Source organism: Myotis yumanensis, unplaced genomic scaffold (genome assembly GCF_028538775.1).
Source record: "Myotis yumanensis isolate MYYU_CA2020_CCGP unplaced genomic scaffold, mMyoYum1.0.hap1 SCAF_4, whole genome shotgun sequence".
Lineage (NCBI taxonomy): Eukaryota > Metazoa > Chordata > Mammalia > Chiroptera > Vespertilionidae > Myotis > Myotis yumanensis.
Window position 1 is genome coordinate 89,134,098 of NW_027223755.1, and position 288,358 is coordinate 89,422,455.

A 288,358-nucleotide genomic window follows, 5' to 3' on the forward strand; every position below is an offset into this window, starting at 1 on the left:
GTGAGTACAAAGAGAAACCAGAGAGATGGAATTTGGGGTGGACATGGCGGGATGGCAGAAAGTCTGGGTTTGAAAATATTGGGGGGTGGGGGGTTAGCACTGGGGTCTAGAAAACCTAGGGTGTTGGTGTAAGAAACTAAGACCCGGAGGTCTCAGTAGGATGGGGAGCCTGGGGTCTAGGAATGTTTCATTACAGATGCTGTTGGACTTGATCTGGAATAAACTTTGAAAGAACAAAATACAATTCCATGTTCAAATATTTCCCATAGCTTTTTGTTGTAGTTGGAATGCCATTCAAATTCTTTACCAAGGTTACATGGGTACAGTGAAGTAAAAATAGCAACATGCAGAGAAATGTACAACAAAAATGGGGTGGCATTAAGAACAAAGACACTATAAACCTCCTTTGTACGTACATGCATTCTACATGAGCATTTGACACAAGGGTATCGCTCTCAATGATGACATTAAAACTTCTCCTAAAGCCTGTCCCGGGTCCCACACAAGCCCCGCTCTGGCATATGGCACTGCTCTGAGGGGGAGACAGGGATAATTGCTGGAAGCAGAGGGGGTCCAATGAGGAGCAGTTGTAATCCCCACCAGCCACCTGGTGAAGCAATTACCTGGATGAAGCAATTAAATGATCTAGTGAGTGAATCGTAACAAGATGCCAAAGGGATAAAAATTGACTTGGGTAAAGGGAAAATGAGGTCAATGTGCTCACTCCTGAAAATCAAGGGCAGACACTTCTTCTATTCCTACATGTTATCCTGGACTCATAGAGGAGAAGACAACTACACTTATATCTTGTGTGAAGGAAGTTACCAAGTCTCTCTCTCCACTCCTTAGTCCCCCCCAAAAAAGGAGAAGAGGGCTAACACAATGGGCCAGAGTGCAATACCCATTTAGATCAGGATTTACTAAAGGCCAGGGGCAGGGTGCCTCAGAGGTGACCCACTGTTCATCTCTTTCTCTTTGAACGCATCCCTCTTCTTCTACCGTCTGTGTCCTAGAGGCCTAGAGGCCTTATCCCTGCAACCGTGTGTGTAACTCAAGTTAAACCTGCTCTACCTGTCGACTGTCTTCAATTCCAAGGAGAAAGACTGGGAGGAGCTACTCAGGCCATGTTCTTATTCAAGGTTTAAGGAAGTCTCTGCTTTGGATGTCTCCAGGGGCTTTGGGCAGCTATCCACCAAACAGAACCATGAGCTTTGTGTAGGAGCCCATCAGAATCCTGGAAGGGAAGGGAAGAGACTGGTAGGATATGAGCACCATGATGTCTTAAATAGTGAGATAAACCAGTGGGGTTAAACAAAGGAAGTCATAAATTAGTCTACATGCATACGTTGGCCTTAGGCACACTTCTACCTCCTGCCACCACCACCACCACCACCATGAAGTCTTACTCTTATCTGCATTTCATATATGATTAAGTGGAGACACCGAGTGCTTTGGACTGATTATGTCCCCACCCATCCCCACTCACCCTGAATTCTTCTGTTGAAATCTAATCCCAATGTGATGGTATTTGGAGGCGGGGCCTTTGGGAGGGTATTGGTTCATGAGGGTGGAGCCTTATAAATGGAAGTAGTGCCCTTATATAAGAAACCCCAGAGAGTTCCCTAGCCCTTTCCACCATGTGAGGACGCAGAGAAAAGATGCAGTCCATGAATCAGGAAGCAGGTCACCAGATCAAATCTGCTGGCACCCTGATCTTGGACTTCAGTCTCCAGAACTGTGAGATATAAATATCTGTTGTTAATAATCTACCTAGTCAGTGGATTTTGTTATAGCAGAACTAGCTCTCTAGTTCCAGAGAGCTCTTAACCACTGTACTATTCTACCTCTTTCAATGCATGAAGAAATATTATAATACTAGAGGCCTGGTGCACAGATTCATGCACTGGTGGGGTCCCTCAGCCTGGCCTGCAGGGATTGGGCTGAAACGAGCAGTCCAACATCCACCAAGGGATCCCAGATTGCCAAAGGGTTCAGGCCAGGCCGAGGGACCCCACTGGTGCATGATACGGGCCCCGGAGGGAGCGTGGGAGAACTCCAGGGCGTGTTTGGCCCATCTCGCCCACCCTGATCGCCGGACCCCAGCAACAAGCTATCATACAGGATGGAGTGTCTGCCTCCTGGTGGTCAGTACATGTCATAGCGACTGGTCAAATGGTCAGACACTTAGCATATTAGGCTTTTATTATATAGGATTATTATGTTATTATTATAGTCTGAAAGAGAAAAACAGTAAACCAAGTATCCCCAGTATCTCCTCTAAGCCAAATACAGGCAGGAAGCACACCAACTGCAGGGTGTTGTAGTGGGCAGAGCTCAGAGCTTGGTCCCAGAAATCCTGGATTTGAGTACCAGTTCTACCACAAAACTTCAGCCCCTTCGTCTAGGAAACTCAGTGTCCTAGAAAAACTAAAAAAAAAAATCATACACATGAAAGCATTTTATACACGCAACACTATCTGAATAAGCATATATACCTGACATGCTGGTAACTTCCATTGTCACAAATCACCAACTTTGAGTTGACCCAATGGTTCTCCACGCAGGGCAATTTTGTCTTCCAGGGGACAATGGACAATGCCTGAAGATATTTTTTGTTATCACAACTTGGGGGAGGAGATGCTACTGATATCTAGTGGGTAGAGGTGAGGGATGCTGCTAACCATCCTATAATGCTCAAGACAGTCTCCTAAACAAAGAATTGTCCAACCCCAAAGTGCCAATAGTGCCAAGGCTGAGAAATACTGGTTTAGAATGAATGCATGTGTTATAACAACTTAGGAACAGATTCAATTCTTGATACACATTGGCCAAATAGCTGTATAGAAAAACAAAGGCATAATCAGGTTCCACAATGTGAGAGAATAATTTCAAAATAATTGAACAGATGTAAGTAAGCCAACCAGGAAGATGAAGGGAGATGCTATACCCTTGCTACTCACTGTGGTCCATGGACCAGGTTTACCCTCACCTGGGCACGTGTTAGAAAGGGAGAATCTCAGACCCTACCCCACACCTACTGAATCAGGATCTGGATTTTTAAAAATTTATCTTTATTGTTGAAAGTATTACAGATGTCCCCTCCCACCCCCAAATTGACCCCTTCCTCTCCACTCCCACCCCTCCCCAGGCCTTCATGGCACTACTGTCTGTGTCCATAGGTTATGCATATAAGTTCCTTGATTAATAGGCATGTCCAAGTTTAAAAAACACTGTCCTAGAGTCTACACTTGATGGCAGGTTAATTTCCAAGAGCGGTCGCGGGTTTCACTGACTGGTGCAGCAACTCAGGTCTCTTTAAAATCAGCCCAGCTGAAGTATCTATCCCTCTTGGCTATAACCCAGCTCTATCCACAGGTGGCATTTCCACCTGGATGCTCTCGACTTGGATAAGAGAGAGCCGGTCCCTCAGGCGTGTTAGCAGAGCTTTCTCTCTCTTTGTTCACGAAGTGGAGTGCTGAATATAATGGAATATGGCACATCATCAATACCCCCTATGCAGAAACTGCACAGAGTGCCACAGCTGAAAGGTCCTTTGAAGAGGAAAAGAAAATTCTATTGCAACTTTTATTTGAAGTTTGATTGCTTCATTGCCTCTCGGCCTCCAGGTGAAGGGTCAGCCGAGAAAATGCATCTGTGTGCCACTGTGAGCTTGAATCGTGTTCTAAATGCTGTGCCTTGTTGCACTAGAAGGGAAAAGAGGTGCTTTGGCATTAGCCCCAAAGCCAAACACCTCCCCCCAACCCCCGGCCAGGATCAGCCTATCCCTCCTTAAGGGAATAACATGATACTGCCCAGTATCATGCTGCTACTCAAAGTATTTGACATACATTAACTCATATAATACCCACAGGGTTATCACATAACCTATGATGCAAGTTAAGAATCCCCCTTTCAATAATGAAGAATTTAAACACAGAGAAGTTAAGTAACTTTCTCAAGTTCAGCTATCTAGGAAGTGGCAAAGCTGAGATTTGAACCCACTAAGTCTGCCTTCAGAGCTGATGTTCTTAACCCCTCCATCATACTGCTCACACCTAAGTATATACTAGAGGCTCTGCAAGGGTTTTATGAGAATCAATAAGATGGAATCCTACCCTGATGTAATATCCAGCCAGGCAAAGGGGGACAGATACAACACAGCATATTAGGCACATAGAGCAAAATGCACTGGGTTTTTTGTTGTTTTGTTTTTTCTGTTCAGCACCATCACAACTCTCTTTATTCTCTGTCCTGATTCTAATTTGATTCCATGTTTTGGAATTTTAAAAAATGTTACAACATACCAGTTACCTTCTAGGTGGTCATTAAATGATGTTTGAATGAATAAATACATAAAGTAATTCATGAATGAATGTGGTCCTATGATGAGATTTTGAGAAAGCAAGGCACTATGCATAATAATAGGCTCTTAGAGCAAACATCTGCTTCACCCCTACCTCTATCTGGCACTATCATCCAAGCCCCATCCTTTTTTGTGGAACAGCCCCTTTCCCATTCCACCCAGGTGGCTCCCACTGGAGCTGCCAGAGCTTTGCATTATAACATCCCAGCTGACTGGCCAGAGGTGAGCTCCTCATTTTTAGTTGGAACAATGAGTTCCCTTCTTCAGGAACTTTGGAACCAGAATAAAGAAAATCAGAACAGAATCTCTAAGTAATTACTGTACAATGAAAAAAAGTGGAACCTGTTGGCATCCACGTTTTCAAGCCCAAGGAGAAGTTGTCTGCCATACGAGAGCTGCAGAAGCCTGTTTCCACGCACTTCGCCTCTGCACTTTCATTTCTTCTTTTTAAAACAAGGGGACAGAAATTACATCCTAAAAGGCTATGGTCACACCACTGTTCAAGGAAGAAGGGGCTCCAACCAAGACAACGTTGGAGCAATAGGGAAAGTTGACCTTCCTTCTTACATTCACACTCACAGCCCCTCGCACCAAAAAGCAATACTGGTTAAGAGAGTCCAGTTCCCTTTGTTCTTGAGTTCCATTAAACAGCCTTCTGATTCCCAACCACAGGTGATGTGGAGAAAGGGTTGTCCTGATGGGCAGTATGAACAGGTAAGTCACTATGTCAAGTGAGTTTCATGTTTCTCATTAATAAAATGGTGTTTTAAATATACAGAGTTGGCTCCCTGTGTCTTTGGATGTCATAAGCCATTTCTCAGGGTCTGCTCACCTAGGTGGGCTCAACATTTGAACTCTGCTCCTGTAGGGCTGAAAGACTATGCCCTCTTGGCTTTTGCCAAGTATCTGGCCTACGCAAGGTGGTTTCCACGTCCACCACGAGGCTACGCATCTCTTTGATGAAGAAGCATCAGTGAGTTCCAACCATGGTGTCATCAATGGAAACAGCCTTTAAAATACCCTAGACCTTTGGTTTTCACATATCTCTCGGAGGCCACCAGGAAGAAGCAGGGAGGTTAAATAAGATGGCCCTTCTACTGGCTTCCACCACTGCAACTCTGATGTGCTTTAAATATTTGGGTTCTGGATGTATTAGTTAGGGTTCTTCAGAGAAACAGACCAATAGGAGATAGATGACTAGAAAGATAGATAGATAGATAGATAGATAGATAGATAGATACATACATACATACATAGATACATAGATACATAGATAAATAGATAGATAGGAGAGGATTTATTTGTTATAGGAATGGAAATCCAACTATTTGGTATTTGCAAGCTGCAGAATGAGGAAAACCATTGGTATATGTTAGTTCAGGTCCAAATGCTTGAGATTACAGAAGCCAAAAGTGCAAATCCCCACCTGACTCTGAACACCAGAGACCAGGAGCACCAATGTCTGACGGCAGGAGAAGATGGATGTCCCAGCTCACATCTGGAATATTCAGGCCCTCAATGGATTGGGTGACACCTACCCGCATTGATGAGGACCATCATCTTTACTCAGTCTGTTCATTCAGATGCTAACCTCTTCTAGAAAACACCCTCACAGGTGCACCCAGCAACAATATTATACCAGCTGCCTGGGCATCCCATAGCCCAATCAGGTTGGCACATAAAACTAACCATTATGTAGCATGTAATACCTTTTGACATTTTCTATTTTATTTAAAAGGCAACCATTGCCTCACTAAATTAATGTCATGATCTCCTAATGCATCCCAAGCCAAAGTTTGCAAAGCATTCCTACGACATGCCTACAAAGCATTTTCCTTGAATTCGCTCTGTCAAAGGTCACAAAGTGGCTCCTACCAGACAGCAAGACAGATTCAGACTGAGCATGGCTGGCTAGCATAATGTTTAAAAACACACACCTCATTTTCAAAAGTTTTTTTTTTAAATATATTTTTATTGATTTTTTACAGAGAGGAAGGGAGAGAGATAGAGAGTTAGAAACATCGATGAGAGAGAAACATCGATCAGCTGCCTCCTGCACATCTCCTACTGGGGATGTGCCCACAAGCCAGGTACATGCCCTTGACCAGAATCGAACCTGGGACCTTTCAGTCCACAGGCCGACGCTCCATCCACTGAGCCAAACCGGTTTTGGCCAAAAGTTTTAAATGGACACATGTACATTCCAGAACTAGCTTTTCTTGAGAGTGAAAAGGGGGATGAAATAAACAGAAGGTTGTGCAATATGGGGTCTATATTCCCACATAACTACCATTGGCTGGAGCTGAGTGAGACAGAGCATTTCCCTCCAGTTGACCATGGTCCTTTTTGTTTCTGATAATTCCACTAATATGGAAAAAGTGTCAGAGTCTGCTCCCTCCACTCTAGGCCTTTTCGAAAATGTGACTGAATAGGAAGCAATTCCAACACCATCCAGGCTCACCCTGAAGTAGCCAAGCCCTTCTGTACGTCAAGCCTCCCGCTGCAAATCCCTTCTCACCATGCATTCTGTGAGTACAGCCAGCTCTCCTTTTGATAAACACCCTTTGCTAAGATGCAGGTCAGTGTAATTTTCCAAAAGGTTAGGAGGAGTGACTGCTCAGAGAAGCCTTGCTTATTATTTCAAATGCCACCCGTCCCGTTCTCTAACATTTGTTGAGTTATTTACAGCTTGATTCATGCCACACCTGCTAGTGTATCTGACCTATTTCCATCTCCCCTCCCATCATCATCTTCCCAGCCCTGACACGGGAGCTGGTGGCCACAGGGTCATGCCTCCGGGAGCCAGGGTTGTCTTTAACCTAAGGTAGGGAAGCCACGGCAATGGTTAATTTTTGTGCCAAGTCATGCTTACAAGTCATCAATAAAACTCACCTATTTTGAGGCATACAGAGTTATTGATTGTGTCCATGTGGCTGCAAATGATTTAGTCCATTTTCAATTTGCTCAGCCAGATTAAAAAATAACACTAATGTTTTAAACTAGCAAGCCTCAAAAACACGTAACTTCTTTTTTATATAATGTGGGGCATTTGTTTGTGTCAGCAATTTCAGTTAAAGAAACTGTTGGGGGACAAATATTCATCCCACGAGCCTGCTAAAGTTATGATAAAATAATAATAAAGGTAACATTAAGATCTATTATCTCTTCAGTGTCTACCATGTGCAAGCAGATCTACAGTATCCAAAGTATCTATCTTTGCTATGAAGATGAATATATGATATATGATGGATAGGTAGATAGATAGATAGGAGTTTGTTAGCTCACAACATCTCCATAAGTTAGATATCCGAGAAGTTTTTCCTTTTTACAAATAAGAAAGCCAAGCCTCAGAGAGCCTCAATGATTTTCCCATGGTCACTCAATCATCATCGAAGCCAGGAATTAATTTCAGGACTGAATGAACTTTCTACCCCACCCACTGCATCTCAATTGTTATTATTCCAAGAAGCATCTCCATGCAGCCAGCATCTGTGTCCACATACACATCAAAGCACCAAGATTACTCAGTAAGACTAACTGAAAATTGCCTGCTGTCACTAACTTTCTTCTGGACTGAAATGAAAATTCTGGAGCTAGAGTGGACCCAGCCTCCTTCACCCCACAGGACCCGGAAGGTCTAGCTCTCACAGTCTAGAGTGCTTGAACACCTTGAGACTGGAGTCAACTCATTGAGACTGGAACTGGCCTCCCTCATTTATTAGCTGTGGGACCTTGAGCAAGTCATTTAATCTCTCTGAGCCTAAGTCTCCTCGTCTAAAAGAAAGGGGGACACTAACAATACCCACCTCATAGGATTATGGTGGGAGTAGAAGGAGGTACTGTGTGTATAACACATAAGCCTGTGGCTGGAACTGTGGTAAATAAACGTTACATACTGTCCTAATTAGCCACCCAAAGGCTGCTGCTTGAGCAGCTTTGAGAGCCATGATTAAGAATCTGTGAGAACAGCATATGATTGCTTTACTATTGGGACACAATGACCACCTTCATCCCACCCCATATAGACTCTCTTACCCCATCCACCAACCACAATGTCACCACCACTTCCTCCTCCTCGGTAGAGAAAAGCAGAGTGAAAAAGTAGACAACTGAAAGGCAGCCTTGGTCAGTCTGCAGACTTCGCCCAAGGAAGCCCCAGGCTGTGTGTATCCCAGGCTCATCCTCAGATGTGCCACCTTCTCCACTGAGTGTCTGCTCCTCAGGCCACATGACTAAGCCACTAGGCTTACTCCTGGGTCCTAAGGAGAGGCTGGCTGATTTTCCTCCATCTCCTTCCTTCCCCCTCCTCGTTCTTGCCTCTGCCCCTTTTTCTTCCCTGAATGCCTCTTCCTCACTTTTTCTCCGGGATAACTGGGTTGCATCTGACCTATGAACTCTCAGATCTGTCCAATGTTTTCTGCTTCTCCATCCTGGTTCAGGAACAAGTGTGGGCTGGAAGGAAGGATTTAGCTCTCCCATCTCATCAAATAGCCTCTCATCCGAACACTGCTTGTGCATCAGGTCTGCATTCCTTTCCTGGCACTGCCATAGCAAACCACCAACTTGGATGCTTAAAACAACAGAAACGTATTCCCTCACAGTTCTGGAGTCCAGAAGTCTGAAATCAAAGTGTGGGCAGGGCCACACTCCCTTCAAAGTTTCTGGGAGAAGAATACTTCCTTGCCTCTTCCAGCTTCTGGTGGGTCTGGGCTTCCTTGGCTTGTGGCAGCATAATTGCCTCAGTCTTTGCCCCTCCAGTGTTCTTTCTTCTTCTATCTCTTAAAAAGACACATGTCATTGGAGTTAGGGCCCATCCTAATCCAGGACAGATGATCCCATCTCAAGATCCTTAACCTGATTACATCTCCAAAGACCCCTTTTTTTCAAATACAGTCACATTCATAGGTTCCAGGTGGACATATCTTTTGGGGAACCTCCAATTTAAGCCATTCCTTGATACTAACAAGGCCTGTGACAGCTGTGGCACACCTTCCTTTCAGTATCCAGTCACGTCACTCCTTTACCAAAACAATGCCAACAGCTGGAGAAAATCTTACTACACAGGCCAGATCTTCCCCCTGCCTTCCCCAAGTCCACAGAAACCCAAACCCTGGGGAAGACGGTGGTGGGAGTGATTTGAGGAAATAGTGTAGAACTCCAGGAAGATGAAGGGGTTCCGGGTCTGGTCTCCAAGTCAGTCAGCTTCTTGCAGGACAAGGATCACTGTGTGGGAGACACTGGCCAGTCCTCTGTCCACTCCAACAAGACAGAGCCTGAGGAACAGGAAGACTTCAGCACTTCCCCAAACTATTTCCATTGTGCTGTCAAAATTTCTATTTTCAAGTAAATCTAGGAAATACTGAGTTAAATAAATTCTTCACTGCAGAATTTTCTAGAGTTCTCAGTGTAGTAAACTTGAGGAAAAGTAGAAATAATTGGCAAAATTTCCCAAACTATGGGCTAGAGAACCCCAATACTTGTGAGGCATCTCATAGCCATGGTGATCTCCCAAATACACAATGGGAGATACTGGTGGCTGAGTCACTCTATGCCAGTGGTCGGCAAACTGCGGCCCCTTGAGTGTGGCTCTTCCACAAAATACCATGTGCAGGTGCACATACAGTGCGATTGAAACTTCGTGGCCACACTCAAGGGGCCAAAGAGCCGCATGTGACTCGCAAGCCACAGTTTGCCGACCACTGCTCTATGCAATTAAGTAGCTATCAAGGCATTAGAGAAATGCAAACTAAAACCACAATAAGATACCACTTCATACCCATTAGAATGACTATGATTAAAAGACAGACAATAACAAGCAATGATGAGAATGTGGGTCAGTGTGACCACTCATGCTTTTCTTGTGGAAATGTAAAATGGTGTAGCTACTTGGGGAAAAAAATTAGCAGTTTCTAATTTTTTTATATACCCCAACAATTTCACTCTTAGGAAAAAAAACACAACATACTCCCACAGATGAATGTTCACAGCAGCATTATTCACAATAGCCCAAGCCTGGAAACAACCACCAAGTTCATCAACTGATGAGTGGATAGATAAAATGTGGTAGAGCCAGACAATGCATTATTATCCAGAAATGAAAAGGAACGAAGTACTAACATGCAACACCGTGGATGAACCTGGAAAACGATGCTGAGAGAAAGAAGCCGGCACAAAAGACCATACATTGTATTATTTCATTTACATGAAATGCCCCCAAAAGATAGACAAAGAGTAGATTAGTAGTTGCCAGGGAATGGGAATGGGATTAGGGATCCTATCTAATAATAGACAAACATGGTAATTGACCATACCTTCGCTATGCCTCCCATTGGCTAATCAGCTCATTATGCAAATTAACTGCCAACAAAGATGGCGGTTAATTTGCATATGTAGGCTCCAAGCAGTGGAGCAAAGCCTGATGGCCCGGGGCCCGTGGAGCAGCGAGGCCTCACGGCCCCGGGGCCGGCTCCAGCCAGAACTCGGCCAGAGTGAAGGCCTGGGCCCCGGGTGCCAGAGGCAAACCGGTGACAGCAGCCAGCGGAAAGGAAGGCCTATTGCACGAATCTCTTCGTGCAACAGGCCTCTAGTTAACTATAAATGGGCATGAGCAATGTTATTACAGTGATGAAAAGGTTTTAACACTGGATTGTAGTGATGGTTGCATTGCTCCATAAGTTTACTAAAAAATTCACTAAATTGTATACATAAAATAGGTGAATTTTATGGTATGCTCATTATATCTCAATAAAGTTATTTTTAAAATGTGCTGTCATTGATTAATGAAATGAAATTTTATTTACCTAAAATATGTTATAAAAAGAAGGAATTCTTACCATTTGCAGCAGCATGGATGGAACTGTAGAGCATTATGCTAAGTGAAATAAGCCAGGCAGTGAAAGAAAAATACCACATGATCTCACTCATTTATGGATAATAATGAACATTATAACCTGATGAACAAAAAGGTAGATACAGAGGCAGAGAAGCATCGAACAGACTGTCAAATTACAGCCGGAAGGCTGGGGAGGGTTGGTGGGGGGGGGGGGCGGGGGCGGGTATGAGATCAACCGAAGGACTTGTATGCATGCATATACGCATAACCAATGGATACAAGACACTGGGGGGGGGGGGGGCGGGGGTGGGGGGGTGAGGGCATGTGTTGAGGGGTAGAGGAAGCCAGGGGAAGGTCAATGGGGGGAAAAAAGAGACATATGTACTACTATCTGTAATACTTTAAACAATAATTAAAAAAATGTGCTGTCACTGCTTAATGAAATAAAATTTTACTTACCTAAAATATGTTACCAGGCTATATGCACAACCCTATGCTTCCCCAAATGGAGGTGTTGAGCGAATTTTAGGGTAGCAATGAGTGAAGTTTCAGGTGCGAAGTTTTCAGCACACTTGGGAAACTTGGAAAAATTGCATACAGTACCTACCTTTTGGGTCATGTTTAGAAAGATGCAGACAAGTTTTATGTATTGAAAGATGTGCCCCCCATAGAGGTACTTGCTAACAGGAAACACTTGTGATGAATCCCTACTTGCAAACTGTACACTCAACAAAACAAGGCCCAGCCCATAGAATTTATTAAAATGGTGGAATTGATTAGAATTCTAGGACCAATGTGATAGAAGTTCTGAGGGAGAGAGATCAGGCTCTTTGATCTGCCTGGTTCCACCCTGACTTCTTTCTAATTAGCAAAGCTTTTGAGGCTGACTGATAAGCATTCTGGGCACTGCATGTGTCTGGCCACTGATTAATTAATTAATTTTTGACTTTGAGCAGTGACACATCATTTGAAAACTTTCTACCATCCACAGACGAATGCGGAAAAGTAGGGCAAAAGATATAAAAATATGCTAAAGGTGCCATTTCAAATCCAGTTGATTTCCAAGATGGCAGAATGGGTCAGTGAGTTAAGTAAAGAGATGAATGACAGAGAGGAAGGGTGGGGGAGGGTGTGTGCTAAGCCACTTTGCTGTGTGTTTGGGCTTAGCCATTTACCCTCTCTGTTCTTGAAAATTATGAGTCTCCTTGGCATCCTCATTTATTGAGAAGTGACTGTGTGTTGCCCCCTGAAAGAAAAGGGACAAAGGGTAAAAAATGACGCACCAAGAGGGGAATGGGAGGGTGGACAAAGCTTATGAATTGACACAGAGATTTTGAGGTGAGCAGTGCCCAGATGGAGGGTCTGCAAACTACATCTGCCACCTGTTTTCATAAATAAAGTTTTATTGGGACAAAGTCATGCCCATTGTATTTGGATGTCTATGCACTGTCTTTGGATGTTTTGATGCTACTATGGCAGAGCTGAGTGGGTGCAACAGAGATGGTATGACCCCCAAGGCAGGAAATATTTCTCTGTAATTTTTTTCTTTATTGATTAAGGTATTACATATATGTCCTTATCCCCCTATTGCCTCCCCTACCCCCCCCCCCCACTCATGCCCTCACCCCCCTGGTGTCTGTGTCTATTGGTTAGGCTTATATGCATGCATACAAGTCCTTTGGTTGATCTCTCCCCCTTACTCCCATACTCCCCTACCTTCCCTCTGAGGTTTGATGATCTGATCAATGCTTCTCTCTCTCTGGATCTGCTCTTGTTCATCAGTTTATGTTGCTCATTATATTCCATAAATGAATGAGATCACGTGATATTTATCTTTCTCTGACTGGCTTATTTCGCTTAGCATAATGCTCTCCAGTTCCATCCATGCTGTTGCAAATGGTAAGAATTCCTTCTTTTTTACTACAGCGTAGTATTCCATTGTGTAGATGTACCACAGTTTTTTAATCCACTCATCTGCTAATGGGCACTTAGGCTGATTCCAAATCTTAGCTATGGTGAATTGTGCCGCTATGAACATAGGGGTGCATATATCCTTTCTGATTGGTGTTTCTAGTTTCTTGGGATATATTCCTAGAAGTGGGATCACTGGGTCAAATGGGAGTTCCCTTTTTAGTTTTTTGAGGGAACTCCATACTGTTCTCCACAGTGGCTGCACCAGTCTGCATTCCCACCAGCAGTGCAAGAGGGTTACTTTTTCTATTTCTCTGTAATTTTACAGAAAACTTTGCTGACCCCTGGTCTAGATGGAGTAAGCATTATGCCTTTTCAATGTGATTGAAGTAACATTGGGAACGCTTCCTTTGTATACTAAAAGACAACCCTTTTCTAACAAGTACGGAGCTGAGATTTTTTGAGCTAAGGTTTCTGGGTGCATGGCACCAGGTCTCTTTCTCAAAGATTCTCCTCTCCCCAAGTCCTTGATGCAGGGATGAACATGGTCATGTTTCAGAGGAGGAAATTGAGGCTCGGAAAGTTAATAATTGGCTTGGAAGTTACAGAACTGGTATCTGAAACCAGACCAACTGGTCTCCATCATCAGAGCATGGTGCCTCTCTATTATGTCGGCATTAGAGCCAATATTTCGGCAAGAGGCTTCCTCAGACAATCCCTCTGTATAGGGTCAACTAGCTTGGGAACAGGTTTTAGAGGGATGCATTTGATCACATTTATTCAGGCATCTCTGGACCAACTCTATCCTCTAAGCTGAGAGAGAAGCCCCTTTATTTATCCTGGCTCCAAACAGGACCAACATCAGGCCATAAAAAATTTAACAAATCTTAACCAAAGATTTGGGGACTTCCAAATTTTTTACAGAAAGAAACTCACTGCTTCTACTAAAATGATTGCCTCGCTGGTGGAAAATCTCATAAATTAAGTCCCTACTCTTCCCAACCCCAGATGCAAAAGAGCCCCCTCTCCCAGCCCAAGGCCCTCCCAGGATGCTGACCACAAGACAGGCCCTTCTTTCAGAACAAATGCCCACTCCAACCACACAGTGGGCTCCACTCTCCAAGGTCTAGACAAGGTATTCAAAAGGTTTGCATCATAAAAGTCTGAGTTAGTCACTACCCCCGAAGAGCTATACCAAGGCTCGTCCAGATCATGTTGAAAGTCCTTTCTCCAGTCTTAGGGAAAGAGATCAGGCTTGGCCATCGTTTTCTCCCAGTAGAATTCTGTACCCTGATCATCTATACACAAACTTCTAGGAAAAGGCACACACATTTCCCAGATCCAATAATACATTTTAAGTATCATTCAGTCTAAATCCATTTTCAGCATAGCTTCTGCATTCAAGATAATATTGAGCAAGGTCACCAAGTGCTCCCATGGCATCTTTGTGCCAATTAGAAATGGCTGCCACCTCCCCACAGGTGCACCACGTGACAAGTGCTTTTGTGAATTAGAGCAAAGCAGCACCCTCCCCTGGTGCACACGCTTCACCGTAGGGTGCAAAGAGGTGCCAACTGAGTGTGGATTGTGCTTCAACGTTCCCCTGGTGCAGTGAGTCACCTGCACAGATATCCATGACTCTGTCTGGTTTTCTTGAGGAACACTGGTCATTTCCTCTATATCTGCTTAACTCAGGGGTGGGGAACCTTTTTTCTGCCAAGGACCATTTGGATATTTATAACATCACTTGCGGGCCATACAAAATTATCAACTTAAAAATTAGCCTCCTATATTTGGTCAAATTTAATTAACTCACCCCTAATGCCTTGGCAGGGCCAGACCAAATGATTTTGTTGGACTTATATGGCCCACGGGCCAGACATTCCCCACTGCTGGCTTAACTAATAGGCCCACTGCAAGGACTTTTTAAAAAAATATACATTTATTTATTTCAGAGAGAGGAAGGGGGAGGGAGAGAGAGATAGAAACATCAATGATGAGAGAGTATCACTGATCTGCTGCCTCCTGCTCACCCCCATTAGAGAACGAGCCTACGACTCCAACATGTGCCCTGACAGGGAATCGAACTGTCATCTCCTGGTTTATGGGTCGATGCTTAACCAATGAGCCCACAGGCCAGACTCCAATGACTTTTACATAAACATAGGTCATCTGCAAAATGCTAAATTGATATCAACCCCTAAAGAAAAAAGAAAATGCTGGTATTTTCAACAAAAGAGTTCAGAAGAGCTGAGTTGAATTTACAACTCAGCCAACTGCCAGTTGTGTGATCCTGAACAAGTCACTTGACCTCCCTGAGGTTTTCATCTTTAAATTGGAGGTATCAGATGCCAGCTCCACTGGGATCTCAAAGATGCTTAAAATCGCTAATTAGAGCCCTGGCCGACATGGCTCAGTTGGTTGGGCTTCGTCCTGTGCACTGAAGGGTTGCTGGTTAGATTCTGAGTCTGGTATGTGGCTTGATCACCAGTAGGGGGCGTGCAGGAGGCAGCTGATTGATGTTTTTCACATCAATGTTTCTCCCTCCCTCTCCCTTCCTCTCACTAAAAATCAATTTTAAAAACATTTTAAAAAGATGTCTAATTAGAAAATGTAAAGTGGCTTAGTAGATATCAAATAATCTGTGAATATTAAACATTGGACACATAAAAAGACAAAACAACAAATAATCTCATTTGTGCTTCCAACCAAAGCCATTTTTCCCATTCCTGCTGTTTCTGGGCTCTGTATTCTTCCCACACACACACACACAAAATCTGAGAATGGCCATTAGTTGTCCTTGGTTTTCCAAAAAGGTCATCCAAGCAATAACGGGTTTCCAATATGGCAGATAATTAACTCCCGAAGCTTTCCCAGCCTACCTGATCAATTAGACCAATGGTTCTCAACGTTGGCTGCACATTAGAGTCACCTGGGAATCTTTTTAAAATCCTGATTTCTGGGCCTCATTCTCCAGAAATTCTGTTTCTTTGTTATGGGGTGGGGCCACAATATTAGTAACAAAGAAACAATTTCCGGAGGATGAGGCCCAGAAATCAGGATTTAAAAAAGATTCCCAGGTGATTCTAATGTGCAGCCACGGTTGAGAACCACTGAATTAGATGAAACACTAAACACTCCCATCCCTTCCTAAATGCATACAATTGAATAGTTTGTATGCTTTACCGTTATAGAATGGTAGCGTGCTGGGGAATAATCTTTTTACTAGTATAAGTCAGCAGTTCTCAACCTGTGGGTCATGACCCCTTTGGGGGTCGAACGACCCTTTCACAGGGGTCGCCTAAGACCATCGGAAAACACATATATAATTACATATTGTTTTTGTGATTAATCACTATACTTTAATTATGTTCAGTTTGTAACAATGAAATTGGGGGTCACCACAACATGAGGAACTGTATTAAAGGGTCGCGGCATTAGGAAGGTTGAGAACCACTGGTATAAGTCACCACCCTGCCCAGTAATAAGATGTTTGACTCAGACTCTTAATTCCTCAAGAAAGTAAACAAATAAAGAACTACGATATAGGCTTTTGTGAGGCTCATGGGGTTGCTTTAAAGACTGGAGGAATCCAGCCCCCGTTTGAACTGAGCTGCTTTAACCATGCCTTTCCAACGCTGTAATCTACAACCCAGCATCAGTGCCTGGGCTGGATGTAAGGACCAAATGCAAGGCCCACTTTTCTTTGTCAAAAGGCTCCTGTGATAGCAGAAGTTTGACATCCAGCACGGTTTTTCTTCAGCAACCCACGCAAGCATAGATGTGCCCCACCTCTCATCCCCTCCTAGAGAACAAGTTATTAAAAAGAGGTATTTTTGAAAGCAGACTTCTCTGCATGTAACATCAACATCAACAACTAAAGGGGGAAGGAAGGGAAGGCGATGGGAGGGCCGTCCGTGGAGAGGTGGGAAGTGCCTCCCAGAGCACAGTTTAAGGGATGATCAATGCACGTGTCAAAGGCTGCGATAAGACATGCTGAGCTTATCGAAACTGAAGCTCTGATGACAGAGTTCACATGTGGCAAGAAGATAAGAGAAGCCGGGTTCTTCTCTCTGTCGTTTTTCTCCCCAAAGACCCTGCTTTAATTTCCCACTCTGCATGTTACGTTTTCAGTCCCAAAGGAGTCCATCGAGCCTCATTCAATTCCTTTTCTAATCTCACTATAAATGTGTCCAGGAGACTGATTAGCAGACGTCGACCTCGGTGCTATTTGGGGAAATATTGTGGAAGTGGTGTCGGGGATCCAAAATGCAGCTGAAGGTTCTGGGAATACTCTGAGCACCAGAGAAAGGAGGGGGAAGGGCACTGAGCTGGATGCTGAAAATGCATATCCTTCTTGGCTCTGCTACCAAATACTTTGTGACCTTGTATAAGTCACGTCATCTTCTCGGAAAGGAGTTTATTCTTCTGTAAAGTGGAGGGAGATGGACTGTGTCACCAAGAGTCTTTTCATCCAGAACAATTCCTCCTTCGCCCCTGCTCTCTGGCAACAAGGCTGGAAGGTCACACAAAGGTACAAACCTGAGCCACACAGTCTTCAGCTCTGTCACTATGAATAGCTCGTCAGCCTGGGTTGCCATAACTAAATACCATAGGCTGAGTGGCTTATTTCTCAAAATTCTGGAGGCTGGAAGTCCAAGATCAAGATGCCTGCAGATTTAGTTCTTGGTGAGGGCTCCCTTCCTGGCTTACAGACATCCACCTTCTCTGTGTCCTCACATGATAGAGAGGGGAGACACTCGGATGCCTCTTCCTCATCTTCTAAGGGCACTAATCCTATTGTGGAGGCTCCCCACTCATGACATCATCTAAACCTGGTCACCTCCCAAAGGTCTCACCTCCCAATACCATCCTACTGGGATTAGCGCTTCAACATATGAATTTGGGGAGGACAAAAACATTCTGTCCATAACAGATACCAAAATTCTTGTATGACAACCAGGATCTCAATATAAAAGCAAGAGGTCATTTGTGTATCCCTACCTCTCCTTCCTCCAGCCCAGTAGATGCTCCCACTGCGGCCCACCCTTCCTCCCTGGCAAGGCTATGCTTAAACCACTGGTCAACCCCAAGCTATGAAGATGCCGCTGGACCTTCATCCTCACTTCAATATGTTCTATTTTCTCTTGACCCCATAATCAGAGCCACTTTCTGTCTCTTTTATCCAAGCCGATTCAAGAAATAGACTTCTCTCAGTTTCCCAACTCAAGGCATTTTGACCTGATTAACTAGAAAAGGCTGCCTAGCATTGAGAAGGGTGCGGAGGCCATGTGTGGGCTGGGATGGAAAGAGAACCGGGATTGATCAGTGATGTCTGCCATAGATGCCATGTGGGAGACTGATAGTAGATACATGTCATGCTTGTCATCCCTGACACCCAGAGCTGAAAAGAGTGGTTCTCCAGCTCTGCTGTGCATCAGAATGGTCTAGAGCCGTGGTCAGCAAACTGCAGCTCGCGAGCCACATGCGGCTCTTTGGCCCCTTGAGTGTGGCTCTTCCTAAGCCTTAGGAGTACCCTAATGAAGTTAATAACAATGTACCTACCTATATAGTTTAAGTTTAAAAAATTTGGCTCTCAAAAGAAATTTCAATCGTTGTACTGTTGATATTTGGCTCTGTTGACTAATGAGTTTGCCGAACACTGGCTAAAGTGCTTACATAAAGCACAGGTTCCACACCAGAAATTCCGTTGTAGTGAGTCTGTGGTGGAGCCCGTGCGTCTCACTGTAGAGATGCCCGCGGAGATTCTGGTGCACACCAAAGTCTGCATGGCGAGGAATCGAGAAGACACTTACTCCCTTCCAATCTTAGTGACCTGGGATTCTTAGCCGCACAAGTGCCTTTTAACATAGATAACTCAGAGAGGTGTGCCCTGCCCACTTGCCTATGGCCTTGCAACTTCAATGCAAGTAGGTCTGACATGCAACTGTTGGCATTGGTACCTTTCTACAGAAAAGCTTCTCAGGCCAGGGACCCTACTCTACTCACATGAGGCAAAACAGAAGTGCCAGTGAACTTTTGTCCTCCAGAATCAGCAACCAACCAGTAAAGCCCCACAAACACACATGGGATAAGTTCCCATTGGTTAAACTCCAGTTGCCCACATCACTGCCCTGCTTGGTGACCCACCTTTTACTGGCCATCTTCCCTTCCCTGTCTCACATTCCAACTCATCTCCCCCAAAGCGTGTCTAGAGATTATCAACTAAATACACTATCTGCCCTGTAATTCTTGTGCTGGCATCTGCTTCTGGGGAAATCTACATTAAGACAAAATAAAAAGAGAGCTACCATATGATCCAGCAGTCCCTCTTCTGAGTATATATCCAAAGAAAAAAAAATCAGTACCTCCAAGGGATACATGCACCCCCATGTTCATTGTAGCATTGTTCACAATAACCAAACACAGAAGCAACTAAGGGTCCATCAGTGGATAAATAAATGACAAAACAGTGGTAAACATATGTACAATTCAGCCTTTAAAAAGGAAGGAAATTCTATCATTTGCAATGAATGAACCTGGAGGACATTATGGTAAGTGACATAAACCAGACACAGAAATAAAAATACTGCATAATCTCACTTATATGTGGAATCTGAAAAGGTTGAACACTTATAAGCAGAGTAAAATGGTGGTTAGCAGGGGCTAGGGGTGGGAGTGTTGGTTCATAAACTGACCCCTGTGTTTAGAGAGCAAGGAGAGACGGAAGAAAGAGGAAGGCCCCTCAGATTGGTAGGTGGCAGGTTTAATAAGCAAGGGAACTTACATACAAGGCTTACCTTGGGCACCATAAGTTGAGAAGTTCTCAATACTCACCCACCAGAATCTCAAAAGTTTATACATAAGCCTTAACAAAGCTAAGTAACATGCACCATGCAGATGGTCTCAACCACACTTTTCTCTCTCAAGCTGTGTCCTTGATACAGCTCTGGCTGTGAGAACTGTGGGCGGAACGTACATTCCAAGGACGAGGAAGCGGGGAGAAGCCTCAGTTTACCTGGGTCCAGCTCTCTGGTCAACAGCGATCATATCTTCTCAATGACCTCCACCAACAGGGAGAAATCAGGAGGTGATGGTCAAAGGTAGAAACTTGCAGTTATGTAAGATGAATAAGTTCTAGAGATCATTTGTGACTACAGTTAATAATACTGAAAATTTGCTGAGAGTAGATTTCAGGTGTTCTTTTCACACACAAAAAAAATAGTAATTAAGGGGAGAGATGGAGAAGTTAATTAGCTTTACTATCATCATCATTTCCCTATATATAGGCATATTAAAATATCATGTTATGCATCTCACATATATACAATTTTATTAAATAAATAAGAGTTCATTTCAGGCATAAACTTTGTGAAAGAAAATAGCCATATCAACATTAGTAGTGTAATAGAAATCATTTTTTTTCTTAAAATTCCCTCTAAATACTCAGTTCTAACTCTTTCTCCCATCCTAGCCCACATTTCATTCATAACACGAATGATTCTGTGTATTTGTAGAGCAGCTTTAACTTTTCAAAGCATTTCTACTTTTAGACGTCCTTTTGGTATTTACAAAAGATCCGCCAGGTAGGAGAGGCCATAGCATTATTCTCTTTTGGTAAATGAGATCAGACCTTTGAACGCAGGCCCAGAAATTCGAGTCAAACTGCACAAGGTCACAGGTCATGTGGGCCTCCAGCCTGTCACAGCATCCCTGCCTCTCCAGGGTGGCATCATCTGTGGCTCAGGCAGCCCCAGGAGCAGGGATGAGAGGAGCTGTTCCCGGTGGGCAGCGCGGGCATTGCACCCGGCCAGAACAGGGGCTTCCTAAGAGAACTCTCTGAGATGACAGTCACGGTCTGTTTTCTTCTGGGGCAAGGAGGTTACTGAGAGGAGGGAAAACTGCTGTTCAGATACCATCCCCAATGGGAGAAACTACCTAACTGAGCCAGTGAGCCCCAGTCAATGATATTCAATTCTTTATCTCCGAATCATGGAGTCTCAACACTAGCAGGGGCAGATGGAAGTGAATGAACTTTGAAAGAGTAATTCAAAGGTCAGACCAGTGTATTCACAGGTATAAATGTCAGGTACTGACTAGCACACCTGAAGAGAAGTTTGTTAAGAAAAACATCTCTCCCTGAGTCAATGGTTCTCACTGTGACTTGGGCTGCATCAGAATCCCCTGGAGGGCTTGTGAAAACCCAGATTGCTGGTCCCAAACTGAATGTGTCCTCGAATAACCGGGAGCTGAAGTTACAATGCAGATTCAGCCTCGGGAGGTCCCAGCTGTCTTTCTGACCAGCTCCTCCTGACGCTGACACTGCCAGTCTGCGGGCCACAGTGGGTGCCAAGGCTCCAAGCCAGCGTCTCTGAAGGGATGTGCAGCTACCCCCACACATCAGAGTCACCAGCGAGCTTACTTAAATGCAGATGGGAACCCTGCAATGAAAAGAAGGTGAGCTGGGAATGACTGGAACCACACCGTGGGCTGAATGGACAGCACAAGGCTACATGGCCAGTCGCCCTGTCAGTCCCCAGCTCTGTCAGTCCCCAGCTCTGTCTCCCCAGCAGGGCCATTCAGGGTCCTGAACTCAGCTCTAGCTCTCTTGAGTTTGCACCAAAGGTCTTGAAAACAAAAAATTGCAGAAACCCTCTTAAAAGGAAGAACGAGAGAGGTAGCAACTCTACTTGGCTTGGGAACAACACAGTGTTCATGCTGGACACCAGCTCGGACTTCTAGCTGATCTGGAACAGAGTTGTCCCATCATCAGTTGGACATCCTTGAGGGTATTAAGACAGCGCCTGTCACCTCCAGTAAAAAGAGAAAGATGGAGGGAGGGGGGAGACAGAGGCAACTGTGCTCTCATTACAAGATGACATTTGGAATAAGGTAGAAATTCAAAACAAACATTGAACAACTTGAAAACTGCATTTTCCTGGGATTTCCTCTTGGCTTTTCTGGTTTGCTTGCTTTAATTGAGAGCCGTGTGCTGCAATGAGCTCACGTGACATGCCATGTTCAGTTATTCCAAATGACGGGAGCCCCATGATGCTGTTTCTCGTCAGTTGCAGAACATGTTTTATGTTCCAGGAACTGCAGTGCAATCACTGTCTAACTATCATATTGCAAGGAAATGGCTTTGGCACTCAGGTACAATGGCACTTCCCGAGTGACTGGGAGGTCGTCCCCGGGTCAAAGATGCGCAGGGATGGTGAGAAGCAGATGCTTCCCCGAGTACCACCTGGAGAGGGCAGAGATTAGACTGGGACAACCAGCTACGGGAACAGAACATGGCATCTAGGGGCCCCCGACCCTAGGGTCAGAAAGCAGAAAAAAGGCCAAGAATGAGGCTGGATCGCTGAATGCATTGGGGCAGAGAGGAGATATGAAGTCATCCCCTTTATTTCCAGAGACATTCCAACCAGCAATATCACCTCTAGGCATCTACCCAAGAGAAATGGGAACATATGCACACAAAAGACTTTTAGGCGAGTGCTCAGAGCGGCATTACTCACAACAGCCAGAAACGGGAAATAACCCTAATGCCCGCAACTGGCGAAGAGATGAAGCAAATGCGGTAACCTGTCCAACGGAACACACGTCAGCAACAAAAAGGAACGGAGCACTGACATATACTGCAATGTGGATGAACCTCGAAAACATTATGTGAAATAAAAGATGTTATATGCAAAGACCGCATAGTGTATGACTGCTGATGAAGTATCGGAAAAGCTGGCTCTATGAGATGGAACACAGATTATGGTTGCTTAGAGCTGGAATGGGAATGGCAGTGACTACAAAGAGCAGCAGGGATCTTTTTTAGGGTAATGAAAATGTCCTAACGTTGGCTGTGGTGATGGTTGCACGACTCTGTACATTTATAACTCATTAAATTAATCCCTTAAAACAGGTGAATTTGATGATATGTAAATTATATCCTAAAAAGCTGGGTTTTGTTGTTGTTTTTTAAATATTTTTTTATTGATTTCAAAGAGATAGGGAGAGGGAGAAAGCGACTGAAACATCAATGATGAGAGAGAATCACTGATCGGCTGCCTCCTGCACGACCCTTGTTGGGGATCAAGCCCACAACCCAGGCATGTGCCCTGACTGGGAATCGAACTTCAACCTCCTGGTTCATAGGTCGACGCTCAACCACTGAGCCATGCCAACCAGGCTTAAAAAGCTGTTTTAAAAACCAGCTACAGGGAACAGAACACATCCCCAGGGCCCCTGACTGACCCTACAGTGAGAAAAATGTAAAAGGCTGAAACATCTAAAATCTAAATTAAAAAAAAAAATAAGTGGCCATTGATTGATCTGGAAAATGATATGACAAGCAGGTGCCAAGCACTGACAAACATGATGTCATTTAATTCTTGCACCGAGGCCTCCCTCACTCACCCGTGGTGCTGTATGATGTCACTCCGTGTCCCTCCTCTTGGAGGGCACTGAGCATGACACTCAGGAACCACTCGGTAAGTGCTTGCAGAATAGAGCAGTATCGAGTCATTATTAAGAGGGCAGGCTCTGGGGAATAGACAGTCAGTCAAATCCTGACTTACTAGTATTATTCTAGAATCATTAGCTATTATTACTTTTAGAATGGGAGTATGCTAAAATGTATATGGTTGGGAATAACATCTGTGGCAGGTATTGCTATTTGGCTGACCCTACAGCCCGATCAATCCTCCTTTCTCTCTTGCCACTTTCCCGTATCACAGCTGGGAAAAGTTAAATACTTTCCTGGATCCCCTTGCAGTCAGAGATATTAAGCTAATGAGATATTAAGATAATACGTGAAGGGAAAGGGAGACAGATTCTGAAAAGTATTTTTGCTCTCCTGAGAAGAGCAACAGTTGCAGTTGGTGCCTGCCCTGCCTCCTTCTTCCGGACTTGAATATAGATGTGATGTTGGGAGCACAGCAGCCACTTTGTAGCGATGACGCGGGGGGGGGGGGGGGGGGGGGGGTGGGCGGGGATCACAAAAGTTCTGGCCCTTCATTGCTGAATCACTACACCAATACCAGCCACCACATGCCTCTAGACTTTTTGACACATGAAAAGAAAAATCTTGTTTAAGCCTCGTTTGGATTTTTCTATTACTTGTAGCTGAATGCATTTCTAATTACTATTATTAGAAGCTGAACTGCAGTAGTAGTTTTCTTCCTTATACTTACACGTCTCCTGCTTTGGTTTCTCTCTCTTTCTAGCTTGCTCTTCCAAACCGTACCTAAGCCCTTCGTTGTCTGACTAGAAGATTGCAAGGCATGTCTGGGCTGTCTCTCCTTTAGCTGCAGTGCTAAATATCCACTTAGATCTCCTCTTTCCTGGTGCTAAATTCATTGGAAATGTCCCGAAGTAGCAGCCCCAATGGGAAATAAATGAGTCTAATTTTAGAAAAGACAAGCCCATTTTCTCCGCTCACTAGCAGGCTCATAATACAATGGCAATTACCAATAACAGTAATAGGCAGTTACTACAAATTCGCCATAATCAATACTTCTCACCACAGGCAGCCTTCATTGTTCTCAGGTCCATGGTGGAAGAGGGAAGTTTCACTGTAGTACATTCCAGAAACATGCACTGGCCCTTCAACTGGCCACCTTGATGTCAGTTCCCTCCGTGTTTTCAGAACAGGAAGACAGGACGCTGAGCGATCACCAACACCAGAGTATGCTGCCCCTCTCAGCGGCAGGATACACTGTGCTGATCGCAAGCAGGTACAATTTAAACTGACAGAGGAGACAGCTTCTCTTTAGGTACCTGGGCGAATCATGATGGAGAAGCTCCTGAAATCTGACACTGACATTCAAGTGGAGATCAGGTACGGTGGGATCCAGGGTGCAATAGTGTGTATTCCTAGAGGACAGCTGGGATTAGGGGTGGGGCACAGGAGAAGGGGTTAGGGGAATGTGGAGGGCAGCTTCTGATCCCCTCCCCTTTGTGTGGGCCAGACCATGGGATTCGCACCCAACAAATGGAATATGGCAAAAGTGGTGCAGTGTCACTTTTCTTATCTTGCTGTTGTTCTCTCTGGCTCTCCTCACATGCTTGCTCCACTGGAGAGGGCCACACTGCAAAGGAAGTGAGGGTGGCTCTGGCCAGCAGCCAGCGAGACATGGCCCCTTTCCAGCTGACAGCCCATGAGGAACTGCCTCCTACCAAAATCCCGAGTGGGCCTGGGAGCAGAAGCTGCTGCAGTTGAACTTGAGACGATGAAGCCCACACCTTGAGTGCAGCCTGTGAGAAACCCCGAAGGTCAGGATCCAGCTAAGCCATTCCTATTCCTCACCCACAGAACCGTGTGGTTTGAAGCTGCTAAGGTTTGGGGTCATTTGTTACGTAGCAAAGAGAGTCCTTAGTGAATAAACACACACACACACACACACACACACATAAATGTTTGAGTACTCAAAACCTTTCCATTGTAAGAGAGTTTTTGTTTTGTTGTTTGAGGACTTCTTTTTGTTTGATTTTGTTTTGGAGGTTTTTGTTTTACTGTTTTGCTCAAGCAGCTGCTGGTTGAATCTGGGCATCTCTCTGTTAATCAGGAAGGTACTGATCATTGTTCCTGTTGCTGCCATTTAATCAGAGTTTGCAATATGTCGAGCCCCGTGCTGAGCTTTGTAAGTATCATTCATTGAATCCTCACCACAACCCAGTGGAAGAGGTGCCATGACCTCTCCCCTCTCACACAGGAGGATGGTTAGAGCAGCGGTTCTCAACCTGTGGGTCGCGACCCCTATGGGGGTCGAATGACCCTTCACAGGGGTCGCCTAAGACCATCAGAAAACACATATATAATTACATATTGTTTTTGTAGATTAGTCACTATGCTAATGTGGTGGGGACACCGGAAGTGAGCAGACCGTCCAGGCATCAGACAAGTCCCAAAGGATAGCTGGTGGGCCTGAGGCTCCCTCTTCCCCTCCTGGGAGGACACGCACTCAGTTTCCTGCAGGAGGCAGCCAATCAATGTTTCTCTCTCATCATTGATGTCTCTATCTCTCCCTCTCAGCGGCAATATGTAATTATATATGTGTTTTCCGATGGTCTTAGGCGACCCCTGTGAAGGGTCATTCGACCCCCATAGGGGTCACGACCCACAGGTTGAGAACCGCTGCTCTAACCATCCTCCTGTGTGAGAGGGGAGAGGTCATGGCACCTCTTCCACTGGGTTGTGGTGAGGATTCAATGAATGATACTTACAAATGATACCCAGGGCACATGCCTGGGTTATGGGCTCGGTCCCCAGTAGGGGGCATGCAGGAGGCAGCCAATCAATGTTTCTCTCTCATCATTGATGTCTCTATCTCTCCCTCTCAGCGGCAGGATACACTGTGCTGATCGCAAGCAGGTACTAGCTGGTCACTTCACTAGCTGGTCATGGAGCCAGGATGCAAACCCAGGGACTGTGACTCACAGCCTGTGCTCCTAACCACTGAGCTGGGCAGCGCTGAGTGGGGAAAGGAGGCAGAAAGGCTAGAATAACATATCCCAAGGGGCACAGACCAAGGAGGCTGGGGGTGGGGGACATGGAGAGAAGGGTTGGGGCGAATTGGAAGGAATAAAGGAGCGACTGGGGTCGCTATCATGCATGCTGATGAGAGTGGGAAAGGGGAGAGGAAATTTAGAGAAGAGGGGGAAAGGGGGGAGAGGGAGGGGTGGGAAAGAGAGATTGACTGAATAATTTGGTTGTACATTATGTGCATAATCCCTTTTTAGCATTTTCAGGAGATGCAGCAAAGATTTAAACTTCTTTTAATGTGAGAGACGGGCAATACACAAGACAATAAAAGAGATGGGCATTGCATCGTGATTACTTTGTCTCTTCTCATTCAATTAGTTTCCCCATTTACAGTTTCTGTAATGCCTTCCCAGTTTCTCTGACCCCTTCTTTGTCTTATTCGGATCTGAGCTTATTCCTAATTATCTCCCAAATCTCTCTCTTCCTACTTAATGCCACTGCTGCTGCCCAGTGCTGACCCTCACCTCCTCTCTCCTGCATTAGACTGATGCCTCCTAAAAGACCTTTCTGTATCCAGTCTTATGCACGGCCACCTCTTTTATTGCCTAGTGACCAGGCAATCTGTGTATTACACGCATCCAGCCAGGACACTGCTCTGCTAACACCCTTCACACAGAGAACCCATCCCAAGCTCCAAATCATGTTAGAAAACACTGCCACCACCTCTTGCATGAACTACAGTGATCATGGAATAAAAAGAAGCAAAAGGTAATTCCTCTCTCACCTCCTGACCCCCAGGATCCACCCCACACCCCAGACAACTGTAAGTCTTGTTTATATTACGTGTAGGAGGATTAAACTTCACCTACCACGTCTCACATGTAAAAAAAATTGCACCAAATACAGGCAATGGATCCTTGACAAAGGAGCAAAGGCAAACCAGCAACACCAAGACAGTCCCTTCAACACATGAAACCAAGACAGACAACTAAAGGAATCTAGACACAGACTTTACACCTTTCACAAAAATTAACTCAAAGTGGATCACAGATCTAAACGTTAAACGGAAAACTATAACATTCATTACAGAGTAGATAACCCAGGAGAAATCCTAGACAACCTTGGGAATAGGAGCACCTTCTTAGATACCACACCAAAGACATGACCCATGAAAGAAATCATCGCTAAGCTAGACTTTGTTAAAAATGTTTGCTCTGTGAAAGACACGAACTAGAAGACAAGCCACAGGCTGGGAGAAAATATTCGCAAAAGGCACATTGGATGGACTGCAATCCAACATACACAGGGAACTCTTAAAACTCAACAGTAAGTGCCAGTCCATATGGCTCGGTGGCTGAGCTTTGACCTATGAACCAGGAGGTCACGGTTCAAATCCCAGTCAGGGCACATGCCTGGGTTATGGGCTCGGTCCCCAGTAGGGGGCATACAGGAGGCAGCCAATCAATGTTTCTCTCTCATCATTGATGTCTCTATCTCCCCCTCTCTGAAATTAATAAAAATATTAATTTTTAAAAACACAACAGTAAGAAAACAAACAACTGGGTTAATAAATGGGACAAAGACCTTAACAGATACCTCACCGAAAAGATATACAGATGGCAAATAAGCACATGAAAAGATGCTCCACATCAAATGTCGTCAGGGAAATGCAAGTTAAAGCAATAATGGCATACAATGACACACCAGTTAGAACAGCCAAAATCTGGGACAAGGAAGACGCCAAGTGCTGGTGAGGATGTGGAGCAGCAGGAACTCTGTCGTCACTGGTGGGGACGCAGCAGGGCGCAGCTGCTCTGGAAGGCAGCCTGGTGGTTTCTTACAAAACTACACATGCTCTTCCCACACAATCCAGCACCTCACTCCTTGGTATTTACCCCAAAGAGTTAAACACGTATGTCTGCACAGAAACCTGCACACCAGTGTGAATAGCCACTCTTTATTCACAATGGCCAAAATTTAGAAGCAACCGAGGTGCCCCTCAGTAAGAGGATAAATAAATAAACTGTGGTAAATTCAGACAATGCAATGTCATTTGGCACTAAAAAAAAATCATAATAATGAGTTACTAAGCAATGAAAAGACATGGAGCCCTGGCTCAGTTGGCTGGAGGCTTGTCCCATGCACCAAAGGTTGCAGGTTTGATTCCTGGTGAGGGCACATACCTAGGTTGTGGGTTCAATCCCCAGTCGGGGTACGTACAGGAGGCAACCTATTGATGTTTCTCTCTCACATCCATGTTTCTTTCTCTCCCTCTCTCTCCCTTCCTCTCTCTCTAAAGTCAATAAAAGCATATCCTGGGTGAGGATTTAAAAAAAAAAAGACTGGAAGGAAATTTAAGTGCATATTGCTAAGTGAAAGAAGCCAATCTGAAATGTCTACCTACTCTGTGATGCCAACTATATGACCTTCTGAAAAAGGCAAAACTACAGAAATGACAAAAAGATCCCTGGGTGTCAGGGGTGGAGATGGTGGGCGGGATGAGTAGGTGGAAGACAGAGGATTTTTAGGGAAGTGAAACTACTCTGTATGATACTCCAACGGTGGATACATGTCATTATGCATTTGTCCAACCCGCAGAAGCTACATCAAGAGTGAACCCTGAGGTCACCTATGGACTTCGGGTGATAATATGTGTCAATGTGGGGTCATCGATTATAACAATGAACCACTCTGGGGAGTGATGTTCATAGTGGGGGAGGCCTCTCTGTACCTGCCTCTCAACTTTTCTGTGAACTTAAAACTCCTCCAAAAAATAGTCTTGAAAAATGCAGCAAACTTTATATTCCCTGATTTCATCTTGCTCAGAGCCATGCCAACTAGGTAGTGTGAAAAACACTAAATATGCCAGCTTTTATATCCGCATCTCGGGAAATTTAAAACACTCTTGAGTTGGTTCAGACTCTAAGATAAATATTCAATCCAATGTGAAGTTCGGACTCTACACCAGGACTGTTTCTCTCGCCCACAAGATGTCACGTGGTCGCAGGAAACCGCGTGCGTGTCCTCCCAGGAGGGGAAGAGGGAGCCTCAGGCCCACCAGCTATCCTTTGGGACTTGTCTGATGCCTGGACGGTCTGCTCCTGCTGTCTCCGAAAGGATGGCGGGTCTCTTTGGACGTTTGGGGTTTTATACTTGGACCCACTTGTGGTTCTGGCCACTTCCCTCTTGTTGCAAAGTCCCTGTCCTCTCCGTCCTCCTTGCTCCGGTCCCAGGAGCCCCATGGGTTCTCTCGGCATCTCCACATCACTCATGGGGACCTTTGGACACAGCTGCAGGGAATTCATCCCCACACTCCTCCCTCATTGTTTCTCTGCCAAACTGAAAACAGGAATTCTAGAAGTCAGGGCTATAGAAATATTCACTCTGGGCAGCAGGAAACCAGAAACATGCCCCACCAGGCTCTGCAAGACCCGCCGCCAGGCTTATCTTCCTGTTTCTAGCATCACTTCCGGTGTCCCCACCACAGAGGAGGTATTTGAGACACACACCTTTCCTCCTCCAAGGACCAAAGAGGCTTCCTCCAGCGCCTCCGCGGAGCAGGACAGAGGCCCTGTCATGAAACGCCACGGTCTAAGTTGGCCAGGCTTGCCCCTTGGTGCATAAAAAAGCTTTTTGGAATTTAGAAAGAAAGAGCAAACAAATGCACAAAAACCTTTATCTCTCTTTTTTTAAAATATATTTTATTGCTTTTTTACAGAGAGTAAGGGAGAGAGACAGAGAGCCAGAAACACTGGCGAGAGAGAAACAGTGATCAGCTGCCTCCTGCACACCCCCCACTGGAGACGTGCCCGCAACCAAGGTACATGCCCTTGACCGGAATCGAACCTGGGACCCTTCAGTCCGCAGGCCGACGCTCTATCCACCGAGCCAAACCAACCGGGGCTACCTTTATCTCTTAATGAAGTTTAGCTTCGAAGATTATTTTCTTGCCAGGTACTGGGAAAAATACATACCTCATCTTTGAGAATCCACATTGACTATGAGCTCTTTGTTTCATTCTGTGTGGCCCTCCCTCTCTGGGACAGTAAGCCGAGTGGCTTCCTTGTCATAAACCTACAGGTGCTGTGAAGAATGAAACTGGTAAAGAGATAGACTGAGCATTCTCAGAGGGAAGGGGGGCTGGAAAAAGATTAACCAAAGAACTTATATGCATATATGCATAACCCATGGACACAGATAATAGTGCAGTGAAGACCTGGGGAGGGGAGGGGAGTGGGGAGGAGAAGGTCCATGAGGTGGGGGCGGGGAGGACACATCTGTAATACTTTCAACAATAAAGATAATTTTTTAAAAAAGAAACTGGCAAAGAGATGAACCAAATAACTTGCACACATATATGTATAGCCTATAGCAGGGATGGCGAACCTATGACACACGTGTCAGAGATGACATGCGAACTCATTTTTTTGGTTGATTTTTCTTTGTTAAATGGCATTTAAATATATAAAATAAATATCAAAAATATAAGTCTTTGTTTTACTATGGTTGCAAATATCAAAAAATTTCTATATGTGACACGGCACCAGAGTTAAGTTAGGGTTTTTCAAAATGCTGACACGCCGAGCTCAAAAGGTTTGCCATCACTGGCCTATAGACACAGACAATAGAGCAGTGAAGGCCTGGGTGAGGTGGGGTGGGAGCCGGGTGGAGGAGGGCAAAGGGGAAAAATGGGGGACATCTGTAATACTCTCAACAATGAAAAGGAAAAAAAAAAGAAAAAGTAAAGAAACTGGCTTCTGAAGGAATAATTACTCACTAAAAGGTATTTCAAAAACATGACCCCTATAATGCTTGGTTTGTGTGGGTGCACGTGTGTGTGCTGTTGGTGTGTATTTGTACACAAGTGGCCACGTGCTCTACACCAAGCTTCTACAACCGATGGCCCACAGGCCCAACCCAGCCCGTCTCCTGCTTTCTGTATGGCCAGCAAATCAAGAATTATGTTTTCACTTTTAAATAGTTTAGGGGGAAAGACGACTATTTTGTGACATATGAGAACATTTTGAATTTCAAATTCCAGGGTGCATAATAAAGTGCTGTGGGAACACATGCCCAGTCCTCTATGCGTCGTCTGTGGCTGTGCTCACACTACCAGAGTGGAGACCGCACAGACCACAGAGCCTAAAATAGGTACCATCTGGCCTTTTAAGAAAAAGTTTGCCCACCCCCATTTCCAGACTGCTAGATACCTTTTATATTTTTTAAAATCTTAATCATATCTTGGAGATCATTCCGTACCATACATTGAATCTACCTCATTCTTTTGGAAGGCTTTTCCCCCAGAAAATTCTGGAAATAGGAAAACCCCATTACCCTCACCACCACAGTGGATATTCTCGGACATCTGACTTCCTGTATATGACCCACCACACCTCTCTCCACACTGTTCCCCCTCTAAGACCATGAGCCCCTTGAACACTGTGCCCTGTCTATTTATCTTTACGGTCCCAGAGTAGAACCAAATAAAAGCATTTTAATTGATTGATTACAATACATCTGGTTCTAAATGTATAATTAAAGTAGACTTGGAATCCTCTCCAAAACTTGAACATGGTTCAAACAAAGGGATTTGAACTTCAGCAAATCCCGTGTCCTTTAATGCGGAAAGCTATCTTCTGCACCATTCTTTGTATGCATAAATATCGGCTCTGCCTCCCTTTTTCTTAACAATTTGACTTATGTCTAGCAGCCATTCCCCAAGATAGCATATTCCTCTGTGACAAGATTTAATTAAACTTCCAGCAAAATAATTAGCAAGGCTATCTTAAAAGACTTCTTAAAATACCAGGGTGATACCAGAGGAACAAATAGAGTTAACACTGTCATCAGAGATCAAAGCCATCAGAAGACGTGACTGAAAATTTAACCTCCAGCCGCGGACTAATGAAGGAGCGCACACTGGAACAGTGGCGGTAGCCTCTCTCTCGGGTCCCATCGACAAATTCATTTGACATGGAAAATCTCCCAGAGGAGGCTTAGAAATGGCAAATTTCCATTAATTACATAGCGGAGAATGTGCTCTTCATAATTTACTATCCATCAGGAAGCGTTGTAGGAAGCTGTACTGCCTCTTGTTGTATAGACTCCCCTTCCTTCCCTGGCGATGCCGATGGGATTAACAAACAGCTCCTCCACTGATGTGGGAGCTACTTTGGGGTAAGACCTTTAGTAAAACCCCCTTGACCATGATGGTGGTGATGTCTACCTTGGCAATGGGTCCTGTGGTGACAGTGGAAACGGGGTGGTGATGGAGTGGTGACAATTTCCACAAGCCAGCTACCGATTTAGGACCCACGGGCCCCACCAGGATTCTTGGGAAGAATGGAAAAAGTTCAGGGGACCTAAAATCAATAGACCCAGGTTTGCACCTCTGCTGTACCCCCTTGGTCACTCTGTGTTCACGAAGAAGTTCTCTGTCCCCTTTAAGCCCGATTGTTCATCTGTGCAGTGGGTATCCTACCCTCCTCCTCACCCATTTTGCTCAGTTGTAGGAATAACAGGACGTGTTGTCAATGCTTGGTGTGATAGTGAGAAGAGTCATACTGAGAAGAGTGATTCTACACAGTAAAATCCTATTCTTATTTATCATTTCCACTGTCTTCCGTGAATCACAGCTACCCCCAGGCAGCCCCAAGAGGTGTAAGTGGAAGAACAAAGATCAGGTTCTGGTTAATTTGCAATTAACAGGAGTGTCAGGACTCTCATTTCTTTCTTTAGGGTCCATAGTTGAATATTGTGCCTTAATTCCCCCCACCACCACCCCCCCCCCCCCCGCCCGCTATTTTGGGAATATATTTACAAAGCTTTATTTACTTTTTGGAGATGTAGGGTGAACTACTTTCCAAACAGAAGTAATCGATTATTATCGCTCTTTCACATTTCTTCAGTACTCAGAAAAATCACAATCATTCTCATTCCATAGAAGAGATACTAATACCTAATATCTAAGCATTAATTATGTGTTGAGCACGACCTTAAGTACCTTTGAAACCTTTGCAATTATCGCCATTTTATAAATGGGGAAACTAAGGCCCGTCAGTGTATTTCCAGGTCTGTAAATTTTTCTTAATTTCCTCTGCCTCTGACACCCAGTATGCCTCCCCACTCCCATCTAAATCACCATCACCCTTCTCACCAACACCAACCTCCCCAGGAATCAGGGATCCACAGATCCTGCTCCTTCGTTCCTCATCTTCCAAACTGCCACGACACACATCTTAACAAGCATTAACCAGGTTTGACCAGTGCAGGCAATGGACCTACCTTGCTGCCCAGGAGACTGTAACTGCTCAGTAAATGAGGGCTATAACAGCCTGCTGGTTCGATACAGGAGCTCAGGGTACCAAGATCTTGGTTCAAACCCTGGCTCCTCTGCTTATAGAGAAGGGAGACCTTCCCTGGCCGGGTGGCTCAGTTGGTTGGTGTGTCATCCTGTACACCAAAAACATGCAGGTTCCATTCCCAGTCAGGGCACGTAGGGGAGGCAACCCATCCATGTTTCTCTCTCATATAGATGTTTGTCTGTCTATCTGTCTGTCTAGCTATCCATCTCTCCCCAACATCAATCAATAAACATATCCTCAGGTGAGGATAAATGATGATAATAATAGTAAACACGTTAGCCAACATGCTTTATTTCTACAAGATTCAACTTCCTCGTGGGAAAAATGGTACCTCCCCTCACTGGGTTGTTATGAGGATTAAATGAATCGGATACACATCTTGTGCTTGGGACCCCCGTGTGCACGGTAAACGGGCCACACAGGCCACCCCCACTACTATTGTTATTTCCCCACAACACACAGTTTCCATTAAGGGAGCTCTTTTCCCCCGGATGCTGTGCTCGTGGCAGATAAACCAAATTAACCTTAGGAAGCTTATTACCTTTAAATCTTGATTGTAAACGTCCCCCCGCCTCCCCAGCAAGACTCTCATCCTCTCAATTCCTCCGTTAATCCTTCTGCTGATTATTTTTCTTAAATAGAGTTTGACTGTTTTCCTCGCAACAAGCTCAGTAGAGAAAATAGAGATGAGGGGGAAAAGTCTGTTTTAGCCATTAACTATGTCTCTCACGCTGCCCGTGACTTCAGCAGGGCCCTTGCCAACCCTCATCACCTCCCACCCACACCCGGGTTTCCTTTCATTTTAGTAGACACAGTAGCAGGTCGACCCATCACAGCCTGTGACCTGGACGACAAAACAAGCCCCTAACAAGTCACACGCAGTTCAGGGAGCGTCCAAGTGCAATTTAAAATAAACACTCACGTAGATGCTGCGGTTGGCTCTTGGAATTGGTCTCAAAGTGATTTGCATATTCAGAACCATATTCTCCAATGCTTTGGCCCATTGGGGGAGTGATTTGCATTCTGGGAGGAAAGGCTAATATTCTAGTCTTAGCAATTATTGAAACACATCCAGTCAGTACACTAATAAATTATCTTAACCCAATTACTAAAAACATTGCAAAACATTACTGTGCATCGAAGACCGTTCTGCCCAGGAATCTTTATTGGCAGCGTAATTAAAAACGTACTGGCTATGGCTGCTGCTGAAATATTTGGGGATGTTTTGTGCCATTTGAATTAGCATTCTTGGACTCCGAGGACAGAGAAAGAGCTGCCTGCTCCTTGCTTTATCCATCCTTCCCTTTATCCCAAAATCATCACCTTCACGGCCACTCATCACTGGGGTCTCTTTCCCTCATTAATGCCACCTGCAAGTGCCTTCCTACCCTAATGTTTAGTACAGAAAAAATACAGAGACAGACTCAGCCCCTCCTCCCCACCCCTTCCTCCTCTGTCCAAAGCAGAGGATTTTTGTTAGCTGCCATGTATTGGGTGCCTACGATGTGCCAGGAATATTCACATTATCAGAATAAATCCTACAGAGACACTGTAAGGAATGATATTCCCATTCCATGGATGAGAAAATGTAAGGATTATAAAGATTAAGTGAACTTCCCAAGTTCACAAAGCTGACACATGGCAAAGCCAGGATCAAAACTTGGGTCTGGTGGTTCCAAGGCCTTTCTTTTGTTTTTCAACAAGCATTTTTCAGCTGTTTATATGTGCCGGGCACTGTGCTAGGTCCTGGGAATAAGATAGTGAACAAAAACAAGCAAAGTCCCTGCCCTTGTAGATCTCTCAAGTGTATGCATCCCTCAAGTGTATCAGTCAGGGGATATCATTCATGCTGAATAACAAGCAGACCCAATATCTTGATGGGACATAACAAACACTGCTTTCTCATTCATGCTATGTGTCCATGGGGGTTGACTGGGGCCCTAGCAGGTCACATGTCCACATCCAATTTTAAAGTACACGGGGAAATATAATTCTACCAGAGGACTGAAAAGTTGAGAATATTTGGTAAACAGCACTAATGACAACCTCAGCTCCTGCCAGAAAGAAAGGAGGGATGACATTTTCAGAACAGCAACTAGGCATTCCGCAGTGAATTGACAACTGAGCCGTAATACTGGCCAAGGTCCCCAGCACTCCACTTGCAAATCCAACATTCATCTTCCAACACCATCTCTATCAGACCCCAGGAATCCCAGGCATCAAACTCTGCCGTGATCACAGGGGCATGTGACAGTCACTCCTTCATAATTAGGCTCACTGTCACACACCCCAGTGTGCACCAGGCAGCTGGACTCACCAGCCAAGATCCGAGGGTACAAATAAATCCTGCTTGGACCCATAGGCGGGAGGTGGCCAGCAGCTCTGCCTGTTGGATAACTTTTCAGAATCACTGAAAAGTTCTGAATGTCTTCATCCAACAGCCACAAAGGTGGGTCCTTCCTCGATATCATTAATGACCTCATTTGACCTTGGTCCTCCTTTCACTATGGGGTGGGACCTGGGCTGAACTTCATTATCTAATTTATTTCCCACAACAACGCTGTAAGTAACATATTAATGGCCCCGTTTTATAACTGAAGACACGGGAGCAGAAAGATTGCGTAAACAGCTCACAAATGGCATGGCAAGGCTTTGAACCCAAGTCTCTCTGACACCTGAGCACACAGCAGCCTGGGGCAGCCGGAGCCTCAGTCAGAAGCACCACAGCAAAGGAAACCCAAGGGGCCTGACGCTGTGGTTGAGACTAGATATAAGCAAAATGGCCCACGTTCCCAGACAGAAATGCCTGAAAATCCAAACTCACCCGCATTTAACGTGAGATGAGAAACTAATTTTAAACATCTACAAAGTGTCAGAACACCAGACAAGTCCGGACTGTGCACTTGTGCAGTGCATAAGACTTAGGCTCAAGGCATCCTCTCGTTTAGTCTTCCCAACATCATCACAAGGGGCATTTGATGGATAAGAAACCTCAGAGAGGATGAGTAACTTGCCCAAGGCCACACAGCTTCCAGGAGGTAGGAGCTCACACATGCCATGCGACCTGACTTTGTATCTTCTACTCTGCCATGGTGTCTTGAGGGGTCTCAGGGAAAGACCAGAGATACATATACACACACACACACACACACACACACACACACACAGATTTTTATGACTGTCTCAGAAATAGCACAGCATCATTTGGGAATCGTTTTGGGTCCCTCCCCCAGATTGAACTCTGTCTCACTCCAAACCAAGCCCCTTAAGTTGCCTGGGGATAGCAATACCACCACCTCTACCAATAATAGTAACGATAGTAGGAAGAATCAGGAGGAGGAGGAAGGAAGAGGAAGTGAACAGATAAAGACACAGAAGGAGCACTGTCACTCCCTCCGCCACCAGTAAGAAGCGCGTAAGTGCCAGGCGTGTTCTGAGTCCTTCACATGCACCATCTCATTAAATATTCACAGAAAGCCCCCCAAAGGCCATGAGTACTATTATTCCCATTTTACTGGGAAGGAGACCCAGGCACAGAAGGGTCAGGTATCCTCCCCAGCGCCAGCCAGCCAGTGGGTGGAAGAGCCAGGATGTAAACCCACATCTACGTGCTAGTCCATTCTCCTAACCAGCCACTACACCCGCCCCCCAGGACAAGCAGAAAGGGCTTTATGTGGACGAGGGCTTGAGGCGGGAGGGATATAATCCAGGTTCCTTTGGGGGTGGGGGGGGGGAGGGGGCAGAAACAGGCTTGGTTTCTTTCCAAAGAGGCCTCTTTTTCAAAGGGTCTGCCTGTAGGCTCTCCATCCTCCTCTTGGTACCCCACACAGCTGTCCTTTCTGGAGGGTGCATCCCTCCTCAGCTGCTGTGAGAGTTGATTCAGAGCAACTCACAGCTGCTGGGCCCTCTCTCCCAGTAACTGCATGAATGGAGGTGGGACCAACTGTGTGCTGCAATTCAAGCCCCAGAGTTCCCAGGGGTCGGAGAAGCTGGCCTCCAACCTGGCTCAGCCCCTTCGCCCATCCTGCTCCCCTCACTCTCCTTGCTCCTGAGAGCTCCCCACTAATAAATCACTTGCACAAGAATCTCGCCTCAGGCTCTGCATCTGGAGAGCCGGACCTGAGACACCCCACTTCTTCTGCTTCCCATCACTGCCCTGCTCATGTGGAGTTCCAGGACATGGGCTTCTGCTCCTCAGACTCGGAGGTGGGAGGGACAGGAGAGGTGAGCTAGGGACTCGGAATCCAGGGTTGCAGGGAGGCACGAGGCCAGCGGCTGAGAAAGGGCAGCCAACATGACCACGCTGGCAGTGCCCGGCTACCCCCGTGCCAGCCTGCCCCTGGCCTCACGCACTCTGGGTAATTAAGAACAGATGGCCCAGCGCCCCAACCAAGCCCCATTAACTCCTTAATGCTGCTCCTCTGGAAGCCGAACCGGTGGCCAGAAAGGCCAGCTTTGGAGGTCATCTGCGTAAATGATGCCCAGCACAGAGGCTGCCCAGTCTCTCGTCTTACCTGCCAGCCTGCTTCATCAGAGCTTCCTTTGGTGACCAGATGGGCTGGGAAAGGCACCTGGGTGTGCACGACGGAGATGTGTTAAGTGCTGGGGGCACTGGCTTGGGAGTCAGGGATGGCCCTTGCCCTGTGGTCTTGGACAAGTCACTTAATGTGGGTCTCAGTGTCATCACCTGTCAAATGACAGGAGTAATAATAACAATAATAAGAAGAACAATAGTAATAATCTTAATACTGTTCTGATGACATTATTACTCTTTTCGTTATGATCACCAATCTAGTGGTCATAAAAATACTGTGCCAAACACTTTCTGTGTAATCTCTTCTTTAATCTGCATAACTGACCTCTGGGGTGGTACCTCTTATGATCTCCATTTACAAGTGGGAATACAGAGGCTCAGAGAGGTTAAGTAACATGCTAAGTTCACAGGCCTGGCAGGAATCAGAGGTGGGATTTGAACCCAGATCTGACTGACTCCAGGGCCCCTGCTCTTCATTCCCCACCCTACTACAGTGCCCCATGCCATCTACCTTACAGGATATTCAAATCTCAGAAAAACCCCTGACCAGGTGGCTCAGTTGGTTGGAGTTTCACCACATACACCAAAAGGTGGTAGGTTTGATTCCTGTCAGGGCACATACCCAAGTTGCGGGCTCCAGCCATGGTTGGGTACGTGCAAGAGGCAGCCAATTGATGTTTCCTCCCCCTCTCTCTCTTTCTCTCTCAGGAATCAATCCTATCTAATAAAGAGGGAATATGCTAATTGACACACCTTCGCAAAGATGGTGGCACCCCCAGCCAATAAGGAGGGAATATGCTAATTGACTGCCCTGCCCTCAAAGATGGCTGCGCCCTCAGCCCCCCAGCTGCCCAGGGCCGGCCTACGGCACAGGCAAGCCTCGGATGGCAGCTGCCCAGCCACCCAGGGCCGCCCCAGGCTCAGGTAACCAGGGCTGGCTGAAGCTTGTGCTGCCGGCAGTGGCAGCAGCAGAGGTGTGATGGGGCATCACCTTCCCCTGATCGCTGAGTTGCCTCCCACTACTGAGGGCTCCTGGACTGTGAGAGGGGGCAGGCCAGGCTGAGGGACCCACGTCCAGTGCATGAATTTTCATGCACCGGGCCTCTAGTTAAAAATAAAATCTCAGAAAAAAAGAAAAAACTACAAGAGGAGTTCCTAGTCCTTGGTATGCCAAAGAACCTCTGACTTCCCTCTGGCCAAAAATAATAATAATAATAATAATAATAATAATAATAATAAAATGATGCCATTCTTCATTCAGTCCATTCTTCATTCAAATTATCTTAGACCTAAAAACCTAAGGCTTGTATCAGAAACTCCAGGCTCTTTTTTTTATTTCTATTGACTTCAGGGAAGAAGGTAGAGGGAGAGAGATAGAAACATCAATAACGAGAGAGAATCATTGATCGGCTGCCTCCTGCACACCCCACACTGAGGATCGAGCCAGAAACCCGGGCATGTGCCTGACCAGTAATCAAACTGTGACCTCTTACTTCATAGGTCAATGCTCAATCACTGAACCATGCCACCTTGAACTAGGGAAAGGTAAGACATGTACTTCTACATGTTTTGGGTAAAGTTGATTAAGGAGGAGGCTCTGAGAAGGCAGCTATGTCCTTGGTCAATGAAAGAATCTAAGAAATTTAAATCTAGTGTCCCATTTGAGAATGATGGGAATATCATAGGGACTACAGGTGAACAGAACAGGGCAAGAAGTGTGGGCTTCAGGGAGAGTCATGGGCTGACCATGAGGGCATAGGGAACCAACTTTCCACACGTACAATGTTGGGGTTGGCTGACTGATGTGGGGTTTTTGCATTGCTGGGAGAGATCTCAAAGAAATAGTTAATTCAGTGTCTGGTTTTGAAATTTAAAAATGCTTTGGCAAAAAAAAATGTTTTCTTTCTTGATCTGGGTGATTGTTCTATGGATATATTCAGTAAGTGAAATCCATTGAGCTGCTCACTTATGTAAATGTGCTTTTCTGAATGTATATTACATTTCCATAAAGAGTTTTTTAAATGAAGAAAAAATACCCCTAATGAAAAACAGAAAGTGCTTTGGAAAGCCCAAAGTGCTACCCAGGTTTACTGTTTCGATGCTCTTAAGTTGTAAACAGTCCCTCTTACAAGCCAGAAAGTCTATTGCTGCTCTTAAAAAAAATGGGCTCTCAGCTCACTGGATATCGGCTTACTTCAGTCTCCAGGTTTATGCAGGAATGCCACCTCTGGAAGCATTCAGAAGCATCATATCCACTCCTTGAAGCTGGAGACCATGGCACCATTTCAGCAGCCTGGTGGAGTCCCTCATCCTGGCACACAAAAACTTTGTTGCCATCCCAGCAGGCGTGGCTCAGAGGTTGAGCGTCGACCTATGAACCAGGAGGTCACAGTTTGATTCCTGGTCAGGGCACATGCTCAGGTTGTGGACTCGATCTCCAGTGTGGGGCGTGCAGGAGGCAGATAATCAGTGATTCTCTCTCACCATTGATGTTTCTATCTCTCTCTCCCTCTCCCTTCCTCTCTGAAATCAATAAAAAATATAAAATAAAATTTAAAAAGCTTTGTTGCCACAAACGCCGATGCTGAGAGCACTGGTCAGCACGCCCAGTGTTGGTGGACCCCTCTTTACCCTCCTTCAACCCCTTCCACATCCCATGCATCAGCTCCGCTCGCTCTCTCTGCCTTCGTCTGTACCTTGACTTCCAAACCTTGTCTTCTATTTCCACTGGGGTCTTTCATTCTTCTTTTCATTGTTCCCCGTCTCCCCGAATTTCACACCACTTTCTCCTCCAGTCTTCCCCAGTCACCATCACCATCCACCTAGGTGTTCAAGCCAGAATCTTAGACCACGTCCCATTCCCCCCTTTCCCTGACCCCTCACTTCTGGAATCCCTCCATTTCTCTCTATCTCCACTGACATCACTCGGCGCCAGGCCACCTGTATGACTGTGATAGCTCTCACTTATCCTCCTTCTAAATGACCTAAAACCCAACAGCCAGAGTGAGCTTTCAAAATGTAAACCAGATTGGAACAATTCCCTCAACCTCCACTTATCTTCCCATCCAAACACAGCGCCATGCTTGCAAGGCCCATTCACTTTCACATTTGCTTGCTCATCTCTGGAGCAGCCTCTCTCACTCAGCCCCAATCACAGGGGCCGATCTCTATTTCTTAATCATTTTAAACTCATCCCTGACACAAACCTTTCACTCACGCTGTTCCCTCTGCCTGGAACACTTTGGTACCTTCTCATCCTTCAGGTCTCAAAGAATGGTTACCTTCTCAGAGAGGCCTTCCTTGACCACCCACCTAAAATGTCCCCTGATCATTCTCCATGATACATTCCTATTCTGCCCCATGTATAGCACTTAATCAGAATCTGTCATCGTCTTTATTTGCAAAATGTCTTCTGCCCAAACAGGAAGGATCACATTTCAGAGACCCTGTCCATCTTGTTCTGTCATGCACCCCTGTGCCTGGAACAACCTCAGAACTTGATGAATGAATATGCCTGGTGCTCCCCCAGTGTTACTCTCCAATGGCGCCTACAATACAAGAGTCTGCCTCTCCTCTGGCCCATTCTGATAAATGGGACATGAAATAGTGGTTCCGGATCCTTCCAGAGATGCTTCTGCTTCCTTAACCGCACCCCTTGCACTCAAGTTTCCAAAGCCAACGAACAAGCAAGATCCTTCTTGGCTCAGGCCTGCATCCCTCCTTTCCAAGCGTCAGTGGCACTTGGGCTGACCCACACTCCCCATTGCACCAGGAACCAAGAGGCAGCCAGTGGATCAAAGAGTCTGGACTCTGCGGTTGGAAGGTGCCAAGGCAAATTCTGGCCGCATCATATTCATTAGCTATTGTGTTAGCAATTGCACTAATGAGAATCCTCCTAAGTCTCAGATTCCCCTTCTGTAAAATAACAATGTCTGTCTGCCTCCGAACAGCCTGTGGCATTGTGGGATTGTTTGGAGGTAAACAATTACCACATGTGTTGCATGAGGTCTTTCTAGAAAGTGTTTAGTGTAGGAGATAATACAAAGCACTCAATTACTCTTCTCTATAATTAATAGTAATATCTCCGGGAAGCCTGCAGATCTCAGTTTATATTGTCCTTCCTCTGGGTAGACTCCCCTCTCCCATCATCCTCTAAGTCTGACTTTGATGCTCCTCCCACATGCAGCTCTCAAACCCTGTACTCAATGTGTTCAGTGGATCCCTGACTCATTCAGAGTAGGCACCAAGTTCCTATACTGAGACTCTACATGACCGAGCCCCATCATCTCTGTCCCTATTCAGACCACTCTCCCCCTCACTCGACTCTGCTATATCACCTTAGCCTCTGGGCTATTCCTCAAACTTTCCCATCACTCTACAAAATTGCCAATTATTTCCTCTTCTTAGAACTTGCTTCCCCCCAACTATTTGCATGGTTGCCACCCTCTTCTCCTCAGAAATTTGATCAAAAAGCTCTTCCACAAGGTTTTCCTTGGCCACTGTGGTAGTCTGAATAATGGCCCCTTAAAGATGCTCACCTCCTAATCCCTGGAACTGTGAATATGTTAAATTATGTAGTAAAAGGAACTTTGCAATGTGATTATGTTAGGAGTCTTAACATGAAGAGATTGTCCTGGATTATCCAGTTGGGGCCCATGTAATCACAATGATACTTATAAGAAGAAGGCCAGAGGGTCAGAGTCAGAGAGAGACTGGAAAATGCTAAGACACTGGCTTTGAAGTGGAGGATGGGGCCATGAGCCAAGGAATGCAGGTGGCCTTCAGAAGCTAGAAAAGGCAAGAAAATTGATTCTCCCTCAGATCCTCTAGAAATGATGCAGGCCTGCTGGCCCATTTCCAACTTCTGCTCTCCAGAATTAAAATATAATACATTTGTGTTATTTTAAGCCATAAATTAATGGTAATTTATTAAGCAGCAATATAAAATACAGCCACCTAATCTAAATTATATCCTCCACCAAATGTGTACATGTGTATGTACTTACACAAAACACACGTGTATGTGTGTGCATACAAAACACACACACACACACTTTTTATGCCCTTCCTTGATTTAGTTTTCACCACACCACTCACCATCTGACAATCAAAATAAATAAGAAAAGTATGGTACCTATCTCCCACACTGCACATACACAGAGAAATAAATGTTCTGTGGAATAAAGGTCTCATTCACTATGAAGACAGTGACTTCTATCTATTTTGGTCAATGCTATATCCATTTCACCTAGAAAGAGGCCTGGAATTATTGACTGGATCGACACTAAATTTGTTAATTGCATGCTTCTGTCACCTTAGTACTTATATACTCTGCTCTTATTATTTATATAAAATATATCTCACCTCCTGACGTCTAGTCCTTGAGGGCAGGGACCTGTATCTCTTAGTCATTGCTGTTTCATCCATCACTAGCCCAGAACTTTGCCCCAACCCAGATGGTCCCCACAAATGTACTGAATGATTGGGCCAAGGCTACCACATTCCATACCTCTGAGCCCCAGACTTGTCGGAATTCCAAACCATCAAAAGCCCTTGCATGTTATTTGATTGCAAATATGTCTAATTCCCAATTCACTGAAGCAGAAAGAAAAAAAGCAAGCCACTTAAGTCTGTAATTTACAAAGCAAATCTGTCCAACAGAAATATTCATCTTCAGAAGACAGTGGGATTCAATCATTTGCAAAAAGGGAAGAGAGAGAAACCCACTCTGTTCCTCAGTTTCCAGTTGCGTTGTTTGCAAACCTTTTGAAAGCAGTTTGGGGCCAAGGCTAATCATTTTGCTTCAAAAGGCTCATTTCCTGGGGCTGGTGGTACTTTGGTCACTGCGGAAGGAACACAGCAGGCAGGAAAACAGATTGTGCAGAGGCCTTTCTTGGGGTAAGGATGTATGAAAATCCAGTCAATTCCACTTGGCTTGCTAATTAGAATCACAAGAGTACAGGGGCCGTGTGTCCCTTTGAAATCCTTGGAACAATCAGATGAACAGGACTATCTCTAAGAGGGACTGTGCAAGGACATATTTAAATTACATCATTTTCGCTTTATATAGCCACACAGAAAGAATTGGTGGCTAGAAGTTCAATCAAGCGGATTTGGGGGTAATGGCACGTATTAGTTGCCTTTGCTCTTTTATTTCCTCTGTCACAGGTTTATCTCATCATACCACACTGTAAAGGATACTTCCTTCTCCATTTCCAGACCCATCTGTGGGCCCCTAAAGGGTAGAACTATGTGTCATTTTTCTTTACATTCCTGGCAGCCATTATAGCACCTGACACCTACTAGACTCTGCGCTGAATAATTAAATACATGAGCAGATTACTGAATGGAGGATGGATGAGCGAATGTTTTAAAACAGGAATGAGTACACCTGTACCAAATGCCTGTGTCCTCACTTGCCTATCAGTGGCTTCCCAGGCCCCCACCCCAGAGATTCTAATTCAGTCTGTCTCCAATGGAACCTGGGAATGTTCTTGAACATTTACCCCAGGTAGCTCTGCTCCTCAGGCAAGCTTGCGTGACAGGTGCTGCAGGCATCTGCTCGATGCCTCCTTACCTAAGACGTCCTTGCGTTTCCCAAGGGCTTTTAATGGATTTCTACCTCCTCCCTTTTATTTCATGATGCCATGAAGTTTCTCTCATGCAAATGGAAAGCAGACCCTTTCCACGTCTAGCCACTGTGTATTCCCCCACACACTGTCACTCCGCCCTTCCCAAAGCAGCAAAGCAGCATTTTTGAGCCAATGGACTATGTGGATATTTCCTCTCTCAAACTACCATTAGAACAAGCTACCTTTTGGGCACTGAGAAGCCAGACCTAAGAACTGCAGTTCCCATTATACCGGGGTGAATGCCCAAAGCACCCCCCAATGCCTGGGCATCACTTCACCATTCCCTACTCATGTTCTCTGAACCTTCCAGATAAATTACTTGCACCCAAGTCCTTGTCTCAGAGTCTGCTTCTGAGAAAACTCAAACTAAGACAATACTATTATCATTAACCCCATATTCAGATGGCAAAACTGAGGCACGGGGAGGGTAAGTAAATTGCCCAAGGTAACACAGCTGGGAAGTGGTAGAGTCAGGATTCAAACCCAGACAGTCAGGCTCTTAATATTATACATGATGATAATTTTTTTTTTCTCAGTCTGATCTGGGTAAATAGTAAGAACTGCTCGCCATAAACATTCTATGCCAAAGCACTGTGAACCCAGTGGCCAGGTATTCAAGTGGTTCCATGTAATACTGCAAAGACCAACTCTATTTTTTTAATGAAAATGTCATCGGCTTCCCAACACAGCCAGCTGTGATCCACTGAAAGATGTGATTGCGGACGCCATGCGAGTGGTGTTATCATGTAGCAAGGATTTCTGGTGTGCTTGTAAACCTAAAATCGGATTGCCAAGATGAACCCGTCCCCCACAAATCAAGTCCCCCTGTACTGACAATTACATCCGGTGTTGCATGGAATTTAATGCCTAAATAATGAAGTCAAAGAACAATGCTGGAGACCGAGCATGTGAATATACTTGATTGATTCATTCCTCACTCCCATTTAATAACCCACTTAGTCGGTGACGGTTAAGTGCAACAGACTTAGAAAGAACATAACACACCAGAGAGAAAACATTTCACAGATTAATAACTGGATGTGGGTACAAGCTGGTGCTCCCCTAATAGCAGCACGAAAATAGGTTATCGTCAAAAATCTGGATTTAACGTTCCAAAATGGGGATTCGTGCTTTTCTTTTATACGGCTCCATACTTATCATCACAGGCTAATGAAACATAAATCAGAAATCAGGACCTAATAAATGCAGTTCTGGGGGGAGTATATTTTTAAAATTTAATACCTTCCAAGATCGTGATCTTTGCTCAAGATCTTTAATGTGCAAATTACAATGTGTGAATATTAGGCATGTTTGATCATGACCGAACTCTCCAAAAAAGCTAATTTCTGAACTCTGCAGCCTAACACGTGTGCCCCACTTAAAGGAGGAGATGGCCACAGTCCTTCTGTACCAATTTCTCCAGGATAGAGATAAACACTCTTAAACTGCCCATATGAATAAAAGCATGTCCTAGTGTATCTGGCTGGTTTGTTTGATTTGTACAGAGGGACGAACAATTAAATGACACTGACTCGGCATTCAGAGCAATTTTGGCAGGAATTTTGCTTTGGGGGATGTTATCTTAAGTTTCTCTCTTGTAGTTCCAGCGAAGAAAAGGGGTGGTTAGCTCAAGGAAGGGTGCTCTCTCCGGCTGGACAGTGACAAATGGGCTTCCTCTCCAGCCATAACTCTCCGTCTGAAATAATGTCACAATGCCTGTGGGAAAATAGTGCCCACCCCCACCCCCGTGAACTTGGTTTCAGTGCGGGTTTAACAACATCCTCATCCCCTTAATTCGTTACGAGATTTGCTATCTTTTACCCTGTTTATCGCACAATGCCCAGGCCATTGGGAAGAATGAGAACTGCTTCGTGACTTTCCAGGTGCCCAGCCAGCCTGGCAGGACGGACCACTGAAACTGTGGGAAAGGAGTAGAAGAAGAGCGAAGGCGTTTCCCATGAGCAGTGAAATATCCAGACTGGAAAGAACCGGACCCATTTATTCTGCAGCTTATTGACTTCTGCCACAGTATACACATTCATTTGATTGATTGGGAAAGGGGATATAGGATACTGATTGGGTATAACTGAAATGTAAAACTTAGAACTCAGATATTAGGACAAAACTGGGTAAAACAGAATGCGGAGACTTACACTTCAAGACCCTACATTTACGCCAGGGGAGGGAAGCCATCTGATGCTGAGCACCCTGGCAGTCAAGATGTAAAGGGAAGCTCACCTCTTAAATGGCTCCCCCGGGAAAGCAGACATGTTCCAGGCCCTGAGTAAGTATTGCCACTATCCTATAAAGAACCTCTGGGAGATCTAGTAACCACGCCCCCAACACATGCCTTCCACCATGCACCCCTCCCATGGGCAGGCTCCTCTTGTTGAGCACACAGTGCCTATTCGTTTTAGCAATCAAGATACCCCTTGCCTGTAGAAGCTGTCCTGATGGGGGGTGCAGGCAAGTTGACTGTGCCTTCGTGCGGCGAAGGAAGGTCGCTTCCTCCAGGAGAGCACAGCCAGGAAAACAACTCAGCAAGGAAACGCTACCTTCGTATCAGCTACCACGTGCTCCTGCAGCGGGACTATGCACAGGGACCCGGATTTTATTCTAAAACTTCCATGCCGGGCTTCAAATGGGACCACGGAAAGACAGGGTGAACAAAACCCCCAACCATGGGAACACAATTGGGTTCCCTGAAGCAATGTTTCAGCCTTTGGTGAAAGCCAAGAAAAGTGTCTAAGGGGAATTTAAGGGAAAACAGTTCTACAGGGGTCAAGATAATGTGGCTTTAAAACCCCCGCTGGTCTATTTCAAGACTACCTTGTAGGGTAGATGGACTGAATGTGCTTCAGCCAACCCTCTAGAGTCCTCCTTCTCTACCAAGCTCGGGATGCTTCAGGATAGGTCAGAGGAAGGGGTTAACACCACTCGGCTAAGTCATGGTGCCAGAGGGGCCATTCATAGAGCAACATCCAGGCCAGGAGTAAACCTGCCGAACACTGGGAGTTTTCCACCATGGGGTGAGGATGGCAGAATGGAGGGAAGGCTGGGTTATTGGGACAATTTCTACCTCCTCCCTTTTATTTCAATAAATAAGCTCTCTTTTCCTTCTTGAAATTCCCTCTCTTGAGCTGCCTGACTTAATGAGCCATTATTCAGGTGGGCTTAAACAGAAACAGGCTATAAATTATGAAGGCAGCCCAGAAAGCATTTGGTGGCATGGAGTCGAGGATAATACAGGTGGTAGTGGCTTAAAGAGAAATGCCGGAAGTTAAGTTCCTTCAGCGCTGAAGGAGGAAAAGAAGGGGACGGAGGGGACAGATTGAAGCTCTGGGACTTGCTGATCTGAAGGAATCCTCCATAATCCCCTGGCATTGAAAAGCCAACCAAAGACACACACTTGGCATATTGGGCTATTATGTTTTCCACAAACATGATGCCAGGCAGTGGGAGGGCTCCTTGTATCTATAAATGTTCCTCAAAAGAAGTCCTCTTTTTGGAAGAGTCACTAGGAACACCCTAATCATGAGGAGAGGTTAATACAATTGATGCTGGCCATCCAGGAAGCAGGAAGCAAATCTTTCTCTGCTCTAATTGGCCAGAGCCTGGCAAGATGGCAACCAATGAGCATTCGGCAGGGTTTAACCTTCCATCCCTGTTTTCACTGTCAGTCTGGGACGAAGAATATTCACCCTCAGACTCTGAACGCATTAAGCTGGTGGAAAAGGTTTCACCATTGAATAGGTAGTGCATGAGCTACTGAAGCCGCCTAGTACTCCAATGAAAGGCCAGGCAGAAATTCCTCCCACTGTTCATGCAGAGTTTTGTTCATGACCTCACCTATTGTGGTCAACATCTGGAATGAACAACTAATAATTGTAGCAATGCCTTGAGGGGTTTCATCTATTTACATATAAATAGTTCTGACCAGAGCTGGCCACCAACAATGGTTAATTTAATTTACTATCCCCTGGCAAAAGAATAGTCATTGGTTTTCCAGCACTTTTAACCTTGGTAGACCCTTGGGAAATAAAAATTAGATTGAGAGAAAATTACCAGTGGTGGAGAACAGTATAAAAGTGACAGTAACATATATAAACCCCCGGCAGGAGTGGAATAAACTGGCATATTATTGTTCACTGGCTCCCAAAGTTCAATATTTCTTGTGTGATTTACACTTCCACTGTTGTCTCACCCCCTGGAGTAATTCTGGCCACTGAGGGCAGTCTCTCCCAAGATGCATATCCTTGTTACTGTCAGAGAAGGGACAGATTACCTGGCTAAGCAGGGAGAGATATTTGGACAAAGAGCCATGAGAAACAGAACTCAACAAATAGGAGTGTAAAGAGATGCCTGGAATGAAACAGGTGAGTATCTGGGGAAGCTGAGTCTGTGGTTCCAGCTTTCTCTATAGAACTCTATGATTATGTGCTCTGTGGGAGCTCAGCTCTGGGTGGAGGCTCTGGCCAATGCTGCCCTCCCAGCCTCATGGCTCAGCTCTGTATGCTTTCTCTATCCGACACCTCCTGTGTTTACACACACACACACACACACAATACACACACAGCTATAACATAATTGTTTTTCTTCCCTGAACCTTTGCTTGTGTGGTGTACGCTACCTTGACCACCCTTTCTCTCCTTACCAGTTTTGCTTGCCTGGTTCCTAACTGCACTTCAAAACTTAGCCAGGCATCACCTCCTCTAGGAAGCTTTCCCTGATTACCTCCAGGCCAGGTGAGTGCCTTCTTTAGTATCAGCCACCTGAACCTGCCACTTACATTATTTGTATCGATCTATTCATGTCTTTCTACCTCACCTTCAGAACACATAATAAGTCTGCTGTGACCTCTAAAGAATAGAAAAATTGAAGTCCAATTTACTGAGTGTAAACAGACTTAAGATAAAAATGTCTGTAATCCACCAACACCCTCATTTTACATGTAATGAGGCAGAGCAAAATTTCATCCACTGACACAGTGGCATGATAATTTCTCATGGAGAGAGCACTGTACTTGTTTAGGAGGTACTTTGATTAACAGTTTGATTAACAGTAGAGCCTGAGGCCCCAAAAGTTCTGCACAAGTCCCAATAGAAGAAACACCAAAGCGCCTTGGATAAATGGTAATCGCCATTCACCTTGAGTTTATTTTGCCAAGTATTGTGTGAGCTGAATTTGCAAGTTTGGGGCAGAGAAGAATTGCTCTGCTAATAGAGAAGAGAAGATCTGTGGCACCACACTGGGTGTTGAGGAAGTAAAACACCAGGTGATGTGATAGTAAGAGACGGGGACCTTTGAATTTGCTTGCTATGAGCAATGTGATATAAACTCTCTCCTCTGTCTCCCCTTACGACACCTTCAGCAAATTCTGCTTGGTTCATTAATGCTCTGGTGTGAGCAGATTTTTATTTGAGCAGGAGGGAAGAGGACAAGTGAGTAGTTGACATCTGGATGTTAAAAGAATGGGGAAAATGATTCCTAGACCAACTGGCTGACTTGGCAAAGGACCCTCCACTAGCTACAGGCTGAACCATTTCAGATCCATCACCTTCTTCTTTCCCTTTCTTGGACATTAAGGATTTCAACGAGCCATTAAGCAGGGTATTCAGGGAAAAGAGAAGGATGGGTGGGTTCATTTTGATGAGTTAGTGTCAAGATTTATTGATATCGAATACATGTCAAACAGTTTACATGGATTCTCATTCAAATTCCACAGAATCTCTATGGAGTTGGTATTATTTCCATTTTAGAGATGAAGAATGAGGAAATTCAGGACTATGGAGGTAAATTATCCCTAGTCATGCAGTCAGTAGGTGTTAGAGCCTGAATGTGAATCATCTGTCTTTCTACCTTATTACACTATCTCTTAAAAAGGGCCGGATGGTGGCTAAGGAAGGGAAAGGGGTGGAGTTGGGAGATAATGCCACCAATTCAGGTTTCTAGGAAAAGAAACTGCTATCATAGAGTACTTTAGTGCTCTAGGGAAGCCAAAGAGGTGTGCTGCTGAGGTAGATAACCAGGGGCCTGGGAATCACGGGACTTGTGTTCGCATAATCAAGGGAAGGAGAGAGCACGGAGCTAGTAATGCAGGCCTATGGAATCGGCAAATCCTGGTTCTAACTATGGCTTTGATTTATTATCTAAAACGGTTCAATTCTCAAATTCCCTTTAGAAATAATCATCATAAACATAAATTTAACAACTAGTCAGAAGAAGAACAACTCTTCTGAATCAGGGAACAACTGTAGCCAGAGAATAAGAGCCCTAAATCTCTGCCGATTCATAATAGCCTCCAGTTAACAAAGCATGAGAGCTCAACCTTGTAATTGCCTTAACTCCTAAAAGTAAATTGAAACCCCTTACCTACGGGATGAATCTTAATCTACAGTAGAGACAATGTTGATAGTGGTGATTGTTTCATGATGATGGGTGGATTACCTCACTTCTTTGAGACTCAGGTCTGTCATCCGTAAAGTGACGATAATCGTGCACAAAAGTTAGATTTTGTAGATGATGTGAGGCAATGTGTATAAAGTGCTGAGCACAGGCCTGGAACAGAGCAAACACTCTTTTAAAGGGAGTGGTAATGGTGATAAGGATGATGATGCCAACAATGACAATGACAAAAACAGTGATGCAAAGACTGAGCACGAGACAGTGATGCGTTGATGTGGATGTGGTGGTAGATGATGATCATGAATATGACAATGACGACGATAAGGACAACAACAAAGACAACAATGCAATGATAAAACCATGATGAGAAGTGATCATGATAGCTGATGTGTTTGTTGATGGCGATGATGTTGTTGAGGGTGAACGAGATAAAGGAAGAAGAAACAAAAAGGAAGGAGGAAGAAAAACAGAAGAAAGAAGAAGGAATTCAAAGAACAAATATTTGGATTGCTATAATGCAGTAACTACAACTAATAAGTGACTGGGTCTCACATAAACCCAAGATGCCCTGTTCCTCCAACCAGACAGATATTCTCTTCCTGATTAGAGAAGAAACACCAAGCTCATCAATGGACATGGCCTCTGGGGTCCCCATAACCCTGCTCGTCACCTAGCCCACTCCTCCTCCAAGGATGAGAAGGAAACCTTCATCTTTGGATTCTCTGTGTGAAGAGAATATCTATGGCCATGTGTTCACCATAAGCCCCCAAGCCAGACGCTTTCTGTAGGGTGGAGACAAAGCCACGAAGACTAACAAAATACAGGATCCGTCCCCAAGAGCCTAGTTTCCAGGTGGACTAAGACCATACCTGGGACAGCCTGGCCAAATCACACCCTCCATGTCATCATTCATGAGATGGAAATGAAGCCTTTCCAAGACTTACAAGAATATGAAATGGACGAATAAGATCCTGTAAGCAAATGTGCTCTGAGCTCTCTGGAGTAGTGACTATGAATACCTTAATTTTCCAATAATTAGGAAATGTGAAATGATTCCAATGATTAAAAGTACGACTTTTAACAGTTAATCTCTCTGAATCTCTAAATGATGAGATAGTGTTTATACACCACATAAGATAGTAATAAGCCTTAATTAAGATAATCTATATAAAGAGTTCAACAGTGTCTTTCTGTGGTACCCTCTGCAACAATAGCTGACTTTAGGAAAAACCAAGAAAATAAAACAAATAAAACGAAAATAAAGCCCTAGCCAGTTTTGCTCAGTGGATAATGTGTCAGCCTGTGGACTGAGGGGTCCCGGGTTCAATTCCAGTCAAGGGTCCATGCCTGGGTTGTGGGCTCGATCCCCAGTAGGGGGCGTGCAGGAGGCAGTCAATCAATGATTCTTATCATTGATGTTTTTATCTCTCTGTCCCTCTCCCTTATTTCTCTATCCCTCTTCCTTATATCTCTGTCCCTCTCTCTTCCTCTCTGAAGTCAATAAAAATATATTTTTTAAAAATTAAAATAAAATAAATATACCCAAAATACTAATCTGATTATAGGAATCCCCTGTTTAAAAGTTTCCATGACTTCCTAACAGTTCTAAGGATAGAGTCCAAATGCTTAGCATGGCTGGCAAAGCTCTGTGTGACCTAGATCCTGCCTCTCTCACAGACTAAATCTTCCTAGCCTGCATCCATGCCTTCCCAGTTTCAAGCTCATACTCTTCCATCTTGCTGCTGGCCCTTCTAGAGAGCTCAGCCCCAGGCTCCAAGGGGCTCCCTTCCTCCAGGAGCTCACAGTCCTTTGATCTCCCAGATCACAGCATAGTCACGTGATGTCCTGGTGCTATATCTGTTTCCACAACTACTTGGGATGGAGATGGTAAACTGACTGTTAATCTCCACCATCTAGCATAGCACCTGGCAGAGAGTAGAGCCCAATAAATGCTTGCTGAGTGAAGAAATGAGTACATGAGTATGGGGATTGATTGTCAGCAGGGGACAGAGAGTAGTAGCAAGGGGGTTGAAGGGTAGAGGAAGCCTGATGGAGGGTGATACCCAAGTGGGATCTTGATGGACAGGCAGGATTTACCCAGCAGATAAATGAGAAAGAGTATTCCAGAAAGAAAGGACAGCATGGACAAAGCACAGGTGCATGACGGAGCATGGTGCATTGGGAAAACTTCATATAACTATGCAGCACTGAAACACAGGACTCCGGAACAGGGTGGTGTGAGATGATGCTGGGATGAGTGTGCAGCCAAGGAGCCTGGCTTTGTGCTGTGAACACTGGGCAGCCCCTGAAGAAGTCAGAGCTGAGGAGTGATCTGGTCAGACTGCAGCAGGAGATTAGTGACTGGGACCTATTATCTCTCTTTGATTATTTCCCATTCTTTCTTCTCACCCTCCCACCTCCTTTCCTCATCTTCTCAAATATATTCTTTCTTTTTCAGAAGTGTCCATTTACATGGCTTTTTTTTTTAACCCAGGATGTCAGAGAATCATCAAGTTAGCTAGGTGGTCCTAACGGCATCAATTGGGATACAGGGGGATAAAATTCCATTCTGACATGGCCCAAAACACTAAGAGACACTTCTCCCCAATATGAGGGCTCTATAAATGGCCTAAAAATTAGGCAGCAATGATATCTTTTTTTTTAATCACATTATTTTATTTTTATTTTTTAAATTTTTATATTTTATTGATTTTTTTACAGAGAAGAAGGGAGAGGGATAGAGAGCTAGAAACATCGATCAGCTGCCTCCTGCACACCTCCTACTGGGGATGTGCCCACAACCAAGGTACATGCCTTTGACCGGAATTGAACCTGGGACCTTTCAGTTTGCAGGCCAACGCTCTATCCACTGAGCCAAACCGGTTAGGGCAGCAGCAATGATATCTTTATCTTGATATAAAGAGAACATGTTTGTCACTTGCTTAAAATAATTATTTACCCGAGAATGCCCCATGATCAATGCACTTCTTTGTAAATTGTAAATATACAACTCTTCTCATTCTTCCTCGTTGGTGGAGCTTCTGACCTAACCTCTTTCAACGCAGAATACCCCCAAAATCCCAATGAGTAGCATGGTTAAGGAAGTTATTCTAAGGCAATGGTTATCAAAGTCATAGACTTCTTTGGGGATTACAGTTAAGGTTAAGATTTAGATTTAAATAGTATGAGTTAGATTTTTGTCCATTGTAAACAGAAAGTCCCTACTGGTATGCAAGGATGCAGGATGTCAGAAACAAGAAAAAGTCAGGTCTCATCCCAAATCTTCTGACTCCTAGAGCTCTCTCACTGCAGCAAGCATCAGGCCGAAATGAAAGCCCTAGTTGAGATATCTTTTGTTCTGCCCAAAGACCTATGTGGCCAGTGTGAGCTGGATGTTGCTCCAAGAAAGCCCTGCTTGTTGGAGTACCATGAAAGGAATGTACATGCCTAAGAAATGCTGCCTGTGGATGTAGACAGTTGACAGAACAGCTCTGGAGGGCCAGATGGATCCCAGACAGCTGCGACTTGATGGAGGCGCTCCATTTGGCAGGGCCAGGGAGAACCCAGCATGACCCACATCAATTAGCAACCTCTTCTGAGAGAGGATGGCTACAGCAGATCGCTGCACTCCAGAGTCATGCAGCCACTAGAAATAATGGTTATGTCTCCATAGCAACATGCAGACATGTTTGATGTCATGTAAAAGAAAATACACCAGAAGTATCATTCATTACTGAAGGGATTATGACTTGGCACATACTCGCTAAAAAGTAATTTTGCAATATGCATCAAAAACCTTTAAAATAAAATAAATCATGACTTTTGATTCCACAATCATCCTCATCTCCTGTAAGAGTCTACCCTAAGCAAGAAATGTAAACACAGATTTTCTAAACAAGAATGTTCATCACAGCATTATTTATAATGACAGTGATAAAAGAAAGTAGTGCCCAAATGCCAATGTAGAAAATCAATTAAGTATATTATGATGTATAGCCATGGGATGGAGAACTATGATAGCCATCAAAAATATGTTTAGGAAGTCCAGCTGGCATGGCTCATTGGTTGAGCATTGACCTATGAACCAGGAGGTCACAGTTCGATTCCCGGTCAGGGCACATGCCAGGGTTGCAGGCTCAATTATCAATGTGGGGTGTGTAAGAGGCAGCCAATCAATGATTCTCTCTCATCATTGATGTTTCTATCTCTTTCTCCCTCTCCCTTTCTCTTTGAACTCAATAAAAATATGTTTAATATGATTAGGAAGAATCTTAAAATATTCACACTGTGGTAGGTTAAAAAGCAGGACACAAATTGCACATACAATATGATAAACAATAAATAATACATGGTCTGCATTTTAATTTTTACTTACCTGAATCTGGTGATGAAGCTTGAGTTGTGGACTCAGAGCTCCTCTTATGGTTTATTTGCATAGGCTGCTCTTCTGCAGCTAACACGTAAGCAAGGAGTTCCTAGAGAGAAGAAAGCAAGGACAAATAAAGCACAATGTACAATGTAACAGCCTCTGATCCCAAACATTGAAATTTATGAGGCTCCCACTGAGGAGAAGTTCTAGGCAGAACTGAAAATTCTCAAATGTCACTTCTTCAGGGAAGCCTTCCTCCACACGAGGTCCCATGCCACTGATACATGCTCTCAAAGCACTTTATGTTTCTCCTTCAATGCACAAAATCAATGTTGTCATCATATAGTAGATGACAGGCAATTCCCACTCACCAGTCCTGCCTCATTGAATATGGCAGCCACTAGTTTTAAATTGTACATCTTCATTGAAATCTAAGTGTAAATTAAATCAAGTAAAACAAAACAAAAATCCATTTCTTGGTTTCACCAGTAAGGAGATGTTTTCATTAATAAGAGGTCCTTGATATAAACAAGAAAAATGAAATCACACCTGCCCCTTAGAGTTGTTCCTTTGTCTAACAACCTGTACCTTCAAGATCTAGTTATGAACACATTTTGTAAAGAATTAACAGAAAAAAAATAATGATAAATGAGCTCCGAACTCTATCCATCCATCCAAGTGAGTGGCATCAGCCCTTGAGAGCATGGATGGCATAATCATTTCCAACTGCTCAGGACTAAATCTGTACTGGAAGTAGCAGATCGCTTTCACTGGGGCCAGGGTTTAGGATGACAGAGCTGAGGAGCTGGCTGGTCCGTTGTCTCTTAATCATTGATATTTTCCCCCCTTAACATCTTGGGTCTGCACATGACCATGAGTGCTATGAACTTGGGAAGCTCTAGAACAGTGGTTCTCAACCTTCTGGCCCTTTAAATACAGTTCCTCATGTTGTGACCCAACCATAAAATTATTTTCATTGCTACTTCATAACTGTAATGTTGCTACTGTTATGAATCGTAATGTCAATATCTGATATGCAGGATGGTCTTAGGCGACCCCTGTGAAAGGGTCATTCAACCGCCAAAGGGGTCGTGACCCACAGGTTGAGAACCGCTGCTCTAGAAGACCCAAGCTATTTGACCTCTGTTTGCTGACCCCCACACAAGAGGAAAAAAAAAAAAAGCAACATTTAAGAACCTCAATGTGGACCTACAAGAAACTGCACTCTCACACACTTCCTTGCCTACAGGAGGTGCTCAGATAAATGTTGAGTGAACAGATAACGCTCAATGTTGGACAGCTGGTACCTGGTAAGTACCATCTGCTCATTCATTCAACAAGTATTCATTGGGCATCTACTGGGTGACAGGCAATTTTTAGGCACTTGGAGATACACCAGTGAACAAAACAGAAATAGACAAAGATATTTATTTGCCTTCATGAAGCTTCCCTCACAGGCTGGTTGTCAGCCTTGGCTGAATATTAGACTCTCCTGGGGAGTTTTGAAACATTCCAATGCTTAGGGACACACACCCCAGACATTCTGATTAAAGTCATCCAAGATAAGGACTAGAAATGGGTATGTTTTAAAAACTTCCCAGGTGGGTCCAATAAACCAGTCACCTGGGGAAACTGAGAACCACTGCTCTAAACCACTGGTTCTCAGGGAGTGGTCCCCAGGCCAGCAGCACCAGCGGCAACGGGAAACTTGTTAGGAAGGCAAGTTCTCAGGCTTCTCCCACCATGTACAGACTCCAGAACTCTAGGAGTGCGGCCCAGCAAGCTGTGTTTTATCAGTCTTCAAGTGACTCTTTCAAAAGTCATTCAAAAGTTTGAGAGCCTCTGCTCTAAGCAAAATGGACTGGGTAGCTGAGTTTTCAAAGACAGAAGAATCCTGCTATCTATCTTTTCCCAGTGACCTCCTGTCAAGTCATTAGCCCTGGACAGGAACCAGAGGACAGCCTCCCGGAGTTGGTACCTGACTACCATGCTGCTGGGTTTGCAGAGGCTCTCACCAGTCATGCCAGGCATGGCCTTGCTAACGGGGGTTCCTCTCCCACCTCAGTTCCTCAACTAGCAACTCCTCCCCAAGTGCCAATAAGCCTGACATAGACACCCTCCGGCTGACTTCATTATAATAAAATGCAAGTGTGATTGGCCCCCATGGCCATCGGATGTCCTGATCTCCTTCCCATAGGGCTACCAGGAAAGTGCATACACTCATACACAGACATGACCCACTGTGGCACACACAGATAGAGTCTCATTTTACAAAATGCATTCCTACGCTAATCATCCATGTGAATGTCAAAAACACACAAGGTCGCATTGTTCACTGTCAAACACACATTTACATCCTCTTACATTGTCTAGACCAGTGATGGCGAACCTATGACATGCGTGTCAGAGGTGACATGCGAACTCACTTTTTTGGTTGATTTTTCTTTGTTAAATGGCATTTAAATATATAAAATATATATCAAAAATATAAATCTTAGTTTTACTATGGTTGCAAATATCAAAAAATTTCTATATGTGACACGGCACCAGAGTTAAGTTAGGGTTTTTCAAAATGCTGACACACCAAGCTCAAAAGGTTCGCCATCACTGGTCTAGGCACACACACAGTACACATACACGCGCACACACATCACATTTTACCAGTGATTCTCAATTTGTCTGCACGTTGGCCTTACTTAGGAGCTTAAAAACATTCTGGTGCCCAGTCCACAGCCCACAACAATTAAATCTGGATCTGCGTAGTTGGGACCCAGGTATCTGTGACCTTAAGAGCTACCCAAGTGGTTCCAATGTGCAGCTCAGGTTGAGAACTACTGCTCCACACCATGCCCCATGGCTAGCAAAACAGGAGAAGCAAGAGGGTCCCAGCTTCTTTCGGAAAGGAAGAGGCAAGAGGGATAGGGGAGACTGGAATGCAAAAACTTCCAAGGTCTCCTGTGGCACCCCCTGATCCACAATTACCTGGACCACTCACCTTTTGTTGTTGTTTATTTTTCAATTAGTTTATGTACAATATTATTTTAGCTTTCAGGTGTGCAACGTGAAAAGGTTGGATATTTATATAACTTATAAAGCGATCACCCTGGTAAATCTAGTACCCATCTGATTAATCCTATGCTGAACTTTACATCCCTGTGACTATTCTATAAGTACCAATTTGTACTTCTTAATATTGCCACCTTTTCCCCATACCCTCAACCTCCCTCCCCTCTGGCAGCTATCAAAATATTCTCTGTATCTATGAGTTTGTTTCTGATCTCCTTAAACTATGCTCTTTTTTAAAATTCTTTTTGCTGTTCTGATTGGGTGTTTTCTGCTTCCTTATCTTCCAATTTGTTAATTTGATTTTCTGCTTCATCTACTCTACTGTTGATTCCCTACAATCTCTTCTTCATTTCAGTTAGTGTATTCTTCATTTCTGACTGGTTCATTTTTCATGTTTTCTAGTCCAATTTTTATATTTCCTATCTCTTTGCTGAAATTCTCACTAAGTTCATCTACTCTTCCCTAAGTTCATTGAGCATCCTTATGACCAGTGATTTGAACTCTGCATATGGTAGATTGTTTGTCTCTATTTTATTTAGTTCTTTTTCTAGAGTTCCTTTATTTGGAACCTGCTTCTTTGTCTCCTCATTTTGGCAGCTTCTCTGTGTTTTTTGAATTAGGTAAAGTTGTTACATCTCTCAGTCTTAGTAGAATGGCCTTCTATAGTAGGTGCCCTGTAGGGCCCAAGGGCACAGCTTCCCTAGTCATCTGAGATGAGCACTCCAGGTGCCCCCACCATGTGGACTGCGTCTACCCTCCTGGCATAGTTGAGCTTTGATTGTTTTTGGCACATCAATGGAAGGGATTTATCCCCCAGGCCAACTGGCTAGGAGGACTGGCTGCCACCACAACAGCAGAGGAACTGCTATGCAAGGGCTGACCCCATGGAACAGGACTCACTTCAATGGGGCTCTGGTACCCAATGAGTCCACCCCTTGAGTATGTCACTTACTGAGGTGGTTGGGAGGTGCACCAGCATTGTCTAAAACTGACCACCAGATGCACTGGCTCTGGGGCCTCCTGGGTGATGAGGCCAAGATCAGGTGCCCAGGGCCACCCAGCATGAGCTACAGAGCTGTCTACCCCACTGGGTTTTCCGTGGGAATAAAATTAGACAATTCTGAAGCCACAAGGAACTGGCAAAACAGCAGATTCTCAAGAAATGCACATAGGGTAGGTAATTGCAGTGGAGAGGTAATTGGTTTTACCAGCACTTTGCTCGTGGACAGTAAAGGACAACTGACTTAAGGGACCTCTGAAGACTCCAGAGTAGGTCCGAGAAGTTGAATGACAGGTGGGACTCCAATCCCTTGGGTGCCCCTTCAGCTCTTAGAAACAGGCTTCAAAGGTAAGTAACCAGAAACTGATTTTGCTTGAATGTCACACTGTTACATTCTCTAAGTGCTTACTATGTGCAAAGCATTGTGATACAGAAATGGAGGAAAAAACACTCAGTTTCTTCCCAAAGATGTGCCTCATCTACTAGAAGAGAGACACAAGCAAAACAATTTTAGGAGCTCTTGCCTGGCTGGAGTGGCTCAATTGGATGAGTATTGTCCTGCGCACCAAAAGGTTGCCAGTTCAATTCCCGGTCAGGGCACACACTTGGGTTGTGGGTTCCATTCCCAGCCAGGGAGCCTACAAAAGGCAACCAATCAATGTTTTACATCAGTGTTTTTCTCTCTCCCTCCTCTCTCTAATCATGTCCTCAGGTGAGAATTTTTTTTTAAAAAAAGAAGAAAAATCATAGAAGCTCTTGCAAGGTACAGCATAGCATAGAGCAGGGAGAAGTACATTATATCAGGAACTGCAGGAGTGACCAGGAGATGTTAGAAAAAAAATACACAAAAATGGTAATGCTTCAACTGGGTTTATGAAAGATGAATAGGAGTTTTCCAGGCAGATAGAGAAGGAAGTGTCAAAGGAAAGTAATTCCTAGCAAAGGGGGCAACAGGTACAAAGATATAAGAGCATGAAATGCTCTGATGTGTTCTGGGATCTTGAAACCCACTCTTAAGGGAGTCATATGAAGCAGTATAAGGCTGCCATGTCAACTAGTATACATATAGGGCATAGTGTTTACTTGTCAATAGAAGTAGCAATGAATGAACTATATAGTTGTTATTATCAGAGGTATCAAACACCGTGACAGAATTCCAACCACAGAGAAAAATATGTGTATGTATATGTATATGTATATGTATATGTATATGTATATGTATAGTAGAGGTTTGCCTTATAGTTAATACATTTTCTTTTCTTGTTCCATATTTACAACTCTTTGAAATGAATTACATGGCTAACTAGTTTTAGTGTTCAAAACCAGGCTTTTTCTTTCTTTTTTTAACAAAAACTGCACAAATATTGAGGGCTTTTTTAAAAAAGTAGTTTATTTGTTCCTTAGTTGTTAGCTGCTGTCTGCCTGCAATATCTTATTCAGGAAGGGGATGACCCAAGGGCACAAGCTTCCCTCCTTAGCCTTGTCTTAGTTTGGCTTCCAGAAAGTCAAGTTTGGTTAGTTATTTGTAAGATAACGGGCCACCAGAGAGCCCTTGCTTTTGTAGTGGAGACTTTGAAGCTAATTCTAGGACTAGCTGCCAAGAGAGCTTTGGGCTTCACAGACCATGTGAGCAAACTTCCCCTGGGTGGCCAAAACTGAAATTGATCTACCTGGCAAACGTAATGGCCAGAGAGGCCTTCCTTGAAGGATCCTGTTAGGATATGGTACATACAGTTCAGAGGAGTGGGAAACACTCCAGCTGCCTCATGCTGAATCCGCCCCACTGCCCCTAGCTAACCAACCACCCCGCCACCCCACACATTAGCCGTGGCCAGGCCCGGCCAGCCTTGAGATACGTGGGTCTCACTCGGCGAGCGGAAGGCAGTGCTCACTGACAGAATGTGAGTCAGGGAATGATGGGGACACAGAGCCTCAATGCATATAGTGAGTCCACGTGAAATTGTTTCATGTTATGGGAGCATGAGGGAAAAAAACATGTTCTAGAATAGCCCATTATTTTATATACAAATTGACACTGGCACGTTAACTAAATAAATTAAGTAGACATTTGATTTTCTCATCTGCACCTCTAGAAATTTATGCATTTAAATTGGTGTATTTATGTATTTAAGCATTTAAGCATCTCATTAAAAAAAACAGTGTCACCGTATATTCAAGGGATACAGAATAATATATTATTGAGTGCTATGAGAGAGGACCAGAGACCTGTTAAGATTAGGAAGGAACCTTGGGGTGGCCATACCTTTAAGCCATTAGCCCTGTCCTCAGGTACCACCTACAAGGGGCACTGCACCCACTTGGAGGGTTCACATTCCTGGTCTGAACTTCTCCCCATGACCTCTCCTCCACCTCTTTCCACTCTGCCTTTGACATTCCCAGGTATTGACCTCACTTCCTGTTCACCCGTTGTTATCTGCTCTTCTCTCTTTAAACCTTAGGCTGAAAACTACTTTCTTGACCCCGTCCTCACTTATTTTTCTTTGCACTGTTCACATCAGCATCGTAGAGACATAATTTATGTACAATAAAATGTATCCACCATACTTGTACAGCTTGAGGAGTTTCAACAAATGCTTAAACCCATATATCCACCACCCCATTCAAATATAAAGCCAAGGAATGCCCTCATGCCCCTCATGGCCAGTCCTTTCCGTCTCTGCCTGTTCCAGAATCTAATGTGAATGGAATCAGATAGTATGTGCTCCTCTCTGTCTGGCTCCTCTCACTCGGAGTGATGATTCTGAGGTTTATCTATGTTGTTCACGTGCTGGTCATTTATTCTTTTTTGTGGCCAAGGAAGATTCCATTTTATGAATCCATCACTACTCACTTATCCATTGAGTATGACTATGTAAAGTATCTGTAAACATCAAAGTCCTGCAAGGCCTTTGTCCAATGTTGGGAAACGATTATTCATGTATCATGTCCAGTTGTCTCACTGCTTACAATGGCTCCATCATGGCCAGGAGTGGGATGGAAGCATCTTTAGTTCTTGTCCACAAATTTGCCTTGTTGCCCAGATCTGCTATCCCCATCTTCTTCAAGAATGTGCTGTTGGGTTCAACTCTAAGACCCTTCTACCACCCACTCCCAAAGCATTCCCACCATCTATACCCCTGCCCTGAAAATGGGAGACATTTAGTTAAAACTCAGACTCTGGTGTCCAGGTTACCTTCACCAGTGACAAGTCCTGGTAGCATGTCCTCCCCCCATCCCCGACATGATAGAATCAGCAGGGCACTTCGCTCTGTCCTATCCTTCCCTAAACCCTTAACCCCAGTCTCATCAAGAGAAGCCCAAATTGAGGCACAGTCTACAAAACACCTGACCAGTACCCTTCAAAACTCTCCAGGTCATGAAAATCAGAGATGAGAAACTCACACCTCAGAGAAGACTAAAGGGACACAACATATAAATGTCACATGGGCCCTAGCTGGTTTGGCTCAGTGGATAGAGCATTGACCTGCGGACTGAAGGGTCCCAGGTTTGATTCTGGTCAAGGGCACATGCCCAGGTTGGGGGCTCGATCCCCAGTAGGGGGCATGGAGGAGGCAACAAATCAATGATTCTCTCTCATCATTGAGTTTCTATCTCTCTCCCTCTCCCTTCCTCTCTGAAATCAATGAAATCAATCAATCAATCAATAAAATAAAAATTAAATAAATGCCATGTGATCTCCTGGAACAGAAAAAGAACACTTTGTGGAAAGATTGATGATGTCTGAATTTGTGGGGAGAAGCTACAGTGTTTTGGACAGGTTCAAGCCTTGGACTGATGAGAGGGCACAGTCCTCACATGACCACGTGCAAGTCCCAGCTTGGAAGGCAGGGCCCTCCCAGCACAATTATAGCCAACAGCTATAGTTGTAAGCTTGAACCTTTGGTCTGAACATGTGGCCCCATGTGCCTGAGTGATGTGGGCTTGATAGAGTTTGGGTGCATGTAGTTGAGTAGGATTGAAACCCACGAGAATGTTGTAAACATCTTGATCATGCCCTTACTTTGCCTCGTGGCATCTGCTATAAAATAAAGACACGGCTTGTGGTTCACCCTTGGCCATGCTGGCGCGGCACATCAATTAAGTCTGCAATTTGGTAATGCACCCAATTTTGTTTCTTAGTTTTGATAAATGCACCATGACAATGTAGGATGTCAACAACAGAGGACCTGCGTAAGGGGTATACAGAAATGATCTGTACCATATTTGCAAATACTCAACAAATATAAAATTACTGCAAATTTTTTAAAAATGTATTTTTTTAAGTGTCTAACTTGAACATTCTGAGCACATAAAAGCCAATAAAATAATAAACCCGAGCCTGCACTTGTGGGGAAGGGCAGGATAACTCCTTGATTTTTTGCACATCTTATTCCACTCTTTATTTCCCCTTTGTATAGATCTGCCTATGATTTGTTATTATTAAACTAGAGGCCCGGTGCACAAAAATGCATGCAGTTGGGGGGGCAGTCCCTCAGCCTGGCCTGTGCCCTCTTGCAGTCTGGGAGTCCTCAGGGGATGTCCGACCAACGGCTTAGGCCCCCTCCTGGCCTCCATCTGCGGGAGGCGACCAGGTGGGCCGATCAGGGGACTGACAGCATGGGCCGCAAGAAGCCTGCCCCACCTCCCCATCACCACTCTGCTGCTGGTCATGGCTGCCCCACGATTGCCATCCTCTCCCTCTGTGCACTGGCACGCGCCTTGGCTGGCCTGGAGCCGCCTGCTTGCTGGCCCTGCCCCCCGCTGACTGGTTGTTCCATGGTTCAGTTGATTTGCATATTATGCCTTTATTATATAGGACTAGTGGCCCGGTGCACAAAATATGTGCACGGTGTGTGAGTGTGTGTGTGTGTGTGTGTGTGTGAGTGTGTGTGTGTGTGTGTGTGTGTGCGCGCGCCTCAGCCCGGCCTGCACTCTCCAATCTGGGATGCCTCAGAGGATGTCTGACTACCGGTTTAGGTCCCATCTTAGTGGGATCGGACCTAAACTGGCAGTCGGACATCCCTCTCGCAATCCGGGACCACGGGCTCCTAATCGCTCACTTGTCTGCCTGCCTGACCGCCCCTAACCACTATGCCTGCCAGCCTGCTTGCCCCCAACTGCCCTCACCCCCGCCAGCCTTCTCGCCCCCAACTGCCCCCCCATTGCTGGCCTGATCGCCGCCAACTGTCCCCCCCGCCAGCCTGCTCACCCCCAACTGCCCTCCCCCGCCAGCCTGCTCACCCCCAACTCCCCCCTGCCAGCCTGATTGTCCCCAACTGCCCCCCCAATGGCCTGCTCACCCCCAACTGACCCCCCTTGCTGACTTGATCACCCCCAACTGCCCTCCCCTCCTGACCTGATCGCCCCTAACTGCCTCTGCCTCAGCCCCGCCACCATGGCTTTGTCCAGAAGGACGTCCAGAAGGTCTCCCGGTCTAATTAGCATATGACCCTTTTATTAGTATAGATTGCTGCCCTGTTGACAGAACCAGAAATCCTTCTTGTGGCCTTTATGCACAGGTGGGCCAAGAAACTGCCCCAAACCAAGGAGAGAGAGGCATGTCTGAGCATAGAAAAGATGTGTTCCGACACACATCAAATCCCAACTAGCTGCAAGAGGAGGAAGACAAAGCTGGGGGGGCACACACTGTCCAAGGTTCTTTGGGTCTCAATACACCACCTAATGCCCTGCCTTTTCCATCATTTTCTCTTTTCTGCTGGGAAGCAAAGCTCTCTGGTGTGGGCGAGGCGACCGTTTTACAAACCCTGCACTGGGCTCTAGTTTTATTTCCCGAGGTTAACCATCTAAATAAATCTGCTCTGCCTCACCTCTGCTAAACTGCTGGAGAAATGATGTCTTGCAGTCAACCCAGGTCAGATCTGTACTTTCTCCCTCTGAAGGCTGCCTTTGGTAGAAGTTCTCGCTCTATCTAATGAACCAATATTGGCTTAACTACATGTTAATCACAAGTTGAGTTCTACACAAACTTTTTTTTTCTGAGGGGTGGGGGGGTGAGAGGAAGGAGGACTGGGGGAAAGAAAAAGAATATTGTACTTGCAAAGTTCCTGAAACAGATAGTAGTTCTAGAATTTATGTTACTCTTAATGGATGTGGTAAAATATCTTTCAAGGGTGTCTTACCCTTAGGGCTCTCATTCTCCTTCCCAGTAAGATCTGACCACAGATAACTCTCAGTGCCCCAGGTCATACAGTTTCCATGCTGGGGGAAAGCCTTTCACCCTAGGGTTCAATCCTTTTTCTTTTCAATACCAAACCATTTTCTTGACAAGTTAACATGAATTGTGTGCACAAGCAAACAAAAGCCACATCTCCTGGTGGTTCCAGCTGAAGATTTAGGGAAGTGTGTTCGTGTGGGTTCCTCCAGAAGTAAACCCTGAAATAAGGATTGAAGTCAAGTAATTTATCAGGAGGTGACCCAAGGACAGGTGAGTAGAGTGAAGACAGTGAGGCAGGGAAGGGAAAGAACCCGATATAAAGGGTGTCGTGAGATAAGTCCCCACTGTGGGCCACTGGGGCTTAGCCACACTGTCCCACTCGGGGACCAGCGCCAAATATGCACTTTGGATTCACCCAGCAGAGAAACCCAACCGTCAATCATCATAGGTTGGTGGCTACTCCTGGGAGGTGTTACGTTCCCAGGACTTCAAGCCTCCCATGAGCATGGGCAAAGTGGGCTTGAGTGAACACAGAGAGCTTTCAAGCAAAGAGACACAAGGGCTAGCAGCTGACCCACTTCCTCGGGAATGGTGAGAGCTGCAGGGATGTGGGTGGGGCACCTGCAGGAATAGTGGGTCCGAGCAGAGATGGGGATGGAGCCCAGCCTTCAAACTGTGTTGGGTAAACCGCATCTCTTTCTTTGGCAGCAAGAGAAGAAAGCTTGCTGCCATTTTCAAATATGGTGTGGTAGCTAGTCCGGCTCCAGGTGCCTGCTGGGGAACTCGGGGTGCAATGCCCCAGCTCTCCCTCCTCTTCCATATGGTCCTCAGAAATGGCACAGCAGACAGATGACACACCAGGGCAGGTTCTGCCACTGATGGTGACCTTGGGAAAGGCTCTCAACTTCCCTGGACTCACTTCCCTCCATCTGCAGGGTGCGAATAGTAAGAGCTATCTCATTAATACTTATCTTGAATAAAAGCTAATATTATCTCGAGTCTGTAATTGAGGAAACTGGGGTGCTCAGTGTTGCTGAGAGAATCAGATGAAACAATATACTCATAAGGAAACAGCATCCTACAAAGATAAGCTAGTGTTAATGAGAACACCAGGAGAACAGTATTTTGGAGCCAAGTTGGCAAAAATATAGCCACCCCCAGGCTGTCCTTCGGTTATTAAGAATGTTGTAATTGCCCTAACCAGTTTACTCAGTGGATAGAGCGTCGGCCTGTAGACTGAAGAATCCTGGGTTCAATTCCAGTCAAGGACACAGGCCCGCGTTTCGGGCTCGATCCCCAGTGGAGGGCATGTAGGAGGCAGCCGATCAATGATTCTCATCATTGCTGTTTCCATCTCTCCCTCTCCCTTCCTCTCTGAAATCAATAAAAATAAAAAATAAAAACAATATTGCAATTGATGTATGAAAATGGACAATAGTTTTAAAGATTGTAAGACACATAAAAACCAAATGCAACCCATTATTCTTGTTTGGATCCTGGCTTCAAAAAATAGTTATGAGACAACTGGAGAAATCTGAATATGGACTAATTTATTAGATGATATTAAGAAATTACTGTTAATTTTTGTTGTGTGTGATAATTGTATGGTGATTATGTAGAAAAATAATCTTATTCTTTGGAAATGCCAATCTGCATACTTAGGTGTAAAGTGTAAATGTTAACAAATGCAAGGTGATAGCTCTATGGGTCTTCGTTATACTATCTTTACTATGTGTTTGAAAAGTTTCATAATCAAAACTTCACAATGTTTTTAAGAAATGTTTAAATAAACACTTCAAACATCAAAAATATAGAGAATGCAACTGGGTTTTAACTTTGTTATTATGTTAGACCCTAATTCATTAATTTTTTATTGAAATTCTTATTGATACAATTGTAGGTTCACATACACTTGTAAGAAATAATACAGAGTCCCTGTATACATTGTTCCCAGTTTTCCCCAATGTTAACATTTCGCAAAACTATAGTATACAGTTGGCCCTCCATATCCATGGATTCTTCATCCACCAATTAACCTACTGTAAATAAAAAATACATTCTTAAACTCCCAGAAAGTTCCCAAAAGCAAAACATGAACTTGCCATGCACTAAGCACTAACTACACTGAATCCACATGAATGGAGTAATGTGTACCCCGCTTTAGCCTACTTGCAAATAGAGGTTATATGCAAATACTACACCATTTTATGAGACCTGAGCATCCCCAGGTTTTGGTGTCCACAGGAGTCCTGGAACGAATTTCCCTTGGATACAGGGGGACGACTGTCATATCATAAGCAGGACATTGATAGGTATAAAATCTATTGATCTTATTCAGATTTCCCCTCTTATATCTATGCCCATTTTTGTGTGTATTTTTAGTTGTGTACAATTTTCTCACATGTGCAGGTACATGTGTCAACTATCACATCAAGCTACATAATATTTTTTAAATATATTTTTTATTGATTTTAGAGAGGAAGAGAGAGGGAGAGAGAGAGAGAGAGAGAGAGAGAGAGAGAGAGAGAGAGAGAGAGAGAGAAACACACCAGTGATGAGAATCATTTATCCACTGTCTCCTGCATGCCTCTTACTGGGGATTGAGCCAGCAACCTGGGCATGTGCCCTGACCGGAATCAAACCATGATCTCCTGGCTCATAGGTCGACAATCAACTGCTGAGCCACACCAGCCAGGCAAGCTACACTATAATTTCATGACCCCAAGTATCCTGCATGTTGGCCTTTTATAAAATTGCACCCACTTCTTTCTCCACCTGCACCCCTCCCCACCTCTAAACCTTGGCTCATCTCTTTCTAAAACTATATTATAAGAGTTATACTGTATGCAACCTAAAAAGTTAGCATGCAGTGACAGGTAAGATGAGACTAGGAACCAGAAGACCTATGTTTGAGCCCAAGTTCACTGATGTGGAAAATTTCTGAGCGTGGGAAGTCCTGGACCATGATAAATCTACGCCCACGATACAGGCCCCTGTCAATTAAAACTCTCCTGATCACACCCTGACTTGACTGCTAACTTCTTTTACATTTCAGCAGATGGTCTGACCTTCTCAGGGTCCGCCTTACACTCATAAAAACGGGCTGTGCAACTATTAGAATTCCGCGCCACCAGAAGAGGACGGATACCGCAGCAAGAGGGTGCTTTGCACTCTTAGAGTCTAAGTCGTGACACATGCACCTGTCTTCAGCCTAAGTGGCTCCAACGTTGCTTAATTTATGTCCAATTATTTATTATGCTGTAATGTCTTCTCCAATTACTAATAGATAATTGCATAAAGAGGAAATGAAACCCAGCATGCCGGGCTAATGTGACATCATTTTATGGGCCCATTCCTGGCTTAGAAACACTTGCTGAAATGGGGCCCAAGTGATTTAGTACAGTGAATGCAGGTAGACAGCCCCCCCCCCCCCTTAATTAGTTTCTGAACTTATTTAATGAAGCATCGTGGGTCCTGAAAGCTGTTACTGCTTAAGAATTCAACATGCCATACAATTCAGGGAAAGGAGCCTAGGAAGGAAAAAAGGCAAACTGCTGATGGCTCAAGTTCCTGATGCGACTGGCTCAGCACCACAAGCATTCATCTTGGGTAAAAGTCAGATCCAAAACCAATGGGCAAGAAATGTGATTATTTTCTAGAACTGAACTTATTTTGCATTTCCAGAGCTCCCGTCACAGGGAGGGTAAGTAGAAACATAGTCCCAGTGGCTTTGGGGTTGTTCTCCGCTGGGGGTTACCTAGCTGCCTTTAAGCAAGCATGGCTTCACCTCTCCATGCATTGCCAACCTGGTTCCAGTTCCTGCTTTTCTGGGTGAGGCCTGGGATGAAATGCAGCCCTCCCATCAGCACGAGCATCAATTCTAGGTAAGCAGCACCTGGATTCAGGGGTCTCCCTTTCTCCTCTCTCCAGGGCCGCCTCCATCACCAGCAATGTCCCAGTCAGGGTCCCCTGTCTAAGCTCAGCTGCTCCTTGTGTTTCTCCTCTCACTCAAGTTATGCACCTTTTGTGGCCTTTTCTATATGAGCTAAACACTGGGGAATCACAGATCAGAGTTTGAAAGCTGGCAGAGAACTCAAAAATAACTTAATACAATGCCCTTTACAAGGCGGTCAGGTGGGAGTGGGGGTGAAGTAGGACTTTAAAACAACAGGATGAGAGAATTGTCTGGCGTGATAGAACTTTCCTGTGTCCCAACTTTGGTTGTGGTTATATGACTATATAACTGTGTTAGAGTATATAGAACTAGACACACAAAAATCACTTTTACTATATGATAACTTAATGGAAATTTAACTAAAAAAGAAACAACAACATAGAACCAGCATGGTTGAGGGTTGGGATCCAAATCTTGAACCCTATAAAACTACTTCCTAAAACAACTACAACTTAGTTGACAAAGCATATATACTTATACGTGTCCCTGAAATCTTGACTTGCTAAATACTTATATCATGTCTATGTCTATCTATCTATCTATCTATCTATCTATCTATCCAGAGATAGATAGATAGATAGATAAACAGATAGATAGTAGAGAGATAGAGATGGAGATGATGGTAATAGAGAGATATATTCTTCTCCCAAGAGCTTAGCATAATGTCTGGTACCTAGTAAGCGCTCATAAAACATTTGTTGAATGGAAATGAATTAGCAATCTGCACAAGAAAACACCACGAAAGAATACCAGTGAGAGACCAGGTACACAGTGGGGACAGCTTGAACTTGTGGCCTCCCGTGCTGTTTGCTTACTTGCTCAAAGCCCTGCCCGGTGGTGACTCCTCTAATCATCTGTCCTAATAAAAAGCCAGTGCTAACGGCAGTGCCACATTCTGTCGTCAGCTGAGAGTCTTTCAAGGGACCCACAATGGTTTTTGCTCTGACCTGTCTCTTGAGCTCCAGGCTCATATTGACCTGCAGTTTCAACAGCCCAATTTCAATGATTTCTAGTCACCGCGAACTCCACAAAACCCAAATAGAACTGTTGAATTCCTAGTCCCTAGATAAAACTCCAAGCAAAACAAAACTGTGTCTTTCCCGTTTCAGTAAATGACACCACCAGGCACCCAGCTGCTCGAGCCAAAATGAAAATGTCACTCTCGATTCATGCCATGCTCTCAGCTTCCCAATGCCAGTCCTTCCACTGCATCGGATTCTGGTCCTCTCTCCATCCTCACTCCACCCCTCTCATCCTGCTCGTCATCTCTCACTTGGAAAACTGCTAGTCTTCTCGCTGACCTCCAGCTTCCAGGCCTGCCCTGCTGCAGGGCATCCTCTGCAGAACACACTGGTCTTTTAAATGAAAATCACATTTGCCAAGAAAAACTTACAGGGCTTCCTTTCATGCACAGAATACAATCCATCGCTGGGCCCTCTGTGCGTTGACCCTTGCCCCTCTCTCCTATCTCATCTCTTTGTACTGTCCCTCCTGCTCATACTTCAGCCACTTTTGCCTTTTTTTTTTTTTTTTACTGTGGATCAAATAACACCAATCTCATTCTTAGGGCCCCTCTCCTTGTTTTCCTTGCCCTGGGCTGTGGCTGGCTGCTTTTTTTCATGAAGGTCTCGCTTCAGGTTTGAACTCTTCCGATGAGACTTCTTTGACCACCCAACCCAAAAGAGCCTCTTTCAAATTAAAGAATATTTGTTCTTTTCACCATAGAACCTGATATTTTTGTTTATAAAAAATAAGTTGTCCGCTGTCCTCCTCTGGAACAGCAGTCTCGTCAGTGTAAGGTTCTTTCTACCTTATTCTCTGCTACAGGTACAAGCCAAAAACAGTGCACCTAGTTGGGATGCAGCAAATGCTTGCTGAATGAGTTAACTGGAGAGGAATCACAGGCACTGCCTGCAAGGAAAAGTAATGGGCTATCCTTGGAGAAACTCTGAAAACTGCACAAATGCGCTGATACATTCCAGAACACGTTTACAGGAACCATCTCTAAAGTACCAAAGAGTTCAGTGAAAAAAACTACAGCCCAGGGGCAAGAACTTCTCTTTGTGGTAAAACGTTAACACTCAACACTTAGGAAAGTCTTCCCTCAGCCAGAAGGGCACTTTCTCCAGGGTAAAGAGCATGGCCGGTGTTCAGAGCATGAATTAGTATGTTTGTTGGGCCACAGCCCCAGAGATAGGCCACTTGTCTCCTCAAAGGTACAGCTGTCTCCAAAACGTGGTAAAGCTCTCCAATCGGCAATTTATATGTGCAAACTTAACAGATTGCACGATGTTGATTTATGGTGACAATTAGGAACGTATTACCAAAGTCTATTTCACCGTTAACATCCCTGGGGATGGGATAAATTTTAAATCTTCAGGCTGCTTCTCCCCTAAAGGCTAAGATCTTGGCTAAGGACTTAGAGATTATAAATTTAACAAAGGATGAAAATTGCAAGAAGAGAGTCTTGATCAGCAAATAATGAGTTTAACCAGCATTGCAAGTTCTCGGCAAGATTTACAATGCCTCCCTGCCTGAGGCCAAGGAATCTTTCATTTTGAAGTTTATAGGCACTATCACTTACTGTGTTCGCTCCAGATGTGAGAGTCTGGCCCTTGGATGGCATTCTTTATGGAAGCCAGTGGTCATTGCCTCAGCAAAACTTCCCTCCTGAGGACCTTTCTGAAGGATAGTACAGTGACCAGGCACCTGTAGCTGTCATTTCCAAAGACCAGAGGGGGCATCTATGGCTTAAACAGGTTGCTTAAAATATAGACCATTGGTTGCATACTCATCTGATCAGAAAGCCCAATGGGTAGACTTCTACCACTCTAGCTTGAAAGAACCCTGGGGCTAACAGAGGTTGGAGTCTCACCTCTGGTGGGGCTAGGTCACCTTTGAGATCTCCAATCACAGCAAAAGAACATTAGCAAAAACCAATCACTGTCTACTTGTGGTTGAACTGACAGAGTCTGAAAGTCAACCGTACTTACTTAAGTCAAACTTTCCCAAAATTCAAATTAAAGGTCACCTCCATTGGAATCACCTGGAGTCCTTTTAAAGAAAGTAAAAGTCCCTAGAGAAGAAAACACCACACCTACAGAACCAGAATCTTTGGGGTTGAGGTCTAGAAATCTTTATTCTTTTACTGCTCTTTAGATTATTCTTATACACGCTAAATTCTGGAGAACTCTGATCAAGCTTTTTGGGGATAGATGACAGCAGTCCTGGAGGAATCCCAGGCAAGCTCTCACAGTAAGCACTTCTCTTGCCTTTGTTTATTTTCCTCTGAAAATACAAACATTATCAGGGCCTTGTGGGGAGAAAAGGAAGACGATTCCTGGGAACGTTCACCTCTTCGGAGACATTTTGCCCTTCTCTGGATCACCCACTGGCATGACAATATTTCTATATAACCCTGCTTACTTGTCACTTGAAATATGAATCTACAATATACTTGGCACTCCACTAGGAACTAGAATATTTTTAAAGACTAAAATAACTTGAGTACTCAAGTAAGGACTATCCAATAGGAGAATGTCAGGTAGCATGAAGGCTAATGGGGGAAAATATTTTAACTATGACTATTTATAGTCAATACTACCTTATCCCTACCCTCACTCCCTCCCAAGAGAGCCATATAAAGATTGGCTCCCTCAATCATATAATGGAGACTGGAACCTAGCGCCATTTAGGAGTCCAAATTCCCAATGTTGTTTGGTCCTGATGCTTTCAAATCATGGCATTTTTATTTACTTTTTCTTTTTCAAATCATGGCATTTTTAAAAGGGAGAACCATCCATCAAATGCAATGTGTATTATGTACACACACACACACACAAATAAGCCTAGAAAATATAGTGTTCTGTTTGGCAGAGAATGGTGGCTCAGTGAGGATAAAGTTTACCCATTCTTGTCACCAGAATCTTAACTACAATAATCGAAAAGTATCCAGAAATACCAGATAGCCATCTATAATAAAAAAATATTTCTCTTACAGAATACATTTTCATAACATGAAGTGAATATGATATGGCCTAGTAGGATGATAACTGTGATAACCAGCATTTGTTAGGAACTCACGTTGTGCTTATGAATTTTACATGCGTGAGAACTGGAATGCCTACAGCCTTACTCCAGGGGCAACTTTTCTACAAAACTCTAGATAGTAAATGTTTTAGGCTTTGCAGGTCACATGGTCTTTGTCGCAGCTCCTGAACTCTGCCACTGTGGCATGAAAGCAGCCATCAGACAATAGGTGGCTTATGCAAATGAGCATGACTGTGTGAGAATAAAACTTTATTTATGGGCACAGAAATTTGAATTTCCTATACCTTTCATACATTGTAAAATATATATCTTTTTTGTTTTTCCAACCATCTAAAAATGTAAAAACCTTTTTTTATCACATGGTTGATACAAAAATGGGTGATGGGCTGGATTTGGCCAGCAAGCTGTAGTCTGCAGACCCCTGATCTACACCACTTTCAGCTTCCTCACTCTTCATCACTAGGCTATGACACCTTGATTGACAGTTTGCAGTCAGTCATTTGCTCATTCACACGTTCTTATTTTCATTTAACAAATATGCATGGAACCACGCACTGGGCTAGATGCTAACAATGCCAGATTCGGTCCCTGCCCTCACTAAGCTTCTATCTCAGTGGGAGTAATAATAGACAAACAGGCAAGTGTTCGACTCTGTGACAAGTGTCTGAGAGCAATACACAGAGTGCTCTGGGACAACTAGCTCGAGAATAAGGAGCTCAGAATGTCTCAACTTGTCATGGGAAACATAGAGACTTTTTGGACGTAGGGAGTCCCGTTCTAGAAGGAGACCTCAACTCATATTTTCACTTGCCCTTCTTGGGTTTGGCCCTTGGAAGACTGATGAACTGTCTTAATCATAGAATCTAGTCCATTGCTCTAATTCGTCCACAAAATATGTATTTGCTTTTTAATTTCTGTGTAACAAATTACTATACAGTTAGTAGCTAAAAATCACATGCATTGATTATCTCACAGTTTCCATGGGTCAGGCATCTGGACATGGCTTAGCTGGCCCCTCTGTTCAGGGTCTCACTAGGCTGCGATTAAGGTATCAGCTCGGCTACATTCTCATTTAGAGGTTTGAATGGAAAAGAATCAGCTCCCAAGCATGTTCCTATTACTGGCAGAATTTATTTTCGTGAGCTGTAGAACTTGTGGTAGCTTGCTTCTTCAAGGATAGTAGGAGAATGAAATTGTCTTCTGAGAATCACAGAAACGTAAACATTTATAAGTGCATATATGATAACATAATGAAGGGAGTGACATCACCCTTGCCTCATAACATAGCTTGGCCAAAGAAGTGACACTGCTACCCATCACTTCCGCTATATTCTATTGGCTGGAAGTACTTCACAGTAAAGGCGGAGGGATCAGCCACGACATTGCACCAGAGATCCCGGGGTCATTTTAGCATTCTGCTGCCACAAAAGACATCATCTGAAACATAGGGCTGACAGTGGTCCTTGAATCATGGGGTTGTCTGTACAGTTAAAGAGCTTACAACACTGCCTGGCACACAGGAAAGGCTCATTATCATTATCCTTATCATTTGCCACTGTCATTATCAAGAAGCTCCCAGCCATATTTCATGCAGCTCAGAGCATCACTCAGTCACTTCCAGGTGACCTGGGATATTACTATGCAGGGAGCAATGTCTCTTCTTTATCCCCAGGGACTTCCATCCTGAGTCCACATTCCCTTTGACATCTCGGCATCCTCGAGCTGGACCGAATGGCTCTGTGCCATCTCATTTTCTAGGTAGAAATGTTTCTGTCAGAGATGGGTTATGTCAACTTTTGTCCATAACCTCTGAGCTCCCAGATTCCAAATTCTAATTTGCTTTGATTCAACGAATTCATCTTGCAGTCTATTATTGCATGCCTTCTGAATGCCAAGCGTCATGCTTTCTCCTCAGTGGCTTTGCTCCAACCCTTATCCCCAGAACTTTCTCATTTTGCCTGTTTTAATTTGGATTCAGTGTCACTTTTCCCTCCATTCTATTTAAGATTGAGCCAGTTTTTAAAAGCAATATCTACAGCTTTGAGGTACTGGAGAAATAGTGCACTGCATTGACCCTCTTTTATACTGCATAGCAATGCATTAACTAAGCTTTTCTCTCTGCCTCTCTTTTCCTACACCTTTTCCTATTGAGATTCAAAACTGCTCCTTGCCTCCTCCAAAAAAAATTTTTTTAACGCTCTGGTACTTTAATTGACTGCCCTTTATTTTCTTTCTTTCTTTCTTCCTTTCCACGCCCCCTCTGATTTCCTAGGAATCCTTCTGAAAGATTTCCTAAATCTTTCAAAATAAAAGATGCAAGTGGTTGTTACTATATCATTAGTAATTATAATCATGATATTAATAACAACTAAGATTGATAGAGCCCCAATTATATTCCAGGCAATGTTCTAAAAGTAGCCCATTAAGCCCTCACCTCCGAAGTCAGAACACTAAAGCACAAAGAACTTAAGTAACTTGCCAAAGGTCACACAGCCCATAAGTGGCAGCAGGATTCATGCCCAAGTGTGTCTAATTTCAAACTCTATACTTTTAACTGTTACGCTATTCCGCCCCTCTGCATAGACTATGGGGAAATTTTTGTGGAAATGGAATTCCATTTCCAGAAATAAACTTTGACTACAAATGAGAGGCTGAGTTAATAAGAAAACACAGGGGGTTGGGGGAGTATATGTCTGCACTCCTGTGAAATGCAAGTGAGGGTCAGTGAGGTAGGCCCTTTCTCTAACACCTCAAAGCTCTAGATATTGCTTTTAAAAAATCAGTTCAAATGAAATTGAATGGGACAAAAGGTCATACTGAATCCAGATTAAAACGATGAGAGAAGGGAAAGATACAGTGGGAAAAGTGTTTGGGGATGAATTACAGCAGAACTGGTTCAAATCCTGGCTTAAGACTCAATATCCAGCTGAATGTTGAAGGACAAAAAGGTCATCCCCAAAACTGTCTGATTCAGTAAGTGTTTATTCCTTAGAGCAAGCTAGTAATCAAAAGTGGATTCCTTGATAGTCATTAAAACACTCATTCCTGCATATGCCAGAAAGTGGCATTTAATTAGCTTAGTCCTATTGCTTTAAACTTTTCAAGACAACAGAATAAAAATATATAAAGTTATAAATAATATTTGATCATTAAATCTATATATATAAAAGGCTAAGTGCCCGTCTGACCGGTAGCTATGACACGCAATGACCACCAGGGGGCAGATGCTCAACACAGGAGCTGCCATGACATGCACTGGCCATTTAAAAATAAACAGCACCACGGACCTGGCATTAACAAATCAACACTTGGCTTCCCCCAAGTGGGACACAGGCCCTGCCACCACCCTGGAGCAACACCCTACCAAATCGCAGCCAAGACCCCATGGCACAAAATACAGCCCACAGCCCAGCCCAGCCAGGAAATGGTTGCTTTGAGTGCCTAGTAATGATGTCACATAGCAACGCCTGGCTTCCTCTCCCTAGTGACTAGCCTCCTTGGAGTTTTTTCAGCCCAAGAAAAATTACTTGCTTTATAGCCAAGTACAAACATTTTACACTTTAACCAAATGTTTGTAAAGCGTTTTCACATGATGCCTCATCTCACTTGATCCTTACAGAAGTCCTGGAGTAGGTAGATAGGAGACTCAGTGGAATCCTATTTTCTTTTCATTAGCTGGAAAACAGAGATTTAGAAAGTTTAGAAACTTGACCCAACTAAAAAGAAGTAAGAAATGGTGGAACTTGAAAATGACTTCAGGTTTTCTCACTGCACAGAATATAGTCAAACACTGCTACAGTAGCCCTGACCGGTTTTGCTCAGTGGATAGAGCATCAGCCTGTGGACTCAAGGGTCCCGGGTTCGATTCTGGTCAAGGGCATGTATCTTGGTTGCAGGCACATACCCAGTAGGGAGTGTGAAGGAGACAGCTGATCAATGTTTCTCTCTCATTGATGTTTCTGACTCTCTATCCTTCTCCCTTCCTCTCTGTAGAAACTCAATAAAATATATTTTTTTAAAAAGAAAGAGTTATGTTTAAAACAAAACAAAACACTGCTCCAGTTAAATATTTTACCCTTTGTTCTCCTTGCATGATCTACAGTAATAATCTGCTTCGTGTTGATATTTACTGCTATGTTGCTGACAATTACCTGAAACAGAAGTTAGAGTGCTTCGCTGGGCTGGAAAAAATTTAGCTAAATCAGAAAGGAGGTCTAATTAAGCAAGTTTATTCTATATATATATAAAAGGCTAAGTTAACTCATGCATGCATGATACATATAAAGCTCTCGCTGGAGCCAACCACACGCATGCGTTTTGATCTGTCATTGTCGATCATGAATTTGGTTGACACTTCTATTATAGAGAAAGGGAGAATAGAGATATTAAAATATTTCTTCTAATTAATTTTCTTTCAATGTGCATAAATACGTGCACCAGGACACTAGTCTATCTAACAAAAGACAAAAAGGGTAATTAACCGTACCTCTGCTACGTTTCCCATTGGCTAATCAGAGCGATATGCAAATTAACTGCCAACAAAGATGGCGGCCGGCAGCCACACAGCTGAAGCGAACATGAGGCTTGCTTGCTCCAGTGATGGAGGAAGCCAAGGTTCCCCACCAGCCACAGCCGGGCTCTGAGCTCTGGAAGCAACAATGTTTCAATTATAGAAGCTAAACAAACCCCAGATACCTCAGAGCTGGGAGTGCCAGTGACGGCAACAATGTTTCAATTATAGAAGGTAAATATATCCCAGAATAAAAAAAGAAAGAAAAAAGGGGAGGCTGGGAGCTTCAGTTGCTCGCCAGCCTGAAAACGGCCCTCAGCCCCTCACCCAGGCTTGCCAGGCACCCCAGTGGGGACCCCCACCCTGAAGGGGGTGTGACCAGCTGCAAACAGCCATGAGCCCCTCACCCAGGTGGGCCAGGCACCCAAGCGGGACCCCCACCCTGATCCGGGACACCCTTCAGGGCAAACCAGCCGGCCTCCACCCATACACCAGGCCTCTATCCTATATAGTAAAAGGGTAATATGCAAACTGACCCTAACAGCAGAAAGACTGGGAATGACTGGTCACTATGACACACACTGACCACCAGGGGGCAGACGCTCAATGCAGGAGCTGTCCTCTGGTGGTCAGTGCACTCCCACAGGGGGAGCTCTGCTCAGCCACAAGCCAGGCTGATGGCTGCCAGTACAGCGGTGGTGGTGGGAGCCTCTCCTGCCTCCTCAGCAGCGCTAAGGATGTCTGACTGCAGCTTAGGTCTGCTCCCCGCTGGCAATTGGACATCCCCCAAGGGCTGCCAGGCTGCCAGAGGGATGGATGTCTGATTGCCATCTTAGGCCCAATCCCTCGGGGAGCAGGTCTAAGCCAGCCAGTGGTCATCACCCGAGGGGTCCCAGACTGCAAGAGGGCACAGGCCAGGCTGAGGGACTCCCCCGCCCCAGTGCACAAATTTTTGTGCATCGGGCCTCTAGTATTATATAATAGCACTCAACATTAGGCATTTCACTGTATTTCTTTTTGTAAATAGTTAAAGCTTTCCATCTTTTGATTTGTGATGTTTGATGAGACTATCCACTCCATTCATTCAGTAAATAGTTACTTAAATTTATAAGAATAATAATACCTGCTAAGCTTCTACATGACACCAGGCTCTGTGCTAAGCCTTGCCTGTAAAATGGGTTATCTAAACCAGACACAATCTTTACCTTCCAGTGCCGAACCAAATGGGATTGCCAATATTTAACCTAATTTTATTTACAAGAATGGCAATTTCAGGCTGTGTGGCTCAATTGGTTGAGTGTCAACCTATGAACCAAGAGGTCAAGGGTTCAATTCTAGGTCAGGGCATGTGCCCAGTTTGCAAGTTCAATCCATAGTGGGGGGCATGCAGGAGGTCACTGATCAATGTTTCTATCTATCCCTCTTCCTTCCTCTCTCTCTAAAATCAATAAAAACACATTTTTTAAAAAAAGAATGCCAATTTCTTATGGTTCAACTTAGTAATAGGAATATATATTAAGTGATTACACAAACAGAAGTACAATTATAATCTGAGATAAGAACAATGAAGGAAAAATATGGGGTTCTATGTAAAATGGGAGAGTGAGTAAATCGTGGTTTGGGGATGGTCTTGGGGAGTGCTCCTTCTCCAGCCTTATGTTGCCTCCCAAGTTGAGAAAATCCCATGACTGAAACAGGCCTGCCCTTCCCCCAGCCTCCTCTGGGTGAGGTAGAGAGAGAAGTGTCACTGAGCCCCTGTCCTTCTTCCCTCCAGGATCACCCACTGCAGATACATCTGCTTTGCTGGCTCCTTCATGTTTAAGTTTTTCTTTTTCTTTTTTTGCAAAACATACATAATATAAAATTTACCATTCTGACCTTCAATTTTAACTATACAATTCAGTGGCATTAAGTACATCCACATTGTTATGGACCCATCATCACCATCCATCTCCAGAACTTTTTTCATCTTCCCAAACTGAAACTGTACCCATAAATAACTGATTCTCTCCTTCCCCCAAACACCGGCAACCACAATTCTACTTCCTGTCTTTGTGAGTTTGATTAGTTTAGATACCTTACATAGGTGAAATCATGCAGTACTTGTCCCTTTGCGACTGACTTATTTCACTTAGCATAATGTCCTCAAGGTTATAGCAGGTGTCAGAATTCCCTTCTTTTTTAAGGCTGAATAATATGCCATTGTATGACTACACCACATGTTCATTATCCATTCATTCAGTGTTGAACATTTGGGTTACTTCCCCATTTTGGCCATGTGAATAATGCTGCTATGAACATGGTGTGTAAATATCTGTTAGAGGTCCTGCTTCAATTCTTTCAAGTAGAATTGCTGGGCTATGTGGCAATCCTATTTTTAATTTTTTGAGGAACCTCCATATTGTTCTCCTTAGTGTCTATATCAGTTTTCAAGCCCACCAGCAATGTACAAGAGTTCCAATTTCACTACAACCTTGCCAATACTTTTTTCTTTTTTTTTGGTAATAACCATACTAAATGGGTAATAAGTGTTGTTATGGTTTTGATTTGCATTTCCCTAATGGTTAGTGATATTGAGTATCTTTTCATGTGTTTATTGACCAATTATATATCTTTGAAGAAAAGTCTATTCAAGTCCTTGGCCCATTTACAATCAGGTTGTCTATCTACTATGTGGTAGGAATTCTTTATATATTCTGGATATTAACTCCTTATCAGATATATAATTTGCAAATATTTTCTCCCATACCGTTTCACTCTGTTGATAATGTCCTTTGATGCACAAAAGTTTTTTATTTTGAATGTCCAACTTATCTGCTTTTTTCTTTTGTTGCCTGTGCTTGGCATCCTATCATGCTTAAGTCTCACCGAGGCAGGCCCACCACTGAGGATCCTGTGGGGCCCAGTGCTGCCCGTGAGCTTAGTTAATTCTGGGTTTAGTATTAGGAATCTCACTTATCCACAGAAATGACCCATATTTTCCAACATCAGCTTTTTCAGTTTAACAATGTGATATGTTGATCGCCATCTGAATCACTCCTTGTCTTTTTAAAAAGTTGTTTGGTGCTAAGTTATACCCTTTTCCCAATACCAAATGGAAGCTGAGAGAAAATGACTTTAGGGTGATATCTGAATGATGCACAGAAGTTTACTATGGGAAGGGTAAATCAGTCAAGACAGAGGGAAGAGAATATGCAAATGCCCCACAGGAGAAGTACAATGTCATTGAGGAAATGAAAAAGGCCTAAGAGGAAGAAGCAGAGGGAAGGGACCAGAGGGAAGGAAGCCAAAGGAATGAAGTGAAAGATGAAGTTCCAGCCAGGAGCGCCGCCAGAGCCCCACCTTCGCAGGACCTTGGATGATGCTCTGTCTGCCCCCGACCACAGAGTGGAAGCTGTCTTCTGTGATCCCTGAAGGTTTTCCCTCATTGCTTTACCTCACTTAACTCACTTGACACTCTATGAGGTGGACACTGTGATAATCCCCACCTTACAGATGGGTCAGCAGATGCTTAAAAAGGAGTCAGTCTAAAGGCCCCCAATGAGTAAGTGGCAGATCCTGGACTTGAACCAAGGTAGCATGATTCCAGAATCTGTCCTGCCCTAGCTAGTTTGGCTCAGTGGACAGAGCATCAGTCTGTGAACTGAAGGGTCATGGGTTGAATTCGGGTCAAGGGCACATACCTCGGTTGCAGGCTTGATCCCCAGCCACAGTTGGGGCGCATGCAGGAAGCAACCAATCAATGTGTCTCCCTCACATGGATGTTTCTACATACTCTATCTGACTCTCCCCCTCCCTTCCACTCTCTTTAAAAATCAATGGAAAAATATCCTCCGGTGAGGATTAACAGAATCTGTCCTGTGAGCACTAGTATTAATTAGTGCTCTTGGTATTAACTTCCAAGTTACAAACAACACAAATGGACTCTATTTAATTAAGCAGAAAAGGGATTATCAGAAGAGTCCTCAACAGCTTACAGGGTCAAAGAAGAGACTGAAAATTAGACTATGGAAATGGGAAAAATCTGAGGGAACCTAGATGGTAAAAATTATAGCTAACATCTCATCCCAAGAAGAGTCCACTGAGAGTGTCCCTGCCTCCTCCATAGCCCACGCCTTTGTGTCAGTAGCTCTCAATTCAAGGTCCTAGGCAGGAGCGTGGGATTGGCTCCGCTTAGGTCTAGAGCTCATACTCTGTCCTCCGGAAGTCGTGGAAAACACATATCGAGCCTTTAGCTTCTGTAGCAGAAGTAGTGACCAGGCACATCTCCGAGACAGCCTGCAGCTGATGCCCAGCCCGGGGGGGGGGGGGGGGGGGGGGGGGGGGGGGGGGGGGCGGCGGGCGGGGGGGGGGGGCGGGCGGGGGGGGAGGTACCACCGCCTTCACATTGTCTGTCGTATCAGTGCATCCCCTGCCCTACTATTTGCTTAACAATTCTCTTCAAACTGACTCTACATTTTATTTAATTTATGTTGAAGAGAAACTTTACATAATGCTGAGAATATGGTTCAGTGTGCTAGCTACAATATTTTGTCTCCTAAGAGTCATTCAAATAAACGGAAAACTCTGAAAGTTTCTTAAGTTCACCCAGGAACCACCCAAGAGCACCCTGCATTCCTGGAGACACCGCTCTAACATAAGCACCACCTCTCATTTGCCATGAGGTTGCGATGACAGAGAAGTGATGATGTCCTGAGAGACCACAGGAGGCTCACTGTGTCACTAGAATTCAATCCACCTTGGCCGTCTCTCTTCTTTCTTATTTGGCTGTAATGGAGCGCCTCCGCACCGCTGCTTCTTGGCCCACTCAACACGGGCACTGAGTGATGAAGAATGCAAGCACAGCCCCTCCTTGGGTGGCAGATGCGAATGCCCTTCTCTGCATTTCCCAAAATGCTATTTAGGCTTAACATTTATTTTCTTTTATGAAACAGAATTCAGCGCCTTATATACATAATGGGAAAATCATTTCATCTTAGACCCTCTCTATTTCCTCTTTCCCAGGCCAACACACTGACCAAATAAACAGCAAACATGAGCCTTACCAAAAAGCGGGGGAGAGGGGATGGGAGATAGAGGCAACTTTGTTCAGGGAATAGATGCTCTTTGGCTTGCAGTTAAAGTGATGAGAAAATTTATTTACACAACATATATCCATCCACCGAGGACTACCCTCACACCACAAGAATATAAATGCTGCATAAAAACTACCTTCCCTCTGCACAGGAAGTCCTGTATACAGACCTGCAGTGAATGCAAAGCAGGCCACCCAGGTGGAAGGAGAAAGGCCTTAGGAGGAATCTGAGATTACATATCCCTGCACATGTTCTCGTTCTCTCTCTCTCTCTCTCTCTCCTCTGTCTTTCTCCCTCCTCTCTTCTTATCTCTCCTCCTCCTCCTTCTGCTCCCCCCACCCCTTCCCTTCACTCCTCCCCACCTCCCCTAGAGGAGGCAGATGAGCTGGTGGCCTGGAGAATCCTGGACAGAGAACCCGAGGGGCAGCCTTGGAAAGAGCTGCCTGGCTGGCTCCCCTGCACAGAGGGAGCTGCTCTGGGCATCTATGCTCTTCCACCCAGGAAGCGGGCAGGCCACAGGAACCTATCTCAGAGCAGTTAGTCATGACTCCCCTCCTTAATATAGATGACGGAATTAGATAATCAACTAATTAATAAGTCACGCTGCCCTAGACTAATACCTATGCCAACACAGCAAGAAACTGGAAAAGCACGAGGGAAACGAAGGAAGCGCAGAGACTTCCCTTGCAGACAAGAGTATTTACTCTGAGAGCGGCATCAGTTCAGCAAACATCTGTTTATTCAGAATACGAGCAACCAGGGAACTCAGCATAAGCAGAAAGGTTTCTTGGAAATTTAAAAGAACAGTAGGCTCTTAACCCGAAGATGCTCAGGCCTTGTAAGATCTCGACGTGCTCTCTGAACCGAAAGGAGATATTTTCCCCTCTAGAGTTTTATTATAAAATGTGTTCCAACTTTCTGAAAATTAGCTGTCCGTGTATTTTCTCGGGGGCAGTTCTCAGTTAGTGTGGATATTCTGTCCACCAAGTAATCTACTTTGCAACGATTCCAGGCCACGGGGGTGGAAGGGGGAGGGAAACAGGATGTAAACCATGTCCTGGGTTTACACCAGGAAGGCTGTTACTATTTGAAGCAGCGATTCTCAAAACGACCCTTTCACAGGGATCGCCTAAGACCATCCTGCATATCAGATATTTACATTACGATTCATAACAGTAGCAACATTACAGTTATGAAGTAGCAATGAAAATAATTTTATGGTTGGGTCACTACATGAGGAATTGTATTTAAAGGGCCAGAAGGTTGAGAACCACTGGTTTAAAGACTACTGAACTTGGGGTCTAGAAAAGTGGGTGCGAAGCCTGGTTCTTCAGTTTATCGGAAGGGTCACTGTGAGGGCATGAGCCTCAGCTTCCCCATCTGTATAATGGGAAAATCATTTCATCTTCCCCAAAGAGGCTAAGGCTGAAATAAGAAAGGGTGTGTGTGCATGCTTCACATGTTATAAGCGTATGCAAATGCAAGGAATAATGACTGTCATTTATAACTGCAGACTCTCACGTTTGAATTATTCCCTCATTCTCTCTCTCTCCTTCCCTCCCTCTCTCCCTCCTAGGGAGCGTAATGATATTTGTGATAACTACTGCTCATGGAAATTACATCTCTCCATTACTTCTTCCTACAGAATAAATTTCACTGAAATCTATTAAAATATTTTAGGCAATATGCCTGCTTTAAAAGTGTGATTAATCACTATTTTATTTCAAGATGTTGGTCTAAGAACAAAAAAGCTAGACTTTAGACATTGTGTGGTGCAGTTTGATAGAATAGAGGTGGATTTCGTTAGACTTAGCCACTCCTTTTAAACTGTCAACAAACAGAAAGACAGAGGGAGAGAAAGGTGGACAACCATGAACTATCCAGCAACTAAGCCAAGGTCACGATCTCCAATGTGCTTAGAAAGGCTGTAATAAGTTAAGAAGAGAATGTTTTGCCCACAAACTCAGTATTCAACCAAATGACAAATTTACAGTCTGCTTAGTGTTAAGGAATGGAAATGTTTTAAAACTTTTTCCTATTATTCCTTGAGTCCTTATGAAATTGGCATTGGAGAGATGATTGATAGATAGAAAATGATGATGATGATGATGATGATGATGATGATGAAGATAGATAGATAGGTAGGTAGGTAAATAGATAGATAGATAGATAGATGCAGAGTTGGATTCCACTCAGATTCTTTCTTCTGTTCATGAGGGGACACGAGACAAAGGGGCAGAAGAAAATATGTAATATGGCTAACTTAGAAGGAACCTAAAAAAATAATCTTTAGCCCACCTTTGAATATGTAAAAAGTAAGACACACAACAGGTACATGAAAAGGTGCTCAACATCACTAATCATCAGGGAAATACAAATCAAAGCCACAAGGAGATATCATCTCAGACCTGTCAGATGGCTATTGTCAAAAAGGCAAAACAACAAATGCAGATGCGGATGTGAAGAAAAGGGACCCCTGGTGCACTGCTGACGAGAATGTAAACTGGGAGACCCACCATGGGAAACAGTATTGAGATTTCTCAAGAGATTAAAAATAGAACTACCATATGACCCAGAAATTCTACTTCTGTGTATATGTCCAGAGGAAATGAAATCATTACTTCGAAGAGATATCTGCATTCCCATATTCATTGCAGCATTATTTATTCACAATAGCCAATGTACAGAAACAACATAAGTGTCTGTCAATGGGTGCATGGGTAAAGAGAGTGTGGCATATACATACAATGGAACATTACTTAGCCTTAAAAAAGGAAATCCTATCATTTGTGACAACATGAATGAACCTGGAGCCGTGGTCTGGAAACTGCGGCTTGCGAGCCACATGCAGCTCTTTGGCCCCTTGAGTGTGGCTCTTCCACAAAATACCACGTGCGGGTGCGCATGTACAGTGCAATTGTAACTTCATGGCCCATGCGCAGAAGTTGGTATTTTGTGGAAGAGCCACACTCAAGGGGCCAAAGAGCCGCATGTGGCTCGCGAGCCGCAGTTTGCCGACCACTGACCTGGACGGTATTCTGCAGAACGAAATAAGCCAGACAGAGAAAGGCAAATGCTGCATGGTGTCACTTATATGTGGAATCTTTTTTAAAAAAGCAAAACTCATAGAAATAGAAAAGTGGTTGCCAGGGGTTGAGGAGTGGATGAGTAAGGAGAAGTTGGTAAAAGGGTACAAATTTTCAGTTATAAAATGAATAAGATCTGAGATCTAATGTAAAACATGGTGACTAGAATTGATAACACAGTATTGTATAACTGAAACTTGCTGAGAGTAGAATATAAATGTTCTCACACACACAAAAAAAAGGCAAAATATGTGAGATGATGGAGGTGTTAATTCAATGAGGGAATTCTTTCACAGTGTATATCAAGTCAAGTTGTACACTTTAACTGTCTTACAATTTTGTCAATTGTGCCTCAATAAAGCTGGAAAATAAATCTAAAAAATCAGAAGGAATTCATTTCTCCCAGGTCACAAAGCCCGTCCTGCATCGGTGATTAATAATAGCTAACCTTCCTTAGGCACCTACCACATACCAGTTTTGCACTAAGCTCTCTAGGTGTGATATCTCATTTAATATTCCCAGAACAATCAGAATGACAAGGACACTGAGGCTCAGGAGGGGAAAGCAGCTCACTCAAGGTCACTCAGCTGGCGGGACGCAGAGGCGGGGTTGGCATCTGAGAGGTACCCTGAGCTACGCAGAACTCAAGACTCCTGGTTTCCAATCTAGGACAAGTTCCCTTTATGTATCTTAATCTGAAATTTTAATTTTAAATGTTTCTTCCATCCCAGTGGTAACTGGAAAATTCCCTTTTTAAATGAACATATGGAAAAACAACCATTTCCTCAAATTGCACATTCCCCTTTTTCTAGTAACGTCTATGGCAAGCACTGAAGACTGGTTCAGCTGGGGCCGGCTGCCCACAAATAAGTCATGCCCTGGTTGAGTCTGTGTGGCTGTCACTGTCAATATAACAGAGGAGTCGGTGTCAGGAGCAGCCAACCCTCTCCTCCATGAGCACCTGTTTCCAAATTGCCCCTGACAGGCTCTGAGCAGAGTGCTTCGAAGGGATGCATTAAATATCAGCACAGCTGCCCTGAGGGTCTCCCCTGCCACATCCTGGGGTGGGCACTTTGATTTCTTCCTGCCATTAGGTTTTGCCTTCACCACCTAAAGGAAGGAAGCCGGGAGCAGCTCCTGGGGCCGCTGGTCTGGCTGCGGGGCTACTCTCCCAGCCTCTGAATAGGAGAACAGAACTATGAGTTGTCAAAAGACATGGTCTCCAAGGCGAGGAGATGTGGGTTTGAATCCCAGCTCTACCACTTAACCACTTACCAGCCACAGTGGCCATGGGCCACAAGTTTTCAACTACGGATGGTGGCAGTACGGATCACATCAGTGTGTTAATAATAGCTAATGCTTCTTCAGTGCTGGCTATATTCCAGGCTCTTCAATAAACACTGAACATGCATGTTTTGCTCATACACCAAGAAGCAGGCAACATTATTACCCCATGTCACAGATGAGGAAACTGAGGCATTGAGGTCATATAATCAGCCCACTGTCTCACATCAGGCTTTGCACCAGGCCACCTGGCTCCAGGCTAAAATGCTTCAGTGAACACACTGTTCACAGGGTGCCTAGCACACACAGAAACTGCTCAATAGATTTCTGTTATATTTGCCACTGAGCTGCCTCCTAATTGCTCATCTATTCAGAAAGGGCAATCATCAGTGTCATGAGGTAAGAACCGTAGAATTACCACTTACATACCACAGGTCTGTGCCAGAGGCTTTGCTGATATTTTCTTATTTAATCACCACAAACTACTACATGCTAAGTCCTGTTATCCCCACTGAGTGTATGGGGAAGCCATGGGTCTAAAAGGCCAAGATTCTTCCAAGGCAAATTGGGGCACTGGGTCAAAGTTCAAGTCTGTCCAACTCTGAGTCCACACCACACTGGCGCCCTTGTAACATACACCATGCAAATCACGCAGATCCTGTCCTCCTCCTCCCTGCTCCATCCTGGTCTCCTAAGACAGCGCTTCTCAAGTACACTATGCACGCACACCACCTGGAGGTCTTGTTAAATGCGGGTTCCGACTCATCTGGTCTGGAGTGGGAACCGAGACTCTGTATCTCTAACAAGCACCCAGGCGACGCCATTGTTCTTGGTGTATGGACAACTCTTTGAATGCCAAGGAGGTAGGAGAGCCCTTCAGCTCCTCCATGTTTTCTCTCTCCTCGCCACTTGAGACTCGAGAGGCTTCTAAGGTTGTAGAAGTGCGACAGAGAATTAGTTTTGCCTTCCTCAGCTCTACGGAGTCAGATCTTTCAAACCACACCCATGCCTCCCACCCATGCCAGCCTCCCCACCATCACTATAATGCACATAAACACACACACACTCTCTCTCTCTCAATTCTCTTAAATTTATGTGGTTTTTGTCGCATGGTTACTGTATACATTTCACATTAAACCGTGCCAATGTCAAATGAGAACTCAAATTGTTCCTGGGAATATTTAACTCCAAAAGGAGAATTCCACCAAAAGGTAAAATGCAGCAGCACCAGTAATTACAAGTAAATAATGACTTAAGTAAGGATAATGAGCCTGATGACATTTGGTTGTACTACATAGTTAAACCTTCCACAAAAGACTCCCTTTCCCATCCTCAAAGTTAAACCTAGGAGAAGTATTCAAGAGGTTCTTCATAAAGTAGCCCTCCCTTGCCAGATCATGATTTCATAGCTGCAGTCCTTCCGGTCCAGCCTTATTTCCCTATGTTTCCCTAGAACCTCTTTGCCCAACTGTGCGGGTCTTTCAGATCCTTCATTGCCATGCTCATGCCTACTTCCTGGCCTCTGACTCTTTCTGGATTCTCTTCTCCCATCTGTAATCCCCTGGGGTTCCCTCTGTCTCCAAGTCCAGACTTTCCTTCCAGAGGGCAGAGTCTGTGTTCAGGACACACTCATTGACCCCGCTCCTCATTCCAAGAGGTTGACTTCATAATCTCTCCAGGTGGAGTAACCCTCTTTGGTGACCTGACAAGAAGCAAAGAAAGCAAGCCATCGAGGTGAGAGAATGCCATAATGGCTAGCAACCCTGGCCAACTCACAAAAGCCACTGAATGACCTGCGTCATCACTTAGTCAAGGATTTCCCTCATGAGTCAATGCCAAGAGGTAGAGTGAGTGAAGCCACGTGAACTCACAAGCATTGCATTCATATGTGCTGGTGGCGACGATTCCAGGGGAAGAAATAATAGACTGGCACCGCCACCAAGAAGACCTTGCACATGACACTCGATGCATCCCCTTTTGGTCACAGTTCAGACCTATTGGGTGATCTCCATATTGTCCTCTAAGAAACTTCTCTGGATTCCCCTCAGTCATTTTCTCTCTCCTGTGATTGTGACAATGTCAAAACTGCGACATCACTGACTCTTCATCGTGCCTGAGTCTTCTAGTATCTCTCTAACAAAGACTGAGTCTAGCTGACCAGACTGTGTTTGCCTAATTCTACTGATTCGATACATGCTGTTTATACTGACAAAGTAAAATATTCAAAATAATCCCTAGCACATAGAATCTCTCCCAGTTATAATTTACTTCCCAATCATAATTATTATAAGCAAACACTTACTATGTGGCAGGTGCTGATCTAAGCACTTTACATAGACTAACTCCTTGAACTTCAAAATAACTCTAGAGGAAGGTACTATTATCTTCCCCACTTTACAAATTAAAAAGGTGAGACACAAAGAGGTGAAGCGATTCGCCCAACGTCACACAGACAAGAAGTAGTAGTGTTTGAACATGAGCGCCGGCTGTCTGGTTCCCACACTCTTAGACCGCTACACAATGTTACTGTTGTTTACAGGATACATATCCACACTTATTGCTTAACCTAATAAATTCTCCTTATTTTAATTCATTTCCCTCTCGGGCAGCACATTCTGTCATATATGATTTCAAACACCATGGAAATTTGAAGAAAACAGGACAGTGTGCTGTGAGAAAGAGAAACAGCGGGGACCTCATTTCAATCAGGAGAGAAAAGGAGGCGCTCGCTGGAGAATAAAACTTGAACTGGGGCCTGAAAGATGAGAAGAGATCAAGAAGACGAGACCTGGGGGATGAAGAATGTTCTCAGAACATGGCCAAACCCCAAAGGCAGGAAAGTGGCGCCTTCAAAGAACCAAACTAAAACCTTTGGGGTTGGAATAGCATAAGAGGAAAGTGATGGGTGTGTGGGCAACTATTTCAACAAATGTGACAGTGAACGGGGACAAGAGCCAGGAATCAGAGAGACATGGCATCAGGAACTATTGTGGGGGGCATTTGCATGTTTAAGGGGTGACTGCAGGAAGAAGAGACTTAGATGAAGACCAGAGAAGGAAGTGGTGTAGTATTGAGAGCTCCCAGGTGACTCCATTGCCTGTGCTTCGGAGGTGAAATGAGTCCTGGCTGGCGGGATCCTCAGGAAAACCCATCCAATGATGGAATGTTAGAATGAAAGGGAGAACAATGGAGAGAAAAAGGAAAGAAGGAAAATGAAGGAATCCCTCAACTCTAACACCAAACCTGTCGTTTTCTCTCCAGATCCTCTTCCCACCTTTTCCTTCCCTCCCTCATCATGGAAGTCCATTGAATGACGGAACCGCAGATAACAAAGCTGCTCATCTGACGTTGGAGGAACTCAGGATCCGAGTGGATGACTCACCCAGCAGGGTGGCTACACGGTTGGCTGTCCCTGCCCCTTCTCCCCTACAGGACCACCCCTAGGAAACAAACGCTGAAGGGGTGTGCGGCAGAGAAACATCACCAATTCAGTCACCGGCCTCAGCTCACACGATCCCTTGAACAGGTCTTACTCGGGCCACCTCGTAAAGCTGCAGAATAGAGCTCCTCTTTCTTTTATACTGGAAGTGTCAGGAGTCTCTCGAGCCATTTATTTGATGGAGAGGTTGCTAAATGTTATGGCAAACGGCCACATCCATCTGGGTAATAGCTGAGTGTTGGTGTCTGCTGAGCCCTAAGACCTCACCAACCTGCAAGGAAAAGCTTTCCTGACCTCCAGACCACGGTCTGCATACATGTCAGGAACAGCAAGGCCACAAGGCCCTGGCCTGGAGGTAAGGGTGTTCTAGCCCTGATGCTGCTGCCAACTTGTGTGGGCTGGAGGAAATCACTTGTTCTCTGGGGAAGCTTTTACTGGAAGGGAAGAAAGCCTAATATAAACAGCCCCAAACGTGGGCTTCAGAAGCAAGTGCATCCTTTCAGAATTGGGTGATGCCAGTGAATTCCTTCACTCCTCTAGCAGCTAACGATGGCTACCGTACTGCTTATTGCTATGTAACAACCACAAAATCCCAGGGGCATGCAGTAATAAGAATCTACACAGAGCGTGCATCTGCAGTGCTGCTCATGTAGGCTCCGCTGTGCTGGCTGATTTAATCTGGGCTTGGCTGGGGAAGCTGGCTCTGCTCCGGCAGCCCAGCCCAGGTGTCTGCTTCTCGTGGTGATGGCAGGGATGCAAGAGAGCAGGCAGAAAGAAACACACGAGGCCTCTTAAGGCTTAGGCTCAGAACTGGCACGCTGAGATCTGCACATTATTCTCTTGGCCAAAGCAGTCGTCTATGTGGCCAAACCCAAAGTTAAGGGGCAGGGAAATAGACTCCATTCCTTTAATGCAGCGGTTCTCAACCTGTGGGTCGCGACCCCTTTGCGGTCGAACTACCCTTTCACAGGGGTCGCCTAAGACCATCCTGCATATCAGATATTTACATTACGATTCATAACAGTAGCAACATTACAGTTACGAAGTAGCAACGAAAATAATTTTATGATTGGGTCACAACATGAGGAACTGTATTTAAAGGGCCAGAAGGTTGAGAACCACTGCTTTAAAGCAAGGAGCTACAAAGTCATGTGGGACGGGACAAGCTCAGAGGGAGGAGCCAATGAATTGCTCCACTTGCCTAACCCAACCTCCAGACCACTGTTCTCCCAAATACAGTGTGCACCAACTGGAATGAGCCACCACCCACCTACCTAAGCTCTACCTATTCTACAAGCCCCAGACCAACAGCTCACTTCCTCCACCAGGAAGCCTTCTCCAGCCCCACAGTTGGCCACTTGAGCGTGTTCATCCTTTGGTTTTAGATCCGTGCTTCCTATCCCTCTGGCCAGCTAGTGACTGCCTCCTAGAAGACCATGAGAAATGTATCTGCTTCAGTGCCCAAGACGCTAGCCCCACACCTGGAGCTCACTCAACAGGGGCTGGTTGGAAAGGTAGGCTTGTGTGAAGGGGATGCGGCGTTGGTTCTTACTTTTCTAAGAAGGGGAGGAAATGTTGATTGTCTCTAATATAACTGCCTTACCTGAAACCCCTAGTGAGCAAAATGGTGTGATTCCCCTTCTGGCATCACTGAGTGGGAACCAACCTGTGGTTCACCTGAAGAGGGCGCTGTGCTTTCTCGCGTGCCCCATAGCAGCACTGCTGTGCTTTGGTTGTCACCAGGCCCCTTACAGCTTGCACAAAGAACCTTCATCCTCCCTAGCCCAGACCTAGCCCAAGCAGTAGGGCTGAGCAGCAGACCATATCGGGTCCCTCTCAGGGATTCTGAATGTCTCATGCCAACCACGGTACCCAAATTTTTCTCGTTGAAGTACACTTTGCTCCACAAAATCAACTGCTGCACAAAGACACCATGGGTTATAAACCCACACACTCAGACCTCAATTTAGATGTATCCAATCTATACTCAACTACAAATTTAATTTTGTAAAAGTGAGAAAATTCGGTAGAAGAGAAATCAAAGTTAGGAGAAAGCAAAACAAGATGAAGCCAAGAGCATGACAAACACAATCAATTACATTGCATCCTTAGTAACACCTAGCTTTCAATTTGGTTGAAAGGTGCTAGGAGGAGTCAGTGATAAAACATGTGTGATGGGACCAGTCCAGTTTCTGCCACATAGCCCAATGAATGAGCTCCTTTATCCCATTCGTGTGTTTTTTCTAAATATATTTTATTGATTTTCCACAGAGAGGAATAGTTAGAAACATCGATGAGAGAGAAACATCAATCAGCTGCCTCCTGCACACCCCCTACTGGGGATGTGCCTGCAACCAAGGTACATGCCCTTGACCGGAATCAAACCTTCAGTCCACTGAGCCAAACCGGTTAGGGCTCCCATTCTTTTCATCTTCCTTATCAGTCTCCTTCATTCTAAAGGTCACCCTCACCTCTGGCTACAGGACCACGCCCGGTGGGTCTCCAAATAAATACAGTCTGCCCTAACCAGTTTTTCCCAGTGGATAGAGCATCACCCATGTATTTAAGGGACCCAGGTTCGATTCCAGTCAAGAGCATGTACCTAGGTCACAGGCTCGATCCCCGGCCCTGTTCAGGGCACATGTGGGAGGCAACCAATCCATATGTCTCTCTCACATCGATGTTTCTCTCTCTCTGTCTCTCCTTCTCCCTTCCACTCGTTCTAAAAATCAACGGAAAAATATCCTTGGGTGAGGATTAAAATAAATAAATAAATACAGTCTGATCCCCACACAGATGCCTTATCATCCTCCAGGGCCACCCAAAGTTCTGTTCTGCAAAGTCAGAGGCAGCCCCGCCCCCTGCACACCAGGCCTCCTCTCCTTGCTAAGTGCCTAGGGACTGTTCTGCACACACCTCTCAGCAGCAGCTGTAGACGTGCAAACAGAATCCATTAGCTCCATAACTGGTCCTGGTGCTGCCCCTCCCCAGCACTCCTGCTTCGCCAGGCATCTGTGGGCTCTGGCAGAGAAAAGAGAGAGCGAGTCCCGCATTCCTTGATGCCCCGTGGTGGCTCCGTGGTCACCTGGAGCACACCGAAGTGGCTTCCTGCTTTTGCAGGCACGAACCTGAGTCTGGCAGAGGCCCTTCAGGGCTGGCCGTGCCGCTCTGCTCAGAGTACAATTTAGCACATGTTTTCCACACTGTTCTGGAAAGTGGGGACCTAAAGAGATTAGGTAATTGGCATCCCAAGTCCTAGCAAGCCCTGATTCCCGCAGAGCGCCTTGTTACTCTAATTGCTCAGAGACCCATTTTCATATCCCAAGACCAGGAGTCAGACTGTAATAACCTGAAGGCAACATGTACTACACTTTCTCATTGCCTCTGCTCTGGCCAGAAGGAAAATTTTCTATTTTAGCTGTGGTGGCAGGGCAGGAGCATTCTAGGGACACCTGTGATCCAAGAAGGACCCTTAGGTCAGGGTCCACAGGAGGAAGGGAGTCATCAGGGTTACCCCAAAGTGGAATAGGCTGGCTTGGGGAGGTTGTGGGCACTCAAGGGTCCAAACTGAACCCCTTGGTCAAGCTAGAAACCTGGGCATTACGTATAGTTCTTCCTCTCATCCTCACGGACTCAACAAATCTGCAAATCCTGACTATGTTAACCTGCTAAATAGCTCTTGAAGCTCTCCCATCCTCTATTTCCCTTACCACAGCCTCAGCTCATCTCTTACCTAGACTATTATCTACACTCACCCCCCACTACACACACACACATAAACCACCCGATTTGAGTCTCCAGCCCTCTAACCCAGGGATCAGCAAACTACAGCTCATGGACCAAATTGGACCTGTCATCTATTTTTGTAACTAAAGTTTTACTGGAATGCAGTCATGCCCATTTGCTTACATATTGCCTTTGGCTGTTTTTAGACTACAGACTTGAGTAGTTGCAAAAGACCATGTGGCCCACAAAGTAAAAAATATTTACTATCTGGCCCTTTAAGAAAAAGCCTGTCAAGCCTGCCCTAAACCACCACCAGTGTGAATTCAAGTCACTTAATCAAGATTCACCAACTGTTCCCCTTGCCAAATAGTAAAAAATGTAAATTCCTTGGCATATATACAGCATCTTTTATGAATCAGTCCTTAGTTAGCTCAAGAATTATAAATTGGCAGCCCACAGGCTTCTTCTAGCATATATATATATATATATATATATATATATATATATATATATAAAATATATATATTTAGTGGCCCACACAAAGTTTAAAATATTACATTAATTGCCAGTTTTTTAAAAATTATACATAAAAACACAGATTCTGACTTATCTTGAAAAATAGGGAACTCTGGCAACAATTGGACCCCATTTCCAAATGGCACCAATCAGCCAAAATCAATGGGCATCTGCCCCCACTGGATGGTGCCTGTGCTCTGGAGTTCCCCAGACTCCACCACTCCCCACTGCCCCACATCAGGCCTGCTTCATTCACACAGGCATGAATCTCACAGCCCCTGACCTTCCTTCGTTCTTTACCAACCAGCCCTCTTCCTAAAACTATTTCCTGCAGGGCAGGTGACCAAAAGACTGAGTTCCCAAAAGGAGCCATGCTCTCTCCCACCAACACACTTTTTGCACATGCTATCCCCTTGCATTAGTCTTCTAGGGCTGCCATAACAAAGTACCACAGACTGGGTGGTATGAACAATAGACATTTATTTTCTCACAGTTCTGGAGGCTGGAAGTCCAAGATCGAGTTGACAAAGGGTTTCTCTACAAGCCAAGGCCTCTTTCCTTGGCTTGTAGATGGACATTTTCTCCCCACATCATCACATGGTCTTCCCTGTGTATGTCTGTGTCCTGACCTCCTCCTCTTATAAGGACACCAGTCATATTGCATCAGGGCCCACCGATGTCCTCATTTACACTTAATTACCTTGTAAGGACCCTATCTCCAAATACAGTCATATTCTGAGTTACTGGGGTTCAGGATTAAATATATTGGGGGGAGGGGCGTGCGGGCCACAATTCAGCCCATAATATCTCTCCTCCAGGAATGCCCTACCCTACTTTAGTCATCTAACAAATACTCCCTCTTTCTTTAAGAATCTGATCAAGCACCGCCTTCCTGGTGAGGCCTCCTCAGAAATCCCTGGCAAAAATCCATCTTGCATTTCTCTGCAACTTGTGCACACGTTCACTAGAGAACTATCACCTTGCCCTGCAATGGTTAAATCCCCTAGTGAACAGTGAGCTTCTAGGGGTAGTAACTATTCTTTTTCACCTCTATTCAGTCAATAAATATCTACTGGGGCCTCGCCACATGCCAGGCAGTACTCAGCCCTGAACAAGGGGGACCGAGTCCCTGTCTGCATGGAGTCCATGTTAGTGAGGGAAAAGAATAAGTAAGTGCATGACCAAAAGTGGCAAATCTCACAGCAACGAGCTTATCTCGTGTAGGTGTTCAAAAAGCATTCAAATGAATGCCTTGTGGGGAAATGTACGCACGAGGGGTCTGGATATCTTACAGCATTTCCAGACATGGAATTCTGTGATTTGTTTTTTTTTACTCTGAGTTGCTGAGGCAGTTAACATGTAGAATGTTAGATGGCCTACCCCTTGTCCTGAAAGCTAGTGTCACTAGCCAGGACACTGCATCCCAATATCCCTCCTTAAATCATGGGACCCAAAACCATCCCTAGGAAGAGACATGAGACAAAGCCCACCGACGTTTCCCAGGGCCCCTGACTCAAAATCCACTGAGCCAAGGTCTGGTTGCCGGTTGTCTGACCCAGAGATGGGCTCTAGTTGCCTGTGTACAACTTTTGGGTAGATTTGTGAAGAAAATGGGAACAGGGCGGGTGACTAGGCCTAAGAAGACCCTCTCCAAGTAAATGATACTCATTTTAGGTGCATCACAGACTTTATCAGCTTGTAAAGAAGTGATGGGCAATTTCTAGAAATTCTCTAGTAATACATGAGAAGTGGTACAAGCCACACAGGGATCCCCACTCTGATAAAAGCACAAAGCCAGTGGGGACTCAGTATGGCCACCCATAATGTCCGCTCTCTTCCTATTCTCCATGATTTTTTTGAAAGTGCTGTTTGGGTACTTATACAACAATTTAAGTAGATTAGGATGTGGGCACAAAATTTACCCATGGAACTCTGTGTCCTCAGATATTTATTCAGACATAAAATTTAGAATCATTTCTGTCACATAAAAATTTGTTAAATTTACAGATTAATGTTAAATGTATAGGTTAGTAAGAATTGGCTTAAAATTTGGGGCATCCCATTCTAGAATACACCTGGTGATCTTTTAAAATATTTGGAACATTTTATAAGTATATTCCAATATGTCCTGCATATCAATTACCTGTTGCTAGGTTCTTTATACTGTCGGTGACCACTCTCAATGAAATCTTTTAAAATTATTTTCTACTAGATTATTGTTGGTAAAGAAAAAAGGGAAAATTCAAACAAGCTAGTGAATTCTCTTATTGCTTCTAACAGTTTTTAGTAGATTCTATTAGATTTTCTATGCAGACATGCCTATGCCTATCATCTTATGTAATGATTCTTTTGCCATGTTCTTGCCAATATTTATCCTTAGTTCATTTTTTCCCATCACTGTATTGGAAAGAAATCCAAAGTGCTTGTAAATAATGACAGAGAGAGTAGTTTCTTCCATATTCAGTGGAAGTGCCTTTAGTATTTCTCTGCACCAACAGCCATAATGTTGGCTGGCTGTTGGTTTGGTACAGATGATTTTTTTGGTGGGAGGAAGTTATGTTTTAAATATGCATTTTTCAGATTCCAATTGTCCTATATCCGCATAGACATCAGGCTTTATCAAATAGTTTTAGGAATCTACCAACACGATCTTAAGATTGATACGATACTCTCTTCTATGCTATAGATTTCCATAATCCTTTCTTTTCTGGTGTTGCAAGCCTAGCAGTGGAATTACTGGGTCAGTGATACAAACATCTGAAGGCTCCTCATGCATTTTGTTAAACCGTATCCCCAATGGATGGAGCCAATTGACACTCCAGCAGTGGATGAAAATGCCCATGATACTAAACTCTCACCAGCACTGTGTTTTATCAACTAAAATATCTGTCAACTGATACAACTATTGGATGTTGGCTATAAGATACACACTCTCCTACGGCAACTGCTGGAATAGCCCTTAAGAAATGCCTAGTGCAATGACTGAGAAACATTTTGAGGTCACAGAACTATAATGATCTGAAAAAGTCATAGACCCTCTTCCCCCACAAAAAGATGTGCATACACGGAAATTTTTTCTATAAATTTCCAAAGATTCCCAGATCTCCTAAGGCTCCTCAGTGGAGTGTCACAGATGCACAACGCAGACACTTGACTATCCCAACACCTCCATTTTACAGGTAAGGAAAACTGAGGCCAGAAAAGTATGGTTTAAAATTAAAATGAAACCTTTTTTTTTTACTCGTTTTAAAATATTCGAGGAGAAAAGCTCATATTGGTTTTCTACGTTAAAAAAAAAAAAAAAAAGAAGAAGAAGATCCACATGCATTCTCATGGGGCCAGTGGCAAATGCACCTGAGCAGGAATGAGAAGACCCGGGGCCTGGTGCCGACAGGCCAGAGAGTGAGGTAACTCATGAACCCTGTGAGCCTCACTTTTCGCATCTGTAAAATAGGGAATAGCGTTGTAGGTCGTGGAGGGTTGTGTGTGTTTGTGTGTGTGTTGAAGGCTGCACGTATGTGTGTTTTCGGTTATGTTGGGGGGCGTAGGTTGCATGGGAGGGAGTTGTGGGTTGTTTGTGATTCTGAACTCGGGTTGTGTGTATGAGCTGTGTGTTTGTGTTGGAAATGAAGCTCAAGGCCAGGCTGAGCCAACTGTGGATGGAATAGTAGAGACTGTTGCTGCCCCACTGGTAGCCCTTCTTCGATGCAAGACACCAGGCCTCCAAATGCCAGCACAGGTACCACTTTGCCTGCGGGCCTTCTCTGGGGCTAAGTCCCCATGTGGCCCCACCCTCAGCAGGCTAGCAGTGCCACTGAAATCATGCTCCCCACCTTCAGAGGTCCCCAATCAATGACTGACGAGGGTTGGAGAGTAAATATCCTGCCCCTTCACCCTGGGGAAGATGACTCCGAAGTTTGTGTTCTGTGCCCTCCCTCAAGAGCCCAGCAGGGTCACCCTCCAGTTGCCTGTGGTGCTAACTCATGTGCTTGACAATGACCCTCTGTTGGTTGCTTTCCCCTCCTTGAATCACTCCCATGTCCCCGTGCGGCTGTTTCCTGAGATCCTGCCCAAACAAATGGCCCGTTCTCACTTCCATTACCTCATTGGTCCATGTCTGGGTGAACCCAAGCTAACGTGCTGAACCTGATACTGTGGGCATCACACAATCTGGAATGTGCTTGAAAATTTAAATAAATGAGACCAACAGCTCCAGCAACATTTTAGAACCTACAATTCATACCCCAAGGGAGGTGCATGATGAGCCCCCCAAACAAGGAAGGGTATCTGCCTCCCTGCCAAGCAGGGGTGGACACCTTCCAGTGGTCCTTGAGATTCAGAGCATATAGGTGATTCACCGGAGGCCACAGAGCTAGGAGCAGCCAAGCCGACACTCAGGTCCACGTGGCCTGCTTCTCACCCCACTCTCACTGGCTGCTTTTCCAGTAACACTCCCATAATCATTTTGTCCAGACCAGTCAAGAATAGGGCCCTCAGCCAACTCAAAACCTGTGTGTCAGAGCTGCCGTTATTGGAAAAGGGAGACCAGAGCCACGTCTCACCCTCGGACAGGCAGCTGCAGGTGGACCTGCTTTAAAGGCGGGAAATCTAGGCCACTCCCAGCCGCTGGTCCTGCTGGTGTGGTTTTCCTGGGGGGACCATCACTGCCAGGCGGGTGAGGCCAGGGAACTGTCCCCCACTAAGGGTGATGGACAACACAGCCTTCCTGGCTGAGGCGGCTTTGATATTGTTCTGTGTCAGTCTCGTCCTTCAGCGTGAATGAGAAAGGACGGAGCTCGGCCCCAGGATGCCGGGAGGAGGGCCTCAGAGCAGCACGTGCACAGGTGGGAAGGAAGGAAATTGAACGAGAAGCCTTTAGGCCAGTGGTTCTCAACCTTCCTAATGCCGCGACCCTTTAATACATTTCCTCATGTTGTGGTGACCCCCAATTTCATTGTTACAAACTGAACATAATTAAAGCATAGTGATTAATCACAAAAACAATATGTAATTATAGATGTGTTTTCTGATGGTCTTAGGCGACCCCTGTGAAAGGGTCGTTCGACCCCCAAAGGGGTCTCGACCCACAGGTTGAGAACCGCTGCTCTAGGCCCACAGGATGAGTGGGACCCACCCTCTGCTGTTGTTGGGCCCTCAGTCTCCCCAAGGAGCCTGCTTCCTGCAGATCCTGGCAGGCTGGCATCGCCAACATAAAACGGGGCTAATAATACCTTTCTCATGGCATTGCTGAGAGGGTTAAATGAGACAATGTATGTGAAAATGCCAACACGATTCCTCACACATCCTGTTAATTACAGATACTCTTCAACTTACCATGGGGTAATACCGATAAAACCATCACAAGTGGAAAATATCAGAAATCAGAAATGGATTTAATATACCTAACCTATTAAACATCATAGCTAAGCCTAGCCTACCTTAAAAGTGCTCAGAACACTTACATTAGCCTCCAGTTGGGCACAATCATCTAACATAAAGCATATTTTATAATGAAGTGTTGAATATCTCGTGTAATTTATTATGTGTATCGTTTTTGCACAATTATAATGTCGAAAAATTGTAAGTTAAACCATCATAAGTCGGGGACTGGTCGTATTCCTTTCCTTCCCCATTATAATAACCAGCATTTGGGGAATACTTACTACAAGCCAGGCACTGTTGCGTGGACGCTGTAAATGTTATCCCCTTTAGCCCTCTACAACCCTTTGAAGAAGGTCCTACAATTCATCCCATTCTATAGATTAGCAAACTGAGTCAGAGAGATCATTGTAAGTGCCGTGCGTTCCCACACTTGCAGGGGTGGCACCAGGGTTGGAAGCCAGCAGCTGTGGTTCCAGAGCCCAGCTCTTCGCCATCCCACTGTCTCTCTGCTTACAGGAGGGCCGCTTTCCCATGAAGAACACTGTATCATTAGGCACTGTATCGATCGTCTTACTCTTTCGTGTACGCTCCAAGACACAATAAGGCTACAGTAGTGTCTGACATTGGTGTTATATTTTATAACTCTGGCTTTAAAACCAAACAAGCCAAAATAACGATGCTGAGCAGCAACGGTTGGCGAGGAGTGGCTCTTGAGCCAGCAGCATCATCCTTACCCGGGAACTTGTTGGGATGCAAATTCTTGGGTCCCGGCCCCGACCTGCTGGATCAGAAGCTCTGAGGGTGGAGCCCAGGTCTCTGCGTGTTACCAAGCCCTACAGATGCTGGTAGACCCTGAAGTCCGAGCACCACATGAAGATGCAAACAAATATACAAAGAAGCAAACAAGTCATCACTCTGGCTTCTAGTTTCCTCTTTATTCCTACTATTGAAGCTCTCCTTTCTTTCTTCCGAGCTCAGCCACATTTCTTTTCTCGTTATATTTTACCTAGACTTTCTCTGTAATTAAAGAGAAGCAGTAGGCGTGGATTTGCCACATCAACTCCATCCACTCTGGTTACTTTTCAATCTCCCAGGTCTGCATTAGGTTGCACTGCAGTGCACTTCCTGAGTCTCGTGGGCTCGGCATCGGAACTGAACCACAGACGAACACCACCTCACTGTGACCTCTGCGCTCAGCATCTTCCTGCTAACCGGCACAGGCCACGCAGGCACGAGTGGTCTGGCTTGCTCACCAGTATTCCCGCACCTAACACAGCCTGCGACATGTAACAGGTGCTCAATAAATACTTTTGAGTAGATAAATGTGTTCGTTGTTAACCTTCATCCAATCCTACAAGATGAATTGCATCGTTCTTCTTTTAAAGATGAGGAAACTGAGGATCGGAGTGTTTGGTAGCTCACGGAGGGTGGATCAGAAAGTGAGCTGTGGATTTTGGATTCAAAATCAGGACCGCTGGATCCCAAAGACCTCTCTTCTCCGCGCCTTATGCCGCTGCTTCAAGAGGCCTGAAGTCCAGCGGGCGGGGTTTTGTAGGTGATGAAACTGGAGAAAGCGCCGCTGCTTTCTGCGCTGGGTCAGGACGGTGTTGGCATGGCTGGGAATGAAGGGCGTAGCCCAGGGGCAGAAAAAGCAACTAGATTGCTGACAGAATGGGGTACGGCCGCCATCCCTGCACTGTGGCAACTGACAGGTAATGCTGTCATCCTAACACCAAGGGTTAATCCCTCCAAAAGATCGCAACACACCTGCCCTGAAATGTAAGGATCTTCCAGGTGGAAAGTCAGCTCAGAAGGCCCCCACACCCCCGGAAGCAGAAGCGGTAGCAGTGCTCTGAGACCCTCAAAGCCGGCTCCAAGGGACCAGCAGTTCCCTGTGGCTTTCAGGCCGGGTGACTCACCTTCACTCTGTGGGACCTTCAGAATGCTGAAACCTTAGCGGATCTGAAATAGTGGTTATTACCTCAACGTCATAAAAGTCGACTGAAGAAAAGCTGGGCATAAATTGTATTTCACATTGATTTCGACCTTGGTTAAAAGCCAAATAAAAATAGGTGCAGCATGAAAAAGACAAAAATGAAAGGCAATCCACTAAAAGTTGCAGGAGCAGGACTCAAAGTGGTTTCTTTCCCTTCGTTTTCTATTTTGTCCTAATTTTCACTAAGGAACCTATCTCTTTTGAATAAAACAAAGTTCCATTTTAAAGGACTGTAATGATGCTTGCTGAGTGCTTGCGAGTGGCCTATTTCATTTCATTTTACATAGCCTGAGTGAGTCTCCTTTCATAGGGGCGGGCATAGGCTCTGCTGGGCTGACTTGACCAAGCTGTAGCTGGTACGTGCAAAGCCAAGGTTTAAAAATAAAGTGGTAAGACCCAACCTTGACTGCAGGCTAGCATCATATGGGAAGCTTTTAAAAACCCTGATGTCCAGGCCACACCCCTTAAATCCGAATCGTTCTGTACAGGACCCAGGCATCCGCACTTCATAATGTCCCGGGTGATGACAACGTGTAGCAGACTGAGAACTGTTACTCTCGAGGCTGTGTGTTTAACCAGCATGCTTTACAGTTGCTCGATCTATGGGAACATCTGTCTCCCACAAATGAGAAATATCAAGAGCGTTTTAGGAACCCTCGGTATCAACAAATATTGCTGAGCACCCTGTGGATTTCAGAGCCCTGACCACGTGACCATGTCAATGCATGGAAAGACCTAGTCATCCGGAAGCAGCAAAGCTCCCCAATCTGAGTGGGGACGACGATGACAATGAGAAGAGGCTCCTGAAGGTGGAGCCCTTTTAAATGGGTTACTGTTGGCCCAGACCCTGGAAAGAAGGGGAGGACTTCAGCAACAAGAGAGTCAAAGACTAAAGGGAGGTTCCAATGAATCAAGACCAGAGGGAATTCAGGTCAACAGCACCTACCATTTAAAGGCTAACATGGAGCCCTGGCGGGTGGCTTAGTTGGATGGAGCACTGTCCTGTACACTCAAAGGTTGTGGGTTTGATTTTGGTCAGGGCACCTACCTAGGTTGTGGGTTTGACCCCAGTTGGGGTGTGTAGGGAGGCAACCACTCGATGTTTCTCTCTCACATGGATGTTTCTCTCTCACATGGATGTTTCTCTCTCTCTGCCTTCCTGTCTCTCTAAAATCAATAAACATATTCTCAGGGGAGGATTAATTTTTTTTTTTTTTTTAAAAAAAGGGGGCTTTGCCGAAACCGGTTTGGTTCAGTGGATAGAGCGTCGGCCTACGGACTGAAAGGTCCCAGGTTCGATTCCGGTTAAGAGCATGTACCTGGGTTGCGGGCACATCCCCAGTGGGAGATGTGCAGGAGGCAGCTGATCGATGTTTCTCTCTCATCGATGTTTCTAACTCTCTATCTCTCTCTCTTCCTCTCTGTAAAAAATCAATAAAATATATTTTAAAAGGGGGGGGGGGGGCTAACATGTACTCCTATAGGGAAGTGATACTGTTATCATAGGTAGCTAGATATTAATAGAAAGAGAGCAAAGGGAATCACATGACTTGTTTCACCAATAAGCTATAGCTTTATACACTCCAGGGGGTCACAGCATTGCCCACCAAGGACTAACACCCCTCCCTTCTCCCCTCTGGAACCGATTGTGGAGGGAGGTAAGCCCATGTGCAATAGAAGTCAAAATGGCACAGGGGGAGGTGCCTGAACATAGAGACATGACCGTCTAACCTGGGAAGGAGATCAGTTGGGTAGGGGCTGGACCCACCAGAAGCCAGAAAGCTTGGGAAGTTGACTGGTTATTTTGAAAAAGTTCCTGGTTCTTCCCAAACCTGAGATAATATAATCCCAGGGGAACAAAGAGGAGCTCTCTCTCCAGCTCCGTGACCTGTGCTGGTCCCATTTGTTCTCACATTTTCTCTCTGTAGCCGTGTGACCCTCACAGCCTTGTGGGCGCTGGGTGGGCAGAGTCCAAACGCAGGCTTCAAATAGGAGCCTGGACACAGCACAGCTTCAGGTCTCAGATGGGAACACAAGCTAAGCTAGTCAGAGGGTAAGAAAGGTTAGACGGACTGAGCTTTAACATGGCACAGGAACTTTGGACATGGATGGAGATGGGACACTGGGAACCCAGGAGGGACAGCCTTCTGTTTTCCTTGTAGATCCCCAAAAAATGCTTTTTCTCGCAACAACGCAAGAACCCCACTTCCATCAGCAAAAACACCAGAAAGTGACAGAGGGTGAGCTGCCTATTTACACAACTAAACACGTAGGCATGGGAGAGGAAACTGAGGCCCCAGAGAGGAACAAATGAACAGATCTGATTGGTTCACAGGCAAGAGGTTTAAGCTGATGCACACATAGATCAATTGGAGGCCAGAGCACCAGGCTAGAGAACAAAGACTGAGCTAGTGCAGAGTAAGGACTCATAATATCTAGGGCAAAAAACATGTTTCTGGAGCCCTCACCATGCATAAGTGGTGGTCTGGATTATTGTTCTTCTCTCCTTGCTCCTGTGGAGAGGGTATACTTCCCAGCCCCACCAACTAGAGCAGTGGTTCTCAACCTGTGGGTCACGACCCCTTTGGCGGTCGAATGACCCTTTCACAGGGGTCGCCTAAGACCATCCTGTATATCAGATATTTACATTACGATTCATAACAGTAGCAACATTACAGTTATGAAGTAGCAACAAAAATAATTTTATGGTTGGGTCACAGCATGAGGAACTGTATTTAAAGGGCCAGAAGGTTGAGAACCACTGAACTAGAGGCTCGGCCATGTGACTCACTTTGGTCAGTGTGGTGGAAGCAAATGTTGATATATGCAAAAGCTTGTACTTGCAAGGCTGGGCTTGCTCTCTCGTGCTCCTGCCTTTCGGCTTGTAAAGACCATGTCATGGGTAGCTGCTGGTCCACGGAGGAAGAGAGCTGTGGAACAGTCCTGGGTCAACCCACAATATTGGAGGCAAAACTAGTCTAAACAGCCAAATCACAGCACAGCAACCTGCAGATGCATGGGCAGGAGATGGATGCTATATTAATCAGGGTTCGCCAGAGAAACAGAACCACTAGGATATATATTCCAAAGGTCTGAGAATCAGGAGAGTCAATGATGTAAATTCCAGTCCAAGGACAGAAGACCAATGTCCCAACTCACACAGTCGGGCAGCAAATTTCCCTTTGACTCAGCGTTTATGTTCTAACCAGGACTTCAGTTGATAGATGAGGCCCACCTACAGTAGGGAGAGCAACCTGATTTACTCAGTCCACTCATTCGAATGTTAATCTCATTCAGAAACAGCCTCTCAGACACACCCAGGATAGTGTTAGACCAAATATCTGGGCACCCCACCCATGGTCCAGTCAAGTTGACACATAAAATTAATCATCACAGCCCAGACAGTGTTGCTCTGTGGTTGAGCATTGGCTCATGAACTAGGAGGTCTTGGTTTGATTCCCATTCAGGGCACATGCCTGGGTTTCAGGCTCTATCCCCAAGAGGGGGCGTGCAGGAGGCAGCAGATTGATGTTTCTCTCACCTTGATGTTTCTGTCTCTCTATCCCTCTCCTGTCCTCTCTCTAAAACCAATAAAAATATATTTTAAAAAATTAATTATCACAGGAGCTTACTGTGGTATGCCACTGAAATTCTGAGGGTATTTGTTATTTCAGCAAGAGCTAACAGAGACACATGATTATCTCATTTCATCCTCTTCCCAACCCAGGTAGGTAAGCATTGTCACTGCCCCTGTTTCATAGAGACAGAAACAGAGTTTTAGGGAGGGTAAGTAACTTGTCTGAGAGCAGTAGGTGGCAGAGCTGGGTTTCTAATTTAGGTCCCCCTTTAAGGACCATGCTTCAACCACTATGCTATGCCACCGCCTTGAACTTCAGGGCAAGAGAGCCAAGGGCTGCCCCAGCAGTGACACTTTTCCAGAGTTTTCATTGAGGTCTGAGTCCTTTTCTGAGCAGGTGAAATTTCAAGACCAGAGAACAGAAGCTATCAGGTGGTCACAGTGGCATTGTTCTGAAAAGGACAGCGTGAGCATTGGGGTTATGTTACAAATGGTCAAGATTTAAAGAGGGACTGGGTCAACCCACAACATTGGAGGCATCTCCAAAGCTCTTAATGGGAGCATTCTGTTTTGATGGGAGCATTAACATCTCTGGGAGAATGAGGGTGTAGGGTCTCAGGAAAAATGAGCACCCTCTAACATAGGGTTTCTCAACCTTAGTTCTGTTGATACTCAGAGCTTTACAATTACTTGTTAAGGTGGCCTGTCCTATGCACTGTAGGATGTTCAGCAGCATCCCTGGCCTCTACAAATTAGATGCCAATAGTATCTCCTAGATGTGAAAATGAAAAATATCTCCAGATATTGCCAAATGTTCCCTGGGGGACAAAATCACCCTTGGTTGAGAATTACAGTTTTAATATATTATCTCCTTGGGATCTTCTGTGTGTCAAGCAACCTCCACACTCTTGACTCCTGCAGGAAAAATTTGAAGACACACAGTCCAGGTGAACGTGAGAGTAAGCTTATTAAAGCCTGGGACAATGAGGCGAAGGAAGGGCCCGTGGAGACAGGACAGGGGTAAGCTGCCCATTGCTCCCCTGGGTGCAGGTCTTGATGGGACCTTTACAGCTTAAGATAGAAGACGCAAAGTACACGCCTGAGGAAAGAGGGTGCAGGCGTGCTCACGCTGGAGTCCTTTGTCCTGAGGGTTTTTCTATTTTCTATAGGCAGGAATTTTAGGGGAGGTCCCAGGGGAGGATCTCAACCGAATGCTCATTAGATTTCTGGGTGTGTTGTTTAGTCTGCTGAAGTATTAAAATGAGCGTATAAGAGGTCTGGGGTCATTTTCTGATTAGTTTTGCTTCATCTTAGATTAGTCTGACTCTAATTGTGTGTTTTTGCTCTGTTCTGTTTTTTGTTATCTATCTCCCTGAGTAAGGTGATTTAAACCACCTGCTCTTAGGTAGCTTTGGTTAGGGAGGGGTAGAGTCTTGTGACTTAATCAGCTAGCTGTTAATTGCTCAGCCATTCCAGGCCATTTGTTCAACCATTTGTCTCAGTTTCTTTATTCCACTTGCCAGGGAATTTTCCTAGTTTCTTACTCACCTGCCTCATTTCCCACTCTTCCTCCCTCGCAAAATCCATGCTACTATTTCCCTTCTCTGAACCTACATAGCATCTGGCGATCCCCAATGCATGGCTGTGATCTCAGCATTTCGTCCTGATGTGTCCTATCTCAACAGCTCCACTGTAGACTTCTTCAGGGCAGGTCTTGGTCAACTTCACTGGGCTGGGCACTTAGGAGGAAAGAAGTGAAAAAGGAGTCCTATTGGATTCAACAATTCAACAGATGCCAAATCAATGTCGGGTCATAGCAGCAGGGGAACCTGGGCAATGGAGCCAGGAGTGGGCTACAGGCAGCCCCAGATTCCGCTCGGTGGAAAGACTCAGAGTCTGGTAATTTGCATACCAATGACATTCTACAAAATGCAGGTGCCTGCCTTTTCACCACAGAGGCCAATTAAATGCTTTACGTTTTAGAAGCAGACTCTTTAAGAAATGCCTGTGAGAACAATTAAGAACACAAAACACAGTAAATGAAACTGGAAGTTGTTATCAAAAGCTACTGAGCAAAGTTGAGGAAAATGGCCTGTGGCCAAATGGGAGGAACCCCAGTCCAGGGGATCAGATTGCAGACCACGGAAGCCAATAGTCAAAGGTCCCAGTCCCAGCAGAGCCCCTCTCAGGCCAACTGTAAAATAGCGATAATAATAGTACTTGCCTCAGAGGGGGGTTGTTAAGTTGAATGTATTAATATATGTAAAGTAATTAAAACTGTGCCTAGCACTTAAGCGCTCCATGACTGTGGCTGCTATGATTATAATGATTATTAATATAGTATTATGTATGCTCCAAAATAGCAGGGACCTTTTCCGCCTTGTTTTCCCAGCACCCCCGACTTCCGGCACACAAGAGGAAACTCGATAAATGTTTGTTGGATGGTTGAATTAAATGGCAAGCTTAGCTGGTGACAAATTATGATCCGGAGCAGCCTACAGACTGCTGCCAAAGTGCTTTTCACTGCTCCTTCCTTCCCCCGCAAAGTCTCAGGAGCCCTTTATTACTTCCCATCCTGGCGTGACAGACTCGGGGACCCCCTCCCAGCTCTCCCACTCAATCTCTCCTGGCCGAGGATCCATCTCCTTCACAACAGATCTGGCCCTGCATGTTGCCCAACCCCCTTTCAACCTGCACACTCTGGCCCTCCCAGGGCTCCCAGCTGGGATTTTGAAATCTTACAGGCCTGGGTTTAAATCCTGACATTCAAGAGTAGTACTGCTGGAGCAGAGCTAAATGCTTGGTATGCTAATTATCAGAGGAATTCTGCTTGAGGCTTGAGTTTATGTAAGAAAGTGCCTCTCCTGAAAATATATGCAAAATAATGACTGTTTATGAAATATATGCAGGAGACTATATGCAAACCAGACTCCCATCAGCAGTGGTCAATGACCAGGAACAAAGAGATTTAGAGATGTAGAAATCTAAATCTGCCTTTCCTTGAATCCCTGTTGGCACCCAGGTATCTTTGGTAATCCATCACCTCTTGCCCCGCCCATTCTCTCTTCCCTTGACATAAAAGAAGCCTGAATTCTGGGCTGTCGGAAGATGAGTTTGAGGAACCTCAAAGGCCCCCACCTTCTTGAGCTGGCCCCTTCTCAATCAACAAACCTTTCCTTACTCCAAACTCTGACATTTTGAATATTGGCCTTTTGAAGCACTGGGCACATTGACTTTGAACCGATAACATTGCTAACCTGTATCCTATACCATTTATCATCTCTCTGACCTCAGTCTCTTCACCTGAAAAGTGTAATAACAATACCCGCTATGGATGTAAATACCTGTAACAAGCCCCAGCACACCATCTGCACACAAAAGGGATGGCCCAATGCTAATGCCTTCCTGGCCTGCTACTTCCACAATATGGTAAAATCTCTAGAGCCCCATAAAAACACTAGATGAGCCATTTGGCCAGCAAGAGCCTGGTGATTGAAATCACGGGCATCAAGTCTATTTCTCCAAAAGAGAGCAAAACTTTGTAATAAAACTGAGTTGTGGTGGAATGCTAGGAAAAGCTGTTTGCTGCGGCCTTAACAGGCAAGATATAAAGGGCATATCCTCAGAGGCCAGGGGACAGGTTTATTAATAGGATTAAAGCCCGGGGAAGCTGCTGGAGAGTCAGGGTTGCTTATCAGCGTGAAATAGTATGTACTCGCAGATAAGATCACCCACAGAGCAGCCAAGAGGCCACTTCAGAAAAAAAAAAATGTAATGGGCTACTGGGGTAGGAAATGGCAGTGGTCCCCCAAGCACTGGCCCATGGTCTTCTTCTGCAAAGATGGCTACATTGGGATCACCAGGGGAGGTTTCCCAATATAGAATCCAGACCCCATCCCTAGTAGTTTCTATTATAGTGACTGCATGTGGTCCCTGGACATCTGTTAGCAATTGTTAAAAGGTTTGCAGGTGATGATGCTGAAGAGGCAGCCAAATTTGGATTGAGTTCCCATGTGAGGATTGTTGTATAACTAGTTTAGTAGCGATCCAGACACCTGGATTTATCCATTTATTTATTTAACAAATACTCAATACATGTTTTTGCTAAGAAAGAAACCAAAAGAATGGTCCCATTCCTCACTGAGCTTACAGTTGACTAGTGGCGATATTGATCAAAGGACACAACATTCAATCATTCATTCATTCAAAAATTAAGTGCCATGATGTGCCCAGCTCTATGCTAATGACCTGGGATTTTGACTGGGCCCTAAAAATGGAAAGCAACCAGAAACTTGGGAGAAAGTCATATTTTAGATCACAACCTACCCAAGGGAGTATCACTGTTTCTTTTTTTCTTTTTCAGAATTATGTCCTGAGAGGGGAGAAGAATATTTCTTAAAAATTCAGAGGAAAATATATGTTTCCTAGGTCACAGTCCCTGGGCTTGGCGGAGAGGGTTGCATAATGGAAAGACTGGCAGTAGGTTCTCAAATGATACTAATGAGGCAGGAAAAAAGTGAGTAGAGTAAGAGAAAAAAATGTTAATAGCAGTAGTAATAACATCTAACATATTAAGCACTTATTATGTGCCAGGCACTGATCTCGGTGCCAAACAAACGTTAAAAAACACACCTGCATGGCGTTTTCATTTGCTACAGGAGGGAGCGGCAGGGTGGCCATCCTTTGGCAGGGTAATCCCACAGTGGCACCAGGGGCTCTACAAAACGTTCCTGCCATTTGACCCTGTTCTTTCTTTTCGGACAGAGCATCCTTTGGAACTAGCACAAAAGCTTCGTGCACAAAGACGTGCAGCACTGGCTTATAATGGCTCAAAACCTGCAAACAAACTAAGCATCCCACAAAAGGGGTTTGCTTCATGATCTCCGGTGCATCCACATCACAGAGGAACGAGGCGGCTCTCTTTGAACTGATAGAGAACCTTTTCTGAGACTAACCATTGAGTGGAAAATGCAAGGTGCAGCAGAGCATGCGGTATCTTTTACATCTTATGTCATGTGCATGTATTAACTCTGAAAAAACAATTTGAAGCAATATGCCAAACTATTTGTAGAGTGTAATCCAATCATCTGTGCAAGGACAAGAAAAGTTGGGAAAGAATCTGGGGAAAACATTAACTAGTTTTGTTCAGATAGGACACCACTGGGTTTTTTCCCTCACGTTTTTCTAAATTTAGATTTCTGGCAAAATGAAATATTTTATCACACACACACACACACACACACACACACAAAAGATTTTTAAAAAGAGAAATCATGGATTCAGGCTTAAGATTTCCTTAGATTTTTAAAACCTAAAAGCATATATAAGAGGGGACTCGTGATTAAGAAACAAACATCAGCCTGGCCGGTGTGTCTCTGTAGTTGAGTGTCGACCTACAAACCAGGAGGTAATGGTTCCATTCCCAATCAGGGCATATGCCCAGGTTGTGGGCTTGATCCCCAGAAGGGAGCATGCAGGAGGCAGCTGATCAATGTTTCTCTCTCATCATTGATGTTCTATCTCTCTCTCCCTCTCCCTTCTTCTCTAAAATCAATAAAAATATTTTTTAAATAAATAAACATCAAAGAATAGCAGAAAATGTCAAGGATATGAATCAGAAAGGCATAAGTCCTTGGATAATTTGTCCAAAACCAAAACCCCAAGGTCCCTTCAAAATTAAGTAAGAAAGCATAATCCAGAGGGTTTTTTGTTTTAGAGTTTATATTTAAAGTGTATTGATTGGTTAGGACTCTTTTTGTTGCCATTGATGGGAACCCCAACTCAAAACGGATTAAGCAAATAATGAGATTTATTGGCTTACAGAATTAATTTTGAAATAGCTTGGTTATCACTTGCATCTTATATATTTTTGATTGATTGATTTTTAGAGAAGGGGAGTGCTCATAACTGGTGGCTGCTCTATGAGTTGTTAGCATTTTTCCAGAAAAAGCCCCAGTGTGGCCAGCAGCCCTGCCTAGTCTCTGCAGCATGCATGTGGCTTTACTATGGACTCCCCTCAGAAACCATGCTTACTTCCCCTTTCATGTATTCCCCTACTAGTCAACAAATGTTTAAGTGCCTACTATGTGCCAGCTGCCATGATAGGTGCTCAGAATACACCCGTGAACCAGAGAGACACACAGCGCTCTTGCTGGAAACAAAGTCTGCGCTACAGGGATGGTGGGTCTAACGCAGTTCCAGAAATGCATTTACCAAGCACCTTCTGTGCACCAGCCCTTATGGAGGGTGAGGAGTGTCACAGGTAAATGAGACACGGCCCCCGCTCAGAAGTGCTCATGGACTAGTAGGAGAGACATATCAAAAGATGAGATATGTTATTTTTGCTCTTTTTTAGATTTTTATTATTAACTGAATTTATGGAGCACTTACTATGTGTCAGGCACTACACTAAGCATGTTACGGGCATTAACTCATTTAATCCTCACAAACACCCTTTGAGGTAGGTAAGCTGACTCTCCCCATCTCACAGCTGGTCAGTGACAGGGCTGTGACGCATGCGCGCATGCCCGAAGCTCTCTGTCTCTATGACTCTTCTTTTACTCACCATGCTGCTGCATTCTACAGCATCTACTTCTCCCTCGTCAGCAGACTCTTCCAGACCCCACAGGACCCTACTCTGTTCTCATCAATTTGTGCCTGAGTCTCCAAACGCTGGGGAAAACCCTGACTTGAACTACAGTCTATCAATAGCTTCAAGGACTGAAAATTGTGTCACGTACAACAAAGAATATCAGTTCCCCGGGCACCCAGTGAGACGGAAATGGGTCTGTTAACAGTCTTGTATTCCCCATTCCACTTGGAAGGTTAACACTCAGGGTCAAATTTCCCCTGAGCTTAAACCCAGGGGCATTAAAGTAATGAGGGGTGCGAGCACTCCACGAGTTTCGGACTAATGACTTGTGAGCTTCTGTTCAGCCCTGAGCTCCTGTGATTTTGGTCAAAAGAAGTCATGATCATTTAATGGAAAAGGCTAACTGGTCCATATCCCGCTATCAGTTTATTTTTAGACCAAGCTAAGTCATCATTCTACCCATTATTGTATCCCGACCCCTCCCTGTCCCTGTCACACACCCAATCGCTGTCAGCCCTCCCTGGGATGTAAATGTTCCTCAGATGTCTCCCTGCCCTGTAAGATTCCTAGACAGTTTTGCCTCCACTGCAGATGTGTCATTATCTATCTCCACAAAAAGGTCTTTCTGCTTACTGAGCTGCTAGGTGGCTCCATCAGGATCCCTCCTTTCCCTGAGCCATCCCCTCCTCACACTCCTGCTCTCCAACCAGACCCTTCAATTCACTTCAACAATCTTCTCCTGAGCCTCTACTCTGGGGTGAGCACAGGCCTGGCTGGGGTAGAAAGGTGACTGGGACCCAGCCCTTATGGACCCAGATCCATATATTCACAGTCAGAAAGAAAAGGTAAAAGGACTTATCCCCAAATCCAAAATAAAAGCACTAATGTGTTTCCCATGCAGTAATATAAAGAAAAACAAGATAAAGAGGAAGGGTTTTTTTATATTCCCTGTGGGGTAAATAGGAGATGACAAAAAGAAGTTTTCACAGATGAGGGCTTTAAAGATTGAATAGGAGTTTTCCAGGAAGAAAAAGAGGAAACAAATGCAAGAAACTGTGAAAAGGCATGTTGGTGAGTTGGGGGAATGGGGAGAAGAGGTTTACACATAATTCAGTCAAGCTTTAGTGTTGAACAGGGGAAAGCAGAGCGGTGAGAAATGAGCATGAAAACGTGTGATGGCCCCCAACCACTTTGCTGGCTTCATTTTGTAAAACATTTACGTTTTGAAATAATTTCACACTAACGGGAAAGTTGTAAGATTCATATAAAGAACCCTCATATACCTCATATACCTTTTTCATCTAGTTCCTCAAACAGTCAAGATTTTCCCACACAAGCTGTATCATCTTCTCTCTCTCTCTCTCTCTCTCTCTCACCTCTCTCTCTCTCTCTCTCTCTCTCTAGATATACAGAGAGAGAGAGACTTGTATTTTTTTCTGAGCTACTTGAGAGTGAGTTGAGGTCATGATATTCCTTTACATCTAAACACTTCGTTGTCCATTTCCTAAAACCAAAGTCATTTCCTTGGATAACTACTACATAAAGTCAGAAAATTTATGCTGACTTAATACTATTATCTAATCCACAAACCTTATCCATATTTCACCAATTTTCCCAATAATTTCCTTTATAACAACAAAAATGTTGACCACCTTATTTTTTACTCTATTAAATTTTTTCAATTACAATTGACATTCACAGCATAGTGGATATACAATCATATACTTTACAAAGTGTTTCTCCTGATATTTCCAATACACCCCCCCCAACACCATATAGAGTTATTAAAATATTATTGACTATATTCCCCATGCTGTACTTTACATCCCCGTGACTATTCTGTAACTACCAATTTGTACTTCTTAATCCCATCCCCTTTTTCACTCAATCCCTCTAACCAAGTGATGGCGAACCTTTTGAGCACGGCGTGTCAACATTTTGAAAAACCCTAACTTAACTCTGGTGCTGTGTCACATATAGAAATTTTTTGATATTTGCAACTGCCGGGATCTGGTCCATCCTTGCTGCTTGACACAGTCGCTGCAGAGAAGAAACATCTGCACAGCATATGTTTCAAGGGACCTGGCGTATATGGCATACTGTTCTTAATATGTTTGCTCCCCTTCTTGGCACTATGAGTTTTAACCAAGGTCACCTCTCCAAGAAAGGTTGTTTCCCCAGGTAGGAATTTTTCCCTGAAGTTAGGGAGGGAATAAAACCCCTTAACTAAATGCCAGGCGGGTAGTTAATCACTTTAACTAAGAACAATCACGCTTAAGCTACATAATCTTTACTCCCTGGAATGGAGATAAGAAACGCCCTAACCTTTGGAATAGAAATTGATAGGATTAAAATCAACTGGTATAAATACTGATGTAACAAGACAGCAGAGGACAGAACCTAGACACAGAACCTAGACACAGAACCTAGACACAGAACCTAGCAAGAGAACCTGGCAAAAGATCCTGGACAGAACCTGGCTACAGAAACTCACTGGAGAACCTAGACAGAACATGGCAGGAGAACCTAGATAGAACCTGGCTGGAACCTGGCTACAGAACCTGGCGACCGAACCTGGCTGGAGAACCTGAACAGAACTTGGCTGGAGATCCTAGCCAGAACTTGGCTGGAGATCCTAACCAGAACTTCGCTGGAGATCCTGACCAGAACTTGGCTGGAGTTCCTGGCTAGAGATCCTGGCGAGGCTGCTGATCAACTGAATGCTGCCTCTGTGTCATTCCTTCTTCGCCGACTCCGTCCACACCTTTGGGGACCCCTAGACCTGCTGGGGATGGACCCCAGCATGCAACCATAGTAAAACAAAGACTTATATTTTTGATATTTATTTTATATATTTAAATGCCATTTAACAAAGAAAAATCAACCAAAAAAATGAGTTCGCATGTCACCTCTGACACACGTGTCATAGGTTTGCCATCACTGCTCTAACCCCCCTCTCATCTGGCAATCCTCAGTTTATTCTCTGTATTTATGAGTCTGTTTCTGTTTTGTTTACATGTTTATTTTGTTCTTTAGATTCCACATATAAGTGAAATCATCTAATATTTATCTTTGTCTGATTTATTTTACATAGCATAATATCCTCTGGATCCATCCAACTTATCACAAGTGATAAGATTTTTTTTTCTTTTTTATTGCTGAACAATATTCCATTGTATATATGTACCAAATCTTCTTTATGCAATCATCTCTTGCTGAGCACTTAGATTGCTTTCATGTCTTGGCAATTATAAATAACAGGGCAATGAACAGGGGTGCATATAATCTTTTCAAATTAGTATTTTGCATTTCTTCAGACAAATGTGCAGAAGTGGAATTGCTGGGTCATGGGTAGTTCTATTTTTAATTTTTTGAGAAACCTTCATAAGGGTTGCGCCAATTTGCAATCCCACCAACAGTGTGTGTGAGTTCCCTTTCTCCACATCTTCACCAACACTTACTGTTTGTTGATTAATTGATGACAGCCATTCTGACAGGTATGAGGTGCATTCCTCTCATGATTAGTGATGTTGAGCATCTTTTCATATACAGTATCTTTTGGCCATCAGTGTGTCCTCTTTGAAGAAATATCTACTTAGGTCCTCTGTCCATTTTTTAAAATTGATTGTTCAGTTTTTTTGGTGTTCAGATGTATGAATTCTTTATAAATTTTGGATATTAACCCCTATCTAACCATCCTATTTTACATTGGAACCCCACCACTCCCAACATGCCCTGGCCCTGTTTTTTTTCTTTTTTTAAATAATTCTTTATTGTTGAAAGCATTACATATGTCCTCCTTTTCCCCCCATGAACCCCCTCCAGCCAGCCCCATTTTTTCTTCACAGCTCTTTCCACCATCTAACATATAACATAATTTTCTTATTTTTAAATTGTCTCTTCTTCCCACCACCCTACTAGAATGTAAGCCTGTAAGGTCAAGATTTTTATCTATGTTGTTCACTGTCCTATCCACAACACCCAAAATAGTGTCTGGCACGTGGTAGTTGTTCGATAAATTTCTCCCCACAACTGAATGGCCAAATTACTGCTCTCCCTCCTTTAAAGTACTTGGGGTTCTTCATACTTTTATATGTATGTAATATACATTGCAAGGGAAAGAGCTACCCCGGAACAGTTAGGGCTTCTCTGAAGGGTAGCCCAAGTCAACTAAATCCTCATGGGGCCGTTCATACAGATGCAAAAGTCTTTGAGGTACAACAGTATCCACTCCTCTGCAAACAGAGTTAGCATCTTTAGATCTAATGGAAAGATTAAAAGAAAACCCCCCAACTGAAAGGTCAATTTATAGATTCAGCAGTTAAATCAAGCCATATCCTTAAGCACACAGGACACAAACCTTGTATTAAATCAAAGACTTAATCTGAGTTAAGCCACCCTGGCTGGAAACCTGAGCTGGAGGCGTGTAATTAATACCCGCCAATCAGCACCAGCTACTTCAGCGGACCGTGGCCAGACTGGACAACCTTGGACAGTTTCCAGGGGGCTTTGGGGATGCTCACCTTCAAGGTGCAGAGATGGTGGGCTTCTTTCTGTCGGACCTCATCTCCTAAGACTCACCCTGGGCTCATGACACTCCACCACCAGCCTCTTTGTGCTTCTGAAACATGTCAAGGATGCTTCAAGGTCATCCAATTTCTCTGCACCCAATTTCCCTTTGGACGTTGCTCAAATGTCACCTTCTTGGTGAGAACTCCTCTCCTGCCCTATTTAATTCTATGAACACCTATCCTCCCTGCTATCCCCAATACCCTTTCCTGCTTTATCCTTTCCCACAGCACATATCATCTAACATACTGCAAATTTACTTAAACATTTACTCTCTTGCCTGCAGTGATATGCAAGATCTATGATGACAAGAGCTTGCTTTCTCATTCAATGTTGCCTCCCCAGTCACCTAGAACAGTGTCTGATATATATCAGGAACTCAATACCAAATTATTTAACTAATTGGTTAGTTATATGATTTATTGATTGATTAAGTAATTAAGTGGTTAGTTAATTAACTCCATTCCTATGGCTGGCCTGGTCTGATCACCTGGCTAATAAACTCCATCAAAGCCTGTGGTTGGTACTTGGGTTACCAAGTCAAATAAGATCCACATAGAAAAAATCCTAATCCCAGATGTCTCCAATATCCCACCTGAGTCATTGATGCAGATTAGTACCCTTAGGATAAAGTTCAAATTCTCTTTCCCTAAAGTCCTTATCTCCTGCACCCCTATCCTCTACCACCCCTAATAGTTCCTCTACCCTCCAAAGATCTATTTCTTTCTGCTCCTCAAAGTCATTAGGTTCTTCTCACATGCAATGTCTCTCTTCGTAGAACAGTCCTCTTCATCATCCCCTACTCTTCCAGCCTAGCCAAGTCCTACTCATCAGGTTCACCTCCTGTCACAGCACTCATCACATACTATGGTCATTGTCTCCTTGCAGGTCAGCCAATCTGACTAGACTGGGTTCCGTGAAGCCAGACCTTTGCCTTCTTCCTTCACACTGTGTCCAATGTCTAGGGCACTGCCCAACTCCTAGTTGAAATATTTGCTAATTTGGACAAGTTATCATCCATTTAACAGATGGAGGTTAAGTATAGTATAATGATAAGACCATGACCTTGAAAACATAACCTCTGAGTTCAAATCCCAGCTCTCAATTTAATTGATGTGTAAACTTAAGGAAGTTTCTTAAGCTCTACAAATTTTTTTATGCAATAAATGATGAACATGGTAAATTCATAACCCATTTAGCACTGCTCTCATGGCTGGGAATATGGCAATAAACAATAGGTCTGTAATGATAGCTAACCCAAGTCATAAGTGATCAGAAGGATCTGGCTATCCTGCACACTAAAGGAAGAACATCTGAGGCAAAATAAACATAATGTGCCACAGCATTGAAGCAGGAACAACCTCATAATGTTCAGTGAAGAGAAAAGAAGGCTAGTGGGGCAACTGGCATTCTCAACAGCAAGCCTTCCGGACCCTTAAGAAGCGCGGGGCCACTTTCCTGCCCATTTCAGGCTGCTCACTCAAGGCTCCGATCCACCCAGCTTTGCACTCTGAGGCCATCATGGGCTCTGGTAAAGTACACTGCTTCTCCACCCACAGCTTTCTCATTGTTCTTCAACCGCAGCTGGATCTCCCTCTGGCTGTCCACCCTGATACTTCCCACTAACCTGGCCTCAGATTCCTACATCAGTGTCCTCTGGGTGTCACTGTTCACCGGGTTGGCCTGGTTCTCAGGTTGAAAATTTCTAAAGCAAAATCAATGAGCACTGGGAGATAAGTAGAATGTGGGGGACAGCAGCCCCAGGTCTTGATGCCACTGGGATCTAGTTAGGTCAGAGAATGGAACGATCCCATATCCCCATAACCAGATTTCCATCTGCCTCTAACTCCACTACTTCTGAATGCTCAACTCTGTGGTCTAGCCCCGTGGTCGGCAAACTGCGGCTCTTTGGCCCCTTGAGTGTGGCTCTTTCTTCCTAAGCCTTAGGAGTACCCTAATTAAGTTAATAACAATGTACCTACCTATATAGTTTAAGTTTAAAAAATTTGGCTCTCAAAAGAAATTTCAATCGTTGTACTGTTGATATTTGGCTCCGTTGACTAATGAGTTTGCTGACCACTGGTCTAGACCTTTGGCTATTTTATATTTAATTAGTGTCTGCTTCACTCTGGTCCCTTTACAGAACTAATTCTCAATTGGGGCCACTTTTGCTCCCCAGAGGACAATGGTCACTGTCTATAAACACCTTTGGTTGTCACAACTAGGGGGAAGGTGCTACTACTACACAGTGGGTAGAGGTCAGGGATGGTGCTAAAGATCCTACAATGACCAGGACAGCATGCCCCCACCGCCCCCACAAATAAGACAACAGTGCCAAGGTTTAGAAACCCTAATTTAATGGAACCTATGGCTCATACACATAAACATTAAATATATATAAAGAGATGCTAAAATGTATTTGTATGCAAAGAAATGCAAATTAAAATATTAATGAGATATTTACACCTACTATGCTGACAAAGTTCAAAAAGGACAAGTATTGGCAGGAATGTGGGATACAGAACCTTCAGGAATAGCTGATGGGAGTGGACACTGGTATTGCTATTTATCAGAGTAGGAGGCACAGACCCAATGACCAGCGGTTCTGCAAGAAATTCTCACCAGACTCCTTACGGGGACATATACGAAGATAATCACTGCAACGTTACTTGTGGTTTCAGGAAGTTAGAGGCACCAAGGGTGTCCATCACTGGGGAAGAAGGCAAGTAAAGGTGGATGAATGAACACCATGGGATATTAGAAGTGACATTTTAGATATATAGCAGTAGAGATGGATCTACAACTATAATGCGAGGGGGGAAGGTAAGTGACAAACAATATGCGGTCATTAGTACAATTTCACACAAATTAATTTTTTCAGTGTACACAGTAGGAGAGTACATTGATAAAAGCACTTTGGAATATTGTTTGACAGTATATACTAAAGCCAAATATAAAAACTATGACCCAGCAATTCCATTCCTGGAAGTGTATTCAAGAGAAATGAATGTGTCACCAAAACACATGTACAAGTATGTTCACAGCAATTTAATTCGTAATAGCCCCCCCAAACATGCAACAGCCAGTTGTTAACAAATAGAGGTATATCCATATAGTGGAATACTATATAGCAATGAAGATAGAAAAACCACAACTATATGCAACATGGATGATCTCATAGATAAAATGTTCAGCAAAAGAAACCAGAAACAAAGAGAACATACTATGTGATTTCTGTAATAAAGTTCAAAATCAGACAAAAGTAATCAATAGTTTTAGAGATCATTACAGTAGTTCCCTCTGAGGATGACAGACTTTAAGAGTCCACAGGGAAGATTTCTACAGTGCTGGAAATGTTCTTCATCTTCATCTCGGTGGTGATTAAGCAGGGATCTGCACATATATCAAGCTGTCTATGTAAGATTTGTGCTCTTTATATTATGACTAAAAATAAAATTTGGAGGGGTACCCTCAGAAGACACAGGCTCCCCTGACAGCACTCAGTGCTGGCAAACATGCAGCACAATTAGAAATTCTCACACATTGCTGACGGGAATGCAGAATGGCTCAGCCGCTCTGTAAAATAGTGTGGCAATTTCTTATAAAGTTAAACATACACTTACAATATGGCCCAGTAATGCCACTCCTGAGTGTTCTAAAGAAATGAAAACTTATGCTCACACAAAAACCTGTACATAGATACAGAAATGTGTGCAGCAGTGTCATTCATAATCACCAAAAACTGGAGACAATCCAAATATCCCTCAGTGAGAGAGTAGATAAACAAACATCCCTTCCACAGAATACTACTCAGCAAAAAAAGAAAAAAGAAACAGCTGACATAGGCAACAACCTGGATGAATCTCAAAGGCGTTGTCCTGAGTGAAAGAAGCCAATCGCAAATGTTACCATATGAACCCATTTATGTGCCGTTCTTAAAAAAAAAAATTATAGTGGGGAAGACAGTGGTTGCCAGGGATTATGGATGAAAGAGGGTGTGACAATAAAGAAAGAACACAAAGGTGTTCCTTGGAGTGATGAAAGTGTTCAGTATCCTGATTGTGCCGGTAGTAGTTACATGAATCTATAATGTGTTAAATTTCATAGATCCATATACCAAAACAAAAAGAGACAACTGTACTGTATAATTTAAGATACAGAATAAATAAGATATTGATTCAAAGTCCTATTCCATCCTATATAATAAAAGCCTAATATGCTAAATGTCCAGTCATCCAGTTATCTATTCAACCAATGAAAGCGTAATATGCTAATGACATGCTAAGGCCACTCAACTGCTCACTATGATGTGCACTGGCCACCAGGGGGCAACACTCCGACCAGTAGGTTAGCTTGCTGCTGGGGTCAGCCGATTAGGACAGAGCGAGACAGGCCAGATATACCCTGGAGCCCTCCTGTGGTCCCGCCCTGGCTGGCCAACCTCCCACATCCCTCCCTGGCCCCGACTGTGCACCAGTGGGATCCCTCAGCCTGGCCTGTGCCCTCTCGCAATCCGGGACCCCTCGGGGGATGTCGGAGAGCCAGTTTCGGCCTGACAGCAGAATAACTGGTTGCTATGATGCACACTGACCATCAGGGGGCAGACACTCAAGTAGGAGCTGCCCCCTGATGGTCAGTGCGCTCCCACAGGGGGAACTCCGCTCATCCAAAAGCTGAGCTCACAGCTGGCGAGCGCAGTGGTGGTGGCGGGAGCCCCTCCTGCCTCCACGGCAGAGCTAAGAATGTCCGACTGGCGGCTTAGTGGGCCTAAGCCATCAGTCAGACATCCCCCAAGGGCTCCTGGACTGCGAGAGGGCACAGGCCGGGCTGAGGGACCCCTCCCCCCACCCCGAGTGCATGAATTTTGTGCACCAGGCCTCTAGTAAATAATAAAGAACCATTTTAGAAATACAATGAGTAAGTTCTTGGGGTCTAATTATGTGACATGACGGAGGCATTAACTAATGCCATGGTGGTAATAATTTGGTAACGTGTAAGTGCATCAAATTGATGTGTCCTACCTTAGCTTACACAATGTTATATGCCAATTATATCTCAACTAGAGGCCCAATACATGAATTCATGCACCAGTGGGGTTCCTCGGCCTGGCCTGTGGCATCAGGCCGAAACTGGCTCTCCAACATTCCCTGAGGGGTCCTGGATTGTGAGAGGGTGCAGGCCAGGCCGAGGGACCCCACTGCTGCACGATTGGGGCTGGGGAGGGATGCGGGAGGTTGGCTAGCCAGGGAGGGACCGTGGGAGGGCTCCAGGGTGTGTCCAGCCTGTCTTGCTCAGTTCTGATCAGCCGGACCTCAGCAGCAAGCTAACCTACCAGTTAGAGCATCTGCCCCCAGGTGATCAGTGCACGTCATAGCATCTGGTCAAAGTGTCGACTGTCTGCTCCCTGGTGGTCAGTGCACATAAAAGCGAGCAGTTGAGCGGTCTTAGTATATCATTAGCATGTTACACTTTGATTGATTGAACGAATGACCAGACACTTAGCATATTAGGCTTTTATTAATAGGATAGGCTAGAAAAATAGAAATATATGTGTATATATATTACACCAAAAAAATATACATGCTGCAAGAACATACACAAACAAAAAGATATATGTTAAGCACAAAATGGTGACCCCTTTAGGTAGTGAATATGAATGAATGGGAGTGAGGTGTGGGGATAAAAAGAGATGAACCTGAAGACAAATAAATAAAACAGTCAGTGATGTGCTAGGAAGACCAGCACCTAAGACTGAAAGGCAACTGTACTCACTGTAGTTTATGACAAGGACCAGCAAGGGGGAAAGAGCGCATCAGGCATGATTGGAGGAATCCATGCACAAGCCCGCAGCATTCACTGCCCTCCTCCATTCCCGGGGATCACACTGAACATGCTCTTCCTCCAACAAAACCCAGCGACGTGTGTGCAGTGCTTCTGCCAGGGAGCCCACTCCAGACTCACAGTGCAGGGGTTTTATTGTGAACTGGTTATGTATGCACAACAACCAGGTGTAACTTTTGAAATCCCAGGCTCCTAAAAAGGAAGCAGAAATTCAATGCCTGCTATGTCAACTCTTTCTTGCACTGGAGCCCTGCGTAGACCAATGTTGATGTTTGATGAGCCTAACAGTTCAAAAGAAAAAGTAAAATAAAATCGACACTGTGTGAGTCAAACAAAAGGATGGTTTGATCAGATACAGCCATGAGCACCTGCTGTGTCTCTGCTCTGAGGGCTGCGACCACAGGGAAAGGAGCCCCAGGAGGCAGATTAAGGCTACCAGTGACTTGAGGTAGAATAGAGACCCCTCCCGTTTCCTACCTTAAACCAGCACTGCCCTTGGCAAATGATCTGAAAGTATTTTGCTCTCGCTTTGCCTCATTGAGTGACAACCAAAAGTCATACACACACACACACACACACACACACACACTCACACACACATACAGACACAAATCCCTCAGCAAACGTTTAAAAATGGAGAAGTATACAAGGGCTGAAAACAACTCACAGAACTCCTCAGGATGAGATAAAGATGGAATGAATCTTACCCTCCTGTGGTGACCCTCCCAGCCCTCTAGCTCTAAAGCATCTCAGATTAAAATAAGAAGTTCTCTAATGTTCACAGTTTCCGCTGTTTAAAGCTCCAGGCATGAAAGAGTTTTTGCTCCCTAATGATACCTCTCAGATGTAGCAGGACCTGGGCTCTGTCTAGCTGAGGAATTGCCTTTATGTTCACCACAGACTCCCCTCGCCTCAAAGATAAACCCTCAGCAAGAATGAGGAGCCTGAGAAGCCACAGATACTCTGATATTAATTGATCTGCTCCGAGTTGTCAGTTCTTCTGGTCATTATTTAAGCCGTGCTATGTGTTAACCAGGCAGACTCACTAGATTGATGGATGTGTAAATGAATGGGTAGTTGGGTGGATGGATGGATGGGATGATTGGACAGATGGATAGATGGATAGCTAGGTGGATGGATGCAAGTATGGATAGATGGGTAGATAGATGGATGAGTTGGTGGATGGATGGATGAGTGGGTGGATGGATGAATAGATGAATGGGTAGATGGATGGATGGATGGATGGATGGATGGATGGATGAGTGGGTGGATGGGTGACTGGGTGGATGGATGAGTGGATGCATACATGCATGCATGCATGAGTGGATGCATGGATGAATGCCTGGATGGAGATAGGCAGATACAGACAAAATAGAGATAGATATGAATAGTTCAAAACAGGGGTGATTTATCCATTCATTCAATACATATTTGTTGAGTTATCTACTATGAGCCCGGCACTGTTCTGTGTGCTGAGTCTATAACAGTAACCCAAACAGACAAACACTCCCTACCTTCATGGAGCTTGCATTCTAGAAGAGAAGAGACAGACTATAAACAAGTACAGCATATAGAATGCTAGTTGGAGTTAAGTACTATGGAGAGAAAAAATAAAAAGAGGGGGCTGGAACTGGCTGGGGGGAGTTTAAATTTGAAACAGTAGGGTTAGAGAAGGACTCACTAAGAAAATGATTTTTGAATAAAGATCTAAAGAAGATTAGAGTACTCAGGTTTAATAATACTTTTTAAATAGATAGACCTACTTACCTGGGGAAAAGCCGGCTAATACCAAAAATGCTAAGACATTGCAAAATCACAGAAGTTGGCTTAACACCAATAGGATCTACAGGAGATCACAGAATGTAAATATTTATTTGTTTGCCAGATTTGCATTGGAGATGCACAGTATGACTTGGGCACAATTGGAAGAAACCAAGGGACTATCACGAAGAATGGCCTGCCCAGGCCTAAAGTAACCAGGAACTCTATGACACTTGTGTCATAATAATGTAGTAACACAGAATGATGGAGAGAGGCATAGAAATGGGTGGAAGTATAGAAGCAACCAGGGCTGATACAGACACCCTTGGGACATACCAGCTGGGTCAAAAAAAGGAACAAGGACAATGAGGAGGCTGAAGTTCTACATATGCATTATGAAAATGCAAATTAGAGGCACCTGAGAATCTCAGGGGATTTTTGCACATCGGTGGCTTCTCCAACTGACCCATCACTAGCCACATAAATAAGCCCATACAAAGTCATTCTGCACACTGTCACCTGTTCTGCATTGTCACAAGCACTGCCTGTGGACTAGGAAGTAGCAATGATCACAAGCAATGAGAGTACTTGTAAGTCAAGTTCGAATTACAGTGCCTCATCCCACCCTGACATGCACACCCCTTTCTAATCCGACTTTGCTGTTCTTCCCAGTAAGGAGTGGAGTCTATTTCTCCACCCTCTTGAATCTGAGCTGGCCATGTAATTGGCTTTGTCCAGTACAATCTCAAAGAAGTGATATTCTAGGAGTTCGAGCCTAAGCCTCAATAGGCCTGCAGACTCTGCCTTCCCTGTCTTGAAATGCTTCCCTGCAAGGTGAGTGCAGCTTCCATTTTGCATCCCAGGTGCCTGCTTGCCTCAGCACTGCCCCGCCCTGCACCTGCCCCTCCAACGCCCTGAAAGGCGGCAGGGAGAATCCTGGGAAGGAGGATGGCCCAGTCCTCTGGGTGGGCGGCATGATCGGTGCCCTCCGTTCCTGTGCAGGTGGGCTGACTAATGGCACAGTTAAAGAGAGCCAGCTGCTGCCTTCAGCTCCCTCCTGCAGAGATCCTTAATTACTGGGCTTCACCTGTTGAGTCTCCTTAAGCGACATGTGTGTATTTTTAAGTGGGCAAACAATTCATTAGGAAGTGCCGGCATCTTAGAGGAGGGAGAGCCCCCAATTGAGTTCAGAACCTCACTGCTTCTGCCCGCCCGGGAAGAGCAGGCCAAGGAGACGCTGCTTTTATCTGAATGCCACCCAGACTAAAAAAGACCTTCAGCAGATGGCAGGGACTCAGAAGCCCATGGGGAGGAGCCGTGAGGTCAGACCACGCCCTTCTTAGTCGGCCTCCATCCTTAAGCATCCTCCCGGGTCCCCCCTTTAGCTCAGTAGCCTTGTAATGATGCTGTACAGGCATTCAGGGACCACCCCCACAGGGCCAAAACTGCTGGAGCATTTTGTTAAATAAATGAAAGCCTTACAAAAGCCTAGCCTAAAGTTATTAATAGATATTGTGGCCTAAAATAATGTCTTAAGGTATTAGAATACAGGTCCACAGACAGTGTTCTCAACCTTCACATTAGGGGAGATGCTTTTAAAACTCAGGTGCCCAGACTCCAGATTCAGATTTAGTTGGTCTGCGTGTGTCCCCGCTCCCACCCCGCCGCCCCCCGCCTGCATCAGAATTTGTGTAAAGCTCCAGTGGCAACTCTGATGTGCAGCCAGGATTGAAAACCAGGTCAGCAGTTTGTATTGCACTTTGACAGATTACAAAGTACTTTGTAAAGGATGGGCCCTGGGTCTTGTCCCTGTATCACCCACACCAAGCACAGTGCCTGGCACAGAGTTTGTCACTAATACATGTTACATGAATAAAAATAACATCACTTGATTACATTATGGGGTTTTTTCAATTATTTACCTTACTCATGTGTCCAGGTACTTATTAATTTTACATAAATGCATAAAAGTGACTAAATCATGCTGAGAGAGAGCACTTCCATTTCCTAATCATTTCTGCTTGCTTGCCCTACCCCCTCTCAACCCCACCCTGCCCAGTGCCCTGTCCTGTCTGAAATCCCATTCAAAACAGCCCAGTCTGTGATCCTCCATATATTCTCCATCCTCATTTAATTCTAGACAGACATGTAGACATAAGGGAGCACGGTGGTCACTGTCTGTTCTGTAGAAATGGGATCTTATTCACATCAATTCCTTTCAGAAAGCCCCACGTCACCTGCTGGAACTCTACTTCACTCTCCGAGACAGGCACACATGAGTCCATGAGTAGATGCACGGTAACTGACTCAGTTATTGCCCCTCAGAGAGGCAGGCACTTTGCTTCCCGTTCCTCCCACATGAGAAACCAGACAGCAATAAACACAAGGTGGTTTGATGCTCGAAACCACCCTGCAAACCACAAATACCCACACAGATCTTTCTTCCCATCCCAGAGACTCACCCAGTGTCTGGCAAGCCTGCCCTGACACCCTAAGCTCCATCTCTGGCCGAGGGGGACGGTAATGATTTACACGAGATCCTGCACACAAAAAGCACTTTACAATCTGCAGAAGGCTTTGTGTCAAAGTCGGCCCGGTTCTCCATGGCCAGCCCATCCACAACGGCGGAGAGCTGCTCAATAGCATCATTAACAGCTCACTGATCCAATTACATTTCTTTCTGTTCCACTTCAGAATTACAATCTCTGTTCCCCCTCAAAAGAGCCCAGATAGATTCCCGATGACCAGTGGAAGAGGTAGCGGCCATCGGGACTCGCCTGAGGGACCCAGACACTCATCTAACTGTGGCGTGGGATGAATTAATCTGGTTGACACATCAGACGACTCCATGGGAACTTGTCATTTTCTCCAGCCTCTTTGTTTTCTGGGGAGACTTAGGGGTGCAGCCAAACTTAGGTCAACCCAGGAGCATCACCAGGCTCTCTCGTATGTGATGGCACTCAAAAAGTAACTGTTGGATTGGAAAATGCCCAAGGGATCATAATTGGGGCTCAAAGCAAAGCAGGTTGGCTGAATAAATGGGATTTGTCCAGATGGTCTGTTTGTGGGACTGGCCAGTATGGGAGCTGGAATATGAATCCAAAGATAATGCATAAAATGAGAATATATTCTAGAATAAGGCAAAGTGAAGACCTTGAGTGACAGCAAAGGGCAAAGTATAAGGAACTTTATCCTGCCAATGGGCAGGATAATGGAAGAGAGAAATAGTAATAGGACCAGAGTAGGGAGCATTCACTCACTTGACAACTATACACATATCCATACCTACCAAATGCCAGCACTGAGCTACGTATTAAAGATACACTGGGATAGATGTCACAATGCTAGCCCTCAACTGCTCGTGGTCTGGTGGAGGAGACCAGGATATAAACCCACAATTACAACAGAGCCATGAAAATACAGGACAGAGAGGCCTATGACAGAGAGGCCTATGACAGAGGTAAACCCAGGGAAATCCGAGAGTACATGGAAGCGCCCACGCCAACCAGAGGAAGCAGAGAAGACTTCTTGGAAGAGGAGATGGAAGAGGGAGAATTAGCCAAATGAAGGGAAAAGAGGGAAGATTGGCAGGTAAATAGTTTATACCAGTGGTCGGCAAACTGCGGCTCGCGAGTCACTGCAGCTCTTTGGCCCCTCTTCCACAAAATACCACCTGTGGGCGCGCACATACAGTGCGATTAAAACTTCGTGGCCCATGCGCAGAGGTTGGCATTTTGTGGAAGAGCCATACTTGAGGGGCCAAAGAGCCGCATGTGGCTCGCGAGCCGCAGTTTCCGAGCCGCAGTTTGCTGACCACTGGTTTATACCATGAAGGGCTGTGGCCTCAGTCCCCTTGCAGTCCAGTCCCCTCTGTCTTTAAGTTCTACAGCTAGACTCCTGGACAATGACAATCTATGCCCATAACTATGTCCCTGGGCTTGACAAGCCCAGTGTTCTCCCACCTTTGTCCATGCTGTTCCTTCTCCCTGAACAGCACTATCCTCTCTTCCCAACCTGCAAAGCCATCATGCCCCCCTCCATCAAGGGACAGCCCCAATGTTACCTACTCCATGAAGCTTTTCCAAATTCCTCTACTTGGAATTAATCTCTGTCTCTCTTTCTGAATTCCAGTAACACTTTGCTTGTTCCTCTCTTATATTACACAGCACTCTTGACATCCTATATAATGAAAGCGTAGTATGCAAATTGTACCCTGGACCAGGGGGCAGGGCTGGCCAGGGGAACAAAGGGAGGCCCTGGCCAGTGGCAGCAGGTGGCCAGGGGAAGGGAGGGAGGCCCCGGCCAGCAGCCGCTAGGGACCCTACCATTGCAAGAATTTCATGCATTCTGCCTCTAGTTATATTATAATTATTTGTGTATTTGTCTTAGCTCTGCTACTAAACTATAAACTCCACTGGGGCAGAAAACCTTGTCTTAACCACCTTTGTATTCCCCACAGTGCCTTATCCAAGGCAGGAGCTCAATACATGTTGAATGAAGACTGTGTTTACCAGATTCCAGGTGAATGGGAGAAAGTTAATGGACAGCACAGCTGGAATTGGTAGACTGGGCCAACTTTCTAACAACTGGAATTGGCCGCTTGCTAAAGCCATGAATTCCCCATGAATAGAGAGGTTCTTAAAAAACAGTAGGACAAGATGATTTTTAAGTTCATCTGATCTTTGCCAGGTTACTAGGATGAAGAATAGTTGATAAATAAGCAAAGACAGCAGAATCCCATTAACAGGTGAGACAGAAATAGATGTAAGTTCGTGTCAATGTTATAGCACTCGGGCTGGCTGACAGGTGCATGGACAGTTATTAGATTATTAAATATTTAATCCATTAAAGTAAAATAACAGATTCGTTCTTAGAGAAATGGCAGTGTCTCATGGACAAGGACTATAATTAACCTAAATGTGAACAGCTGAGATCTATTTTAAAAGCTTGACCTATCTAATAGCTGATCCCCAGATCTGATTTGGTGTGTCAGTGGGGTCAAGTGATGAGGGTTCTCTAAAGCACAAATTTCACAATGTCATCCTGCTACATAAAACCTTCAGTGGTTCCTCAGTGCAGCATGATGTCTGAGGCCCTGAGTGAGGTAGCTCTTGCCAGCCTCACCTTCCACCACTCCCCTGTCACACTCAATCATGTGTCCCAATCTCAAAGGCCAGAAAGGACGCAGTAGAGGGTGCTGGGAGAGGAAACCACAAGTGCACGCCCCAACTCCAGACCTGAGCCATTTCACATGCCCAGCTCCTTTTCCCAAGAGGAATACAGACTCAGTATTGCGAGCTCTTCCAAGTTTTCAAGAGAATCAGGAAATCCAGATTTTTGGTAGGATCTGCCATTTTTCAAAATTGGCTCAAAAGCCTTTATGCACAGGTCAGTGAAACCCCATCTGTGGCCCATGGAGCCCTACCAACCCTATGCTTTACTTAGAATCTATTTTTTTAAATCTACTTGGTGTTACTATAAAGTGATATGCGCGCTCACATCCATAATTCCCTCCCTGGTGTTTCCTCTGCCTACATCATTCTTCCCATCTCCTTTTTCCAGATGCATTCCTAACCTTTACAATTTGCTTCCAGTAGCTGTTATTCCTGCAGGGTTCTTCATTTCTTCACACGTTCCTACATTTTCACAATTTTTATAATAAACATGAGTAGCAGATGCCGTCACTGCTCTCCCACGTCCCCCAGGATCCCTTTGACATTTTCATGCCTACAAGCCCCCCAGGATCCCTTTGACATTTTCATGCCTACAAGCCCCCCATGGGCCTCCACTCTCAACAGCCTCAGGCTCTTGGCACCCACTTGCTCTTCAGGCTTGGAGAGCCACAAGTCCCTGGGAATTTATGTCCCCCAAGAGCGGCACTTAGCCACGGAGTGGCAGGTGGGCGGGGGGGGGGGGGGGGGGGGTATAAATACTCCAGGTCCCTTACCCCCAATGGGGATAACTCTAATAATGCTGTCTCCCCATCTCCCCTGCAGACTGAGCCAACGTCTTCCTCTGTAGGACTTTGCTGGTTATCACACACTTGCGTGTGTTATTTCCTGGAAACACTTCCTAACAGATCAGTTTCAAATGAGTCCGCAGTCCAGGAGCTGCTTCCGGGAGCTGTGACAGACAGCTCCGACATGGCATCCAATGACCTCCGTCTCCTTGTGTTCCTGCCCTTGTGCAGTCCTCTCTGTTGAGTGTGACTTGCCTCTAAGTTTAAAACTGAGGGGTGTCACTTCTGTGATCAGGTGAGAAATGATGTGTAACTCCCATCTTACCAGCAGCCTCTACCAGACTTGCTAGGTGTCTTCCCAGCTTGCATGTTTTGACAGTGCAAGCGGCCAAGTAGCACGGATCCCTGTGGCAAGGACCCGAGGGTGGCCTCTGACCAATGGCCAGGAAATAGCTCAGTGCTGCCAACAACCAGTCAGTGAGCTTGAAATGGATACTTCACCACTTGAGACTTCATAGACGTTGGGCCTTTTGCAACACCATGAAACAGAGAACCCAGCTAAACCACAGCCAGACTCCTGACCCACAAAAATTGTGAGATAAGAAATGTGTGTTGTTTTAAGCTTCTTGCTTTGGGGATAATTTGCTATGAAGCAATAGATGACTAATACAGGATCTCAACTTAAGAAAACATATACTACTTCTATAATTAGAAAAAAAATCCCATTCCAGACATCTTCTCCGGAAAGCCATCTCTGAGTCCCCAGGCCAGAGCCCTGTGTCCCCTCTGTCATGGTCCTCATCACTCTGAATGTCCCGGGAATCATCCATGTCGCCTGCCTCCCCCCATTTGTCTTCCCCACTCAAGTTCAGTGTAGGCCTTTGGGAGAGAAAAAGGCCTGATATGCCCTAACCGGTTTGGCTCAGCGGATAGAGTGTCGGCCTGCAGACTCAAGGGTCCCAGGTTCGATTCCGGTCAAGGGCATGTACCTTGGTTGCGGGCACATCCCCAGTGGGGGGTGTTCAGGAGGCAGCTGATCGACGTTTCTCTCTCATTGATGTTTCTAACTCTCTATCCCTCTCCCCTCCTCTCTGTAAAAAATCAATAAAATATATTTTTTTAAAAAGAAAGAAAAAGGCCTGATATGTTTCTTTATCTTAACACTTAAGCATAGTACCTGGGATATAGTAAATGCTTAATGAATGTTTATTTTTTTTAAATATATTTTATTGATTTTTTTTACAGAGAGGAAGGGAGAGAGATAGAGAGTTAGAAACATGGATGAGAGAGAAACATCGATCAGCTGCCTCCTGCACACCTCCTACTGGGGATGTGCCCGCAACCCAGGTACATGCCCTTGACCAGAATTGAACCTGGGACCTTTCAGTCCGCAGGCCGACGCTCTATCCACTGAACCAAACCGGTTTTGGCATGAATGTTTATTAAAGTGACTTATTTGTTAATTGTTTCGGCCATGAGCTTTTGGCCAAGTGTCTCCCTTTATCTGTCATTCTCTAGATACCAAATCAGACCTTCAGGACTCAGTGAGCTCTCCCCTCTCTGCGCCCCCACATCATTTTCCAAGCAGTGTCCTCTTTTCCATCACCAGGGCACATATCAATTTCACACTGACACCTCCTCCCATCTGTTCAATTCATCTGTTGGACAGTCACTTGCTGCCACTTCAGAGCAACAGGGAGTTCACTCTTCCTTTCACAGCCCTCTGGGAAGTTCAGCGAAATTATCTCTGATTGATGTGATTTCTTCTCTTGGTCCTAATGACAAAATTACAGTAAAATCCAGCTCTATTTTGCACCACACTTGGAAAAAAATCTGCTCAGCTTTTGTCTGCCAACCACAACAAAAATTTGATTAACCGGGGATCAAGCACACACTGGTTTTATGTTTTTAGGGTGTGTGTTTTTTTTCTGGCTAGCTGAGGAATAAAACTGAAAATGTCATTTATTTCCCCCCTTATTACTTGGAAAGAGAATCAATAGGTTCGCCCACGTTGCTGCCCACTGGGAATAAATTCCCCCAAAGAAATGGAGTCTCTGACAGAGAAGAGCATCCTGCAGACCTGAGAATCAGGAATTTTGGGGCTAAATGTGGTGTTAGAAATTAGGCAGGCTCAGCAGAGATCTTTGGCATGTGGGATTTTTATTTAAAACTTTATTTGCTACCACTCATTTTATTTGCTATTCCTTGTCTTTATCCTTCTCCTAGAAGCCAAGGTCAGAGCCTGTGTTCTACTTATTTGAGGATGCATATTCTTGAAGTCCAGCTCGTGTAAGTGGATTGTATTCTAATGAAGATGGTAGACTTTTACAGATATGTAAATCCAAGCTTATTAAACGAATGTCTCATGGTCCATCCACTCAGTACTTATTCATGGTCTCCTAAGCATCTTGGACTCTCATCCCCCTCCCTCTGAGACACATGGAACTTCCAGCTGGTACGCTCCCTAGGTCTATGGCATTGTGAGAAAAGGGAAACTTTCTTGTTACTAAACTAACAGATTATTTTAGCTCTAGGGGAGGAAGCAGCAGCCAGAATGGTACTTTGATACCTTGACCAAAATTCAACCATACTTTAAGGGAAAGGAATTCTAAAGAAAGGAAATAGATTATTGAGCACTATCTCTGTGCCAGGCACTGGATTGAGATTTTTTAACTGATAGCCTAAGATGATCTGTCCCCTGCCTACCTTCACATCACTAACCATGCTACAGCCATGCTGGCCATTTCCTACCTCAGGACCTTTGCACTTGCAGCTGTCGCTGCTGGCAATGCTCTTCTCCAGATACGTGTGTGCCTCCCTCCTTGCTATCCCTCATTTCTCGATTCATTGTCATCTCAGAGAGGTCCTCGCTCGCTAAGGTGCCCATCTTCCACACCCAACTATTCTCTATGATGTTCCTTTATTGTCTTTTCTTCGTAGGCCATCACCACTTGTAGTTAGCTCATTCAATTACTGCCTGCTTCTCATGAGAATAGAAACTTCATGAAAGCAAGGAACGTTCCTGTCTTGCCACTGTGAGACCAAGAAGCCAGTACATGCCTGCCAGGTTACAGAAGCTCAATACATTTTTGTGGAATAAGTGAATAAACAACTTTCTAATCCTCTGAGATAAATATGTTTATTACCCCATTAATACATGAGAAAGTTGAGGCTCTGAGCAGATAGGGAAATACCACATGTTTACACAGCTGGCAGGCGATAGCCAGACTTTTGACCATAGCACTGTCTGAACCCCAAAGCCTGAATCCCCCTCACTACTAGAGACTGTGCTTTCCAACTTCTGTTCATGAAAAATGTCTGAGCAGCTGTGACAGGAAAAGAAAAAGTATTTGATCAGCCCGCAACCATGAGTATGTCGTACCAGGGATGTATCTTTCAAATCAAGCATTGCTATTCTGTCAAAAACCTGGATAGAATGAAACTTTAAGAAATCATTGTGTCTGGGCTTCTCTCATGCCCCCTCCCCTTTTGGGGGATCTTCAAAATTAGACAGACGAGTCCAAACAGTGGAATGGGTGATGCGGGCATCTGTCTAGGATGGTTGGAGGGCATGGATTTGATAAACACTATATTGGGTGTGCGCTGTCTGCGCTCACACCAAACCTTTTCACTGAAGTAACCGCTCACCCAGCAGGGAAGCCAGTGGTACAAAATCGGGGGACTTGGGCCCCGTTGGTAGCCATTGCTCTAGGAACCTCTCCTTTTATTAACACCATCGCTTATGCTCTCATCTTTGTTTCAGTTAATATTCACCCAGGTATCCCACCCTTTACTTCTTGTCTCCAGCGCAAAGCTCAAAAGCCTCACAAAAAAAGGACTAAATTTTATTTTCTGGGTCTTGAACCTTGGGGTGCCCTAAAGAAAGGCCTGCCTGCCGCTCACCCATCTTCCAGCCATTTCTGGGCGTGACTGGTTTAGGAAACTATTCCAACCAGCTTCAGAGCCGCAAACAACGTACCCTATTCTGGATGTTTCCATGCAACAAGTGTCACTTACAAGAAAATAACCAATGACCCCACCGTACTTCCTGGACTGAAATTTTCTGCCTCGAAGAAAAGAACCCACTGGAGGTGACCTGGCCATAGAGAGCACTCACAGCTCCCTGGCTCACTCCAGAATCAAAGAGAAGTTAGAGTTCAAAGACAAAACTGGCACTATCTTCTCGTTCCTGTATTTTCTAACTTTGTCTTTTTTATTAAGAGAATCATAATGTTCTCTATCTACATGACACTCCCCATCTTTACACATTAACTAATTAATTGACTGAAATGGTATCTCGGGAGCATTTATCATCCATCCCATTAGCCAGCGAGCCAGGCGACTGTCTATAAAACTGCCGCACACTCAGCGGAGGCCCTGTGTTTCCGCTTCCCTTCCCAGAAACGGCTTTTGTGTGTGTCTGTGTCTGGACGTGGAATGGAAAAAATAAAAGGAGAGGATTTTGCTTCCACCAACCGCTATAAAAATCTACCTCTGGGAGACATGGAATTTCAATTGTGAAATCATCCGTCTTGGAAATTGTCCTGTCCTCCAGGAAAAGAAAAAATAAGTAGTTTAACAGCCATTGCCCTTCAAAACAATTACTAATTATAATGTCTATAAAGAAAAATACCCTTGGTACCATTACTCCTAATAAAGCCAGGCGAATCTATAGAAAGGAATTAGCTGGCATGTCTAAAATCTGACCAGAGAGCTCTTGGGAGTGGGTCGGAAGGGGGGTGTTCCAATTGGTTTATAAGCCCCAATCCAAAGCTTTAGGAGCTTACCACCTGGGGCAAGCCCCTTTCAGCAAATCCAGAAGATTAACACAGGCCTCAAGGAAATCAGGCCAGGACAATTACAGCTGAGAACCCTGGTCATTTTTCCTGACCTTCCTTTCACAGCCTCCCACCCCATGTTCCCGCCCCACCCCCTTCACCTCCTCCTCAAGCAGTTGCCATGGTGCCTGGGATTCATGCTCTGGGGTTCATCATCACACTGTCCACATAGTCCTCTGAAAAATGCAGAGATGCCTGGGGAAGGGTTACATCACATCCCTACGGCCTTAGAACAAATTGACTATCAGATCCCATCTGATTGGAACAAATGTGCTGTGTGGGAAGAATACTAGAGGAAAGAATGTGAGAAAGGGGGCCCGGACAGGAGACCTCAGAGGCAGCACTAAAGGTAGACAAATGAAGAGAGTCAAGTTCTCCATCACTTACATGCTCTGAAACTTGAGTCAAGCCATTTGAACTCTGATTCTCAGACCTCCGGTCCTCATCTGTAAAATGAGGCAAGAGGGCAGGGTACGGAAAACCTAGTATTGAGGTAGTGTTCAGTTGCAGACAACAGAAACCACTCCAGTTACTTTAAGCAGAAAGGAATCAATTACTAGGTGTAAGGTGACTTAGAAATACCAATGGAAGGGCCAAATACCAATGGACCTTCCATGAACAACTCCCTGCCCCCCAAATCTCCCTGCCTCTACGATGATCAGAAAACAGCCACCACTGCTACAAGAAGTCACCAAGTCAAGGAGGCAGTGGCAAAAGAACCACCCCAACTCTGCCATGACCCACAGCAGCAAGGTGGGTCACATTGTACCTTTCTCCCTTCTAACTCATTTCTGAATTCAAGACTCAGGGGGAATCTGATTTGCAAAACCTAAGTCATAGCCAGGATCCTAGCTGCAAGAGAGTCTGGGAAATGTACTTTTTATATTTCCAGCCTCTGCAGTATAGATGACACAGTCAATAGGCTGGATTGGAAGTTGAAGGAGACCATCTACAAAGTGCACTGCCCACATGTTTCAGACTTATCAAAAGAATCAAATGAGATGGTATTTATCAAGTACCTCACACAGTGCCTTTGAGAAAATAATGTCTAAGCTAAGACCTGAAGAAGAATAAAAGTTAACCAAGTAAAGAGTGGGAGAGAGGTTCAAAGGCTGCATGTTGAGAAACCGGAAGAATACTGGCATGGCTGGAGTATTCTGAGTGAGAAGGAGAAGTGGGTGAGAATTACCATGGCTATGTCCCCTAGACAATTATCTGGGAGTAACATTTCCCCTGAGGTTGAAATCAGACATGTTCGGCAATTAACATTTCACAGAAATAACATTTGAAGCAATTTTAGTCTACCTTTCTGCATCTTAGTAGTCTCTTCAGCAAAAGAAAATAATATTAACTTTTCACTGGGTGGTTGTGAGCATTAAATGAGCTAACAAGTATAAGTTGTTCAAAGAGGGCTGGCCACATCTTGAGCAGCAGCAGCAGCAGCAGCAGCATCATCATCATCATCATCGTCATCCTTGATGTCTAAGCATACCACTCCAGAGAGATCCCCCATTTTCATGCTTTCTCAGAGACTCTCTCCAGCCTACACACAGCAGAGGCACCCATGTGACACCCCTGGCCACAGCTGATTGGACAACAATGATACCACCGCCTGAACCTATCAGATTCTTAGACTTGGAAATGTGAAAGGAATACAGAAGCTGAGTTGGTCAGAGGGTGTTAGAAACTAGAACTAAAAGCTTACGAGGAGGAAGAGCTAGAGCTCTGGGCAAGTGGAAAGTAATGAAGAGCAAAACTTGAGGTCTGGATGGCAGATGTGAGTCTGTAGAGAGAAGAATGGAGCAGATGTGGTGAGATAAGCCCCAGAGAGAGATGGAGAAAACGGTTGGTTAACAACAATCCAGTCCCATGAGGTCCAGCTGTTACACTGGATTCCCTGAGTACCTTCTGTGTCCTGACAATAAAAATTCCTATTCACTTTAATTTCTTTGAATGAGTTTCTGTTCCTTAAAATTAAACAATCACTGCTGAAAAGACTCATCACAGTGGAAAGCTGAGACTAATGTTCCTTAAATCAGACCTAAAATGCAACCCCATCTTGGAAACAGGTCACAATGACCCCGACCATGTGCCCCACCACCACGATGAGGCTTTGCACAGGCTGTTGCCTCTGGACAGAAACCTCTTCCAATCACTTTTCCAAAACTCTCTCACTCACCTTCTAGACTGCTCCTTGAAGATTACTTCCACAGATGGACCCTTGTGGTGATTTCCATAGCTCTCAGAACTTCCCTTTGCAGCATGCAACTCACTTTGTCACCTGTCCAATGGCTGCCACCCCACCAGATGTTACACCCCACATGTGCTTGCCTTGTTTCCTGCTATGTCTCCAAGGCTTGACACAGGGTCAGGCACACAGTAGTAGCTGCTTGATAAACATTCAATGAATGAATGATCAATAGTCTAAAAGGACCAAATTGACTTTGAGCTCTCTTAAAGTTTTATTTTAACCTACTGGGTGCTCTACCCTGTGCAAGGTGTTGGAGACACAAAGATGAATTAGATGTGATCCCTCTGTTTAGGGTTTCACCGTCTAGGAGAACACGTGGATGTATAAATAAATACATTTATCGTAATGTAACATGAATATTAGGAGGCATAGAGAGAGGAAGGGAAACACTATCACAGGCGTATTAAAATACCTTATCTTTGGTTCTTGGATGAGAGAGGAGGAGAGGGGTGGAGGAGAGGGGTCCCCCATACCACCATCCCTCTGAATTTCCCTAGAAAATAAATGTAGTGGACATGTGTTGCTTGGCTGCTCAGCATCTACTCTCCCTTATTCCAGAAATGCCCACACCCCGCCCCCCCCCCCCAAAAAAAAACAACAACAACAAACTTTTCCTTTTGGAGAAACACTTTGCCACCCTCTCAGTCCAAGTGTTTTAGATGGGACCAATCTAACATCCTACCCCCACCCCATGTCAGGGTGGGTATATGTCCCAGGTCTAACCAATATTCTAGCCCCACTCTGAGTGGTTCATGGATGACCATATATAAAGATTAGCCAAATGAGACTCAGTCTCAGGATTCTCGGGGGAAACCAATGAGAAAGACATCCCTTTCTCCACTAAAGTGGCTGAGCTAGTAGCAGCCTTGAGCTGCCAAAGCCCATCTAATGACCATGATGGGGAAACCTCCCCGAGAATGAAGCTCACAGGAAACATGGCAGGCCCAAGAGGAAAAGGTGCTTCTAATGAACATCTGAGTGCAAATAGATTTATCCTGGATTTCCAATTATGGTTCAATAAATTCTACTTTTGTTCTTAGACCAGAATTTCTCCACCTCAGCACCACTGACTTTTTGGCTTGATAAACATTCAATGAATGAATGATCAATAGTCTAAAAGGACCAAATTGACTTTGAGCTCTCTTAAAGTTTTATTTTAACCTACTGGGTGCTCTACCCTGTGCAAGGTGTTGGAGACACAAAGATGAATTAGATGTGATCCCTCTGTTTAGGGTTTCACCGTCTAGGAGAACACGTGGATGTATAAATAAATACATTTATCGTAATGTAACATGAATATTAGGAGGCATAGAGAGAGGAAGGGAAACACTATCACAGGCGTATTAAAATACCTTATCTTTGGTTCTTGGATGAGAGAGGAGGAGAGGGTGTTGTAGGGTGGATAGCAGCATCCTTGGCTTCTACCCACGAGATGCCAACAGTCACCCCACAGTTGTGACAACCAAAAGTGTCTCCAGTCATCACCAAATGTCCCTTCAGAGGCAAAATCACTTCCCATGGAGGACCACTGGTTCAAACCAGTTTTTAGGGAGTGTAACCAAAAAGAGGCATGACCACATAACCATCAAATAATTTCCTACCTACTTTCCAGGAATCATTTTCACTCCTACATTTCTTTACTTCCCCTGGTATCTGAGACATCTTTCTATGGGCTTTGCTTTCCAAAGCCCATCAGTCTATTTCACATTTTTTTAATATTAGAGTAAATGAAAGTCAGTCAATCAGATCAAGAACAACTTAGATTTCAGTTCCAGCACTACTTTTATAAGCACCAGGTTTGGGTACATCGATTGCACCCTTTCCCCCCCTTTAAAAATTTAAACATCTTCCCTCATTTACTTTATTTTAGAATTTTCAGCAGTCAATTTTCTTTTACGCACAGACCTTGCCTTCGATGGGAAACTAATCAATAAGAAATTATTTTTTGCCAGGCTATTTTAAAGTAATGTAACCAGCATATTTCTCTCTCATTCATGGCTTTATTGATTATGAAGTGAAAACAGAAAGATAGAGAGTCCACACTGCATTCCTGAGACCCCATTTCATTAGGCTCCGTCACGCCGGCTTTATCCATCGGAGCCCTTCCTCCTGATGACATTGCTCGGGGGGAGCTTGGGTTTGATCATCAACCTCATATTGTAAATTGAAGCTCACCTAGAGATGAGTTAGTCCCTTAGAGTGGGGGATGGCAGGGTGATAATTAACAGCAAACCTTGGGCAGATGAGCTGCATCCACTAATTCTACCGGAATTCTTTATTTCATTTTGTTTTTTGCCAGTTATTACTCTTATGGCAATGCTGCCCCGCCTTTTGGCTCCCAAACTGGAATATACCTCTCAAGAAAACATCACATTGCCCTGATGGGGTGGCTCGGATGGTTAGAGCCCTGTCCCATACACCAAAAGATCGTGGGTTCAATTCCCAGTCAGGGCACATATGGGAGGCAACCAACTGATGTACCTCTCTCACATAGATGTTTCTCTCTCTCTCCCTTCCCTCTCTCTCTCTCCCTCCCCCTCCTTTCCTATTTCTCTAAAATCACCTCGGGAGGATTTTAAAAAAAGAAAAGGACACCTTGTGTTGAATAAGAAAATCAAAATGAAAATGGAATTTCAAGAGGAGTACAGCTACCATCTTTTCAATTGTCTTTTAAAAACACATGCGGGAAAGCTTTCAATGCACAGGCACAGTCAGACATGCGAATTCATTTCATAGATGCACTTGTGTGTCTGAAAACAGCCATAATGCCTGTGAAGATGCAGAGGGAAAGATGGACAGCCAGTGCCCTTCATCCCATGTACACGGTAGGTACTGGGGGGCTGGTGACCTGACTTGGTTTCTCAGCGTGAGGGAGGGGGAAGAGAGTCTGCTACTGGGAGTATTAGTAATTGTAAAAATGTACTGATCCTTTATCAGAGGGAGAGAAATCCATCTGTTTGGGGGCAGTAGCTTGACTATGGCAAGTCACCGATGGAAGGCACATGCCTGGGTCAGCAAGACATGAGAGCACACTGACCACACCTCTCAGAGCACTACACCCTTTCAGCCATGAGACTAAGAACTCCATCAAGTGAAACCAGCAGAAAATGGGCCTCCCTGGATGTCTGCACGTCACAGAACTCCACTCCCTGGCTATGCACAACCCTCCATGCCAATGTTATTACAGCAAATGCAGGCACGTGCAGATGAAGAAAGAATAGGATTGAACAATACATAATCTAGCCAACTCCATGCTGAAGGCAAACAAGGGATAGGGGTTGGGAGGGATTTGCCCATTTATTCTTTCAACAAAATGATCGGGCCCCTATTCTGCACCCAGCACTGTCCTAGGCTTTCGGACTACAAACAAAACATAGATGCCTGCACTTGTGGGGCATACGCTGTAGCAGGCAAGGATGAAATCTTGAGTGTATGGTTCAGGGCTGCGGATCAAAGGGATTGCATTAGCCTGAACACTTCCTAGATCCTACACGCCCATAACGGACCCCACTGACTTGGGAAGAAGTGAGTGTAAAGAAAGAAACAAAGTGTTTCCTGCACCCACAGTGTTCTCCTCTATCTTACCTGCCATGGAAGCAAGCTCCCATCTCCAGGACAGGAGGTGGGAAAGCAGGAGGTGGAGTGGCAGCAGTGTGAGCCAGCTTGAGCTGTGGCCAATGTTGCAATTCTCTGTTTAGATAACACCCATCCTTGGCTGCCATCAATGAAGTTGGAGCCTCCATGAAGCCGTTAGGATTAGTTCATAGGAGAGTCTGCAAGCATCAAGAACTAACTCACGTTGAGCCTGCTCTGCCCATCCCTTCCCAAATATCCTGTCTCATTTCATTTTCACAGCAATCGGATGAGGCATTGTGCCTCCATCTCACAGATGAAGAAACTGATGATGAGAGAGTAAGTGACTTGCATTGGGTCTGGATGACTCCAAAGTCTATGTCCTTTCTGTGTTGCTATGCTGCACACTTCACCCAATCCAACCCACTCATTAGTATGTGAGTGTTAACCTGAGTCTAGCTGGCTCTGTACCCATCCCCAGGGAGGCATTGTACGGGTATGGAATGAAGGTATGCAGTCTTTGCTCTCCTGGGACTAACAATTGAGGAGACAAAGGGGAAAAAATACCCATTCAATTTTTAGCAAACAACACCATGTGCCACCACACCCACCTTATCCTATACAAACCCCTGAGGGTCCCCGAATGTGCTATGCCTTTGCACAAGCCTGCAGTGCCTTCTTCTTCCTCCTCCCTCCTTCCACCAAGATCCTCTTCATCCCCCAAGAGTCAGCTCCTTTAGGAAGGTCCCTTAAACCCCCAGGCTGATCAGTTGCTTCTCTTCTATGCACCCCAACCCGCGCCCCCCCCCCCTCCAGTGTTTACCTCCACCAGGAAACTTATAATATCCCTAAGAAGGGGAATATCAGTGAGAACTTCAGGGGTCAGGGAACCCAGTGGAGAAGAGCCTGAGATGGGGAGATGGAAAAAGAGAAAGGGGGTAAAGGATGTATGCTGTGGTCCAAGGGGGGACCATCTGTGAGTGGAAACTGATAGCCAGACAGCAGTAAAACAAAGAGGTCAGGATACTCAACACCCAATTAATCACAATGTTTTACTTTCACTTATTTTCTCTAGGAGCTCCCACCTCCGGAAGCATAGCTGATCACCACAGGAATGAGGTAGGTAGTAGATACATTCATCCCCATCTGATGAAAGAAGGAACTAAGACACTCTGAGAGGTTTGGGGAGCTGCTCAAGGCCACGCAACATAAAGACCCCCAGGCAGCAGCCCCCAGTGGTTAAGATCATACCCTCTGGTGTCAGGCCAAAAACAGCTCTCAGCTTCCTGGCTCTGTGACCTTGAGCAAGAGACTAAACTTTTCCCTAAGACTCAGCTTCTCCATCTATAAAATGGGATGAAAACTCTCCACTTCATAGAGTTGTTGGAACCATCAAATGATGATAGACCTTAGTCAGCCTGTGCCATCTGTGACCACGACTTTATCCCACCCATCACTGCTGCTTTTGTTTCATCTGAGTCGTCTGCAAAGCCACGTGTGTGGAACTGGTCCCAGTTCTCCGGGAACATCAAGGTTTCCTCTGCAAACCTGCTGGACAAGACGACTTTGGACCCCAAGTTTCTGAGCTCTTGTCCGAATACAGATCCTCTTCCTCAAAAAACCAACTTCGCTTTTCCTTTCTAAGCTGTCAGGAAATGAAGTCCAGGGGCTGGCTTCACAGAATGGCTTGGGAAATAATTAGTTTGCCTTCCACAAAGGCCAAAGTTCACTGCTGAGATATTTAAAACTCCGTTGATGGCTTAAAATAAATATCACAATGGAGATGTCAAAATAGCAATGTGTTCTAACACATGACATTTGGGGGTGGGGGGAAGCAAAAATGTTAATGGATTTACCAAAATAATCTCAAGGTAAGACCTTTGAGGTTGGATACCTTAGAAATGTCATATTGTTTCAATTTTCTTTTTGGTTCTTTGTAAGTTTGTTTTCCTCCTTTGAGGGCACTGAAAGGTTTGTCATGAAAAAGAACCAAGAAGTTTCCTCAAAAAGAAAAAACTAAGCATAATTGTATTTTTTAAATCAATGATAACAATTTTCAAATTTTAAGTCATTTTTTTAAATCAATCATAACAATTTTCCATGCTTAAATCCATTCTAATAATTGTTTCTTTAAGAGCTTAATGCAATTCCCAAATGCAAATAACTGACTCCTCCAAATGAAAGATGTAGTGAGTACCCAAGGGAAGCCATGTTCTGGGCTGGGTATTTTAAATATTTCTTTCATCTTAATCCTCACAGATGCTCAGTGAGGCAGGCAATGGAGACCTCAGCTACTTGCCCAGGAACATGGGGCTAATGAAGTGCACAGTCAGGATTGAGCCTAAGTCTTTTCTCCTTCCTCCATGCTCTTTCCGGCATATCCCCAGAGCCCTCTACTCCATCCAGACCTATGAGAGTTAACACCCAACATGATCAGGAAAGGCAACAAATGCAACCTTATAAACTGGAACTCATGGCCAGTATAAAGCAACAAAGGCTAAATGTCAAATGCAAGCAGTTCTAATGCATACCCATAAACTCAAGAATATGTCCTCTTTCCCTGACCTGCCTCAGAGCCTTCTTCCTCATCTCCAGCACTTCACACCTTGCACTTCATGCTTTGTTGAACACCAAATCACATATATGGCCCAGAATTACCCATGCCTCCTGTCACTATGCCTTTGCAGATGCTGTTCCTTTTTCCACATGCTCTTCCTCCACAATACACTTGGAAAACTCCTATTCATCCATCAAAACCCTGCTGAAACATAATCTTTTGGAAGAAGTCTTTTTCTCTCTCTCCCACTCCTACACCCAATGGAACTCATCAGTTTCTTCTCAGTCCTTTCCCTATACCAGCTATATGCTTTCTTTTTGTAATTAGCACAGTGTTTGGGTTTTTCTTCTTTTGGTTGGTTGGTTGGTTCATTGGTTTGGCCAACAAATCTGTTCCCCTCACCAGAGTGACTTTTGTGCAGGCAGGAGCTATGCCTTAATCCACTCTGTATCCCCCATGCCCAGGCTCAGTGTCTGAGTCAAAACAAGCATCTAATTGAATTGAATGGAAATTGAAAATGAAAACAAATATCATGGAGAACCAGAAGAAAGGGAAGCAAGCGCTAATGTTGTGAAAGTCTATTACAGAGCAATCAACCGACCATGTTTTCCTAATACAGATTACAGAACTGGCGCAGAGACAGACGGGGAAGCAGTGGGGACTCTGACTCTCCGGACATCTGCTGGGCGTCTCATCTGATCAAGCCTCGCCTTGCCGTGCTGACGATTTCATCTTTCAGAACTCAGAGGAAACGGCCAGGGAAATGGTTGCTTGGCACCAAGTCCTGGCAACAAGGAAACACTGGTTGATGAGAAAGCGGTAGAATCTTTGGGAGAAAAAAATCAGGCACGTAAGCGTAGAGTTAATCACAGCGAAGAAAAAGGGGAAAGCATGCATTAAATACCTACTGGATACCGCCTACTTTACATGTGTTACTACATTTAATTCTCACAACAACCCTAGAAAGTGGGTATAAGTCGCTTCTATTTAAAGAATAGGAAAAACAGAAAATGGAGAAAGGTTAAAGTCACTTGCCCAAAGTCATATAACACATGTATGTCTGCCTGCAAATCTCAAGTTCTGACCTCACACTAAGCTGCTGAGCAACAATCAGGGCATTGCCTGACTGGCCACCTGGACTTGAAGACAAAGGGTGTCAGTCAGTATAGCCTAGATAATGCTACAGTAACAACACACCCACCCCCAAATCACAGAACTGTGACACAACAAAAGTCATTTCTTTGAGGCTGGGCAGCTTTCTAGAGTAGCATCTGCTGTCTTTTGTGTGGTGGCCCAGCACTCATGGGACTCATGGAACCTCCATCTCAGCAGGGTTTGCCTCAGTTGGAAAGGACCTCACACCAGGGCTTCCTTCCCCAATGCCTAGAAGTAGCACATGTCACTTCCATTCACATGACCCAACCCAATGCCTAAGGGGCACAGAATACAATTCTCCACCGGGAAGGAGGAAGAACCAGAGAGGACCAGGCACCAAAAGTCCCTATGGCAGCAGCCTCTGTCAAGTTGAGAAGGAAAGCTGCCTTGGGCAGCAATGGACACCTGACGAATCCTGCCTCTGTGTGCTCCCAAGAGAGAGGAGAGAACATGAAAACAAAAATTAATAACTACATAGCAGTTCTCGAAAGGAGAGAGAGGGCACACTCTTGACAGGAGAAACTGATTATGAAAGATGATTTCACAACCAAGAATCACCAAGCATGTGGGGAAGCTCGGTCCCCTATGAACAAGGTCCCATGGCCACAACTCCAGAAGAAATTAAATTGAAAAATGAAAGGGGGTATTTATAACATAACTAGAGGCCCGGTGCATGAATTCGTGCATGGTGGGGTCCAGTCGGCGAGCCCCACCCCCATAAGGGTGGGGGGGGCAATTGGGGGAGCGGCAGGGGACAGGGCTGCAGGCGGTTGGCTAGCTGGCCCCGCCTCCTGGTTGAACTCCAGGTCAAGGGGACAATTTGCGTATTAGCCTTTTATTATATAGGATACTGTGGGCTGAGTGGCCTGCACAATAGGAATTTATTTCTCACAGTTCTGGGCTGGAAGTCCAAGATTCTTGGTGTGCCAGCTTGATCCGTTTCTGGTGAGAGCCCCCTTCCTCGTTCACAGACAGCAATCAAGCAGAGCATGTGTTCCTAATACAGACCACAGTCTTCTTGCTGTGTCCTCACAAGGTGGAGACAGAAAGCTCTGGTCTCCTCCTCTTCTTACAAGACCACTGATCCCACGAGGAGCCTTCATATTCATAACCTCATCTAAACTTGATCACCTCCCCAAGGACTCATCTCCCAAAGGGCTCACCTCCTAATACCACCCATGGCGGGTTAGCACTTCAGTGTATGCATTTGGAGGGATCACACACATGCAGTCCATAACAGGGAGGCCCAGAGAACCTGAGTCTGCTCAGTCCACATTTACCATTCCCAATGAGAAGGAGGATGAGGCATCAACAGCAATTGACAGGAATGTGCAAGAGCTTCCTAGATGCTCGTATTTGAAAAGCTATGAGCAAAAGCTGCACCGTGGGACACAAGTAAGTGTGCCTCTGGAAATGCATGCAAGGTAGCATGATAGAAAAAGTGCTGAGCCTTTGCCACTGGGGGAAGGGATGTTCTCCATTTACACTAGAATCCAGTTCATGTAATTCTGTATCATTAATAATATGAAAGCATGTGTACTGAGCTCTATCAAGATTCTTACTCTCAGTTAGAAGCAATAGTTTGCAAACAGTTATGATATCTGAATTCCTTGGACAATTTCTGATTACTTTTGCAACAAAGTGACAAAACATGAGGGCCATTATAACACTAGATTTTATTTGGATGAAAATATCAAAATTCCTAGAGGCAAGAGAATAAGTATCCAGGTACAAATTATCTAGACGTACATCCTCCATTTCCTTCAGGGGAAGGGCCTCACATACACCGAGCCCTTTCACAGTACCAGGCCCCATGATGAGCAACTTAAATATCTTATCCATTTCATGTCCACAGTAAGGGTTATGACAAAGTACTATTAAGTTCTATTAGCTCCATTTTTCAGATAAGAAAACTGAGGTTCAGAGAGGTTAATTTCATTGCTTAAGTCCACAAATTTAGCAAGGAGCAGAACTTGAAGTCAGAGCCATGCCTGTCTAACTCTAAAGACTGTGCGTTTTTCACTACAAGGGATGGAAATTGGGGAAAACACGCTACTAAAAAAATTGGAATACTGGTAGACTCTCTTCTTTATGATTCTTGAAGGAGCTTCTCTGAAGCTACCAAAGCCAGGCGTAGTGATGTGCTCGGTCCACATAGGTCCTTTGCCCCATCTGATAATTGATTACTGCCCCCAGTAGACCCAGCTCATTGATAGCCTTTAATTAAATCCATTCATCCACAATTACCTGAGCTCCATGAGCCAACAAAAGGAGTCTGTTCACCTAAATGACCTTGAAGCAGGCTCACCCTTGATCTCAATGCTCATCCAGATGGAGAAAAGTCTTCCAGGCCGTCATTGGAAAACTGAGGACCGCCCCCCGCCCCCAAAGCTGGCAAGTTAGTATCACATGAGATGGCTTTTGGAAAGCCATCAAGTTAATATCACAGGAGATGAATGGAAGCAGATGGCAGGTAAAGTAACCTGGAACAGCTAAAGATACACTGGACCAATGTAGCGACTTGTATTTCCCACATTACTCCAAACAGCAGCATCCTCTCAACCTGATTACCTCATGAGTCAAAGCACCTCTTGCAAAGCTCCATATGCTCAACCTTGACTTTTAAATGAGTAGAAACCTAGGAGACAAAAAAAGTGATGAAGAGCCTTGGCTCGGAGTCAGCCAGACCTGGGTATGCATTCCAAATCCACCGCACACCAGCTGTAGGCAGGACGTAAGCCGTTAACGTCTCCACACCTCAGTTTCTCCCTCTCAGACAAGGAATAAACAGAGCATATTCCTGTCATCCTGTTGTGAGTGCGAAGTGAAGAAACACAGGTCAAGTCCTTGACACAGGACCCAGCACACAGTAAACACTCAATAAATGTTGGCTATTGTTCCTAAGGAAGAAAACGGTTAGCTAGTCTACACATTTTATAGGTCAACATCAGTACTGGAAATAACTTTCTGCCATACCCTGAACCTTCCTCTCTTGATTGGTGTGCTTATGATTCTTGAATTTCAAACGTCTCTTAATTAGTTATTTTCGGAGAGAGGTCTGTGGGTAATTAATGACCCCAGGATGCCTTTCTCTGCACCCGGCTTGACTCATGTTCTTCCTGGGGAAATCTCATCCACATTATGATTTACTCATCCCCTCAACAAACACTTATTAACATTTTACTAATCACCAATTACTATGCTCTCTATATGGAACTAGGCACCTTGTATACCACTCAGCTCCACTTAGATGCCCAGGTACCTAAACTCAAAGGGTCCAAAACTCGACTTTCCGTATTTCAAACATGTCCTCCCCCTGCCTCCTTTCTTGGTCAATGGCTCTGTCACACTGGAATCACCCCGGACTCCCTCCCCCTCCCTCCCTCTGCACGTCCAATTGATGCCCCGTTTTGGGGGATTGAGGTCTGTGCCGCTCCCTTCCCATTTTCCCCCTTCACGGCTGATTCCCACTCATCCCCAGCAGCTTCCACCGTGGCCACACTTCCTCCGGTTTCCCCCAGCACAGCCCCCACATGCAGGACCAAGTCATCTGAAACATGACTGTGAATCTGCCACTTTCCTCTGTAAAAACCTTCAAGGATTCACAAAACCTCCAAAATAAAGTCTGCTCCTTAGTCAGGAAGGCCCATCAGGATCTAGCCCTGCCTCCGGACCCGGCCCTCTCTCTGGCCATTTCTCACACAAGCCCCTTCCCTTCAGATGCAGCAGCCTACTGGCCACCCCCCGGTATGCCCTTATACTCCTCCAAGCCTCGGAATATGCTGCTGCTTGTCTCACAATTCCCTTCCCACGCCTTGGCTGCCGAGCTGAGACCTAGTCATCCTCTTTCATGAGTTCAAATCCCCCTCCTGGCCTTTTCTGATGCCCTCCACCACCACCGCCCCCTGCCACCCCGGCCTTCCTCTGTTCTCCTTCTGACATTCTCCTCCTAGCATGAGTAGGACACGGTCTTGTGGTTTGTTTTTGTTGTTGTTTTCTTCTTTCTTATCCATCCAAAACCAGATGGTCATCTCTTTGAGGATAGAAATCCTGTCTGATCTACGTATTTCCAATGTCATACAAGTTTTTAAGATAAAAGTCAAGACAAAAATAAAGTTTTGCAACTGTGCTGATACCAGAAATTTCTGAAAGTAAATGTTTTATGAATATCAGGGGAATCATTATAATAATAATAAGGACAACAACTATTTCTAAGTGCTTAGTCTGACTAAACACTTTATAGGCATAGCTCATTTAATCCTTTTAACTGCTCTATAAGGAGGTACTATTTTTGTTCTCTCATTTCGGGGGAGGGGGATAAAAGAGCACACACACACTCACACACACACACACACTCACAGGGCTTTGGAGTCCGAAAGACACAGTCCTAATGTGGTCTTGTCATTTCCCTTCTATATGACCTCCTGGAAGCTCACCTTACTCCATTTGTGTTCTTATCTCTGGAATGAGGATTTATTGTGATAATTTAAAATACTATTTATAAAATTTTTGGCTCATCATAGATGCTCAATGTTAATGCCTCTTTCCACCAACAATGACCCCTGGCAACTTGTCCAAATTCTGACTCCTTAGGAATATTATTAAATTCTTAAATCGGAGAAGTAGAGCTCTGGTTGGCTGGCTCCGCTCTGGCTTACCAATAGACCAGCTTTGAGCCTCCCTCGTCCTCGCCACCACCCCTCCACAGCCCCCACCAACACTAGCTTCATGGATAAGGTGGGACTCAGGACAAGTGACCCGGGATGGGGCTAGAGCGAGCGTAACTCCTATACAGTTTACTTGATAATTTTTAAAAAGCGGAAAGCTTAGCAGCTTGGCTTTGGGTTGTGAAGCACATGAGAAAGCGTTTCATGTGTATTTCTGTCAACCACAGTGGGAAGACCACGTCCACTGTCACGGATGCAGGTGTGGAAGCACCTGACAGAGTGGGAATTTGCCACGATAGGATTTAAAGGGCAGCCTGTTGGCCTGGCGATACTGAGGCTGTCTTCCCATCAGCTCTGCCTCCCCGCTTCCACCACCCTCCCCTCCTCTCACCCAGAATACATTGACATTTCAAAATGTATTGATTACAGGAGCAGACTTGGTTTGGGCAGGGGAGCGGGGAGAAATGGATTAATTCTATTATTTGTGGGAGGGGGAAAAAATAAACAAGGGTGCTTTTGTTTGGAGGACAAAACCAAAATTATTGGTTGAATGGGACTGAATTAAGCACTTACAGTTCAGTCTTTCCAGAGTGCTGACAATGCAGGTGGCGATCAATACGGAAACAATCTGCACCGTGGGGAACCCGGCCCGGTTATTAACAACTAATTATGCCGAGTGTTCTGCAGGATTCGGCTGTTCTCTGAAAGGCTGTGATACAGCAGGACTCATCAGCAATGTCAGGGCCAGGAAGGGATTCAGTTCCCAGAACAGCAAGCCCACAGCTGGCCTCAAGGAACTCCCAGAGACCTCTGCTCCGTGGAGCCCACTTCACAGTCTGCCACTCACCAAGCAGGGGAGGGGCAGCCCACACATTTTTATCTGCATTTTCAAGTATGACTACCAGCAGCCAGACTGATACGGCGCCAGGAGCATCAGTACAGCCACACCAGCTGTTAAATAAATGAAATCTTCCCATACTAGTTGGTCAACAGCCACCCCTCATGATCTAAGAACTGAAGAGTCGACACCTGGCATAGGAAGAGGTCTCCAGAACATGCCCCAGGATCCATTCTGATGAGTCAGTGCTCATGCCCTACAGGTGGTCAAATATTCTGAGTATGACCCTGACTACAGACAATGGCTTTCAGCCAGTCACCAGCAGCTAGTCTACACACCCAGATACCTTCCTTTGAGGGAGAGGGTACTTAGTGAGAATAAATAAAATCACACACAAAATATATACATTTATACATACATATATATACACACACATATATAGTTGTGTATACATATATAGTTATATATAGCTACATATATAGTTATATATAATTATGTACATATTATGTATAGTTTTATATATTCAGATAGATATATAGTTTATTTAAAGTTTGTGTGTTTTGGAGATATTTCCATGTTACACATATAAGTTTATCTCATCTGTTAACAGCATATGGGTGTACCATCACTTAGCCACTCCCTTATGGATGGATATTTAGGTCACTCCTACTTTTTCACTAGTATAAGCAATGTTGTAATAAACATCCTGAGCATACGTCATTCCAAGTACATTGAACATTTCCGTACGGTAGATTCCAAGACATGGAATTGCTGGATCGATGAAAATGTGCCTTCCTAAAGTTGACAGATGTGCCAAACTCTTTATACATTCTTTTATATGCAAATGACAGCAGCACCTGCCCCTTTTACCTGGATGGCTTTGCAGGAGTCAGCCCCCCTCAAAGTGCTCTCTGGTCTAGGAGAAGAGCCTGGTTGTACTGTGATGTGTTCATCTGCATTTAAAAGTCAGAGTCCCCCAAGCGTGTTCTCATCTGTGCTGGCACACGTTTGCCCACAAAGAGGCGAGGGACTCCTCACTGCCATTTCTAGCCAACAGATTATGCCAGGTGCCCCCAAAGCCTCCACTCGGCTGGGCTGAGCTGTCTGAGAATAGCAAACAGCAAGTTTGCCTGCAGAGCCTGGGAGAATGACACTCTCACCAACCCAGTGTCACCACCTGTCACCCAGGCCCTGAAGCTGCTCTGCTTGTCTCTAGAGCAGGGGTCCTCAAACTTTTTAAACAGGGGGCCAGTTCACTGTCCCTGAGACCGTTGGAGGGCCGGACTATAGTTTTAAAAAAACTATGAACAAATTCCTATGCACACTGCACATATCTTATTTTGAAGTAAAAAAACAAAACGGGAACAAATACAATATTTGTATTTGCATGTGGCCCGCGGGCCGTAGTTTGAGGACCCCTGCTCTAGAGCCATAGGCAGTTCCTTTGAAAGTTCTTCCAACTCTGGCCACACCTTGCCTGGGATGTTACCAAGCAGCTGATGAAAAGCAGCTGCCAGTCTGTGGCCCTCAGACCCAGCACAGAGGGCTAAGTGGAAAACAGATGCTAGTCCACCCTCCCTCCCTCCCACCTTCCCTTAGCAAAACCTTCTGGGCCTGGGAGGGGGCAGAGGAGAGAGAAGTACTGTCCACGGTACAAGTGTCTAGACCCCAGCTCGGTCTGCCAAAATGCCACGCTACACAAACAATTTTATTCTTGCCACAAAGGACTTGAGGGAGCTTTTGAGAAGAGACATAACACAATAAAATTGGAAAATGTAATTAAAAGACAAAACCAGGGAAAATATATATATGGGACAGGACATAAAGGCCAAGGGGAAATGCATCTATGCAATCCACTAGGTTTTGTACAATTTTTAAACATGGGAACTCCAGCTGGGCTCCAAGCTCCCTGGTGACCAAAGGGAAAAAAGGGGGTATGGGGAGATTTGAGTTGAGTTATTATCCAGCCCAGCCAACATGGCTCAGTGGTTGAGTGTCGACCTATGAACCAGGAGTCATGGTTCGATTTCCAGTCAGGGCACATGCCCAGGTTGCAGGTTTGATGCCCAGTATGGGTTGTGCAGGAGGCAGCCAATCGATGATTCTCTCATCATTGATGTTTCTATCTCTCTCTCTCCCTTCACTTTTGAAATCAATAAAAATAATTTTTAAGTTAGTATCCAGATTCACCATGTGCATGAAGAAAATTCCCACATTTAGACTTTAAGAATAACGGCAAAGAGGAAAATAGGATATAAAGATGACACAATTTTCAATTTCTCAGAACAGTTCTGTTTCTCCTTTGAACATGGGTCCCAGCAGCTGACCACCAGAGCGCCCCTCCACCCAGCCTGGCAAGACCTTTCTGAGCTGACCTGAGGCTCCGTGCCCTTTCTTAAGCCTCCCCCAGCTCCCTCCTACTCCTCTCAGCTGCTTCCTGCCCATCCCCCCATGGGGTGCAGCCAAGATCCTCCCACACAACCCTCCAAGGTCCCCGCTCTCTAGTGAACACAGTCCTTCTCCTCCCTGGGCACCTAGACAACCAGGTGTGTTTCAGGAGGATATGGGAGGAGGCTATTCTATTTTTTCTACACCAGAGACCACGATTAGCATTTTCATTCCCCCACACCTTCTTTACTTGGTAACTGTTAAATATTAGAAAATATATAAAAATCCAGATCTGCCACTTTTTACAAATCAGGCCAAAAAAAATAATAAATTTTAAGTAGGTAATACGGCATCTCCTCTTAGCTGGAGCTGAGAGCCAGCTGCCTCCTAACACAGAGAAAGGCACCTCCAATCTGCCACAGTCCTCACCCTCTATTGTTTATACCCAACCCACTTCCCTCATCATGTTTACAAAACCCAGGCTAGGCAACAAATACTTGAACTTAAAAAAGGAGAGAGAGAGAGAGAAGGAGAATGGAGTGAGCAAAACTGGCCCGAAAGACCTGAATTCAGACCCATGGCTTAGCCATCCATCTTCTAGTTTCACAAAATGAGGGGTCAGACACTGAGAGAGAAGTTCTTCCCACCTCTGACAACATTCCTTCTTCTGACAGGCAGGGGCCCTGCTGCCCAGGGTCGGGGAATTTGCTGACATCTTCAGACCACGGCCTTTGTGATGAAGGGGTCAGGAGAGGGGCCCTGTGCGAGGGGGCCATGTCACTTTATTTTCTGCTTGAACTGTCTCACCTGCCAGTGCCTTCACCGCCCCAACCCCGGGGTTTTGCCAGCATATTAGGCTCGGGTAGCCACAAAGATGAACTGCGGATGCAGAGTCAATAGATTAGTTTTACAAGCAGAAACATAAACAAAACAAAGGCCAAAAAAAATTATTTTAATCTCTTGCTCTCTTTACGATAAATTGTATGAAACCAGTAGCCTGTTTATCAGAGGCTGGAGCCCAGGTGTGTCCCGGAAGCCAAGCCTCGAGCGCCATCTAGGTGCAGAGGGCGGCACTGCAGGCGCTGATCCTTGAGCTGCTCCTCCCAACTCCAGCAGACCCTTCCCTTCCTTAGGGATTATCCCTTCTCAGGCTGCCTGAAGGTCGCAGGGGAAGTGATACGCTATAGTGGGGGGCCAGGGGCTTTGCAATCACACCCTGCCACTTCATTACCTGTGCGGTCTTGGGCAATCTGTTTACTTATCTGCAAAGTGGGGATGATCATGCCACCTTACTGGGTGATTGGAACACTAAGAAAAACTACGTAATCTGGCATATAACATGGAGTCCATAAACTTTTATCCCCTTTCCCCACTGCACCGAAAATTTACTCAGCCACAGACAAATAACTCCCCGGGGTTTGTTTCGTTCGTCTGTAAACCGGGGACGGGACCCTGGGAGGGTGGTTGGAAGCGGACAGAACATAACCAATATATACAACTCCTGGCTCACACCGAGTGCTCAGCCGTTAATAAGGGGAAGGGAAGGAACTGTAAATCTGGCCCTGATCAGTTACAGGCACTGAGGTTATACAAACACACGAGACAGTTATAAAGATAAATAAGACAGTCCTGTAGCGAGAGAGCCAAATGTAAATAATAATCCAAGGTCATAAATTAGATGTATAAACAGAGTGCATGTCGATACGGATCTCCAGGCTACATCAATTACCTCACCTACTCCTCATACACACCCTGCAACCAAGGATTGTCACCCCAACTCAGGGATGAGCCAGGGCGGCTCAGGGAGGGTGAGGGGACGTAGCCTGGACTTATGCTGTTCGTGTCCTCACCTCCTCTTTGCTTCTAGTTTAGATCTGACCAGTTCCCCAAAATGGAGTCCCCATCTCTGCCACTGAAGCAGAAAAAGCTTGAAATCGGACTCTTGCTTCCCTCTCTCCCCTCCCCTGCCCCAGTACTCTATGGGCCTGAAGTCTGGGCTATTCCAATTCTCCATGTCTCTCCCACACACACCCCTCTTTACGTCTCCATTCTCTCCAGTTAGACCCCCCTCACTCCACCCCTGCAGACGCCAGGGCTCAGTCTTTGTCAGCTCTTCTCCCTCCAGTCCCTCCCACAGTGGCTCCCAGGAGGATCTCAGCAAGTCTAGTTACAAGTCTAACCTCTCTAGGCTGCTCACCTTCCTCCGGGAAGCTTTTCCAACTACACTGCCCATAAGCATCTCCGCTTTCCCTCAACACAGACAGGTGGTTGACAACTCTGCCTGCACATTAAAATAACCTGGGGAAGCTTACACATTGTTCAACAGCAAGCACATGACACATTAGCCATCAGAAAAATGCAAATCCAAACCACATTGAGATACCACTTCACACCCACTAGAATAGATATGGAGTAACTGGAACCCTCTACTTGGGAAAACAAAGCTGGCAGTTCTTCAAAAGATTAAGCATCGAGTTAACCATATGACATATCAATTCCATTATGTAAAATATCCATGTAAACACTATACACATGCCCGGCTATCGTAGCTCAGTGGTTGAGGGTCGACCTATGAACCAGGTCAAATTTCGATTCCTGGTCAGGGCACATGCCCTGGTTGCGGGCTCAATCCCCAGTAGGGGGCGTGCAGGAGGCAGCGATCAATGATTCTCTCTCATCATTGATGTTTCTCTCTCTCTCTTTCTCTTCCTCTTTCTGAAATCAATAAAAACATATTTTTTAAAAAACTATATACAGCCCTGGATGGTGTGTCTGAGTTGGTTGCGTATCATCCCATGAACCCAAAGGTCACTCTTTCAATTCCCGGTCAGGACATGTGCCCGGGTTACTGGCTCTATCACTGGTTGGGGTGCAAGCAGGAGACAGCAGGTCAATGTTTCTCTCTCTCTCTCCCTCTTCCTACTCTCTCTAAAGTCAATTTTTAAGACAAAAATTTAAAAAAACTATATACAGATGTTCATAACAGCATGATTCATAATGCCCAATCCTCCTCCATTAAAATCCCTGGGGGTGGGGCCCAGGAATCTGCCAGCATGTGTAACATGTGTTCTTTATGAGACATCCTGAAGGTTGAAAAGCACTGACCTACAGAATCTAATTCATCCAAGGTCTGGGTCACAGTCAACAAGACTTTACAGCCTGGATCTGTGGCATCTCTGATTCATTTTTCCCCATTCCTGCACCAACACCTGCTGCTCGAGGCAACAGAAATGACCTCTCCCTTCCCCTTCATTTGGCTTCTCCAACTGGCCTCCGGTAGCAAGCCATCCCAGGCTCCCAACCTCCTACAATTGCACTTACTATAACCCAGTGGTTTTCAACCAGGGGTAATTGTGCTCCCCAGGGAACACTTGGCAAATCTGGAGCTATTTTTAATGGTCACAGCTGGGGTTGGGTGAGACTACTGTCTAGTACAGCAGTTCTCAACCTGTGGGTCGCGACCCCTTTGGCGGTCGAACAACCCTTTCACAGGGGTCGCCTAAGACCATCCTGCATATCAGATATTTACATTACGATTCATAACAGTAGCAACATTACAGTCATGAAGTAGCAACAAAAATAATTTTATGGTTGAGTCACAACATGAGGAACTGTATTTAAAGGGCCAGAAGGTTGAGAACCACTGGTCTAGTAGGTAGAGTCCACAGATGCTGCTAAATATCCTGCAATAGACAGAGCAGCCCCCCCCCCCATACACACACACACACACACACACACACACACAAAATGAAGAATTATCCAGCCCAAATGCCAGTAGTACTGACACTGAGAAACCCTGCAGTAGCCTATTGTCATGTGAGGTCCTCAAGGGCAGGGAATGTGTAATATTCAATCATGTAAGCTCTGAACCAGCTATAGAGCCTGACACACAATAGGTGTTCAGTAAATGTTAGTGGAATAGATCATCTGTACACCTCATCTGGTATTTGGGTGTTCACTTATTCCCCACCTTATTCAGGAAAAGAATTGTAGCTGCTGACAAAAAAACACACACAAAAACCTATGCAATAGAACAGAATAAAATAAATGAGGTTGTCTTAGGGAAAAAAAGAAGATAAAGTCACAGGTGGGTTGGGATCAGGTAAGTATCGGAAATAGTGATTACACTCCCCGGTAGGCATGAGCTGACATTTGACTTTGGGCGTCCTGCTGGCCACAGCAAAGAGGGAAACATGAGATTCATGGCATTCATCCAATGAAATACCCAGCTGCTCAAGGGAAGCACAGCTTTCTCTGATGCAGTGACATGACAGGCACGGGAAGGGGAGAGGAGAAGGAGGAGAAGGCAACCCTCTGAATAGCATCAACACGCCAGGAGTCTTTCATGACTATTTCTTATAACTTTCTCTGAGTTACTTTGACCTCATTCTCTTTGCCACGTAACTTGGTAGTTCCTCCCCCCTCACTGATTTTGGACTTGGCCATGTGACTTTCTTTGATCAATGGGATGAGGGCATATATGGTGCAAGCAGGAGACTTAGATGGGTTTGTGCAGCTGGATGTGGTTTCTTGCATTTCTGCCATCACCATGAGAAGGATGTGCCTGGCTACCCCCTAGTCCTGTGGTCGGCAAACTGCGGCTCATGAGCCACATGCGGCTCTTTGGCCCCTTGAGTGTGGCTCTTCCTAAGCCTTAGGAGTACCCTAATGAAGTTAATAACAATGTACCTACCTATATAGTTTAAGTTTAAAAAATTTGGCTCTCAAAAGAAATTTCAATCGTTGTACTGTTGATATTTGGCTCTGTTGACTAATGAGTTTGCCGACCACTGCTCCAAACAAGGTGAGAGATATGTGGAGCCCAGCTGACTCAAGTTACTCCACAAGTGTGAAACCTGTAGCACAACCACCCTGCTGAGCCCAGCCTGGCACAGCAAATCCGTTACATGAGCAAGCCCAGCTGAGTCTAGCAGAGCCTCCCCAGCCAGCTCTTTCGATGCACAATCTGAGTACATGTCCACTGTTATGGACCACTGAGCATGGGAAAGGTTTGTTATATGGCATCATTCTGGCACTAGCTAACTAACACATCTCCCAAGTGCAAAGTGAAGGGATAAACAAATATAAGCAATCTTTTTCAGGGCTAAGATGGAGCGAATGGGTCTACGTTGGGTTTTCCAACTGAACTAGGTAGTAACTCCTTGATGATGGAACACAGGTCCCCCTAAGTGGCCACCAAAGACACTTGATGCAAATGTGCCCATTGGTATTTGAGTGGGAACATAAGCAATCAGGGCATTTCAGCACAATGCTGAAATGAACCAAAGTCAAAATGCTTGCAAAACTGGACAATCAATTCACTGAGTTAGACAGTCTATAGGTTCAGATGCTCTAAATGCCCTGTCAGATCAGATCCGACAGAGGACCTAAAATAGACAGGATGGTGACAGGTTTTCTAGGCTTGGCCCTCACATGGTAGCCACCCTCCTGCATATGGCTGGGTTCTTTCTGGCCACCTCAGACCCCTCAGAAATGGGTCCAAAAACTCCCTTAATCTCCCATCCTTGTACATGGCTCCACTTCCAACTCAGAGCGACCCTTCATGTACTTCCCTCCATTGGGTAACTGGCCTGGGATCTCTAGCTGGAGCACTCAGATATTAAAAGGCTCGGCCCCATCCATACTTACATTTCCTTAACTCCTCATGTAAGAAAATGGTCAAAGGCATGGGCTACAGAGTTGGTCGATCCTGGGTTTCTACCACAGCTCTGCCACGTATGAGCTGTGTGACTTTGGGAAGGCACTCAACCTCTCTGAGCCTTAGTTGTCTTAACTATACAATGGACATAACAATATTTACCTGCCTTAGGGTTGTTGTTAGGTTTGAAAAAGGTATATAATAAAAGCCTAATATGCAAATCGACCGAACAGCAGAACGACCAGTCGCTATGACACCCACTGACCACCAGGGTGCAGACACTCAACGCAAGAGCTGCCCCCAGCCCACAGGCCCCAGGCCAGCCAAGGCAGGTGCCAGCGGGGACCCCCACCCCCCGATCGCCCTGCTGGTCACCCTGCAGAGGGAGGCAACCGGCGGTGGCGGCGGGGAGTAGGGCCAGTGAGCAGTGGCACCAGGCCAGCCAAGGCAGGTGCCAGTAGGGGTTCCCCAATTGCCTCTCGGAGGGAGACAACCGGCGGCGGCAGGGGGCGGGGCCGGTGAGCAGGTGGTGCCAGGCCGGCTAAGGCAGGTACCAGCAGGGGTCCCCCGATCGCCCCCCAGGTCACCTCACAGATTGGCCCTGATCGCCAGCCAGGCCTAGGGACCCTACCAGTGCACAAATTTCATGCACCAGGCCTCTAGTGGCATATAAAGTACTTAGCATAGTCCCTGGCACACAGTCAGTGTTTAATGAATGTGAACTATTATCATTTGGCTTTGACCTCGGAGAGTAGACTGGTCAGAGAGAGTTTCTGTGGATTGGAATGGAAAAGACTTGTGCCAAAATATAATAAAGTAATATATACCAAAAAAAAAAGAAAAAGAAAAGTCTTGTGCAACAGAGAGACCTGCTGGCAGCAAGAGTAAGGTCAGATACGCTACCCCACAGGTGGCGGTGAGTGCAGCGGGCTGCCTCCCTGGGATGTATGGCACATTGGCAGGTCACTTATGGTCCAGGCAGCTTTACCTAAACACCTTTGCAACAGCTTCCACTTTCATGTTGAAGACTCTTCTCAGCAATGGCCCTTTGTCACCTCTGGGAACCATTTCAGCAGCTTGATCTGTGCACTACTGTCACATGCTGGATTTCCTCTCCCACCACCCTGACAGGCCAACGGTACCGATCCTATTGTTTCTTCACTAAACTGACAGCTGGTCAGCTATGCAAGAGTACATTAGTAGAAACTGGTGCAGGAGCGAAACCAAAAGGAAGAGGCACCCTGGCCGTGTGCTCAGTGGTTGGAGCATTGGCCTGTGCTCCAAGAGGTCACAGGTTTGATTTCCAGTCAAGGGCACGTATCTTGGTTGCAGGTTCAATCCCAGACCCTGGTTGGGGCACCTGCAGGAAGCAACTGATCAATGTGTCTCTCTCACAGCGACGTTCCTCTCTCTCACCCCTTCCCTCCCTCCCTTCTACTCTCTCTAAAAAAATAAAAATTAAAAATAAATGAATGGGGAAAATATCCTTGGGTGAGGACTGATAACAACAAAAAAGAGGCAAGAGAACTAAAAATGAGAGAGAGAGAGAGAGAGAGAGAAGGAAGTTTTGAACAGGGGTCAGATTATCGATGAAGTGCACAGTAGCCTCCCATTGCCTGGTCTGAATGTCCCTCCTAGGTGGGATGGAGCTGTGCAAACCATTGCCCAAAGCAGCAAGAAGAGCAGGAGGAGGCGGAAGCTGACATGGTCAGCAGAGAGAAGAGTGGGACAGGAAAAGGAAGAGGAAGGTCAAGCTGGAGGGAAGCTGGAGTGGAAACGTGGTTCAAAGTCTTGGCCCTCCCACCCCTGGTCCCGGTGGAGAAACACAAGATGATTTTGATACCAGGATACTTGAGGTAAGAAATGTTTTCAATATGACAGCAAAAGAGGGAAGAAGGAGATCAGTCCGTGTCCTGGTCGCTGTGGGGAATGGCAAAGGAGCCACAGGTTTTGCCACTGGAAAAGCCACTGAACCGTGGATGCTTCCAGAAAAGCAAAGAACAGAGCAGTTCACTCTTTGCCTTATACAGAACACTATGAAGACCGTGTGATATCCCATGGGATCCCTTTAACATTTAATAGGACACATCTCAAGATGAAGAAACAACCCAGAGGCCATGGCCTCTGCTGCCGCCCGGCCATCATCACCGTCTGCCCCTCACTGGCATGGAAGACGGGTGCGCCAAGGTCTCGGAGTCCCTCACATGCTCGCCTCACCTGGGCCTCTTCCACGAGCTCTCTCACCAGGAAACCCACCAACAGCTGGCTGGGAAGAGTGTCTGTGTTGTGAAGTCCAAGAGGAGTGCCGCCCTCTGCCCAGCGTGGCCGTTCGCTGAAGGGGCCTTGAGAAAGGACCCGGGGCCAGAATAGCCAATTGGCCTGGGAGGAGGTGAGGACCACCCAGGAACAAAGTGCTCCATACAGTCAGGTTTAAGGAGAGCCCCAGCTGAGCTTCCCTGGGCCTCATCCACCATAGTGCCGGGCGGGCCAGCACCTGGAGGAGGCTCAGCTCTCACGCCTTAGGGCAGGGGTGGGTGGGGGTGTGTGTGTGTGTGTGTGTGTGTGTGTGTGTTTTAAGGAAAGACTAAAAAAAACACACACACACAAGTGTGCCATGTTTGTACCCCATGGAGTTGAAACTTCTTCCCAAATTACCTGCCATTTATTATGTATATTATGCTAAGAGCTAACCCCATCTAGCTGGTGGGGAAACTGAGGCTCAAGAAGATAAAGTAACATTCCCAAAGGACTCCAGCTAAGAAACTATCAGAGTGAAGATTCAAACCCAGGCCTGTCCCCCTCCTCCCCCGCACCAGCCCTGGCTCTTGCCCCTACATTGAGCTGTTCCCCCCTATCATGGCCACCTGCCTCAGTTTGCAGACATCCCCTGGGCCTCCTCAATGCCACTTTGCAGGCCTCGCCCCAGCCTGTTAAGTAGGAGAAGACTCTAATTGTGTCTGACCACAAGGTCTGCAGGGAGTTAATAAATTATTCCAAGAGAATATTTGCACTGAAGGCCTTATTGACTGGAGTCCATTTCCTGAGCTGGCATAAATTTTTCCCCCAGCAACGGTTGCAAAGCAAGTTCAAGTACAAATCTTGATGCCTAATCTATAGGACCCCTTGCTTATCTCCAAGGCTACATCGGCAAAGCCTGACTGCCAGTCAAGGCCGTTGCAAAAGGACAATCCCTAGAAAACACAGAGAGGTAAGTTTTAGGGGTCCCAGGTTTCCATAAAAAATGGACTTCAGTTCTTCTTTTTTCTATGGTTTTTCAAATGAATTATCACTTTTCTCCCTCACAATCTCATCTTTTTCCTGGAAAGAACCACAACTGATTCACTGCAGTGTTGTAATACCCCATAAACAGAAACAACCCAAGCATCCACCAGTAGGGAAATGGTTCAGTAAGCATGCTACGTCCCTCCAACAGAACGCTGTGGAGGCACACTAATGAATGAGGAAGAGTTCTGTCCCCAATACATAGTGGTCTCCAACTTGTATCTTTTAAATGAAATTATCAAGGTTTAGAAAGAGTATATAGCTTTGTGTAGGAAAGAGATGGGAATATATATTTATTTATAGTAGCAACATGAAAAAAAAATGGAAGGATAAACCAGCAGGAAAAGGTTCCCTTGGATGAGGAGAGGATAGCAGTAATAGTGAAAGTGGGGCTCCTCTGAGGCAAAGATGGGGGACATATATGGCAAGAAAGAAGGAGTGGGCCGAAACCAGTTTGGCTCAGTGGATAGAACGTCAGCCTGCGGACTAAAAAAAAGGTCCCGGGTTCGATTTCGGTCAAGGGCATGTACCTGGGTTGCGGGCACATCCCCAGTAGGAGATGTGCAGGAGGCAGCTAATCAATGTTTCTCTTTCATAGATATTTCCAACTCTCTATCTCTCTCCCTTCCTCTCTGTAAAAAAAATAATAATAAAAAATAAAATATATTTAAAAAAAAAAAAAAAAAAAAGAAAGGAGTGGGAAGTGGTACACCCAGCCAGGCAATAAGGTACACAGTCTGCAGAGAGTTTAAAAAACAACAATAGCCCTGGATGGTTTTGCTCAGTGGATAGAATGCCCGCCTGCAACGTTCCAGTAACAAAGGGTCCCAGGTTTGATTTCAGTCAAGGGCACATACCTCAGTTGCAGGCCCTGGTCAGGGCTCGTGCAGGAGGTAACCAATCAATGTGTTTCTCTCACATTGATGTTTCTCTCTGTCTTTCCCCCTCTCATCCACTCTCTCTCTAGAAAAAGCAATGGTAAATATCCTGGGATGAGGATTTAAAAATAAATAAAAATAACTACAGCCCTGGCCAGTGTTGCTTAGTGATTAGAGAGTCAGCCTTTGCACCAATGGGTCACAGGTTCAATTCCAGTCAAGGGCATGTGCCTGGGTTGTAGGTTTAATCCCTGGCCTTGGTAAGGGCACCTGCGGGAGGCAATCAATTAATGTGTCTCTCTTACATCGATGTTTCTCTCTCTCCCCCCTTCCTTTCCTCCCTACTACTCTATCTAAAAAAAATCAACGGAAAAATATCCTCGGGTGAGGATCAAAATAATAATAACTACGAAATGTAATGTGGTGTCATGGATTGGATCCTGGGTGCAAAAAGGGACATTCGTAGAAAAACCAGTGAAATCTGAATAAAGTCTGTAGTTTCACTAATAGTATATTGATGTTAGTTTCTTAGTATTGGGAAATGTACCAAGGTTATGTAAAGCACTATATTAGGGGGAGCTGGACAAAGGGTAAGGAAGGGAATTCTCTATGCCGTCTTCACAACTTTTCAGTAAACCTAAAATAATTCCAAAATAAGTTTATTTTTTTTTAATAAATGAGATGTGCTGAATGGCATATGAATAAATAAGCATGGTGAAATGGGGGTGGGGGTAACTAAGGGCCATCTGCTTTTTATTATTACTATCGGTGGCAATGCTGACCAGTAACAGTGATAGAAAACTCCCCTCCCCTCAGGGCACCCCTCAACAGCACCCCCTCTTTAGAGTCCTGTGCTCTAAAGTACTTTTTAATATCATTCTTAGTTTGGAATTATGTAATTATTTTCCATACACAAAAAAATACAATAAAATTTGAAAACAAAAAAGAAAGAACCACAATGGTGGGCATAATAACCCAAAGCTGGGAACCACTGCCCAGGGCCTCCGTCCAGTCCAGGTTACAGCAACTCTCACCGAAGTCCCACAGGAGTGAAAATCGCGGTGGGACTCAAATCCAGGTCCATCCGAGCCCAGGTCCCACAAGCTTTCTGATGGACCTTCTTGGAGGCAACAAAACATGCACAACAGATCAGAAAGGGAATCTGCAGTTCTTCTTCTGCCCTTTTTAGAGGTGTCAGCAGGGACATGAAGATTTTATCGACAGGATGGGCATTTTGCCCTCCATCAGGACTCTGCTGCTCCCAGGAAGTCAAGTTAGCAGAGCCTCAATTACTGAACCTAATGCTGGAGGCGGTGGGCAGAGCAGACAAAAGCTGAGGACAAGCCCTTTCCATTCAAATCAACAAATAGTTCCTTTGAGCACACCTGTCTCAGGGTTCCTCCCTAAAAGGAAGGCAGGTCCTCGTGGAAACCCCCACGGCCTCAGCTGGGTGCTTTCATACTTAATGGTGACTTCTTCTGTTGCATGTTTTCTGGTTATAGCCATCATTTCCAAGACCTGCAGGTGTTTGCTCACCGTGGAGCCTCTGAAAGAGTTCTTCTTTGCTCTATTTGCCCCAATATATCTGCATGGCTCACCCCCTCAGTTCATCCAGGTCTTTGCTCAGAGAGGCCTTCCCTCACCATCCTCTCAAAATTGAGGCACCTTCTCCTATCACTCTCCATCCACTTACACGACTTTATTTATCCTCACAATGCTTGCTGTCTCTTGGCGTTTATCCACGTATTAACTTGTTTGCTATCATCCTTCTCTGAAAGCTCCATAAGAGCAGGGTCTAAACCCCGGTCAGGTCGAGACGGCCCCAGTGTGGTAGGGACAACCCCGGTCAGGTTGAAACGGCCCCGGTGTGGTAGGGACAACCCCGGTGAGGTTGAAACGGCCCCCGTGAGGTAGGGACGACCCCGGTGAGGTTGAAACGGCCCCCGTGAGGTAGGGACGACCCCGGTGAGGTTGAAACGGCCCCCGTGAGGTAGGGACGGCCCCGGTGAGGTTGAAACGGCCCTGGTGAGGCTCAGACGGCCCTGGTGAGGTTGAGACTACTCCAGTGAGGTTGGGACAAATAAAGGGGACCAGTATGGACTGATGAACAGGGGTAGATACAGAAGCAGAGCAACATTGAACAGAATGTTAAACTACAGTGGGAAGCCTGGGGAGGGTTGGGGGGGGGGATTAAGAGACCAACTGAAGGACTTATATGCATGCATATAAGATTAACCAATGGACACAAGACACGGGGCGGGGGGGGGGCGGGGGGTAGGGGCCGGGGGAATGTCAAGGGGGGGAAAAAAGGAGACATATGTAATACTCTTTGTAATACTTTAAGAAATAAAAATTATTAAAATATAAAAAAAAATGTAAAAAAATAAAAAAATAAAAAAAATAAAGGATAAAAAAAAAAAAAAAAAAGAGCAGGGTCTATCCAGGCTGCATTCGCAGAGCATGTGACCTTTCAGAGTAAACCACAGGTGCAAAGGCCCTGAGGTGCAAACGACCGTGTGACATGCTGAAAGAGCAGAAAGAAGGCCAGTGTGGCAAGAGGGAGGGTGCTAGGAGATGAGCCAAGAGAGGCAGGCAGGGGCCAGATCACGAAGGCCTTTGTAGACCATGGCAAATGGTTTGGCTTTAATTCTGAGTATAACGGGTAGCCTCTGGAGAGCTGTAAGCTAGATTCCATTTAGTCTAAAGATCATTCTCGCTCCTAAATGAAGAATAGACTGTACAGGGCAAGAGGTAACACAGGGACCAGTGATAAAGACTACTGGACCACTCCAGTGGCGATGGGGTGGTGGCTTGGATTAGGGGGTAGCACTGAAGATGGACCGAAGTAGGTAGGTGGCTTGTGAATGTTTCCTGGCCATTGGCTGATGAACTGGATGTGGGATGTAGGAGAAAGGAAACAGGCAAAGATGATTCCAAGTTTAAGGACCTGAGCAGCTGAGTGGATGGTGGTGGCATTTACTGAGATGGGAGACTCTGAGGTGTTACGGCCGAAGGGCCTGCTCGGGCACCACTTGTTACGGCCAAAGGTGATCCTGAGTTGGCGGGGGGGGGGGGGGGCGCGGGCGTGAAAGGATTGAGAAAAGACAGACAAGATACTGAAAGCTGGGTCTCGGTGGGACGCTGCTCCCTGATGAGGGGACAGTGCCAGCACCCACAAGCCATGTCTTTATTTTATAGTAGATGCCACAAAGCAAAGTAGGGGCGTGATCAAGTTGTTTACAGCATTCTCGTGAGTTTCAACCCTTCTCAACTACATGCACCTGAACTCTAGTACAAGGCACGTGGGGCCATGTGTTTGGACCATAGGTTCAGGCTTACAACTATAGCTGTTGGCTATAATTGTGCTGGGAGGGCCCTGCCCTTCCAGCTGGGACTTTGCACGTGGCAAGGAGAGGACCCTGTCCTTTCATTAGTCCAAAGCTTGAACCTGGCCAAAACACTGTAGCCGCGCCCCACACTGAGGGAACTATACCTTGGGTTGGGGCAGCGGTAGAAAATGAAAAAGTGTTCATGTTTTGTTCCTTGAACACCAAGGAGCCAAAGGGGCATAATACAAGCTTTTGGAAACCACTGACCACTCCTTCTTCAGAGTACACAGTCCTTTCCCTTCTAGCAAAAACTTCTTCCATGCCCAGATTCCTTGCACAGAGAAGAAAGGAAAGGGGTTGCTGTGATTCACAAAAGGACCACAACGAAGATGGGTCTATATTAGGCTTTGCACCAGAATCCACTGGGTTCCTAATTTCCAAAGATGGCCCCCCAGCATGCATGCCCTGCTTCTTGTGAAGAAGTGCAGGCAATTCCCCCTCTAGGCTGGGCTGGCCTTTTGATCAGCGATAAGCAATAGAGTAAGTGATGTGCCAGGTCTTCTGAGCCATAAGAGAACTGACAACGTTCACTCCCTGCCCACTAAAGACCAGCTGCCAAGCTGGGAGAAGCCCAGGCACATGGAGAAAACACATGGAAGGGAATGGAGGCAATCTGGGGGAGCTCCCCGTCAACTGCAAGAACCATCACCAACCAGGCAAGAGTCAAACTCCCAGACGACTGCAGCTCTACCTAACGTCGCCTGGACCAGAAGGTCTGAGAGCTGAGCTGAGCCAACTTCCAGAACCATAGTGATAATGAATCAGTCTAAGTTTGTTGCGGGTTAACAGTCAGCAGTTGATATCATTCAATCGAATCACTACTGTGCTTTCCTTGATTCTAGGATTCTCTTGATGTAATAATCACAAACTGTGTGCATATATAAATAAAAAATACATCATGATTTCAGAAACCTTAAAAATCTGCTCAATGTTTGTCTTGGAATCAAGAATATGGCCACTAGATGACTCCAAGTTCTATACCCTCCAGATTCCCACACTTACTTCAATTACATGCAGACAACAGAACGAATCTTTAGACAACTCAGGTTGCATCTGGCTTATCACCTTGTTTGTCCCTAAATGTATTGCTTCTTCAGAGTGTGCAGACGTGTCCCACCCTGTGTCCCTCTCAGGGCGTATTTTAGTAACACTTCTTTTTGATGAAGTAAGACACAGAAGCAGTCCTAAAACTCAATTTCTGGAAGTCAGTGGAGGCCAGGGTTTGGATTGAAACTCCCAATCTTGCCTAATTAATGACACACACGTTATTGCCCCGGGTCCCCTAACGAAAAGCAGCCTCGGAGCTTGATGTGTCTTCCCAAAAATAAAATGCAATAAATGAATTAGTGTCCGGAGGGACTGTGGTGGGAATAAAGGGAAAGCCACGAAAGATAGATGATGTCTCAACTAATTTTATGATTTATCGATCTCCACTTCGTTCATTTTGCAATGTGGGAGAGCTCATTTTTCTGCCTGGCCCACGGTGGTGTCACCCTTGCTAATAGATATGATTACCATCCCCAAAACTGTGTTTGTGAAACAAGAAGTGTGGCTTCTCTCTGCTGCTGAGCTCAGCAGTTTTCTTTTATTGTGTGTGCGGGACCTGCCAGGAACCAAAATTGATGCACTTATCCGGAGACTTGTTGGACGGTCACAAGAATTTTTCTCATTTTTCTTCCAAACAAGTTCATCTTTAAGCAAGTGCAGATTCGTGGTTTAAATTACTGCGTTGACACCTCATCTGTTTCCAGTGTGTGTAACCTCACACAGAGGCGAGAGAAGGGGAGAGAAGTGTCATCACTAACCATTTTTGGCCCATGTGACAACTTGAGTTTAAAGCTATATTTGTCAGGGCCCAACACAAACCAAGTTGGATGGCTCAACAATTCCGTCCAGCAAGTACTGATTGGATCCAGGTATTGTGCTAAGTATGCTGGGGGTAGCTGCTCATCCTGTAGTCAGTAAATATTCATTTGGCACCTACTGTATGCTCAGTGCTGGCATCACAGAGTGAACAAACTGGACATTGTCTCTTTTCTCATGGAACTGTTGCCCAAGGAGAAAAGACTGAATTTCAAAACAATGACTATGGAAAGAGTAGAACAGGATGTATTGGTCAACGATGCCACAGTTGTGCTATGCAGCACACACCCAGTGGCTTACAATGACATTTCTATCTGCTAATGCAACTATGATCCGCTTGGGTTTGGCTGATCTAGTCAGGGCCTAGCTCTAGGCTACCAGTTCAGTTCAGGTCTGTTCCATGCATCTCTCATTTTTCTGAGACCAGCAGGTGGCCCAGGGCATGTTGCTCTCAGAAGTGAAAAATGTGAGCCCAAAACTTAGTCATATTTCAAATCTCTGCTCACTGATGTCCTATTGGCCAAAACAAGTCATAAGGCCAAGCTCAAAATCAAGGAATGAGGGCGTAAACTCCATCCATACTGGAGAGGGAAGGGAGTGAACATTTGAGGAGAAATAATCCAATCTACCACACAGAATAGTGTCATAAACAAGTGATGTATGAGGGATCAGAGAGAGTAGAGCCTAGTGACCAAGGAGTAAGTTTATTGGGATGATGTCAGGGAGGTTGGCAGGGGACGGACCTTGTTGGGCTATTGGGCATATCTGATTTGTGATTTCAAATGATCACTTTCATTGCTATGTAGAAAACGGATTGTAAGGGGCACAAGAACAGAAGCAGGGAATCCCATTAGGGCACAGGTGTTCCAGGTGGGAGATGGTGGGTGGCATGAACTTGGGTAGTAGCAGTACAGATGAAGGAAGTGGCTAGATTGAGAAACAGAAGCAAATGGTCAAGGTAGTGAAGTGGCTAACATATGGTCCATGGCCTTAAAGAGCTAATAACCTATTTGATGAGACAAGGAAGTACATAAATAGCCATGGTATAGTGAGGTCTGATATTTTATGGGGCCATAAACAATGCCCTTAAGAAAAATAAAGAGCTCCGTGAACTTTGTCTGAGGGCATCTGGAAAACTTCAGGGAGGAGGCAACATTTGAACTGGTCTTCAAACGTGTCGTCTTAAGTGGCACCAAGCTGGAGAGGAAAAACCATCTCAATCAGATGTCACCAAGCCACACCTGTGGTGGGCACACAGGAAAGTGCAGCAGCCAAACAGAGGACAACTTCCCATGCAGACAAGCGTCCATAGTTAAAGAGTACAGGCTCTGAAATGCTTTGACTGGTGCATATACAGGAAGGAAGGCCACCAGGCAGTAAGATGAGGAACAGGTAGGTACTCCACCCCACTATTCAAGGAGACCTGTTATTACTTCCTACCCATTAGGATGGCTACTAGCAAAAAGACAAGAGGTAAGTGCTAGTGTGCATGTGAAGAAAAGGAAGTCCTTGTGCATTGCTGGTGGGAGCGTACAATGGTGCAGTTGCTATGGAAAATGGTATGAAGGTTTCCCCCAAAATACAAATAGAATTACCATATGATCCAGCAACCCCCCTTTGGGATATATATCTAAAGAAAATGAAATCACTATCTTGAAGAGATATCTGCACTCTCCTATTCATTGCAGCATTATCCACAATAGACAAGGCATGGAAACAACCTAAGTGTCCACTGATGGATGAATGGATAAATAAAATGTGATATATACACCATGGAATATTATGCAACCATAAAAATAAGTTAACCCTGCCACTTGCAACAACATGGATGAAACTTGAGGGCACAATCTCAGTGAAGTAAGTCAGACAAAGAAAAACAAATATTGCATGATCTCAGTTAATGTGGACTCTAAAAAAGCCAACTCACAGAAACAGAGAATAGAGTGACGGTTGACAGGGGCTGGGGGAGAGGGGCCGAGGAAATGGGGCGATGTTGGTCAGAGAGTAAAAGTTTCAGTTATAAGATGAATAATAAGCTTTGGGGATCTAACATTCAACATGGTGACTATAGTTGACAATATTGTATACTTGAAAATTGCTAAGAGAGTAAATATTAATTGTTCTCACCACCACCACCACAGGAAGGTAACCATGTGAGATGATGGATATATTAACTAACCTTGTATGCTGATCATTTCACAATATACATTTGTATCAGATCATCATACTGTACACATACCTATAATAATAAAAGCGTAATGCACTAATTAGACTGGACATCCTTCCGGACGAAGCCAGGGCTGCAGCCATGGGATCCAGGCAGCCGCTATGGCTGCAAGGGAGGGATCGAGGCAGCTGCAGCAGCTGCAAAGGCCTACTCTTGCACAAATTTCATGCATCAGGCCTCTAGTAATGTTATATGATGTTAAACTTATATAATGTTATCTGTCAGTCAAATCTCAATAAAGTTGGGGGGGAGAAAGGAGATTTGTGACTTTGTGCACCCCTGATTTGCCACCATTCTGGGAAAAGGGGACAGGAGACTTTGGGGAGGCAGTCTGACAAAAACAAAGCCTTGGAATTGGCCCTAGCCTGGTTGGCTCAGTGGAGAGAGCATCGAACCAAGGCCTGAAGGGCCCCAGGTTCGATTCTGTTCAAGGGCATGTACCTCGGTTGCAGGCTTGAGTCTCTTCCCTTGTGTGGGCTCGAGAGGGAGGCAACTAGTCAATGTGTCTCTCTCACATCTATGTTTCTCTTTCTCTGACTCTCCCCCTCTCTTTCACTCTCTCTAAAAATCCATGGAAAAATATCCTCAGGTGAGGATTAACCAAAAAAAGCCTCGGAATTGAAACTAGCAAAGGAATCGCTACGCTAGTTGGGGGCTAGATGGGCCTGTATTTATAATCGTAAAAATGTAGAAATTACCCAAAGGCCCTCAATAAAGTAATCCTATATAATAAAAGGCTAATATGCAAATAGTCTGAATAGCGGACAACCAGAACAACTGAACAACCGGTCACTACGACATGTGCTGACCACCAGGAGACATGTGCGGAATATGGCACGCGTCAGCCGTGGCGGGATGATGGAGCAGGTGAGTGGGGGTGCTCAACCAAGGCAGGGTGCTGGTCACTGTCATTGGGGCGAGCCTCTGGTGGTTACTGAAAATTCTTTGCTCCTGTGAGCTGCAGTCCCACCTGGCGCTCGCACCTGCTGCCAGCGCTGGTCTCACTTGCACCCGCTGCTGGCACTGGAGCAGCTGCTTACACCCACTGCCAATGCCCAGTGCCGGCCCTAATTGCTTGGTGCCATCAGTGGGTGTGAGCGGCGGCTGCTGGCCCCGATTGCCCCTCAGGAGAAGGGGGAGGTGGAGAAGTCCTGAAGGGCAATCGGGGCCAGCAGCCACCACTCACACCCACTGCCAGCGATGGCCCATCTCACACCTGCTGGTGGCGCCAGAGCCGCCACTCGCACACACTGCCGGTGCCCGGCGCCAGTCCCAATCGCTCAGCACCATCAACAGGTGTGAGCAGCAGTGGTGGGAGCAGGGCTGCCGGCAGACAGGGGACCAGGGCCGTGGCGGGAGGAACTGGGCAGGAGAGCGGAGGATGGGCCGAGACCCACCCCTGTGCCTACCGCAGCCTCGCAGCCCACAGTTCCTTTCAAGGTGCACGAATTCGTGCACTGGGCTCCTAGTAATTAAATAAACAATGGTGTGTCTATACCATGGAATATTATTACTATGCAAAATTTTCTCATTATAAGAATTCATTATTGAGAATGTGGGAACTACAGAGAGACGCCAAGAAGATGAGACGCCCTCTCAGAGAGAGCCTGTTAGTGTCTTGGAGGATGCCCTTCCATTCTCTGTGGTATTTTGAGTCTGTGTGCCTTCCTGCACCCAGGTGTGCTTATCTAACACAACTGAAAGTTTATTGAACTTGCCAGTTAGAATCCTGCTTTACTCCCGTAATATTAGTTGAGGTGTTTTCCCATATCTATAAATTTTTATAAAGAAGATTAATGGTGTGAGAAATTGGTACTGATTTTATGAGGGTAGAAAGCGGGAATGCTAAATTATACATTCAACATGATTTTGATTACATAAACATTTCACAGGGACAGGCACGTGTGTGTGGCATATGGGAAGAACCATGTGAGTGACAGTAAAGAGAGAGGCCCCGTGTTCAGCATGGCTGTCTTTGGGTTGTGGGATTACAGCCAGCTCTCATTTCATTATTTACACTTTTCTGCATCTTCTTCATGTTATACAGGAACATGTATTGCTGTTGCAATTTAAAAAAAAATGTTTTTGCACAGAGACAGTGGATTTGAAAGAAAATGAGGGCGAGCTGGTTCATCAACTCTGACATCTACGATTCTGGGGTTCCATAAAACAAAAGAAGTTTGCGGAAGCTCCAGGCTCACCTCAAACTCCCAGAGTTACATCTTCTGCTCAGGCCGAGCTTAGGAGTCAAGGAACAGACTGGAGAGGGGAGGTCCAGGCTGGGAGTTCATGGGACCCAGAGGGTCTGCCCCATTAGCTTGAGGGTCAGTAGATAAGGGGAAAGATCTGGGTGGTCTGGCAAAGCCAAACACAGGGAAAACTAGGCTGAAAGATGCCAGATGTTGGGAAGTCAGAGGGTAAAAAAGAGCTGCAGCGGCCAGCCCTCATCCAGGCCACAGGCTCCCTACGCTGCAGGACTGGGAGAAATTCCACAGCCTGACCCTCAGGACATCCCCTCACCCTCACTTCCTGACCGGGATGCAAGGGCAATCTTCAGTGTCACTTTCCCCAGGAAGACAATGGAGAAAAGGGGAGTGGAAACCTAACAGTGGACTTATTAGGGCTTCAGCAAATGTTGGCCTAGAAACCTTCAACACCCTGCCGTTGCCTGGGAAGAAGAGCCAACACTGTTAGCATGGCATTCAGTACTCCCCTGCTTCCCTCCGGCAGTCGCCTCCTTTCCCCTATCTCCACTCACACACGCACACACACACTCGCGTGCACATACACACACACGGAAACACGCACATGTGTCCACACTCGCCAGGGCTTTGCACATGCTATTCCCTCTGCCTGGAATGCCTTTCCCTCGTTTCCACCTCCTTAATTTCTTTCTCTCTCCAAAGCCATCTTCCCAGAAGCCTTTTGAAAAACTACTGCGTGAATAGAGCAAGAGACAGGTTCTGTTTCAATCCAGGCCGACCCTGGGCAAGCTGGGCCATCCTTTGGATCACAACTCTCTCATCAGTAAATTCAGATTATAAAGTAGATGCCTCAGGATTGAAGGAGAAAATGTATTTCTAATATCTGTCAAAAAGCAGTCAAGTCGATTACAGCAAATGCCAACAAACGTCAGGGCCTCGTCCTTCCTGGTATCAGTTCTCCACCAGTTTTCCGGGTGGTGCTTTGCCTATATATTCACCATCTTCTGTCAACGCCTCCTTTTACACCTCCAGAGTCGAAGATGGTGCAATTGCCAAGAACAGCACCTCCAAATTTAGATGGAGTTGGGTTGCATCCTAGCGATGACATCTCCTAGCTGTGTGATCTTGAACAAATTATTTCACCTCTCAGAGCCTCGGTGTTCCCATGTGAGAAATGGGTTTAAGGTTTAATATTGGGAATGTTAAGCGGGTTAAGGTACCCAGAACAGTGCCTGACACACAGGAAGTGCTGGAAGGTTTGTTATTACTGCCTTATGGGGTTACGATGAAGATGGGGTTACAATGAATATCCTGAGTCCTGGCTGGAATGTAGGAGTGGAATAATCTGGCATTTGGTAAGCACATCCAAAGCCCCTCTCTCTACCCCCTGAGCAAATGTCAGTCAATTCCTTTTCAGACCAAAAAGGCCTGTTCTCTCCAATTCGCTGGGCTCCCCGGATTCATTTAGCCATTTCCCCACCCAGGTCCTAACCAGGACTCCTGGAGCCCAGTGGGATCATCCTCTTGCACCAGGAGGACCTGGGGGTGAGGTAATGCACAGGCTGGCTCACTTGAAGCCGAGGAGAAACGCGCTGGAGGACACCCACCAGGCTTATTGCATTTCCTTCCCCATAAAGGAACCCTACGGTCCAGCCCAGCCAGCTCCTCTCATCGACCAGCTAATGGGGTCACAAGATTCCACTCCGCAGGAAGCTGCTTCAGTGATGGCATGCCCAGAAAGAATGGTGCTAGCAGGGAAAGGGAGGGGGGCAGGTGCGGGTACCACTGTGTGTCTGAGTGACACATCCTATATGAAGTTGATTCATGTCGGAGCAAATCTGGGCAGGGACCAGCTGATTCCGGTGGTGAAGTTATTGCTCTGCCAGTTTAATATTTCGCCATCTGCTAACTGAAGGCTCCGCTGCCTGCTGGGTCCTATAAAGACTTTTATTTATTATATTACACATGGCAACATCTGCCACGGGACGAGGCTGTACTCAGCGCCCTAATTAAACAAACACGCAGTCCTGCGATGGCTGAGGGCTGGGGCCCACCGTGAATTGGCAGAATGGTGGCGAGTAGTTAGAACTTGGAGCGTCTCGGCCGGGGGGAGTTTTCCTGAGAAAAGGCAGTGTGTGGGGCACTTGACTCCCCTCCTGATGTCACTAAACACATGCAGCTGATTAAAAGTAGGCGGGGAAAAATCACTTTATAAAACAGGCTCACTCCCAAACAGAACTTGAGTTTTAAGACTTGGGGTAGCCAGTAGTGGGAATTCCTGGTCTGCTTCTCCCACTCACTCACAGGACCCCCTGCCACGTTACCTGTCTGTCCCTTGTCCACTCTCAGAGATGCTAGCCGTCCTTGCTAACACAAGGAGCCCTAGAGATGGGGAAAAGGAGTTCCGGAAGTCCCACTCATTTTTTCATTCATTCACTCAATAAATAAATACTGATGCTATTAGGTGAGCTGGTATAGGAGATGGACTACATCTCTGCCTTCACAAAACACACATTTGACTGGAGTCTTCAAATGGACAAGCAAATAGAAAAGACAATCACAGGCTGTGATGTGTGAGAGAGTGCTAGAGACGGAGCTGGTAAGTGACTGTATTCGTTTTCTATTGCTGCTGCAACAAGTCACCACACAGTGAGTGTCTGAAAAGAACACACAATCGTTATCTTACAGCTCTGTAGCTCAGAAGTCTGACGTGGATCACGCAGGGTTAAAATTAAGGCACTGGCAGGCCTGTGTTCCTTCTGGAAACTCCAGGAGAGAATTTATCACCCACCTTCCTCAGCCTCTAGAGACCGCCTGCACTCCTTGGCTCACAGCTCCTCCTCCGCCTTGGAAGGCAGCAGCGCAGCATCTCTCTGCCCTGCTTCCACTTCTTTCTCTGACTCTTGTGATTACAGTCACCCCACCCGGATGTTCCAGGACACTCTTCCCAGTTCAGGGAGATCAGTCACCTTGATTCCATCTTCCATCTTCACGCACCTTCGCCAGGCAACTTAACAGTCACAGGTGTAGGGGTTCGGCTGTGGGCCTCTGTCGGGAGCTGATATTCTGCCCGTCACAATGGACAAGGGGCTGTTTTAGAACAGTGACCTCAGGAGGGCTTCTCTGAGATGGGGGATGGGGGCTAACGTGGGGATAAGGACACATACGTAATAACTTACTCAATAAAAAAAATTTTTTAAAAAGGATAGAAACTCATAAAATAAATTAATTAATTCATTCATTAAAACAAGGTTGCGAGCAGAAAGAAAGGAAGTTCAAAGACCCAGAGGCGGGAAAGACCTTGGAGTGGTCACAGCACAAAAGGCATGGACAAGGGAAGGTGGCCCAAAGTGAAGTTGACAAAATGAAATTGGGTCAGATTACGTCGAGTCTTACACGCCTTTCAGAGGCAGCCTGGTGCAATGATTAAAAGGCCAGACATGGGAAGGAAACATACTTTCACTAAGCACCTAATTTTTAACGAGCTGTGTGCTAGGACCTTGTTTAAATATATTACCTTAACTCCTATAACAAGCACATAAAATATGCTCTGCAATTCCCATCTTTCAGATGAGGATGTAGTGAGTTGTGCAGCTAAGTGGTAGAGACAGGATGGGAAGTATCTGGCTGCAAAGCCCATCCTCCCCCACCACACGAGGCAGCTATCCACATGATGTTGCCTTCTGTGCATTTGTGATTACGATGCCAGGACACTGTCTCCTCCTCCGCCTTTCATTCGAGAGACAGGCTTGAGAACCTAAAAATAGCATGCTGTCGAGTATCCCACTTGTGCTTTGCTTGTTTCTGCTTTATCAAGAGAGGTACACGAAGTTCCTCTGTTGTGACCTGGAGAGGTTGGCTCACCGGGGAGATAGAGATGACACGTTCTCCAATCGCTTCAGGGAGGACATGTATGAGGACAGTGGCTGAGTTGCTACAACAAGAGACTCCAAAACAAAATGGCTCAAATAAGGTCAGGGTCTATTTCTCGTTCACATATTAGGCCAGAGGTAAACAGAACGGGGCTGTCATGGTTCTTCTGCCCTTTGCAGTCATCCCCAGGCCCAGGTGCCTTCTATCTGATGGCCTTCTTTCTTCCAGACTGTTCCCCTCATCCTCATGGCTGACCAGAACCCCCATCGAATTCCAGCCTGTAGGAGGATGGAGGACAGGATGGGATGCATGCATTTTCCTTTCAAAGGACAACCTGAACTTGCACGCATCGCTTCTGCTTACATCTCCTCGGCTATAAGTTGGTTACCTGCCCACACATAGCTGTGAGAGAAGTCGGGAAATGTACTCTCTAACTGGATGGTCACATACTCAGCTACAGCTTGGGAGGTTATATTACTAACAGGAATAAGGAGAAAATAAATGCTACAAAGGATGACTTCCTTTTTTTGTTCATCTACGGTCTAGTCCAGTGATGGCGAACCTATGACACGCTTGTCAGAAGTGACACGCGAACTCATTTTTTTGGTTGATTTTTCTTTGTTAAATTGCATTTAAATATATAAAATAAATATCAAAACTGTAAGTCTTTGTTTTACTATGGTTGCAAATATCAAAAAATTTCTATATGTGACACGGCACCAGAGTTAAGTTAGGGTTTTTTAAAATGCTGACACGCCGAGCTCAATAGGTTCGCCATCACTGGTCTAGTCCTTCCTTTCCCACTGCATATTGTTTTAAGGTGTTTTTTTTGTTGTTTGTTTGTTTGTTTTGGGGGGTGGGGGTTAGTTTTTTTAAAAGCAGTAAATCTCTATTTTCCAGAAGAGGAAACCCAATTAATTTTCCTTTTTGCTTTCAGAGACTTAACTAAAACATGACCCAGCCCTGAATCAATCTTTCTAAGCTTCTGTGCCCAGAAAAGCCACAGGAGTTATGGGCACCATGGTGGATGGATCTGATGCACAAACCGGATCTGGAACAGGTCCTCTTGAGAGGAGAGTCCCTGGAATAGAAAGCTCTGAGTATAAAAGAAAGAATTTGGTACAAAGAGCTGTAGCTGGGGGAGCGCAGTGAGTCAAGTGTGGACCTGAGGGAGGAGGGTTACTCTAGGACAGGGATGGCGAACCTTTTGAGCTCAGCGTGTCAGCATTTTGAAAAACCCTAACTTAACTCTGGTGCCGTGTCACATATAGAAATTTTTTGGTATTTGCAACCATAGTAAGACAAAGATTTATATTTTTGATATTTATTTTATATATTTAAATGCCATTTAACAAAGAAAAATCAACCAAAAAAATGAGTTCGCGTGTCACCTCTGACACGCGTGCAATAGGTTCGCCATCACTGCTCTAGGAGTTACCAGGCTGCACTGAAACATAACCCAATAGTGCTGATGGGTGTTCAACAGTGCCATCTGTGGCAGAACGGAACACTAACAGGCCGACAAATACCAGAGCTTTTCCCTAGTGGGAGTACAAGAAGTAAAGACCTCTTTTCCTAACTATATAAGAACCTTAGTCTTAGAGGAAAAGCTTTCAATTTCTCACCAGTGAATGTGATGTTAACTGGGGGCTTGTCATCGAACCCTAGGATTCTTGCATGAACCCCAGGAGAGAAAGGCCCAAAAAGGCAGTACAGAACTCCTGGCCAACCCAGAAAGTAGGAACTCAAGCAATTTTTATTTAATTTGAGAAATAATTAAATAAAACATGTAACAGTACTTGTTTCTGTGATGTTTGTGGAAATGTTTGTTCTGCCAACAAAAGAGGAGGAAATAAATTCCCTGGAGATTTCTTTATATATGAAGCAGAAATGACATGTGTCAATAAGATGTCAAAGATGTGGCTTATAAAAGTACAGAGAAATTCACGAAGACCCAGGGTAAGCCACTGACAGCACTCCAAGTGCAAGCTCTGAACAAAATCCCACCTGCATGGCTGTTTACCTGAGATCCGTGGAGGACCAGGCCAGGCCCTGTGAGGAAGGGACTTGCGATGGATCTTTGGGGCACATATCAACAACAGCAATTCCCTGCTCCGTAAGCTTGTGGCCTGTTCTCCACAAATGCCCACAGGTGACCTCAAATGCTTCATCCGTGAAATGGGGTGAGAACTTTAATAGCTGCTTTAAGTTGAGTGTTGGAACAAATGGAAGGGAGCAAGCACCTAAGATCAGTTCTGTGACTTGGGGATGGTGAGTTGCCGATGAGGCAGCAGGTGAGGCTCCTGCTGGAGGGAGGGAGGGGTCCTGATGGGCAAGGCTGTGTGCAAGTGCAGGACAACAGGACCAGTCCCTACCTCACTGAGCCTTTACCTCATCAGTGATGTGGGTTTCAAGGTTATTGGGAAGGTTAGAAACAGTGTTAATAGGGTATCCGGGACAGCGTGTGGCAAAGAAAAAATAAGTGATTATTGTTAAAGTAACAACCAATTAGTGACTATGGCAATGCGGGGCGTAGGAAACGGAGATTTCCACATTAGGTCAGTTTTCTTCAAAAAAGACAAAGCTCTCTCTTGGCTCCCTGCAGAAGCCAATGCAAACCCTCTCTGCTGGAAAGAATCTCCTGCTCAGGCCCTCAGCATTCCCATAGATGAAACCTCTATCCGCTCACAGCAAAAGGCTACCAAACTCATCAGGAAATAAGCCAGCCTGAGGGAGAATCAGCAGAAATAAGAAACATACTTTTACCCCCACTGGCTTCAGACTCCAAAACATAGAAACAACCACCCTGGCTGGGCAGCTCAGTTGGTTAGAGTGTCGTCCCAATAGCCCAAGGTTATGGGATCGACCCCCAGTCAGGGCACACAGAAGAATCAACCAGTGAGTGCATAAATAAGTGGAACAAACTCGCTCTCTCTTCTTCCTCTCTAAACTCAATCAAATAAATAAATTTACAAGATAGAAACAGCCAGATATGTGGGCACATAATATAAAATAACTGTGATTAAAATACTTAAAGAAATAAAATCTGAAAATAGAAGAACAAGAAGGTAGGCAAAGAATATCAAAATGATCAGGTGTCATTGAAAAAGAACCAAATAAACATTTTAGAAACAGAATATGTAATTGTTGAAGTTATAAAGTCAATTGAGATTTTTTTAAAATAGCAGAAAAGAGAATTAAAACTTGCAGATATATCAGAAAAAAATATTTAGAATGTAACACAAGCCAGCTGGCGTGACTCAGTGGTTGAGCACTGACCTATGCCAGTCAGGCCATAGGCCCTGGTTGTGGGCTCAAATAAAATGTTAAATGATTCAGCAATTTCACTTTAGAAAGTAACACAAATAAGAAATGAAAACTGTCAAAGAGAGTTCAACCTATTAGCTACTTAATAAAGAGGTTAACCTCTCTATTAAAGCTAGGTTTAATCTCCATAGAAGTGTCTATATGGAGGATAGAAAGAGACAGACCAGTATACGTCTAATTTGAGGCCCAGGAGAAAAAAAAATAGAAAGAATTGATGAGAGGCAGTATTTAAAGTGACTGAGGATGGGAATTTTCCAGAAATGGTAATATATAAAAGTTTTTATATATAACAAACACAACATATATAAGCAAGATTATTAAAAAGAAACCCATACCTAGACATATTGCAATGAAACCACAGAATATCAAAAACAGAGCAAAAACTGAATACATATAGTGAATAATACATTTGTGATAAATGTGCTATCACAAAAAAAAGGTAATGTTAATAGGATAGTGGATTTCTGTATAAGAATGGAATGGGGGTGTCAGTGAGAGAGGTGATCCAGCAGTATTGGTGATTTTAGTGGATAAGGTAAGCGTTGGGTCCTCATTTTATTAATATACTTTATAACTTACATACCTTATCCATAGTCTGTGTTTCAAATAATATATTGAAAATATCTAAAAATAAGCTAAACACATGAAACAATAGGAGGATAAGTTTCCTGAGGACAAGAGCAAAACCAAAGCATTGCTGTACCCAGTGAACCCTCAGCAGAGATTTGCTTGCATTTCATCCAGAGTCTGCTTCTTCCCTTAGTGGCTTATAAAACGATGAGGAAAACCAAGGCTTCTCATAAACAAATGGTACTGGAGCAGAAGGGGGTCTAAATTATATGATAATATAGTATTTAATATAGTATAATGGGCATTATCCAGGTAACAGGAAAATAAGCCCGTTTTCCAGCCATCAATTACCCTGTCTCCTGGCTTTGAGAAGGAAGCATGCCTGCAGCTACCCTGGGTTTCAGGTTGTTAGATCATGATGGATGATCCCGTAAGGAACCAAACGAGATGAGGGGAATTCATTCATTTGCCTGGTGCTCCGGGAAGCCTTTCATTTCCGAGGTCCTGACTGCCTCCTCCCATTGCTGAAGGCAGCAGTGGTCCACACCACACAGGCTCATGATGAAGTGGCAGAGAGAAGCAGGACCACAAAGCTAGCCAGCAGCCCAGGTCTCACCACAACAGGGGGAAGCTAAGTGTCTCTCACATGCAATCCCAAGGAACAGAAGGGCAGCTGGGGAGGGCAGGACACACCTACACATCAATCCTGCACCTGCAGGATGCTGGCTGTGTGTCTGGGGGCAGATTATTTTCCCTGCACGTGATTCGATTTTCTCCTATGGAAAATGGGGAAAATAATGTGTAATCCAAGGGTTATCGGGAAGGCTGCTTGCACCAATTCTAACACCTGGCAGGTGCCCCCAAAATATCAGTTTCCTTTCCTTAGTTCCTTCCACATCTTCACCTCTGATCCCCAACTTTAAATAAAGAAGCGAGTGCAATCAGGAGTGACAGAGAAAAAATGTTATTCAAGACTACTACCGACTGCAGCTGCTCCTGCCCCTAAGGAAGAGACATTATTTCTCTCCAGACTAAATATATTTTCTTTAGCAAAATACTTTGACAGGCAGCTTTGGTTATGAAATGTGATTCCTGCCCGCCTCCCCTCACCCCCACGCTCCACCCCAGGGCACAGTTTAAAAGGAGACAGTGAAACAAAGAGGGAGCTAAACAGCTCTGCATTAGAAAAATGAACAGAAGATGCTGGGGTTGGCGGATGGCTGAGAAGTGGGGTGACAGGAGAAAACACATTGCAACAGCACCCCCATCTCTACCTGACAACCATCCCATCCTCTGCCCCAGCTTTATTGCTCTCATTAAGAATTATCAGCACCTTCCATACTGCGGATTCTACTTACTTGTTTTCTGTCTGTCTCCCCCCACTAGACTATAAGCTCCATGGGGGAGAACTGTTGTCCATTTTGTTCACTGCTGTTTTCCCCGAGCCCAGAAGAGAGCCTGGGCAGTAAGAGGCACGCAACATAACTTTTTTTCAGTAAATGATGAAGACTTGATTTATGGGGGATTCTGAAGCAGAACTGCCACAGCTGACTGGCAGATCCAAGGGAATAAGTGGCTCTGTTTTCTGTCTGAGTATAGGGGTTCTTTTCTGTGTAGCATTATTGTGGCAACAGCTGACTAATACAAGTAATAACACTGGTTGGGTTCAGATATGAGGAAGATCACATCAAAGGTGCAGACTGAGGATTTGGACTCAGGCCAGCTTGGATTTCATCCTGTCCCATCATCTCTCAGCCTTTGTTTCCTCCTCTGTAAGGACAAGAAGGAATCAAACGGCACCTTCCCCACAGATAACTGTAAGGATTAAATTGCCACTTTTTCTCCAAACAGGCGCTCAATAAACGGTAACAATCTGATGCCTGATGGGTTCCCTCAGTCTCCATGTGAGATTAGGCCTGCTAGGAAATCAACATATGATTTGGAACCTGTACAATGTGAAATTAAAGGTGCGGAAGTGGCGATAATATTTTTGCCCAATAAGTCAAAAATATATAATTAATTATAATATTCAAAGCTTATAGAGCCAAATGGTTATTCTTATTCATTGAAAATTGGTGTGACCTCCTTTTTTAAAAACAGTAATAGGGCTACATTCTATGAAGAACCATGAAATGCTGTAGGTATTTTAGCACAGCATCCACCTTCTAAAATCTATGCTAAAAATTATCATAAAAATCACTTTATGAATGCAGATCTCTAATGAAGTGTAACACACTCAACTTCCAATACAGAAATAGAAAGTCACCACTGAATGCCATTCTTACCCAGAAAAGCTAGATAAGCTATAAAATCCATTTTTTAAACCCAAATGAACTGGTCTCCAGGAAGTGAGTATTATTTTATAGGAGAGAAGAGATTTACCACTGATTTTTATCCCTGGCAGAACTACCGAAGGAGGAGCAGCTGCAGATGAGATAAAGGGAAAACTCCTACCAAACCGGTAAGGGGCATTTGTAGTCTGGATGACAGATTAGAATCCCAAGGAGCCCCAGTCTCTACCACCTTTGAACACTGTCTCGCGGGTCTATACTAACATTCGGGGATGGTCGTCCCACACTAGAATGTGAGAGAAGGAGAACTGAGGGTTTCCCTGAAATGTGTGGAGCCTCCACTCGAGGTGCAAGGCAGCTGCTTGTGGAATGAGAGAGTCCGGCAGGGCAGGAGAGCTGAGATAAGCGCACCAAAGCATCTGAACAGGCAGGGCAGCAGTGGGGCTCCAGAGCACGAAGGCCTTCCCCAACAAAGACCAGAGGGAGGGCAGTATGGACTGCACGGGGCAGAAATGCCCCCTTCAGAACACCCAAGGGCAGAGCATCGGGGCTAAAATAGATCTTACGGGTAAAGAAAGCAGGGAGAGTTGGAGCCAAAGAACGAAGAGCTCTCCAGTGACCCAAAAGGCGGGTATCCAAGTGTTACAGCATGAGTCATTCCTCACAGTCCCCAAAACTGGTGGCTCAGCTTGAAATAACAGGCAGTTTTCTGGAATCTCACCCGGGCTCCGATCCCAGGACCTGCTGAAGAGAAAGTTCTGATCCAACCACCAGAGTATCTGAGACCAGTGGTAAGCTCAGTGACCCCAAAGCTGCAGCCAAACCCAGCCTGAGCTCCACTGCAGATGCACTCAGCTCCCACTCCGGTGCCTGGCATAAGAGAAGACACGCTCTCTAGTGGAAGTAAATATTTTTTACGTCTCTACTGTTTTTTAATACAAAATGCCCAACATACAACCAAACATTAAAAGAAATATTAATAATTTTTTAAAAAGAAAAAAAATATGGGCCACAGTTCAAACAGAAAATAATCAATAGAAACAGATTGAGAAGTAACCCAGATGTTGAAATTATTAGACAAGGACTTTAAAATAACTATGATAAAATTTGCTTTTAAAAATCTAATGGAAATGATAGACAACATGCATAAAAATACAGTAAATTTCAGCCAAAAAATGTTCAGCAGGAAATGTTAGACATGTTAGATGGAAATCAAATGGAATAATTAGAAATAAAAAATGTAACATTAGGCATCAATAATTTGTTAAATCAGCTTAACAGCAAATTGGAAAGTAAAAATAAAAACGTTTCAGTAAGCTACAGGAAAAATCAATAGAGTATCCAAACTAGATCACAAAGAGAAACAGTTATTAAAAAAACAAAACATGAATTATCAACATCAAGAATGAAAATAAACATCACTACAGACCCTACAGATATATAAAAATATAAAGAAATATTAAAAAATCATTATGATAGTAATTCAGCTACTTATATTAACTAAATGAAATCACAATTTACCAATCCTTAAGACAAAAAAATAATAATAATCCTGTATCTATTAAAGAAATTAAATTTGTAATTTTAAAAAACTCACAAAAAAACCTCAAGCACATATAGTTCACTAGTAAATTCTACAAAATATTTAAGGGAGAAATAATGTATCTGCACAAACTCAGAAAACAGAGGAGAGGGTATCACTTTCCAACTTAATCTGTAAGGCCAGCATAGCCCTGATACGAAAGTCTGACAAAGATATGGGGGGGGGGGGGGGGCGGGGGGGCAGAGGATAACAGGCCAATCTCTCTCATGAACATAGACACAAAACTTCTAAACAAAATGTTAGCAAATGGAATCCAGCAAAATATAAAAAGGATAATACATCATGATCAAGTGGAGTTTATTCCAGTTTAACAAGAAAAGCAATCGGTGTAATTTATCACACTAACAGAAAAAAGGAGAAATCATTTGATCATTTCAAAATATGCAGAAAATGCATTTAACAAAAATCACCAGTCCTTCATGATAAAAAACACTCAGTAAACGAGGAATAGATTGGGACATCTTCACCATGATAAAGAATATCTATGAAAAAGCTACGGTTAATAAAATAGTTAATGGGAAAACATTAAAACTTTTTCTCCTAAAATCAGGAACAAGGCAAGGCTGACCACTCTCATCACCTCTGTTTAATATTTACTGAAGTTCCTAGCCAAGACATAAGGCAGGTAAAAGAAACAAAAGGCATGGATTTTGAAAAGAAGTAAATTATTATTTACATAAATATTTATTTACTAGTAAAACCTGGAAGCAAAACTAATTTCCCAAAATAATGGATCCTTTGAATAAATTTTGGCCAATCTGTTCACTATTTTATAGTCATTTAGAATGAGATTCTATATAAAGAGTGCTAATCACATGAGAAAATGTTTGCTAAAAACAGCTGTAAAAGAAACTCTAAGGGAATTCTGGGGAGATATAGACTTGTTATTGGATGATTTTAAAGAATTATGTTTAACTTTGTTAGAAATGATGGTGATATGTGGCTATAGGAAAATTTAGATTTTAAAAAAATGCATTCTTAATAATTTAGGGCAAAGATTTTCAACTCAGAACTACTGACATTTAGAACCAGATAATTCTTTATTGTCAGGGGTGGGGGGGTGGGGCTTGTGCATTATAGGATGTTTAATGGTATTCCTGACTCTACCCACGAGATGAGCATTTCCCATGTGACAACCAAAAATGTCTGCAGACATTGCCAAATATTATCTAAGGGGGTCAAAATCACCCTCAGTTGAGAACCACTGCTTTAGGGTTAAATACCATTACATATATAATTTATTTTAAAACACTTCAGGAAAGAAAAAAAAAACATAAAATAAAAATAACAAATACTGATGTTAATTCTAAATGATGAATATGTGGGTGCTCGAAAGTTTCATAATAAAAGTCACAATAACTATAATATACCGTAGGTAGTCAATGCAATACTTACAATTGTATGTGCACTTGGATTACAAATGTGTAAAATCATGTACAGAAAAATATTTAAAGAAATACATTAAAGCAGTCGTGAATGAGTTAGAGTGTGATTCATGGTTGATTTCCTTTCTCAGATTTTAAAATAATCTATAATTATATGCTTTTGGATTGAAAAAATTGACAAATCTAAGAATGCTAAAATGCAATAGTATTAGTCATTCCTGGTCTAATATTAGAAGAGAAGTAGCAGACAACACAGCAGGGACAGAAAACTTTCAGCTTTGGATGCTTCCCTCTGGCTCCTGCGAAGAAGCCTCTAAAAGCAGAAAGGCTCTGATGGGCACACATCTGCCTGAGGACCTTGCTGTGTTCTTCCCTCGCTGGCTAATTGAGTAATGTCAAACATGCCTTCAGACTTCACAACATATTAGAGCCCTTTGCAAACAAAACTAGAGCTGGGAACATACTTCCCCAGACTGGTAAACAAGTTTAGGAATTTAGAGACCTGGCATTGTATGCTAAAATGTCTAAGTAAATATTACATTCTTCCACATTTACTTAATAAAAGCCAAGAGCTCACCTCACTCTGCATCAGAGACCCCTCCAATCACAATGTCCCTCCTGGAAAGGGGCCCCTTTTTCTCCTACCCCACTAGGCACGTTAGGGGTGGTCACTGATGTCGCTCTGGGCAGAGATTACTGCCTGGTTTCCACTACAGAGGACAATAAAATCACTTAGGATTCTGTGGCAAACAGTCTCTTTCTCCAGAACTCATGCATTGATCCCCGTCTCCATTTAGCATGAGTGCCTCCTATGGTGCCAGGCATTTTTCTCATCAATCTCGTTACAGTCGTGAACAAAAGAAAAACCCCTGCTCTCACAGAACTTCCTTTTTAGTGTGTTTTTATTCAAAATTTCCCCCAACCCCGAGAGTGGTGATGCTGGGTACCTTTTTCCCTGCAGTGAAGTTGTCTAGGCCGTGTATCTATTCTTCGAGTGTAAATAAAAATCTGACTTTGTACTCAGCACACAGCATAAGTCTGGACCATGTTAGAAGAAGCTGACCAGGAAGTGCCCTTGAACCTTTCAGACAGGAAGTGAGGAAGCTGAGCTTGGGGACTGGGGATGAGAAGGGAGCTGCCTGCCCTGGGGGGTGTACACTCTGCCCACAGTGCCCTTTTCTCCAAGGGAACTCCTTATCCTTCACGCAAGGGTGGCGAACAGAAAGTGGGATCGGAGGAGGCTCCTGAGACAGGCTGCCTCGGTTCAGATAAAAAGCTCTGCCACATACTAGCTGTGTTTCTCTGAACAGCGTACTCAGTGCTCCCACCTTGACCATCCTCATCCATAAAGCGAGGATCGCAAGAGTACTGCACAGAGCTGCCGTGAGACATGAGCAGCACATTTCATGGGAGCAGTAAACGCAATGCCTATCACATAGTGAACAATGAATTTTAGCTATTCCACACTAACCTAGTGTCTGCCACATAAAGTACGATAATACAATGCTGGTTAGTTGTAATGCTGTAATGAGTCATTACAGTCTTAGTTGCTCACCCAGTAACCTTAGTTACATACGAAGCACCCACTATGGGTCAGGCATCATGCTAACTGCTGTCTGAGTGCTCTCTTTTAACCTTCCCAGCAGCTTAATGGACGTATTATCACCTCCATTCACAGGTGAGAAAACTGAGCTCAGAGGAGTGAAGCAATCTGCCCTCATCCACACAGCCGTGAGCAGCAGAGTCACCATATGTCATTGAGAACTACAAATGCACTCACCCTCTGACTCAGCAATGCTACTTTCTGAAATTACCCTACAGGTATACACTCACCCATGCAAAATGACACCTACAGTGTTTTTCACTGCAATATGGTTTGTAACACAGAGAATTGAAAGTAGCCTAAGTGTCCATCAAGAGTGGAATAATTAAATAAATCACACTATCCTATATAATAAAAGCCTAATATGAAAATTGATCAAATGGTGGAACAATCAGTCACTATGATGCGCACTGACCACCAGGGGGCACATGCTCAATGTAGGAGCTGCCCCCAGCCCACAGGCTCCAGACCAACCAAGGCGGGTGCCAGCAGGGACCCCTGATCACCCCGCAGGTCACCCCACAGATCGGCCCCGATTGCTGGCCAGGTCTAGGGACTCTACCCCTGAAGGAATTTTGTGCACGGGGCCTCTAGTCTCCATATAATAGAAAAACATATAACTATAAGAATGGGAGAACTCTTTCTACAATGATTGGGAAAGAAAACAAGACACATTGTAAGTTTTAAAAAGGCAGGATATAGAACTATCTCTGTGATTTAAAAAAAGGAGTGTATATCTATATTTGTATTTGCTTATATATACCTGAAACTCTACAAAGATAAAGAAGAAATCACTAACAATGGCTGCCTGTGAAAGAAGGTGTCAGAAGTAGGAGGGACACTTCCCACTGGATGCACTGACATCCTCTTTTTTAAAAAATGTTTTCTGATCATATGAATGAATTGCCTATTTCAGAAATGAAATAATTAGAAAACTGTTTGAAGAGCAACATATTGGGACTCAGAAACCTGAGTAACACCGCTGGACAACTTACTTTATCTCTATCAGCCTCCCTTTCTCCATTAATGAAGTCTCCCAGCCCTAAACTGCTACTGTTGCCTAATAATAGCATCATTGTTGCTACCGTTTCTGAAATGCTTACTATGTGCCAGGCTCTATGGTAGGCCCTCGTTGAATCATCTCAAGCAACTCTGAGAGGTAGGAACTCTTTTTATCCCCATTTCACAGATTAGGAAACTGAAGTCCAGACTGGGGAGGTAACGTGCCCAAGGTCACACGGCTAGTACATGGCACTAGAGACCCAGAATTTGAATCCAGGTCTCTCTGGATCCAAGGCTTCTGTTTTGACTCTACGGTTTGCTGCCTCCGTCCAAAGTGGTGATTTTCTTCCTTGCACTCCTGCCCCTCCCACAAATCCCACCCACAAATTCCCTATGGAGCATGTCCACGTCCCCAGGCCTGGCCCTCACTCATTCCCAATCACCCTTTACCCACAGAGCTCTGGAAATGAACTGTTACTAATGGCTAGTCATATGTCAGCCTAATGAATGGGATGCAGACTGCCATTAAAATAATGAAATTAGTGAGCTTCGAATTTGGTTACATCGAGTGGCACACGGCCTTAAGTAATTACCACCCCACACTCTTTCCCCCAAATTAAAGCTGGTTTATTCATTTAAGGTCTTTGGTTGGGCCATCTCTATTAAGCTCACATTGTCTATTTGGGGATGGAATTTGGGGGGGCTTGTTTGTTTAAATGATGTTTGGGCTGTTCCCCTGATTAATAAAGTAGTAAACACAGCCAGAAGCAGCTTCTGAACCATGCGGGGAAGCAGAGAATATCAGTCAAAGAATAATTCTGTGGGAGCTTGGGTTTTGTTTGGTTGGTTTTTAAAATTCTTTTTTCCAAAAGGATGAAAACAATGAGAAAGAAGCTCTTTGAGCTCCAGGAACTCCAATTATGCTGACATTTCTGCAGCAGAAATACACCAGGATCCATTCTGCAGGAACCCAGTGAACTAGCTAATCAGATTTCCTTGGATAATTTGCTCCAAAGGTCAGCTGCCTTGAAAGAACCCAGCGCCTCGTTATCGGTGAAGCAGGCTGCACACGGCTGGGATTTGGAGCTCAGCCTTCACGGCAAGGAAGTAAATCTGGAGTTATTTTAGCGCAGATCCTGCCACTTTGGCCTTGCCAAAGTCTCAGCCGACTTTGTGATAAGCCTACAGATAAGATTACCTGCAGAGAACGCACCTGAATGTGTGAGATCTCTGGCCCCAAGATGGGTCTCTCCTGTGTTCCAGGGCACCAAAGACTGGCTCATCTGGAATGTTCATGCCATGGTAAATCTCCAGAGAGCCTTTCACTGGTGTGAGAGTTGGGTGGCCAGACCTTGATTAAAACCACCAAGTCCATTCTACAAAATACCAGGTTAGGATTCCCCAGGACTACCAAGATCGTGAGGGGAGGAAAAACTGAGAAACGGTCACTGACCAGAGGAGACTAGGGGACAGAAAACTAAATGCCTTGCGGCGAAATCCAAATAAAACCTGCAATTTAATTAACAGTCAGGTTCTAATGTTGGTGTCTGGGTTGTGACAAATGTACCATGGTAACGAAAGATGATAGCATTAGGGGAACTCTGCATTGTCACTGCAACTTCTCTATAATAAAATCATTTCAAAATTTAAAAGATATATTTTAAAAAACATATACTGTAAAAAATTGCACTGTATATTATATATATCTGATGAAAATAATTCCGTTTACCCTATCATCTACTCAAATCGCAGTCTAAAAACAAAATGAGCCAGTAAGTCCAACGAGGAAGGCAGAGCCAGTCCTAAAACATTTTTTTAAATCTCTTTTAAAATCCCAACAAAAACATAGATAAGCAACAAAAAGTAAACTAAAACGAAATGAGAGTGCAGTGGGTGTTCGCCCTCTACCGACGAGGACGGGGAAAACCTGACAAAAGAAACGGGTGTCTCTGTGTTTGCTGGCCGCTCCCACCGAGCCCCACCGCCCAGAGGGATTCCTTCATAAGGGCCCCAGACCCAACTCTCGCCCACTGACCCTCTTCTTCCCGTGACCCGCTTCATGGGGAGAGTAGAAGGAGGCACCCTTGTGCCCCACCAAGTCAACTGCGACCACGTCCTGGAGGCGTCATGGAAAGCTCGGTGGAGGAGTGTCCGAGCTGAGTCTTGAAGGAAGCGCAGGAGGAAGTTGGGTGAAGAAAGAGAAGAGGGCCCAGGAGGGAGCACAGTGCATGCCAAGGCACCATGCCGAGAGGTGGACAAAGCTGAGGCGGGAGGAACTAGAAGGCTGCCTTAGTCCATTCGGGCTGCTGTACCAAAATGCCAGAGACGGGGTGGCTGAAACAACAAACATCAATTTCTCACAGACCTAGAGGCTGGGAAGTCCACGATCAAGGTGCCAACGGACCCCGTGTCTGGTGAGGACCCACTTCCTCCTCTGCAGATGGCCATCTTCTCACTGAGTCCTCGAGTGGTGGAAGGGGTGAGGGAGCTCTCGGGGCCTCTTCTATCAGGGCACTCACCCCATTCATGAGGGCTTCCCCACTCATGACCTAATCACCTCCTAAAGGCCCTACCTTCTAACACAGTGAGGATTTGGCTGCAACATATGAATTTTAGGGGGACACAACCATTTGGTCCCCAGAAAACGTTTTGTGCACCAAGGAATTCCACTTCATCCTGAAGGTCACGGGGAGTGTTAACGGAGGGAATGAAATGGCAACATTAGCATTTTAGAAAGATTCAACAGATGAAGCAAGGAGGGCGGATGGAAGGCAAGGCTGTAAGCAGGAAGGCTGGGATGCCCTGCCCAGAGGCACTGGGATGGAAGATTTCTCCAAGGCTGCTGTGGGGGCGCTGCAGAGAACAGGGGTTCTTGCCACACTGATAACTGAGGTTACCGTTTCTCCTGTAGCTTTGAAGCTCAGCACCCATCCCCACTCGAGCCGGAAGATGCCGTCTGCCATCCCTGCCCTGCCTGCACCAGGCTCTGGCTCTGTGTTATGCTGTATCTTAAATCATCAACCTAAAGATCTCAGTTTCTTGCAAAAAAAAACAAACAAGGGAGTTGTGTGTGCTTAATAATATTAGTAGTGGCACCATGATATGAGCACCTACCATACCTAGGCATCATGCTAGACTTTAACCTGCAAAGGATGGTGTAGTTATCCCCATTGCACAGATGGGAAAGTTGAGACTCCGCGAAGTTCAATAACCACATCGTGCAGCTCTACCTGAGGGCAGATGGGATTTGGGTCCAAGAAAGCCCGATCCCAGTCACCTTTTCCAGGGCACCTCGCTCTCTCACTTTTAATTTCTCTTTGCTCATTTATTACAAGTTTCCCTCTCCGTCGGGATCAAACACAAGACCAGATGGCTGCATGAGAATAACAGCTGAAATGCCCAGATGTTCAAATGCCCAGTCTTCCCTGACTGATCCCTGACATTCAAACACTACAGCCTTGGAGTGGTTGGCTGAGCAGCAAGGACAGTAGTTCCAAATGTCTTTTGCAATGGATCAATGACACAAGGTTGGTCTGCCATCTAATATCAAATAATGGCTGCCTCCTCCTTGTTCCGGAGGCGGGGAAAAGACTACATGGGTGGGTGGATGGACAAACAGACAGATGAATATGCATTTAGAAGAAAAGAATGCTTCCAAAGGAGAATATGGGAAACTATCTACAGTAGTTGTCATTCCTAAGAGGGGACACAGTGGCTGGGACGAGGGTGGGAGTGGGTACTACCTTTTACTGTACAATCTTTGGTATCTTTCAAATTTTGAGCTGTGTAATACCTATGTGAAGATAAATAGTAATATAGAAACAATTTTTAAACAACCTGTTAGATATATACGTGAATGGGTGGCTGGGAAAACGAATAAATCCTAAAAACGTGTTTTTAAGTGTCTTAGTGGATCTCTCTCTCCAGCGTGCCCGCCCTTTCCTTTCCCAGGGTGGCCCCTCTCTGTGGAGCACACCCAAGCCTTCCCCGGGGCGTGTATATCCTTGCTTGCTTTCTCCTAAGTTCCAAGAGCTCTTCTTTTGCCTCAATATCTTGTTTCCAGAGCCAACACAGCCCAGCTGGCTCAAAACGAGAGGGGGGGTGGGGAGAGATGCTTTAAAAAAAATGTTTAACTGTTAAAAATTATGTTTTTCTCCCATTGGTTTTTGTTTTAATTTTGGAACCAACTTCTACTTTTCTGTATAATAATCTAACGTAAAGTGGTATCCAACTTGGCACATGATCAATTACAAAATTTGGTTATTTTAAGCCAAATACGTCAATAAGTTGTGGTGTTTTGCAAAGAGCATCTTGCCATCAAGGTTTTCCCACTCAACTCCCATTTGACCCTGTGATCCCACTCCTAGGAATATATCCCAAGAAACCAGAAACACCAATCAGAAAGGATATATGCACCCAGATGTTCATAGCAGCACAATTCACCATAGCTAAGATCTGGAAACAGCCTAAGTGCCCATCAGTAGATGAATGGATTAGAAAGCTGTGGTACATCTACACGATGGAATACTATGCTGCTGTTAAAAAGAAGGAACTCCTACCATTTGCAACATCATGGATGGAACTGGAGAGCATTATGCTAAGTGAAACAAGCCAGTCAATGAAGGAAAAATACCACATGATCTCACTCATTCATGGATAATAAAGACCATTACAAACTTTTGAACAATAATAGATACAGAGGCAGAGCTGCCTCAAACTGATTGTCAAACTGCAGTGGGAAGGCCAGAGAGAGTTGGGGGACAGGAGGGAGGGGAGTAAGAGATCAACCGAAGGACTTGTATGCATGCATATAAGCATAACTAATGGACATAAGACACTGGGGGGTAAGGGAGGGTAGGGGTTTGTCAAGGGGGGGGGGGGGGAAAGGATACTTATGTAATACCCTTTGTAATACTTTAAGAGAAAAATTAAAAAAAAAAAAAAAAAAATTCTAAAACTGACTATGGGACTGGTTGCACACATTTGTGAAGATACTCAGAAATGTATACTTTATTGGGTGAATTCTATGAATTCTATGGTATGCAAACTATATCGCAATAAATTTATTATTTTAAAAAAAAAAAAAAAAAAAAAAAAAAAAAGGTTTTCCCACTCAAACCTACCCGAGGACCCTCAGCGTGAGGGACAGCAGGGCAGAAGCCTGGACACAGAACCCACCCAGCAGCCTTTATTTTACTGTGATTCTCCTCTTGCGCATCAAGCCCACCGGCACGCTGGGCCTCTGAACACCACCCCTGCTTCATGGGGGAGCGTAAGGAAGGCTTGTGAGTAATCGGCCCCTGTGGACGGGAGATAATGAGACAAATGAGTTCTGCAGCCCCCATCACCAGCGTTTTCAGGAAGAAATGAAGAGAACTGACTTTTAGCCATAAATGATTTATTGCTTTCCTTCCATTGGAATGGAAATGGAGCAGGATTGCGTCAAAGCTGGGGTTCTTAGCTATCCAAGGAGCTGTTTGCCTTCCAAACAGCTGACAACGTCCCACAAGACTTTATGGAGCTTCTATGAAGTTACTGTGGACCCCAGTCCTGCCCTCAAGAGATTTATACTCTAATCCAAGATATAAAATATTCCAGGAAATGGGGAAGAAGTATTTGGATGACAAGGGTCTAGAGACCAAGTACCAAACTGCTTGCATGGATAGAGGGTGGTGACAAGCATGTGACATGCTCCTTCCTAGTCCCCTGGGTGTAGGGTGGAATTTTTAACTGTGGACGATGTGATAGGAGTATCGGAGCTATTTTAAATCACCTATGTTAACTGTGAAATACTAGTCACAGTTCTATTCCTCTGGGGCAGTTTCGAAATCACAAATTTCTCATCAAGAAAGAAAATGAAAACAAAGGAAAACCATGGCAGCAGGATGCCCCAACTGAGAGCAATGACTCAATAGCGCCATCTTGTGGTCATCTCTGCCACCATTCCCTGCAGCCCCTACCCTGCCCTTGCCCACAAGTTTTACTCTTGGTTACCTGAGTCTAGCAAGCATTACAGAAGGGATCCTATAGGCTGAGACAACAAAAGGCATCTTATGGAGGAGACACTTGAACTGGGTCCTAAAGAAATAGGTGTCCGGTCTCAAGGAGCAGAAGAGGCACTTGTGATGAAGGACACGGCATACACAGTCTGGTGACTAGAAATGTCAGGTCCCAGGAGGCTGGAAAGTCAGTCTGGCTGGTGAGGACTCACTCTTCAGCTGTGGGTGTGAGGCCTCGCTAGGGAGGTGTGGACTTTCTGGGAGAAGCGAGTCATCTACAGCTGCTCTAGGTACCTATCACCCCATGATGATGGGGGAGAACATTTGTTTCTCGTCAGAGCCCCACTTTCTCTGTGGCTTCCCTTGGAGTCTCCCGTTCCTCCTATGACTGTCCCATGGACCAGCACCACGCTAAGCCACAGACACGCATGATCTCATTCCAACCCCATCACCCTAACGGAGGGATGCTATTGTTTCCTCCATCTGACACATCAAGAAAGTGAGGCTCAGAGAGGTTGTCACTCTCCCGAAGTGACTCAGCTACTAAGTAGAACTGGGATTTGAGCCAGCTTCTCTGCCTGGCTCCTCCAAAGTATGCTCTTACTTTCCATCAGGATGTTCCAGCGTGCGGGCCTCTGCTATTGCTTGTGACAAAGACAGCCGCACACGTGAAACTGCTCAATCCAAAGCACTTTTGCTTACAACCCAAGTGGTTGCCAAACAGTGTGTCCATATAAATCTGAAGTTTCTCCTCCGGCCCTGCAGGTTTGTGCCCTGGACCCTCTTGGCACCCGGCCAGCAGACATGGCAAAATAGGGGGGGGAGAGGGGAGGGGGGAGGGGAAGGCCTGGGATCCAAATCCCAGCTCTGAGCAGCTCAAGCATAGCTTGTCCAAAACTGAGAAACTGACCTTTTCACCAAACCCCTTTCTCCAGTGCAGACCTCATCACCTTCAACTCTCCTTCTCACTCACTTCTCTCCACCACAGTCCTCCCTGCTCCTCCTTAAACACAGGAGGTTCCATCTCAGGACCTCTGCACTGGCCAGTCCCTCAGCCTGGAAATGCTTTTTCCTCAGATAACACACATGGCCGGCTCCCTCGCCGCCTTCGAGTCTCTACACAAACATCGCCATCTCCATGAGGCCACACCCAACTGCATGTTCCAAGCCCTTTCCGTGCTCTGTGTTTCCCATAGCAGTTGCCACACTCTACGATACTATATGACTTCCTTACTCATTGTGATTTTATCCTATTGTCTGCCTTCCGCCACTAGAATAAAAGTGCCCCGAGGAATGGTAGAATCTAGGTAGTAAGTATACAGATATTCCCTATGAAACTATTTCAACTCTGCTTTATGTTTGAAGTTTTTCATAATAAAATGTTAGTGAAATATACCCAAAAGGCAGGAATTTGTCAGCTTTGTTTACGGATGTATGCCTGGAACAGAACCTGGCATACAGTAGGTACACAATAAACATAACCAAGTGAAGGAATTCGTGAACAAATAGTGTTGCTTTGGGCAAGTAGTTTCATCTCTCTAAAACTCAGTGTGTCAGAGGACCAAAGCCCCATCGAAGCAAGTCTAGCCCTAGAGGGGTGTCTCCAGCACAGAAGTTCTCCCACCGCAGACACAGCTGATTCTCACAGCCAATTGGCCTGGAGGTCAATTCCTCACAGTGATAACTACAACAATCAAGGCTTAACCACAAGACTGTGCACAAAGCCCACAAGGGGGTGCACCAAGAGTGTCTACCTCAGGTAATTGGGACACTTAGCACAGAAAGGCACTCACTCTATCGACACAGGGAAGCATAAAAAATGCCGAGACAAAGAAACAGGACACAAACGACAGAATTGGAGAAAAGAAAACTGTTGGATATAGAGTTCAAAACCACACTTTTAAGGTCTTTAAAGAACTGTTTAGAAGCCGCCGATAAATTGAGTAAGACCCTCGAAAAGACCGCCGATAAATTGAGTAAGGCCCTCGAAAAGACCGCTGATAAATGTAGTGAGATTCTCGAAAAGACTGGTAAGACCGCCAATAAATGTAGTGAGATCCTCAAGAAATCTAATGAGACCCTCGATGTTGTGATAAAGGACCAACTAGAAATTAAGCATACACTGACTGAAATAAAGAATATTATACAGACTCCCAACAGCAGACCAGAGGGTCGCAAGGATCAAGTCAAAGATTTGAAATACGAAGAAGCAAAAAACACCCAACCAGAAAAGCAAAATGAAAAAAGAATCCGAAAATATGAAGATAGTGTAAGGAGCCTCTGGGACAGCTTCAAGCACACCAACATCCAAATTATAGGGGTGCCAGAAGAAGAGAGAGAGCAAAATATTGAAAACCTATTTGAAGAAATAATGACAGAAAACTTCCTCTACCTGGTGAAAGGAATAGACTTCCAAGTCCAGGAAGCGCAGAGAACCCCAAACAAAAGGAATCCAAAGAGGACCACACCAAGACACATCATAATTAAAATGCCAAGAGCAAAAGACAAAGAGAGAATCCTAAAAGCAGTAAGAGAAAGAAAATCAGTTACCTACAAGGGAGTACCCATACGACTGTCAGCTGATTTCTCAACAGAAACTTTGCAGGCCAGAAGGGAATGGCAAGAAATATTCAAAGTGATGAATACCAAGAACCTACAACCAAGACTACTTTATCCAGCAAAGCTATCATTCAGAAGTGAAGGCCAGATAAAGAGCTTCACAGATAAGAAAAAGCTAAAGGAGTTCACCACCACCAAACCAGTATTATATGAAATGCTGAAAGGTATCCTGTAAGAAGAGGAAGAAGAAGAAAAAGGTAAAGATACAAATTATGAACAACAAATACACATCTATCAACAAGTGAATCTAAAAATCAAGTGAATAAATAATCTGATGAACTGGTGATTGTAATAGAATCAGGGACATAGAAAGGGAATGGACTGACTATTCTTGGGGGGGGAGAGAAAGGGGTGTGGGGGTGAGTGAAGAGATTAGACAACAATCGTGCACCTATGGATGAGGACAGTGGGTGGGGAGTGAGGACAGAGGGTGGGGTTGGAACTGGGTGGAGGGGAGTTATGGTGGGAAAAAAGAGTAACTAATGTAATAATCTGAACAATAAAGATTTAATAAAAAATAAATAAATAAATAAATAAAACTCAGTGTGTCAACGGCAAAGTGGGCAAAACAGTAGCTACTTTCATTTATTTAACAAGTAGTCATTGGTCATCCACTGCACACCTGAACTGTGTTAGGTACCAGGGATACAACTGTGAATGAAGTACACCAGGTCCTCTTTCTCATGGAGCTTACCATCCAGTAAGGATTACAGATGGGTGAACATAATCATAATTTCATGTAACTTCAACGCCATCCATGAAATCTCCTAATACATGTACATTCCAAAGTCAGTCTAGGGGGTTCTGGAAGGAACCCTGAGCTGAGTGGCATCTAAACTGAGAGCTAAAGGCTATGTAGAAATTACCTCACCAATATTCATCTCCTCCTTTTCCTTTATTCATAGAGCCCTGATAGTATGTTTTGTTTTGTTTCCTGAGGATAACAATGTATCCCATTGAAAATCTTCCTTCACTAGCATATCTTGCAGCTGGGGCTGGCCACCTGGCCAAGAGCTGGCCACCTCGCCTAGTGCTGACCAGTGAGAGAAAGAGGAGTGTATCTTTAGCCCTTTGGCTCTTTTTCCTTCTTCAGCCCCACACCTGCTGACGTGACACCTGGAGCTGGTCAAGCAGTCATCCTGCAACCATGAGGACAGAAGCTGCTGGAGGAACAGAAGATGAGGAATCTGGGGTCGCTATTGGCATCTCTGACTCACTCTGCCAGCCATGGCCTGTCTACCACTGAGCCTATTATTGTTTGATCCAAATAAAACCTTGCCTACTGAAGCCGTTAGAGTTTTCAAGTATGGATAGCCATGGGCAATCCTGTTGTCCTGGGCAAGATATTGGTGAGGTTAACAGTATGAAAGTGAAATGTTCTAAGCCCAGAGCATAGCATGTGCAAAGGCCCAAAGGTGCAAGTGAGCAAAGTCAACTCAACAACAGAAAGAAATTCAGTGTGGCTGGGACGGAGTGGATGAAAAGAAGGGGGTGGCCCTGGCCGGGTGGCTCAGTTGGCTGGAGAGTCATCCCGTACAACGGAAGGTTGCAGTTTCAGGTTTGATTCCTGGTCAGGGCACATATGGGAGGCAACCTAACGATGTTTCTCTCTCTCTCTCTCTCTTTCTTTCTTCCTCTCTCTAAAAATCAATGAGAATACATCCTTGGGTGAGGGTTGAAAAAAAGAAGGTGGTGAGTGATGAGGTTGCAAAAGTGAACAGGGACCCCATCCAGTAGGGTTTTTTCATCAAATGAGAGAAGTACTGAGGAGCCATTGCAAGGTGCTAACAAAGATGAGTTTATTGATGGAAAGTGTGTGCCCACGGAATGATAAGCAGTGTATCATTTTTTGTTAAACCTTTTCATTGTGGTGGAAAGGCCATCTAAAAAGCTGTACATACTTAATAAATACAACACTGGGTGTGGGGATAAGTATATACCCGTGAAACCTTCACCACCATCAAGGCCTAAACATATACATCACCCCGCAAAGCTTGTTCCCTTCATTGTTGTTATTGTCGTTTCATGTGTGGTAAGAATGCTTTCCATAAGGCCTACCCTCTTAGCAAACTTTAAGAGTACAACGCAGCACTGTGAGGCACTATGCTGTGCAGACCTTGAAAACTTACCTGGCGTAACTACACTTTGTACGCTTTGACCACCACTTCCCCTTCTACACAGCCAAGGAAATAATCAACAAAATAAAAAGACAGCCTGTGGTACGGGAAAAATATCTGCACGCCATGTATCTGATAGGGGGTTGATATCCAAACTATATGAGGAACTTATACAACTCAGTGTCAAAAATATAAATAACCTCATTTTTTTAAATGGACAAAGAACCTCAACAGATGTTCCACAGAAGGCATACAAGTGGCCAGCGGGTACATGAGAAGGTGCTCAGCATCAGTAGTCACCAGGGAAATATAAATCAAAACACAGTGAGATATCAACTCATACCTGTTAAGATAGCTATTATTTAAATTAAAAAAAAGACAAGTGTTGGTGAAGACATGGGGAAAGAGGACCCCTCGCACACTGTTGGTGGCATGTGAACTGGTGCAGCCACTATGGGGTGCAGCTTGGAGGTTCCTCAACAAACTAAAAGTACCACCGCCACCTGATCTAATCTGGGTATTTATCCAAAGGAATTGATATCAGGATCTCCAAGAGCTACTTCCATTCTCATGTTCATTGCAGCACTATGCACAACAGTCAACAACCTAGACGTCCATTGATGAACAAATGGATAAAGAAAAGGTGGTAATATCCATACAATGGACTATTATTCAACCTTTAAAAGGAAGGGAATCCTGGCACGGACCCCAAGGATGAACCTGCAGAACATGATGCAGGTGAAATAAACCAGAAACCAGAAGGACAAATACAATATGGCCTCACTTACAGGTGAGTGTTTTCTAACCTCTTACTCCACGTAAACAAGTCCTCCAGCACAATGGAGATACATCACTTTTATCTGCAAGCTGCCCGAGACCAGGGACGCATGCGGAGGAAATACAGTCTGGGGGCACAAGGAAGAAAAACACTCCCGCAGGCGGACAGCCCGGGCCCTGCTCGCTCCCCATCTGAGCGGCCAGGATTTATTCCCACCCAGTGGCTCGCCCACAGCACCAGCCCCCGGCCCCTCTCTGACTGACCATGTTGCCAGTGACGTTCAAGCTCATCTCAGAAAACAGCAGAAACTCCCAGGCAAGGGGCCTCCGGAAGCGGCCTTTTCCCTCCCTTCCTTGTCCCTGGGCTGTTTCCAGCAGACACCGGCGCACGCCTAAATGAGGGTTTGATCAATGGAGGCCAGGTTGATATTGATAAAGCGGCTGCGGTTTCTGCAAATCACCCGGTGCTCATAGATACTGAAGATTAATCTTTACAAAGACGGGGCAGAGGGGGAGAAAAAAAACAAGTCGATTTAGTTTCCGATTATTACTTTCTCCAGAAAGCACTGAAGAGTCAAAAGTTTAACTGATGTACATTAGACAGGGAGACAAATCCAGAAATATCGCCCAATTACCCGGTAGCTTCTAGAAGGTATTTTTCATGACGGCAAGTGGGTTTGCCTTTTCTAAATCAGGAAGGAGACAGGACGCCACTGAAAGGATGTTGACTTGGCCCGCTGCACAAGCACGAACCGCCCTGGACAAACCTGAAGAGCTGTCCTCGCTCTGCAGTGTCCTTGAAAAGAGACTTGCCCTGACTTCCTGGTCAGTTTTATTTTATACTGTATGTGTCTTTAGGAATTTCACTGACTGCGCCTTCCTGGAACAAGATAGATTTTTTTTTTTTTTTTACTACAGAGAACTAACAAATGAAAGTGCTCAGCCTCCCGCGGCCTCTGATTTCCCCTCGTGAGAGTGGGTACAGGCCAGGATGTGACGTAAGCACAGCTCACAACCGTGACACTACTGGCATTAGGGGCCAAATGATTCTCTGCTACAGGGGAGGGCTGTCCTGTGCACTACAGGATGCTCAGTGGCATCCCTGACTCCTCCTCCCACCCCACCCCCCACCAACTAGACGGTAGCATCCGCCCCTCCTTATCCCCACTTGTAACAACAAAAAATGTCTCCAGATACTGCCAAATATCCCCTGGGTGGCAAAACTATTTTCCCATAGTAATGCTCAAATACATCGCATGCATAAGAGTTGGGAAAATGCCATTCAGAAAACCTTCCATATTGTACTCACATAAGCAACAAATTCTGCAGGAGTTACAACCCCTTGATTTACATCCACGTCACAGTCAGAGAACCTGAGGCCGACTTTTTCAAAACATGGATCACAAAGCAATTTCCTGGGGTCAAGGCCAGCTCCACAGTGTGCAACCTACGTAGGCGCCTGATGATTAGAGGGCCCCGCTCTGTGGCTGGTGTCTTGAAATTCCTAATAATTTTTTTTTTAACAAGAAGCCCTGCATTTTCATTTTGCTCTGGGCCCTGCAAATTATGTAGCCAGTTCTGCCTGAGTTGCTTATTTTAAACTCATGTTCCTGAATAAAATGGCTATTTCAAAGAGATATCTGCAACCCCATGTTCACTGCAGCAATATTCACAGTAGGCAATACATGGAAACAGCCTAAGCGTCCTTCTACAGATGAATAGGAAAAGAAGATATGGCCCTGGCCAGTGTGGAGCATTGTGCTGTACACCAAAAGGTCACGGGTTCAATTCCCAGTCAGGGCATATACCCAGGTTGTGGGTTCAATCCCCCATGGTCAGGGCAGAAGCAACTGATTGATGTTTCTCTCTCGTATTCATTCTCTCTCTCTCTCTCTCTCTCTCTCTCTCATCAATAAAAGCATGTCCTCAGATGAGGAATAAAATTTAAAAAGAGAAAATATGGCTTATACATACAATGGATTATTATTCAACCACAAAAAAAAAAAAAGAAGAAGAAGCAAATCCTGCCCGACTGGGTTGTGGGCTCGATCCCCACTAGGGGGTGTGCAGGAGGCAGCCAATCAGTGATTCTCATCATTGATATTTCTATCTCTCTCCCTCTCCCTTCCTCTTTGAAATCAATAAAAATATGTGTTTTTTTTTAAGAGAAGCAAATCCTGCCTTTTGTGACACCATGGCTGAAACTTAAGGGCATTAAGCTCAGTGAAATAAGCCAGACTGAGAAAGACAATTACTATATGAGAGAGAGAGCTTTTTCTCTGAAACCTAGGGAAGTCCAGTTAAAAGGACTCTCTCATTTAAAAAAAAATATATATATATATTATTGATTTTTTACAAAGAGGAAGGGAGAGGGATAGAGAGTTTGAAACATCAGTGAGAGAGAAACATCGATCAGCTGCCTCCTGCACACCCCCTACTGGGGTTGTGCCTGCAACCAAGGTACATGCCCTTGACCAGAATCGAACCTGGGACCCTTCAGTTCGCAGTCTGATGCTCTATCCACTGAACCAAACTGGTTAGGGCGACTCTCTCATTTTAAAAGTGGAAAATGTACAGCAGAGATACAAGAAGGGTAGGAAAACAAAACTCTGACATTAGTCTTGTAGGCCAAATGACTTCATGGGAGTGCATACAAAAATATTTTAAATATTTACATTGTCTAACCTTCCCATTGTTACTTCTAAATAAGCTATGGGGGGAAAAAAGGTTATTTGAGAGGGATGAAAAAGAATAACTTTTACAAAACCAAAAGCACATTCCCCAACTCTCCACTTGCAGGGAGAGCATGAAACCAACCTGGACTTTTCCTTGTGGGAGGAGGAGCACCGAGTCCCTGTGTGGACACTTCACCGATTCGATCCCCGAGCAACACTGCAGAATTTCCTGAACCCGACTTAGGTTTCTTCGTGCCAATCAGTGTTCTCTTGTACTCCAACTTCTTCCCACACACACACGAACACACAAATTATTTTTTAAAGCTAAGACCTAAACTCTTGGGAACTTTTATATGAGAGGAACTTTCTAGACCGCAGTTAGAAGCCATAGTTAATGAGCTATCAGGAAAGCAAGACAGACAACCCTTCTGAGGAGTCGACCCAATGTAACGACATCAAGCTAGTATACAGATCTACCGTGGCATGGGTGAAACACGGTCTCTCTTTCAGAAATCAAAGCACAAGTGAGCACGCAAAACACACCGCAAACACTCGGCTGTGTGAGTCCCCAACGCACCTGGCAAGGAGGAGATGAAGCTTGGGGGACTGGGCAGAATCACAGAATGCAGGAACCTCACCTGAGGCCGCAAGCAAAGCACATGCTTTCGTCTAGAGGGAAAATACAAAAAAATAGTTTTATTTGTGTCTTTGGGGGGGGATTTATTTTATTTTTTGGTCAAAGATGAGTCTCACCCTGGCCAGTGTGTTCAGTGGTTAGAGCGCTGGCCTGGGCACCAGGGGATAGGGGGTTTGATTCCTGGTCAAGGGCACGTCCCTTGGTTGCAGGTTTAACCTGAGATTGTCAAAGCAGCTTTCATCCTAATTGCCATAAATTGAAAACAACCCAAATGTCCATCCCACGTGGTTTGTTTATACAGTGGAATGCAATGCAGTTAAAAAATAAAGTGTGGCTACATGAAACAACATAAACGAATCTCAGAAATATGTTGGACGAGAGAAGCCACACACAGAAGTAGGACATTAAGTATGATTCCCTTTACTGGTATATGCAGCCCACACACAGGCAAATTCGTTAAGCGAAAAAAGTCAGAATAGCCGTTCTCTTTGAGAGATGGTGCCTAAAAGGGGGCTCACGTGAGCTTTCTGGGGTGCCTCTGATGTTCTAGATCTGGATGGTGGCTACACAGCATCATACGCACATAAAAATTCACAAGTTAGGAATAGTGTATACACTTACAACGCATACACTTGACTGTACACGTCCTTCTTCATTGCTAGAGGTAAACAGAAAACCAAGGGAACAGAGTGAATGTGTGTTCTGTGACATATGTTCATCCTCAGAATGTTTTTTTCTTAAGGCTTTGAAACACCGGATTTCCTGCATCACATTTTTCTGCAAGCCCGGGCCTAAGTCCATCTTGAGGCAAAGCTCTCCCTTCTCCCTGATGTCACGTCTGCTCTAAGCGCTTTTCGTGCATCTGCAAGAGCCGTGCACTTGTTCTTCCCACGCTGACTTGTAGTTGGCTGAGGGTCTGGTGCCTTAGAGATCTTTGCATCCCCGATGCCTAGCATATAATAGGTACTCAGTAAATAATGAAAAAATGACTATTTGCCTTATGAAAAATGTGGGGCCCTGAAGATCTGGGTGCCTAGCTTCCTGGACTTGTCCAACAGGCAACTTTGCCTCAGGAACTCCCAATGGGCCCGGCTGAAACTTCCTCAGACTTAAGTTGAACCCTCTTCCTTCCCTCCCTCCTTTTAGAGGTGTCAGAACTGCATCCCACCCCTACCCCTGCGCCCTCCCCGTTCTCCCCCACAGGCACTTCCCCTCCAATGACTGACTTTCTTGCACAATTCATCCTGTTTTGCCTTCTGCTTCTCAGAGACGAAATGACATAACTACTATATAGAGACAACTGATACTTTGTATTTCCTTCTTTTTTTATTTCATGCACTTAATTTGTATGGTTGTCATTCTGTTTTTATTACACTATATGCACCATCTTATGTTATTATGCTTCATGCATATTATTTATAATCTATAACATTCCACTGTATGGAAGGATCATAAATGTTATCTATTCCCCTTTCGTTGAACATTCAGGGTCTTTCCAATTTTTTCCTAATTAAATGATGCAACAATAAATGCCTTGCATGAAAGCTTGGTGAGGTTTACTCAGAATAGATGGGTGCACTGGGGACCTCTCCATCGGGGGAGGTGTACTTCAGGGGCTGCCTGGGGCGGAGGAAAACGTTCCTCACCAGCACCAGGCGACCGGGTTCTAGTTCTGATTCTGCCATGCCCTGGGCTGCATGACCCTGGCAATTCACTTCGTGTCTCCAGGCTAATGTTTCCTCACCTAGGATCCTTTGTGGATATCAAATTTTGTCATCATTTTTTAAAAAATTGGTTACCAGGGCTGGAGTAGTGGGGAGGAGGGAAGATGGTGGTCAAAGGGTACAGAATCGCCTTATGTGGAAGAATAAGTCTAGTGATCTAACGTACAGGATAGTAACTACGGTTGCTGATTCTCTACTGAACACTGGAGACTTGCTAAGAGAGTAGATTTCAGGAGCACTCACCACACACAAGAAATATGGCAGCTATGTGAGGAGATGACACATTAATTAGCTTGACTGTAATAATCAGTCACTCTGTATACCTAATCATCATGTTGCACACCTTAAATATAGACAATTTTTAATGAGATATACAAAATAAGGGTAAAAAGGGACCCTGGAGAGCTCTCTCTCTCTCTCCACCATGTGAGGACAGTGAGAAGTCAGCAGTCTGCAACCTGAAGTGGGCTCTCCTGACCCTGCTGGCACCTAATCTGGGACTTTCAACCACCAGAACTGTGAGAAATAAATATCTGGATTTTTTCTTTTTAATATATTTTTATTGATTTTTTGAGAGAGAGAGGAAGGGAGAGGTAAAAAGCGAGAGAGAAACACTGATGCGAGAAACATGAATGTGAGAGAGAAACATCAATTGGTTGTTTCTGCCTCTCATACGCACCCTGACCCAGGGATCAAACCTGCAACTTAGGAATCTAGCCCACAACCTTCAGATGCATGACGCTCAACCAACGGAGCCACACAAGGCAGGGACCTGTTGTTCTAACCCATCCATGTTACGGTAATTTTTTACAGGAGACTGAGTGGATTAAAACAATAAGGATCCAGGTGGGGAAATCACTGGGCCTAATTTGCAGTCACCTACACGGGGGCTCTGCGTGACCTACCCCCAGAATGGCCATGGAGCAGACTGAGAGGAGCAAATAAAATGAGGAGGTAGTATTGTAATGCTTTGGGGTGGAAGCTGTTAACGAGAATCCTGTCCCTCCAGAAGCATCTCCCATCGTGAGACTTGCAGGTGCAACATCAACGTGCCCTGAAGAACCGCCACTGATGCCTTCCGGAGAACCTATCTCCAATCTGGCCGACACAACCCCAGGGCGGCCAGTGGTCCACCACTCTTTCAGGAGGCTGATACGCTGTGCCCAGGGGGCGTCCTCAGCCCGCACGTCACCACAAGCATGAGTGAGTCCAGCATCTGGTCCCACCTCTGCTTCCTCACCTTCTTGCACATTCTTTCTTTTAAGGACTTGTTTGGGAGGAGCTGAAGCAGTTTGCTTTAAAGAGGATAAAAAGCAACAGAACTAGTATTTGTTGGAAATCAGCTTGAAACACAGTCAACAGCCCTGCCAAAAACAAAGAGGAAAATGTGAAAGACGTTCATGTTCCTTCAATTGCTCCTACCAAGACTTCAGAGGATGCTCCAGGTGGGGACACATGCCCACGGCTCTGGCCAGGAGTCAGGAAACAGCCACGCTTACCTCTCTATCCTGGGAGCAGTTTCACCAGGCCATTTCTCTTGGACCCTTCCCCTACCACCTCACACCACCACTCCCATTTAGCAACAAAAATACAGCCTTTAGAAGGAGGAGAATAACTAGTTAAAAATAACACATCCCTAGCATTTACTCACCCTCTTCATCCTCACCCTCTCCCCTGCCAAAAGAAAAAAATCTCATTTATCATGTTGATTTTCTCATCTCTTCGGCACACCACACAATTGGGTAAATAAGTTCTGTGTTCAATCTTTTAACGGAGGTTATTCAATTTACTCAAGCCAATGTGAATATTTCCCCCTGGTTTCCATGACAACCTTTCTGCACATTCAGTCTTCATATAAATGAGTTATTGCTTTTATGTTCTCATACCCTAAGACAATGGGGAAATTAACATAATGTGGTCATACCAAAAAAAATCAAAACAATCAAAATCCTCATATCCTCCCCAGAAATTCATAGATAGCGTTCTGTGAAAAAGAACCAAAGAGAAATGAGGCCTTCACGTCTGACAACACTGTTAACATTAGAGATTTCATTTCAGATGCATTTAAATGAAGCCAGACCATAATGGGGTTTTTTTTCAGTGTACAGTAGAGAACCAAAATGAAGAGAAAAGAGATATAAAGGCAGGGACCCAAATTCATCTTCATACAATGCATCTTCCCAACGTATCCGACATGCTCTGCCTCCCTCTCTGCACTCTGGCCATACTAGCATTCCTGCCCCAGGACCTTTGCACATGCTGCTTCCTAGGCCTAGAACATTCTTCCCCGGGCCTGCTTTGCTTACTGAATTGCTACTCATTCTTCAGGTCTAAGCTTAGAAAGGTCATTTCCTCAGTGAAGTCACGCTTCACCACCTGTCAACACTAGGTAGTCCTCAGTATCAGGTGGGTTTTCCCAGAAGCAGATCCTATGAGGAGGGTTGAAGGCAAGTGGTTTATTTGGGAAGCAATCCCAGGAAACACTGGTATGATAGTGGAGAAGTGAGACAAGGCAGGGAAAGAAGCCAGTCTGGGGTGTGCTGAACAGGTATAATGGACAAGTGGAGCTGAATCCCACCCGCGGCGAGTTCCGGGAGGCAGCAGAGAGCATGCCTCTTCTGAGAGGTCAGAAAGGTAGGACAACTACCTTTATTGGGTATCCTCTCCTGAGCGTGCATCTCCCTGCGCTTCCAGCCTGCCCTGCTAGGGCCTAGCCTGAGAAAGTCCCGGGCATTGTTACAGGTGCGTACGGTAGAAATGGTGAGTACCAGGCACCAACAGCATCTGCCACATCTGCCAATGCAAACAACATAATTATTACTGGAGACTGGAGATCAATGGAAGAGGAGACAAGAGGTTCAATTCAAAGCCAACAGGCAAGACATGATGGGAATACAAATGAAGACAGAGGCACGGGGGGAGGGGATATAAACTCAGGCGATATTGAAGACCTTAACTCCAGGTCTGAGTGGCTGACAGGATGTTGGAATACATTCAGGTTTTAGTCAGAGGGCTGGAGACTTTACGGAAGGAGATGTCAAGGTCTATCCTGCCATCCTAACCTCCTCCATCATTTCTTTTGCTGACCAGGGGCACACCTGGTGGGATGGTCCAACCCAGGGCAACTCCAGGTCACAGGGCAAGGAAGGTCAACCTTCGGCTCCAGGTATAGGAGTGGCTGCTCCCCCAATGAACTTCTGAAAGAATTCGCAGCCTCTCCTCTAAGCTTCCTGATTGTTACAATTGAAGAAAGTAATTTGATTAACCATCAACAGGAAAGTGCATCACTAAGCAGTGACATAAACATTCAATCAAATATTATGCAACCACTATAATGATGGCTGTTTAGGATAGATAGTCATAAAGATGTGTGTGTAATCTATACAATAAAAACCCAGTGGTCATAACGCCGTAACAACAAAGACCGGTGACCAGGAGGCTGCATGCATGGTGAGGCGCATGCGGGTGGGCGGGGCCGCGCAATTTTGCAAGCTTGGCTTCTAGTAAGACAATAATAGCCAACATGAATTATGCTTCTTGTTTACTCACCATCTTTCCACACTAGTGTGAAAGTTCAACAAAGGTAGTGATCTTTGTTTTGTTTCTGCTGGTTCCTTGGCACCTGGGACAGTTCCAGGTACAAAAATATCTGGCAGCCAACAGGGTAAAATTCACACTGTCTGACATCCAATCAAAAATTACTCAGCCTTCCCTGGGAGGGGACAAGGGCTGGCCTCTATCACACCCACACACTCCCTAAGGTTCTGGATTCCCCAGTAGCTGCTAAGAGGGGCAGAGAAATCAATGAAACAGGAGGCAGGGAGGAGCTGGCAGATAAATGGCTTGCCCTTGAGCACCACAGGCAGGTCTGAGATTCAGTAATTCTGCAGCATCTCTCCAGAGGTGTCCCATGCAACAAGTTATGTTTCTGCAAAGTTGTGGCCCACTCAGTCCTGTGCACCACCTTGTATTTGCTTTCTCTCCTTGTCTGCCTCACTCCCCTCCTCCCTCCTTCCTTGGGATTACAGCCCAATAAAGCATTAGTGAATACACTTTCTATCAGGTTCCAATGCTAGGCTGAGAAAACCCTCCCAAAATGTGTCCCTCATAGAGTGTCTCTGGAAAGAAAGTTAATTCCAAAACTTAATGGCTTAAAACAACAACCATGGTTATTATAGGTCTCACAATGTTGAGCGTCAGGAATTCAAGCAGGACCCAGCCTGGGAATTCTGCTCCATATGGTGTGCCCTGGAGTCATTCCCTGGTATTCACCTGGCCTCCAGGCTGCTCTGAAGGGTCCCAACAGCTTCAGTGACGTGCCAGGTGCTCCGATGGGGACAGCTGGAAGCTGGGCCCTCCCTCTCCCCATGTGCTCTCAGGGTCCCCCCACATGTCTCTCTGGAAGGGTCATCAGACTTCTTGGCTCAGGGCTTTAAGACCAAGAGTTCCAAGAGGCTGGAAGCAGAAACTTGCGGCTGCTTAAAGGCTGGGACCAGAACCAGCATGACCTCACCTCTATGGCTTTCTGTCAGCCCAAGCAGTCACAAGCCGACCCGGGTTCAAGGAGGGGAATGTCAGAACGTTTGAAGCCATCTTTGAGCCTCCAGGCATAGACACTCAAGAAACTGGGAACAGGACAAAGCGAAGCCTGAAGCACTGGGGGCGGAGGCCCCCTTCACCCTGCTGGCAGGACTGTCCATGGGCATGTGAATACAAAATGTGCAGCGAGAAAGGGAGGGGAGGAGGAGCATTGTCGACACTATGAATCCTCATCCTCTGTGGCAGAGAGTCAATAGAAAAAGTCTTATATTGACACATCAAGAAATAGCTGCATCAGCATCTTATTTGGAGTTACAGAAATAAACAGCAGGAGACCTAAAAGTGGAAGCCACATTTCTAGCGGTTGCTGTGGGAAATAGGGACTCGGGGACGACTGCTTTCATCAGAAGGCCTTCTGCCCTTTTACTTTTTACTACATGTACACACTGCTTTGATTTTAAAAAATTAAGTGGGGGAAAAGTAAGAAAAAGTGGTGATGGTTATTTTTAAAGCTATGTAATTAAACCTGGGGGAAAAAACCTCATTTCTGCTAAGTGGAAAAAAAAGTAGCAGGGCACATAAGAATATTCACAGTAGCCGAGACCGGTTTGGCTCAGTGGATAGAGCGTCAGCCTGCGGACTGAAGGGTCCCGGGTTCGATTCCGGTCAAGGGCATGTACCTGGGTTGCGGGCACATCCCCAGTGGGGGGTGTGCAGGAGGCAGCTGATCGATGTTTCTCTCTCATGGATGTTTCTAACTCTCTATCTCTCTCCCTTCCTCTCTGTGAAAAAAATCAATAAAATATATATTTAAAAAAAAAGAATATTCACAGTATAGTTGTAAGTATGTTTAATTTAAAACAAAAGAAAGAAAGAAAACATATATATATGGGGGAGGGGAAGACTAAAGAAATGTACTTGCCAAATGACAGTGGGTAGGCTTCTCTGTTTCCCAAAGTTTCAGCAATGTGATTCTCTTACTTTTATAATGAAAACAAATAAATTCATTATTTTACATAAATAAACTAAGCAGTGATTCTAGCACAAAGAATACAATAGGCAAAGGCTCAGAGACGGGAGAGAAGAGGGTGAATTCAAGGAACCGAATAGTGTTCCTAAAATAAGATGACCTGTGATCTGAAGGGTAAGCCCCAGAGGACTGCTTGTTTGAAGGCTGTGGGGCTGGACTGCCTCAACTGGAAGCCTAGCCCTGCCACTTACCAGCCCTGTGACCTCAGCCAAGGCGCCTCACCTCACTGTGCTTCAGTCTCCATACCTCGTGTCTTATTCCGTCCAGGCTGCTATAACAGAATATCATAGACTAGATGCTTATACACAACAGAAACTTATTTATCACGGTTCTGAAGGCTGGAAAGACCAAGACCAAGGCACCAGCAGGTTATGTCTGATGAAAGCCTGCTCCCTGGCTCACAGACTGCATCTTCTCATCGTGTCCTCAGATGGTGAGGGGGTAAGGGAGCTCTCTGGCCCCACATCCTAATACAATCTTGCTGGATAGGATTCCACATGTGAATCTGGGGTTGGAGACACGAACACTGAGTCCACACAGCACTGGGCTCTTTCACCTTCCCCTTCCTTTTTCCTTCACTTTCCTTCTCCAAAGAGCCCTCCCACAATAAATCATGCCCACCCAAATCCTGCGCCAGGCCTGGAAGGAGCTCAGCCTCGGTCACACACCTTGCAGGGACTCAGACCCGGCATTCCCACTCCAGAGGCCCCGTGTAGGCCACCAGAGAGCACCATGCTCACTTCTAGGTCTGCTTCGTGGAATCCAGGAACAGCTGGGATGCCAACCCCAGGCCAGGCACGCAGCCCCCTTCTGGGAAAACAAAGGTGAGCCAGACAGCGTCTCAGATCTAGAGGGGCAGATCCAGAGGAGAAGAGGGCAGAAACAGACGTAGCCAATTCCAGCACAGCCTGTGCCATCCCTTGAGGCGTTGCTGAAGTGCACCAACGAGGCCTGGACTTGAGCTTTGGAATCAGACCCAATCTGAGCCCTGCAAGTTCTGGAGACTCAGTTTCTTCATCTGTTACATAGCAATCAGGGGTTCAGCTCCCAAGTTAGTTCATATATATACTAGAGGCCCAGTATACGAATTTCGTGCACCAGTGGGCTCCCTCGGCCTGGCCTGTGGGATTGGGCCGAAACCGGCTCTCTGATATCCCCCGAGGGGCCCCAAATTTCGAGAGGGCGAAGGTCAGGCTGAGGGACCCCACCGGTGCACGATTGGGGCCAGGAGGGACGCGGAAGGTTGGCCAGCCGGGGAGGGACCGCAGGAGGGCTCCAGGGGCGTCTGGCCCATCTTACCCAGTCCCAATCGACCAGACTCCAGCAGCATGTTAACCTACCAGTCAGAGCATCTGCCCCCTGGTGGTCAGGGCACGTCATAGTGACTGGTCGACCAGTCGACTATCTGCTCCCTGGTGGTCAGTGCACATCATAGCGAGCGGTTGAGCGGCCTTAGCATATCATTAGCATATTACACTTTGATTGGCTGAACAGCCGACTGGATGACCGGACACTTAGGATATTAGGCTTTTATTATACAGGATAGTTGGCTGTGTGTCTACTCCCTTCTCTCTTGTTCCAGGCCATCTAGTCCATGAGTGGCAGAGCTGAGCGAGCCTTCTCTTTAACCAAAATCAAAGAAAGTCTACAAAAAAGAAACTGCCCCGTCCTCCTTCCTGCTATCACCTTAATAGTTCATCTCTAAGTTATTTAATGCAAGAGACCAACCCAGCTAAAAATTATTCAAAATTGACCTTGAGATCAAGAACAAATTGGCTACAGCAGTCAGCGATTGGCAAATGCAATCTAAATGCCTCAGGCGGCATTAGAGCCTTTGACATTGACAGGAAGAGTCAATGTGCATCTTGGAAAATTCTAGAAAAAAATTAAAGGTCACCACATTTGCAGGCAGAATGGATTTTCTTGAGACCATTACAAACAGACTGCATCTCAGCCTGACAGCTCCCAGAGGGCTTCAGGTGAAAAGAGCACCATCACCCCCAACTCACCAACATCCGAGCTGCTGTCCCTTGGCATCTGAGGGTTCTCCCATCACCTGTTCTCCTGTTGAAAATGCACAACCAGCCCGTGATGCCCTGGTGAACTGGGAGGACCAGACTGAGGCCAGCCCTGTGTTCCAAGGGTTTGACCAAGCAGGGAAGCCAAGAAGGCACAGACCAGTCAGATGGGTCTGAACGTTTCTATAGAGAGGGAATCTAGGGCCAAAGCAGGGAGACCAAACCCCAAAGCCAAGTCTAGAGGGAAAGAGTGGGTCATAATTGGGAAAGAGACTGGGTCAGAGAAATGTAGTCTGGGAACCAGCAGGGGACAGGCTAGGATAACGGCCTGGAGCAGCACGACTTGTGCTGTCGGTTTTTGTTATAGGAGCAGCAATAATATTAACAACAACCGCTAATATTTATTGGGCCCCTTCTGTAGCCAGGCACTATGCTAAACCTTTACAGCCATCTTCCCACTTAGTCCTCACAGTGCTCTATGCAGTAGGCAGCTGGTCCATCCCTAGTTCACAGAGAAGAAAACAGGCTCAGAGAGGCTTCTCCAAGGTCACCCAGGCGATCGCAAAAACCCAGAACATCGGGCTGCACAGCGCAAGATCCTGTCTATGTCACTTTATTACTTGGGGGAGCTCAAGAGTGTGTTAGCTTCACTCAGATAAACAGCAAAAGTTACTTCTGAACAGAAGCTAGGCATTTGCCTCCCACTTTTCAAACGAGCAAATTAATGCCCAGTAACAGGGAGGAGCATAATAGATCTCTTCATGAAGCCTGGTTCATGGGAGCAGAAAGTTAAAATTTGTATGCATCCATAGATAATGAAAGTGTGATGTATTAGCTATTATTAGTTATTATTCAGCAAATGTTACTTCTCCCATTCCTTCCACCTTGGGAGAAATAAAATCCCCCGCCCCATTCATGTTGGGTTAGCTTTGGCCAATGGAACATGGGCAAAAGTGACTGTGCTCCCGTTTCCAGCTTAGGCCTTTAAAAGCATCAATATTTCCACCCACTCCTCTGGAGGCTACCGGCTTTCACCAGGAAACCACTATTTCTCGATTGCGCCTCAGAAGGAACTCTAGGGATCAGACCTGAACGCAACTGACAGCCTAAATCAGTCTCCTCGTCAAGCCACAGACCTACGGGCAAGAAATAAATGCTTATTTTTATAATCCACTGAGTTTTTGTGGTTGCTTGTTATACAGCTATAGGTGACTTGACACATTTACACATAGATATGTGTATATACTGTGCATGTACATATTATATAAGATACATATCTATGGATGTGACATGTATAGATATAGATGTATGAATACTGAAAGTATATTTCCATATATAAGAGATAATATAGGACAATGGTGTAGGATTTGGAGAAAGAATTAAGTTTGCATTCTTGCTCTGGCACTTACTGGTTGTGTGTTTGGAGAAAAGTTACTTGACCTCTCTGAGTACATTTCTTCCTTTTTTAACAGAGGGATAAAATTATGCCTGTCTCATAGGATTACTGTGAGATTTAAGCGAAATAATACAATGGGCTTAGCATAGAACCCAAAACATACCCACTCATTTATTCATTCAACAAATACTTATTGGGAAATACATTTGCCAGGCCCTTTTCTGGGTTTTTGGAATATAGTTAGTAGCTGTCTGTGGGCGCGGGGGGTGGGGGGAGGGTTGATCGGGGTAAGGAGAACCAGCAGTCAGGGAAGAGGAGAGAATCATCCCATGTGAAGTGTTCAGCACCTAGGAAGTGCTGGATGAACAGTAGCCATTGTTTATTTTCAGAATAATTAGCATACAAGAATAATGTATTTGGCTGTAGACACAAAGAAAATCACCTTCTCCACGCCCCCACAGACCCCGGTCCTTGGAAGCTCAGCAAACAGAGCCAGGACCTTCCCTGTGTGGACACAGCCCCGGCGCTTTTGAAGCTGACACACACATCCTACAACTCGGGCCAGACTCCCATGGTCGGGCTGAGAACAGGCAGCCAGCTGCTGCTGGGAGGCTGGAGCCCTGCTTCTCTATGAAAGAAGGAGGTTCCTGGGGCCTGAGCAACACTTCAAATGCACGGATTGCATCAAACACACGCTGCTGGGGGAAGCGAGCGAGGCGCAGCTAATGGGGATCCTTCTTGCAGGTGTTGGGGAGCCAGGGATGCTTCAGGGATCTCGGAGGGTGGAGAAACACAAAGCCTTTGCAAGCACACTTAATGCGCTGCCATTGAGGCCACCTCCTGGTTTTTGGCTCTAACTGGCAGGCTTTTCCATCTCAGAAACAGCCGCAGGGGACGTTACATAGCGGTACAAGTGTGGTCTTCGGCAAGACCATCTGGGTTTGCATCCTGACTCTACCACTCACTGGCTGCCTCCGAGGGCTAGCCACTTAACCCAAAGAGCTACCCCCTCCCATTGCTGCGACAAGTAAATGAGATAACCTTATAACACCGTATGTGCAAACACCTCGCAGGCAAAGTGCTCAGCATAGTACCTGGTACAAAGAAACTACTCCCAGTCGTGCTCTTATTAGCAACTCATTCTGCAAATGAGGATGCTGATGCCTGGTCAGGTTAAGCGATTTGCTGACCTTGCCATCAAACCATAGGATTTTTTCCTCTACCACACTATCCCCAATGTACTATTTCACCAACAAACCTCAAAAACCCTTTAGGGATGAATGTTGATCTCCCCGGAGGTTTGCTGACTTAACTCAAGGGCCTAACAGATAAATATTCTTGGAACAGGGACAAAGTTGGCCTTGAGCACTATAGATGATAAAGTCACTAAGTGAACTTGGGGCTGGGTTTTGGTGCCTATATCGATAGCTACTAGCACATAGTATGTATGAACTCAACAGATGGAATATATTGATCAGGTCACACACCCAGATGTTTACAGGGTCTGGGTAGTACTGGGGTGGCCATATGGCCCGGCTTGAGCACTGAAAGTCCCACATCCTGGGACACCACTCAGTTCAGGGCAAAACGGGACAGCTGGTCACGCTGGTGGTAGCATAACTGAGTAAATGAGTAAAAAGCTGTGAGACCTCTGCTTGTTTGGGTTTTCCATTCCTGAGCAGCAGTCATGTGTGGGGGTCGGAGCAGGACTCTGGTGCCAGCCTCACATGGCCTACATCTCAGCTCCATTGCTCATCAGCTGTGGGCCTGGGGAAGGATTTCCCAACCTCCACGCCTGCTTCCTCGCCTGCAGAAATTGACCTACTAAAGCACCAACCTCTAGGGCAGTTTCTCAGCCCAACACGATGGACATTTACACCCATTCATTCTTTGCGTTGTAGAATGTTTAGCAGCGTCCTTGTCCTCTACTCACTAGATGCCAGTAACACACACACACACACACACACACACACACACACACACACAGCCAAGTCATGACCATCAAAAATGTCTCCAGACATTGTCAAATGTCTCCTGGGGGCAAAGTTGTACCTGGCTGAGAACCACTGGTCCAGGCAGTGTTGTGAGGACAAATGAGGGGGTGCACGCGTTAGACTCTTTGGATAGTCTGTTTCTACAGTAATGAACAGACTGAAGCCTCGCAATAAGAATGACAAAGGTAGCAAGCGGGACCTTGGATGACCCAGAGGCCATGCAGGCAAGCCACTGCAGGGTGGGACACCTGAAAACAGAGCCAACTGGGCCAACACCCCTCTCGCATAAGACTGGGCTTCCATTTCACCCCAGATACAGAAAGTTGAGTGACTTACTCCTCACTTGCTGGCACAAAACCACTATAGAGAGCTCACACCTCTCTCCTTGGATATATTCCTTTCCCTCGATGTGTACATATTCTTGAAAAGTTCATTTGTTCATCAAATATTGAATACTCCCTATGTACCAGGTATACAGTGATGGAAAAACAGACAAAAGTGCTTGCCCTCGTGGGACTTCAACATATTGTGTTGGTTAGTGTATAATTGTTTTTAACCAATAATTGTGCCAAGCTATAGAAATGATTCTGTTCCTTACGTTCTCCCCCTCAGCACTTTGTTTTTAAGATCTATCCACACCCTGGCCGGTGTAGCTCAGTTGGTTGAGCATCACACCATGCAATGAAGGGTCTCTGGTTCAATTCCCGGTCAGGGCACATGCCTGGTTGTGAGCTTGATCCCCAGTAGGGAGCGTGCAGGAGGCAGCTGATCAATGTTTCTCTCCCTCTCTTCTTCTCTCTTTAAAAACATTTTTAAAATTTTGCTGTGATGCATCAGATCTATTCTTCTAACCCACCAATGGGCACCTCGATTGCTTCCAATTCACCATTACCACAAACCCATCTCTTTGAACATGCTTGGGTGACTTTCCCTGGGGTAGAAATCCAGGAGCAGAATTGTTGTGTCCTGGGTCAGTGTCACTCAGACTTTAACATGCACATGACTCACTCAGGGATCTTGTTAAGAGGCGGATTCTGACTCAGGAGATCTGGAATGAGACAGAATTTCCATTTCTGATAAGCTCCCAGGTGATGCTGATGGTGCTGGTCTGGGACCACAGAGGATAAACACACTTCATTTGCTCTCGTGCCAGATCTCTCTCCAGAACCGCTATACCAGTTGACACTCCAAGGACTTGCCTTTTAAAGGGGCCTCACCCCATTGGACTCACTGACATAGTGACTTGAGGGGCACTGCCAACAGCTGCCAATAACCAAAAGCATTATGTCCCACCATCAGTGAATACATATGACCATTTTGCCTTCAGCAACCCTCGATGTCTAAGTATATCACAAAATCAGAGCCCCTAAAGGCTGCAGTGGAGGGAGAAGTGAGGTTCAGAGATGTGCAAAAAAATCGCAGAAATTTTTGGCAGAGCCAGGTTTAGAAATTCCCCTCTTGGCATCATGTTCCTCTACAGAGCCCGGAAATCCATCCACAATTTACAGGAGTTAGTTCATTTTCCTGATTTTGCTCCATCTTTCCCACCCAGCACCGCCCTCCCCATCTCATACCCCCACCCCACTCTGCTTTTTAATTCTTGCTAGAACCATCCATTTTGTGACCAAGTGTAAGATTCATATGATGGATGAAACGACTGACATTTCAAATCTTGCAGGCAGGGTAGAGAATTCTGGTCACAGCCCAGTCTGGAACACCTCCACACCTCCTTCCTTACTCCTTCTGGGCCATAACTGTCCCCCCTCCACCCCAACATTAATTTCCCCTGATTCATTTTTCATGCCTTTGAGTTCTGCCTTTTTAAAGCAGGATATGTTTCTGTAGCTGTTTCTCATACCTCCCTTGCCCTCATGAATATTTCAAATGCAGTAGTGATATGATCGCTCAACCTTAGAGGCACACCAACTTTATCTTATTTATCTTACCGAGCAGCTTCCGATGCTGGGATTAAGTCCAAAACATCCTTTGAGAGTTTGTTTGGGTTGTTTTTCCCCAGGCTGTTGCTGCTGTGTATGCAAATTGTAAAGAGAAACAACCTCTCCTAACCCCAGCCCCAGCCCCAGCCCCAGCCCTGGCTGTGGGCCCCTGGCCCCAGACACCATCCAGTGTCAATCCTTTTGCCAATCCTTCTCCAAGTGAGGTACAAGGTGCACTCTTGTCACAGCCAATAGGCAGGCCTCCTAATGGGTCCCTGTGTGGCATAAATTTCCCCTAACTTTCAGCCCAAAGGTCCCTTGGAAGCACAAAACTAACTCGCCATGTGACCTTGAGTAGGTCATTTTACCACTTTGAGGCCAAGTTTCCCTGTCCAGAGACAAGGGGAGCAGACATGTGACCCTACAGTCTTCCCAGCTCTAAGGCTCCAAGTGATATCATGTAACAAAGCTCTACTACTAACTAGTTGTGTAATCTTAACTATGGCTACCACTGACTAGCTGTGTCTACACTTAACTAGCTGTGGACCCTCAACTGTATCTGCTACTAACGAAAGCATGCCTTCTAACTGTCCACCACTAACTCACAGTATGACTCTTGATTCTTTCTACCACTAACTGTAGTATGACTTAACTGAGCCTACCACTAACTGGTTGTGTAACTCTTAACTATGGCTACCACTGACTAGCTGTGTGACCGGTATGCAAGTTACAGGAAGCTCTTGGAGCTTCAGTTTCCTCCCCTCTCAAACACAAGTGGTTGTAACAGCCGCCTCCTGGGGTTGTAGTGGGGTGACTGGTTTGCCTGGGACTAAGGAGGTTCCACAGACACGGAACTTTTGGTGCCAAGACCAGGAATTTCTTGGACAAGCCACAACTCCTTGGTCACCCCAGGTTGCCTATAATTATAGGTGAATTAGGTGACACATGGAGAACCTAGTATAGTGGTTCCCAAACTTATTTGGCCTACCGCCCCCTTTCCAGAAAAAATATTACTCAGCGTCCCCTGGAAATTAATTTTTTTTTTCATTTTAATAGCAATTAAACAGAAAGATATATGTATTAATGTTTCTACCTTTTACGTAAAATATAGTAAAGAAAGGTGTAAATTAGAAACATTGAAGTTTGAAATTATGAAACTATTTATTGAACTCAGAATAGAAAGGTAATACAAAAAAAGTTAAAACAAATGCACCTGGAGGAGAAAATGGCGGAGGCTTAGACGGACGTGTTGGTGCTTCGTCCCGGACCAGATAGGGGCGAGCAACTGAAACGGGTAACAATCAGCCCGATCAAGCTGGGGAGGTTCAGCTGAGAGACAGTCTGCAGCCAGGAAAGACAGAAAACTCCTAAAAAATGCGGATGGTTAGAGATTGAGGCTGAAACCTCCCTCTGGGCGCCAGCGCAGCGGCGAGACCGCGCCATCTCAGGCAGCGTTTACCGGCATCCAGAGATCGGCTACTAACCCGGAGGCAACGATTCGCAAACAGCGCGACTGCAAGAGCCAAGGGGAGACCTGCACCCCTCCACGGAAAGGTTAGACTTACCTCAAAGGTGCGGTTCGCAGTTCAGGTTGGAGCGAGGAACGCGCGCGCGGGCTCAGGGGGAAATCTGCGTCCGCCAAAATCCGCGCTCTCCAAAATCCGTGCCTATAGAGACCAGCGTGTCTCGCATGGGGGGAGGGCTCCCGCAGGGCTGCTGCCAGAAGGTAACACTATAAATGAGCCCATAGTTGGACTGGATGCAAAAGGGCTGCCTCAGAGTTTCCCTGATAGCCGGCTACTTGTTGTTGCCAGGGGCTTGAGCGCGCGCAGACACTCCGCGCGGTCCTGGAGGGTGGAACCCTGCGAGTTCGAACAGCTTCCCAGGCTCTAGTTTGCACACTTCCTCTTACTTCTGTGAGTTTGATTGTTGAGCCCAGTGCATGTGAGTGCCCAGTTGGGGTCACTAGCAGAGCTTGTAGGGGAAGATTGTTTTTGGGGAGCCTGGGAAACAGAGCTGGGAGTGGCGCCGGGGGAACCACCTCTGGGCGGAGCTGGTTCAGGCACAATAGAGAACTGGTCGGAGAGAACTTATAGCCTCGGAGGTCAACCCAGACACACTGCCACCCAGAGGCAGAGCCACGAACTGACTCCTCTGTAAATACAGATAAGGCAATAAGGACTGTGGCTTGCAACAAGGAGGAACAGTGTATCAGAGGGAAAGTCAACATTCTCCTGAATTCCGGGTGTGCCAATAAGAAGAGTAGAAGATCTGAAGCACCTGCATTAATGCACATTTTTATTTTTATTTTTTTAAATTACTTTTTCTCCTTTTAACTAAGAAAACATTTTTCTTTTTCTTTTTTTTTTTCTTTTTTTTTTTTTTCATTTTTCTTTTTCTCCATCACCCGATTTTGCCCTTTCAGCTACTACATTTTTATTTTTAACTAGTATTATTACCGCTACCATTTTACCAGTTTTTAAAGTGTCATCTTATCTTGTCTTTATTTTATTTTGGGACTAATGTTCTCCATTCTATTTTCATCGTTCCTTTAGCAACATTTTTCTCTACCTCAATTTGCCTCTGTGCTAAACAATCTTCCCCACTTTTTCCCTTTTGCTGTCCTGTTTCTCTTACCCTACTCCAGCTTTAGATCTTCCCTATTCTTTTTACCCTCTGTCAAAATTTAACCCTGCTTAAATATCCTATGTCCAATCCCCTGTTCTAAATCCTTATACACCTTTCCCTTATCTTCCTTCACTATCCATTTTTTTTCTCTCTCTTCTTCTTCTTTTCTCTCTCTATTGTTTTATCGTTGTTTGCCTGATTGACGAGTATATTGTTTTTCTTTTTTTTTCTTTTTTTTTCTTTCTTTTTTTGATTGTTTGTGAGGTTAGACTGCTTATTCTTTTTATTTTCCTGCCCCTCCCTCTCCCCCCCCCCCCCCCCGGTTATTTCTGCGCTTCTCTGTCCCCTTGCGTCGCTTGATATTATTGGTTGTTTGTAGTTTGTATTCATCTCCAGGAATCTGTTGCTGCAATTTGTTGGTATTAGTGGCGGACCTATAGGAGTTTTCTCCTCACATAAATAGTCTCTCCCTCTTTTTACACTTCACTCTCTTTTCTCTCTTACTTTTTTTCTTCTTTCTTTTTTTTTTTTCTTTTTTTCTTTCTTTTTTTCCTCCTCTTTTTCCCCTCCCTTTTCCAATCTCATTTTTGCACTCCTTTTTTTTCTTTCTTTCTTTTTTCTCTTCTACCTTTTTCTCTTCTTTCCCCCTTATCTCCCAACCCTCTTAGCTCGGGTGGCCACCTTTATTTGGGGTTAGTAATATCGTAAATACAATAGTGTTCAGTGCCTGGTACGTTGTGCCTTGTTGTGTTGTATTTTGTGCCTCTAAATCAACGCAACAGATTCAAGCAACAGCGGCCTCCTGATCACCACACGCTCTGCCTGGGGAACAGTTGCTGCGTCTGAAGCCTCCCTCCACCAGCCAGAAGAGCCACCACCACAACTGTGAACAGCACCCATCAGAGGCCCTGCTATCAACAGAGGAGCCGCTGCTACCACAACCGCCCAAAGGGCAACCACAGCCCGAGGAGCCACTGCCACCCAGGGAGCAGCCACTGCCACCCACGGTCCAGCCACTGAACGATTCAACAACTAGTAATGTCAGTGAGATCAAACATGGGTAGACAAAGAAACCCCCAAAGGAAAGAAAAGGAGGACTCGCCAGAAAAGCAGCTAAGTGAGACAGAGATATGCAACATGACGGAAAAAGAATTCAGAATAAGGTTCCTAGAGTACATGCACCGGATATGTTCAAGAAGCAAGAAGAAACAGATGAAAAACTCAACTACGTATGCAAGAAGCTAGAAGAAACAGATGAAAAAATCAACAACTTAAGTAAGTCCCAAGAAGAAATGAAGAGCGACATAGCTGCAATAAAAAACACCACTGAAAGTATCAACAGTAGACTGGGAGAAGCGGAGGACCGAATCAGTGAATTAGAAGACAAGGAAGCAAAACACACTCAAACTGTACTGCAAATGGAGAAAAAAATTAAAAGACAGGAGGAGAGCCTAAGGGAACTTTGGGACAACATGAAACGAAGCAACATACGAATAATAGGGGTGCCAGAACAACAGAAAGATGAACATGGATTAGAAAACCTATTCGAAGAAATAATATCAGAAAACTTCCCTGAGGTGGGGAAGAAAAAAGTCACACAAGCCCAGAGAGTCCCAAACAAGGTGAACCCGAAAAGACCCACACCAAGACACATCATAATTACCATGGCAAATGTTCAGGATAAAGAGAGAATCTTACAGGCTGCAAGAGAGAGGCGGAAAGTAACATACAAGGGATCTCCCATTAGATTATCAAATGATTTCTCAACAGAAACACATCAGGCCAGAAAAGAGTGGACGGAAATCTACAAAGTGATGCAAAGCAAAGGACTGAATCCAAGAATACTCTATCCAGCAAGGCTATCATTCAAAATTGAAGGGGAAATAAGAAGCCTCACAGACAAAAAAGGGCTAAGGGAGTTTATCACCACCAAGCCAGCCATGCAAGAAATGCTAAAGGGACTGGTGTAAAAGAAGAAATATCAAGCTCAGAAAGAAAACAGCCACACACACACACAAAAAAGAAATGGCTACAAACAAGTACCTTTCAATAATAACTTTAAATGTAAATGGACTAAATGCTCCAAATAAAAGACATCGAGTGGCTGAATGGATAAAAAAACATGACCCATACATCTGCTATCTACAAGAGACCCACCTCATTGGAAAGGACTCACACAGACTGAAAGTGAAGGGATGGAAAAATATCTTTCACGCAAATGGAAAGGAAAAGAAAGCTGGGGTAGCAATACTTATATCTGACAAAATACATCTCAAAGTGAAGGCCATAACCAGAGATAAGGAAGGCCACTTCATAATACTAAAGGGATCAATACAACAAGAAGATATAACCCTGGTAAACATATATGCACCCAATGCAGGAGCACCCACATACATAAGAAAACTTCTGGAAGATATCAGGGGAGATATCGACAATAACACAATCATAGTAGGGGACTTTAATACACCACTGACATCACTGGATAAATCCGCTAGACAAACAATCAGCAAAGAAAGAGCAATCCTAAATGACTCACTAGATCAGATGGACTTAATTGACATCTTCAGAACACTACACCCCACAGCTGCGGAATATACATTCCTCTCAGGTGCTCATGGGACATATTCAAAAATAGACCACATATTGGGTCACAAGCAAAGTCTCCACAAATTCAAGAAGATTGAGATCATAAAAAGCATCTTCTCAGACCACGATGGCATAATGCTAGAAATAAACTACAATAAAAACAACCCAAAATACTCAAACACTTGGAAGCTGAATAGCATGTTATTAAATATTGATTGGGTTACCGATGACATCAAAGAAGAAATTAAAAACATCCTGGACACTAATGACAATGAAAACACAACAATCCAAAACCTCTGGGACACAATGAAAGCAGTCCTGAGAGGGAAGTTTATAGCTCTACAGGCCTATCTCAAAAAACAAGAAAAAATGTAGTTAATCATCTAACTCTACAACTCAAAGAATTAGAAAGAGAGCAACAAGAAAACCCCAGAGTGAGCAGAAGGAAGGAGATAATAAAGATTAGAGCAGAAATCAATGACATAGAGACCAAAAAAACAATACAGAAAATCAATGAAACCAAGAGCTGGTTCTTTGAAAGGATAAACAAGATTGACAAACCCCTCGCCAGGCTCACCAAGAAGCAAAGAGAAAGGTCCCAAATAAACCAAATCAGAAATGATAGAGGCGAAATAACAACAGACCCCACAGAAATACAAATGATTGTTAAACAATACTATGGGCAACTCTACTCCAACAAACTAGACAACCTGGAGGAAATGGACAAATTCCTAGAAAAATACAACATCCCAAAACTCAATCAGGAAGAATCTAAAAACCTCAATAGGCCAATAACTATGGAAGAAATTGAAGCAGTCATCAGAAAGCTTCCAGCAAACAAAAGCCCAGGGCCAGACGGCTTCACAGGGGAGTTCTACCAAACATTCAAGGAAGAACTAAAACCTACCCTCCTCAGACTACTACAAAAAATTCAAGAGGAAGGAACACTTCCAAGCTCATTCTATGAAGCCAGCATCACCCTAATACCAAAACCAGGTAAAGACATCACAATGAAAGAGAATTACAGGCCAATATCCCTCATGAACATAGATGCCAAAATCCTCAACAAAATCTTAGCAAATCGGATCCAGCAGTACATCAGAAGGATCATACACCATGACCAAGTAGGATTTATCCCAGAGATGCAAGGATGGTACAACATCCGTAAATCAATAAATGTGATACATCACATAAACAAATTGAAAGAAAAAAAACACATGGTCATATCAATTGATGCAGAAAAAGCATTCGACAAAATCCAACACCCATTTTTGATAAAAACTCTCAGAAAGGTGGGAATAGAAGGATCATACCTCAACATAATAAAAGCCATATATGACAGGCCCACAGCCAACATCATACTCAATGGTCAAAAACTAACACCATTTCCCCTAAGAACAGGAACAAGACAGGGATGCCCACTCTCACCACTCCTGTTCAACATAGTACTGGAAGTATTAGCCATTGCAATTAGGCAAGAAGAAGAAATAAAAGGCATCCAAATTGGAAAAGAGGAAGTAAAACTGTCCTTATTTGCAGATGACATGATATTATACATACAAAACCCTAGAGACTCCATCAAAAAGCTACTAGACTTAATACATGAATTTGGCAATGTAGCAGGATACAAAATTAACCCCAAGAAATCTGAGGCATTTCTATACACCAATAGTGAACTTTCAGAAAGAGAGATTAGAAAAACAATCCCATTTACCATCGCACCAAAAAAATTAAGATACCTAGGAATAAACTTAACTAAAGAGGTTAAAGACCTCTACTCAGAAAACTACAGGACGTTGAAAAAAGAGATAGAGGAAGACATAAACAGATGGAAGAACATACCATGTTCTTGGATTGGTAGAATCAACATCATTAAAATGTCCATACTACCCAAAGCAATCTATAAATTCAACGCACTTCCCATTAAAATACCAATGGCCTTCTTCAAAGATCTAGAACGAACTCTCCAAAAATTCATCTGGAATAAAAAAAGACCCCGAATAGCTGCAGCGATCCTGAGAAAGAACAAAGTAGGTGGGATCTCAATGCCAGATATCAAACTGTATTACAAAGCCACTGTTCTCAAAACTGCCTGGTACTGGCACAAGAACAGACATATAGACCAGTGGAATAGAATAGAGAGTCCAGAAATTAGCCCGAACCAATATGCTCAATTAATTTTTGACAAAGGAGGCATGAACATACAATGGAGCCAAGATAGTCTCTTCAATAAATGGTGTTGGGAAAATTGGACAGATATATGCAAGAAAATGAAACTAGACCACCAACTTACACCATACACAAGAATAAACTCAAAACGGATAAAGGACTTAAATGTACGACAGGAAACCATAAAAATTCTAGAAGAATACAAAGGCAACAAAATCTCAGACTTATGCCAAAACAATTTCTTCACTGACACAGCTCCTAGGGCAGTTGAAACTAAAGAGAAACTGAACAAATGGGACTACATCAAAATAAAAAGCTTCTGCACAGCAAAAGAAACCATCAACAAAACAACAAGAAAACCCACCTCTTGGGAAAACATATTTGCCAACGTCATATCTGATAAGGGCTTAATCTCCAAAATTTATAGGGAACTCATACAACTTAACAAAAAGAAGATAAACAATCCAATCAAAAAATGGGCAAAGGATCTAAATAGACACCTTTCAAAAGAGGACATTCAGAAAGCCAAGAGACATATGAAAACATGCTCAAAGTCACTAATCATCCGAGAGATGCAAATCAAAACAACAATGAGGTACCATCTCACACCTGTCAGAATGGCCATCATCAACAAATCAACAAACGACAAGTGCTGGAGAGGATGTGGAGAAAAAGGAACACTTGTGCACTGCTGGTGGGAATGCAGACTGGTGCAGCCACTATGGAAGGCAGTATGGAGGTTCCTCAAAAAATTGGAAATGGAACTCCCATTTGACCCTGTGATCCCACTACTAGGAATATATCCCAAGAAACCAGAAACACCTATCAGAAAGGATATATGTAACCAGATGTTCATAGCAGCACAATTCACCATAGCTAAGATCTGGAAACAGCCTAAGTGCCCATCAGTAGATGAATGGATTAGAAAACTGTGGTACATCTACACGATGGAATACTATGCTGCTGTTAAAAAGAAGGAACTCCTACCATTTGCAACATCATGGATGGAACTGGAGAGCATTATGCTAAGTGAAACAAGCCAGTCAATGAAGGAAAAATACCACATGATCTCACTCATTCATGGATAATAAAGACCATTACAAACTTTTGAACAATAATAGATACAGAGGCAGAGCTGCCTCAAACTGATTGTCAAACTGCAGTGGGAAGGCCAGAGAGAGTTGGGGGGCAGGAGGGAGGGGAGTAAGAGATCAACCGAAGGACTTGTATGCATGCATATAAGCATAACTAATGGACATAAGACACTGGGGGGTAAGGGAGGGTAGGGGTTTGTCAAGGGCGGGGGGGAAAAAGGACACTTATGTAATACCCTTTGTAATACTTTAAGCGAAAAATAAAAAAAATAAATAAAAATAAAAATAAAAATAAAAAAAAACAAATGCACCTGTGGCCATCACTGCCCCCCTGGATCGCTGCAGCGCCCACCAGGGGGCGGTAGCGCCCACTTTGGGAATCACTGACCTAGTACATTGATACAAATTAGCATTAATTAACTGTGAGTCGGTATGTCCATGGCTGTAGACTCTACAGTGTAGAGGAATTATTTTCACTTCTGATTTTTACAGGAACTTTTCAGTTCTTTTTATCAAAGCAATACGAGTACATGAGAAAAACAACTTGAAGCAGAAAGCAGAGCTCTGTTCTGCCTCTGCTCAATCCAGTCCCTCTCCCCAGGCGAGCACCTGTAGCCCCTTTAGCCTTGGCTCTTTCAAGGCCGACCCTGCCACACTCACCCTCTAGCTCAGTGTTTCTCAACCTTGGCTGTACATTAGAATCACCTGGGAATCTTTTTTAAAATCCAGATTTCTGGGCCTCATCCACTGCTCTAGCTGCTTCTGCAGCCCCAGTACCTCTGGCCTTAAGCATCAGCTCCTCGGGGAGGGTGGTGTCCCCCATGTGAGATTCTACGGCAGGGGCATTGAGGGTGGGAATAAGGAGAGGGAGCAGGCCCAGAGAGCTCTCTGCTGGGCCAGGCGTTCACCCTTTAGATGCACCAGGAGGTGGGAGGCACGGGTGGCAGAAAGAGCCAGCAGCTAGTTACTGTGGGTTGGAAGTTTTTCAACATTGGTGAATGTCAGTGCATCGCCTCCGCCTGCAAGGGACTCACTGACTTCAGAGGTGAGGACATCTTCCAAGCAGAGAGACTGGGGCGCAAGTTGAACATCTGGACCTCCAGGCAGAGCTACAGCCAAGGCATCCTAGACACCTGTTTTGCATCTGGGTCTCCCTGGCAACACTGTCTCCAGGACATCACGGTCAGCTGGTCCAGCTCAATGCAAGTCCATGGGGAGTAGGAGACCATCAGCTCCACAAGGTAGATGTAATCAGTGTCACCTCCTGGCGCCCAGGTGGCAGAGGTGTCCAAGCCATGCTCTGGACAGGAAGAAGGCCCTACACCGGCTGCTGACTGCCCTGCCTGGTGGAGACGGTCAGTTTTCATTATCGCCACCTGACAGGGAGCAGGATGGGTCACAGTCCTGTCAGCTGGCGTGCCTTGTCTAGCTCTGGTGAAGCTGTCACCACAGAATCCAGACCCAGGACTGAGAAAAGAGCAGTAAGTCCTAGAGAGAAGCAGCCCACCCGACCCCGCCTCCAGGGGAGTCTTAAAGGGGGCGGAGAGAAGAGAGGACATTCCATGTCCCTATGGCACTATGCCACTGTGGTGGTTCTTAAACCAGGCTGCAGGTAAAAACCACTGATGCCAGGACCCCACCCTCAGAAATTGGGATTTAATTGGTGGGCAGAGCTGTCTCACTTCCAAGATGCCCCACTGATTCTAACGCGAGGCTAAAAATGAGAACTACAGTTCTAGAGATGCTACTCCAAGTGTGGTCCAGAAATACAGCACCACCATCACCAGGGAGCTTGTTAGAAACGCAGACTCTCAGAGCCCCCGGACCTTCTGAATCAGATTCTGTAGCAGGATCCTCAGGTATGTCCTGAGTAGATGAAAGGTTGGGAAGCATGGGCTGGAGTGTCATGGAATGACTGAGACTAGCCACTGTTACATCCCTGAGAGTCTCTCCTTAAGATGCAAATCCCCAGAAGACAAGCACCATGACAGGAGGGAGAGGAGGGAACGATGTTCAAGCCCCACCAGACCCACAGGCAGGGGAAGGGCTGTCCCTGCACAGCGACCTTGGACAAGTTCAGACAGTGGTGGCAGCTACCCCTTATTAAGTGCTTATTGTATGCCAGGCACTGAGCCACGGACTCAAATTAGCTCATATAATCCTCCCTTTAATGCATAGGTAGATATTTCTGTTACGACTATGACTACTTTACAAAGGAGGACAGGGAGGCTCAGGGCAGTAGATCCCAAACTTCAGCGTGCATCAGCATCACCCGGAGGATTTCTGAAATCACATCTCTGGGACTCATCCTCAGTGTTTCTGACTCGGTGAGTCTAGGATAAAGCCTGAGAATTCGTATTTCTAACAAGCTCCCAGCTGATGCTGATGCTCCTGGTCCAGTCACACGATTTGGGATCCAGGCACTAGCCCTGCAAGCCAGGGAAAGGCGGTAAAAACCAAGTTGGTGACTTTTCAAGAAGAGTCACCCAAAAGGCAAAGTGAAATATTCCGCAGGTCCCCATCCTCACAGTTTGAAACCATCCTCCTCCGCTCAGAGGCACTTTTCCCAGGAAACACGTGCAGCTGGCACTTGGCGGAGAGCACAGTGGAGGGAAGAAGACCCACTTAGACATACAGACAAGGGGAATTCTTTGGCTTCACAGAATCGGGAGACTGCTTCCCGCAGCTACATGCCTGGCTGGGAGGGTGGCAATTTCCTTGGAAGAGGGAGACCGGAAAGATGTTAACACCAGAACTCTCACTTTCATTTGCAACACGCGGCTCAAGTTGGATCTTTAGCAAGCTGTGCACAGTGTGGCTAACCACGGGGTAGAGTTAACCTGAACTGTTCTTCTCTGTCTTACTAAAAAAGTAAAGAATAACACTTGCAAAAGTCAGACTACCAGAACTCAAATCTGGGACCCACCATTCACTGACTGTCGTCATTAGGCAAGTGGCTTAACCTTGTTGGGTCTTCTAACCTCATCTGCAATTGAGGGAATTATTATGATCCCTGACCTATTGGCTAGTGGAAGGACTAAATAAGAAAACACAGATAAAATTCATAGTGAAATATGTGGACTCTTATAAGCCCTCAATAAGTCTGTATTTATTATTAATTATGATTATTATTATTGGTGGAAGTGCTGAGGTGTTAAAATGCTACTGTTGGCAATACCTTAACTAGCTGGATCTCTATCTATAATTGCAATCATGACTCTGACATCTGGCCCTCCCATGTTGCTAGTGGAAATGTAAACAGGTACCATTTTTCTAGAAAGCCATTTGGTAATACACATCAAGAGCCTTATAAATACTCACTTTGAACCAGAAAGTGCTAGGAAAGCGATCCAGTATGAGGACAAAGATGAATGCTCAAGATGCTATCACATGATTGCAAATAGTGAAAAATAACATACCTACCAATAAGAAAACATTTTCTCAGTTATGCTATGCTCATACAATGGAGTCTTCTACAATAATTAAAAATAATGCTCACAACCTTTAACTGAGGATAATCTATGTTATAAAGTTATATTTTTGAAAACAGGTATGCAAAATTTCATATAGGTTATGAACTCAATTATGTAAACGTATGAAAGACAAAAGGAATATTCCAAAAATGATCTGCTCTAGACCTTGGGATGGGGCTTCTTATAGTTTTGTGTACTCTTCCAGATTTCCCTCAATAACCATCTTTATAATCAGAGAGGTAGTGTAGAATCTGGTACAGGAATGTCAGCCAACTAGATAATTAGCCCAGAGAGATTATTTCTGTCTGGGTGTGCAATAAGTTACACAGGAAACTCTTGTAACATGGGTGATAATTAAAAGAGGGGTATAGTGTTGGAAAGAGAGAAGGGAGGAAAAGGGTAGATATTTCCATGCATTCTTTTTTTTAATGTTTTTATTGGTTTCAGAGAAAAAGGGAGAGGGATAGAGAGATAGAAACATCATTGATGAGATAGAATCATCGATTGGCTGCCTCCTGCACACCCTCTACAAGGGATCCAGCCCAAAACCCAAGTATATGCCCTGACTGGGAATCGAACAGTGACCTCCTGGTTCACAGGTTGATGCTCAACCACTGAGCCACACAGGCCGTGCTTTCCAGGCATTGTTGAGAGAGCTTAAGAACGAGAAGGGAAAGGGAAGCAGTGGAAGGGTTAAAGAAGGGCTAAGGGAGCAGGATTCTGACATCTGGCCCTGCCATGATTGCTAGTGGAAAATGTACACAGGTACCATTTTTCTAGAAAGCCACTTGGTAATATACATCGAGAGCCAGGCAGTCTGCCTCTCTCTCTCTGCAGCACGGCCACGCCAGAGTCAATTCTCAAAGTGGCCTTTGGGCAACTCCTCTGGCCAATGCATGTTCCCACATGATGTGTCGCCAAACTGATTGTTAGCAGAACTGAAGTTACATCATCTGACTGGGAAAGGGAATGGAGAGACCCCATGAAAATTTAGTTGCAAATTGACAGAAGCTCCACACAAACTGGCTTCATTAAGGAAGTCACTCTCAGGGAGATCTGTCACCCAGAACTAGGGTGATCATCTAGTTTTTCATCCACAACAGAACACTATTGAGAAAGGCAAACCCTGAAGTATTTATATCGGGGAATGTCCCAGCAAACAGGACATATGGTCACCCAGCCCCCAGCACACTATCCTAATAAGAAATGAAACCATCATCACTTGAGGATGAGAGTCAGGGGCCACATTTCACCCCCACATCCCTGGATACAGGATCACAAAGGTGCCCCTCCCACACAAGGCTTATTTCTGCCCCGTCTGCCTTCTCCCCCTCCTGGTGCTGCAGGCAGTCCCTGACGCCTACTTCTACAAGGCCACTAAAATCCACCAGGGCGCACACCCCGGCCTAAGAGGAGTTGCCCAAAGGCCACCTGGAGAAATTGTCCATCTCTGGCATGGCCGGTGCTGCAGAGAGAGAGGCAGGCTGCCTGGCTTGGTGGAAGGAATCCCGCCTCAATTAAATTGCAGGAGCCCTGATGGGCGGGAGGCAGGGGAGAAGGGGAGTGGAGAGCCTTGAGAGCTGCTCCTGCCTTTCCCTTTTCATCTCGGAAGAGCCAATTTCAAACTTGCCTCGGGTCATAAAAGAAATTAATTTGATTCTCTTAACCTTGCTCAGAGTGGACACATGTCCTCCACCGGAGCATCTGCTGCTGGTATGTCCAGAGCGAGGAAACCATCCTTGAAATGATTCCGGTGTCAGGACTGGGCCCAAATCATTTGCCTGAAGCCTGAGAAGCAGCTGCCCCCAAATTCTCAGGGCTGTAATTTTTGCTGGCAAGTTCCAAAAACAGTTCTCATAGCTAAGGTGAGTCCCAGGTTAAACGAGGTTGACCCCAAGAGGCAAGCCTGGGCAGGACTGGTCCTTGACAATCACCGAACAGAATTCAGCCTTGGTGTCTGCCCACCCCTCTTCATATTAAAGAGCAATAATCATAATCACGTTGATTGAATCCTGTATGTGCCAGGCATGATCCCTGGGCCTCGTTTGGGGGTACATACCTAAAGTCTCCTCGCCTTGAATGTGGGCAGAACCTGTGACTTGCTTTTATTTACCCAGGAGAATATGGCAGAGATGTTGGGTGTCACTCCTCTGATAATGTTTCATTATATAAGACTCCATGTGAGCAGACTGGAGAGAGAGAGACGCCCCCTGCTGGCCATGGAGACCTAAGCCACCATGCTGTGAGAGGACCACATGGCAAGGAGTGCAGGCAGCCTCCAGGACCTGACAGAGCTCCCCAGCTGCAAGTCAGCAAGAAACGAAGGACTAGATTGTGCAACTGCAAGGAAATAAATTCTTCCAGTTGCTAAGGGATTTTGGGATCAGATCCTTCCCCAACCTAGCCTCTGATGAGACCGCAGCACCAGCTGACACCTGGATTGCAGCCTAGTGAGACCCTGAGCAGAGGACCCAGCTAATCTGTGCCCAGACTCCCAAAGTACAGAAAGGCTCTCCATCCTGCTCTGTCACCCTCTTGTGTGGCGAGGTCTCCTCTCACTATCACAAGGTGGCAGCTGGGGTGTAAACTCTACATCCCCCACAACACACATCTAAGTTGGAAAGGAAGGGATGGGACCCTTTCTCTTGGGAGTCCCTTTAAAGTTGCCAGAAATTACCCCCTCTTACGCATCAGTCAAGACAGTATCACATGCCCATCCCTAGCCTGACCTCTGGCACAGGGAATGGCCTTTGTGGGTCACCCTTGGGCTAAGCACAAGCCCCACCTTCCCCAGGTACGTGGTTACCTAATGCCGGAACAAACACAGGGTTGGGTCAGCAAGGACAAAGAGGTGATTACTTTTGGATTACTTCAGTTAATGTTTCACCTTAACACCAACACATGACTGGCTTTAAAGCTTTAAAACATCTCTCTGGCTGCAGGGACAAGACTGGAATGGATGTGAGCAGAGTGAGCAGGAGACCACCTAGGAGGCTGTCCCGCTAGCTTAACCAAAGGTATGCAAGGATAGTGCAGAGGGCAACCCAATGACTGCCTAAACCTGTTCACTGAAAAAATAAAACAATACTGAAAATCACACAAAACACATGTGTAGCTTATAGAATTATTATAAGGCAAAATCTTTGCAACTACCACTAATCGATCAAGAATTAAAAGTTTTCCAACCTCACCCCCACCGGAAGTGCCACCATGTGCCTCATCCCAGTCACAGCCCCCCTAGCCCTCTAACACACTCCCATCCTTCACAGCCCTCCCTTCCTTATCTTTCTTTCTAGCATTATCACCCACATGTGCGGCCTCGGACAGCATAGTATAGTATGGCCCAACTGTTTAACTTGATGTGTCTTTTTTTGGAGTAAACTTTATTTTGAAAATATTTTAGATGTACAGATGTGCAAAGATAGCACAGAGAAACCTCCCACTTCCCCCTTACCTAGTTTCAGTTTCTCCTAATGTTATCATCTCCTATTACTGTGGTACATTTTTCAAAACCAAGAAGCCAACATTATTAACTAAACCTTAGACTGTATTTTGCTCTTAAAATTTTTTTCAATAATTGTTTTTTTTCTGTATCCCATTTCTGGACACCATATTACATTTATTTTTTCTTTCATTTTTCCAGCTTTATTAAGGTATAATTGGAAATAAATTGTATATATTTAGGGCATACAATGTGATAATTGAATATATGTATACATTTTTAAATGATTTTAAATTAAGTTAATACATCCATCACCTCACACAGTAACCATCTATGTGTGCATAATGAGAACACTTAAAATGTATTCTCTTAGCAAATGTTAAGGATATAACACAGTTTTAACTATAATTACCATGTGGTATATTAGATTCCTGGAATTTATTCATCTTGTAACTGAAAATTTGCACCTTCTGACAACATCTCCCCATTTCCCCACCCCCAGGCAACCACTGTTCTATACTCCATTTCTATGAGTCTGACTTCTATAGATTCCACACAAAAGCAGTGATATCATACAGTATTTGTCTTTCTGTGTCTGGCCTATTTCACTTTGCATAATGTCCTCCAGGTTCATCCATGTGGTCCCAAGAGGCAGGATTTCCTTCTTTTTATGGCTGAATAATATTCCATTGTGCATATGTATACACCACATTTTCTTTTTTTTAAATATGTTTTTATTGGTTTTTAGAAAGAGTTAGGAACACTGATGAGAGAGATAAACTTCCATCAACTGCCTCCTGCATGCCCCCACCGGGGATTAAGCCCACAACCGGGCATATGCCCCGACTGGGAATCGAACAGGTGACCTCTTGGTGCATGGGACGACATTCAACCAACTGAGCCACCGCCCAGGCAACCACGTTTTATTTATCTATTCACTCCTCAGTGAAAACTTAGGTTATTTCCTACTAGTGACCTGGTGCACAGATTCGTGCACACTGGAAGGAAATTAATTAGAAGGTGACCTGTGGGGCGGGACTGGGCAAGACGGCCAGACACACCCTGGAGCTAACTAACCTCCCTCAGTCCCTCCCCAGTGTCTACAGAGTGAGCAGGTTCTCTCCGGCAGGTGGGGTCCCTCGGCCTGGCCTGCAGGGATGGGGCAGAAACCAGCTCTCCGACATCCCCTGAGGGATCCCGGAGTGCGAGAGGGCACTCTACAAAGTTGCTGTGGTACAGGGTGTGGAACACAAATGCATGTGTGCAGTAAACCAGATTCGAGGCCAACAGTGCCCCAGCAACAACATAATACATGGTCTAAGGTGGAATCACATAGCCCCGCGAGGAATCGGGCTCCTTCCTCTCTGCTTTTGGGGTGCGTCACCCGAGAACTGCCACTGCCCAGTCACTGCAGCTCAGCAGCTCCTGCGTTGAGCGTCTGCCCCCTGGTGGTCAGTGCACGTCACAGCAACCAATCAGAGGGTAGGACACTTAGCATATTAGCCTTTTATTATGTACTAGAGGCCTGATGCACGAAGATTCGTGCAAGAATGGGCCTTCCTTCCCCTGGCTGCTGGTACTGCCTTCGCTCTGGCCAGGAGTCGCCTTTCCACCTTCCCACGCTGCCCAGAGGCCTGGAGTGGCTGGGGTGATGCAGAATGCCTGCATTGTCACCATGGCAATGACACAAGTGTCCTGCCCCGCCCAGGCCGCTCAGTGCCTGTGTATGCAAATTAACCAACCATCTTTGTTGGGTTAATTTGCATACTTGCTCCTGATTGGCTGGTGGGCTCGTGAAGGTATGGTCAATTTGCATCTTTCTCTTTTCTTAGTGTAGATAGATGTTGCCTATGGCGAATGACTTTGCTTTTGGCAGTGATTTTTGGGATATGACACAAAAGCAGAGGCAACAAAACCCAATGACATGTAGTCATCACGTCTCTTTAGGCTCCTTGATCTCAGACAATGTCTCAGTCTGTCCTTGTTTCTCGTGACCTTGGCTATTTGGAGGAGTACTTGTCGGGGACCTTCTGGAGTGGCCCTCAGTCTGCGCTTGTCTGGGGCTTTCTCTCATGATCAAGCTAGTGTTATGGGCTTTGAATGAAAACCACAGAGGTGAAGTGCCCTCCTCTTCATGGTGCATCTTTTTAAGTGCCTTTTAACCAACAGGCTCTTGTCTATCCCTTTCTTTACTTATAACTGACGGTGGAAGAACCCAGGACCTCTGGCTGGTAGTTACCCCGTCTGGATTCCGCTGACTGCTCACTCATGGAAGAGTTTAAAACCTTCCTCTGTCCTGTGATATCACTGAAAGTTGGCAGCTGGATCTAGATTCTGAGACTGAGATAATCTCATTATAAGATACTAGAGGCCCTCTGCATGAATTCGTGCACAGGTGGGGTCCGGCCAGCTCACCGCGATTTGGGAGATCAGGCCAGGCTGGCCAGGGGGAGGGGACACAGGAGGTTGGCCGGCTGGCTCTGCCCCTGGTCAAACTCCTGGTGGAGGGGACAATTTGCATATTAGCCTTTTATTATATAGGATAACTCACTGAAGGACACAGTGTCCTTCGTTTCCAAGGACTGACATAACAAAGTACTACCAACTGGGTGGCTTAAACACAACAGAAATGGGTTCCCTCAGGGTTCTCAAGGGCAGAGGTACCAAATCAAGGTACTGGCACAGCTGTTACCCCTTAGAGCCTCTCAGGAAGATGTTTTCTTATCTTTTTCAGCTTCTGGCAGCCCCAGGTATTCCTTGACTGTGGCAGCATCACTCCACTCTCTGTCTCATCTGCACATTCCCGTCTTCCTCTGTGTCTTTGTCCAAATTACCCTGCTCTTATAAAGACACCGGTCATTAGATTAAGGCCCCATCCTACTCCAATACAACCTCATTTTGCCTAGTTACATCTACAGCAACCTTGTTTCCAAGGAAGGCCATGTTCTTAGTACTGGTTGGTTAGGGCTTGAACATACCTTAGGGGGACATAATTCAGCCCACGACACAGGGTATCCCACTAAACCCAAAGCACAGCAAGACTTCATGGTAGAAAGCCAGGAGGGGCCAGCACTGCCTGTCTCTGTCTTCCCAGGACTGCCTGGTCCACCCTTCCCATGTCATATTCATGTGCTTTATTAATTCCCTCTCCTTCTCATTCATTCTCATTCTCATTCTCATTCTCTCTCTCTCTCTCTCTCTCTCTCTCTCTCTCTCTTTCTTTCTCTCTCTCTCTCTCCTCTCTCTTCCCTCCCCCACCTGTTTCCTCTGCTAAGTTCAAGCACCCACCCAAGATGAGCTCAGAGAGACTCAATTCCAACTTCCTGGGAGAGAGGCCACATGGCCAGCTTTGATCCTGTTTTTGTCCCTTGGTACAATCAGCCATGGCCAGAGCCAAAAGAATCATATATTCAAAGTTATGAATCTTCCAGGGCTCAGGGAAGGACACATTTCTGAAGAAGGAGAAATGAATGAAACAGTGTTCCTGATAGAGTATGCAAGCGACTGCTATGTTCCAAAACACAAAGAAAATTCCCCCTGGATTCTCAGGACTGTCTGAGAAGAATCTGTAAGCAGCTGAACTCTCACAGAAAAGGCGGAGTGGAATCAGAAAAATACTGCCTGTGACATTGGTTCAGCTCCGCATCCCTATCTTTGGGAGCATGGGTTATTATCCAGGTGTACACTGCCCCTTCCATTTTTCTCATCCCTCTGGGCCACGGTTCCAGTTTGAGAAGCCCAACCTCGCTGAAATGCAGCGTCAGGGACACTGTCTTGCTCAGCTAGGGCTGCTACCACAAAAATACCATGGCCTGAGGGGCTGAAACAGCAGGCATTCATTTCTCACAGTCTGGAGCCTGGGAGTTGAGGTCAGGGTGCAGGCAAGGCTGAGTTCTGGTGAGAGCCCTCCTCCTGGCTTACAGACAGCTGTCTTCTCACTGTCCTCACAGGGAGCAAGCGAGAGACAATCATGCCTCATGTCTTTTCAAGGGCATTAACTCCAGTCATGAGGGCTCCATCCTCAAGACCTGATCACCTCCAAAGACCTCACCTCCTAATGCCATCACCTTAGGGATTAAGCATCAAGCTGTGAATCCGAGGGGGGCAGGGGGGGACAAACAAATATCCTGTCCACAGCAGACAGTGGGGGAGGGGGGATAGAAAGCATGATGAGATTCATCCTGGGGAGGGTTGACGTTGAACTCTGTCAGCAGGAGCCAAAAGATACAGGAAAGGCTGGAGTAACGGCTTAGAGCATGCTGAAGGTGCCAAGCAACTCAGCAAGCAGTTTCCCCCTCATCTCACTCAGGACTCACTCCATTATTTCCCAGGCCAGTGGGATGGGTCACCAAGACAGAGAGCTGGTCAGCTTCTAATTATGCCAAGGCTCTGAGTGACAGGCCTGGATCGCTGTCTTCCCCCCACAGAGCCTGCAAGGTGCAGCAAGAAGTGACTCCCCAAGCATTCTTTGCCCCTCTCCACACATGCCACAGATAGAATTATATGTGACTATGCACTACTAGAGGCCCGATGCACGAAATGCAAGAGTAGGCCTTCGCAGCCCCGACCACCCTCCCAGCCCCAGCTTCATCCAGAAAGTCATCCTGATGGTCATTCCACTGTTCGGCCGTTCAGTCAATTTGCATATTACGCTTTTACTATTATAGATGGTGACATTAACTTATTAGTCCTCACACCAGCTCTGTGTTATTCCCATAAATCAGAAAACAGAGGCACGGGGAGTTTAAGTATTATTCCCAAGACTACTCAACTAGTAAATGGCGTATGTATCCAACTCTAAATCCCTTGTGTTTTCATACCAAACCAAGTTATCCCTTGGATAGCATTGGTTAAAAGAGAGAAGAAGGAAAATGGCAGATGCTTTCAGCAGATGTCTCAGAAATAGTTTGTCATAATTTTTACTGTTACCATCTCAGACTTAAGAATAAATGCAGTTGGCTACATAATAATTTGCAGTAATTCTCCTCCCTTTCCTTTCACCCTATGATTCCATGGGGTAGTCAGAATATTTTCTGATGCAAATGAACCCCAAATTAGACTTGCCTAAGCAAAATATGGTTTAACTTACACCCAGATGTAGATTCAGGCACAGCTGGATCTCAGCACTGACGATGAAACAAGAACCTGTACTTCATCTCTGAGCTATTTTTTTCCCTTTGTGATGGCTTCATTCTCATACAGTTCCTCCCATACACTAACTCTTCACAACAACTTTTAGCTTAAATTCTATCAACTTAGAAACCCCAATGGATAGAGTCCCAGCAAGTTTCAGGGCTGATGCTCATTGGCTTGGCTTGGCTTGATCACACCCATGGGCCCTTGCCTGAATTCATCACTGTGATTAGGATGCTGGGTAAGCTGATAGTCCAGGACTGGATCACATGCCTACCCCTAAAAAGGCGGGTGAGAAACAGTCTCTAACAAACGACATAGCCTAGAAGTAAGGGACAGAGAGGAGTGATATTCAAAATAGTTAACAACTGGCATGGTACAGGGACCCACCAGTCAGAATGGATACTGGCTACAAATAACCAATGATGCCATACCATTCTTTGCATTCTGGTTAACCAACAACTCTGGAGAGCAGTGATTACCCAAAATAAATATTGCTCTTAATGGAAAAGCAGTGATAAGTGCTGAACAAGCAAAAAGCACAGATTTTTTCCCTACAGGGCTGCTTGGTGTGTCTTCCCCCATCCCTGTTCACATGGCAAACTCCTACTCATCCTTTGTGAACTTTTAGTTTCCCATCTCACTCTACTCCTCCACTGAGGCCACTTCCGGGCCTTACTGCTACCTCTACATATCCCCTTTCAGGAATTCCCAAGGCAATACCACCCATGTCTTGGTGCCTAAAGGACATACTAGCCTCATCTTGCCTAACATCAGTGAGAAATAAAGGGCCGGTCCCTTAATATATAAGCCCCAATTGTCTTGATCTTTTGTGGCCATCATTTCAGAGAACTTTTATGTCACCCGTGATTAATCGTGCAATGTGGCCTCACAGCAAACTCTCACAAGAAACCCCTTCAGCATAAATGCTGAGAAAGCCCAGGCTTCTCACAGCTTCACACACAGGCTGTTGTTGTTGTTTACCACCCACTATCCATTTACTTAATTGTTCAATTCCAGTATACATGCACAGTGGTTTTAGAATTGCTAACTTATACCACGTGGGGAATAATTTTATCAACTAGACTACAATGGTATATACATTTGACCATCTCTATAGTTTTGCCTTTTCCAGAATGCTATCTCATTGGAATCATGCATTATGTAGTTTTTTAAGAATGACACCTTCCGGAATGTTGTCCTAACTGGTTTGGCTCAGTGGATAGAGCATCAGCCTGTGGACTGAAGGGTCCCAGGTTCGATTCCGGTCAAGGGTATGTACCTTGGTTGCAGGCACATCCCCAGTAGGGGTATGCAGGAAGCAGCTGATCAATCTTTCTCTCTCACTGATGTTTCTAACTCTCTATACCTCTCCCTTCCTCTCTATAAAAAAATCAATAAAATATATATTTTTTAAAAAAGAATGGCACCTTGCTAGCTTCCTGTACATTTTAGATTTTTGCTCAGTTGGCCCTTGATAAAGCATGTGGCCATCCTCATCACAGAAATCAGCTTCCTCCCCGGGCCTAAAATTAGAAGCCCCGACTGCCGACTGTGAGGCACAGAGCTCACTGCCTGCTGACATTCCCCTCTCATTTATCTTCTGCAGGAACACTGTGAGTTCTCACCAGCTCTCCCATCAGCTGGCCTGGAGGGAGGGCCCCAGGCAACAAGAGGGCAAGCAGATGAAGAAGCCAGTGGTTGAGGAATGGCCCTGGAGACAGTGGAGCAGCTGGTCACTGGAAAGCTTCCTGCCAGCGGGTCTAGAATGGAGAACTTGGATGCCCACAGAAAAGAATGCAACTTGGCAGAATCAGAGAAAAATCTAGTGCCAGGTTCTAAATTCTGACGGGGCCCATAACATAACACTTTGCCTAAATGATTCACTTTGATAATCAACACATCCAAATTCCCAACCACTGAGAATTATACTAAAATCAAAATGAAAGATAATGCATTATTCTCGGAATAAAGTTATGAAGAAATATGGATGAATGCTGTAAGTAAGAATGTATAATGGTGGATCCAAGTAGTTGGGGGAAAGGGAAGATGCTGACGGGCTTTCTGAGGTTGTGACACTTAGGCTAAGACTAGAAGGACAACATGGAGTTATCCACGTATAAAGTAAAGGAAAGCATTTATACAGTGATTGCAATATGTGCAAAGGCCCTGAGGGTGTTGGAGGAACTGGGATATTAAAAGTGATAGGGAGAATGTGGTGAGAGAGATGAGTTGGGGAGGTAAGCAGGGATTAGCTCAGACAGGATTGGATAAACTCTATTAAGTAATTTATATGTTCACAGAAATTCATCAACACTTTACAAGAGGCCAATGTTTATTTATTGGATTTCTGGTTCTGCTTGTCTGGGGTTTTATTTCCAACTTCCTTGGTAGCATATACGCTCCAGGAAGGCAATGACCTTTGACTCACAGCTCTATCACCAGCACCTAAAAATATGGAATATTTTCCTAATCATCCTCACACCTATTAGCCATGACCTCTACCTCATCAGGAAGCTAAACAAAGATGTTCACTGTCTATAGTGGCTACTATCAGGGGTCCCAAGACCACCCTTAGTCTGGATGATTTACTAGAACTCAGAAAAGCCATAATACTCATGATTATGGTTATTACAAGTGAAGAATATAGATTAAAATCAGCAAAAGAAAAAAAAGTATATAGGTCAGGTCAATATGGTGAGATAACCATTTTCTACCATGCTCCCCCCACCCCCTACTTAGACAATCACCCGTGGATGAGAGCCTTTGAGCAAGTCCAGGCTCCCAGGGGAGCAGTTCCAGCACAACACTGGGGAGAAAAAATCCAAGACTGGATGCACTGAAGAAGGTAAAAGAAACCATTTCACTTTATCCACGTCACCCCTCCCCCAGGGCAGCACAACTCATTGCCAAGAAAGACCTTCCTGGCCTGTGATTTCTCCCACAGGGGAAGTGACAGCGTGTGTGGGACCCACTTCCTCCTTGCCTCATCCAGAATACTGAGGTGTGCTGTGCAACTTGGGGCCTGGGAGAGCAGCATCCAGGGCTCTTAGAGGGTATCCAAGGGACACAGATCCTACTACTCACTTTGTGGATCCATCACAAATCCTGCCTGTAAGCGGCTGGGGATGGGCTCCCCTGCAGATCCCCCAACAGGACCGTGAGAACCACTAACATCTTACCACACCAGCCACCCCACGGCCAGCTCCCTGTGGCCGTGAGAGCAGGCCTTTGCAGATGCTTTGCTTTGATACCAAAAGCACAATCAATAAAAGCAAAAATCAACAAGTGGGAGGGACTGCACCAAGCTAAAAAACTTCTGCACAGCAAAAGACCAATCAACAAAATGAAAAGGTAACCTACAAAATGAGAGAAAATATTTGCAAACCATATTATCTGGTAAGGGGTTAATATCCAAAATATATAAGAAACTCATACAACTCAATAAAAAAAAACCTGATTTAAAAATGGGCAGAAGACCTCAATAGACATTTTTCCAAAGAAGACATACAAATGGCCAACAGCTATACAAAAAGGTGTTCAACATCACTACTCATCAGGGAAATATAAATCAAAACCACAATGAAATATCTGTCAGAATGCTATCAAAAGACAAGAGATAACAAGTGTTGGTGAGGACGTGGAGAAAATGGAGCCCTGTGCACTGTAGTGGAAATGTAAATTGGTGCAGCACTGTGGAAAAACAGCACGGAGGTTCCTCAAAAAAATAAAAATGGAACGACTATATGACCCAGCAATCCACTTCTGGGTACCTGGGTATATATCTGAAGGAAACAAAAGCAGGATCTTGAAGAAATACGTGCACTGCCAGCATTATTCACAATAGCCAAGACATGGAAACAACCTAAATGTCAATCGAAGGATAAATGAACAAAGAAGAAATGTGCTGTGTATATATGCAATAGAATATTACTCAGCCACAGAAAGAAGAAAATCCAGTTATTTGTGACAAGAAGAACCTGAAGGGTATTATACTAAGTGAAATGAGTGAGATGGAGAAAAACAAACCTCACTTACATGTGTAATCTAAAAAATCTGAGCCCACAGGAAATGAGAGTAGAACAGGGGTTGGAAGGGGAAGTGAGCTGTTGATCAAAGGGTATAAGCTTTCAGTTATAAGATAAATAAATTCTGGGGATCTAACACGAAGCATGGTATCTACAGTTAACAATATTCTATTGCATACTGGAAAGCTGCAAAGAGAGTAGGTCTTAAATGTTCTCACCACAAATGAAAAAGGTAATTATGTCAGGTGACTGAGGTATTAACTAACCTTATTTTGTAATCACTTCATAATATTTGCACATAAAATCATCACTTTAAGTTGATGGAATGACCCATGTCATATATATCTCAATGAAGCTGAAAAAAAATTTTTAAGAGAACAGAGTCCAAGAGAGACCAGGCACAAGCTTCCAGTTGTCCTCTCCCAGGAGGGCCATATGGACAGCACCTACTGGTATTCTCCAAGAAGGGATGTGTGACAACACATACAAAGTGATAGTAACCAATGAAGTTCATCCAAGCCTTCTGTCCAGGGCTTTTATTGAGAGATGGTCACACAGGCCTGGAGCATCCTCACACTGACCTTACTCAGCATCCAGCCACTCCGGAGGTCCAACTGATACCACATGGCCCAAAGCCGAGGCACACAAAACCAGGCATTCACCATAAGTCACACTGTTAGCACAAATGTTCTGGTATGCCTCAAGACCCCAGGCAAACAAAGACTATTATCAGGCAGAATATTATAAGGACTTTGAGATCCCAGCAGCCAGCCACTGACCAGACCTTGCTTTGGATTGGGGAAGATTTGAACACCCAGACATGCTTAGTCAACCCTTTACTGCATAAAGACAATATACAGATGAGAAAGATGCTACGCTTTCTCATCTGTAAACAAATGGAACCAGGTTGAAAGAAGACACATTCAGGCAGAACCAGGAGCCACCTCTGCCCCCATCCTTCATAGGACCTACCTCATGGGCAACAGGAATACCATCCCTCCCCAAGGGCACATGGGGGCAGATGCCCCTCAACAGGCCACAGGGATGGCCCTCTTGCCCACCCCCTACACACACACACACACACACACACACACACACACACAAACCCTGCTGTGACATCTATGAGCCTGTCATAGCTCTGGTTTTCAGAAAGACAAGTGCAGGGAAGCAGGTCTATGTGCAGGAGGTTTACTGGGGAGCAGCACTTGTAAGGAAGGGAGGAGAGCAGCGCCTGGCAGAGGGAGGAGTGAAACCACAGGGCGGAGGCAATCCCATGGAGAGCTTGAACATGGGACCTCCCTTCAGATATGTCCCAAATCAAGGCAAGGGACATGGTCTTTGTCACCCTCACGGATCAGTCATTGGACGTGGATGCCTTGGGAGGAGGAAGGGTTTCCTTTGGCTAGAAAGCACAGCTCAGCTCTGAGCTGTCAGCAGCCAACTCCCCGGGCAGCTGGGGGCAGGAGTGCCTTAATAGTCTTACATACATAGAGGGTGGGTGGTGCAATACCCAGCACAAAGCCCAAGACCAAAGAGGGGAGAGAAAGCGATGAGAAACCTTGACTTAATTAAGGTTGAAAACCCAAGTTGACTTAAGAACCCTGAACTGATGGTTGACTCAAGAGATTAGGTTTTAAACCAGAAGGATCTGGGTTTACCTTGACTTGACAAGACTGAGTGTTCTGGCTCTGGAGTGAAGGGGTCCATGATAAAGAAGAAAACTTCAGAATAAAGAAGTCTAGGATAAAGATAAACACATCAGATCTTGTGGGCTGGGGTAATAAATACGTGGTTGTTACTTATCTCTGAGCACGGGGCCTCAATGGCACAGTCCAAAGCCCCAAAGGTACAATCAGAGCAAGGTGACCACAGCATCTGTGAGTGGTCACTACGCTCCATCAATCTGCTCTCCCTGAATAAGGTGATGTTCCCTCCAGGAAAAAGGAGAAATCTTTCCTTTTAAACTAGAAGGCATAATATTTTAAAAGTATACCCTCTTTGCTCAGTAGTTCTACTTCTATACATTTATCCTACAGATGAACAATTCATGCACACCCAGGGGTATATGCAAGAGGTATAAACTGTAGTCGAAAATGACAACAAACATCATGAATGTTCACCACGAGGGAACTGGGTAACTAATTTATACATGTCCATACACTGGAATATTACACAGCCCTAAAAGAGAAAGAGGCATCCCTAAATGTACTAATATGTAACAAAGATACATTGTTAAGTAAAAATCAAAATGGAGAATAATATGCATGGTGTGCTATCATTTATATCTCTTAAAACTAGGAAAAGACTATATATAGATACATTCTTCTATACAAAGAGGATATCGTATGGAAGGCTTTAAGATAAGCCAGCAACATTTGTCATCTTTGGGAAAGGAGAGCGAGTGATGAGGATGAAAAGGAGACTTCCTTTTCACAGTATACTTTTTTTACTGTTCAATTCTTTTGCCATATGCACACATTCCTTATCAAAAAATGAATTTTTAAAAACTGAAAACAATGAAAAATCTGATAGGCATGCAAACGAAATTAATTAGCCATTTCTATAGCTTCAACATGCATTTTAATTTACAAGTATCCTGGACTCCAAGACTGATTGGCTGTAAATTAAGAGCCTCGGTGATTTCCCTTCATAGGGACAGATGCTGACATTGTTCCTGTGATTTTTCACAGATGTTTGCCTTCTAGCATCTTTGAAATCGGGTTTCTCTTTTTATCTGGAAATCCCAAATTTCTCATATCAAATGGAGATGACAGGAAAATTCAAAACCATTATCACATTTCGAAAAGGGTTTGTAAGTAGCAACTGACAATGAGAAGGGAGACATTTTTAAGGAGGAGCCATGACATCTCTTCCTTAAGTCCTCCTTGTCACCACATACCTCGATCTACCTGACTGGGCTACTGGAGAGGGAGTCTGCATCAATACTGAGACGTGGGCTTTGGGGTCAGAGCAGCCATGGTTCTAATTTTGGCTCCACCCCTCTGCAGCTGTGATACTTTAAACTTCCCTCCCCCTTGACCACTCCTCAGAGCATCTTTTCTTCCTTTTTCATGTCTTCTCTTTGCTTTAAGACATCAGGGACTCTCCTGAAATTCCCACGGTTAGCCCCCGTTGAGACATTAGATAGAAACGTCCCCCAACCCAAAACTCCCTTGACTGTGTCTATTCCCCATAGGACTCTGCTCTCCCTAAATGCCAACCGACAGGAATATTACCCACCAATATAAACCCAACCTCTGCTGATGGTGCACCTTACCTAATTATGCCCAACATGCATCAAACGCTTACTCTATCAGGCTCTCCACAGGCATTCCACCTGCATTATGCCATCAAAGCCTCTCAACAGCAAAAAGGCGCTGCTGTTATTCTTATTTTATAGATGTGGAAACTGGGCACCAAAGGCGATTTAACTTGTTGAACATCTGAGCGGCAGGCCTGGGAACCAAGCGAACCTGAATCCCAGCCACAGACACATCTTAAGGTCAAGCTAGGTCTCCCCACTTTGTTATTATTAATAAGGAACTATGCTCCCTGAGTGGATCTGATGCAGTAGTTAATTCTGCTCTCAGGGCTGAATGCAATGATTTGGGGAGGTGGCACTCATAAATTGTGCAGCATGGACACTTGAGGCATGTTTTGGAGCGTAACTATCCTCATCTGTCAAGTGAGGATAGAGACAAGGAGGGCAGTGAGGGTTTAAGGTGGATTTTCAGGAAAGAAAGTGCTGTGGACTGAATGTTTGTGTCTCCCCAAAATTCGTATGTTGAGGCCTGAATCCCCAAAGTGATGGTGTTTGGAGGTGAGACCTTTGGGAGGTGATTAGATTTACATGATGCCATTAGGGTGGAGCCCCATGACGGGATAGGTGGCCTTAAAAAAAGAGACCAGAGCCCTAGCTGGTTTGGCTCGGTGGATAGAGTGTCAGCCTGCGGACTAAAGGGTCCCAGGTTTGATTCCAGTCAGGGGCATATGCCCAGGTTGTAGGCTCAATCCCCAGTAGGGGGTGTGCAGGAGGCAGCCGATCAATGATTCTCTCTCATCATTATGTTTCTATCTATCTCCCTGTCCCTTCCTCTCTGAAATCAATAAAGAGAGAGAGAGCGACCAGAGCCCTCTCTTTCTTCACCATGTGAAGATGTACTCAGAAGAAAGCCATCTGCAAACCAGAAGTGTCCTCACCAGACACCACATCTGCCGGCACCTTGATCTTGGACTTCCCAGACTTTAGAACTGTGAGAAATACATGCCTACTGTTTAAGCTATCAAGTGTATGGCATTTTGTTACAGCAGCCCACGCTAAGACAGTACTAGATGGTTGTTTCTCCCTTCAGCATTTCTCCTTTCCAAAGCCCACCTTGGAAAAGGCAATCAGATGGTGAAAGAAAGCACATCGTACCGGCATGGCATTCCTATGATCACTCTGCTCACAACTGGCATTGGAAAGATTGGGAAGCCAAATGGAATTGTGTCTCTGAGAACACACAATAACTTGGAAAAACTTACTAAGAAAATGAGAGCAGAGCTCTTTGTTCCATGGAATAGTTTAGAGAACATTCAGGAGAACATGAGTTTGGAATCTTACAGCTTAATTTTGTATTCTGATAAATAATAATTTCCGTTATAACGCTGATGTTTATTGAGTGGGGAATTCATGCCAGGCACTGGGGGCTAAGTATATTCTATTCATTACTTCATTTAATCCTCATAATACTATCACTGCTCTTTTACAAATAAGGAAAGTGATGCTCAGAGAAGTTAAGTCATCAGCCAAAAGTCACACAATTTCTAGTAAGTGGTCGAGGCAGAATGTGATCCCAGGCAGTTTGATTCAAAGATTCACCTGCCACACTCTACTGTAACAACAGAAAACCCCAGTGGAATTTTCCAACAGAATAAAATGCATGAACAGGCCCAGACAAAGCTTTCATTTACAATACCTCTGGGCCCTTTGAAAAAGAAAAACCAACCTAACGAAGGAAGAGCTAGAGGTGCCGGTTTTATCAAGATCCCATGGGGGTAAAAGGACGGCTACTCCTGGCTGCCTGAAGGGGAAAGTGGACAACAGTCACTTTCCAGGGAGGGAGGGAAGGTTTCAGCCCCCCAGAGAGGGGAAAGGTTGGGCTTGGCCCGAGCTGATGGTCGGCTCCAGTTGTAATTAGCTTGTGAGCTAAAGGAGAGTTAGAAGCAATGAGAAATTCTTCCCAGAACAAGCTGCGCTAATGCAGGAGGTGAAGGAGGCTGGCTCGACCCTGCAAACAAAAGGAAGTGGGAGGTGAGGAAGAGGTTGCTCCTAAAGGAGGCATCTGATTAATTCACTCTGCCAGGCGCCTACAGTTGATGCTTTTGTGCCCCAAATATAGTCAGGAGCCCAGTGTCCACATTCAAAGAAACATATTCGGGCAACCCAGAAGTCATTTAAAAGCAATTCCCCGAGTCTCACAGGCAGGGTTCTTGTTTCCATCCAGGCCCAATGGCCCCATGTTAGCTAATATTATGAGAAGCCCTCTTTGCCATCCTAAAAAGGAATTCATCAATAATACAGCCTACCTGCCTTTAACAAACAATCACTTTCATGCCCTGATTATAACAAGGAGAAATAAAATGAAAGCAATTTATACTGAAATAACTTATAGTGAAATAATATGGGTTTCTATCAGGAAAGACAGGATGAGGCAGTCGATGCTCATGCCTATTGTAGAATAACAATGTGACAGTCACAAATACAGAAGGAGCAGGTGTGTGTCACGGTTTCACAAAATGGTAAATCCTTCTTGATAACGCTCCATACAAAACAAAGTAGGACCTGAAAACTTCCGTGATCATTCCGTGTCTACATGTAACCTTCTGTAAATATAAGATCATCATAAATAGGTTTCTAACCCATATGAATGCCTGGTAGACCATTCAAATATCAAGTAGAATTTGGAGGGTTATTTTTTTTTTCTTGCAGGACATCTAAAAAACTGTCTCCCATCATGAGTGACTCCCTCCACCTTCTGTCTTTAGGACCACCGAAGCCACAGAATTTAATATAAAATGAAGGGTGCGATTCAGTCGCCTGTGAGAACTTCTGTAACAGGAGATCCAATTCCTGTAACCTACAAGGGTAACCTACAGTCCGTTTCCCGCCTCCCCAGTTCTCCTGCATATCTTGGTTTCCCAAAAACAAGCCCCAGAAGATCTCTCTGACGCCAGAGAGCTGGTGTGTTCTTGTCCCTTTTCAACCATGTCTCTCAAACCCTGTCGAGTAAATTAACTGAACCCTGTTGCCACTTTGCAGCTGTCTCCACTCTATTGTTCCCCAGATTTTATATCACAGAAGTTCAAGACAAGAGTTGGGCTCTCCCCTTAGAAGGCAGGGAAGATTACAGACCCTCTCAAAGTAAGTCTTTCTCCCTTGGACAGAGAGCTTTTGTGCCAGGTACCTAACTAGACCTATGAGCTACAATAGTTCTTGTCACCTACTAGGGAGATGATCAAGGTAATTATTGTTTAGACCAGGGACTTGCAAACTATAGTCTGCAGGTCAAACCCATGCCAATTTCCTATGTCCTACAAGCTAAGAGTATTTTTATATTTAAATGGTGGGGGGAAACCAAAAGAGAAATAGTATTTCATGACATGAAAATTGCATGAAATTCAAATTTCAGAGTTCATAAATAAAGTTTTGCTGGAATATGGCCACACTCCTTTGCTTACATATTGTTTATGCCTGTGTTCATGCTACAAAAAAAAAAAAAAAAAAATTGACCTAGGTGCTACAGAGACCGTATGGCACAAAAAGCCAAAAATATGTACCACTTAGGCCTTTACAGTAAAAGTTGACCGACTCCTGATTTAGACACAGAATGAGTGCTTTCAAGCACCTACAATGTGCCAGGCACTGAGGTCAGACAGAGGTTCTCAACCTGTGGGTCGCGACCCCTTTGGCAGTCGAACGACCCTTTCACAGGGGTCGCCTAAGACCATCCTGCATATCAGATATTTACATTACGATTCATAACAGTAGCAACATTACAGTTATGAAGTAGCAACGAAAATAATTTAATGGTTGGGTCACAACATGAGGAACTGTATTTAAAGGGCCAGAAGGTTGAGAACCACTGGGTTAGAGAGAGGAAAGGCGACCAACAACAAATATGCCTTCTCAAAACATTTAGAAGCATGTTACTCAGAATCATGTAGACTTGGGATCCCATCTCAGCTCTACTGACCTTGAACCTGTTCTTGAGCTCAGTTTCCTCATCTATAAAGCAATGTTGTGGAAGACCCACCACCTCACACAGGTCCGTGCATATCAAGTGAGGCAACCTGTGCAAAGTTGATATGAGAAAGGAGACCAGCACAGAGACGACGAGGAGAGGACCTCGCTCACTCATTCTCGACTGCTTCCTCAGCATACATTCAAAGCCAGGGAGAGACAAAAAGGACATGTTATTATGTAATTTTATTAACCAACGTCACTTCCATAAATTCAATAAAAATTTTAAAAATTAAATTAAAAAATCAATGGTGTAATGTGCTTAAATAAATAAATAAAATGTTCTTGTTAGATAACTTCTTCACATCCCTTCCTACATGAAAAATCCCTATCCGAGGAGTGTTAAAAAGCCCTAACCTACATGCTGGCCAGGTGGCTCAGTTGGTTAGAGCATCGTCCTATACACCAACAGGTTGCAGATTCAATTCCTGGTCAGGGCACATATTTAGGTTGTGGGTTCGATCCTCAGTTAGGGATGTATGGGAGGCAACCAATCAATGTTGTTTCTTTCTTTCTTTCTCTCCTTCTTTCTCTTTCTCTCTCTCTCTCTCTCTCTCTCTCTCTCTCTCTCTCTCTCTGTCTCTCTCTCTCATCATATTCTTGGGTGAAATTTAAAACAAACAAAAAAAGGTCCTAACCTACAGTGAGATGGAAGGCAAGACTGTGATCTCGGAGCTAAATCATTCTAGTCTGCCTCTCTACTGATCTAATATTACCCAGTTCAAAGAATAGTAATAATATGAGAGTTGGGAAGTGGAAAACTTCATCCTCTGGAGTTTTCAAAAACTAATTCGGTTGTAATCACAGAAGATTGAAATGAGGATTCATGACACATTTCTCTTCCTCCTGGACAGATGAATCTGTAACTTGCATTTGATTTTAAATGTGATTCTCCTACATCTTCAGTGGGTTTGATTGATAGGACACATGAGGCCACTCAGGAAAATGATACAGTGGAGATCAAAGCATGAAAGATAATTTTCACCAAAATGTCTGTAGCCAACGGTGAGTTATAAGCCTTTGTCTCCCACTTTATGGAACACAATTTCATTTAAAGCCCAAATCTGTCACCTCAGCATTGTTTATCGAAATGCATCCTGTACCACGGTCCCCCAAAGGACAGTGTCTAGTCAAAAGATAGAAAATTAAATGGGTAAAAACATCCCAGAACAAAACAAAGTAAGGGGAATGGCTTCTGCTCTGCATAAATATTACCTACCAGTGACGCATCTGGGACAAGAAATGAAGCCATTCATCTGCAAGGTAAATACATGGTGTTGTCAGAGGTGCCTGACACGGCCCTACAAACCCCGTGAGTTTGGCTCACCAGCGCATACGTCTCTATTTCATAACTTAGTTTTATTCATGAGTCCACAAAGAGAGTCACAACTGGGTTTTCATCTTTGCACAACTTTTTTAACCTTTTTTTTTCTTGGATTCATTCATACCCTCAATCCATCATGAGGGAGGATCTACCCTGTAGACCACACAGAGATACCTAGAAGGCAAGAAGGCAGAATCCTAGGACCTTTGGTTAAGAGATCAGGGCTCAAGTCCAGATACTCCCACTTTCCAGCTGTGGGACCATGAGCAAGTTCCTTCGCCCTCCTGAACCTCGGTTTCCCCATTATAAAGTGGAAGGCAAAGGAGACCGTGACTTGGAAGTGCCTGAACGTTGCTGAGTCTCCACAGGTGAGAGCACCATCCTAGGCTCTGTCACTGACTTAGGAAGCCCAAGGTGCCACTGATTCCAGAAAGGTGTCTCTACACTGAGTGGCCAGATTATTATGACCACCTGACATTTGTAGGCAAATTAGCTATAATTTTGCCCTGAAGTTGCTAGAGGGCCAGACCATTATAAATAGGGAAGCAGGTTGTTTACCACGACAGTAGAAGTGATTTTTTTTCTGAAGATATGGGTAAACAAAGCAATTTAACAGCCTTTGAACGTGGGTTATATTTGAACGTGAGTGGCCAGATTATTATGACCACCCCCACCAGTGCTTCGTTGGGCCACCTTTTGCCTTCAATACTGCGGCGATTCTTCTTGGCATTGACTCCACGAGATGTTGAAAGGTGATGCGAGGGATCTGACACCATGCCTGATGAATAGCACTGTCCAGTTCTGTGAGATTTGATGGTTGTGGAACCAGCTGCCTGATGGCTCTTTTAACTTCATTCCACAAATGCTCAATTGGATTGAAATCTGGTGATTGTGGGGGCCACCTGAGCAAGGTAAAGTCTCCCTCATGTTCTTGAAACCACTCCTGCACAATACGAGCACCGTGGCATGGCGCATTGTCTTGTTGGAAGAAGCCATCTCCATTGGGATACGCCATCAACATGATAGGATGAACTTGATCAGCAACGACACTTAGGTATGTTGTGCTATTCAGACGCTGTTCCACACGAATTAAAGGGCCCAAATCATGCCAGGAAAACATGCCCCAAACCATAACACTGCCCCCACCAGCTTGAAGGGTTATACTCATGCATGTGGGGTGCATGCTTTCATGCTGTTTCCACCAAATTCTCACTCTGCCATCTGCATGATGCAACTGGAAACGTGATTCATCGGACCACATGATTTTTTTCCAATGCTCAACTGTCCAATCCTTGTGTTCCTGTGCGAATTGGAGACGTTTTATCTTGGTAACTGCAGACAGCAAAGGTGTTCAAACAGACCTTTGGCTTCCATATCCCAAACGATGCAGTATATGGCTAATTTTCCTACAAACGTCAGGTGGTCATAATAATCTGGCCACTCAGTGTATAGCTAAAGGTCGATGGTCTCAGCAGAGAGGTTCTGTGACTTCTCTAAGGCGTCTCAATTCCTCTGCCAATTCCTCAATTCCACGATGTAGGGACAGTCACTTTGAAGATTCCTGAGTCCTGCTGACTTCATCAGAATGCCATATTCTGGAACCTTGCCAGTCTCCAGCCTCTTCACTCACCACACGCCACAAGCTTTGCCTACACTTTGGTGGATGCTACTATTGCTTATCTAAGAAAGAGCCCCTTCCTTTTTACTAAGGAAACCCCAATTGTTTAGGTTCTGAGGAGTCATATGATTCAGGAGAAGCTACACACCTCATGAGCCTCAAGGAGTAAAACTTGATTAATCTAACCCAATCACAGTCATATTGGCTCCCTCTCCAGTGATGGCTTTGGAAAAGGCACATGACCAATTCTGACCAGTGAGAGCTCCTGGAAATGCTGCTGGGAGCTTTGGGGAAGTTTCTCCTAACCCAGCGGTTCTCAACCTGAGGGTCTCGACCCCTTTGGGGGTTGAATGACCCTTTAACAGGGGTTGCCTAAGACCATCGGAAAATACATATATAATTACATATTGTTTTTGTGATTAATCACTATGCTTTAATTATGTTCGATTTGTAACAATGGAATTGGGGTCACCACAACATTAGGAACTGTATTAAAGGGTCTCGGCATTAGGAAGGTTGAAAACCACTGTCCTAGCCATTAAAAAGAGCCCCAGCTGGTTTGGCTCAGTGGATAGAGCATCAGCCTGCGGACTGAAGTCCTGGGTTCAATTACAATCAGGGCCATGCCCAGGTTGCGGGCTTGATCCCCAGTGGGATGAATAGCCCCCTCCTCCTCATTTGGCTAATTCCTCTTTATACTTCAAGTTTCAGAGTAACAGTCACTTCCTCACCAAAGCCATCTTTGACCAGCCCTGACCCTAGGTCAAGATACCCTATGATTTATACATCTCCAGAGTTCCAATACTTGTTCTTCACAGAACTCATCATAAGTTGTTATTATACATTTATTTTTTACTATAATTAATGTACAACCGTAAGCTCTATAAGAGCAGGATTACATTGCGTTTAGCACTCTAAGCCCAGCCCCTACAATAGAGCCAGGCACATAATAGTTGGCTAGGTAAATATTTATTGACCATGTGAACTAACTGGTTAATAACTTCAGTAATACGGATTTCTTGCAAATATCCAAAAATTCTGCCTGGAATGCCCTTCAAACCCCCCATTGTGTGCAGTCTTGGGAAGCAGAAGTCCAAGGGGACAGATTCTCCGGCTTCCCACATTCAAGGGACTGAGAGGTTTCGTGGGATGCAGAATTTTCAGTGCTAAAGGTGTTATGGGCCTAGGAAAACCAGGAGGGGTGGGCATCCTACATGTGACTGGCTCAGCCAATCAGATGATTTCTCCTGCCCAGAATCTCCTGACTCATGATGCAAGAACACAGGACCTGCGTGTTTCAGTGGCTTCTCTGCAGGGACAGCCGTGGACTGCAGGCCACCCTGTCCCTGACATGTGCCCTTGGTGGAGCTGCTGCTAAAAAAACCCTCTAGATCGACTTTGTTTGGGGGCCCTTTTTCTAGGCTGGTCCTTCTGCCCATACCTCAGAATATTCTTTTTTCTTTGTCGTCAGTTTCTGGGTTGAACAACTAAGGAGAGAGACAGAGACAAGAAATCATATCTTATCCTTTAAAGCCCCAGTGCAAGTCCTGGAACAGAGGAAGTGCTCGTGGGAGGTTAGATGAATGAATAAAGGAGTGAGAAGTTCAAGGAACCTATTCCCCTCTCGGGGACACAGTATCAATCAGGATCATACGGGAAACATGTGGCATACTCAAATGGGGCAACAGAGAAGAGTTTAATACAGGGATATGTACTGAGATACATGTGGGATTAAGGGAACCCAAAAAGGAATATTGTGACACGGGGGGACTAGGAACAGGGAGGAGCCGTTACTGCCCCCAGCCTGGAGGGGAAGGAGAGCAAGCAGCTTTGGAAACCAGGAGGTCAGCCTCCTGGGAGCAGGAGGGAGGGGGCAGAGAGCAAGGCTACAGGGGCAAATGTAAAATATCCAGCTCAGACACTATCCAGAGAAAGGACAGACTAACAGCATCCTCTTCATCCAGAAAGGGCGAAGCTCTTCGGGGAGTTATTCCCACCCACTGCCACCACTATCACCGACCAAAGGCAGGCTTACCCCAAAGTCTGGCCTAACTCCTTCCTCTGCACAAGTTTCCACCATTATTTTGCTCTTAAGTGGAACTATTCTCCAAAGCCCAGATTAATTACAGAGCACAGAAGTCTTGGGGCTTTCTGACTTTGCAGTAGATTCAGGGCTCAAGGGAGCCAAGAAGTCATATCGATGCTGGAAATCTGGGCCCCAGGCAGACAACATGGGAAGCTGCCCCACAGACGTGCAGGCTCTCTTCCCTTCACTCAAAGGCAGTAAACACATTTATTATGCGCTGTGGTCCCTTCATTTCTAGCTGGGCAGTAGCAATAACTTGTAAAAGTTTAGATCAGAAGCACCCTACACCACAGTCCCTCCCTTCGGGCGCAGGAAACACAAATTCAACTCGTCTCTGGGCAGGAAACCGGAGTCAAGATCCCCTTCTTTTCATTTTGTGTCCACTGAGCCTTCAGCCGTTAGGCTTGTGGATTTTAAATAGTTCTTGGAAAGGGGAAGGATGTACTAGTGATAAGAAGTAAAGATACAAATGCTTTATTAATGAGCCACGCATATAGTCTCATATAGTCAGTGCTTGTAAGAACCTGATGGAAAAAATACTCAATAAACGTTAGCCATCTGTGTTTATCATCATTCTTATTATTTCCATTTGGTGAGCATTTACCATGGGCTGGGCTAGGTATGCTATGGATACATGATCCTCACAGCAACTCTGTTTGAAGATCTGCGCTATTTTCTACCCATCATCTCTTTTCTGAGAACTGCCCCAGGCCTCCCCTGATCAAAGTTACCAACCCCAGGGAACCTATACCCAAGCTGGGCCACAGGTTGTTTCTGGAGCATTTTGGAGCTTGAGGCCAGGAGAATTAAATCCATCACACTTGTCATTGACCCAATAAGATATTAAACTTCACATGTGTCTCATGGAGAATGCTACTGGACCCGAGATGCAAAGCCAGTCCTGGGATGCACCAATCCGGCCATCCTGCCTTTCTGTGGCTTCCTGTTCTGAGAACTATCCCAGTATCTTCCCAATAAATTCCTGCACTTAAGATACACCAAGTTGCGCTTCTGACACTTGCAAACACAAGCATCCCAAATAATATAAACCTTTTGAGATGGGTATTAATATCTCTTCCTTCTGGATGAGAAAATCAAGCTTCAAAAAACAGTAAAATAAGTAATCTTCCCAAGATCTCCCAGATACCAACTGGTAAAAGCCAGCATGCAAACCCAGGATTGTCTGATTCCAGTACAGGCTCATTATGTCAACTCTCCTCAGATCTCAACAGACTTATTTCCTCTGGTATGAAATTTAAAAATAAATTTAAAAAGAGGTAAGGAGAGGCACCCAACATAGGCTTGCACTCAACTGGGTTGAACTGAATAGAGTTGAATTGAGGGACTATGTTTCCAGGAATCTAAGCTACATGCTTTTTCACATTTCATTTCTAAAACCCATCCATCTTATGATCAATGTGAGCATTTAAGTAGTGTCTCTTTTTCCCGCAAAGAGCTGTTATCAAATCAATGATCTAACTTACAATCAATGCTACCTTATAAACAAGGAAATATGGTAAAACACTGTCTCCTTGGGAAGGTGCCTACTTATTCCAATGGCAGGACACTTGTTGAAAGTACTTGCAGAGCCCTCCAGAACTGCATTTCTCAAACATTCATGCTGGGGCAGCTCATTTTTGCAGGGAAAGAGTCCCCAACAACCATGTGCCTTCTCGTCCCCACTTTATGCGTGTGCCACTGTTGACAAACGCGACACAGCAGACAATCTCAAAAGAAAATGAATTTGTATCCTCAGCAAACTCAGAGAACACACTATTTTCATTTATAAATAGAAAATTTTGAAAACAGTATGGAAGGTTGCCTTCGTCCTAAGTAAAATTACTCTTTGAAGGTGCACGTCATCAGTTCATTGGAACATTTTGCATCGGTTCAAGTTCAACCAGCTCTCCTTCCCCTTCTTGGGAGACAGGACTCTCAGAAGTTGCTGGGTGACTTGGTACAATCCCTATGGAAGAGAATCTAATTATATCAAACTTATTTTTTATTATTTTTATTTATTGATTTTTAAAGAGGGGGAGGGAGGGAGGGAGGGAGGGAAGGAGGGAGGGAGAGAGAGGGAGGAGAGAGAGAGAGAGAGAGAGAGAGAGAGAGAGAGAGAGAGAAATTTATTGTTCCACTTATGTATGCATTCTTTGGGTGATTCTTGTATGTGCCCTGACTGGGAAGTGAACCTGCCACCTTGGTATACTGGGACAACACTCTAAACCAGGGGTGGGCAAACTTTTTGACTCGAAGGCCACAATGGGTTCTTAAACTGGACCGGAGGGCCGGAACAAAAGCATGGATGGAGTGTTTGTGTGAACTAATATAAATTCAAAGTAAACATCATTACATAAAAGGGTACGGTCTTTTTTTTTTTTTTTAGTTTTATTCATTTCAAACGGGCCGGATCCGGCCCGCAGGCCGTAGTTTGCCCACGGCTGCTCTAAACCAACTGAGCTACCCAGCCAGGGCCAACAATATCAAACTTATAAATGCACATACCCTTTGACCCAGCAATTTTACCTCTGAAAATAGATGCTGCAAATGCACTTGCACATATATGTACAAGATTATTCATAAAATACTATATTATCAAAACATTGGAAATGCCATTGATAAAGGACTTGGCTAAACAAATTATTGTATAGTCATTAGGTGGAATACTATTCAGCTATAAAAAAAGACAGGGAAATTTCTCTATACTATTGCTATACACTAATATTGTATAGAGAAAAGCAAGATATAGCACAGTATACGTAGCAGATCATGTTTTGAATAAAGGAGAAAATAGCCCTAGCTGGTTTGACTAAGTGGATAGAGCATTGGATTGCAGATGAAGGGTCCCTGTAATAGAACCAAGGTTCTCAAACTAGTAATGGAGAGGCACCCAATACAGGTTTACACTCGGTTTATTTGAACTGAAAGAGTTGAATTGAGTGACTGTGTTTCTCTGAATCGAAGCTACATGCTTTTTCACATTTCATAATTCCTAACATCCATTCATCTTACAACCCCAGGGGACCCCACTGGATCCCTGAAACATACAAAGCTACAGTACAAACATGACCAGCATCAATAGGCTTTGCTCCCTAAGTGACTGAAAATCGATGTAGCATGAAGTAGAATGCAGAATTCACAAATATCTAAGATGAAACATGAAACTTCAAAGACATCCTCACCCTTGGGAGATTGTTTCAGACTACACTTGCTGAGTTTGAATTTATTCTCCTTTCCTCTTAAGGGTAGTTTGTTAAAAGTTTGAAAACCACTGCTCTGGGCAAACTGCCCTCCAGAATACCATGAGAAAATCAATCTTGATTTACTATAAGATAAATATCATTTCAATACAACATTTTTTTTGTTAACCCTCATCTGAAGATATTTTTTCCACTGTTGTTTAGAGAGAGTGGAAGGGAGGGGGAGAGACAGAGAGAGCAACATTGATGTGAGAGAGATACATTGAATGGCTGCCTCCCACACAGGCCCCGACCAGGTCCAAGGATCGAGCCTGCAACTGACCAGAATCGAACCCAGAACCCTTCAGTCTGAAGGCTGATGCTCTATCCACTTAACCAAACCGGCTAGGGCTCAATATAAATTATAGTAACAAGCTGATCACCTACTATTTCACCTGACTTGGCCACAAATGACTTCCCACCGGTTTTTAAAAATTCAACCCACCCACAGAGGACCACCTTGCACTTAATTCTGAAGATTACAGTGAAAGAGGTTGCCCACGTTCTTAGCCTTGAATTCAGTATGAGAATAAGGCACATACTCCTAATGGTGGCTATTTAGAAGAGATAACGCTCAAGTGAACCCATGAGCTTGGCTCTGCATTTTTAATATGGCTCATGACCAGCAAATAGAGTCCGGTTTCCTCATTCTCTGCTTCTCCATTTAATATTTTTCCTTCTCTCCCCTGCACTCCTCTGAAAACTAGACATGAACCATGTTATCCCTTGAACAGCACATGGATGGTGACGTGATAAAGGCCCTGGGCTCTAGAATCTGTCTGTCTGAACCCCAACTCTAGCTCCCCCACTCAGGTGCTGTATGACCTTGGGCAATTCTTAATCTGAGTCTGTTCCTTCACCTTGAAAATAGTGAAAATAAAAGCATGCATGAGACCATACTGTGTAAAGCTCTTAGCCCAAACTCAGCATAGGGTAACCATTCAATAAATATTAGCATTATCGCAATCAAGGAAAAGACTGCTGATGAATTAATTCTCATTAAGCAATGAGTGTCTACAACAGTGATGGCTTCTGACCAACCAACCCAATGGCTGACACAAGACTGATAAAATATTACATTTTTCCCCTTTATAATTAACCTATATGCCACCTTCTCTATAATGAACAAGTACAATTCTTGTAATTAGACATAGCTGCTCATCCTGAACCCCAGCAACTGGCCACTGATTTCTGGTTTGGCTGCTCCACCTTTAGAACATGGCTAATTACTCCAATTAAAGATAGACTCTCACCTGGTCTTCTGTTGTTTTTGTTAAAAAACATAAAATGGATATATACCCACCAGACAGCATGTTACTTCCTAAGCTAGAGAGAATGGGAGGGTGGGGGAATTTAAATGTCTTTCTCCAGCTCAAATGCGCCATTCTCTTCCAGGTTCCTGCCCTGGGCTCCAGGTGGCTAACTCTGTGCTTTCACGCTGGACGACCCTGAGCAGAAGCAGGGCGCGAGGTGGCCATCATGCGGAGTGATGGGAGCGATCAGGATGAACTGGGGAAGTGTCCATTTTGGAGCATGTTTTTCAACCCCATTCGCTTTAGGCACACAAGGATTTCAAACCAAGAAGCATCCACACACTTACCCCTGGATTATTTAAGAGATAAGGCATATCTGAAACTAGCATATAGATCAGAGGCGTGCTGTTAAGTGCTGCTAAAGCAGGCTATTGATGCCTGAAAAGCAGCTGTTTTCCTGAAGAGACCTTTACACCACTCCCAAATCTCGCTCAAGAAGTGCAAACTGTAAATCAGACAAACCCCACTCAAGCCCCGGTTTGGCACCTAACTGTGTGTCTCCTTGAGGCAAGTCCCAACCTCTCCAAACCTTAGTTCCCCTACTATAAAATGGGAATGATAGTATCTCTCCTCCCCACCTCGCAGGCCTGTTGGGATGACCCAAAGGGACGTGGCCAGCAAATGCTTTCTAAACGGTGGACTGCTGTCCAAATGCAAGACAGCGTGAATCTCTTCTTAGAGACTTCTGTAGGCTCTGCTTTGTCTCACACAAAAATAAGGTAGGTGTCAGCAAGGCTCTTTCTCTTAATTTGAATTTCGAGAGAGAAATAAATAAGAATCCTTGTTTCCTAATACCATTTCCATGAGGATACAAATATAATTACTTTACCTAATAAATCCTTTGCTCAGACGGAGTGGAAAGATAAATTCCTCCTTAGTCTCATGAGGCTTCAGTTATGCAAACATTTTAAATTCACTGAACAAAAGTGCTTCTGAGTGCCTACTATGTGCAGTACCTAACACAATGTCTAGCACTGAAACACACATCACATACACCACCACCTCCACCCGCCACATGCAGCAAATCACAACCTTTGCAAGTGGGAAGAATATAGGTTTTTGGAGTTCAAAGGGTCTTAATGCAAACTGGCTGCCGGCTCTTTTCTTCGAGACTTTGGTTAAGTCTTCTCTGAGCCAGCATTCCCTCATATGGAAACTGGAGCGATCATCCTCAACGCTTCACAGGCTAACTAGAGATATTAAATGTTAAGGACCTAGTAGGGACCAACAAACTTTCCACAAATGGCAGGCAGCTACTATTATTTCTCATCACTGCGTATTTTAGAGTGCCTGTTCTTAGAGCACTTCAAACTCCTCCTTTTTCAAAGCAACAAAAAACAACATTTTTATTTTTTTCAAATGAATATTACTTCTCATAGTATTTAGAACAGAGATCATGATGATAAATGCTTGCTCTGTCTCTCTTTTTAAAAAAAAAAAATTTACAATTCTTACATGTGACATAATGTAGTGCTTCGTGTCACCCTACAAAGGATAAATTTAAATTGAAGAAGCAGAAACATGGGGAGAGTCCTTGTTTGGGCTTAATTCGTACTCAAGTACAATAAAATCCTGTCCTAGAAGCTAGAGTCATAAAATTAAAAGGCAGGAAAAAAAGAATGCCTAATTAAGTACTGAAACTAAAAATCCTTTCTTTATCCCTGTTTCATTGAGGCCTAACAATTGGTCAGGCACAGTGGCTTAGATGTATCATTCCAGTTAATGGTTGGTTACAAATTTCCACCATAAACCCATCTTCCTTCCAGCAGCTTAGGTCTCAGGCACTGGGAGCTAATAAGTAGAGAAAGCTCTTAGGCTCAGGGCAATCTCTCTCTCTCAATCCAATCTCCCCCTCCCTCCCACCCTCTGCCCTGCCATAACTGTTTGTAAGGGCTTTTGATTGCATTCCCAGAAAGCCAACTCTAGCTAAATTAATCAAGAAAAGGACTACATTGGTTTATCCAGCAGGGGCAGTTTACAGAAAGGGAGGGACAAGACCCAGAGCCCCAGAAACTAGAAAAAGGATTCACTGCCACCAAGACTCACACTCTCTTTCCCTGCATTTCTCTTCTGTCTTGGCTCAGCCTTATTCTTCATCTCTCTGTCCACATGGGCCAGGAAAAGTAGGTGCTGACAGCTCCTCTTCACATCCTCCTTGTGAACCCTTTATGAACCAGGATGAATTAATCCCAGCAGCAGATCCTGATGCATTCTGCTTAGGCTCTGCCCTGCCCCCTGGTCAGCACTGCTGGGTGGACGGAGCACTGTGGTTCACCTGACCTGTGCCATTGGCCCATCACAGCAGACACTGGCAATGCCCCACCCGTGTCACATGGACCCTCGTTATCTCCATACGAACCAAAGGCAGCCCACTGCAAACACCTGAATCTCACTCAGCACCCGAGGGCTTGTTCTTGGCAGAGGCGAGATGGGCCAGAAGTTCTAGGAAGTAAAACTCCCTGAAAGTATCCCTCAGACAATGTCAGATGGGAGATGCAAGATGAATAGCTCAATTTTTCTCACCACTCAGATGGGACACTCTGAAGTGTGTTCCATAATGTCAACCAGAGCTCATCAAAACGACTGAGCCCACCTGCCCCAAGAAGTACCTTGCCCATTATCGCGCTCCATATTGACATAAAGTCCCTCATCTCATTTCTTCCTGCGAAGGTTAATTTTGTGTGTTGTTATTGACTGGTCCAAGGGATACCCAGATAGCTGGTAAGACATTATTCTGGGCATGTCTGTGAGGATGTTTTTGCATGCACAGAATATTTGAATCAGCAGACTGAGAAAAGTAGGTTGCCTAACCTAATGTAGATGGGCCTTAGCCAACCAGTTGAAGGCCTGCAGAGAGTAAAAAAGGAGACAGCCAGGGCTCCACTCTGGCTGACTTGTGGAAATGGAGGTTGAGTGTTGACAGACAGTCATATTTTTTCAAGAAAATCCAGTTTTTTTTTTTCATGTAAAATGTATAGATTATTGAAGGTTGGCAACTAACCTTTAAAATGTAAGTACTGTGTGAGCCACACCAACTTTTTTGCCAGCCCAATAATGCATGGATCATCACGTGGTGGTGAAGAATGAGTCTCACAGACCTCCCACCATAGGGGCTGTAACTGATCAGGGGCCCCAGCTGCTGTGCTCCTGGGACTCTGTCAAGACTCTTGTCAATAAGTTATTTTTCCCCTACTGTTACTAAGCTGGTAAAAGATAAGTTAGGAGCTACTGAAACACAGGAAGTAGCCTGAGAATGAAGCCAACATGGATGAAACAGAACTGAGAGCTAGAGATCAGAGATTCCAAAGTAAATCGTTTAAGCAGCTTGATCTAGCCGTACCTGGAGTTCAGGTTTATTTGTGGGCTTTGGAGTTGCACGGAACAATAGCTGGATGTAACTGAAGGAGTTTGGCTGATATACTGCCTCGCCTTCTCACCCAATTTCATGTAATATAAAAGACATTATCTATTAAAATTTATAAATAGCATTCATATAAAAGCCCTGCTACATTTAAAATGAAATTTTCCTACTCTTTCATATGGGACCTAGGGAGACTCCTACTACATTCTGGGTTTCTCTCTCTAATGGAGCATATGTAATATATTCTGCTTGCCTTGCGGGCAAGGCAGACTGCCTTACCCAGGAAAGTACAGAGGAAAAGTTCAAAACATCATTATTTTGCAAGAAATTCTAATGCATAAGTTCAGGAGCATATGAACAAGGGTCTAAAGTCAGACTGATGAATTCAGATTCCAACACTGTCAGTCACGAGCTGTATGACCGTGGATAAGTCCCCTAAACCCTTAGGCCCTCAGTTTCCTCATCTGTAATAGGGAGACCCCAATCAACACTATTGCATAGGATAGTTTCAGAAAGTAATAAATAGATAGATAGATAGATAGATAGACAGATAGATAGATGTAGATAGATATAGATATAGATATACAGATATATATAGATAGATACATATTTAGCACAGCATAAGCACAAAATATGATATATGGTTGTTGGTACTATTTATATTCTTGATACTATAATAAATGGTGCTAATACTACAATAAATGTTGTTAATGTTAAACTTTGTATTCTATCCCCAACACAACTTCCTCTAGCCAATGGAAAAGTCCATCCTACAATCCACCAGCCCCGTAGCAGACCCAGCTGGATGGTTTGTCAAGGAAGTTACTTCTTTTTCAGTCAGGACAACTTCACGGAAGAAAAATAAAACACAACTAGCTGTGCTTCAAATGACATCCAGGCAAGTTTCCCCATTACTATAACACTTCTGCACATCAAATGTGAATACTGTAATTGCCCCCTAAGAACACACCGTTAAAACATTGAACTTACCCAGGACTAATTGTCAAAAAGATATCTTGCAGCCAAGAAAAATTGCTTAATTGAACATCTAATTTAACTGAAACGCTTTTCCCCCTGCTTATTTCATGCTTTCTTCTCCTGTTTTTGCTCAATTTGAATGCTGGGCACTGCTTTCAAAAATAATTTATCTTGGATTTTTTCCTATTGTAAAAGTAATACATGTTCACTATAGGCACTGAAAAAAATCAAAAAATGCAAAAGGAAAAAATTAAAACAACTGCCCTTACACTCACTGCTCAGAGAAAGACTATCAAAATGTTAGCAAATTTCCTTCCCAATTGTTTTCTGTAATGGACTTTTCTGCATTGTTAAAAAAAACCATATTGTTTATTTTGCAGCATGACCTTTTCACTTTATATTTTAAAATAAACAGTTCACTTATCATTCCACGATCTTCAGAACATTCCTAGAAACAGCAGAATATTTCTAACAACAATCTGTTTAACCTCCCTCCTCATAGCGGACCTTTTGGTTGTTTATGAGTAAATTTCTGCTTATGTTTCAGATATATTTTCCTTAGGAAAGATTCTCTTTATTAGGAGACAATTCTACATACAGCTCTCACATTTCTGTGCATCTTGTGTCAGCTTTTATTCCCAACTATCTTTGCAAGAATGTTTGTCTAAGCTAACAGCATTGGAAGACAGAGATGATAGAGCTAAAGGCAGATTCATTTGCTGACCAGGATTATAACGATAGCGCCTCTCTCCAGGGCAAATGTTGGGCAGTCCCTTTACGTAAAGACTGGGATTCGTCAGTTATGATGCAAACCCACTGTGTACACTACATCCACCTCAGTCTACCTCCATGTCATTCTATGTCACCCTTAAAGGACTTGGAGGTCCCAGGGAACTGGCACAAACATGAAGCACATGCTTCTGCAGCGCCACAAAAGTGAAGTCCTTTGTTTCTAACCCAGGAGTCCATGTCTTCTGTCCATGTCCATGAAATTATAGCAGATAACTTACTAACTTGCATGTAGGGTAATATCCTTTACCCATCATAGTTCTTGACACTCTAGAAGTTAACTTGATGGGTAAAAGAGCATGAAAATTTGCTAAGACTCTAAATACCTATTTCTAATTAACACTCCAAACATACACATGCATCGCTGCCTGAAATCTTTCTCGTCTTCAGGAGGGATATATCTCCCTGACCTGAGCTTCAGATGGTCTTTCATCTGGAGCCCACGCCAACCTAAGCCACCATTCCTACCAAATGTCCCATAAGAGGTTATATTCCTTACTATCAGGTCCCTCTGTCAAGATCTTTTATGGATTACTCTTCAGTTTAAAAGAAAATGGGCATGAGGGTCAGAATAATGGGGAAAAGGAGGAGTTCATTTCATTTCTACCAAGTGAAAAGCACAGTACAGAGAGCTTTTAGATGGCATAGGAAGCATCCATTATTTTTATCTGCCAAGCAGCCCCTGCTCTAAGAAGCGTTAATGGGACCTGCACTTTGGTACTGTGTGAACATGTGGCTAAGGGGAGCAGAGCCAATCAGAGTCCTTCCCTGGGATTTTTCCCACTGTAACCACAAGAGAAGGTCCCTTCCATTCTGAAACAGGGAAGGTTGTTGAAGCCATGGATCTAGGCAAGTAAGGAAAAAACAAAACCATCACAGTGAAAACAGATATGAGAGGCATGAGGAATGGTTCACTGCATGGTATCAGTTGCCCCTCCTGTTCAACCGCACCCCTAACCCTCCTGGATTTGGTTACTGGAGTCAATAAATTCCCCTTTTAAAGCCTAAATTATTTCCAATGATTTTCTGTCCTTTGCCACCAAAGTAATCCTAGTAATAGTAGATGGCATTCATTTGGGTATTTAATGTGTTATGCCCACTAACTCACCTAAGGTAAGGTGCTTATATTAACCCCTAATTCACAAAAGGGGAAACTGAGGTTTAGTGACATGAAATGTCTTGCCTACAGTCCCTCAGCTGATAAGGGGCCGAGACCCAGAGCCCATACTCTTCACCACTGTACTATAACAAAGATATGCTATCTCTTTTCATAGTGCTGGGAAAGATGAAGAACTGGGAGTCATGGGTGAGCACATGACTGGCCATTCCCATCAGGGAAGAGAAAGAACTCAGGTGAGCACTAATCAGGTCGCTCTTCACAAGGTGAAAGGTGTGGGGGGTGATAGCCCTGCTCAAGTCCAGCCATATCTCAACATGGTCAGCAGCAGGGTGGTGCTCTCTCCGGCCATCCATGGTGTTACGAATTGAACTGTGGTTCCCACCCCCACCCCTGCAATTTGTATGCTAAAGTCCTAATCCCCAATGTGACTGTATTTGGAGATGAAGCATTTAAAGATGTGATTAAATTAAAATGAAAACCTTAGTGTGCAACCCTAATCCAATCTGACTGTTGTCCTTATAAGAAGATGAGGTTAGGACACACAGAGACAGCAGGGGCTCGAAGGCACAGAGGAAAGACCATGGGAGGACACAGCAAGAAGGCAGTCACCTGCAAACCAAGAAGAGAGACCTCAGAATAAACCAAACCTGTCGACCCCTTGATCTTGAACTTCCAGACTCCATATCGTGAGGAAATTAATTTCTGTTGTTTAAGCCACCCAGTCTGGTATTTGTTATGACCCCCAACAAATTAATATACATGGCAACTTAGCACCACTTGTATCAGCCCCTGGCACATAGTAGGTGCACACACGCAAGATTTTAAGAAAATGGAATCAGCGGGTACTGTTACCATGCTGGTAGCAGTTCATGCATAACTTATATTCACTCAGAGAATCTGGTTTGTTTTTGGTTCCCATACCATCAGGCCTGTCATACCTGCTGGGGAAACACTTTCCGTGAACACCTTGCCACTCTAACAATCCACATCTGATAGTCACAAGAAGCTTCCAAATTAAATACAGACAGGGTGTTTGTCGCCTGGTACCCTATCCGTATTTTTATGGGGAGAAAAAAAATCTATATCATATTTTAACTAGAGTCTTGGCAAAGGAAGAAACAAACAAACTAAAACACACAAAAAAAGGAAACCAGCCTCTGTATGAATGGAAAGATGTCAGATACAATAGTCCCCCTTATCCACGGTTTTTATGGTCAACTGTGGTCTGAAAATATTAAATGAAAAATTCCAGAAATAAACAATTTATAAGTTTTACATTGTGCACCATTCTGACAGCCTGATGAAATTTCATGCCTTCCTGCCTGGGATGTGAATCATCCCTTTCTCCATGGTCAACAAATGGCCTGTGATAGTATTGCAGTGCTAAAGTCACCCCTAACTTGCTTAGCACTGGGCCCCCAAAGCTCAAGAGTAGTGATGTTGGAAATTCAGATATGCCAGAGAGAAGATATAAAGTGCTTCCTTTAAGTGAAAAAGTATATATGTATAGAAAAAAACATAGTTTAGGGTTTGGTACTATCTGCAGTTTCAGGCATCCACTGGGGTCTTGGAATGTACCCCCCACAACAAGTGAGGACTACATTCTGTAAGGAACAGAGCGGTACTAAGATCCTTGGAGAGGATTTGCCAAGGGTTGAGCTGGTCACCTTGTGATGGCAGGGATGCTGAGTGTAGCTGCAGGTGTGGGTACTCAGAAGCACAAGATGACAGACCCTGGGATCAGGCAAGATAATGGGGGAAAGGTAGGGACCGAATATTTTACAATGAATAAGGGAAATGGTTTTATATTGTCGGTGGGGGGTGAGGCGGGAGACAACTTCAAGTTTAGCTCCAAAGAAAACTAAGCTGGGTTCCTGTGGGCTCAGCTTGGATCTCACACCCAGTATTCAGAGGAAACTTCTGTCGGACAGAGCAAATTCACCATAAGATGATGAAGCTTGGGCTTCAGAACCTTTCCCTTGCATGGGTCCCTTACATGCTGAACTTGGGGGGTTCTGGGTGGAATGGGAAAGCTGGGTTGCGAGAATGAAACACCTCTGGGTTCACATTTCTGATACCTACGGAGAGCCCGGAAGAATGGAAGGTAAGTATCCAAAGGCTCCAGAAATTTGTTTTATTGTCACATTCCAAACAAATATCCCCTTTTGTGTTTGATTTTATATTCCCACTTTTGTATTCTTTTTCTAAAGAGAGATCCCCAAATTGTGTAACCTTCAGGCCCCACAAAACCTGGATCTGATTCTGTCAACGTGCTAAATTCTTTATGACGTCTACAGAGAAGTCCTGGTTATTTCTGAGCAGCTCATACATTCTGATTCCCAGACAAGTTCAATTTTGAATATCCCGTTGTCTAAAATTAAAGACCCTTGGGGAAGCTAAGTCTTGACCAGGACCATAAAAGCTCCAAGCTAGATGGATGTGGGGATGTCCTAACACAGTTAATAACACTAATAGGAAGAACAAAAGGTAAGTCTACATGCCCTCAAGCTCCTGAACCTTCAGGTAACTATCAAATTCCCAGCCATCCATGGAGAGTGGAGAATTAAAACCCATCCCTACTAGCTTACACAGTTTACTTAAGTAAGCCACTCTACCCTTAATTAATAGAAACAGGTTTTTCAAAAATAATCAAAGTAGTCTATACTCTGCTACATAATAGCAAAATAGCTAACACTCATCAGCATCTACTATGTTACACCCTTGACACAGGTTTCCCATGTTAATACTCAAAGTAGCCCCATGAAGTAGTTATTGTGGCTCAATCTCATGGGTGAGAATGTGGAGTGAGGCTCAGACAGGTTAAAGAGTTGCCCAAGGTCACACAGCCAATGGGTGGGAAATCGTAATTCAGTCCCTCTGATTATAAAGTCTGTGATCTCTCCTCTACTCCTCCCTCTCTGAACACCATGACTACTTCTAAGGTAGGTATCTGCTTATATCCAGGATGGGTGAGGCTATGCTTCAAACACAAACACCCCTGAGTTGCAGTAACTTAAAACAACACGATTTAATTGCTCACTCACACTGCATGTCCATTGCAGGCCTGATGGAGGCTCTTCCCAGTGCTGACCTCACTCCCGGACCCAGGCATAGAAAGAGGCCACTACCTGTAATGTTGCCATTATCTGAAGCAGAGAAGAGAGTGTGGCAGCTCACATCCTGGCTCTTAAAGCTTCCACCTGAAAATGACAACCATCACTTCTGTGCCAGTGCCATTGGCCAAAGCAAGCCCGTGGTCATGTCCAACTTTGGTGGGGAGTAGGGGATCCTACATGTGCCAAGAGAGAAAAAACGGAAATACTTGGTGAACAGCATTAATGACTACCCCGAGGCCTAAGAGACTTTATCCCATTTTATTCCCAGCTGGGTAACATCAGGGACCTTAATATCTGACTCTCCATCACAAAGGTGGGGAGGGAGACACACAGCTTACCTAGAGTTGTCCAGAAAGACTTATTAAAAAGTCTGGGTTTGTGGTGTTTTCCTTCAAAATGTTTCCCATTTGTCAGACTCTCTTGGTCCAGCAGATAATTCTGTCACAACCTCTCCAAACCCAGGCTAAGATTTATCTCTCCGTGATCCCCAAATTCCTCATTCAAAAGAAAAATGATTCTAGAAATACCTCCAGCCTCATTTCCTTGAGCATAACCCATCCTGACCCGCCAACATTCCCCTGGTCGGGGCAAAATATGTTGAATCCTGAAGACAGATGACGCCAGTGCCCAAAGCTAATGGGGTCACAGAAGACAGAAGCTGCCCAAATAAATATCATCACTATTAGCTATTGAATACTCTGTGTCTGGCACGTTACATCATTATACACTTAACCGACAAAGATTTACTGAATTAACACAGCATTGTAGCTACACGCGCAGCTCGGGAGCAAGAGGGCCTCAGTTCAAATCCCAGGTCCCTGCCTATTAGCTGTATGACTTCTCTGTGCCTCCGTTTCCCCACCTAGAAAAATGGGGATCATAATTAATACTTATCTACTTCACTGGGTTGAGAGGATTAAATGAATTAATATGTACAGCTCACTTGGAACACTGCTACCGCCTTACAAAGTGCTCTGTAAATATCTGCTATTATTATCACGATGGGCCAAGCACTGCTCTGCGGATGAGAGACACAACAATCACGAGAGAGAAGCCCCTGTCCTTACGGAGCTTATATCTAGGGAAAAGGAGGCTTCCTAGCAAGCAACCCCTGCCTCAGCTGTGCCTGCAGCTAGCTCTCCACCCTTGAACTTTCCAATTTCCTGGGAAGTTCTTTCTCTTCTCTAGTTTCCTTAAGCAGTGGGGTCCGGTTGAGCTGAGTTTCTCTCACTTGTAAACAAACGTATGCTGACTAAAACAAGACCCCAAAGCCTCCTTCTGCTCCTTCAGCCTCTGTCCAGCTGAGGGTCTATCAGTTGGCACCCAACCCCTCTCTGAGGGCCTATAGTTTGCAACTAACACCATGGGTGTGGCAAACCTGTTCAACCACCTGGCGAGGCCCCTGAATATTCAAACCATCTTTAAACAGAGTTAGAAACTATAAACAGCCAATTACAAGGAGCATGAAATGGAAGCATGATGTGGATCATTACACAAGAGAGCAATAAAATCTGTCTTGGTGCCTACAAGTTTTATGCAAACCATGACTACGTTTTAACATTTTTTTACAAAGAACTAAAGGCCCGAATCTGTGCATGGGTGGGGTCCCTCAGCCTGACCTGCAGGGATCAGGCCGAAACCAGCTCTCTGACATCCCCTGAGGGGTCCCAGAGTGCGAGAGGGCGCAGGCCTGGCCAAGGGACACCACTGGTGCACTACTGGGCCGGGAAGGGACCGGAGGGACAGCGGGAGGGCTCCAGGGAGTGTCTAGCCCATCTTGCCCAGTCCCAATAGGCAGACCCCAGCAGCAAGCTAGCCTACCGGTCAGAGCATCTGCCCCCTGGTGGTCAGTGCGCGTCATAGCCACTGGTTGACCAGTCGGACACTTAGCATATTAGGCTTTTATTATATAGGATAATTTATGAAGTAAATTAGATTTCCTTATGTTTTACCTAATTAATCCAATCCTTAATGTAAAAAGGATAAGTTCTTAATTGCCAGCTAATTTCATCAATATAATGCATTTGTCTCACCCCTCAGAGGCCCCTCCACATCCAGAGGACATCTGCTGCCCTGACAGACAAAGGACAAGAAGACACGAGGGGCGGGAGGTGTTGGTGGGACACATATGGATCTGGCATCTGACATGCCTACATTCATTCATTCATTTATTTATTTATTTTAATCCTCACCAGAGGATATGTGTGTGTGTGTGTTTGTTTTCTTTAGAGAGACGAGGGGAGAAAGGAGGGAGGGTGGGAGGGAGGGAAACATCGATTGGTTGCCTCCCGCATAAACCCTGACCTGAGTATGTGCCCTGAACAGGGAATGGAAGCCACAACCTTTTTGGTGTATAGGACGATATTCCAATCAACTGAGGCACCTGGCCAGGGCAGACAGGCCTAGTTTTAAATCCTGGCTCCATCACTTAATAATTTTGTGCCTTAGTTTGGGTTTCCCCAGAAACAGACTCTGAGACGAGAACCCAGTGCAAGTAATTTATTTGGGAGGTAAATGAGCTATGACAGAGGAAGTGAGCCAGGTGAGGAAGGCGGCCAATGGAGGGCAAATTACCAGGCAAGTTTCCACTTTGGACGACTGGAGCTTAGTCCTGCCGGGAACCCCTAGGAGACAGTATGGAACATATCCAGACGGGTGCTGGGGAATGTTTAATGACTGACTCTCCAGAAAAGAAAGAAATAAGTCCTGCTTTGTCATTTCCCCCCATTTCCATGGTGTAAATACTCCCACTGTGGCTGATTTCAACCCACGTGATGTCACTGAGCAAGGAGTTAGGGAAAGAGGCACGCCATGAGCATGCCTCATAGTTATCTCACCTGGGGTAGCCATCCCCCAACACCCATCAGTTCCTGATCAAGGGGCACACCCTGCGGGAGGTGTGAATTCCCCCAGCACCTCCATGTTGTCGTGCGGGTGGGGAAAGATGGCTTACAACCATAGAAGTCCGCAGGTAGAGAAACACCAATGCATTTGTTTGGGCCAGTGGACACTTGAGAGGTAAGGGTTAGGAGCTATGAGTGGAGCACTGAAAACATCTGCTACCTTGAGTAACTATGACAGAGCTATTTCACCTCCCTGTGCCTCAATACTTCATCTGTAAAATGAGGAATTCCTAAATCTTTCAACGAACTATGGAGATCACTGGGGATATGATAGGATCTTGAGGGACCCCCACAAAGTCACTGTGATGAGGCTTACATTCCAGTGGGGACAACAACCTCTAACCATGAAGTGACAAAGACCATTTCAGCAATGCCTGAGAGAGTGATGTGACGGAGATTCACTTAGAGGAAGAAGGGATGTGAATGGGAAAACCTAAAAGGGTAACCTTTAGGGTGAGACCCACCAGATGAGAATGAGTGTGTCATTGCCTGGGAAACAGCATCCCAGGCAGAGGCAACTGCAAAGGCAAGGCCTTGAGTGCAAAAGATCGTAGCTTGTTCACAGAAGAGAAAGGATCCGAGTGAGTAAGTCAGGAGGTAACAGGGGACGAGAGCAAAGCTGGAGGAGGAACCGGTATCTGCAGTCCCTGGTCAGCCTTCATAAGGGCTTTGGATAATAATACAATCTTGAAGGTTTGTGATGAGGGTGAAAAGGGTTCCCATGTGTTTAACAGGCATGACGCATTTTATTAACCTAGGAAACAGTCACATCTCTTATTTTCCAATTAATTTCATGCCTTCCCATGATGCTGACAGGAGCAAGAGGTCCGATATCTCCCTCTAGATTTCCTTTTTCATGGTCTAAAAATCCTGAAGGTTTAATTAACCCAAAGGTCGCTTCCAAACTCCAGACAGAGAGAAACCTGAGAAGTGACCCATTCACCGGCAGCCCCATACTCACCTCCCCACATCCCCAAGGCTGCAACAGGGTGTTGTAGTTGAAAGCCGGTCCAGTACAGCTGGGGTGTCTGCCTACTGCTGTGAGGATGCCCACATGGCCCAGTCCCTGTATGGGACCCAGGGATCCTCCTCCACACTCCAGCTCCCAGGTTCCACCTCTTCGGACTTCTACGCAAACCCTCAAGCCTTGCAACATATGTTCCCCTCTGCTGCCATCAGGGTCCTACCCTGCAGACCCACGTTGGGACCATCCCAATCTATTCTTAGTCTAGGGTTAAGCTGGGTCAACAGCTGGGACAACCCCACTCCTTCGGGGTAGTTTTATTTCCAGAGTTTTGCTTCCCTTCCTTGCCATTAGGCATTAGTTGGGAAGATTCCCATCTATCCCAATAAATCTCCAAATCTCATAAAGAAGAGACTCGGGGAGGGATGAGTAATGATTGATTTAAATGACTATAATTATTAAGCTCTCACTCCAAGCTTGGCCCTACGCTGAGCAAGATAAATACAAATTCTTTTAATCATTACCATATCATCCCATTTTACAAATAAGAACACTGAGACACGGGGAGATTAAAACTGTTGCCCAAGATCACATACAAATAAGTAACAGAAGCATGATTTGATCTAAGCAGTCTGAGAAGAGAGCCTAAGCTTCCACAATCATATCTGAGTTCCTTATGCACCTGACACACCTTCTCCCCAGAAATACCTTTGGTCCCAGAAATGGCGGACTTGCTGGGGTCAGAAAAGCTTGTGCTGCACCCTATTCCAAGAACAACTTGTAAACAAAGAGGGTCCATGCCAGTGACCGCCCAAGAGGTAAAGGCAATCGCAGGCATGTTTTCACCAAACCAATGAATGAAAACCAATTTCTTGCAGTTGTTTCTGTTTTGTAAAGTCGTGGCTGAGATGGTCTATTATGATACTGAATCCTTGCACAATCCGGAGGAGATATGCAACAGTCATTTTTCTTGATGTCAGTAGGACCCTGCCACAAAGGGCTGGCCAATTTTATTAAATATAACTGGAAATTCCTGGCATTATCCTTGCGACTTGAACACTAGAAAGACTGGCTCAATGTGCTGCAAGAATGTCTCTGTAATTCCTTCCATTTTTTACTTTCTTCCTGATAATTCCCAGTTTGGGAGAATGTCTGAGAATATCTGCTCAGGGAAGTTCAATTATTGGACCCCACTCCCCCAAAGGCCAGCTGTAAAGCAGTCGAGCCTCTGACATGAGGGAGCTGTGGATCAGCAATGCCAATGCCACAGGAAGGACAGACACACCAGATAACCAAGGCTGATTCCATCTGTGCAACAGTTAATCATGTCTTTTATTTTCTATATTTTATGATGATTTGACATCTTGGGGCTTCTGGACCCAGGGGGGGGACTGTCCCACCCAGGCTTAGCTAATTTCTACAGATACCAAATAGCTTGCATTCAGCATGCCTCTGATATGCAAACCAACCAATTCCCAGTCCACACCCCCCACCCCAACCACCTCCTTTAGTCAGGCTCCCACAGTCTGGGACACTCACCCTCTGCCCTAAACCACACCAGAGCCAGGTACCAGACAGTGAGGGACCACTCCTATACCCCAGAGCTTTCCATCCTATGCTTGCTCAGTGTACCTACCCTGCACCTCATCCATGAAAACCACAATAAATGCTCAGGTCATTCCAAGGAAGTAATATTTAAAGCCAGAGCCAAAGATTTACTAATAATAATTTTATTATTATGTTATCACAATTATGTTTCCTACAATCCCCATCATCTCGTTCAGCACTGGTACAACAATGTTAGCCACTCAACTACGTGAAGAGCAGAAAGACAAACTTTTCAGGCAGAGGGAATAGCATGTGCAAAGTAGCTGAACTTGTTTTCAGAGTAACCCTTGCATTATGGTTGGAAATAAATAAATAAATAAATAAATAGTTAGCAATACAGTCGAAAATAACAAATGGCCATTGCTTCAGTAACCTGAGTAAGCACCACTGTGAGTAGGAGATTGTATCGGTCAGCTATGACCACAATAAGGCTGTAAAACAAACAATCACAAATTCTTAGCATTTATTTCTCATTCATGCTTTTGTGGGTTACAACTCTGCTGGGCTGCAGACCTGCTGCTATGCTGGGGTGGCTCTGCTCCATGCGGTCTCTCACTCTTCTTAGGCCAGTGACTAAGGACTCTTGTTCTCGTGGAGAAGGTAGAAGCACAAGAGGGCCAGCCCATCAACCAAGCATATTTCAGGCATCTGCTAGTTAAGTCCTCGCACATCCCATTGGCCAAAGAAAATCACATGGTCAACTAAGCAAAGTGTGGGGAAGTATACCCACCATAAAGGCACATGACATGGCCTTGCTGAACATCAATGGGGTAAATGGGGAGAGAATGAATATTTAACAAAAAATAATCTACCACAAAGCTCAAAAACTTCACACACACACACACACACACACAACAGCCACCATTAAAAATAGCTCCTATCTAAATTATTTTATAGGGGAATGGGAAGGGAGGCTCAATGACAAGGCCTTTTGAAAAATTTTGTATACCCCAGACACTCTTTTGGAGGCCTCATCAGAGAGTATTTCAAATGTATTACATATTTGCCTACATCCTACATTAAATAGATTGTTTGCTATCAAATATTTTTGAGGAAAACTTCTAAATTTTTCTTCTGAAATTATTCAATAATAAGTGGCATTTAAATTTTGATTGGATGTGATTTTTTGGCAATTTGCATACTCAGAAGCTCTTGAAAATGGGAAATTCTAATCTTAGAGCTTTTTCAGATGTAATAAAATCTCTAGGAACACTAAATTTAACAATTAGCAATACTGACAAAGTATCGCAACGTGTAGGAATTTTTTAAAATATTCATTAATTTCAACTTTGCTGTTTTCTTTTTGCATTTTAGAGCCAATAATTTTCCACCCAGGCCTTTTTGTAGACCCTTAGACCCTTGAAAAACCCATAGGTCTGGAAAAACTCTATGCCTAATGAATTAAAAAAGACATTTTGCCTGGAATCAAAGCTAACTGAGATTGGCCATGAAACGGGTACTTTCAAACTGCAACCTCCTTACTGCAGAAAAATGACAGCAGCTGACTGCAACTGAACCGGGCCCACTGCAAAGGCTCTCTGTCTGTGCAGAAGGGTGGATGGCTTGTGCTCGCCGATCTGCAGAGCCCTTCATCTCATTCACAATGCCGCTCACGCTGTATCCACTCCATTTATAAGGCAAATAAAAACGTCCTCTTCCAATCTTGGCTCATTTCATCTTATATAAAAATGCCTTCCCAATGCCTTGCTATCATTTCCCTGTTGTGATTTAAAAAACAACAGGTAATAAAAGTTGGCCTACTAGCTGGTCCTCCAAGGACCAAGATGTGATTGAAGGAGCAATAATGTACCCCAACGCCCCAAGGAAAGTTTCCGAGATAATGTGACAGAGCCAGAGTTCATGGTGGCGAAGCTAGCTTCACTGATAAGTATCAGCATCACAGAGTGCTCATATGCAATTAGTTATATCATTTGTACGGACACAAGGTGATACAAAAATGTAGTTCCCCGCCCCTTCTAATGATGTGGCAACATGGAGATAATCACCAACCATAGATGAGATTCTGGAAAAGTAGTAAGTGCTCATCTCTGTGGGTGCCCTGTACCAAGCACTTGACACATGTACATGGGATGGTGCAAGTTTCCAACGAGGTCACAATTATGTTTCCTACAATCCCCATCACCTCGTTCAGCACCTGGTACAGCAATGTTAGCCACTCAAGAAAAACTTGTTGGGTAAAATAAATGAGAGAGTCGATGGCTCCAAGAACCTCCTTTCCAGTTTATCAGCTCCATGACCCTGCTTTTGTGGTCTCCTACGTATGCCCCCCGCCCCCCAGTATCTATTGGTGAGTGGCTGGGGCATGTCTCACATCAACTGCCCCATCAGCCCATGCCTCTGTTGCACCACTGCCTGACTCATCTCCTCATAGTCACTCCTTCCAAAGGCCACGGTTCACCCCTCTATCAGACCCTCTGCAGTTCTGGTACCCCCAAGCTCTTGGCACAAGGCTAGTACTATCACACCAAGCCCGCAGGAAGGACATAAATCCCTTCCTGGACGCTTGGTATCCATGGTACATCTGCTAATTGGAAAAAATCAGGTTATAATGCTGTATAAACAAACACATTTAAAAAAAAAAAAAGAATCAGAAGCATATTTATTTATTTATTTATTTATTTTTTTATTTTCCTCTTAAAGTATTACAAAGGGTATTACATAAGTATCCTTTTTCCCCCCCCCCCCGCCCTTGACAAACCACTACCCTCCCTTACCCCCCAGTGTCTTATGTCCATTAGTTATGCTTATATGCATGCATACAAGTCCTTCGGTTGATCTCTTACTCCCCTCCCTCCTGCCCCCCAACTCTCTCTGGCCTTCCCACTGCAGTTTGACAATCAGTTTGAGGCAGCTCTGCCTCTGTATCTATTATTGTTCAAAAGTTTGTAATGGTCTTTATTATCCATGAATGAGTGAGATCATGTGGTATTTTTCCTTCATTGACTGGCTTGTTTCACTTAGCATAATGCTCTCCAGTTCCATCCATGATGTTGCAAATGGTAGGAGTTCCTTCTTTTTAACAGCAGCATAGTATTCCATCGTGTAGATGTACCACAGTTTTCTAATCCATTCATCTACTGATGGGCACTTAGGCTGTTTCCAGATCTTAGCTATGGTGAATTGTGCTGCTATGAACATCTGGGTGCATATATCCTTTCTGATAGGTGTTTCTGGTTTCTTGGGATATATTCCTAGTAGTGGGATCACAGGGTCAAATGGGAGTTCCATTTCCAATTTTTTGAGGAACCTCCATACTGCCTTCCATAGTGGCTGCACCAGTCTGCATTCCCACCAGCAGTGCACAAGTGTTCCTTTTTCTCCACATCCTCTCCAGCACTTGTCGTTTGTTGATTTGTTGATGATGGCCATTCTGACAGGTGTGAGATGGTACCTCATTGTTGTTTTGATTTGCATCTCTCGGATGATTAGTGACTTTGAGCATGTTTTCATATGTCTCTTGGCTTTCTGAATGTCCTCTTTTGAAAGGTGTCTATTTAGATCCTTTGCCCATTTTTTGATTGGATTGTTTATCTTCTTTTTGTTAAGTTGTATGAGTTCCCTATAAATTTTGGAGATTAAGCCCTTATCCGATATGACGTTGGCAAATATGTTTTCCCACGAGGTGGGTTTTCTTGTTGTTTTGTTGATGGTTTCTTTTGCTGTGCAGAAGCTTTTTATTTTGATGTAGTCCCATTTGTTCAGTTTCTCTTTAGTTTCAACTGCCCTAGGAGCTGTATCAGTGAAGAAATTGTTTTGGCATATGTCTGAGATTTTGTTGCCTTTGTATTCTTCTAGAATTTTTATGGTTTCCTGTCGTACATTTAAGTCCTTTATCCATTTTGAGTTTATTCTTGTGTATGGTGTAAGTTGGTGGTCTAGTTCCATTTTCTTGCATATGTCTGTCCAATTTTCCCAACACCATTTATTGAAGAGACTATCTTGGCTCCATTGTATGTTCATGCCTCCTTTGTCAAAAATTAATTGAGCATATTGGTTCGGGCTAATTTCTGGACTCTCTATTCTATTCCACTGATCTATATGTCTGTTCTTGTGACAGTACCAGGCAGTTTTGAGAACAGTGGCTTTGTAATACAGCTTGATATCTGGCATTGAGATCCCACCTACTTTGTTCTTTCTCAGGATCGTTGCAGCTATTCGGGGTCTTTTTTTATTCCAGATGAATTTTTGGAGAGTTCGTTCTAGATCTTTGAAGAAGGCCATTGGTATTTTAATGGGAAGTGCGTTGAATGTATAGATTGCTTTGGGTAGTATGGACATTTTAATGATGTTGATTCTACCAATCCAAGAACATGGTATGTTCTTCCATCTGTTTATGTCTTCCTCTATCTCTTTTTTCAACGTCCTGTAGTTTTCTGAGTAGAGGTCTTTAACCTCTTTAGTTAAGTTTATTCCTAGGTATCTTAATTTTTTTGGTGCGATGGTAAATGGGATTGTTTTTCTGATCTCCCTTTCTGAAAGTTCACTGTTGGTGTATAGAAATGCCTCAGATTTCTTGGGGTTAATTTTGTATCCTGCTACATTGCCAAATTCATGTATTAAGTCTAGTAGCTTTTGGATGGAGTCTCTAGGGTTTTGTATGTATAATATCATGTCATCTGCAAATAAGGACAGTTTTACTTCCTCTTTTCCAATTTGGATGCCTTTTATTCCTTCTTCTTGCCTAATTGCAATGGCTAATACTTCCAGTACTATGTTGAACAGGAGTGGTGAGAGTGGACATCCCTGTCTTGTTCCTGTTCTTAGGGGAAATGGTGTTAGTTTTTGTCCATTGAGTATGATGTTGGCAGTGGGCCTGTCATATATGGCTTTTATTATGTTGAGGTATGATCCTTCTATTCCCACCTTTCTGAGAGTTTTTATCAAAAATGGGTGTTGGATTTTGTCGAATGCTTTTTCTGCATCAATTGATATGACCATGTGGTTTTTTTCTTTCAATTTGTTTATGTGATGTATCACATTTATTGATTTACGGATGTTGTACCATCCTTGCATCTCTGGGATGAATCCTACTTGGTCATGGTGTATGATCCTTCTGATGTACTGCTGGATCCGATTTGCTAAGATTTTGTTGAGGATTTTGGCATCTATGTTCATGAGGGATATTGGCCTGTAAGAATCAGAAGCATATAGACCAAAATGTTAATATGGTTATCTCTGGGTGGTAGAATGCTGGTGGATTTTTATTTTCTTTTTCAATTATTTTATTTTTTGTGTTTTCCAAATCTGTGTATCAAAAACAAGTGTGCATTGTTTTAGAAATGTAAATGCTTGGCTTATTTAAGGAATGTTTTTGATAGCAGGTCAAGAACTTAGGAGGCCAGGACTATTCTCCCTAAACCCTACACGGCCTAAAGTGGGTCAGGCTATCATTCAGCAGCACCCCATTTACAAAGGGTGAGGAAGGTGAAGAAATCACCTCACCAGCAGCAGCCCTGCTCTCAAATAAAACTTTGTCCCTGGGTTCGAAGCCAGTTTAACCAGGATGGGAAGGAAGTCCACAGTTGACACTACACACACTCACGTCCTTCACAAGCCCCCCCTAACTGTCCATTTACCCTTCCCAGGAGCAACCCAGCTCCATCACACTTTTTTCTGTCTTCCAGTGACTTGTCTCTTGGTCCTTCTTTCTTCAAGAGTAGTAGTTTCAAGCAAACATCCTGACTGCGCACATTCTTAAAACAGTAAGCCATGTGTTTCACCTATGCAGTCAACAAATCACTTAATGAATGGCCATTACAGGCTGGTTACTGTGTTAGGGGCTGGAGATGCTATGGTGAGTGACCCACAGCTGTGTTCCCTGTCCTCACGGAATGCACGGTCCAGCGGAGGAAGTAGACATTAATCAAGTAAACACAGTAACATAGGATATATAATTAGAAATCAGAATAATTGGGCATTACAAAGGACATGCCTGTGCTCTGAAAAATGAATAGGAGTTAGTGGGTAGGTAACATGTATTCGGTATCTCAGCAAAAGGAGCAGCCTGTGCAAGGGCCCTGTGGCCCAGTGTCAAACCCAAGGAGCAAAAGGAATTGGGATATGAGTCTGGAGAGATGAGCAGGGTTCTGACTGTGTGGGGCTTTGCAAACCACGTTGAGAATTTTGGTCTTTATCCTAAAATCAACACAAAGCCATTGGAGGGTAGCAAGCCCTTGATTAACAAAAAACTTCAATGAGTTAGATCAGTCTCTGCACTTGCCTTTTAGCGAAAGGGAGCCTGGAAGTCAAAACATGAGATGATGTGATTTCAGTTTAAAAGGTTCCAAGGTCTGCCTCAGGCCAGTCCATCTTTGGACCCATCCCATACACTATATTAATTGTTCCTATTTATCATTCACTATGTGCCAGACACTGTGATGGTATACCCTTTTTATACATTATCACACTTAATCCTCACAAGATTTAGGTCTTATCACGATGCCCTTTTTTTCTGTTTTAAAATATATTTTTATTGATTTCAGAAGAAGGGAGAGGGGGAGAGAGGTAGAAACATCAATGATGAGAGAATCATTGATTGGCTGCCTTCTGCATGCCCCCTACGGGGGATCCAGCCCGCAACCCAGGCATGTGCCCTTGACCAGAATCGAACCCAGGACCCTTCAGTCCGCAGGCTGATGCTCTATCCAGAGCTAAACCAGTTAGGGCACGATCCCCATTTTACAGATGAGGAAACTGAGGTTCAGAGAGGTGGGTAGTAACATGTCCCAAATGGCACAGCTAGTAAGTGGAGGAGCCAGGATTCAAACCCATGTGATTCTCTCTCCAAAGTCATTCTCCTTCCCCTAAGTTATGCTGCTCCACTTGGGGTCCTGGGAACTAGGAGACAATTTTCGGAATTGTAAGACTCAGGTCCCGAAAGCTCCTAAATCTTCAAAGAAAGTCAGGGAAGAGGAGCAGATGTTTAGGAAGTCAGAACAGGAAAAACATTTTAGAAAGGGGAACCGCATGGAGGACTGAACCCACCGACACACCTATAAGAATGGCAGAGAGGGGACCACAGAGCAGGAGAAGAGGGTGGGCCAGGTCACAGCGGGCCTGGATGCGCATTAAGTAAAACCACAGCGTCTGCAGCCAGGAGCAGTAAGGCAACGCAGCACACGATGATATAAAACCACCATGACTTCAAGGTGCAGCCCACGCACGAAGCGCAGCAAAATGCTTTATCAAACCTCTGCCTGCACTCTGAGCTTCAAAATGGTGCATTGGAGTCAATCAACTTCAACTCAGGGAAGCGACAGACACAAAGGGAGAGAAACGTCATCCTCCTTTTCACAAATGTGTCCAGGGAAAGGCGCTGGCCAGCAATGTGCAGTCTCCAAGGCCTAAGACTGCACGTCAGCAGTGGCAGGGGGACAATGGGACAAAGGAGGTAGCGGCTGGAATAACAAGGTACGCCTTCCACAAGCCAGAGGACTCATTTCTTTCCTTCTTCGTTGACTCTGGGCCCTGGAGAAATGCCATCGCAATTTCTAGAAAGAATAGGTAAAGGTAGACAGTGCCTAAGTATCATTTCTGTCAGTTCATTTTCATTCCTTTGGTAAACATTTTGCATTTCCAAGTTGACACAGTTTAGTAATACCTGCTAATGCCAGTGTAAATGCCACCGCGATGGTGCAAGTACCCTCTGGGATTGGGGGTGGGGGTTGTGCATTGGGGCCTAAGTTCCTTGTCCCCTGCCCTTCAGTTGTTATTAATGATGATGATGATGATTGACATTTGTACGTCTTCGGGATTTCAGAGGGCCTTGGGCTTCCCTAGAGTTCTCGCCTACTTTACTTGTTCCCTCTACAATGTACAGTATCTGTTCCTCTGGGAACCTGAAGTTGGAAAGAGCATACAATTCAGGAATTTGTATAAAATAGGATCCACAAACCAAGATGCCTGCAGAGCACAGGCAGGTGCAGGAATGAAGAAAAAGGAAGAAATGAAAAGCAATAGGGAATGGCGAGGTCAGTGGCAAACTGGAGTGCTTGGCCCACTGAAAGGTGGGCTGGCTGTTTCTTATCTTACATGCACCAACTATTTCCAAAAGGCCAGATGCTATGTAAATCCCCAATTATTAAAGTATTACAACCGGATTTCTATAATTTAAAAAAATTGTACTTACTTAGAAGCGTTCAGAGTGTCAGCAAAACAGCTATGGCTTTTTTTTAAATTATAGAGTTGTATTCTATAATAACGAACAACGATTATTCCGTGTAAGGTGCATCAGAGACAACTGAAAATGAGAAAATACTATCCCCATATATAACAAATTTGTGCTGGGCACCAGCAAGAACCTGCTTTAAATTTCCATGCCAATTTACAACCCCCAACCTGTACCAGGCAAGGGCTGTGGCTACTGAAAATACCACCAGGACAGGGCTATCCAAAGACACATTCCGTCGTGTGGTAACTATACAAAAAAAAAGACATGGTGTAATTTAAAAACAAATCTTACACAGCATTATAGTTCAATTTTTTTCTTTAAAAGGAATGAGTTGTATACAGTGGGATTAAATGCTTTATAGACAAGAAAAAAAAAACTGCACCAGAATCAACTCATACATCTTCATCTTCCTCCTCTTTCTTCTTTTTCTAGCCTTTTTTTTGTTTTGTTTTTGTTTGTTTGTTTGTTTAGCCTTGACGACCCCCTTCTTTGCTGCCTCAGGCTTCCCTTTAGCTTAGTGTGCAGAATCTCCTTTTCATATTCTCCTTCAGCTTAGCCATCTTCTCATCTGGCTGCTTGTCGTCTGCAGCAGTGACTCCACATCTCGCCCAGGTTCTTGGCAGCATCACCAATGGACCCGCCAGGATGCTGTCCTTTGATTTTTGGACCATACTCAGAACAAAACAAGAAAAAGGCTGAAGGAAGCCTCTTTGAGACCCTTGAACTTCTTTTTTGTTCCCCTTTAGGTGGGATATAACTTTTCAATTCTCTTTCATAACGGGCTTTGTCTGCCTTTGCCATGTCTTCAAATTTTCCTCTCCTTAGCAGACACGGTCTTCCACCTCTCTGAGCACTTGTTAGAAAACTCTGAGAAGTTGACAGAAGCATCTGGGTGCTTCTTCTTGGGCTCCTCCTGGCAAGTTTGCACATACACAAAAAGCATATGATGATATTTTGCCTCTCAGCTTCTTAGGATCGCCTTTGCCCATATTTAATTACCTTCCCTCAGTAGTCCAGTGCCCCTCCAGCTACAGTGCCCAGTGTCTTTATGGAGCTCAATGTATTACTGAAACTAGATTTTTTAAAACAACATACAAACCCAACAAAATATAGTTGAAGGCGGGACATAGCCCTTGGGGCCCCCAGCTGTTACCTCTAGAGCCGGCCTAGAGGGGTTTGTGAGGTTGGAACTTTATAAAATTGACAGAAGGGTGAACCTGATTCAAAGTGACTTAAACAAAAAGGGAGATTTATTAAAATGGGAAAGGCAAGGAAGAGGGTGTGCTTTAGGGACAGCTGAAACCAGGGCCCTGGAGCTCACCAGGCTCATGGGTCCCTGTCTTCCATCTGTTCCCCTCTGCACACCAGCTCCACCTCTCCCACCGCAGCTGACCTTCTTGCCCAGGCTCCAAAGTTCCCAAGATTCCCATAGAGGCCACCCATCCTCAGGGAAGTGCTGATTAACACAGTCTGTTCCACACAGAAACATCCTCACCACCTGGAAAAATTATTTGCACCAGGTTAGTGCAGGTGCCTATAACTGGCCATTCACCCGTGGCCACCAAGACAGGTATGACAGTGGGCCGGCCCCAGTGAGCTGCCCTCCACTGAGCAAGTCAACTCTGGCCAGGGAATCAACATGGAAGATGAGCAGCCACCACCACAGCCACAGAGAGGGTTGTTGTAGGAGAAGGGAGAGTCCTGGGCACACAGGGTCCAGGGACCCATCACCAGTTCATTCTACGTTACAGACAGTGCCCTTGAAGGACAGTGGATGTGGTGGCCACCTCATGGTGCTGCACAGACCACTCCCCGACAGCCAAGGGCATTGACTCCTTATGGCTCACCACAGAGTCCCCCCCAAAAATCTCCCTCGGCCAAAGGGAGCTGCCTCACCCAAGATCACGCCCCCAGGGAGCAGTCCACACCTGATTACCGGTCAGTGGTGGACACGAAGTGGAAGGTCTTTCCCAGCTTCAGAGCTCCCAGTGGGGTTAGCTGAAACCTCAGCTACCACCTCATCATAGTCCGACTGTTTCCTTCACCTAATTCTGCCTCTCTCACTCCTTCATGGATGTAGCTCCCCCATCCAGTCAACTTCTTGCAGGCGAATCTCCATCTCTGAGTGGCTTTCAAGGAACACAGCCTAGGAGAGTCGGTAGCAAGAGTGGATCCAAAAGGCAGGCTCTAGCCTATGCTTTGGAGCTGCTCACCCACTGGCTGGCTGGCAGCTGAAGCCCATGGTCAGTGGAGGGTAGAAGGGTGCCCTCTCTCGGACTGCAGTGGCAGTGCCATGGCTAACCTTTCTGATAGTGGTGGCCTGGGCTGGGATACCAGTGGAGATGGGGAAGATAGCTCAGGAGTTCAGGAGGTTCGGGAGAAGTCATATCAAGCCTAATCCATGGGGACAGAGACAAATCTGACCCAGCCCTGAATCCCTGGCACAGGACCTGTCACTGATGCTGAGAAATGTTCCCCTTTTCAGGCTCAATCTCTGCTTACAAAAAAAGGGAGCCCTCCCCTCGCTGGTTTGGCTCAATGGATAGAGCGACGGCCTGCAGACTGAAAGGTCCCAGGTTCGATTCTGGTCAAGGGCACATGCCTGGGTTGCAGGCTCGATCCCCAGTGGGGGGCATGCAGGAGGCAGCCAATCCATGATTCTCTCATCATGGATGTTTCTCTCTCTCCCTCTCCCTTCCTCTCTGAAATCAATTTTTAAAAACTAATAAAGAAAGGGAGTCCTTTCCAAAGCTGAAATTCCTTAAGGCTTAGGATGGATGGGTGGGTGGATGGGATGAACAGACACACTTGTTGGACTGACAGTAATAAGCCTCACTCTCCCATGCCAATGGGACAGCCTGAGGATGGCTGGACCCATCAAAGCCACCATGGCCTCCACAGAGAGGAATCAGCACCCAGAGAAGAGCTCCAATCATGTGAGGATCAGCAGGAGCCCCAGAGAGGCAAATGGACCAGAGTGACTTGGCCGAGCCAGGGCAGGCGAGTAGCCGTGGAGGCCTGAGGCTCCAGCCATGAGCCCACCAGTCCATTCATCCGCCACCCACCCAAGACTCCTCTGTGGGCCCCAGCAACTGGTTTTGGGACACATAATAGATGCTCAGAAGATATGGCTGAATGTCTTTACTGATCACCAGGCACTTCCTCATCCATCATCACCTAAGGCCCTCAGGAGAGCACATGAGGCATTTCCCCCATTTTACTAGTGAGGAATCTGAGGCTCTGATAACTCAGTGGTTTGCCCCCAGGTCACACGGCTGAAAAAGAGTCAGAGCCAGGATTGAACCCCTGGCCTCTGGCTCGCATTCCTCTGCTCCTGACCACACCCAAGGCCCGCCTGGATGGAGAACAGGTGAGTGGACTTCACTATGCTCTGCAGGAAGGACAAGCCTGGTACGGGAAAGCATCCAACGCTTGTCCCTGCACAGTGGGTCTCTATTTGATGCTATATGTTCATGCAAACCAGCTTCTACACCTCCACCCCAACTGCCACTCCAGGCCTTTACCTGGGCGCTTCCTGCCCACAATGCCCCTCCCTCTGCCTCCAAGCCCTCTCGTTCATTCCTCAAGGCTCCAGTGGGTTCCGGCCTCTCCCCTGATTGCCTTGCAGACTCCTGACTCCCTCCCTGACCTTGGCCTCTGGTTTCGACAGCGTGAGGTCTTGGGCCTGGATAGAATGACTTCTGCAGAGCCCATTCTTTTTGGGTGAATATTATGGAAAGTTCCCCTCATATCTTATCAAGACATTAGGCCTCCAGGCAAGACTGGCAGCTCTGTACACATGGGACAGGGAGGAGTTCAGGAGCTGTGTTATAGACTGAATGTGCCTCCTCCCCAAAATTCATGTTAACGCCCTAATCCCCAATGTAACGGTGTTTGGAGATTAGGGTTAAATGAGGCCTCGAGGATGGGGCCTCATGATGGGATTGATGACCTTATAAGAAGATGGAAAGAGAGAGATCTCTCAGCCATGTGAGGGCACAGTAAAAAGGTAGCCATCTGCAAGCCAGGAAGAGAGTTCTCACCAGAAATGAAGTTAGCTGGCAACCTGGTCTTGGACTTCCAGCCTCCAGAACCGTGAGTAATTAATATCTGTTGCTTAAACCACCCAGACGGTGGTATTCTGTGATGGAGCCTGAGCAGGCTCAGACAAGCTGCTTTTCATTCTCAAATGATCTCACCCACTGTGCACAGAGCCGACCTAGCTTTTGTTCTACACCACGGCCTTACATTAGGCTGGTGGGAAAGTCTCAGGCCACAGAGATGCAGTGAGGGGATAATGAGGGAAGAGGAGGAGGGACCAGACAGAGGCAGTCTGGAAACAGCCTTCTGACAGAGTTGCCAAGAGCCCTGGGAGTAGCTGGCCATGCCTCCCCAGCACTCTCTGAACCTGCTTCTGTCCCCAACAACTACCAGCCCGACAGCCTCCCAGCTCTCTGCCAGCTCTTCCCTCAGACACTATCCAGGTGGAGGCCATACCCCTCAGCACCTCCAGGACAGCCAGATGGCACTGCCAGCAGCACAGGGAGCCAGAGCCCCACCCTCCAGGACCCCACGGGCTCTGTCTGATTTCAGTCTGTTCCACAAATCAGTCCCTCAGCAGAGCACGGCTGAGCTTCCCTGACAGCTGGCCACGTGACAGCCACCAGATTTCAGGTGTCCCAGAACACAGGAAAGTGGCTGTGATGGGGCCGTGAGGAGCCACAGGCCAGCTCTCTCTTCCACCCACACCTCCCCATAACAAGCCTGAGAAGAGCCCTCACAGGTCCAAGAGAATGTCTACTGTCTCTCATATGTTTTGTGTTTGGTAGCCTGTTTCAAGAAAGTAAGTTACTTGACCTGCCCCTGATCTTCCGGATCTGCCTCGGATCTTTCTAAGAGCAGTTCACATGGAAACAAAAGTCAGCTCTGCAGCCACGAAGCTGTGATGGTTTTTACTGAGCTGACGGAGATTTGCAAGGCAAGGGAGTCTATGTCTCTGGGAGACATACATTTCTTAGTGGAATCCCAAACTTGCCTTTAAGATCATCTTATTTAACTTCCCTCACCCCGCCCCCCCAACCCAGTCCAGCAATTTTCAACCAGTGTGCCGCAAGATGTTAAAAGATGCAATACCCGACTATTTGGTCAGGAACACTGTCAAATGAAAAATGACAAGAGCCAACACAACAACATCCAGTGTGAATGAATCAAAATTATACCTCTTTTCTGTCAGAACGGCCAAAAATATTTTTTTTGGTGTGTCACAGAATTTTAGTAAATAGGTTATGTGTACCATGAGATGAAAAAGGCTGAAAATTGCTGCCCTGGTCAAAGGTAATTTTTGTAATTGAGATAGAATTGACGTAAAACATTGTGTAGGTTTAAGGTACACAATGTGTTGATTTGATAGACATAAATTGCAGCAGGCTTACCAACATGGCATCAGCTAACGCCTCCATCACATTATGTAACTCAACAATTTGCTTAACCTTTCTCAGAACGTGGGCTAAAGAGAGGCTATGGCTTCCAGACCAGCCCTCAGTCTTAAATTTCCTTTCTCTTTGAGCAAACACCAGCACTTTGGT

At 44.8% G+C, this 288,358-nt stretch overlaps 3 pseudogenes; 2 read left to right on the forward strand and 1 right to left on the reverse strand.

Annotated features, from left to right (window-relative positions):
• Nucleotides 1-24,886: 24,886 nt before the first annotated feature.
• Nucleotides 24,887-161,705, forward strand: LOC139009466 (small ribosomal subunit protein uS5m-like; annotated as a pseudogene).
• A 121,460-nt stretch (nucleotides 161,706-283,165) lies between these two features.
• LOC139008391 (high mobility group protein B1 pseudogene) lies at nucleotides 283,166-283,716 on the reverse strand (annotated as a pseudogene).
• A 2,416-nt stretch (nucleotides 283,717-286,132) lies between these two features.
• Nucleotides 286,133-288,358, forward strand: part of LOC139008392 (nucleolar protein 11-like) — a 10,396-nt pseudogene continuing 8,170 nt past the window's right edge.